This window comes from Triturus cristatus, chromosome 1_1, assembly GCF_964204655.1.
Source record: "Triturus cristatus chromosome 1_1, aTriCri1.1, whole genome shotgun sequence".
Taxonomy (NCBI): domain Eukaryota; kingdom Metazoa; phylum Chordata; class Amphibia; order Caudata; family Salamandridae; genus Triturus; species Triturus cristatus.
The window spans coordinates 297,708,874-297,997,231 of record NC_140579.1 but is presented as its reverse complement, the minus strand read 5'-3'; the positions used below and the strand labels follow the sequence as shown (position 1 = coordinate 297,997,231).

The window sequence follows — 288,358 nt, the reverse complement described above, 5'->3', positions numbered from 1 at the left end:
GTACGCTTAGCACGGTGCCTGATTCCTGACCACTCGAGCCAAGCTACCACAGTGTGTTCGGGGAGTCCACCACCACCCTGCGGAGTGGGAGTGGGCTGTTTCCAACACTTCATATAAACCGGTCCAACACGTAGTGCTCGATAACAATATTCAAACTTAATACAATTGACGCCGTGCCTATTCGCAAGCGTATAAACAAGTCAACTTCTTCAGAGGAGAACATGTGAAAAGCATGCTGAAAGCAGTGCATGAACATTCAGCTTATGAGATACCTTGAACACAATGGCAGAATTTTCACCCTTGTCTTGTGGGAGCGTGCTCAACCAGAAGCACAAGGATTACCATTGAGCTTGTGTAAAACAGTGCGCAAACGCAGTCCCAAAATCATCAGCCGACGAGACCTGTGAGAACAATCATTCTCCCCTTTGTACGTTAACACCCCAACTAGGTTGGATTGAATACCAGTTGGGATGTGTGTATAACATTAACAATTACTTGACTTTAAGCCATCCCGACTGAGGTTGGCTTCGTGCTTAATGGAGACTTGCCTTCCCTGTAGAACAACTCATGTTACTACTTTGTCGGCAATAATAGCTCGGGAACAGTGTAGCAATGCCCTCGAGTGGCCTGAATGCGTAAATAGCTGACCCGCGGTGGGCTCCGTGCTTTCTGTGAAAACATTTAAACGGATTCCACATACACCTTGAGCCTCAAGCGCTGCAAAAGCGGCGGGACAGCCGTAGCAAATATTAATTATGGCCAAAGTGCTGGTAACCGACAGCAAAGAAAGACCGAACCCGGGCATGAGATCCCAGTTTCCTAGAGCCAAACAATTATCCTGTACCATTATCAGGGATAGGCCCAGGGATACCCAAGGCAACACTTCAATTCTGGAATGATGGGCTGTGCAAGAGCTGAACTAAGTCTACGCCTACCTAAGTCACCCAACAAACCAGTTGGGCCTGACTAACCTGGTGTCATGGTGCCAGATTTGGAAAAGCATTTTGCATGTTCTGTCAACTGTCTGTTCTGCGCTCACTCTTCTGAGGTCATATAAGTTGCACAACTTAAACTGCACTGGTTCGCTTGTCCATCATCCCTGAGGGAGAAAACATGAAAAACGCTGGCCAGTGTGAACCCTAATGAAAGGCCAAGATAATTGTGACCCGAATTGGGGGGGAAGTTAAAAGCAGCACGCTATGAGAATGTCTAGGGAAAAGGAGGCCAAAACAGGTGTATGGGCCCCCAAGCTGTACGATCTAACCTGGGGGCCCAGGCAGCCGACACCGGAAGCAGCTGGGGGTAATGTTTTCTGCAACTCAGTCATAGTGGCAGCTTAGTCTATACAGGAAAGGCAGCTGCCTGAGCTGTTTTGAGACATGAGGAAGGCCTGGGTTTGTGTGTCATACTTAACATCTCGGAGGTTATTCTCCCTGTTACACAGGGAGGCTAGGGAAAGCACAGAGTGACAGGGTTTACCGAGACTTTGCCTGGCTTGCCTTTTCTGCGACCTTGCGAGGTCTGTTTATGTATTGTATGAAGGTGACAGAGGCTGTCACTGTTTGACAGGCAACAGGGCCAGATGACATTTAAGTGCATTGTGTGCTGGAAACTAAAGAACGGGTCCATTTTAGTAAGCACATGGAGCACGGGGGCGTTTCTAGCGCTAAAAGAAAGTTGAGGTAACCCAGTTAAGTTTCAGTGCACGGCCACATTTGGTGGGGCAATTCCATGTGTAAAGCATTAAACCAGTCAGCCCTGGGAATTAGGCAGGCGTACGATTAGCTGAGATTTTGTCCAAACTGAGGGAGAGCATATCGACCATAATTCACAGTGGAACCAGGCACAGCGTTACAAAGCGATGCTGTAGATTTCCTTTAGAATGCCGTATGGCCAAGCTTCAGGGATAAGGCCCTGACCTTTCACCCCTCGAGGGACCATCACCAATTGCGAGCAAACAGGCGAGGAGCACACTAATCCCCCAGCAAGTGTAACCGCGATGCAAGAAGTTTGGTAAACACAGCGTTAGAGCACAAATAATGACAAAGGGTTATAGACCAGTTGGCATTCCCGAGCACAAATAATGACAAAGGTTTATAGACCAGTTGGCATTCCCGATATCCTGCCAGGGGATATGGTTCACCGCCGGTTCCAACTGACTTGTCTGCCCCATGGGCTATTTTTCCAGGGCCTAAAACCAGTGACTGGAAGGGGCATCTTTTGCGACCTGTGTTGAACTGGGACAGGAAGAAAGGCGGGCTTGATAACCCTTACTTCTACCTGCGTTGGCACATCTTGTCAGGAGTGATTGTCAAAGACATTGCACTTCAGCCAGGCTAGGTTAACACCCATCCACCCCAAGCTAAGTGTCCAAGGTGTTATTGGGCCGCATATACACAACCCAGTATCAGGCCCCTGGGGGTCGTCAACGTCGTGAATTACTAAATTCTACTGAACTGGAGGTGTGACCGGGTTCTACACTAGCAGAAGTTAGGGAGTGCAAGCCTCCGCCTAGGGGGGTGGCTGGCTGAATGTGATGAACTAGTTCACACGTTTCACAGCACTACACGGCGGAGAGTGTCCACTACCTGTGCACACTTCAACCGGCCACCCCAGAATGGCATGCCCTCAGCTACATGGTCATAATTGAGAGGCCAGAGAGCGACCATTCCTCTTGGACTTTGCACTTGAACTTTCTGAATAATGGAAGGGGCTCAACACCTTCTGAAATGAGCATGACCAGAGATGTGTTGCCTTCCAACGACATTTGACAGGTTAAATGGCCATAGCTAGCGGAAAAGCCAGATGTATTGTCATCAATTAAGGCAGACGTGACCCAGGTATTGGCAAGATAGAGACACTGCCAACTGTGAAGATGTACATGAAATCATAACTGGGGCTCACAACAAATTATTTGATAAAATGAGAGGTTTCTTTTTTCAGGCCACTATGCCGGTGCCACGAATTACCATAACACAACAACGCTGGTATAACAAGGTTTGTAGGCAAACCATTAACTCCTTGCAGCAGCAATAAAGTTTAAAATCTAGCTCATTCAACCAGCAACGAAACTGTATATATACGCTGTCCCAGTGGAGAGCAAGAAAGATTGGGATGAACAGCGGGACTAATTTAAGACCCTATCATCCAATTTAAGGCAACTTAATTGCCAAGTAGAAAGGCTGAAACAAGGAGATGTTGCTAAGATACGGGTCGGTTTGCATTAAACAATAGGACAATACAATGAGAAAGGAAGCAAAGTAGGGGGTCAATGGCTGAAAGGTAAACGTGACAGAGTTAGCAGTTTTACCGAATTTTCAGTTATTTGTACTGGCATGCTGTAGTAAGGTGAGATTGTCTCTACGACACATTTGCCAACAATGCTGTCACCAGCTAAGGTTGTGGCATTATCCATCCAGAGACAGTGACATGATGCGGCCAGGGACAGTGAGCATATGTTCCCGTGTGCTGGGTGAGAGTACAAAGACAGAGGCTGTTGCCCCCCCCATACTGTCTGAGGCTCACGGCTTCCAAGGACCCGCCCCCCCTCATGAGATACCCGTGATGTCAGCTTGTGTTTATATACGTAGGGGAGGCGGTTTCTCTCCCGTTACCTTCACCTTGCTTTATTGTGCTGTAGCTGTTTGGAAACACACTTTTAAGCCAGGATGGCCCCTCATTTGCAATTGAAAATCATAATCTGATTGCAGGTCCATAAGCGCCTATTTCACCATGCCTTGGTAGCAATGCCATATTTTCAAGCCTGGGAAACAGTTGTAGGTGTTGCCCTTCTCGCTCAGCCTTTCCTTGGAGCCAGGGAGTTGGGAAACGTTCACAAATTTTGGTCCTCGAGCTGAGAGATACGTATTCTTCAGCAGCTCAGTCAGTCATAGTAGCTTCATCCGGAGCCATGATAAACGGCGTCCATATAGCAGTACGGTAAGTGCCCTGTCGAGACATCATGCAGACCTCGAAGCTGCAGCAATTTGGGAACCATGACACTCTCAATACATCACTTGGGGCATGGGTTTTCATCAGACATGCATTGCTCCACGAGAAGGTGGAGGGGTTCTATGAGCCTGATGGGGTACACCTGTCCAGGGTAGGGATGGACAGGTTCTTGCTGGACGTGCAAGAGGCGCTCGCAGGGGCAGGGCATCAGTAGCAGCAATAGAGGGAAGGGGGGGCTCTGGCATCGACGGGAGCCTCCCCAGAGCTGTGGCGGAGTTACAGGGCGATCTGGAGGCAGAAGGGTACAGTAAGGGTACCTCTGCGACAGGCGGTACAGTAAGGGTACCCCTGTCCGGCACAGTAAGGGTGCCCGAGCCAAGGTCCGGGAGCCAAAGGAGGTTCTGCGAAGACCGCGACGGCGCCCCGTTAGTCCTTCGGGCGGTTGAGGGGCCTGACCAACCGGGGGTGTGCCACAACACGCTCCGCCCCCGTTAAAAGGGGCGGGAGTATGCGACAGATCACGTGATCCAAAGGATGATCTGAAAATATGTGCCGCACTGCAGGGCATCGACCCACCGTGCGTGCTGGCTCGCCAGGCGGGCAGAGCAGCGAGGGGCTGCTTGCCCTGGATCGCCCGTAAGATAACCCACTTATCGTCATACTTGTGTTGTATGAAATAAACCTGCAGCAGTTCTTCACCCACAATAAAGTATCAGTGTAATCTATGGGTGACATCTGTGCATGCGTGTTGAGTGGAGCGGATGACGGTGTGGTTACTATGTATTGTTAAGTGTTGCAATACTGTTAATTGAAAAGAAGAACTAAATCTGTTTAACATAAAGCTGCCACCGGTCCAGAAGAGAAATATTTTGAATGACGCATATGTTACATAAAAATTGTATTGCCTGACTAAGATGCAGATATATGTGTCGCTGTACTTTATTGAAAACACAAACAGATTTTTTTATTAAGAAGAAAAAAGCTTTGTGATTTTCAAACTGTGGTTCACGACCAGAGTTGATTTTTGATGGATTGTGAAAGTCCAAGCAACAACTAAAGAGGTCTTTAAATTCTGTATTTATCTTGTGACGTTTTCTGCGCTTAAAAGGCAGATCAACTGTCAGGCTATGTCTTCTGACAAATCGCCACTTATGTTTTTTAACACAGGTTTGGGGTAAAACTTCTCTTTCTTTGCCGTCAGAGAAAATAAAGTGAATTATGAGACAATCTTGCTGGGGTACAGAGAATGTGAAAGGAAGGCTGTAGGATGTGCACCGAGTAGGTTGCAAGGCAGAGGCTGAGACTTGAGGTGAGTGTGACTACAGGCTATCCTCTCACCCAGAGGACTCATGATGCAGAAATTCAGCATCTTAGATAGATACAGACTGTAATCACCAAGTAGGTGATATATGTGTAAGCACTAATTTCTAAGCAAGTAATGAGAGTGCGTTCAAAGTAGTATCGCAGGAGTGGTACCAGGCAGATATTTTCCCTGATGAAAAGCCATAGTTCGATAGTGAACATGTCAACCTTTTAGACAAGCTGTCACATAATATCCTTCTTTTCAACTTCCCCTCTGATTTTAATCATACCAACTAGAGGCCAGAATAAATAGGTTGAACCTACTAGCCAGGTATTTTCACGTTTCACTTTAGCATAGAACCCCCCCCTCCTCCTATTTTTGTCTCCACCTTCTTTATCATTGTATACTCTTGCGAGTGCTCCCACATAGTTCGTAGGTTTCAGCACGCCCCGCTCCATAGCGGAACGGGATGGACCCAATGATGAAGCATGCTACCAAGGGGTAACTTTTGTTTTCTTCAATGGGGGGTTAGTCTCCGCAATACAGCTGGGTTCCCATTTTGAGTTGATGTTTTACACCACGACAAAATGTAAATGCCTGTAGATGAACTGTACAATCAGCAGGTAAGAAAGCAAAAATTACGCACATTTTTTGCAATTCTGACGTGTGACGAAGCAAAGATTTTAACAGGATCAAAACAAATCAAGACACTTTACTTGGCGCTGAGCAACTGATAAATATTCACTGAAACCCACATTATCATTTGTGTGCAATATAGTTTTATCAATAAAGCTATAAGTCTGTGTCAAGTTAGTGGCCATTTTAATGTAAAATGTGAGGCCTATAAATGACAGGATGTTGCCACACAATGCTTTTGTTACATTTAAAAAATATATATATTTTTATTAAATAAATAAAAAAAATCACCCTCCTCTTGTCCATTAAAGCTAGGTGGGCTGCGAAAGACTGTTGTTCTAAAAAGTGAATCATGGGTCCAAAACGTTTGACAAGCACTGCCATAGAAGGCAGAAGCCTAGTGTCTGTAGTTATTGGAGAAGAGGTGACAAAGGCAGCTCCACTGGGGGTGCCCCACAGGTGGTACAGAGACAATGAGATAGTTGGATATCACAGCAATGATCCATTGCTCGGAGTCTATATTACCTCCTTAATGATGAGAACAGTTTATTCCTCAGTCCATTGAAGATTTGATCAAGCCATCGGCGGTCACGCTCATACCAGGGTGCCAAGTAGAAGAACTGGCCACTAATACGGACAGCTGCATTATACCATAATAGGGCCTTATGGTGTAAAATGGGGGAAATGGCCATACATTTATTAGCCTCCTTCCACGCTGCTGTCATCACTTCCAGGATCACGTTTGAAGCTAACGCTGGGTTGGCAGCAGAAAGGTACGGGGCTACATCAGGTTCCGGGAGTTAAGAAGGTCAATGACTCCGATACTAGTAGGGAATTTTGTATTGATTTTGCTGCTCATTTGGGACCCAGGATTATTTTTACTCTGCTTATTCTGTGTATTATCTTATTACAGAGAGCATTCATGGCAATTACCTATTGCATCTGTATTCATAATTACTATATTGTACCTTTAAAAGTTTTGTCATAAATCTTCCTAAAACATCTTGTCCCAGGACTCATTTATTAAGTCAGTCCTAACTTGATTGTATTGGGATATATTGTATGATGCCTTATCTTGGGGTCACATTGCCTTGTGAGATTGAGTTTAACACAGTCTCTGATTCGCCCACCCAGGGGCGTGCTGTTGAGGTGCTATTTTGGGTTTACAATGTGAGGAGGTTCCCTGCACCTTGGGTTGTACATGCTGAAGATCTGTGGCCAAATGACATCTGCAAAAAATGAAAAGTTAGTGTATAGGGCAAAATACCAGCTTTTATTTGTGGGAATTGTTCTCATTTATCAAAAATAAAAATGTGATATTTCATACTTGGGGAGAAAAATGTGTGCAGTTTCAGTAAACATCAAGCTGATGCGTCGGAACGAAATGATGGTTTTCCAAAAACATTTCACAACCTTATAGTTGAGTGGCAATTCACGTTGAGTTGACATTATTGATCATTAATATTTGTGCAGGAACGATCTTGGTTTTATGGGTACTGCTTCACAACACATATTAGGAATACTCCAGGACCAGTCTTTAAATTTAGCCCGTAGTTTCGAGTGCTCGGCACCAGCACTTAATTGTCAGCACCAGAGCTTGTGATAGTCTGCCTAATTTGGAAATTACCACAACAACAGTTTATTATTAATTCAATATACATAAAAAATTACTATTACCTGTCGCCCAATCCATTCTTATAGCTTTGAAAGCCTGAAATAGTCTGAATTTTCTCACTTGTAGGAGTTTGATGGTTGGTAGTTATGTTGTTACCATCATTGGCATCTTGGTGGGGCAATGTGTGGTGCAAGCTGCAGTCACATTCCAACGAGGGCCCTGGCACTTATTTGCTTACAAATTAAGAACTGTTCAGGACATACATTGTGAGAATACCTTTGGCTATATTAGCACTACCGCTGCTCGGGTTCAGATCTTTTAAGAGTGGCGCAACACCAGTTATGTGTTCCGAACTGGAAAGGTCTCCGCTACACAAGTGGTAGGTCGAATCTCGGAGTCTGTGAGGTTTGCCGAACCTGCGGGATAGCTCGAACTACCACTCCTTACACATAGATTCTCAGTCATAATATATGACTGGGAAACCACTTTCAAATACCAAGATGGTAACATGAAATGAAGTGTCAAGTAGAAGTAAAGACGAATGCTATGCAGTTCTGCAGCTTGAACAATGATAAGGCCAAGTTAAAATAAGTGTTTGTAGCCTAGGAAGGAGATTGACAGCAGCCTCAGAGAAGCCAATCTCCTCATTTATGGTGGATGGGAAAGTTGAAAGACTTAGGATAGGTAGTGAGGGGAAAGCTGCTGGGAGAATGATGGTCTATGCACATATTTTCTTTTTGATATGATCTCTCTTTGATCAAGATTTAGTAGAGTGACTTTATAGCTGGCTTGATCGGGTCAAAGCATGTTGACAAATGTAAGTCAAGTAGCATATGTGTGAACTTGTTGCTGTTTAAGTGCCTTTCAGAGAGCTCATTTAAAGTTTAAGTCTAAGGAATGTGGAATTGTCCGTTGCTAGATTGGAACTAATTCTTCATTGGAGCATGTAAGAAACTGGGTTATTAGTTGTACAGGATGGAAATCCTATAATAGGTCCTCCATTGTCTCCTTACTGGGAACCAAGTGCCCCATTGTCATACTTGACTCTTTCAGGGTACGAAGTCAAACAGTGCAAGGCCTACTCAGGGAAGGTGGTGTTGGGCAGTAATCCCTATACACTGGCATGCAACAATAACATTCAATAAACCACACCATTACTATGCATTCATTTACTAATATATACAACAGGCAGATGCAAATAAGATGCAAATAACTTTGGTGACATTCCGAAACCTGATTTGATACCTAGTGGGTTATGACCAGGGACACTGCAAGTATAAGATTCTAAGGCTGCGGAAATTGTCGCATGATTATGGATTTACTGCATTCGTTACATAATCCATTATCTGCTGCATAATTTGCAGATTTTAATAAAAAAAAGTGTTTCTAGCTCAAATCGATCAAAAGTTACAAAAATATGGCAACTCAGGTGCCTGAACACCAGAAGGTATTTCGCAAAGGTTCACTGGTCATCTTTTAATTGCTTAGTGCTGTATTTGGGTGTTAAATTGGTACTAATAAGGTGAACTCTTTTCCCAGACGCTGTTGCCAGGTGGAAAAATGACAAAATAATGAAGTCATACTATAACATGTGCATCATTGTGCTGCATGATGTGTATATACTTGATGCATCATTTAGTCAACAGTGCAATATAATTGGTACTCCTCTGCCACATAATTCCAGTAGCCCTGGTTATCACCCCCAAAATCCCAGTATACCCACTTATACCAGATAGAACATCACAATAGAGTGGGGGGGGGGCATAATTTCAAACAAAACTGGCCTGTTGGCTTTGTCAAGGAGTCATCTGATCCAAACATAATGCAAGCCTATGGGCTTTATCAAGTAATAACCAGTGAGACTAAACAAAAACTGGTTTATTAGTAGGGAAGACCTTTAAAACACTCTTTTAAAAAAGAAGGTAGCAAGACATGCAGATAACTTTTTTCAACTCCATCCAAAAGAGTAGCTTAAAGTAAAACTGAAGTGACCACCAATACAACTTGTAGATGCAAGTGTCGACTTTATTACTGCTCATCAACGACAGCTTCCAGGGAATGAATACAAACATCCCTCGAGGCTCCAAGCATAAACATTCCATCACCAAGGAGGTGACAGAACATTCAGTATGTCATGACAAAACAACCATGGATACTACAATATCTCCCTTTCTCACAGAAACATAATGATTGAATATGCAAAAGAGAAAGAGGGAGGAAAAATATAAACAAAGTTAAATACAATAATAAGCAGAGACAGGAAAGTAAAAACGAAAATAAATAAAAAAGAAAAGAAAGAACTAGTACTGATAACAAAACTTAAACAAGCAAAGTATAACAAAGCTTAGCCAAGCTTAGAACGACTGGTAAACTTCACAAATCCATACGTTTGGGAACAAATCTCCTGCGACTACTCTTCCTCACCAAAGGAGTAGACATATCTGGAGATGTACCATCACTAGTTGAACTTCTTCCGCTCAAGTCAATCTCCAAAACATCAAGAGATGATTTATTAGAAGAAAAAACAGGATTCGTTTTCAAACCCATTTGATGTACAACTTTGTCAGGCATTCTATAAATCCTGGATACATTCCACCAATTATTCCCATTGACTCTCACAGCATAACGTGAAACCAAATCAACACACATCGGTTGACTGAATTTTGAGAGACCTTTGGGTACAATATGAGGATTCCTTATCTTAACCCAATCTCCCACATTGATTTTGTTGGCCCACCCTTCTTTGTGAGAACTCTGTCCTGAATGGTATGAAGTGTTTTCCTTGGCATTAGCTTTATTGTGTACAGGAGAGTGCGCCTCACCCTCAACTCTCTCTTCTGAAGATGACAAAGACGACCTGGACAATAATCCCCACTGCCTCATCCAAGCTGGACACATACAGAACGTAGCAACTCTCCCTCCCAATAACTCAAAAGGACTTTTCCCAAACTCAGTGCCCGGTGTGGTACGATGAGCCCACAGCATACTCTGTACAGCTCCTCTAATATAAATATTTCCAGAGACTGCCCATTGCACACATTCAACCAATATGCGATTCATGCGCTCAATGAAACCATTTCCTTGCGGGTGGTAAAGTGCAACTCGCCGATGGATAATACCAGATTGATTTAAAAAACTAGACATTTCTTTGGAGACAAACTGTACTCCATTGTCTGACACTAATTCCTTGGGAAAGCCTTCTCTGGCAAAAAGACTCTCTAAGAACTTAATAACTTCATTCGTATTGGGATCAGTCATAAAGCAAACCTCCCACCATTTGCTGTAATAATCGGCAACAACCAAAGCAAATTTGTATTTATTGGGCAAAGCATTAAACGGTCCAATAAAATCTAATGCCAATTTCATCCAAGGACCAGAAGGCAAGTCAACTTTCACTTTGGGGGGGAATCACAGTCTTGATCACTTTGTCACTAGAACAACAAGTAAAACAACTCTCAACCATATTCTCTATATGACGATCCATTGAAGGCCACCAATAAATTGAACGAATTCAGCGTTTGGTACATTTTTGCCCCAGATGACCTTCATGTCCAGCCATAATAATACGATCTCTCAGGCTTGCTGGAGGTACAAATTTATCACCACGTAAAATCATCTCACCTTCTTCTAGAGACAATTCATCAGCCACTTTAGAAAAAGGTTGCAGTTCACTATCCCGATATTTTTCCTTTGGTCAACCTTTAATGATACATTTTTTAACTTCCTTGAGAACAGAATCAGAATGCAACGCATCAAACCACTCTTCCTCCTTGAAACACCCTCCATTACAAACGTCAATACTTGCAATTAAACATTCCTCATCTTCATCAGCAGTACACTCACTCTGCACAACAGGCAAAGGCAGTCTAGAAAGTAGGTCAGGTCTAATGTTTTTTCCTCCGGGAATATGTTCAACCACAAAATTGTATTGAAGAAGTTTGGAACTCAATCTAGCTATCCTGGGAGTGTTATCTTTCACTACAACACCATTGAGAATAGGAATAAGAGGTTTGTGATCAGTCAATAACTTAAAAGACCTACCCCAGAGAAAGCTTTTAAACCTCTTAACTGCCCAACAGCAAGCCAGAAGTTCTCTCTCGATGACAGAATAATTTTTTTCGCTGGGAGGAAGTGATCGAGAGACGAATCCTACAGTATGTTCGGCACCAACTTCCATTTGAGTCAACATGCCACCAAGACCATCGAGACTTGCGTCCACAGATACGATAGATTCTAAAGAAGGATGAAAGGGAGTCAAAATGTTACAAGAACCAAGTTCACTCTTAATATTGTCAAAATCTGTCTGACACCTTTGATCCCAGAGAAAAACAGTTCCTCTCTTCAAAAGTTCACGTAAATGAGCAGTTTGGGCTGAGAAATAGGAAATGAACTTAGAACATACCTAGGAAAGATGAAACTTGCTCTTTGGTCTTGGGAGGAGGAACCTTGACAATTGCCTCTATCAGACCTACTCTTGGAAGAATCCCCTTACCAGATATGCGGTGTCCTAGATAATCAATGGACTCAACACCAAAAACACATTTGCTCAAATTACCCACAATACCCTTCTCTTGTAGTCTATTCAAGACTTCAGTCAAGCTGTTGTCGTGCGAAGATCTGCAAACTCCTGCCACTAGGATGCCATCTTGAAAGACAACAATGTTTTGAACCCCCATCAGGACTTTTTCCATAACACGCTGGAACACGGAAGCCACCGAGGCTAGCCCAAACGGCATCCTTTTGAATTGGAAAGTCCCAGCTGGAGAAACAAAAGCAGTCAAGTGTTTAGACGATACGTCCAGTTGAACTTGATGATATGCCGAAGATAAGTCTATCTTCGAAAACCATTTGAATCCTTGAAACTTAGAGACTATATCATCAATGCGGGGTAGTGGGTGTGAATCCACCCATATATTCTTATTGAGACTGCGCAAATCAATGCAGACTCTGAGATTCCCATTTTTTTTCCGTGCGACCACCAAGGGACTTAACCAGAGAGGATTCGATGGGCTCAATCACACCTAATTCACACATCTTCTCCAACTCTTTCGTTAAATCATCCCTAACACTCAAGGGTACATTTCGCAATTTGTGTTTAATAGGAATAGCTCCAGCCTTTGCTTTGATAAGATGTTTAAAACCATTGATTAGTCCTAGTGTGTCACAAAAAACATTGGGAAATTTTCTTGCCCAATCAGAAGAGTCATCATCGCATGTTAATTCTTTGACAATGGACACTGGTTCCTTTGTGCCTGGTCTAAGAGTCATCCCGAATAGTCCTTGGTGATACCACCCTAGGATGTTTAACCCTTTAATGGCCACATAGAACTTTCCAGTTATAGATCTCCCTTTGAAAACTAATGTGCTTTCAAAAAAACCCATAAGATACAGGGCTTCTATCAGGAGGTTCAAGATGCTTATCGCCCCACACAGATCCAAACAACTCTTCAGTGATCATCGTCATGCGTGCTCCTGAATCAGCAAGTAATTTCAAAGTTTTTCCATCAACTATAATGTCAACAATGGGATCTGCACACTCCTCACAATCATCTTTAACCACTAACATTAAATCACTCATGGAACTTACAACTTCCGTGTCACTCTCCAATTTGTCATTCTCCTTCCACACAACGTTAATATTCCTCCTAGAGGTACACACTTTAGCAAAATGACCTTGCTTACCACAATTTCTACAAGAAGCGTTCCTAGCAGGACAAATAAGTGGATTAGTAAAATGTGAAGGAAAACCACATTTGGAACACACATTTTTCTTTTGAGAATACAATTGTTTCTTATCATGTCTAACTACAGGCAATTTCCCTTTAATCTCATTGCTGTTTTTCTCAGACCCACTAATCTTCTCCACCTCGTTTTTTGCCTCATTTACGACACCAACCGTAGATTTGTCTGATCTAAGCTCGTCGGAAGACATTTGGGATAACTCAATGCTCTTGACAATGGAGATCGTTTCTTCAAGAGAGGGATTTTTTAAAGTTAATAACTTCTGTTGAACTTTTTTATCTCTACATCGTACAACAATTTGGTCCCTGATGAGTTGAGACGTAAAATTTTCAAACTCACATTCAGAAGCCAAAATACGTAACAAAGCGACACACGACACAATGCTTTCAGAAGCTTGTTGTTTCCTCGTAAAAAACTTGTGCCTAGCTACCACCAAACTCTTCTCAACATCAAATTGTTTTTCTAACATTTGTATTGCTTGATCAAAATCATTTAGAGGTTCATTACCCTCTGCTACTTCAGGTAAAGGTAAATGTTCTAACACAGCCTGACCCTCAAAACCCAAATTGTGTTCATGGATAAATCTCTTACGTTCAGCACTGAACCTAAGGCCACCAATGGATCCTAAATATTTCATAAATGCCCTGTACCATACCTTCCACTCTACTGGTGGGTCTCCTGGAAGCTGTAGGAAAGGAGAAGGTGCTTGTACATTCTGCATGATGAAATGCAAGGAAAGACAACTTACAAGACCTTAAGGTAAAACAACCAGTATTCTCCCTTTCCCAACAAATGTTCCCTTTTTTTTTATAAATACATCTAAAAAAAATGTTGATCCCAAACGTTGTCAATTTGCTCCTGAATAAGATGAATTAGTGAAATTCCACTTGCGATGAGTGAAAAATAGCATTAAATGTCACTGTTCAACCAAGTTCACTGAATGAGTCCTTCAGCTCTATATAAAGATCCAGAAGATGGCGGTAGAGTGTTATAAATGTATTGCCAGAGCATAGAAAAAGATAAAGTTGCTCCGATGAACACATTCACTAAAAATACGACGTGCAGAGCGATGCAACAGTACCTTGTCACACACGAGTTATACAGCAGTCCTGTCCCCTTCCGTTTGCGGATGTCTTGCTGGGTAACACAGCATTCACAGTACGATGATTGTTCTGTGCGCGCTGACCTCACTACCGGAGGACGTCACAGCGTGAAGGGAATGAAAGCGCACTGACCTCACTGCCAGAATGTGAGGATCAGCTTAGGAAGGCAGGAAGAATACGTGATGAGCGTCACAGCGTCACCACCGACACACACTCCACGTCATCATTCCACCAGCCGGCATGGAGGAGTAAAGACCAACGGTTTCCTCGAATCTCGTGCACCTCTCCCAGCAATTCACCAAGAACTCCTGAGTCTGTAGTGCTGCGTCAAAGATATATGTGACATCGGGCGATGTCAAGGAAGTGGCCCATTGTATCCACCGTGGATGCAAAGCTTTAGAATTTGGTACACTCGCTTTGGTTACTGCCTCCAGGGCAAGATATGGTGTGACCACCAACATGCGTTTCCCTTGCGATAGCACTCGTTCTTTAAGGATCGCCATCTGCACTGCCGTCAAAACTTTCTCGACAGTGGAAAATCGCAGTTCAGCCGAAGTGTACAGGTGCGATTTGTAGGAAATGGGGACGGTGTCGCCCTCATTGAACGTTAGGTACGTGAAACCCACTGCGCCTGGCACAATTCTTATTACCAGGTTAGTGTGGTTATCACGCGTCAGTAAGTATTTTGAAGCAAGGAGGTCAGCTTGCAAAGATTGCAATATTGCTGAATGCTCCGGCAGCCAGCATGATTTGGAAAAAGTAGGTTGTACCAAGGCATAAAGCGGCTTGATACGCTGGGCATAATCAGGAATGTACGTGCGACCGAAATTCAGAAAGCCCAGCAAAGATTGTAATTTCTTTAGTGTTGTAGGAGCACTTAGGCACGCGCATTTCTCTAGGAAGTGCGGATATAATGCGATCAACGCGACACAGAAGCGGCCATAACTCGTCATCTGTGAGAAAAATATCATCCACATACGAGTACGCATCAGGGTCAATGCTCTCTAACAGAGAGACCACACGAGCGGCAAAGACCCCAGGGCTGTTTTTATAGCCCATCGGTAATCTTTTGAAATGTTTTTGTTTGCCGCCCGAGGTAAATGCTGTCCATTGACTACTAAGAGAGGACAGGTTATGGCTGTAAAAGCCATTGGAAATGTCAAGTGTGGTTTTAAACCGTTTTCTCACGAGACTATCGATGAGAGCCGAACTGTGGGTATTCTGTACTGCGCATATCCGGCAATGAGAGTTTAAATGCCAGTAACCCAAAACCAGGCGGTACGACCTATCAAGCTTCGTCACAGTGAATAAAGGATTATTCATTGGTGACACACGTTTCAATAACACCTTGATATTCCAATTGTTCAAGGATTGCCGCGACGTGAGGTCTTGCTTCGCGACACATGGGATATTGGGGTTGTGGCTGGGGCGTGGACCGCAACGGAATCTCATGGCTAGGGGATAATTTATCCCAGCCTACCTGATTACGATACAAAGCCGGTGCTAGCACCAAAGCCCACTCCTCAGCGAACTTCTTAGCTTGGTCCTTCGGCACTGTGTGCTCAAAGGACGGGAGGATCACCTCCTCCCCTCTAGGAGCATCTAAAATGAAAGCCGGGGGCCAGTCTGCCTCCGCCAATAAAAGATCGTATGAAGAGGTCAGATTATCCCAAAAAATCACTTGAATTGTACGTTGTATGTCACCTTCAATTAAAAGGACTATATTGTATAGTCTGTCAGCGAGAGCCACTCTAGTGTCAGCAGTTTCTACAGTAATGAACGTGTCAGTTGATGTCGCCACCAGATATGGACGCAGTGCTTGTCGCACTACTGTAACTTCCTCCGCGCTGTCGAGCAGCGTTAGTGCCCATGTCAGGTTCTGAAGCTGCGTCCGCACTATCTGTGGCATACCTCGCTGTTAGCGCAGCAACTTTCTTCTTTTGAAACGGGTGTCGTTGACGTGCAGACTCGTCCTGCTTGCCTTTACCATCAGTCCCTGGGCAACCCGTCCTTACCCACGGTCTCCGCCACCGGACTGTGAAGCCGATGTTTCCTGTGAAGAACGAGGAGAACGTTGTTCGAGTTTTATCTCGGCGGTCCCAATGTATAGACAACCCAGAACAAGCGACTTAGTGTATTCTCAGGAATGGTGGGAATCAGAAATACCTGTTCGTAATTATTCTCATATCAGTTCACAACAAGAGTACACAGAGACACGGTAAAGTTTAAAGAGTTTATTTTATAAACCTTGTGTCCTAAGATGCAGTACTTTGGCTAACATAAGCAGACAAATGATTAAGATCAAAACCATCAGCATAGTTACAATACCATAGAAAATGAAAGGAGAAATCATAATAAAATGACAGTGGATTACAGCCACCTTCCTTTCGCTAGTAAACTAATATTATTATTATTAGACTAATAGAAGGTCTCTAGGCTTGAATGAGGAACCCCATAACGTAAAGATCAGCTTAGTGGAATCACATTACAGGATCAGGTATACTGTGCTCCTGGGAAAGCTCTTCTTCCGAATGTGTATAAAGCATGCAGCCTGCAATATTAAAAGCAAAACAAAAGGTACACAGCCGACTGATAGTGCGCACATCAATATCAAAGTCCCATATTAGTATGTTTCCTGTGCCAAGCAACTCCGAGACCTGCTGTGTTTGGATCCCACTGGAAAACCAGAGAAGTTAAATGAAAAGAAGTGGAGGTGGCACCAGGTATGAAGTCACAGTCACGTGAGAACGGATAAGTTCACTGTGGTACTTTATTCTCCTTCATGTAACATGTAAAAACAGCCAACGCGTTTCGTTCCGTTTAGAGGAACTTCATCAGGGCTGTAACCAATACAGAACAAACATATAAATAACGACATAAATATAAACATGAACATTTGATAATACTAAACATTCAAAATTATATCCCACATGGCACTAAACAGATAAAAAACACCATGTATTATGGACATAAACATATCTAATATCACATAATACATGTAGACATAACTCATAAAACACACAACTGATAATATCAATTCACAATTAAAAAGAGAAATAAGTTATAAAGAGCATACTATTTACAATCATATACGGTCATTTGTATCTTATGAATTTCAGGAAAAAATGGTGACGGGAGAAAAAAGAAGAAGAGAAAAAGAAACAAAAAAAGAACAAACATCTGTCCAAAAAAAAGTATCAATTGCTATTAGCATGAGTACAATGAACATTCCCCAAATACGATACATGCATCCCCATAAGGGAAGATAGACTACTATATAATTTCTCAAAACAACCTGTATCTATACGTTATGGAGATTCAAATTAAGGTGGACATCTCCAAAAAACAATATAAATCCTAATCGTCTCTCAAATTTCAAAGCTAATAAATAAATCCCCCATTTGAAAACATTTATAATAATGTGTACATTTATTTAAAGAAACGGAAACGTTTTATCAAATAATAACTATACTCGGCAGAGGACCGCAGAAAAAGTACGGCACCCGTTTATACAATCTCGTTGGTAATTATAATTTAAATGGAGCTATACACAATAGAAAATATGTCTTTCCTAAGAAGGTGAAAAGTGTAATTAACCGATTGTGTCAGACTGATATGTCGATTTAAGTGTCGTAAGAAATGTCTCCAGCGTCATATTTGTGTAGACCAAATGGTCCTTTAAATTGAAAGAAAAAGTATTAATTCCAATAGTATCATTGCGCGATGTGATTTTTTAAGTAAAGTGGAACAGTTACAAAAATGGTCTTTGCCCGTTATGATAAGATATAAATGGTGATGTATATTACTAACAAGAATAAAACTTCAAAAATACCTATGTATATATATCATATCATATGATGTCAATCGTGTGATCAAAATTTTGCTAAGTTAGAAAATAATTCTATATATTCAATAAATCCCGGAAGAAAACTTCTCGTACATAATTACACTTCTGGTGAGATTTGTTTAATACATATATGCCTCTTGTTGTACTAAACTAACTAGGAAATGACATACTATTTCTTGTTTTTTTTTTCATTTTCACGTGAAACTATGTACTGTATATACTCAGTGCATATATGTTAACAGTTTGTGATACTATTTTCGTGGTCAAATTCCAGCTTTTTACCACTATTCACTTTTATTTTAGATTGACCTATTCTATTCCTGATTGTTACTCTCTTCGGGGATTTATGAAAAAAAACTTACATAGAGCGCTTATTTTCGGAATTACTTTCTGGTGAGATTTGAACCCATATATATTCATACTATTCAATTTATAGATACATGTTGTTTTGAGAAATTATATAGTAGTCTATCTTCCCTTATGGGGATGCATGTATCGTATTTGGGGAATGTTCATTGTACTCATGCTAATAGCAATTGATACTTTTTTTTGGACAGATGTTTGTTCTTTTTTTGTTTCTTTTTCTCTTCTTCTTTTTTCTCCCGTCACCATTTTTTCCTGAAATTCATAAGATACAAATGACCGTATATGATTGTAAATATTATGCTCTTTATAACTTATTTCTCTTTTTAATTGTGAATTGATATTATCAGTTGTGTGTTTTATGAGTTATGTCTACATGTATTATGTGATATTAGATATGTTTATGTCCATAATACATGGTGTTTTTTTATCTGTTTAGTGCCATGTGGGATATAATTTTGAATGTTTAGTATTATCAAATGTTCATGTTTATATTTATGTCGTTATTTATATGTTTGTTCTGTATTGGTTACAGCCCTGATGAAGTTCCTCTAAACGGAACGAAACGCGTTGAATATTAAAAGCACTCTCGACCAACGCCTCGCCAACATAGTTGTGATACACAAAGAGGGGAAGCCGCGAGATCGCTGCGCCTCCTATCGGCCCATTTCGCTATTGAACGCAGAACCCAAAATTCTGGCTAAGGTATTGGCTAATCGACTGGTTCGGGTCGTGGGCGACTTGATTCATCAGGATCAGTCCGGTTTCATACCCCATCGGAATAGCGCTCTGAATTTGAGGCGGTTGCACGGCGTGCTTGCTAGAGCGGAGTTTATACGTGAGCCGGCCATCTTGGCATCTTTAGATGCCACTATGGCGTTTGACACTTTGGAGTGGCCGTATATTTGGGGCCGTGTTGGCGAAATTTGGGTTCGGCCCTGAGTTTATTGGTTGGGTAAAATTATTATATGCTGACCCACTGGCTCAGGTGGTGGTGAATGGTAGGGTGTCGGCTCCCTTCGCACTGGGGAGAGGTACGCGGCAGGGATGTCCTTTGTCACCCCTTCTCTTTGCACTTTCTTTGGAGCCTCTCGCCGCCTGGTTGCGTTGGGAGCCGTCGCTGCGAGGCATTAGATGGACGCCGGAGTTTGAAGACCGTGTCTCCCTTTACGCGGATGACATCCTTCTGTATCTCACCTCTCCCCGACAGTCGCTAATTGTATTGGTGGACGTACTGAATTCCTTTGGTCGCAACTCTGGCCTGGTCATTAACTGGGCCAAGTCATGTGTTTACATCCTCTCGGGCGAGGCCCCCCTCCTGCCACGGGATAGCCCTATCCAAATTGCTACACTGGGGTTCAAATATTTGGGAATCTTTATCTCTCTGGATCCCGCGGTCCGCTATGAGCGAAACCTCCTCCCTCCCCTCCAGCGATTAAAGGCCGACGTCGCGAGGTGGCGACGACTTCCGCTCTCGCCGCTCGGACGGCCGGCATTGTTTAAAATGATGTTGCTACCTCGCTTTTTGTATGCTTTGCAAAATACTCTAGATGTCGTGCCGGCCCGTTATTTCCGGGAGGTAGGGTCTTCAGCGCCAACTGTTTTGGGACGGGCGGCCGCGGATTGCTCTCGCCAAGTTGACGCTCCCTTGGTACGATGGGGGCATCGCCCTCCCCGATATTAAACGATACTATTGAGCGTCTCAGTTGGCGGCGGTGAACCACGGGATATACGGTCCTGCCTTGAATCCGGCCTTCGAGATGGATACATTTCTGCTCCCGGGTGGGGATTATAATAGGGCGCTGTACTCGGTGACCCCGGACACGCGGTTGACAGGACCCACGCAGGTTGCGGTACGTGTGTGGCACGCGGCGAATGCTGCAATGGGGTGGAGGGATCGCTTGACTCGGGCGACGCCGTTGTATGCCTCCGGGCGGCTGGGCTGTTTGTGGAGATCGAAAGGCTTTGAGAAATGGGATATGATTGGTATATGTAAGGTGGGTGATCTTTGGGCGAAGGGGTCTTTCAAAACGTTTGAAATGCTTAAAACTGAATATAAATTAAACGATAGAGAGTACTTCCGGTATGCGCAAGTTTACCATGCGCTGTGTTCGGTTTTTCCGGATGTTGCTGCTATCCCCGAGTATTCCCCACTGGAGGATAGAGTGTTGGATGGCTACGTGCCCGACAGCACTATTTCTCTGATTTATAAGAAACTCATTAATGATCGCGAGGACTTGCTGCTCCGTCTGCGGGAGGCATGGACGGGCGATGGCTTGGAACTGGACAATGAGGACTGGGTTTCGGCGGTGGCCTCCCCGAAAGAGGTGGCGATGCCGGCCCGCTTACGATTCGTACAGCTGAAGATCCTTCATAGAGTGTATGTCACGGGGCCCGGTCTGCTGCGTATGGGTTACTCGATGGATGGACTGTGTAAGCGTGGATGTGGCCTGCCGGGTACCTTTCTTCATATCTTATGGGAGTGTTCGGAGGTTGTGCGATTCTGGAATGGTATCCACACCGTAATGGAGGAGGTTACGCACGTCGCTCTGTTGCCAGAGGCTAGGAGGTGTTTGTTGAATGTCTGGGAACCGAATGATTATAATGCGGCACAGACGCAGTGGGTGACTCTGGGGTACATGGTGGCTAAGCGTAACATTGCACAGCTATGGGGCTCCCCGAGGCCGCCCACGATCGAGGTATGGAAGGAGAATATGGACTGGTGTATGTTTAGGGAAAAGACGGTGTATGTGGCGAGAAAGCCATGGAAATGGGCTAAGGTATGGGGTCCATGGAATTTATATCGTGGTCGTATCTGCACCCCGCCTCTGCCATTAGAGGTCGATATTGCTTTGTCCCCCTAGCCACGCATTCTGCGGGGCGGTGTGAGGTGTGTTCCATGCTTTGTCTTCCCGTTGCCCCCCATTACCGCTTCCAGACAAGAACGGCTTTGGACACTGTACGTTGCTCCCCGTCCTGGGAAGGGCACGCTGCTATTTCGGACTCTCATTGCCTTGAGTGTGTTTTATATTTAATAGAAAATGAAACTGTTTTTTCCGATTGCTCCTGGCCTATGGCCACAGTCTGTTACATGTGCTCACGAACTGCCGGGAGCTTTGCCTCTGGTTCATTTGAATGTGTGGCGTTGCACTGCGGGCCCTCGGGCTCTATAGCGGCCGGCCCTGGTGGTTGTAGGCCCTTGTCTGTATTTTATCGTGTACCTACGGTTTCTAATAAAAAAAATTAAAAAAGCACTCGACTTTCAGGTATTTGCAGCTGCGTGCGTGTTATGGCTAATTAGTGGGCCGATCAACCTGAACCCAACAACATGCACCGTCTAGCGACCCAGACTGTTTCTTTACACAATGTTCAGACCAAGGTCGCAGCTCACTGTTAGGGATGTGAACAACAGGTAGTTCTCATGTGAAGCAAAGGCGAGCAAGCATTTCTCAAATAATAACATGTAACTGCAGTGTCGTGTGCAAAAGCAGCAAAAGTGGCAAGATGGCTTTTTAACATCCAACGCGGTTGTGCTAACTTCGCAATGTACGTATATAAATAGCAGTCCTCACTACAAAGGTGATTTCTAATAAAACAAATATCAGCACACGACTGTACAGAATAGAAAGCTGACATTGAGGCGAACTACACCACACCTGCGTGTTAACTATTACATCGATTCCGGCACATCACTTAAACATTTCTATGACGTGTTTGGCGTTCAAATAAAAAGCAATCTAACATGAACAAATGCCTCCATTCAAGCAAAAACCCTGCAAAGCCAGATACGCCCTCACAACAAAATACAAGAATCACTTCCTAAGAACGAGAGGGAGAAAGGTGAGATTATCAGACTATCACCTTGCTGTACTTTTTATAGGACTGCAGCACTCTTTCAATGAACTTTGGTCCTGACAATCGAATTGTTCGAGTCTGGAGTAAAATAAACCGGAGGGCTATCAAACTACTTATTCAAATTCTGGAAAACTCATTCTGCCTCTTTATTCCGTAAAATTATTTTGTTAACTTTTTTTCTTCTTCAACTTTTTAATATGTCACTAGAGATTACCTCTGGAAAGTGGTATAAAAACTAAAGGCAGAAAATTCACTTTGGCATTAAAAACGTTTAGGCGCTAATTCATTTGAATAGATACTTTATTATGTTGGTGCCTTTAGGCTTGTAGACGCTGATCTGGGACAGCAGAGTCTTAAATTTAAATTCATTTTGTATCCGCATAACCGGAACGGAGGAATCATTTGTTGATCTATATTCGGCCTCGCAAGCACCAAAGTGTAGAGTCAAGAGGCGAAGGCAGTAGGCGAGCAGCAGCCAGGATGAAGAAAGGCAGACTGGAATACAAGAGAATCCTGAAATGAAAAACCCAATGATATAGAGAACAGAGGAGTTGCTGAAAAAGGAACTACAATTCAATGAGCTTTACATAAAACCTATATTGGAAATACACCACAGGAAGGGCGACCAAGAGAAATTAGCGACGTCCAACAAGGACATGGTGGGATGTCTTGTATTTAGAAGCTGACAGAATGAACCCCTCTCTCCGTCCCTCCCACTCCCCCTGCGTGTGCCTCTCTCAACCCTAATCTAGTAGGAAGAAGTGACTTGCATATTAGAAATACTTCTCCTTTGATTCTCAACGGGTATCTAGGCCCTACAAGTGGCAGAATGGAGGCATGCTCAGAGTGCTGGACTCTCAAGGGGTTGAACTGTGATAGGAAAAGGGTGAAGGCCTCGCCGATTTTTCCCGCCGTTTTTCGCTTTTCCCCGCCTACTCTCCCGCCGCCCACATCCCAGCTGACCCATCCTCCCCCAGCTACCCCATATATGGTGGCCGCTGCGAGGCGGAGGTAGCGACCCTTGACCCCAGGGTAGGTCGCTCCTCCACCTCCGCAGCGCCACCAGTGCCTGTCTGCCTCCTCTCACCACCTCTCAGCTCCGCTCCAGCTGCCGTCTTGCCCGCTGGTATCCTCCTTCGCCCGAGTGCTTGGCCCCGTGCGACTGGCTTGAGTGATTGATCTCTCCCCGTTTTCTTCCGTGTAACCCGAGTGCTTGGCCCCGTGTGACTGGCTTGAGTGATTGATTTCTCCCCGTTTTCTCCCGTGTAACCAGAGTGCCTGACCCCCCGTGTGTGCCCGGTCCCCCTGCCACGTTTCTCTCTCCCCCGTTGTTTCTCTCCGGCCCCCTCGCCGTTCTCTGGCCCTCGCCTCGCTTTTTGCCTCTTTTCTCCACAGCTTTTGTCCACTTTTGGCCCCCTCGCCGTTCTCCGGCCTCGCCGATTTTTCCCGCCGTTTTTCGCTTTTCCCCGCCTACCCTCCCGCCGCCCACCTCCCAGCTGACCCCCTCCTCCCCCAGCTACCCCATATATGGCGGCCGCTGCGAGGCCGCGCAGCGGACGCGCGCAGCGGGCGCGCCTATTGCAAGCCGGTCTGCGCCCGTCCGCGCCCGGACCGCGCCCAGCGCCAGAACCCCTGGCCCCCGCAACCCCTGCCTGACCTACGACTCCGCCACCCTCGCCAACCTCAACCCCAGCCGCACGCCGGGCTGCTACCGCGCCACCCCGAAACGAACCCACGGACCCTTCACCTGCAGCAAATGCCGCTTCACCTGCCAACGGACTCACACCGCTCCCGTCAAGAACGACTCCCCCGGAAGCAATCTCCACTGCATCCTGGTCAACACCCGATCTGTCCACAGGCACGCCATCGAACTGTGGAACCTCATCAACTCAACGAACCCTGACATCGCCTTCCTCACCGAGACCTGGATGAACCCCTCCTCGGCACCCGACATCGCCATAGCCATCCCCGACGGCTACAAAATCATCCGGGAAAGACCGCACCAACCGCACCGGAGGAGGCATCGCCATCGCACACAAAAGCTCCATCCGCATCTCGACCCACACCGACGACTCACTCCCCGACGCCGAACATCTCCACTTCACGATCCACAGCGACCCCAAGACCACCCTCAGAGGCACCCTCATGTACAGACCAAGTTCAGCGAAGACATCGCAGACCTCGTCAACCCTCACGCACTCTCATCCACCGACTACATCCTCCTAGGAGACCTCAACTTTCACCTGGAGAACCTCACCGACAACAACTCCACTGCCCTACTGGACAACTTCGCCAACCTGGGACTGAAACAGCTAGTCAACACCCCCACCCACTACGCCAGACACACGCTCGGCCCCATCTTCTCCTCCAGCAAACACATCACCTTCAGCCACACCACCGAACTCACCTGGTCAGACCACAGCTGTGTCCACTTCAGCTTCAAGAAGACCACCATGCACCACCACACCCAGCAACCACCAAGAAGACACTGGAATCGTATCACCACTGAACAGCTCGCATCAACCCTCTCCCAGAACCAACCCACCAACACCACTGACCCCAACGAAGCCGCCAACAACCTCACAAGCTGGATCTCCGACTGCGCCAACCTCCTGGCCCCCCTGAAGACTCAAGCCAACACCAACAACCACAAGAAAAACTCCTGGTTCACCCCCGACCTCAAGGACTCCAAGAAAGAATGCCGCGCCCGCGAGAAGAAGTGGCGCCTCAACCAGACCGAGGAGAACATGTCAGCTCTCAAGGACGCCACCCGCCAACACCACCAACACCTCCGCGCCGCACGAAAAACAGCCTACCGGAACAGACTTGACAACAACGCCCACAACAGCAAGGAACTGTTTGGCATCGTCAAAGAGCTCTCCAACCCGGACTCAGAAAACAACCCCATCCCTCCCTCACAAGACCTCTGCGACTCCCTCGCAACCTTCTTCCACCACAAGATCACCGATATATACAACAGCTTCACGACCACCAACGCGAACCCCCCCCCCGGAACCCGCCACCGACATCACCACCATCCTCACCTGGAGCCCAACCACCACCGAGGAGACCACCCGCGTCATGAACTCGATCCACTCCGGATCCCCATCGGACCCCTGCCCGCACCACATCTACAACAAGGCCGACAACATCATCGCACCGCACCTCCGAGACGTCATCAACGCCTCCCTCACCACCGCCACCTTCCCGGAGAGCTGGAAACACGCAGAGCTTAACGCCCTCTTGAAGAAACCCACAGCAGACCCCACCAAACTCAAAAACTTCCGTCCCATCTCTCTCCTACCGTTCCCCGCCAAAGTGATTGAGAAAATCGTCAACGCTCAACTCACCAGCGCCCTGGACACCAACGACTCCCTCGACCCCACACAGTTCGGTTTCAGGGCCAACCACAGCACCGAAACCGCCCTCATCGCAGCCACGGACGACATCAGAGCCCTGACCGACAAGGGAGAAACCGTGGCCCTCATACTCCTGGACCTCTCTGCAGCCTTCGACACGGTCTGCCACCGCACCCTGATACGCCGCCTCAGCAACGCCGGCATCAGAGGCAAGGCCCTGAAATGGATCGTCTACTTCCTCTCCGGAAGGACTCAGAGAGTCTGCCTGCCCCCCTTCAGATCCACAGCCACGGAGATCATCTGCGGCGTACCTCAAGGATCCTCCCTCAGCCCCACTCTCTTCAACGTCTACATGACCCCCCTGGCGAACATCGCACGCAAACACGGACTCGACCTCATATCCTACGCCGACGACACCCAGCTCATCTTATCCCTCACCGACAACCCCACCTCAGCAAGGACCAGACTACACGACGGCATGAAGGAAGTAGCGAACTGGATGACAGACAGCCGGCTGAAACTGAACACAGATAAGACGGAGGTCCTCATCCTCGGCCCTACTCCCACCGCATGGGCCGACTCCTGGTGGCCCCCCGCCCTAGGCAGCACTCCCCAACCCACCGACCACGCACGCAACCTCGGCTTCATCCTGGACTCATCCCTCTCCATGACCAGACAGGTTAACTCGGTGACCTCGGCATGCTTCAACACCCTCCGCAAAATCTTCTGCTGGATCCCCACCGACACCAGGAAGACCGTCACCCACGCCCTCGTCACCAGCTGCTTGGATTACGGGAACACTCTGTACGCCGGCATCACCACCAAGCTGCAGAGGAAACTTCAGCGGATCCAGAACGCTGCCGCACGACTCATCCTGGACATACCCCGCCACCACCACATCTCCGGACACCTGAAGAGACTGCATTGGCTCCCAGTCAACAAGAGGATCACCTTCAGACTCCTCACCCACGCACACAAAGCCCTTCACAACCTCGGACCCAAACTCATCAACAACCGCGTCTCCTTCTACACTCCTCCGCGCACTCTACGCTCTACCGGACAGGCCCTGGTAGTCGTACCCCGCATCCGCAAAGCCACCGCCGGAGGAAGATCCTTCTCTTTCCTGGCAGCGAAGACCTGGAACTCTCTGCCCAGCCACCTTCGCGCCATACCTGATCACCTCTCCTTCAGAAGACAGCTCAAGACCTGGCTCTTCGAGCACTGACCCCCCCCCCCACCAGCGCCTTGAGACCCTTTATGGGTGAGTGGCGCGCTTTATAAATGCGAATGATTGATTGATTGATTGAAGGTGTATATGCAGACCCACTGCAGAAAGAAATCTGTCATTGGGCAACTCAGGACACTGAAGGAAAGAAAAAGATGAGTATGTGATGCACTAGGAAGTATGTGCACCTTATCAAGTTACACATGGCCCCGCCGGGCTCCACTCCCACAGACAGGAATGAAAAATCACAAAGTAATTTGCTGTAAACGGAATGTGAAGCCTGCTCATTTTCACATAGGTGCTAAGGATGATAAAATAAAGATTAAGAAAGTGCACTCTTCCATCAACTGTGGGCATTGGTCTGCGGCAGCAGGGGTCGGTGCAGGAAAGAGCGGTGGGGCCGGGGTGGGGAGGATTTCAAAAGACGACAATGAGGGGAAATTAATTATTTAATTTTCTCTCATGGTTGTCTGTCCAATTCCCCACCCCCTTTCAACCCGGCCCCACCGCTCTTACCTGCACGGGCAGCTGCTGTTCTGTGGGTTACCAATGGTCGTATAAGACATAGAGAATGACTTCGTCATTCCAGAAGTTTAATACATAGGCAATATGAAAGCACTTAGATGTGAACTGAGATAAATTTATCTCAGATAACAGGATGGCATAAAGACAAAAATATGGTTCTCAGCCCAGTAATCAGGAACACTAGCATGTATGAGCTCATGTGCAGAAGAATTCAGGTCTGAACCTCGCTTCAGTGAGAAAGTGGAGCAACAGTCTTCTAGCTACATAGAACACCCACAGTTCTGCTTGGTGCATAGAAGACAAAAATACATTGAGCAATTAATGCATTGAAGGTTCAAGGACCAATTACATGCATTCAGCTCATGCCCCCTACCTAGGAAAAAGACCAGAAGAAGGTCTGTATGACCCAAAGTGTGAACTGATTACTTTGGTACCAAAATCCTCATTTGCTACATCCCTCAACTCAAGAACCATGGGGCCTACCTTCTTGCCCAAGGCAAAGAATGTGGTGCTAATCCAAGAGAGAAACAGTTAAGTCACAATGGCTAACAAGTAGAGAGAACAGGATTTAGACGATATGTAGTTGAGCATTGCGAACATACCTTGTTGGAATCAACCAAATCATTGAATCACCCCTTCCCCACCACATAATCTCCATGGCAGAGAATATCTGGAGTTGACTCCGTTACCATAACAACAATTTTAGACCATAACTTCATGGTACCAGAGATAAAGGGCCAAAAAAGTCTAATCAGTACCTGTGGATATCCGGATACCATTTGCCCCAAACCGGAATATTATTTATTTACGGCGTGCTACACCTGTGACACACTCACACACCTTACTGCAAAAGTGTTCTGTTGTCACGACATGTTACAGCGGGAACACACACACCTAACTGCAATTGATTTCCTTCTTCACGGCGTGTATGACTGTGACACACACACCTTGCTGCAACTTATTCCTTATTCCTTTCGTGTTACAGCTGTGACACGCACACCTTACTGCAGCTAAATTTTCTTTAACATGACATTACAAAGTGACATGCACTCATCATAATACATTTTATTTCTATTTTCACGGGGTGTTTTTACAAAACAAATGCCTACCTACAGTTTACCATCAGGTAGGTTTTTATAAAACCTTTTGTGCTTTGCCTATATAACACGCTCAGGTACTGTTTTTAGCTAAATATTGATTACTCATTTTATATAACAGTTGTGTAACTGTTTTACCGTAATATTGATCTAGTATTGTACTATTTATTTTTGTGTATGTCTTTTACTGCAACAACATGCAGTTTGACACTCCTAGTAAGTTTTTACAGAACAAAGGTGAACCACCTATTCCATGGACTAGGTGAAAAAAAGAATTTATTACGTATCTTAAAGCCATTGATGGTGAAAGGATGTCAGCTGAAAGGAAAAAATATATTTTTTTCTCATTTGTTTGGGTTCGGAAGGGCAAGTTGTATATAGGACTTTGCCCCCTGTCAGATCTGGTGGTGATTACAATGTCTATGAGGATTTGTTGCGCATAGAGAATAGTTTTAAACCAACCACTAGGTGTTGCCCTTAATAGATTCAAATTTTATACAAGAGCTCAAGAAGAAGGGGAAAGTTTTGATGAGTTTCTTACTGCTTGCGTGCTTTGTCTATGAATTGTAATTTTGGTGTGATCTCTGACGAGATTATAAGAGACCAAATTATTGCACATGTTAAAAGCAAAAAAGTACAAGAACAGTTATGGATTATGGGTGATCCTAATTTGGAAGCTGCCATTAGTACTGCCAAAGCTCTTGAGCAATTTGAAAAGTGGATGAAGTCCCTTAATAAGGATGTTAAAACCCCTATATCGGGAGTTGTTAATAGTGTTACCCCAGGTTCTTCTAGGAATGTTTTTAGCAACAAGAAAAATATTCCTAAGGGTTTCCATTGTTTTAGATGTGGCAATTCAGGTCATGTTGCTTCTTTTCCACGTTGCCCTGCGATGGCAAGGAATGTAGTAAATGTCTAGGACACTTCTCCAAAATGTGCAAGGATACAAAAAATAATTTTTCTGGTAGTTCATCTAAAGGTAAGGTGTTGTGTGTCTCTGGTGAGACTCTTGTTGAGAATGTCACACATTCTGATCCTGAATTTGGGATAGTTGTTTACATTCGCAATGTTCCTGTTGACTCTCTTACATCCAATATTGGTCCCCCTAAGTGTTTGGTGCACATTTTGGGCAAGGAATTGGAGCTGATGGCAGCTTCGGGCTCGCCTTGGACTATTATCACCAAAGAGTATTGCATTCAATGTTCTGGTGAACTAATTGATTTAGATTCTCTCAAGGAGCCGGATATTGTTGCACAGAGTTTTGATGGGACCAAAATTGACGTGGTTGGGTTTCAAGAGCTTGATATTGAGTTTAAGGAATGGTCGGGGCTCATCAAATTATATGTCATTGCTAAAGGTGTCAATGTCTTGCGGGGGCGAGATCGAGCCAAATTGGGTATCATTTTGAACCCCAGGAGCAAAGAGCATGTGTCTGTTGTAACAGATTGTTTTAGCAATGTTGATTTTCCAAAACTTCATCCTAATGTTTTTTCAGAAAAGCTTGGTAAATTGGTTGGTTTCAGCCATAAAATTAAAGTCAAAGAAGGATCTGTACCGGTTAAACAGAAGCTTAGAGGTGTGCCCATTATTGTAAGGGAAGAATTAAAGAATATGTTAGATTAAATGATTCATGCAGGTATCATTGAAGAAGTTGAGTTCTCAGAATGGGTTTTCCCCATTGTTATAGCCCAGAAACCTGACAAAAGTTTCAGACTCTGTGTGGACTTAAGGGCACTCAATGCTAACTTAGTTATTGATTGTCATCCTCTTCCTATCAATCAGATGGTATGCATGCTAGAAGGGGCTCGCATTTTCTCCACAATGGATATCTGTTCGGCATATCATCAGATTGAATTTACGGAGGATTCCAGAAATTTCATGGCCTTTATAACACCACATGGTTTATTCCAGTTCAAACGGATGCCTTTTGGTTTATCCTCTGCGGCCTCAGTGTTTCACAGAGCTATGTACCATATATTTAAAGATCTGTGTGGTTGTTTCAAATGCTTTCAAGATGACATTCTTATTTTTTCTAAGAACAATAAAGAGAATTTAAAACATTAAATAATATCAAAATTGTATGTGATAGACTACAAAATGTTGGTTTAACACTCAAGGCTGGAAAGTGTAAATTTTTCTGTGAAGCTGTCGAGTATCTCGGCCATTCTCTGTCAGGTAATGGGGTTATGCCCAAAAATTCCCTGGTTGATGCTATTGTCAAGGCACCATCACCTGACAATAAAAAAAAAACGCTCTTATTCAGGCCTCTGTGAATATTACAGCACGATTATACCTAATTTTGCTACTAAAATGGAACCTCTCAGGGAGCTGACAAGAAAAGGTTCCGATTTTTCCTGGTCTGAAAGACTGGAATCTGCTTTTCAATTGATTAAGAGGGAGACTGTGGAGGCCCCCACTCTTAAATACTTTTGTCTTAACAAATTGTGTGTGATTACGGTTGATGCGAGTATATATGGTTTGGGTGCTGTGTTGAGTCAAAAGTGTGCTAAAGAGGAGTGGCGTGTAGCATTTGCTTCCAGAACTCTCTCTGAAACTAAAAGGAGGTATGCAGTTATTGAGAGGGAACTTTTGGCATGCATTTGGGCTATTGAACACTTCAGAAATTGTGTTTGGGGTAGCAGGTTCTTACTTAGAACTGATCATAAACCTCTTGTTGGATGGAATTCCACTGCACGAATTGCCTGTCCTACTTCTAGACTTCAGGAATACAACTTTGAGGTTGTGTTTGTTTCTGGTAAGAGTAATCAACAAGGGAAGAAAGGTACCCCCTAAATAATTTAAGGTCTAAGAGGAGGGGGAAACAAAAACGGAGAAAACAAATCTCTAAACTGACCTATATTCCTTTTCATGCAGCCAATGTTGGCTCTAAGCTAACCCTTCCCCAAATTCATGCCATGTGACACAATTGATTACAAATGTGATTTTTTATTTATTTATACCAACACACCATATGTGGAGATCCCATAGAGACAGACACATCATAGACATCTGATGGGTGTGATTCACACCAACAAGCAATTATAGAATCTGCAACTATCAGATCATTGTGGGACCTCCCTTGTGGAGAAGTGTGGCTCAATGGTTAGAGCAGCAGACCCTGATGCAGAGGTCTGGTCCGGGACCAGGGTTCAATTCCCCGCCTCGGCGGGTCTTGGCCTCAAAAATTCCACGGACCTGACAATTCTCGCCTCGGTGCCTATTCCAATCACGGAGTGCAACTCTGGGCAATAGCTTGCTTAATCTCCACAACGGCCCCCACAACGCTAAGGATGCCTGGCCTCCACCTTGGCGGTGCCCAGGAGTGGACACCTCACAGGGAAAGCCAGGATGGGTTCCACAGCGGTATTCGTACAAGCGCCTTGAGACCCTTGCGGGTGAGTAGTGCGCTATACAAGTATCAATTGATTGATGATCTTGTCGTTCGAATCTCTTTTTAATATGAGTGAAGGAGTGAATGAGAAAGTATGATTAATGAGTGAGTTCTGTGGATGGCGATTGTGGGGTTATTTATCTATTCATCTTTGAATGTACTGGAGTGTATTCCTGAGTTACCCTATGCTGTTTTCAACAAATATTGTGTATACATTACTTAGTTTGTCTGTAAAGAATAATACGTAATAATCTGATTGATAACTGATAACCCAAGAGATAGAATGGTATGTGACTATAGAACATTTGAACTCGTGATTATACACTTTATGTACTTATTTATTGCATTCAACAGCTGTGTATATGTATGTAAAATTTTGTATTTGTTTTTTGTTTTAATCTGTGGAATAATTTTATCATATCTAAAAGAGCATATAAAATAATTTTGCATTATGAAAAATAAAAAAATTCAAATTTGTAATCAATTGTGTCACATGACATGATTTTGGGGAAGGGTTAGCTTAGAGCCAACATTGGCCGCATGAAAAGGAATCTAGGTCAGTTTAGAGGTTTGTTTTATCAGTCCCTGGTAAGAGTAATGTCACAGCGGATTGCTTGTCGAGGTTGGCCTTGCTCTGAAGTTCCTAGTGCTCACACGGATCATGATTCGGATATGATTGCTTCGGTCAAGGATTTTGTTTCACAAGAGTTTTCTGGTGTATCTGAAGTTGAATGGAGAAAAGAAATGGAAAGTGATCCTGTTTGCCATATTTGAGTTTGGGTTGGCCTAAGCCTAAATGTGCCTCACCTGAGTTGAGTCCTTTCTGTCAGGTTGCTGAAGAGATTGAGGAAGAGGGTGGTTTACTCTTAAAGGGTGGTAAGATTATTCCCCCCATGGTCTTGCAGAATAAGATTTTACAGCTTCCCATGAGGGACATATTGGCATGTCTTCCATGAAGCGTCTTATCAGAGCCAATTTTTGGTGGCCTGGTCTTGATAAGATGGTGAACAGAACTGTCAGAGAGTGTTCTCTGTGTATCAACAGTGACAAGATGCTTAGGGTTTTTTCTGCTCCTCTCAAACCCGTAACTTGGCCTGAGTCGCCTTGGCAAAAAGTAGCGTTTGATATTTCGGGTCCTTTCAAATGTTTACCCTCTGATGCTCGTTTTGCACTTGTTATGGTGGATTACCACTCTAAGTGGCCTGAAGACAAGTTTGTTGCCAATGCTACTTCACTTGTTGTCATTGCTTTTTGCCAGGGAAGGTTTCCCAGAAGTCCTAGTTTGAGATGGAGGAATTTTTCGCCAAATGTGGGATTAAACATATCACCACTTCCAATTATGAACCTAGAGAAAATTGTCAGGTTGAAAGATTCAATCATGTTCTTAAAGAAGGGATTGAGTCTGTAGGTAAGTCTTGTGAGCCTTGAGAGATGTTTTGAGGAGGAGATTATGGATGTACCGCATTACTCCCCACTCGGTTACGGTGTGAGCCCTTTTAAGTGTCTTAAAGGGAGAGATCCGGTCTCTGATATTTGTCCCTGGTGGATAAAGAAATTCTGTAAGCAGGTTGATGATATTGATTTGGATGTCATTGCTGGTAGGGTGATGAAGAAACAGAATAAAATGAAGATAGTTTTTGATGGGAAATGGAAGGTAGGAGTTCCTGATTTTGTGGTTGGAGATTTTGTTAGGATCAAGAAACCCGGTTTCTTAGTCAAACTTTGTTCCAGATTTGGCCTTCCCATTAAAGCTGTAAATGTGTGCAAGAACAGTGTGGTTACCCAGGATGGTGAAGTGTGGAATGTTAGAAGAGTTGTCAAATGCAGGTCTTGTGAAAATTCCAAGTTTACCGTTCATAAAACATTGGGCAAATGTCCTGTTTCAGATGAAGGTTTGTCTATTGCTTCAAGGGTTAGAATTAACAGTAGAACCAGATGTGCACCAATGAGGTACAGAACTTAATGTACTGAATTTAACTGTGACATTCCTGTTTTGCATTCATGTTTTCCATTCACTGTTTTGTTCTTTTGTTATATTGTTGATTTTGTTGATTTTGTTTTCTTTTGTATTATGGGGTGAGATGTGTTACATTCTTATCTCAACTGGGTCCTGCCTTCTTGTGTCACACGTGGAACGTATAGAGCGTGCATGCTCTCCATACTGTTCTGTATTCTTGGTTCTCATTGCGGCAGTTATCTGCTACCTGTTGTTTTGGTCAGACGTACTATGCTGCTCCACAATAAATCTTTACATAAAACCACTTACCTGCATATCTTCGTCTTTACAGAGAACAACCTGCAGAAAGCAGCTTGGAGAAGGGAAGTCCAACATCCTGGATCCATCCATATTTGGAACTTCCATTGGTCAATGAATACGTTCTACTTGAGTTGCGACTAAATTGATTAAAGATTAAATAGTATCCTTAAGGGTGGCTGTGCTGAAGTCCAACAGCAGATCCCGCTGGCTTAAAGAGATACCACGTTCCCTCTGTTGCATTGCTGATTGTTAATGCTTTGGAGATGGCAAAGAATAAAGGACTGTACTCAGGAAAAAGTCACTGCAGGTTAGTAAAATGGCCCTGGATCAATACCAACAGTAAATACAATTTGAAGACAAATCACATGATATCAAAATAAGGTAGGGACGACAGAGAAAGGGGAGTGGTAGCACATGGTTCTTTTCAATTCAAGCCATATTAAAAATGAACAAAGCTACATATACTTACATAGGAGGTTAAAACCGGATCTGAAGTCGTCTCCTTGACATACAATACAATGAAATAGTAAAATACTATAAAATGGATGACTTGCAATTTTGTCTTTCCAGAAAGAGTCATGAACAGACCTTTGTGAACAAAAAGAAACAGCTTCCGAACAGCACCAAAAAGAAAAAAATATTATATATATATATATATATATTGTTGGAAACCGGGCAACCGGGTTAGCAGTCACCAGGTTCCCAGCACAATGGTAGCTTGGCTCGAGCGGTCGGGGGTCAGGCACCGTGTTAAGCGTACGTCACACCCTCACAATAACCATGCGTTCATCCGTTCCAAAAACGACACTACACCGTAAAAATTATGAAAGAAAGTAGTTTGTCTTTATCTTATTTTCTCTTAGTTGCAGGTTTCAAAACATACATACAATACCATAAGACTTTTCTTGAAAATAGCAGGTCAAATAAATAATACCACAGTGGGGTTTCAATAAATAGGATCAGGTCATAAATAAACACGGAATAAATATAGGTGCAATAAATACAGATGGCAAATAAATACAGTCAGGCAATAAATACAGTGCAGGAATAAATTAGTGGAAGACAATAAATAAAGCACCCTCAATAACTTAAATAACACCATCAATGACAATTACAGTTCACAACCCTTTCACGAGGTAGTTTGGTTTTACTTCGCCCAAGTACAGCTTGTGGTCATTTGGATGACATGGGGGGTGTCCCACCTAGGTTGGTCAAGGCTGGGCCTGAACTGAGGTAGAATAGGGGTAACCTAAGGATCTGGCTCTCCCAAAATACACAACCCCTCACAGAGGTCACTGCACCAGTCTCAGTTCACCCCTGGCACTCCCAGGCTGGTTCTAACACCCCTCTAGCCCCTAGAATGGTCTTTTAGGGCTCCACAGGGCCTCAGATGCCCTTTCTACCACTTACTGCCCTTTTCACGATGATCGGCTCCGCTCGGCGCCGGGTCGACGTCGCTGGGCGGCTCCGGTTCGATGTCGCTGGGCGGCCTCGGTTCGGTGTCGCTGGGCGGCTCCGGATCGATGTCGCTGGGCTGTTCCGGATCGATGTCGCTGGGCGGCCTCGGTTCGGTGTCGCTGGGTGGCTCCGGATCGATGTCGCTGGGCTGTTCCGGATCGATGTCGCTGGGCGGCCTCGGTTCGATGTCGCTGGGCTGCTCCGGCTCGATGTCGCTGGGCGGCCTCGGCTCGATGTCGCTGGGCTGCTTTCTGTCAGCGCCGCTTCTCCACCTCAGGCCTCAGGTCTCCAGGCTTCTCGACGTCAGGACTCCAGGAGGACACCGCTAAACAGGTCAGGAGCTTGCTGGTCTTCTTCTTTAAGGCCTCTTCACAATATTTAGGTCCTTAAGATGGTTTTTCTGATCTTGGTCCCACACAGGGCTCTAGGCTGGGCTTGGTCAGTAGGGACTAGCATCAAGGGTGGGTTTCTGGACCCCACTCCAAGCACTGGTTTCCACCCCTGCTGCCTTACTCCGACCTCCTTCTGAACTGGTCCTCTCTCCTCTCTAGTCAGATGCCAACTGCCACTCTGAGATGGCCTCCCAACATTCTAAACTGCCTCTCACTGTCACAGGGTTCCAGAATGTTACGGAAGGTTCTAGAAATCTCCAGTGGGTTCTGATGATGTCACAGGTGACAATGGGTGGCCACCATTTTGTGTCTCAGGCCCTCAGATAGAAGTTCCAGGGGTAGGGAAAATGGCTCCCTGATCCTGCATCAACACTAAAAAGTCTGGTGGTTCCCAAAAAGGAAAAATTCTAACAGGGTTTGAGGCAAAAGTGGGACAAAATAAATAATGATGAGGAGGGACCACCCAAAGGGCTGACAGGTCTAACACGCTTCCCCCCCAGCTGAAAGTGGGGAGAGCTACCCAACCCCTTGGGAGTTCTCATCACTAAGGCGGAAATACCTTGAGAGACCGTCTGCATTGGCGTGGTCCACTCCAGGCCGATGTTCCACCTGAAAGTCCATTCCCTGTAGGGAGATAGACCACCTTAGCAACTTGGGATTCTCCCCCTTCATCTGCATCAGCCAACAAAGGGGTCTGTGGTCGGTCTGAACTAGGAAGTGCGAGCCAAACAGGTATGGCCGCAACTTCTTCAGAGCCCATACCACTGCAAAGGCTTCACGCTCTATTGCACTCCACTTCTGTTCCCTGGGAAGTAGTCTCCGGGATAGGAAGACCACGGGTTGATCCAGACCCTCTTCATTGAGTTGCGATAACACTGCCCCAATGCCATGTTCCGATGCATCCGTCTGGACAATGAACTCCTTGGAAAAATCTGGGGCCCTTAAGACTGGGGCCTCGCACATGGCTTGCTTCAGTTTCACAAAGGCCTGCTGGCAAGCCTCCGTCCAGACTACCCGTCGAGGTTGTTTCTTGGACGTAAGCTCCGTGAGGGGGGCCACAATGGTCCCGTACCCCTTCACGAAGCGGCGGTAATATCCTGTGAGGCCCAGAAAAGCTCGGACCTCAGTCTGAGTCTTGGGGGGTTCCCAGGCCATGATTGCCTCGGTTTTTGCCTGGAGGGGTTGCACCGCTCCCCTACCCACCAAGTGTCCAAGGTACACTACCGACCCCTGCCCGATCTGGCATTTACTGGCCTTGATCGTTAAACCAGCGTGTTTCAGGGCCTGGAAAACAGCTTGCAGGTGACGCAAGTGATCCTCCCAGCTGTTACTGAAGACGGCAATGTCGTCCAGATAAGCAGCAGAGAAACTCTCCATTCCAGTGAGGATCTGGTTCACCAGACGCTGAAACGTGGCAGGTGCGTTCTTGAGCCCAAAGGGCATCACACAGAACTGGTAGTGGCCCTTGGGCATGGAGAAGGCTGACCTTTCCCTAGCTCCATCAGTCAGAGAGATCTGCCAGTACCCGGAAGTAAGGTCAAAGGTACTCAGATATTGGGCAGCTCCCAGCCGGTCAATCAGTTCATCCGCCCTTGGAATCGGATGAGCATCAGTCTTGGTTACTGAGTTCAGTCCCCGGTAGTCCACACAGAACCTCAGTTCCGGTTGGGCTCCCGGTGGTGCAGCTTTTGGTACTAATACCACCGGACTGGACATGGGGCTGCTGGAAGGTTCAATCACTCCTAGCTCCAGAATCTTGGTGACTTCACTGTGAATGCTGGCCTTCACCTTGTCTGTCATCCGGTAGATCTTTGACTTCACAGGTGGGCTGTCTCCGGTGTCCACGTCATGGACGCACAGGTGAGTCCTACCCGGAACAAGGGAGAACAACGAAGAGTACTGCCCCAGGACCAGGCGGCAGTCCTCCTGCTGTTCAGGAGTTAGGGATGGGGAGAGAATCACTCCCTCCACCGACCCATCCTTCTCTTGAGACGCAAATAAGTCGGGGAGAGGCTCGCTTTCCACGTCCTCTGCTCCGTCAGTCACCATCAGCAATATGACTTCGGGCCTCTCATGGTGGGGTTTGAGGCGGTTGGCATGCAGCACCCGTAGGGGCTGGCGAGGGGTCTTAAGGTCCACCAAGTAGGTAGCCTTACGCTTCTTCTCCAACACCTCAAAGGGTCCTGACCAGCGATCCTGGAGGGCGCTAAGCTCTCCTGGTTCGATCACCCACACCTTCTGGCCAGGCTCCAACTCCACCGGGTGAGCATTGTGGTCATACCACGCCTTCATCACTGCTTGGCTGGCTTCCAAGTTGTCAGAAGCTTGCTTCCACAACTTAGCCATTTGGCTCCGGAAGGCCAGCATGTAGCTCACCACGTCCTGGGGAAGCTTTCTGGGAGTTCTTTCCCATCCGTCTCTCACCAGGCTGAGAGGTCCACGCACAGGGTGCCCATACAAAAGCTCGAAGGGGCTGAAGCCCACTCCCGTCTGTGGCACTTCCCTGTAGGAAAACAATAGACAGGGTAGGAGGACGTCCCATTTCCTCCGCAGGCTTTCAGGCAGACTTCTGATCATGCCTTTCAAGGTTTTATTGAACCTTTCCACCAGACCATTGGTCTGGGGGTGGTAAGGAGTGGTGAACCGGTAGGTCACTCCACACTCCTTCCACATCGCCCGCATATATGCTGACATGAAGTTGGTCCCCCTGTCGGACACAACTTCCTTGGGAAAACCTACTCGGGTAAAGATTCCCATCAGGGCCCTACCCACAACAGGTGCAGTAATGGTCCTCAGAGGTATAGCCTCTGGGTACTGTGTGGCATGATCCACCAGAACCAGGATAAACCTGTGACCAGCTGTAGTAGGCGGATCTAACGGACCCACAATGTCGATGCCCACCCTTTCAAAGGGGGTGCTAATGACAGGAAGTGGTTCCAGGGGAGCTTTCAGCTTCACCCCTGTTTTCCCACTGGCTTGACAAGACACGCACGTCCGGCAGTAGGTGTCGGACGACACTTTCATTTGAGGCCAATAAAAGTGTGGGACAAGCCGGGCAAAGGTCTTGTCTTGCCCCAGGTGTCCTGCCAAGGGGATTTCATGAGCCAATTCCAGAAGGAAGGCTCGGTAACGTTGAGGGACAACCAAGGCCCGTGACGAACCGTGCATGGGTGCCTTGGGTTCACTGTAGAGGAGGCCATCCTCCCAGTAAATATTGTAGTTCCCCTCAACGTTCCCTGCTGCCTGGGCTTCGGCCTGTCGCCTCAGTCCCTCAAGGGTAGGACACTCCTTCTGGCCCTTGCAGAATTCCTCCCTGGTCGGCCCTCCCTCCACGTGCCACTCGGCCGGGATGGGTAAGTTCTCCAGTTTGGTAACATCCCCCTCCGCGGACTCCTGGTCCACCACCTCCGGTGGCCTATCCGTCACACGGGGCGCAGATGCCGAGGCAGGCTCCTCCTGTCCTCGGTTCTTCCCTTGATTGGCAGCCAGCGGTGCCTTTGTTCCAGGCTCCCGCCGAAACGAACTCCCTCTCCGGGTAGTCGCAGACCTTGTGCTGACACAGGCCCAGTCAGGTGTACCCAGCATCTCAGCATGAGTCCGGTATTCCACCTCTTTCCAAGCATTATGCTCCATGTCATTCCCCAGCAGACAATCGACTGGCACGGCAGGGCTTACGGCAACTCGAAGTAAACCTGCAACCCCTTCCCATTCAAAGGGAACCTCGGCCACCGGATAGTGGCCCATTCTGCCGTCAGCCATCGCGGCAGGGTGGAGCACATGGGGAATCACCTGCTCTGGAGACACCAGTTGGCTACGTACCATAGTCATACTGGCTCCTGTGTCTCTCAGAGCCTCCCCTCTTTGGCCATTGATGGTGACCCATTGCCCATACTTTGTGGTATTTGCGGGCACCTGGATCTTAGGAACCATCTCCCGTTCTCCCAGGGACACTAAAGTGACACCCGCCCACTCCCTTCCCTTATCTAAAGGCATCTCCTCCCCAAGCACTACACTAGCTACTCCGGGGGCCTTTCCTCCAATGGGAGGGGGTGGTCTTTTCGGGCACTTCACATCTCCCTTATAGAGTCCGACACCACCGCACTCGTAGCAATGGACAACCCTTGGCTGCTGACTCTGGCCAGGATTAGGGTTTCTGGGTGGGTTAGCCCTAGGGGTGAATCCTGTTCCCTTCCCTTGGGAACCATTTTGGGGGCCTTTAGAGAACTCCGTTTTCTTTTCCCCTCCCTCTTTCTTCTGGGGGGCGCCCTGTCCGGTCTTTTGAGAGTCCCCTCCAGTCCCCCTTGTGGACACCCGGGTACTAGCCCAAATGTCCGCCTCCTCAGCAAGCTTCCGGGGATTGGTCAGCTTGCTATCCACCAGGTGTTGACGCAGTTCAGGGAAACATTTTTCGAGCAGGTGTTCCTTCAACATCAAATCAAACAACCCCTCGTAGTCCCTCACCTCACTGCCCTGTATCCAACCCTCCAATGCCTTCTTTGCATAGTCCAGGAAATCCACCCAATTCTGTGTGCCCAGTTTGTGGCTACCCCGGAACTTCTGTCTATACTTCTCGGGTGTTAGTCCAAACTTCCTCACGAGCGCCACTTTCATGGTGGGGTAGTGGGTCTGCTCATCCTGCTCCAGGGCCAATAATGTATCCCTACCAGCTGGAGGCATGTATTTATACAATCCCCCTCCCCAATACTTCTCTGGAACCCCATGGACTCTTAATGAGATCTCATAGGCCGCTAGCCACTTGGCGATATCATCACCTGCACTATAGCTAGCTACTATGTCTTTTGGCAAATAGGGTTTGGATTCCCTGGTGATTTCTCTTTCTTCGCTGCCACCACTAGGAACAGGGTGTGCCCCGACCCGTAGGATCTGGAGATCTATCTCCCTGAGCCTCTATTCGTGAGCCATCCTCCGTTCCTCTTTTTCTTTCTCCAGCTTCGCCAAATCCCATGTGAGCTGTCTTTTCTCCCTCCGGTCAGTGAATTCTGCTTCTAATAAGCCGTTGCTAGAGACACTGCTGCCCTTCCTTGAAAGTGTTCTGGGCCCCGCTACTAGGTCCCCCACCTCAGGTTGGTACAAACCAGCGCCCTCGCTGTCAGGCTCTCCATCCCCATCTTCCTCCTCAACCTTACTTTCTCGTCGTGCCTCCCACCAAGCCCATAAGCTGGTCTGGAGCTCACCCTTCTTTGCACCTTGGGGACAAAACACCCCCTCTCTCTGACAAAACTCCCTGAGTTGGGTCACCGTGTAAGTTTCCAGATCCTCTAATACAAACTCCATTTTGCCCACTCAGGATAGAAGACAGTTGCTTACAGAAGCTATGCAGGGGGGTACCTTTTGTAATACCTCCTCCCACCACCAGAAGTAAATTTGGAAAAAACAAAACTCAAAATCAGTAAGTCCGCTTGGAGAAAACTCCCGGTGTAGGTCTATGGACTACCCACAGTTATTGTCGAGTGGACGCAAGCACAGCTCAATCCCACCGCTGAACACCAATTTTATGTTGGAAACCGGGCAACCGGGTTAGCAGTCACCAGGTTCCCAGCACAATGGTAGCTTGGCTCGAGCGGTCGGGGGTCAGGCACTGTGTTAAGCGTACGTCACACCCTCACAATAACCATGCGTTCATCCGTTCCAAAAACGACACTACACCGTAAAAATTATGAAAGAAAGTAGTTTGTCTTTATCTTATTTTCTCTTAGTTGCAGGTTTCAAAACATACATACAATACCATAAGACTTTTCTTGAAAATAGCAGGTCAAATAAATAATACCACAGTGGGGTTTCAATAAATAGGATCAGGTCATAAATAAACACGGAATAAATATAGGTGCAATAAATACAGATGGCAAATAAATACAGTCAGGCAATAAATACAGTGCAGGAATAAATTAGTGGAAGACAATAAATAAAGCACCCTCAATAACTTAAATAACACCATCAATGACAATTACAGTTCACAACCCTTTCACGAGGTAGTTTGGTTTTACTTCGCCCAAGTACAGCTTGTGGTCATTTGGATGACATGGGGGGTGTCCCACCTAGGTTGGTCAAGGCTGGGCCTGAACTGAGGTAGAATAGGGGTAACCAAAGGATCTGGCTCTCCCAAAATACACAACCACTCACAGAGGTCACTGCACCAGTCTCAGTTCACCCCTGGCACTCCCAGGCTGGTTCTAACACCCCTCTAGCCCCTAGAATGGTCTTTTAGGGCTCCACAGGGCCTCAGATGCCCTTTCTACCACTTACTGCCCTTTTCACGATGATCGGCTCCGCTCGGCGCCGGGTCGACGTCGCTGGGCGGCTCCGGTTCGATGTCGCTGGGCGGCCTCGGTTCGGTGTCGCTGGGCGGCTCCGGATCGATGTCGCTGGGCTGTTCCGGATCGATGTCGCTGGGCGGCCTCGGTTCGGTGTCGCTGGGCTGCTCCGGCTCGATGTCGCTGGGCGGCCTCGACTCGATGTCGCTGGGCTGCTCCGGCTCGATGTCGCCTTCCGGCGTCGCAGGGTCACGGTCTCCCCGCTTCCGGGTGTCTCCAGAGTGCGACCTCCACTCCCGACCTCCGGCGCGCTTCACCTCAGATTCCGGCGTCTCCGGAGTGCGATCTCCACTCCCGACCTCCGGCGCGCTTCACCTCGATCTCCGGCGACTCCGGAGTGCGATCTCCACTCCCGACCTCCGGCGCGCTTCACCTCGACCTCAGGTGACTCCTTACTCGACCTCCGGTGCCTCTCCACGACCTCCGTCGGCGCCCTCTCTCGACCTCTGACGGCTCCGGGTACGACGTCTGCTTTCTGTCAGCGCCGCTTCTCCACCTCAGGCCTCAGGTCTCCAGGCTTCTCGACGTCAGGACTCCAGGAGGACACCGCTAAACAGGTCAGGAGCTTGCTGGTCTTCTTCTTTAAGGCCTCTTCACAATATTTAGGTCCTTAAGATGGTTTTTCTGATCTTGGTCCCACACAGGGCTCTAGGCTGGGCTTGGTCAGTAGGGACTAGCATCAAGGGTGGGTTTCTGGACCCCACTCCAAGCACTGGTTTCCACCCCTGCTGCCTTACTCCGACCTCCTTCTGAACTGGTCCTCTCTCCTCTCTAGTCAGATGCCAACTGCCACTCTGAGATGGCCTCCCAACATTCTAAACTGCCTCTCACTGTCACAGGGTTCCAGAATGTTACGGAAGGTTCTAGAAATCTCCAGTGGGTTCTGATGATGTCACAGGTGACAATGGGTGGCCACCATTTTGTGTCTCAGGCCCTCAGACAGAAGTTCCAGGGGTAGGGAAAATGGCTCCCTGATCCTGCATCAACACTAAAAAGTCTGGTGGTTCCCAACAAGGAAAAATTCTAACAGGGTTTGAGGCAAAAGTGGGACAAAATAAATAATGATGAGGAGGGACCACCCAAAGGGCTGACAGGTATAACATATATATATATATATATATATATATATATATATATATATTCACTGAAAAAAACATAGGCTTCAGGGGTGTTATAGTTAGCTGGACTTTTCACTTGTACAAAACCATTGAAATTCCCCCGTTATAGTTAGTTCAGCTAACTATAACTCGCGCGCCCGCAATGCACTGCTGATGACGTCACATATTACATCACTCATGACTTGGTCAGTGACATCACTCATGACATCACTGATGACATCTCAAATGACATCACTGATGACATCATCCAGTGAATGTGTGTTTTTCTGAAAATTAAATATGTTTTATATATGTATATCTCAAGGTCGATGGAACAATAAATGGGTATATAAGTATCTAAATGGATGATTTGTTTTTGAAAAATTGATTGTGTAACTGACTGATTAAGTGTATCATAGTGAATACATGGCTTAGTGAGTAATGTTTAAATATGTAAATATCTGTATCAGTCTCTCACTTTGTGTATAAGTGGCTGCATGGGTTGGTGAGTAGCTACATGGGTGTCTATATAGGTTATTAGTTGGTTTTTGGAGTATCAGTCTGAGTGTCTGCATGGTTCGGTGGGGGGTATTACGTAGTGCATAGTTGCATGAATGAGTGACTCACTGTTTGTATGTGTTGAAGACAGCATGTGTGCAGGACTGTATGGGTTGATGAGTGTGTGTATGGGTGTGTTAGTGAGTGAATGACTGTCTCAATAGTGTCTTTATGAGTAACTACATATGTTTTAAACTAGTATATGTGACTATTGGTGTATATAAGTGAGTATATGTGAGAGTGAGAGATTGAAAGAGTTCCTGTATGAATAAGTATGTGTTTCTATAAGTGATTGTTTAAAAGACTAAGTATGTGTAAGTTTCCGTAGAAGTAAGTGTGGTGGTGTGTGTATAACTGTATATGCAAGTAAATGTATGTTTGATTCTTTATTAGCATGAGTGACTATGTGTGTGAGTAACTATGGATGAGTGGCATTGTGTAACAGGGTGTATGAGTACATATGATGAGTGAGTACATGTATGAGTGACTGTATAGGACTGTTGGTGAATGAGTGGATGTGTATGTGGATCTTAGAATTACTGAAGAGGTTGTTGTAACTGGTATTGGTATGTCCATTGTTTTGAAAATTGTAGTCTCTATTTTTGAATGTGTGTATCAAAGGTTATATTAGGGTGAGAGGAGGTCTGCCACTCTATCACAAGGATGATGTCATCAGTGATGTCATCAGTGATGTCATTTGAGATGTCATCAGTGATGTCATGAGTGATGTCACTGACCATGTCATGAGTGATGTAATATGTGACGTCATCAGCAGTGCATTGCGGGCGCGCGAGTTATAGTTAGCTGAACTAACTATAACGGGGGAATTTCAATGGTTTTGTACAAGTGAAAAGTCCAGCTAACTATAACACCCCTGAAACCTATGGTTTTTTCAGTGAATTTCTGAGGTTTTTTAAATGCTAATTCCTAACTATAACGTGCCTGAAACCTATGTTTTTTTCTGTGAATTTCAAAGGTTTTTTAAATGCTAATTTCTAACTATGCCTACAGAGATAGGACATGTGAAGAAAGAAGAAAAAATGCACCGAAAGAAAAAAAAGAAGAAGTGCAGAAAGAAGCAACAGAAGTCCTCAAAGACGAAGAAAAGTGCAGGAAGAAGGATAACGTGCAGAAAGAACAAAAAGAAGAGCAGAAAGAAGCCTTGTTGCAAAATCATCCTGTACCCTCAACTTTTTCAGACGGATACTGGTGGTAACTGAGTCTGACTAACCAGTCCTAGAGCCAGTGCTATGTTAAAAGACACTTAGAATACAGTGAAAACACCTACATACACTAGGGAACATTATGCGTTGGGGTCCCCCTGTGATTAGCATGACCTCCTCTGTAAGCCCCTAGTATATAATAGGGCAGGGGGATTAAAACTACCTCTTAAAACAGGCCACAGGGCGTTTTTGCACACGTTAACTCAGGCCCCGTCCCCTCCCTTCACCACTGTGTAAACACACTCTGTGTCCATTTTTAGTTGGGAGATCAAGTGAATTTGAATCCTGAGGGTCCCTAGGGTCCAACTAGCCCACTAGTTACCTCCAGTAAGTGCCACAGAGCTGCGTTGCAGAGAGGTGTAAAAAGTGGCACGGCCTGGACAATCTCTCTGCAATGCAGCTCAGTGGCGCTTACTGGAAGCACTTGGTGGGCTAGTTAGCCCCCTGGGGCCCTCAGTATTGAAGGGAAATTATATCCCCAATTTAAAACGTGCCATAGTGCGTGTTTGCACACGTCACCTCAGGCCCCGTCCCCTCCCTTCACCACTGTGTAAACGCGCCCTGTGGCTGTTCTAAGTTGAGAGATTAAGTCCCCTTGAATCCTAAGGGTCCCTAGGGTCAAACTAGACCACTAGGTACCTCCAGTAAGCGCCACAGAGCTGCGTTGCAGAGAGGTGTAAAAAGGGGCTTGGCCTCAGAACACCTGTCTGCAGCGAAGCTCCCTGGCGCATACTGGAGATGCCTGTTGGGCTAGCTGGCCCTCAGGGACCCTCAGTATTGAAGAGGAATTAATTCCCCAACTTACAACTCGCCAGGGGGCGCGTTTGCAGAGTGCTGCAAGGAGGGGGCGTCGCCTCCGGCACGATGCCAGTCTTTTATTTATTTTAATTTTTTAAGAAGGGGGGCTGTGTGGTTCCCCTTCTTATTCTAATTTATTGGCCCTGATGACCCCATCCCCCAGGGCCTGTCTCCTAATTATATTTTTTTGACCCCAATCCCCAGGGCCGGCCACTGTTTTTTATTATTTTAAAAAAATATATATTTATAGACACACCTAGGACATGCTGGACAAACCGTACGTACCTATCACCATGACAATTTGCGTGATATTCATTAAAAGGCGACTATGCATACAATGAATCCACGTGGAATGTATTTACACCACTAGTGAAGCTCTGAGATGTCTGATGCCCTACCGTGCCTAATCCCGGTAGACACCCTTGTCGTTTATTTATACAAACATGGGTAGCTATTGACGGGCACATTTAATACACATGCACACCAAGTCATTCAAAGGGGATTCGACAAAAATTCGACCAAAACTATGCAAGAAACCCCCCTCACGATTAATAAAACACACATCCACTGCCGGATGTGTAATACTTTTTATTTTACTCTCTGGAAAGGGGACGAACATCACTTGAGAGTCACAGCACGCTCCTGGCAGAGCCCAATGCTGTGTTACACCCACCATTGCCTGCTGAGTGCCACACACCTCTGTGTTGTATTCCACTAGCTAGTGCATATGCTATGACACTCTCTAGCCCATGTGCACTGTAACACCACCCCGTGAATATGTCATGCCACACTTGTCTTCGCACGGGTTATATTGCCCCATCTAACGTGCCTTCCTCGATGCCTATGTTATAACGCACAGTGCTATGCCATACATATTACAATCTGGGATCCATATCTTTGTCACAGTGCATATGCAACGTTACACTCCCCTGCACATATTTTATATTACAACTTTAGAGACTAGTTAGGTTACACAACACTGCCCTGTGCATATTACACTCCAAGGCGCATATCGCATAGCACGCGCTAGTGCCTGTGCTATCTCGCGCTCTCCAATGAATCTGTCATTGCGCACAATGTATTGCATATTATATTTCACGCCCGGTTCATCTTATATCACACTTTTTGGTGCATAGTTTATACCATACACTATATCTAGTTTTCATTTTCAATCGTGCTCTCAGGACTATGTTCTATATAACACTGTGTTCACCTACCCTTTTCACGGACATTACATTTTGCAATAGGGGGTGGAGTGTCAGGGGGTGTTTCTGCCAAGTGAGCCCGGAGTCACAGTCACAAACGTCCTCTTCTTCCTGAATAAAAGTGAGATTATGCTGCATACTTGTTCATATTTTAAGTAGTTCGCACAGACACACGTTTTAAAAACAATAAAGTTCCTAATACCCGCCTTCTCTGAACAGTTAGCTTGCTGCCCCATCCCCCTCCTCCCTATCCTCTGTTGTGTGAATCCATGGACTAGCCTCCTCCCTCCTGCCATGCATGGTCTGATGTGCTGCCACTGCCCTCAATTTAGTATGATGTACCAGTCCACTCCTCCTGCCCTCCATTGCCCAATTCTATGTCCCATCATTGACCTCCTGCTTAAACTCTGTGCTTAGCTTGCTGCCCCTATTCTCCTTCCCCCTGCCCTCCCATGTCTTTGTGCATGCCCCTGCTCCATCCTTTTTGCCCACCATGTTCCATGGACCTGCCACTCCTATCTACTCTGAGTGTTCTGTTGAGCTGCCACTCCCCTCCCACCTGCCTAGCATTGTCAGATGACTGTAACCTGTCCCTGCCACCTCCACCCTGCCTGTCCACATGCCATGCCCCTATCCTCTTCCTCCTGTCCACATGGTCCATTGTACTGCCACACCCTTCTGCCCTCCCTGGTCTGTTGTGCTGCAACTGCTCCTCCTGCCTGCCCCGTGCGGTCTGTTGTGAGGCCCCTTCCCCTGAACTTTCTTGTCTGTGCACAGGTCCTGACCCTCCCTTCTATCCTCCATCGTCCTTTGTGCATGCCCCTGCACCCTCCTTCTTGCCCATCATAGCCATTGTGCTGCCACTAACCCTCCCACTTGCCATGCATGGTCTTCTGTGCTGCCATGGCCCCTCCCACCTTCCCTGTGTGGTCAGTTAGCTGCCCCTGATCCCCTCCCACCTTCCCTCCATGGTCTGTGTGCATGCCATCACAGTCTCACTGTTGCTCTTCATGGTGTGTCTTGCTTCTAGTGCCCATCCTGCCTGACCTCCATGGCTATCTTGCTGCTCCTGCCCTGCCCCCTTGCCCCCAGCCCTCTGTTTTCATGTGCAAACCCCTACTCCCTCCCTCCTGGCTTGTCTGTTCCATTGTAATGCCCCTGATCCGTCCCTCCTGCCCTTTATGGTCTGTTATGCTGCAGCTTTCTCTCCTGTCTGTCCATTATGGTCAGCTAGCTACCATTGCCTCTTGCCCCTCTGTTCTCTGTTGTCCATGTGCATGGTCCTGTCCCCTCCCTCTTGCTTTCTATGGATTGTTGTGCTGCACTCCCGTCCCGCATGCCCTGTGTGGTGTATTGTGCTGCTGCAAACCCTGATGCCTGCCCTGCAGGGTCAGTTTGGTGCACCTCTCCATGTCCCTCCTGTCCTCTGTTATCCAAGTCCATTTCCCTACCCCATTTCCTTCCATGATCCAATGTACCATACTTGCAAACATTTTGAACTTGGTAAGAGGGAGATTTTGAAAAAAAGCTGGGTATTGATTTTCCCCTTTCAGTTACATTGAAAAAGAGGAGATTGTAGACAGGAGACAGATCAAATAAAGCCCATTTGAGCTCAAAAACATTGGACGTTTCCTGGCTGAATCGGGTCTGTTGGCATGTATGGTTGTTCTACCATTGCCTCTTCCTTCTGCCCACAATGGTCTATTACATTGCCACAGCCTCTCTTGCAAGTCCTGTATTGTTGGTTTGTTGCCCCTGCCCCCCTTTCCACTGCCCTCCATAGTCTGTTGTGCTGCCACGGACCTTCCTGCCTGCTCAGTGTGGTTAAATTGTTGCCTTTGCACCCTCCTACCTGCCTTCAATTTTCAGAGTCCGTGCCCCTGGCCTCTGCCTCTCAACAGTATCCTAATGAACAACTAGATTGCTAACATTCTATATTTATTACAAAAGTGTGGAACGCCTGACGTCATCTTGATGAAATCAAAACTGTAATACCTAGAGCATTTCCTTTAGAAATTACATATATGAGAGGGTCTTATTGGCATCAAAATTATGGTTAGTGCTCTAAAAGACTAAAATAAGGACATATTTTCTGAGTTTTCAAATAGCGACAAAGCACTTTTAAATTAAAATACTAGAGCTGGGGTTTTAGGTTTAGGTAACGGCGCCACAGGGAAATTAAGCATAAAATATCTACTTGTCTGAAGTGATATGACGGTGCTAGAAGGTGGGAAGTACCGCCCAACTCCCCAGAAAAAAGAGCCAAGGCTCTACAGAATATAGCATTCAGTCCTTAGCACACATCCTTTTTTGTATCAAAAACAAATTCTTAGGTGTTTTCACAATAACAGTACAGAACTTTTGTTGAACAGAATAAATTGGTCTCCTTTTGTGAGTAGTTCTTTATTCATTGGGTGTCTTCCGTGCGATATACAACATCCAGCCGACACGTGTTTCGTCGCTACATGGGAAAGTAAATCCCGCGACTTTTTCAAGGCTATTTTTCGTTCGTTTTGGTATTTTTATTAAGTGGTGATAATTCCAAACCACCTATGGTTTCCACTGAAACACTTCGGAAAAGGGAAACCAGACACAGGCAGTATTCCGGCCCGATTTTCAGTAGAATACGTACTGGAAATAGATCTGAATAGCACCTGACCATTGAACAACCTCAGAGGAATACTGACGTTACCATTACTGAAACCATAGGTGGTTTGGAATTATCACCACTTAATAAAAATACCAAAACGAACGAAAAATAGCCTTGAAAAAGTCGCGGGATTTACTTTCCCATGTAGCGACGAAACACGTGTCGGCTGGATGTTGTATATCGCACGGAAGACACCCAATGAATAAAGAACTACTCACAAAAGGAGACCAATTTATTCTGTTCAACAAAAGTTCTGTACTGTTATTGTGAAAACACCTAAGAATTTGTTTTTGATACAAAAAAGGATGTGTGCTAAGGACTGAATGCACTTTTAAATTATTTGTTATCTTTATGTTTTTTATTCAGTTGACCACTTGATTAAATGTTGCACTTAGGGGAGAGGATGTGGTGTTACTTCCAGAACTGCAGACTTTGCAACTGGGGACCAGGTTGGAGTTTCTGCTTCAGCTCGACATTCTGTGATTCTGGTCAAATCACTTAGTCTCCCCATGTCTACAACCAAAATGAACTTGTTCTTGTGTGATGTAACCAATGCTCATGTAAAGCACTCCAATACCTGACAAGTCTGCACTATATAACACTGCAAAATCACAAAATAATAAGTGTTTTGCACACTTCTGTCATTGGGCTATATTTGGGCTACATCTGGGTGATTTTGGGCTAAATTTGGGCTCTTTCGTCTCCGGTGGCCATTTTGGGAGATTTATTTGTTATGAAGTTTCCTAATTTCCTCATGTACTGCAGTCTCCTCAGTAGGAAATGCTTTCAGTTTTTTACTTTGATTCCATCATGAAGGTATTCAGATATGTCACACATTTGCCATAAATTCTGAATGTTAGCACTCTAGTTGCTCATTAGATCACTGTAGTAAAACTACTGTTCACCATGGAAGTCTGCTCCTGGTATTAAAAGTGCATGTTTCAGTCTGCATGTCAGAATTTTTTTATGAAATAGATGAGGATTTGAGAAGTCACTCAAAATGTGCCCTAATTTTTCTTTCTGCAGCACTAATCATACTTTTTATGGCAAAATGAACCCCTCATTGTGTTCCTTTTTAAATTAAATGTTTTAAGTGTTACCAGTTTATTCCAATCAAGATGGCTTCAGGTGTGCCATACTTTTGTCATAATGAAGACAGTAAGCGCTCTAGTTGTTTTTAAGAACACTCTGGGACATTCTGTCATTGGGCTATACTTGGGCTACATCTGGGTGATATTTGGGCTACATTTGGGCTCTTTTGTCTCTGGTGGCCATCTTGGGAGACTTATTTGTTATGAAGTTTCCTAATTTCCTCATTTGCTGCAGTCTCCTCAGTAGGAAATACTTTCAGTTGTTTACTTTGATTCCATCAAGAAGGCATTCAGATGTGTCACACATTTGCCATAAATTCAGAATGTTAGCACTCTTTTTGCTCATTAGATCACTGCAGTAAAGCTACTGCTCACCAGGGAAAACTGCTGCTGGTATTGAAAGTGCATGTTTCAGTCTGCATGTCAAAATTGTTTAATGAAATAGATGAGGATTTGAGAAGTCACTCAAAATGTGCCTGTTGGAAAACCACTCCCACACTAGAAGGGGTGGTGGTGGTCTTCCTGACACACTGTGGTAGCTTGGCTCGAGTGGTCAGGAATCAGGCTCCGTGCTAAGCATACAACATACCCAAACAATAACCATGCGTGCATCCGTTCCAAAAACGACTCTACACCGTAAAAATTATGAAAATAACTTTCTTTATCTGCTTTTTCTCTTAGTTGCTGATTGGAGAAAATAAATAACAATCACAATATGCAAGCTTTTTAGAAAGTGCAGGACAAATAAATACTGGCTTACTGATTCAATAAATAGGGGTGATCATAAATACTGAAGGCATAAATAAGAGTGCAATACAGACAGGCAATTAAATATTCTGAGGCAATAAATACTGTAACCAATAAATATTGTGCATCAATAAATACTGTGGACCAATAAATACAGTGGAACAATAAATAGGTTAAATACAATAAATACAGTGCCCCTAATAAATACTTAAAAGCTGACAGTGACACTCATAGAATCAGATCACTTTTGAATTCCTAAGGGCTGATTTGGCCCAGGCACAGCTTGTGGGGATGTGGAAGGCTTGGGGGTGTCTACTCCCTGGCTTGGTCAAGGCTGAGGCCTAAACTGAGGTAGATAAAGGGGGGGAAATACCAGAGACCTGGCTCTCTCTCTCCACACAACTTCTCTAGATTAGTCCCAGTTCACCCCTGGCACAGTCAGGTTGGTTCCAGCACCTCCCTAGCCCCTTAGAGCAGTCTCTCAGGTCTCCACAGGGCCTTAGGCGCCCTCTACTCCACTTACTGCCCTTTTTCTGATGCTCCGACGCCGCTGGAGTCGTGTCGATGCCGTGAGGCGGTTCCAGATCGACGTCGGCGGCCTCGGCACAATGTCAGTTCTTTGACGACGCCGGCGGCGGCTCCGGTCTCGACATCAGCGGCCTCAGTTCGATCTCGGCCTCCGATTCGATGGCGTTGGGCAGTCTTACTCGATGTCGACTTCGGGCGGCTCCGGTCCGATGGCGACCTCGGCTTCGATGACGTCGGCCGGCCTTGCCTCGATGTCGACTTCCGGCGGCTCCGGAGTGCGATCCTCACTCCCGACCTCCGGTGCTCCTCACAGGTTTCCGGCGACTCCGGAGTGCGACCTCCACTCCCGACCTCCGGCACGATTCTCACAGGTTCCGGCGACTCCGGAGTGCGATCCTCACTCCCGACCTCCGTTACCCCTCACCTCGGTCTCCGATGACTCCGGAGGGCGGACTTCACTCCTCCGATGACGCCGCTCACTCGACCTCGGGTGACTTCCTCCTCGACCTCTGGTATTCCTCACGACCTCTGACGGCGCCCTCTCTCGACCTCTGGCGGCTCCGGGTACGACGTCTGCTCTTCCAGTCAACGCCGCTTCTCCACCTCGGGCTCCAGGTCTTAGGCTACTCGACGTCGGACTTCAGGGAAACCAGCTTCCAGGTCAGGATCTTGCTGTTCTCTTGTTTCTAAGGCCTGTTCCTGCTGTCCAGGTCCTCAGGATGGTTTTTCTGACTTCTTCCCACACAGGGCTCTAGGCTGGGCTCCGTCAGTAGGGACTAGTATCAAGGGTGGGTTTATGGACCCCACTCCAGGCACAAGTTTCCACCCCTGCTGCTTCACTCCTTCCTCCTTCACGTTTGTGCTGCTCACTCTTCACCAGTCAGGTGCCAACTGCCAGCTCCAACTGTCAACTCTCTGTCTTAGCTTCCCAACATTCTAAACCGCCTCCAACTGTCACAGGGTTCTGGAATGTTCTGGAAGGTGCTGGTAGGTTCCAGTGGATGCTGGTGATGTCACAGGTGGCCACCATTTTGTGCTCCAGGCCCTCAGACAGAAGTTTCAGGGGTAGATAAAATGGCTCCCTGAATCTGCAGCAACACTAAAAAGTCTGGTGGTTCCCAAAAAGGAAAAATTCAAACAGGGTTTGAGGCAAAAGTGGGACAAAATAAATAATGATGAGGAGGGACCACCCAAAGGGCTGACAGGTCTAACAGTGCCCTAATTTTTCTTTCTGCAGCACTAATCATACTTTTTATGGAAAAATGAACCCCCTCATTTTGTTCCTTTTTAAATTAAATGTTTTAAGAGTTTCCACTTTAATCCAAGCAAGATGGCTTCAGGTGTGCCATACGTTTATCATAAGTAGGACTGTTAGCGCTCTAGTTGTTCTTTGGAACACTCTGGGAAGCTGCAGTAGAACACAAAGGAATCAACTGACAGTCTCTGCCCTTGTGGGATGTACATGTTTTACTGAGAATGTCAGACTTCATTCTCACATGACTGAGAAAGATAATGTGAATTTACAGAAAATATGCTCTCAGTTTAGCTTATAGATCACCTTCCAAACCTCTGTGGGAAAAGCATGAGAAAATATTTTTCTCTCAATCATGATATCCCAGCAGAAGGCTTTTTCACATGGTGAAATCACCTTAGAACATACCACAATTCCTAAAATGAGTATGGTACCATCAACAAATGATTTATAATGTAACTAAAGTCTTAAAACCTTCTATTAACTGCAATGATTTTTAATGAGGTGCTATCATGTATATTGGTCCCAAGATGGCTGCCAACACTTCTTGGATGAAGTGCTGACAGCCAATCAGATCTCAGGATGAGATGTGTGGTTAGGCTCCGCCCACATATATATATGATTTTACTTTTGATTTTCTCAGGAACTACTGAACAGATTGACACCAGACCTGCAAAAGGCACTTCCCTGACCTGAGGACTACCTCTCTGCCAAATTTCAAGTAATTCTGTTCAGCCGTTCGGGCTGTACCTTGGACTAAAGGTCCCTATGGAAAAATGCATGGGGAAAACATGTTTTGGGACCCCCTTTTTTCTCGGCCCCCGCTTGACGAATCACCCCGAGACTTTCAGGGTAGGAGCGGAGCGCCCCACCTATTTTGAAAATTTTGCGAGGATTCGTCAACCGGCACCAAAGTTATTCCAAATAGAATGTTGTGGATTTCCTATGGAAACACGGTCCTAACTATAACTATCTACTGGCGACCGCCAGTAGATAATATATATATATATATATATATATACCACAAAGACACTGCGTGATATAAAAAACATTTATTACTGGACTTAAAAAGCTTCTCCTGACAACTCAATGTACACCCATAAAACAACATGCCATTCACTCAGAACACACTGGAAAACATACACTTCAGTGCGCCAGGGAGGAACAAAGCGCCAAGTACAAACGGTTTCAAGGCACATAAGATTCAAGCACATGGTTGTGTAACTTCAGACGCTGCAAGACCACATACAATGTTATTGGAATAGAACAGCGCAGGAGAGAATCGGGTTAGACTAAAATATCCTGTTAATCATTTAAAACTTAATAACATGGCTATCACATTTTGATGCACTCCCAATTTTTGCATTTAAAGAACGGAGGGGGTTTGTTTGTCGGGGTTAGACATTTTTGTCAAAGGGGAAAATCAAGAATTAACAGGTTTTCTGGTTCCAAGGTCAATTACAATTAAGCCATCAGATCACAACTCCCATGAAGATAACGGTAATGGGGGAGTTTGGCCAGACTGTCACATATACACTGTTTACTTACAGCACCTTGAATTCATCCAGTCTCCGTGCATTCCCCACTGAAACCCATAATGAGGTTAACGGAACACAAAACTTCATTCAAAGGAATATGGATTGTTGCCTAAAAAACTGAAAATCAAAACTCCCTATTAAAAATATAATTGGGGTGCACCGCATAATACACGCATATACTCACTTATAGTGTACACACAAATAACTGCCATAGTTGCTTTTCATAAAATTTGAATACACATATGTCCATGAAGTATTCCATTTGGCTAGTATTTCATTCATAGGTTCACAGACAGTGTGATTTCAAGAACGGTCGTTTCCTCAGTGAATAAGTTACAATATAAGCCACGTTTATAGTGCTTTGTGAAGCATGGGGAGACCGCCACTGGAGCACGTGAAGAACTGAGCTACAAACAATTTGAGGCAAATCCCAGTGACTCTGAAAGTGCAGTGACTCCAGGAAAAGCAAGTTACATATCAAGCTGAAATAGAACGTGGGACTAACAACTGCCCAAGTGCTACTGACTATTCAGGAACACCGCCCAGTCATGAATTCTTTAGACAGACAGTCTCAAGCCGCACATTACTGAGGTTTGGGTGAACATTTAACGAGGCAGCTCAAACATAGAAAGAGGAAAAAAAAGACTAAAACGGACTCAAAAACTATATACTGACAATACCTACCATACCCAAATATCTCTCCAGGGAACATTTTGATACATAATCAAACCCACATCCCATATTATATGAAAAGAGAGGGGATAGAATAGTAAGTCTGTCCAGTTCTCGAATATGTGGAAATTGGGTTTGACATATTTTAGGAACAATAGGTCACATGTTTGTATATATTTTTTATAGGGTAGCTATTTTGCCAGGATAGGTATATCTCTATATTCTGTAGTAAACTCTGCTTTACCACCGGTTCCCCTTCTAGGCAAGTTCTAATATTCATATGCAACTTCATACTTGAAGAATTGAATTAGTCCAAAACGACTTGGAAGGCCGAAAGATGTTCTATGTCTGCCTTGCTGCTCGATATGACAACAGTAGCTTACTTCCACACAACCTTGGGATGGCAGTGTCAGTAGGTTGGTCACAGCAAGTAGTTTAGGTTTGAAGAACAATTGGTCTAGCAACATGTCTTCTCATACCATTTCCTTCAAACCTGCAACGTTAATTTTATATATACATATGTATTTACCTATGCTACTGTTCAATGTTTAAACCTTCCCACATTGCTGTACATCCATCCACCTTCTTCAGATTTGAACTTTTCACATGCACCTAGAGCAGTGTGGCATATGCTCTGGTAAGGAATATAGCTAGTGTGCACCATCCATTTACAAATACGTAGAAAACGATATCAGAAAGAACAAACTATGTGCCAGAAAATATATAGGGCTATATTACTTCCATCTGTGGCCCATCCATCACATCCCCCCAAAAAGTGTAACTTTCCACTTGAGACTGTGTTCATTGGACAACTTCTATTTTTCTGCATTTCCCTTATGTATAGAGTCCATTAAAATGATTATACATAGGCCATATATTTTCGTAACTACTCATGCAATAGGCCTAGCTTCTTCAGAGCCTCTCTGTGTTCATCAGCAGAGTTTTTGGGAGTCATTTTGACACTGATGAGAGAGGTTGGACGAGGTCTGGAAGTAAAAAGGGTGAATGGAGAAGGCCGACGACTCTCAGTCTTGGCCACCGGCGAGTCACTGGCTGGGACAATAGCAGCCTCCTGGATAGCTTTGAAGTCCACCGCTGTTCCCATGGATGCTGGACGTGGCCTATTTTTCTTTAGAAAACTAGGAGTAAGCTTGCTGGTTGTTGGTTTTCGGAAAAGTGAGTCACTACTAGAGTTCCGGTTCTGTTCATTGACATCCTTGCCAGTGCTCATGCCAATCCCAGAACGCTCCAAGGTGTTTGATTTGAAATTAATCTCCCTTAAACCAGGAGAAGGTCCCTGTGCAAAGCGGAATCCAGGTCTCAGGTCATGTTGACCGCTGGACAGAACTTTTGTTTTCCCAGATAAGGATTCGTTTTCTGTCATTATCTGAGCAGGCGGAAACTCAGACCGCAGCCCACCAGAAGTTTTTCCAAGGTTGGTAACTGGTTTGTTTTCCTGCTCCTGCAGCCCATGTTTTGGACTGCTTTGATCTTCACGAACCTTGCCATTATTTGGTGGACACTCATTGCCAGATTCAGCATCAGTCTGGCGAGCAGGGAATTCCCTTGACCTCAGCCCACCATAAACTTTCTCAGGGCTCACACTGAAGGAGTTTATTTTATCTTGCAATCCACCTTTTGGACCTGTGCAGTTATCTCCAACTTTTTCATGGTTTGGTGGATTGTTTTTGCTAGACTGTGGAATAGGGATCTCATTGGTTTTAGAAAGAAGAGCAGGGTTTACTGCGTTTGTATTTAGCGAGTTAGCATTTTCCTGGGGAAGAGGAAATTGCCTTGACCGACTTCCGGAAATAGATTTGCCATGATTGATGGTTAGATTTGGTTTGTCTTGTAATCCAGTCTTTGTCTTGTCCTGCAGCCCAATGGTTTCGCTGGTTATCTTATCCTTTGGCACCTTTTCCATTACAGTCTGTGAAGTAGGAATCTGTTCCACCTTTGCAATAGCCGAGGACGTGGCAGTACTGTCACTCACTGAGTTAGCCCTAACTTGTGACAATTTCAGTTTCTCCATTGCCTCCTGTCTGGCAGTTTGCTGGTCTTTGATATTATGTGTTTTTACACTTGAAGGTCTGTTCCTATTTGGAGCAGGTACATTTATTAGAGATTTTGTTCTAGCCCTCTGCTCGGGGTCTATGTTGTTATTAGTGTAGCTGGGCTTTACAATAATGTGAGAGGGTAGTTTTAAAGGCTTTGGATGAGTAGGAGGTCCTTGTTTGAACTGTGTATCAACTACCATCTTTCCGTCTGGTTGTTGAGGATTATTTTCTTGCAATGCACTGTGCTCTTGCTGTACTTGTGAAGTCAAAGGCACTTTCTTCTGGTCTGTATCACTCCCAACCTGCTCAGCCATTGACAGTGGTAGGATTTTAGTCACGGCTTGCCCTTTCGACGGTTGGGAGATCTCTGGTTTAGGAGACTTTGATTCAGAGGTCAACTGTGTATCTTGTTGAAATAAGAGTATAGGACCTGGTGATTCCTTTGCAAATTCACCATTTCCAGGTTCTACATGAAGTCCTTGAACAGGCATCCAACGAGGGCTCCTCTGCACCTCCAGTTCTTTTTGTGGTTCAGAGATAACAGGTGACATGTGGTGTAACTTTTTAGACTGTTGCAAGAGAACAGGTCGAAGATTCACCTCTTCCTTTGCAGGTTCAAGGCCACCTGCTGATGCCGGAATTGCAGGGTTATGTCGTTGTGGTGGTGCACATGTAAGGTCTTTAGGCAGATCAGTGTTTCTCGGTGATGCAACAGGAGACTGATGCTTTTCCAAAGCTACCCCTGGTTTCCCTTTCAAGCCCATACCATCCACGAAATCAGATTTCATAGCTTTGCCCCTTATAGGGACTGCATCTTTCTTCAAAGAAGCATGCTTCATAATTGGATGCATATCATGGAATGGCTCTGGGGGTGGAATAAGACCAATCTCTGAAACAGATGACACATGTTCACTCGCAGCTGCCAATGACCATCTTTTGGGCTTCTCAGGTGTCAATAAGGTGTTGGCTGCAGAAGGTGGTGTGGTGGGAACTGAAGGTGGTGATGGTGCTGTGTGCACTGGTGGCAGAGGTGGTGCCGTGTAGACTGGTGATGGTGTGTGGGCTGGTGGTGGTGGTGTGTGGGCTGGTGGTGGTGCTGTGTGGACTGATGGCGGCGCTGCTTGGATTGGAGCTGGCACTTCTCGGTCCGCAGGTATCTCTGCTTTAACCGGAGAATCCTTGACAAGTTCCACTCTTGGTATCAGGTTTTTAGGTAGGCTGTTGTAACCTGACTTTATGGTCACATCTGTGTTCCAACAAAAAAAGCCTAAACTTCCGTTTTCATTCTTTTTAACCGTCTTTTGACGGGGACTTGCAGTCATTAAGTCTTCATTCTCATATGGGTCTAGAGAGAAGAAAAACATTATCTTTAATAAAAAAATAAAATACAGAAGAATAAAATACTGTTAATACATAGGCTTCTTTGACAGCATCACAAAACTGACTTCATCACAGAAGAAGACCCCTACCAAATTTACCTCCATGATTTACTTCAGAAATAAACCTGCCTCCTCTATGTTTTTATGCATTTCAGGAAAACTGGCAAAACCTCAACCTAACTGAGATAAAGGATTCAATCAGGGACACCCTCACAAGTTTATTAAAGAACTGATAACTTGAAAGAAGCCATTGATTGCAGAGGACCTATTAGAGGTGCGTGTTAACAGAACAAAAGCGGTGTTAACTGGAGAATAACTCCACTTCCTTGTACATCCTCACCGACATGTTTTTCGGTAGGCTACTCCATGAGATATAGTAATAATACGCTTGTAATACCTTACGTGCCCAGCTCAAAATATATTCATCATTAAGACAGACCGAATCCACACAGTACAATGAAAAAAATAATCAGACCTTGTTGAGGTTTGGTGTTTATTATCTTCTATTTTCTTGTTCCTGTGGGTTTTCACCACACCCGCAAGGCTATTTTTACTTTGTTTCTGGTTGTCTGGAATGTTAATACATGCAAGCTGTACTCGTGGGCACAATTAAATTACGTATGCATGAAGCTTACGTAAGACTAGCAGGACAACATTCACTTGTGAGACACGCCCATTTACACCATGGCCAAAGGCAGAGGCAACTCATTAAACGCAATTTCATCCAAACCTCTGCTCATGTGCACTGAAACCCTGGGGTGTCTGCATTAGTACATTAGCAAGGTAGCTATGCTCAGTAGGAAAGGGGCAGCAAAACACCTTCGCAGATTGTATCTGTATGCCAAGGATAAGGGACATGCACAAGAACGGAGTATGAAATAAAAGCTAGAGAAAATGAGCAAACAAGGATTTAGGTTTCATGTTTTTAGAGCCAACAAAAGATATGCTTTCCTACTCCTCAGCAATCCTTCAGGGATGTAATAACTCTTAAAGGTCTTGATTAACCAACTGAGCCAGACCAAGTGAAGTGTCTGCATTGGCAAAAGTACACCCCCACCAACGCAATCTGCAACAGTGAATTTCATACCATTCTATTAATGAGCCCAGAAACTCAAGTCCTACTTGTTGGGTGAGGGTTTCATACCTCGCATCCGTGTTTAGCCAGAGACCATGTCTGCATTTACTTTAACTGCATCTCACAAGGGGTGGTGAAGGAGGGGGGGGGGGGCGGGGTTCATCTTTTCTGATAGAACATGGAGATTTGACCCAAAGGCTCAATTTAACTGCCCCAACTCTAGTAAAAATGTTTGTGCATGCTCTTTAGGATTGCCACAAAACCCTTGCGCACTCAAACACCAACAAAGCTGGCATGTTTAGAGCACCTCAATCCTGGCCTGGAGGCAAATCCCAGTGACTCTGAAAGTGCAGTGACTCCAGGAAAAGCAAGTTACATATCAAGCTGAAATAGAACGTGGGACTAACAACTGCCCAAGTGCTACTGACTATTCAGGAACACCGCCCAGTCATGAATTCTTTAGACAGACAGTCTCAAGCCGCACATTACTGAGGTTTGGGTGAACATTTAACGAGGCAGCTCAAACATAGAAAGAGGAAAAAAAAGACTAAAACGGACTCAAAAACTATATACTGACAATACCTACCATACCCAAATATCTCTCCAGGGAACATTTTGATACATAATCAAACCCACATCCCATATTATATGAAAAGAGAGGGGATAGAATAGTAAGTCTGTCCAGTTCTCGAATATGTGGAAATTGGGTTTGACATATTTTAGGAACAATAGGTCACATGTTTGTATATATTTTTTATAGGGTAGCTATTTTGCCAGGATAGGTATATCTCTATATTCTGTAGTAAACTCTGCTTTACCACCGGTTCCCCTTCTAGGCAAGTTCTAATATTCATATGCAACTTCATACTTGAAGAATTGAATTAGTCCAAAACGACTTGGAAGGCCGAAAGATGTTCTATGTCTGCCTTGCTGCTCGATATGACAACAGTAGCTTACTTCCACACAACCTTGGGATGGCAGTGTCAGTAGGTTGGTCACAGCAAGTAGTTTAGGTTTGAAGAACAATTGGTCTAGCAACATGTCTTCTCATACCATTTCCTTCAAACCTGCAACGTTAATTTTATATATACATATGTATTTACCTATGCTACTGTTCAATGTTTAAACCTTCCCACATTGCTGTACATCCATCCACCTTCTTCAGATTTGAACTTTTCACATGCACCTAGAGCAGTGTGGCATATGCTCTGGTAAGGAATATAGCTAGTGTGCACCATCCATTTACAAATACGTAGAAAACGATATCAGAAAGAACAAACTATGTGCCAGAAAATATATAGGGCTATATTACTTCCATCTGTGGCCCATCCATCACATCCCCCCAAAAAGTGTAACTTTCCACTTGAGACTGTGTTCATTGGACAACTTCTATTTTTCTGCATTTCCCTTATGTATAGAGTCCATTAAAATGATTATACATAGGCCATATATTTTCGTAACTACTCATGCAATAGGCCTAGCTTCTTCAGAGCCTCTCTGTGTTCATCAGCAGAGTTTTTGGGAGTCATTTTGACACTGATGAGAGAGGTTGGACGAGGTCTGGAAGTAAAAAGGGTGAATGGAGAAGGCCGACGACTCTCAGTCTTGGCCACCGGCGAGTCACTGGCTGGGACAATAGCAGCCTCCTGGATAGCTTTGAAGTCCACCGCTGTTCCCATGGATGCTGGACGTGGCCTATTTTTCTTTAGAAAACTAGGAGTAAGCTTGCTGGTTGTTGGTTTTCGGAAAAGTGAGTCACTACTAGAGTTCCGGTTCTGTTCATTGACATCCTTGCCAGTGCTCATGCCAATCCCAGAACGCTCCAAGGTGTTTGATTTGAAATTAATCTCCCTTAAACCAGGAGAAGGTCCCTGTGCAAAGCGGAATCCAGGTCTCAGGTCATGTTGACCGCTGGACAGAACTTTTGTTTTCCCAGATAAGGATTCGTTTTCTGTCATTATCTGAGCAGGCGGAAACTCAGACCGCAGCCCACCAGAAGTTTTTCCAAGGTTGGTAACTGGTTTGTTTTCCTGCTCCTGCAGCCCATGTTTTGGACTGCTTTGATCTTCACGAACCTTGCCATTATTTGGTGGACACTCATTGCCAGATTCAGCATCAGTCTGGCGAGCAGGGAATTCCCTTGACCTCAGCCCACCATAAACTTTCTCAGGGCTCACACTGAAGGAGTTTATTTTATCTTGCAATCCACCTTTTGGACCTGTGCAGTTATCTCCAACTTTTTCATGGTTTGGTGGATTGTTTTTGCTAGACTGTGGAATAGGGATCTCATTGGTTTTAGAAAGAAGAGCAGGGTTTACTGCGTTTGTATTTAGCGAGTTAGCATTTTCCTGGGGAAGAGGAAATTGCCTTGACCGACTTCCGGAAATAGATTTGCCATGATTGATGGTTAGATTTGGTTTGTCTTGTAATCCAGTCTTTGTCTTGTCCTGCAGCCCAATGGTTTCGCTGGTTATCTTATCCTTTGGCACCTTTTCCATTACAGTCTGTGAAGTAGGAATCTGTTCCACCTTTGCAATAGCCGAGGACGTGGCAGTACTGTCACTCACTGAGTTAGCCCTAACTTGTGACAATTTCAGTTTCTCCATTGCCTCCTGTCTGGCAGTTTGCTGGTCTTTGATATTATGTGTTTTTACACTTGAAGGTCTGTTCCTATTTGGAGCAGGTACATTTATTAGAGATTTTGTTCTAGCCCTCTGCTCGGGGTCTATGTTGTTATTAGTGTAGCTGGGCTTTACAATAATGTGAGAGGGTAGTTTTAAAGGCTTTGGATGAGTAGGAGGTCCTTGTTTGAACTGTGTATCAACTACCATCTTTCCGTCTGGTTGTTGAGGATTATTTTCTTGCAATGCACTGTGCTCTTGCTGTACTTGTGAAGTCAAAGGCACTTTCTTCTGGTCTGTATCACTCCCAACCTGCTCAGCCATTGACAGTGGTAGGATTTTAGTCACGGCTTGCCCTTTCGACGGTTGGGAGATCTCTGGTTTAGGAGACTTTGATTCAGAGGTCAACTGTGTATCTTGTTGAAATAAGAGTATAGGACCTGGTGATTCCTTTGCAAATTCACCATTTCCAGGTTCTACATGAAGTCCTTGAACAGGCATCCAACGAGGGCTCCTCTGCACCTCCAGTTCTTTTTGTGGTTCAGAGATAACAGGTGACATGTGGTGTAACTTTTTAGACTGTTGCAAGAGAACAGGTCGAAGATTCACCTCTTCCTTTGCAGGTTCAAGGCCACCTGCTGATGCCGGAATTGCAGGGTTATGTCGTTGTGGTGGTGCACATGTAAGGTCTTTAGGCAGATCAGTGTTTCTCGGTGATGCAACAGGAGACTGATGCTTTTCCAAAGCTACCCCTGGTTTCCCTTTCAAGCCCATACCATCCACGAAATCAGATTTCATAGCTTTGCCCCTTATAGGGACTGCATCTTTCTTCAAAGAAGCATGCTTCATAATTGGATGCATATCATGGAATGGCTCTGGGGGTGGAATAAGACCAATCTCTGAAACAGATGACACATGTTCACTCGCAGCTGCCAATGACCATCTTTTGGGCTTCTCAGGTGTCAATAAGGTGTTGGCTGCAGAAGGTGGTGTGGTGGGAACTGAAGGTGGTGATGGTGCTGTGTGCACTGGTGGCAGAGGTGGTGCCGTGTAGACTGGTGATGGTGTGTGGGCTGGTGGTGGTGGTGTGTGGGCTGGTGGTGGTGCTGTGTGGACTGATGGCGGCGCTGCTTGGATTGGAGCTGGCACTTCTCGGTCCGCAGGTATCTCTGCTTTAACCGGAGAATCCTTGACAAGTTCCACTCTTGGTATCAGGTTTTTAGGTAGGCTGTTGTAACCGGACTTTATGGTCACATCTGTGTTCCAACAAAAAAAGCCTAAACTTCCGTTTTCATTCTTTTTAACCGTCTTTTGACGGGGACTTGCAGTCATTAAGTCTTCATTCTCATATGGGTCTAGAGAGAAGAAAAACATTATCTTTAATAAAAAAATAAAATACAGAAGAATAAAATACTGTTAATACATAGGCTTCTTTGACAGCATCACAAAACTGACTTCATCACAGAAGAAGACCCCTACCAAATTTACCTCCATGATTTACTTCAGAAATAAACCTGCCTCCTCTATGTTTTTATGCATTTCAGGAAAACTGGCAAAACCTCAACCTAACTGAGATAAAGGATTCAATCAGGGACACCCTCACAAGTTTATTAAAGAACTGATAACTTGAAAGAAGCCATTGATTGCAGAGGACCTATTAGAGGTGCGTGTTAACAGAACAAAAGCGGTGTTAACTGGAGAATAACTCCACTTCCTTGTACATCCTCACCGACATGTTTTTCGGTAGGCTACTCCATGAGATATAGTAATAATACGCTTGTAATACCTTACGTGCCCAGCTCAAAATATATTCATCATTAAGACAGACCGAATCCACACAGTACAATGAAAAAAATAATCAGACCTTGTTGAGGTTTGGTGTTTATTATCTTCTATTTTCTTGTTCCTGTGGGTTTTCACCACACCCGCAAGGCTATTTTTACTTTGTTTCTGGTTGTCTGGAATGTTAATACATGCAAGCTGTACTCGTGGGCACAATTAAATTACGTATGCATGAAGCTTACGTAAGACTAGCAGGACAACATTCACTTGTGAGACACGCCCATTTACACCATGGCCAAAGGCAGAGGCAACTCATTAAACGCAATTTCATCCAAACCTCTGCTCATGTGCACTGAAACCCTGGGGTGTCTGCATTAGTACATTAGCAAGGTAGCTATGCTCAGTAGGAAAGGGGCAGCAAAACACCTTCGCAGATTGTATCTGTATGCCAAGGATAAGGGACATGCACAAGAACGGAGTATGAAATAAAAGCTAGAGAAAATGAGCAAACAAGGATTTAGGTTTCATGTTTTTAGAGCCAACAAAAGATATGCTTTCCTACTCCTCAGCAATCCTTCAGGGATGTAATAACTCTTAAAGGTCTTGATTAACCAACTGAGCCAGACCAAGTGAAGTGTCTGCATTGGCAAAAGTACACCCCCACCAACGCAATCTGCAACAGTGAATTTCATACCATTCTATTAATGAGCCCAGAAACTCAAGTCCTACTTGTTGGGTGAGGGTTTCATACCTCGCATCCGTGTTTAGCCAGAGACCATGTCTGCATTTACTTTAACTGCATCTCACAAGGGGTGGTGAAGGAGGGGGGGGGGGCGGGGTTCATCTTTTCTGATAGAACATGGAGATTTGACCCAAAGGCTCAATTTAACTGCCCCAACTCTAGTAAAAATGTTTGTGCATGCTCTTTAGGATTGCCACAAAACCCTTGCGCACTCAAACACCAACAAAGCTGGCATGTTTAGAGCACCTCAATCCTGGCCTTGGTGTCTCCCTAGCAGTCATCTTTCACCCACCTTCCCTGCTAGGCAGGACAATGCTGACAGTATACATCAATTCTGGGGTACAAAACCCATTACTATTGATGTATTGAGATCTCAATCTGAATTCTGATGTGCTGAGGGGCTACTTAAGTACTGGGGCTTACCCTGCTCTGGCAGTGTACATAAACACCGATGTACCTAGCCAGTGAAATATGGAAATCTCACGTCACTCATGACATGCAGTGCCCATAGATATGGAGATAGGAAGGTCACACACAGCTCTACCAGAGCACCCCAATCTGGATAGGATTCAATCCTTTTTTGGTTTTTCCTGTTTCACCTACCAATGCCAATGCATCTCTGCTGATGCTCAGCACACTACCACTGGAGTACCGATAGCCATCATAGCTTTGTGAAGCATCTGTACATGGCTATGTCACTGAAGGTCACTGTCATAAATCGTGAAAACTGGTCAAAAGCCTATAGTCCTAGACACATTTACTTTTAAAAGAACTGTTAAAACAGAGGATCGGAGCACCAATAGTGAAAAATAAGGTTTGATTTACTTTCAGGGCTTGCTTTTCTTGGGGACGTAGGTGGCATATCTTCGGCACGTTCAGAGTCATCAGTGGAGAGTCTGCTGTCCCCCTCCGCATCCAGTGAATCAATGGTTTCTTCCAAGTACATAAGAACATCTCTTTCTTCAGCTGACAGGTAATCATACCTCTCATCGCTCTGAAAAGACAAATGCACAATTGACTGTACCATTAAACAAACCACTCCCTCTATCTGCAAAGCGGGTCTCCACAACCTGTAACTTTTTGAGTGCAGGGAAAATCAGATGTACATTCACAAGTGAGCAACCCCAGGTAAAATCTGCCTTCATTTATCTTCAAACGATCTACCCAACAAACCTTACCAAGGAATGGATCTTGAGCTACACAACTATAAAATGATTCAATACACATCCAGACCAGATTCAGGCAGCATGATAGCAGTGGAGATGAATTTCCATAGGAAGATCAGAAACCAGTTGCATATAAAGGAGGCAAGAAGTTTCATTCCACTGTATGATTTATTTACTTGAGTTTTGTAAACCACTGGAGTTAGCCTCAAAGTGCTTTATGCAAGAATCGTCTTTCAGTTGAGCAATAAAACAAGTGTACAATCAAGATGTAAAAGCCTTAATGAAGAAAAATGCAGTTTACTTCTAGACCTTAGTGGAAGTTACTGGTTTTAGGCATCTAACATGGACTCGAAGGTCATGGAGTGAAGTCGAGTGGACGGCTCCTAGCCAACTAGCCATATGAGTGACTGAAAAGAGAGGTTTCTAAAAGCTTTCTCAAGACTCTAACATACACTCTAGGCACGTTCCATAGGAATGATCTTTGTGTGTGAAAGGAGCGTCCTCCAAATTTTTTGTACGGTAATTAAATGTTTGAAAGCAGGTTCTAGTTCATGGATCTCAAACTTTTGAATGGAAGTGACAGGATTAATAGCTTGGTCAAGTGGTCGGGTTATCTTATGTGTAGAGTTTTATAAAAGGGCTTATCAAATACTCACAGCCCCAGCCAGAAGCTTAAAGAACATGCTGAAGCCGATCTACGAGGGTTCAACCAACCCATGGCAATGTTATATGGAGAAAGCAGTGGGAGAGTTGGGTTTAGTAATTCAAAACTGGGATCAAGGAGCAATAAACTATCTGGCCATTAAAAATTCAATCAATAAACAATGCTACCAACTGTCACATAGAAACGACCTAGCGGACTATGTAACAGGAAGAGGTCAACCCGGGCTGATATCATATGCAGGGCATAAAACCCAGCCCTATCTTAACCAAGCACTGGGAAGGAAAGCACTAAAAAACATTTTATGGGCCAGACTAGTGCCGCTCCCAATTAGAGAATTAAACCCAGGGTGGAAGTTCCTTGAACTCAAAATTAGATGAAGAATCTGCAACTTTAAATCTGAATCTCTGCTACACTGGATTTGTTGTTGTCCCGGCATGCTTCAGCCCCGTCAGAAGCTTTTAAAACAAATATGGCTGTGTAACGGGGTCTAGACAGTGAAAGAAGCAACTTGGGTTCTTTTTTCCTGCACCTTACCATCAGATGCCATCAGACTTGGCCAGATTTGGGAGATACATGGCCGAGCTGCGTCTTAGGCTTATTGAAGAAGAGGGACCAGGCAATATAAAAGACCCATCTAGTTTGTTAAATAATCAGTCTCCAGCAATTAGTTTGTGACAATGCCGTTTTAAATACCAATTTTAGTAGATACATCAAATTTGCAATGAGGTTGAACTGGTAATCTCTCACCTTTTTTTAATGTGTATAACACATTTTCTTTTAGTTGGTTCATATAATGCCGTACGTGAACTAATTTTGTATGAAAGGTTTTTAACCAATTGTGAGCCAAATTGTTTAATTTCTTTTAAAAATGCATGTAAGTTATATTTCAAATGGTTTTAAGTAATTGTGCAATAAAAATTAAATTCATCCATTCATTCATTCATTCATATTAAAGGGCTTTAAAGTTCACTTTTTTTTTTTTTTTTAACAGGGAGGCATTTCAGGGCCTTTAGAGTGAGTGTGAAATGGTCCTAGCAGTTCAGGCCAAACAGACTAGTAAAATGATTTTTAGAAGCTTGGAATTTCAGAAAGGATTTGTTGGGTAGGCTGATGTACAGGCTGTTACAATACGAAGGCGGGAGATTATAAGGGCAAGCATTAATGCAATATTTTGAGAGAGGTGGAGGAAAAGAAGGACGCCTCTCAGCAGACGAGGGTGACAGAAAGCAGATTTGGTGACAACAAATACTTGGGATATGGAAGAAAGATCACTATCAAACAACTCCCAGGTTATGAACTTAAAACACATGTTGGGGGAGGAGAGCTAGTGACTTGTTCAAGGAAAAGGGTAGATGGATTAGGTTAGTATTTCCCCCATGAAGAGGATCTCAGATTTGTTCCCATTTTGCACAGCACATTTTCCTGCCTCCAATGGTGAATGTGGAAGAGGCAATACAGAGCATCAGATGGGCTTTCGGATTTGTTAGATAGCTTGAGATGGAGATATGTTTCATTTGCATGGACGTGATAATCAATATCAGAGGAATTAATGACCCCAGTGAGATGATATATGTGGATATTGGAATGGAGTCTTGAGAGACTGTGTACAGAGTATTGGCTGACTTGGATATTATGAACCCACTTTAACATGATGGGATGGTTGAAGTGGAAGGAGGTGAACCAGGATATCAGAATCCACTGATTCCAGTGCGAAGTTCTAGCATGTTAATACACATGCAGTTGTCAATAGTATCAAATTCTGCCCAGGTGCAGGAGTACTATAGAACAAGGAGGGTCAGTATCCCTAGAGCCAAATAGCACTTATCTGATACTTTGCAATACCCTTTCGGTCTCCCTCTGGGGTCTAAAGCCATACTTATAATCATTTATGAGGCTCTTTCCTCCAGGTGGGATGAGAGTAGGTGGGAGACAACAGTTGCATACACAACAAAAGGTAAGCTCCAGATAGCTCCATGATTGGCAAAATTATTAGGATCTGCTGCACTTTTTGGGAGGATTTATGTGATATTTTCATGCTTTACAGGTAGATAAACTGGTGATGTAAGAATGTATTACCCAGATGATGAGAGGGAGCAATGCTGGAAGGCCCAAATATTTAGAACTATACATAACGTGGAATGAGAACACAACCTTCCTTGCAATAAGGAGTGGTGGTGCCAATTGTCGGAATCAAAGGTCACGATTCAGTCCCAAGGTAGCACAGCATATCAGAAAGCACATCCAACAGGCACTAGCTGTGAAGAAAATCCCTCCCATCTACTGGCTGTCAAGGTGATTTAAGATGTTTAATGATTAGAGTAGCCATAGCAGGACAGATATTAAGTAGGTCTTTCATGATGAAAGTTTTACTGATATTTTTTAAACCCAGACCCTGCATGAACTGGGCAAATTCATTGAGTGCTTACTGTAGTTTTGAAGGGGTACGAGCCATTAGTACAGCATCGTCGGCATTTAAAAGTACCGGGAGATGTGAATGCTCATCAATGACTACTATGAGATGATGTCTGTTTCATAGGGCCCAAAAAAATCAACTTCAAATACTTCTCCAAACTTTTGTGGGAAGGTTAGACATGGATGTTGTGAAAGGCAGTTGCAAAGATGACACTCTAAGTTCTCTCTCAACTCGCTTGTCCAAGTGTGGGAGCCACATTCTGTATCTAAGGGCTCCTTGGGTAGCTATAATGCCTCAATGTACTTCATGGGCTAGTTCGATGACCTGTTGTCTTAGGCTCTCGGGTATGACAATTCGGGAGCCTCTCAATACAACACCTTCCTTGGTCGCAGACAGTTCATCCTGAACATTTTTTAAATTTGATATAGTCAGCAGAAGGTCAAACACACCTTTTATCCAGGATTTTGTTAAAATTATGTTTTTATGTCAGCATTAGTGGCCTCAATAATCTGTTTGATTGATATGGCCGCTGGTGTACTGGACTTCACAATGACATTGATGTACTCCGATGTTTTGGATGTTGAACTGTTACAACGTAGTGGTACTCGTCAGAAATAAATCAGCAGGTTTCTTGTCTTTTCCTGCCTTGTGTACATTGGCATGATCGTACTCGTGCAGTCTCAAACCCCACCTCTTAATATAAAGGGGCGTCTTAGCTTTTGGATTTCTGAAGATACTGAAACATATTCCTAACAGAAACACATGAAAATGTTTACAGGCCCACACTGCAGCAAGACTTTCCTTCTCTGGCTGAGAATAGGCATGTTCTGTGTCAGACAAACCCCAACTGGCGTAGGCCACAATGTGTTTTTGAGCATTCGGATGACCATTATATTGAGCAAGGATTGCCCCCAATTCCACCTGGCTTGCATCCACTGTGATCTCAGTCTGTAGCTTGGGGTCAAAGTAGGCCATCTCGGTTGCATTCTCAATTGCAAGTTTTATTCTTTTGAAGCTTTTATCACATTCACATTGGAATGGCACATTTCATTTTGTCAACTCTCTTAATAGGGCACTTGCAGTAGCAAATTCACAAATGTACCTTGAGCAATAGCTGGCCATACCTAAAATGGATCGCAGCTTGGTGACATCTTGCGGGAGGCAAGTAGCTGACAGCGCTTTAACTTTATCAGGGTCAGGAGTCATTCGAGGCAAGATGGCGGCAGCTTGCTCAGCTGAGTAAGCTGGATCTTGGCACTCTCCTGGATTAACCCCCCACTCTGTCTCACTGCTCGGTCCTAGGCGATGTAGAGCGATTTGGATGTAAATTACGGCATGTTTTGGAGGTTCTGGTCTTGGCGCTTGATTCTCCCACAGCCATCAAGATTAGTCTGCACTAGGTTTGTGTGCTGGCAGCACACGGCTCGGTTTTTCTACCCACCCAGCTCACCCGGCTCGATGCCTCCAAAGAATGCAGCCAAGGGCGCTAAGGCCCGGGGGCCTCCCGCGGGCACAGTTCCCGCGAAGGTCCGCAGCAGAAGAGGAGGTGGCGGTGGAGCACGCCGACAAGCAGAAAGTTCCTCTCCTGCTTTGGCAGGGAAAGGTGGCACCGCTACCCGTAGCCGCCTTACAGTTCCAGCACTATTTAAAACTCAAACCGGCAAAGGGAAGAGCGTAGTAGAAGTCTTGGAGGCTGCTGCTGCTTCGGTGGAATGCGGTTACAATGTTGCGGCAGAACCCGGAAACAATGTTGCAGTAGAAGCATTACCCCTTGAAACACAAGGCACTGACTTTGGAATACAAGGTACTGACTCTGTTTCTGCTGCTGTGGCTGCTTTTAGTGAGGAGAGCGGGGGGAGCAGGGTGGCCCAGGGTTTGAGGGAAGCTGCACACTGTCGTGGTTAGTACCGATGTAACCAGTGCAATCTCCCCTAATGCACGAGAGGGTGAGCCGGTCTTGGTTGGATCCGATATCCCAGGAGATATAAGGTCCGAGAATGGGGCTAATAAACCTGTACTGGATGTATTCAATGTTACCTTAACTATTAACCCTCTAAGGGCGGGCCAGGAACAAGAGGCTATCAGCTATAACTGTGTCAGTAGCTGTCTGGAAAGTGGGGGAAGAAGGAACACACTCTGGACACACAGAATGTGGATCAGTCAGCTACAGGTGGCACTAAAGAAGGAGATTCGGGGGATAAGTTCTATTCCATGTCGGATCCCTCCAACTCTTCTGGGAATGAGAGTCCAGGGAGAGAATGGGCAGAGGATAGTAGTGACATGAGCAGTCTGTGGTTGGATGAAGAGGAGACAGGTGATGAGGTCTCTGTAAGCAAGGGGACTGTTTGGAAACAAAGGGAGCAACCCGAATCTTTGGTAAACTCAGCTCTGGCTCCAGTTGGCTCACTGGTCTGGGACTACTCATTTTCGCCAAAATTGTGTGATGAAGCGGGGCATGGTGAATCATCTAAAGAGGCAGCCGGATCAAGCATGGAACCTCAAGGTGAAATCACTCTTTCTACCATTTACCAAAGCATAATGGCCCACCGAGAGGAGACCAGGGCAGAAGGGTTACGTACTCAGGGAGCGGGACGAAAATTGCAGAATGTTGTGTGTAGAGTTGCTAAGACTTGCTCCGAGTTTACAACCAGATTTGGGGAAGCCGAAGCTCGAATATCAGTTTTGGAAGATGAGCTAGCTCAGCAGAAGGTTATAACTGAATCTTTGAAGGCTCAGAAAGATGATACAGCCTAGAAGTTGGTTGAGTTGGAAAATCACTCCAGATGAAACTTCAGTTTTGGAAGATGAGCTAGCTCAGCAGAAGGTTATAACTGAATCTTTGAAGGCTCAGAAAGATGATACAGCCTGGAAGTTGGTTGAGTTGGAAAATCACTCCAGATGAAACAATCTACGGATTTTGGGAGTGCCTGAAGAAGTGGAGGGTAACGATGTCCGACAATTCATAGTAGAACTCTTTTCAGAAGCCTTTCCTGAGCTTCAACAATGGGACTGGAAAGTTGAACTGCTAAGAGCCCATAGATTCCCTTTCAACCAACGGAAAAAAACTGGGGGATCAACTGAAAGCAATTTTGATCTGTCATAATAATTTTTTATTACCTGGAGCAATTTATGATTTGGCAAGACCGGACAGGAAGAGAGCGGGAAAGGGGTGCAAATTTTTTGTTCGACCTGATTTTTGCCAGGCCACTGTTGAGAGAAGATGGCATCTTCGGTAACGGATTCCTTTATTTCAGGCGAAGGGGGGACAGATTTTTTTTATTAAATCCAGCCAAACTGAAAATTATATATATAGGTCATACCCAATTTTTTGTCTCAGAAATTCTAGCAAAGGAGTTCTTAAAATTGAATTTGAGGTAGATATTGGGACAAAATCGAACAATTATGAGGACTGGGAAATATAAGGTGCCAATATCTACCTTAAATTTTATTTAAGAGCTCCTTTGCTAGAATTTCTGAGACAAAAATTGGGTATGACCTTTATATATAAATTTTATGCGAAAAATTGGGCATGACCTTCATATATAAATTTTATGCGAAAAAAAGGAAAAAAGAGGCACAGCAGGAAGAACAACATTAGTCCCTGACATCTATTGCTATAGATGTCAGGGACTAATGTTGTTCTTCCTGCTGTGCCTCTTTTTTCCTTTTTTTCGCACACCATCCCTTTTTTTTTCTTCTGCGTTTGGGGGGGGGGGGATTATCTACCTCCCATCACAGAGGACTATGGTCCTTATGTCTCATTTGGGTGGAGGAGGGTAAGGGGGGGTTGGGTGCGCAAGGGGTGGGGGAGGAGTGGGGGGTAGGGGGTGGGACTCTTGCTTTTCATTGTTCTTTGTTACTAGCTATGGTTATGGTACGCGTTTCTATGAGAGAAATAATAATGTTTTTGTCGCTATGAAATCTAATTTTGGGTTTGGGCTGTTCAGATTGGAGTTGGAATATCCTAGATATGATGATGACTGGTAGAATTTGTATATGTTCATGGAACATATGTGGCCTGAATGATAGGAAAAAGAGAAGTATGACTAAAATCTTACTGGTCATGCAAATTGATACGTTATGCTTACAAGAGACCCATATATCATGGAACAATTGTGGGTGGTTGAGGGATTTGGGCTTAGAAGTGCTTGCTTGTAACAGGCAAGGCACAACGACCAAAGGGGTAGCCATTTTGGCAAAGCATAGCCTTGGAGTCTGTAAAAGGGTAAAAGAGGACACTTTAGGGAGGTGGGTCATTGCTGAAATTATGATCAACGACTCCTATTTTTCTGTTTGTTACATGTACGGTTCTAATCTAGATGATCCGGAAGTGCTGCATTACCCGAGTGTTGAATTAGCATTATGGCTTCATCCTCTAATTCTTTGTGGAGACTCTAATATACATTCGGATAGTGATTTAGATATAACTAGTAATATACCAAATAGGGGTAAAAAAAATTAAAGTCTTCAAAGCCACTTAAGGCTTAGTTAGGGAACTTGGGTTGGTGGATGTGTGGCATAGGCATAAAAGAGACGATCCAGGAGCTACTTTTCATTCAGCCCCTCACAAGAAATTAGTGCGTCTGGACTATTCTTTTGTCTCAGCTCAAATTATTGAGACCATCAAGATCACACCCAGGGTTATTTCAGATCATAACCCAGTAATATTAGAATTACATATAAGCACTAAGAGCAAACATAAGTATTGGACTTTTGAAAGGACATTGTTGCTGGATCAGGCATACTGTGCTCACATGAGTAGTTAGATTGAAGAGTTTTTTAAAATTAATAGAAATACAGCCTCTGATTCTATGGTCTGGGATGCCTTTAAGGCCGGGGTACGGGGGGAGACTATTAGTTATTCTATAGCTAATCAGAGGAGAATACTCGGGGAGATATATGATATAGTAGAAAATACAGGCAGGGTATTAGCAAAGCGATTACATCAGAGGGAAGTTACTAATCGAATTCATAGGATTAAGGATCATCTTGATCAGATCAGGACTCTCCGGTGGAAATTCTGAATGTGTTCAATAGATATTATCATCAGTTATATGCAGAGGGCGAGACTATAGGTGGAGGCGATCAAATGCAGGAATTTTGTTCAGAATTAGAGACAACTAAAGTCACACATGATCAGAATGAGAGATCAGCAGCACCGTTTACCTGGGAAGAAGTGGAGGGAGTTATAATGTTGGTAGCTATTGGAAAAGCGGTGGGTCCGGACGGCACCCCTTTGGAATTTTTTAAGACATTTTGGCAGACACTTCAACAAGATCTTATGTTATTATTCCAATCTGCCCAAAAGGGATCTATCCCTGGCGCAAAACTCTTTCCACATTAATTGAAATAAAGGAAAAGAAGCAAATATCTACTGCACCACTTAGCTTTAACCACATGTTCATTTTTAAACGCATCATGAAATGAACATGTAAAATATAATTAGGACTCTTTGAAATTCAAAAATATTTAATTAACATGCAGAAGCTTTTCATTTTAGTACACCAGAATATATCACTGCATGGACAGGCATTTATTAAAAGTGATAGTTTACAAACAAACTTGCAAAGATTCCTGCCTCCCCCTTCTCTCACAACAATGCCATTAGTGAACAGATAGGAACGTCAGTTGTCATGAGCGCCTTCTGGATGACCTAGGTTGTTCATATACATGGCAAAACAATGTAGTTTATTAAATCAAACACAAGAGAAACTTTTCTACAGAGCACATCCTGAACTCCAGTGTTTCATTATGCTTCCACACCCTAGCCCACGCTGTTCAATCTCTTCATGGAACATCACCAAAATTCTGAACTGCTCCAACATTTAATACCATATGTATGCTTATGACACACAATTGTATTTGAAAATTGCTTCTCCAGATGACATCACAACTGTGCGCTGCTAAAAACTCAACAATGGTTAACTCAGAATCATATTTTGCTAAATACTTTCAAGACAGAATTCCTCCTAATTGCCCCCCACAATCATTCTGCAGCTACTCTAGACTGCCTCAAACAACTTATAGCTCTCAACTGCACCCCTCATGTTGCTGACTCTGCGAAATCTTTAGGCATAACACTGGACAAATACCAGAATATGCAAGATCGCATCAGTGTAACTACAAGGGGAGCAAATCCTCAGCTCAACACATTAAGGAAAAGCAAGCCATTCTTGCCTTCGGAGGACATTCAATCTGCAGTCCAATCCCTAGTTATTTCACACTTCGAGAATAGAATGGTGACCCTTGCTGGGTTACCCAAACCCAATTTGGCACCTCTAAGAGCCACTCTGAACTCTGCGGCCAGACTCATCATTGGCTCCAGAAAACATGACCACATCACTCCAGACCTAATTCAACTCAACTGGCTGTCTATAGAAGCTAGGATTCACTTCAAGATAGCCTGCGTGATGCACAAAGCTATTCACTATAAAACCCCTGTTTACCTGGCTAGAAAACTTGAACCATCTGGTTTGAATTGGACCCTAAGAAGCTCTAACACCCTCCTATTGAAACCTCCCAAATTAAAAATTAAAAACTTACAACCATGCATTCTCTGGTCTTGCACCAAGAATATGGCATGCTCTTCCTTCCGATATCAGACCTAACTCCTCCACCACCCCATTCAAAAAGCAAGTTAAATGGTTACTCCTTAATGCAAGATGGGAGACATTGGATTGTTACAAATGTCTGGGGAGATGAAGGGCACGTGAGGGGAGAAAACCAAAAAGACTGTATTTGCATGGTTATATGTTGTAAACACAAGAACGTACAGCAGTCACTAATAAAGTGTGTTAAAAAAAAATGGTTACTCCTTAATGATCATCTACAGCAATAGTCCAGAGGCCACCTTATCTAACTTTTATTTCCCGTGGATAATCTTTGATACCTATGCTCATCGTTGTAATTTTGCCCCTCCATATGCTCCATAAGATATGTTGCTCAACTAACAGTTTACATGTCCCATAAGATGGGTTGTTGCTCTTTTTGTGCTTATTAAAATCCTTTATGTTGTTGTATTCATGCCTCTACCTCCTTTCGCATCCGCTCCTTTGTAAAGCGCTCCGATACCCGTACGGGTCATGTTCGCGCTTTATAAAACTTTTCAAATAAAATAAATGTGGTAATGAAGAGAAAGGAGGCAAAATGAAATAAATCAATTGCATAGGACGATACAATTTGGTCAAGTGTTGAAGCTGGGACTGAGCTCAGGTTTTGTGCCTTCAAATTGTGCAATTCTGCCTTTAGATCGATATCACTTTGTTGCTCTCATTTTATATCTAATGGTAATGCTGTGTCTTTAATTTGTGGCACAAGATATAGAGTGTGGGTGAAGACAGAAGCCACATGAAGGCTTACTTCTTCTTAGGCTTGAATGTCCAAAAGAACCTCGAGTTGATCCTCGCCCAGGCATGAGGCTCAAGCTTGGCTGGGCCTTCAGTGGCTCACCCACCGTTATCGCATAATGACGTTATCGCATAATGACAATTAAGGGGGCATACGGAGGTTTGGATTTGACCATCATGAAACAATTTGGTAAAGCAGAGGTAACGCCACATTGCAGCACTCCTAGTTTAAAGATATGTGGAGTAACACAGGCTCCCACAGCCTCCGCCGTACGGGGGCCCCCAAGCCCCAGAGGGGCCCTCTCAGCACAGTAATCTGTCTGGAGAGCTCCTGATCGATTGACCCCCTCGAGTTTCGTTACGCCAGGGTTAGAGATAATAATCTTCTCACTATACCATATTTTAATGAGCAGACTAGGAGATTGAGAATTCTCTCACTATGGATAAAAGGTAAGTATTGTAGGGATACAGTCCTGTTTTCTTATCATATACTTCCTACCAGTGTTTAGTTCAAGTTTTTCCTATCTTTGTGTAAATAAAAGGATTTAAGAAATATGTTCAGAAAGTAAAGAGCACAACATTTGTCACAAGAGGAGGTCACAGTCACGTTAAAAAAACACATGCTTTCTAGTTCCACAATTTCCATCATGTTCATTACGCAACAACTTGAGTAGCTTGAATGGTGAGACTGGGGGACAACTCTCACCAAAGAAATGACGCTGTGTTGTGGAACATGCAGAGACTTACATTCCAGAGAATATTTTGATGAAGTGGTAAAGCCAAGATAAAGTGTGCTCTCATTGTGCCAAGGCTAAACCTTTCCTACTGTGCCAGGTCTAGTAGTCGAGGATGGATGTGTCTTTCCTGAGCAGTGAATGGCACACTTTGCTGGGGGGAGGGGTTGGAGTAGGAGTCTTTGTCAAGGATTTTCTTTAGTAGATGCGACCTTAACTAAGCACTCCTAATGGTTACAGATAAAAGATTAAAGGCATACTAAGATTGTGAGGCATTAGACTTTATTTTATTCTAATTCAACAATCAAGTTACTTCCTTTGTACACTTAAGCCACCAAAAGTAGTAATATCATACGCAGACGACGTTCCCCTGGGTACGGCAGAGGAATAGCGACTCTGGTACAGCTTACCACTGTATTGTCAAATCTAGGACTTGACTAGGGGCTAAATTTAGAAGTCAGTATGGAATGAAAACCCTCACCCAGCTGGCATCAATGCAGCCCTTAATCATGCCTCAGACCATACTTTTTGGCCCCTGGTTTAATGTTTGTGAGTACCCTTATTCTAGTCTCACAGAAAGAGGTGCTGGTGGTGTTTGGATGAGTCTACATAAAAAGGACTATCAGCAAGGTAGTTTGGGAAATGTGAGTGAATGACTTTGCACATGGGTGGTTATGTTTAACCAGTTAAGTAGTTGCAGGATGGAAGCGATGTGGTAGAAATCTCTTTGGTCTCGGAGGAGGCATGTGGCAAAATGTAGAATAGAAGTGTATTTCGGTCATTTAAGGGTTTTATTAAAGGTGCTGAGGTGCCAATGGTTGGGATGCTGAGGAAATGAGTGTAGCAATGGGTGGAATACAGCTGCAAGGACGTGTCTAAATAGGCGTGCTTTGATCTTTTTTGATTTGGTTATTCTTTGTGGGGCAGCATGGGATAACTGAAAGGAATGACCTGGCTACGGATAAGGGGTCATGACTGGTCAGGACAGATGTTGAGGTAACATAACAAAATCCGACATATAGTCTTTGGAGAGGATGAACGCAGTAGTATGTGAGATGAGCTGTCATAATGCAGATGATACAAGCAAAGGCAGAATTCGAAATTTCTGTTAAAATCACTAGAGAAGTTGAAGGCTTTAAGTCAGATATTGCTGTTGGCTGTAGATGTGCAATTATGTGAATAATGAGATGACGTACTAGCTGTAGCACAATGGTATGTTTGTTAGGTTGCAGAGATGGCTAGGAAGTGGTGGAGGATCAGAGAAGGCTTAAGAAATAAATCAAGTGAGGTGGGCAGGAACAATTTAGGTGTCCAGAGTTGCAGGGTGTTTTTCTGAAAAATGTCAAGTCTTGTGGATGACTTGCTGGTGAGCTATGTATTCATGTCGAAGTAGGCCTTTGAATATGGAGGATGAGGTGGTGACAGGTACTTCTATGATGACGATGCCAACGTTATTTTTTGAGAGCAAGTCAGCAACATGTCCATGTCCTCAGTAAGCATTGATTAACCTTGCAATAGCTGTGAAGCAATAAGAGTTGGGTGTGTGTGTGTGTGTGCGCGATTGTGTCTCTAGTGTGGTGATACGGATGAGATTGTGTGATGTGGAAGAGCAAGATCTGTGGGATTTAGAAGGAGTGTATTTGTTGGAGAGGATTGGGTTAAGATTGAGGAGTTGCATGGCACTTTAGGCTGTTTGTAGGAAACTGGTCCAGCACCACAGAAGTAGTAGAGGCAAATAAATTCATCACCATTCTTATGCAGAGATGGCACAGATTACTCGGGTGGCACATTTCTTTCACTTGCAGAGAGGTACTTCTTTGGAAAGAGTAGAACGATATCAGCTGGGTCAGTGATAGGTTAGTGAGGAGTAGGACGATACTCGGGTGCTTCAGAATCATGTCCAAAAATGGGATGCTCTAAATAGAACTCAGTTTTGAGAAGTCTAGAGGAGGTAGTTTGTGATGAATCCCTTAATGGAATCAGCCAGGCAATGACTGAATAGAAACTTTGTTTTTCAGTGCTGTTTGTTCAATTCTGTTAGGCTCTTCCACAAGGGTGCACCAAAGGAACTAACTTGAAGCGTATAAGAATCAGGGCAAACTCCAGGTTTAAGGTAATATTTTCAAAGATCTTTTTGTAATTTTATACGGTCACATAATAGAAGTTGAGAGGTAGAATTCACCCTACCCCACCCAAATCCCTCAAGTACAAACTAACCTGCTGGCCAATTTTGCTTGATTGCTTTTATTCACATGTTTGCATTGCACTGCATGCTTTCGATGCTCTCGAGTGCCCCCCCCCCCCCCCAACTGTATTTGGGTGACTCCACCTCGACTTCACCACCAGATAACTCACTTCGACTCGCTCTTTTTTTCTGCATCATATTGCTATATAATTTCTGTAATCAAGCAACCCTGACAGGTTTTGCCTTTTCCCATTGCCTTGTCCTACTAACTCCCTTCAAAAGTAGCTGCCCCATCGCTCTCCCATCTTCACTCTTTCAAGCCACTTACTGCAACTTTTTCTTATTTTTTTTTATTGAAGTTAAATTGTTTTTTCTTTGATGTTTTTACCGACGCTGGTGCGAGGTCCTCACAGTTATGGCCCCATTCCTCATCCAGCTTTCCTTGGGCAGTAAAATGGTGGCATCTTTATCTACACTCAAAGGACGGACATACATGTGATTCCGTGAGTTCTAAACCAAAGGTTGTGAGGAAGGAGAGCAGACATCTTCCTTCTCTGGCTTTGACAGCCCTGAGAATCTGAAATCTCTCCTCGACTCCAGTCTTCAAAGTCAGTGTTTTTCCACGCACATAAACTTCGGCTCTGCAGTCCGCGAATGATGTAGTGTGTCCTCCATATCCATCAATCTATTTTCCACTACTTCTATACTCTCACATCTAAATTGCCTGAAAATGTCAATATTTGCTAAGCATATGAACAAGCAAAACAATTAACCACCAGCAGCAAAATTAGACCCAGTGCTTCAGTGCCACTTACCAGAGCAGAGTGGTTGGAAGTAATGCTGGCCACGCTGTCGCAGCTGCCCACGCCAACTACGGATGCCATACCCACATACCCCTTCCCCAGTGCCTTTTCAGGCATCACACTCTGCCACGTCACAAGAGGCTGGGCCACTACTGCCTGCAAAGGGAGACAACAAATAGCGTTTCATTGCTTCTGTACAACTGAACGTTTGTTTTTCACCACATCATTTATTTAATAAATTACAGTCGATCACGTTCTGTGGCAAAGGGAGCTTACACAGCACCACAATCTACTTCAAAATACTTCTAAATACCAGAGCAATCATTTAAGTACAATCGTTTGACATGCTGTCATATTGAAAAACATGGACCATTCAAGCAATGCGCACACCATGCAGAATTGTCTTGTGAATAAGGATGCTGGTTTATGGAAATTACCTCAAGTCGTTCATATGCTTTTTAGGTCTCACCTGACCCAGCGCATGCGCTGCACTGGCGAGGCTTTTTGTGAGGGCTCCAAAAATGCTACCATGGCCAGTCTAGAGCTACAGTGCATGTGCGAGGGCGCGCGCTTAGGAGCAGAGGCTGGCAAACCTCGTCATGCTCATTAAGCGCCCGCGATCACTTTCGCGGCGCCCCTTTGATGTTCTCGTTCAAAGAACATCAAACATCAAAGAACATGTTGTGTTAATGCTTTGCTGAGCCCGTTTGACTTACAATGTGCTTTCTCTTTCCACAAACTCGATGTTTGTGTTCCTTTATTTTGAGATGCTTTCAGCATTACTGTTTTGTGACTTAAAGAACATTAAGGAAATGTTACTGCGCAACTGGACAACGTTCACAGTGTTTATTTCTGATCGCAGCGGCTGCTTCATGTCCGTTGCACCACTCAGGGAGTCCTTTCGTTGGCGCTTTCATGAGGACATGATGAGGAAGCTGGAAACTTTTGGCACATTCTCTTTAAAAGCACAGCATGTCGGCGACTGGTTAATCGATTAGACCTATGTAGCGCTTTAGATCTCAAAGCGCTATGATGGGGGCAGCAGTTACAACTCATAAAATATGGGGTGCAACTCACAAGGAGGGGGCAGGTTTGAGTTCACATTGGCTGCAATCGAACTCTTAAGATGATGGGCTGTGTGTATCCATTATCAGCACTCAGTCTTCGCTAAGTGATCTTGTTTGTTTTGTTGTATTAATGCTTTGCTGCGCCCGTTTGACTTACAACGTGCTTTCTCTTTCCACAAACTCGATGTTTGTGTTCCTTTATTTTGAGATGCTTTTAGTATTACTGTCACACACACAACCACACACACAACCACAACCACACACACAACCACACACACACATCCACACGTACAACCACACCCAACCACACCACCACCACACACACCCACACAACCACACACACACCACACCCACCCACAACCACACCCAACCACACCCAACCACACCCACAACCACACACACCCACAAACACAACCACACCCACCCAACCACACACACACACACAACCACACGTACAACCACACACACCACATGTACAACCACACACACCACACGTACAACCACACACACAACCACACAACCACACCCCCACACACAACCACACACACACCACCACACAAAACCACACACACACACACATAACCACACACAACCAGACACACAACCACACACACACCACCACCACACAAAACCACACACACACCACCACCACACAAAACCACACACACACACAACCACACACACAACCACACCCACAACTGCACCCACAACCACACACACACGCACACACACACACACACACACACACACACACACACACACACACACACACACACAACCACACCAAGCATTGCATAGCCAATAGGTCTCGCCTTTGGGACCTTATAAGTATTTAGCCACGCAACAGTTGATGTGGTTGCACCAAGGATATTGTGCTGCATAACTAAATACTTAGAAGGTCCCAAAAGCGAGACCTATTGACTATGACAATGCTTGTTTATCAATCTTGCCAAGAAGAAACGGTGTCATGTAAATACTTCACTTGCTGCCTTGGTTAATACAAATAAAGAGGGGATATTCAAGCTGCTGGCAGTAGGGAGACAGAATTTAAGAGTTGAAGAAATCTGCAAGGCAAGATTCTGGGAATATCTGTCTTTTCATACAAACCACTGCACTGATTTTCAGAAGATTCTGAAAACGCCAGGAGCTGGTTCATCAGTTAAAAAAAAAGAAATATGCTCTTTGTGCCTTCGTTTTTCAAGGCTCTTAACAGGGCTAGAGCAAGAATATGTGGAACTCAAAAGTAGAGTTATGCTTTCCTTTGTTGCCTTTAAGGTGGGTCCTGCGGAGGCAATTGGGAAAGTCAGGGAAGAGAGACAGCCTTGAACGGTGGTCCGTTTTCTAGAGATGTGGCGTCCACCAAGAAGTTCCTTAGGTCAATGACATCATCAGAGGGAACCAAGAATGGTGTAAGAAAGTTTAGGGTGGACCAAGAGGGCAGTATCCATCGGGGTCCCAGCAGATGGTTTTGCATGTGAATTCACCAACCTCACCCCACCTTAAGGCGGGGGGAGAATTGGGAATGGCCCCAGGGAGGAGAACAGGGGCCAAATGACAAAAATGGGACAAGCAGCTTGGGCCATTAAAAAAGGACCATAGACTGCCAAACGTATACCATGAAGGACAATAAAAAATAGTGTCAAGCCCACAAAATAAAGGCACACAGGTCTCAAGGGCTGTTTCTAGCAGAGACACTGTATGGTGTGTATAGGTGCTTGCGCTGTGCTGCCATGGCGTGCACTTCACATTTCAGTTTGGAATGATGATGTCGTCACCAGGTAGTTGCTGCAATGAGCTGGGAGAAGCAGGACATTGCTGCGAGTGGTGTTTTAGATGAATAAAACTTCATAAAATTATTTATGAACATGTATTACTTAAAGTGGCGATGAGGGTGGGTTACGAACCCATGCGTGCACAGCGTGCACTAATGGAATTAGTTTAATAGAATTTTAAGCAAGTGGGCAGTGCATTAATTTTACTTTTTCATTTCTCATTTGTGGTTAATTCCTGGAATATTGGGAGGATCTATTACTTATTGGATGTTCTGAGTGTGAAGAGTGGGCACCGACTTCCACAGTGAACTAGTCACTTGGGCATTCAGATGTTCATCTCCATTTGCATTTACGGACACCAATTTGTGCTTACAGTGATCTAGACTTTGCACAGATCATGAGTTCTCGCAAGGTGAAGAACTTATGATGGTTAGCCTGTTTCAGTGAACTAGTCCCTCATGTTTCAGCGAACTAGTCCCCCCTCACCAATATGTGTGTGCAAAATTTTTCGTTGGCCCCACCACAATCTTTCTGGCCTGCAGATGGTGTTCCATGCATGAAATGGGCAGAACGGAAATCACTTTTCCTGAACTATATAGATACGGTGGATGATCAAGGTAAAATGTTGGCTGAACAGAAGAAACACATTTTTCTACATTGCGTGGGTCCAGAAGGATTAAAGGCTTTTGATCAGATGACTGAGGAGATGTTTTTGATTGAGCCAATGCCGAATTTGGGTGTTATTTCACCCCCATGGTTTGTATTGGTATTTTGAGGTACACATTTTTCCACAGGAAACATGAAACAGACAAAAGTATTGATAATTCTGTAGCTGCACTTAGAACTTTGTCCCTGGAATATAAGGTTGGGTCCCTACAAGAACATTTAATTAGGGATCAATTTGCGATGCATGTGAAAGATGCATCTATACAAGAAAGACTGTGGGTCAACGGAGACGCTAATTTACAGAACTTTTAGGCTATTGTCAAGAAGGCAGAAATCTCTAGTAGAGGTGCTAAAGTTGTACAAACTGATTCTTGTGTCAAACGTGACAGAAAAAGCAGAGAGGTGCTTAAAGAAGGGCCTACAGAATTGGTGAGGTGTTTTCAGTGTGACAGCAAATTGCATTTAGCTAATAGCAATTCATGTCCTGCTCTAAATCAAAAGTGTTCCAATTGTTGTATGGTGGGACATTTCTCTAAGGCACTGCTTAATTTACAAAACAATAAGTGCCAGAGCTCTTGTAAGGAGGCCACTGCAGATTGTCCCACACATAGCCCCTGCCAAGCTGCCAATGATAGTAACAGCACAACTACTAACCATCACACTCCTACAAGTGTGACAATTCAAACTTTTACAGTCCCCCAAAGCTATACGAATGGTTTTGGCGGCAGGCTATAGTAATTTTTAATGTAGATTGTTGTGGTGATCTCTAAATTAGCCACACAGCGCCAACTTGTGGGAGACTACCACAAGCGCCGGTGTTGACAATTAAGTGCTGGTGCCGAGCACTGGAAACCACCGTCTTAAATTAAGCACTGCTCTGGAGAAAAAGAAACAACAAGTGACAAGGAAACATGCGATTTTGACACACAGGGGAATGACAGACTTGTTCTAAATATTAAGGATGGTGAAAACAAAATTTTGAATGTGGACAAAGTTTTGATTAAGAAGAAGCCTTTATGTGACATGACCATCGGAGGGGTGGATATACATATTTACGCTGATTCAGGATCTCCTTATTCTATTATTGATGAGAATGTTTGGAAATCAACATTTGCTAAGAATCTGGACAGTGTGCTAGAAGAGCCTGATAGCTCTCCTGAGGGATTCCCAGGTAAAGAATTAAAATTAGTTTTTTTGAAAATTTGTGTTTTGGAATAAAAGTAGAGAAAATATTAGTAGGCAATTTGTAGCTAGAAAAGTATGACCAAGATGAACTTGGAATGATACTAATCCCTTACAGCCCATGAGCGATAGTGATGCTTGGTGATGGTGAGTGCATTGGCAATGCCATGCTTGAAATGATTCCCAGGGCTTTCAGTGATAAGATTGGGAAATTAACCTTTTGAGCATGACATTGTGTTAAAAAAAAGATTGGCATCTCAGAGTTTTTAAGGCAACCAATTTTCCCAAGACTGTCAGGAAAGAAGTGGAAAATGAACTGGAAAAGCTAGTGGCGGAGGATGTAATCGAACAAAATCGAATTTTCTGCATGGGTTTCCCCAGTGGTAATTGCCTGATGGGCCTGAGGGAATATAATTTTATGTATGATCTGTGCTATTCAAAAATAATATCTTGATAGATCAATTTTCTTTACTTTGTATTTCAGAGATGTTGGCTTCAGTTATAGGGGCAAAGCATTGTTCCACAACAGACCCCTCGCAGTGTATCATCAAATTGTTTTATGGGAGGGTTGCATAAATTAAACTGCCTTTATGTCTCCTGTGGGTTGCTACCTATATAAGAGAATGCCTTATGGATGAGCATCTGCTGCTGCCGTTTTCCAAAGATTAATGCATTCATTATCAAATGTCCAGTGTTTTCAGGACAACATCCTGATTTATGGGAAAAGACAAAGCAGAACATGATCATCTCTTGGATTTTGTGCTAAGAAGTTTGGACACAAGGGGTTTAACTGTGACAATTTCCAAATGTCAATTTGCAGTACAATCTGTGACATATTTAGGTCCTGTATTGAGTGTGGATGGGGTGAAACCCAAAACAGAATTGGTGGAAGCAATACAATGGTTACCTGCACCGACTAGTAAATATGATGTGAAGTCTTTTTTAGGTGTCTCAGAATTTTATGCCAAGCAGATTAGAAACTTTTCTTGTAGAACTTTCTATATAAGGCAGCTAAGAACAAGAGTAAACTTAACTGGTGCAAAGAATGTGAGAGAGAATTTGAGGATGTTAAAACTGTCATTGCGAAAGCTTTTGCTTTGTCCGGGTTTGATCTGAATCAGAGTCTCACCAGTGTCTTTACTACTGATACCAGCTCTAAGGGGTTGGGTGCTGTCTTTTCCCAGAAATTGGAGGGAATCGATCATTGCCTATGCATCTAAAGCTCCCACTGCAGCGGAGGAAAAGTATTTGGTAATTGAAAGAGAGACCTTAGCTTTTGTGTGGGCTCTAGAACATTTTAGAGTTTTTGTGTGGGGTAAGCAGTGTGTGCTCACAACGTGCTGCCATGATGTGCACTCCACATTCCAATGTGGATTAATGGTGCTGTTACCAAACAGTTGCTGCCATCAGCTGGGAGAAGCAGGACATTGCTGCGGGTGGTGTTTTAGATGAATAAATCTTCATAATAATATTTATGTATGTGTATTACTTTACACACAGTCATCCAAAGAGTCACAAGCAAGGGCCCCTGGGAAGAAGCCATAGTAAATGGAGTGAGGGCAATTATTTAGCCTTTATTTAGAAGTTCTGAATGTATTGCTCATATAGAAGGAGAGGTAGTGCACAGCCAAAAGGAACTCTGAGAAAGGTACTGACAGCAAACATTGTATAAGGCGAAACAGATCTATGAAAAGACAGCATAACTAAGATGCTGGGGCAAGGGGGTTGGTGGGCTACTCAAGTAGTAAGAGCACCCATTTCTGGTCCAGGATGCTTGTGAGGAGGAGCAGATTCACTAAGTTAACTACTTCTACCACATTAGGAATGGATGTGTGGAAATGTACCCAAAAGTGAGCACACTGGTGCAGGGTCACCCTCTCGTCCACGGGTCCAAAGACTAACAAAAGAGAGATAGGCGCTGAAGTAAAACAACAAGTTTATTAATCACTCATGAGCGAGACCACATCCACACAACACTCAAGTATTGTAGGAGGAGGTACACTGAACTCACAAATCATCGTCCTTATATACAGTTTTGTTGCATTGTAAGTATATGGACAGAAATGGAAAGAACAAGTTTAAACATAGGAACATCAGCAAACAAGGGCAGGTAGATGACCACTTGGTCAGCAAATAGGGAGGGGGAGCAGCAGTAAACGATCAATAGATAGCCTCTAAGACCAGGTGCACCGGCAGCTACAAACCCCCCAGCACGTACATTGCTGAGCCATGTCGAAAGAGGTCAACTAAAGTTGATGACACAAGCAGGGTGAAAAGGCAAACAGCAGAGGACGAAGGAAACTAAATGGAAGCCACAGCCAAAATGGCTGTTGCTTCTGCTAATGTAAAATATTACACGTTTCCACAGACGACCCTTTTAGCATAAGCCAAGACATTTACTTGTCCCTTCTAAGGGGTATGATATACATCGTGAATATCAATTAACAAAATTTCACAAATATCTCGTTACATTGCTAAACGGGCATTTGCATTTCAGACATTCGTTTTAGATGGTACACAAGTAGTACAAGTGGAAATACAGAGGGAACAGAGCATTGGTCCACATTGTATGCATAAACAACAAGAGAAGATAATTGCAATAATTATGAATAAGGCCGACAATACTTTCAGACCTCATACAGAAAATAAGCTCCAGAACCATCCAATCCAAGTCCATGTTTCTGAGTCTTGATGTATCTCAGTGGCTATTTTATGCAGTTTAGAAATGGCATAAACAGAGGGGGCATGGTCAGGGATATGCAACAGCTACTTCCGATAATGCAACATGCTCCACCACGATCAGAAAATACTACATCTAAAACCATTCTATTTTGCAAAGTCACAATTCTCGTAATTTGGAGTTCTTCTGTAATATTTCCAAGAGCCATTGCTGTTTGATTAGTCAAAGCCTCTACCACTCAGGTCAAGTGTCTTATTTTTCTACTATTCAAAGCTGCATCAACAAAGAAAAAAAGTTGCAAATTAAAGTGAACATATTGCTGTAATGCAGTGTCAGTTTCATCCACATCATTATTTATAGTTCTTTTGAATCGGTTCAAGGAAATGTCATTAAACAATTTTTGATCTTTATGATAAGATGCAGGTGCTAACAACACAGGGGGAAGCAAATAGGACACATAGCATATTCCAGACCATCCAATTGGTAGATGATAGTATCCTTTACTTCCACAAATTAAATAAGTGTTATGTGAGGATAGAAAACTGCTATTGTTCGTTCCAGTGATATTCAATACTGTAGTACAGTCACTTTTTCCCACTGGGATACTGCCAAAACTGTTCACACAAAGATTTGCTTGGGCTCTAGTAACAGCAATAACAGGAGGCCCGTTACCCTTGGACATTCGAGTGTTGGGAAAAATGTAGCTTGCGAAGGAATTTCCTTTGCGATACTCCTCCATTTCCTATATAGTTCCTTTGGCTTGTGGGAGGCCTTGATCATCAGGGTAACAAACTTTATTTAACTGTGTATTAAGTCCTCCTACATCAGCTGGGGCAATATCACTAACATCAGAGGCCCACAAAAGTGCGAACCAGGCTCTACAAGAGCCATTATGTGAAAATGGCATGGGAATGAGAGGCGTTCCTCCCTTCTACTGATGGGCTGGCATCATTCCACATACCCAGCAGTTGGTAGCATTTGTAGCATTAGGAGTATGATGCAACATTTGTATGAAAGTGTTATTGAGATATGACATTCGATGCTTCTTCTCAGGATAGGGAATAGTGAAGTAATAATGTTCCATGGGGACAGAAGTAGAAGCAGGCAATAAGTTTTGAGCCCGAGTTACTTTCTCCACAACCCACATTATCGTAGCAATGATGACCGCTGTCAAAGTCAACCCAGTAGTAAACATTGTGCAGCCGCTACAGATCCTTGCAGCTCTTGATTTCTTTTCCTCAGGCATGTTCATCTCATTGACAAGTAACAAAATAGATGATGCCCTAAGGTCCTGGGCAGGTGTTGGTTTCTTCACTAACGTTGAGACGAGTAGTCACTAAAAGGCTACCCCCCCTTTGTAGTCAATCTTTAACCACCCAGGACAGTGGCTCAAACAATCTCTTTCTGCGATGAAGTGTCTTTCTTCCTGGATCGAAGCAGATATCTAGATGTGCCGGGAATCGTATGGTCCGGAAGACTTCCTCAGGCCCTTCAGGTGATGCTGCTCATCCTCTCTCGGTGACCAAAATGTCGCGATGATCTGTCAGCACAGCAGGGCTCACAGAGGTATGCAGAATCTTTCGGCAGTGGCTGGCATGGACCGAGTTCTTCCTGTTGGTCACTCGGACTGCAGTTCTGGTAGCAAGGAGGAACTGCTCTGGGTCACACCAGCGAGGTGCCAAGAAACTTGTCCGTTGAAACGATTTCTTAAGGGCAATATCTCCAGGCCGCAGATCATGACCATCACCCTGCGACCCGTCTGGAAGAGCTTCCCGCACCTGCTGATAAATAGAAGACAAGCTGTCAGTTAACTGGGACAAATAGTCACTCATCAACATGTGGGGAACATCATGTATAAGGGGAGGCTTAGGGACCCCCCAAATATTTATGGGCCTCCCAAAGACGATCTCATGTGGCGTAAGGCCAGATCATGTATGTGGTATTGATCTGATAGAATGCAAGGCTTGGGTCAGTGCATCAGGCCATTTCAGAGATGTGGGAGCCTGTATTTTAGCAAATTTTAGTTTCAGGGTGGAGTTGTAATGCTCCACCAGGCCTGCTGACTGTGGGTGAAAAGCAGAAAGAAATTTCTGCTTAATCCCAAAAACTTTTAGGACATAGTCTACAACTTGCCCAATAAAATTAGGCCCTTTGTCACTCCATAGGACCCGACAAACGCCAAAGCGGGGAAATAACTCCTTTAAGAGAACTTTCGCTGTCGTTAGAGCTGTATTATCCTTCGTAGCAGACGCCTCCACCCATTTACTGAAGGCACAAACCACTACTAGGACATATTTCAGATTATTATAGTGCTCAAACTGAATGTAGTCCATTTGCAGGACCTCAAAAGGTGCAGATGGTGTCGCAAACCCTCCTGTTGGAGTTTGAGTTTCCTTTCCATGATTATCCTGGAGACAGACCAGACAAGACTGGACTATCTTTTTAGCAGTGCCGGCAATATCAGGAGGATCCCAAACCTGCATGAGTTGTATTGCCATTTAGGATGCACAACATGTGCTGGCCCATGTGCCATGTGAATCAAGGGGTATATGTATGCTGTGGGTAACCTCCATTTGGTCATATCTTTATTCCTCCAGCAGCCCTCATCATCCTGTGTTCCCTCCTTAGACCATTGGTCTAGTTCATCAGCAGAGGCAGATTGTTGCATGTCCAGCACTTCCTGCCTGGCATCATGCCAACGTTCAGCTTGTGACTTAACCACATACATAGATGTGGTGCTTCGCTGCATTGCGGTCTCACGGGTTGTGTGATCCGCAAAGGCATTACCTGCTACTATTTTATCAGTCACTTTCATTTGTGCACTAAACTTAACGATTGCCACTTTCTTAGGATAGTTTAGGGCAGTAAGAAGATTATGCACTAATTCTCCATGCACTATCTGTGTCCCATGTGAGGTGAGGAAACCCCTTTCTTTCCAGAAGCGGCCAAAATTGTGTGCCACCCCAAATGTGTTTCCTGCTGCCAGTGAAAATGTTGACAAGTAAGTCTGTACTAAGCTCACATGCTCTCGTCAGTGCAATCAGTTCGGCCACTTGGATTGACTTCTGTGGGATGCGAGCTGTCTCAACTACTGTCTGAAGTGTCGTAATAGCATAAGCAGCAGATATAGTGCCATTGGGTAATTTCAAACATGACCCATGAACCCATAACTCCCCATCAACAATCGAGAGAGGAGTATCTTGTAGGTCAACACGACCCTTTGTTTGCTCTTCAGTGAGAAATATACAATCATGTGGTTCTTGCAACTGAGGCTGAGTAGCTGGAAATGGTAGTAGTGTAGCAGGATTTAGTGTCAAACATCTTTTCAATGTGATATGAGGGGCCAGAAGTGTCAATTCATATCCTGTCAAGCGAACACTAGTCAAATGCTGTGTTTTCGTTTGATTTAGTAAAGCATCAACTGAATGGGGTACTAACACAAGCAGTTTGTGTGATAAAACTATTCCTTCACTCTGACGTATAGATACAGCCGTTGCTGCCACCGCTCGGAACCCTGCAGGCAGCGCGCGAGCGACTGGGTCAAGGACAGCTGAGAAATATGCACAAGGACGTTGTTTATCACCGTATATCTGTGTTAAAACAGCGAGAGCACAACCTTTCCTCTCGTGTACATAGAGTGTGAAAGTCTGAGTGTAGTCTGGAGTTCCTAATACTGGTGCAGAGCAAAGAGCTTGGCGTAACTGTTGGAATGCATTCTGACATTCAGTAGTCCATGGGAGAGGCATCGGAGTGTCTTAAGTCAAAAGGGCCAACAAAGGTTTAATAATGTGCGAAAAACTGGGGATCCACTGCCTACAAAAAGAAGTAAGGCCAATCAGTGCATGGACATCCTGAGTACGGGGCACAGGAGTATCTAAAATGGTCTGAATGCGATCTGGTGTGAGTGCACGTCCCTCCTTAGACAAAAGGTGACCTAAATAGGGAACCTGCTCAGGGGTATCTGCAGCTAACAAGATGTCATCGACGTATTGGATAAGGGCTACCCCTTTTGGTACAGGAAAGGAATCAAGCTGTCTTTTTAATGCCGGACTGTAAATGCTAGGACTCTCTGTATAGCCCTGTGGAGCTCTGCAGAACCAGAAGGATCAATTTTTCAATGTGAATCCAAACAGATAACGGCTTTCAGGGTGAATGGGTATTGAGAAAAATGTGTTTTTTTAAAAATCGATCACCGCAAATGTAGTGGCAGTGGGAGGGACTATAGTGAAGAAGGGTTATGATATCAGAAACTACCGGATATTGGGGCACTACAATTTTATTAACCTCCCGCAAATCAATAATAAATCTGTACATTTTAGTGTCAGTGTCTTTTTTCAAAATAGGAAGGATAGGGCTATTGCAAGTATTATAGGGGACTTCTTCCACTACCCCCACTTTGATCAAATCCTGAACAATGTGTGCTAATGCTTCTTCACCTTCTCTGGATATTTTGTATTGCGGCAAACGAGGCAGTGTGACACCTTCCCTTACTTGAATATGCACAGGTGGAATAACCATTTGACCCACGTCAGTATCTGATGTGGCCCACACAGTACAAGGTAGGGACACCAGTGTGGGATACTCATTGATAAGACAGGACCTCTCAACCATTGGAAAACTGTCATTCAAAATAACACGCACACCTTCCGGAGAACAATGTAGCACGAAAATAGTTAAGCATATTGATACCCACAATGTTGTCCGGCGTGTTAGGGGAAAGCAAAAATGGACATGCTGCAGTGAATTTGTCAAGTCCGAATTCAAGTGGCTGTGATAGCGGGCTAGGTGTAGGTGTTTCACCGAATCCTATCGATGTTATCATTGTGCCCTAGGAACCATTCTTTTAGACAGAGCACTACAGACAGAGCACTACGGGTAGCCCCTGTGTCAACCAGAAACTGATCAGTAGATCCCAAGACATTCGCATCAACATAAGGACCCATTTGATCCACTGGCACCTCAACCGGTCCCTTACGCCATCCTAGGCATTCCTATGCGTAATTTGAATCTGCAAGTGCATCAGCATCTGTTTCCTGAATTCCTTGGGCGTCCTCTCATACTTGCCCTTCCCCGCTGGTACAGCTGACCTCGCAAAAGAGGGCACTCAGAACGCCAATGCCCAGTCTCTTTACAACAGGCACACTGATCAAGAGACAAATTTGCTTGAGGAATAGGGAGCGCTCAGTGTGTATACATTGCACGTCCACCTCTTCCACCTCCCCTAAATGGTTGACCATATACTTGGACTATCATATCTTTTGTCTTTAAGTCTTTAGCCTTCTTATCCTCCCTGCCTTTCGCTTCCTGTTCCTGTCGCTCTTAATATTGGGCCATGGTCAAAAGGGAAACTGGGGAAGACGTGGTCCAAGAACTCTCACTAGCCTTTAAGCGACTAGCTATTTCTGGTAACAGATTAGCGACAAATTTCTCGACAAACAAATGCTTACCCGTATCATTGGCTAAAATCATGGAATGTCTCCTCAAATCTTGAAAAGAAATCAGAAACTGACTCATTCTTTTTCTGTTTACAAGACGCTAACGTAGTCCAATCTCTTTTCTTAGGGGTGTGAGTGTCTTCAACTAGGTCACAATAGCTTTAGGAAGATTGTTAGACCTGTCAGCCCTTTGGGTGGTCCCTCCTCATCATTATTTATTTTGTCCCACTTTTGCCTCAAACCCTATTTGAATTTTTCCTTTTTGAGAACCACCAGACTTTTTCGTGTTGCTGCAGATTCAGGGAGCCATTTTAGCTACCCCTGAAACTTCTGTCTGAGGGCCTGGAGCACAAAATGGTGGCCACCTGTGACATCACCAGCATCCACTGGAACCTACCAGCACCTTCCAGAACATTCCAGAACCCTGTGACCGTTGGAGGCGGTTTAGAAAGTTGGGAAGCTAAGACAGAGAGTTGGCAGTTGGAGCTGGCAGTTGGCACCTGACTGGTGAAGAGAGCGCAGCAGAAACCTGAAGGAGGAAGGAGTGAGGCAGCAGGGGTGGAAACTTGTGCCTGGAGTGGGATCCATAAACCCACCCTTGATACTAGTCCCTACTGACTGAGCCCAGCCTGGAGCCCTGTGTGGGAAGAAGCAAGAAAAACCATCTTAAGGACCTGGACAGCAGGAACAGGCCTTAGGAACCAAGAACAGCAAGATCCTGACCTGGATACTGGTTTCCCTGGAGCCGGTCGTCGAGTAGCCTGGAGACCTGGAGCCTGAGGTGGAGAAGCGGCGCTGACTGGAAAAGCAGACGTCGTGCCCAGAGCCGCCAGAGATCGTGAGAGGGCGCCGACGGAGGACGTGAGGTGTACCAGAGGTCGAGGAGGAAGTTAACCAAGGTCGAGTGAGCGGTGTCGACGGGGGAGTGAAGTCCGCCCTCCGGAGTCGCCGGAGACCGAGGTGAAGTGTGCCGGAGGTCGGGAGTGGAGATCGCACTCCGGAGTCGCCGGAATCTGAGAGAATCGTGCCGGAGGTCGGGAGTGGAGGTCGCACTCCGGAGTCGCCGGAAACCTAAGGAGAGGAGCACCGGAGGTCGGGAGTGAGGATCGCACTCCGGAGTCGCCGGAAGTCGACATCGAGCCAAGGCCGGCCGACGTCATCGAAGCTGAGGTCGCCATCGGACCGGAGCCGCCCGAAGTCGACATCGAGTCAAGAGTGCCCGACGCCATCGAATCGGAGGTCGAGATCGAGCCGAGGCCGCCGACATCGAACCGGAGCCGCCTACCGGCGTCGTCAGGAACTGACATTGTGCCGAGGCCGCCGACGTCGAACCGGATCCGCCTCACGGCGTCGACACGACTCCAGCGGCGTCGGAACTTCAGAAAAAGGGCAGTAAGTGGAATAGAGGGCGCCAAAGGCCCTGTGGAATCCTAAGAGACTACTCTAGGGGTTAGAGAGGTGCTGGAACCAGCTGGACTGTGCCAGGGGTGAGCTGGGACTAATCTAGAGGGGTTGTGTAGAGTGAGAGAGCCAGGTCTCTGGTATTTCCCCCTTGATCTACCTCAGTTTAGGCCTCAGCCTTGTCCAAGCCAGGGAGTAGACACCCTCAAGCCTTCCACATCCCCACAAGCTGTGCCTGGGCCAAATTAGCCCATAGTAATCTCAAATGTGATCTGATTCTATGAGTGTCACTGTCAGCTTTTAATTATTTATTAGGGGCACTGTATTTATTGTATTTAACCTATTTATTGCTTCACTGTATTTATTGGTCCACAGTATTTATTGATGCACAATATTTATTGGTTTACAGTATTTATTGCCTCAGAATATTTAATTGCCTGTATGAATTGCACTTATATTTATGCCTTTAATATTTATGATCACCCCTATTTATTGAATCATTAAGCCAGTATTTATTTGACCTGCACTATTTAAAAAGTTTGTATATTGTGATTGTGTTATTATTTATCTAATCAGCAACTAAGAGAAAAAGAAGATAAAGAAAGATATTTTCATAATTTTTACGGTGTAGAGTCGTTTTTGGAACGGATGCACGCATGGTTATTGTATGGGTATGTCGTATGCTTAGCACGGTGCCTGATTCCTGACCACTCGAGCCAAGCTACCACTGTGTGTCCCTGGAAATACTCCGTTACCACCAACCCTTACCGGTGTGGGAGTGGAGGATTTCCAACATTAATTGGTATTCAGCGGTGGGATAGAGCTGTGCATACGTATACTCAACAATAACTGTGGGTAGTCCATAGGCCTACACCGGGAGTTTTCTCAAAGCGGCCTTCCTAATTGTGGGTTTTTGTTTTTTCCAAGTTTACTCTGGTGGTGGGAGGAGGTATTATTTAAGGTACCCCCCTGCATTGTTACTGCAAATAACTGTCCTCTGACCTGAGTGGGAGAGATGGAGTTTGTACTGGAGAATTTAGAAACGTACACTGTGGCCCAACTCAGGGAGTTTTGCCAGCGGGAGGGGGTGTATTGTCCCCCAGGAACAAAGAAGGGTGCACTCCAAACCAGCTTAAGGGCTTGGGGGGAGGCACGCCGAGAAAGCAAGGCTGAGGAGGAGGACAGGGATAGAGAGCCCGACAGTGAGGGAGCTGGTTTGTACCAACCGGAGGTGGGGAACCTGTCAGCGGGGCCCAGGACACTTTCCAGGAAGGGCAGCAGTGCCTCTAGCGGTGGCTTGTCTGAAGTGGAGTTAACAGACCGGAGGGAGAAAAGACAGCTCACATGGGACTTAGCAAGGCTGGAGAAAGAGAAAGAGGAACAGAGGATGGCTCATGAGATAAGGCTGAAAGAGATAGATCTTCAGATCCTGAGAATCGGGGCACACCCTGTACCTAACGGTGGCAGCGAAGAACGAGAGTACACCAGGGAACCCAAACCCTACCTGCCAAAGGACATAGTAGCTAGCTATGGGGTGGGCGACGATATCGCCAAGTGGCTAGCGGCCTATGAGGTCTCGTTAAGGGCCCATGGGGTTCCAGAGAAGTACTGGGGAGGGGGATTGTACAAGTACACGCCTCCAGCTGGTAGGGATGCTTTATTGGCCCTCGAAGAGGATGAGCAGACCCACTACCCCACCATGAAAGTGGCGCTCATAAGAAAGTTTGGACTAACACCCGAAAAGTACAGACAGAAGTTCAGGGGTAGTCACAAACTGGGCACACAGAATTGGGTGGACTTCCTGGACTATGCAAAGAAGGCACTGGAGGGTTGGATTCAGGGCAGTGAAGTGAGGAACTACGAGGGGTTGTTTGACCTAGTACTGAAGGAACACCTGCTCGAGAAATGTTTCCCTGAACTGCGGCAACACCTGGTGGATAGCAAGCTGACCAGTCCCCGGAAGCTTGCTGAGGAGGCGGACATTTGGGCTAGTACCCGGGTGTCCACAAGGGGGACTGGAGGGGATACTCAAAAGGCCGGACAGGGCGCCCCCCAGAAGAAAGAGGGAGGGGAAAAGAAAAAGGAGTTCTCCAAAGGCCCCCAAAATAACTTCCAAGGGAAGGGAACAGGATTCACCCCTAGGGCTAACCCACCCAGAAACCCTAATCCTGGCCAGAGTCAGCAGCCAAGGGTTGTCCATTGCTACGAGTGCGGTGGCGTTGGACACTATAAAGGAGATCCGAAGTGCCTGAAACGACCACTCCCTCCCATTGGAGGAAAGACCCCCGGAGTAGCTAGTGTAGTGCTCGGGGAGGAGATGCCCTTAACTAAGGGAAGGGAGTGGGCGGGTGTCACTTTAGTGTCCCTGGGAGAACGGGAGATGGTTCCCAAGATCCAGGTGCCCGCAAATACCGCAAAGTATGGGCAGTGGGTCACCATCAACGGCCAAAGAGGGGAGGCTCTGAGAGACACAGGAGCCAGTATGACTATGGTGCGTAGCCAACTGGTGTCTCCAGAGCAGGTAATTCCCGATGTACTCCACCCAGCCGCGATGGCTGACGGCAGAACAGGCCACTATCCAGTGGCCGAGGTTCCCTTTGAATGGGGGGGGGGTTGCAGGTTCACTTCGAGTTGCCGTAAGCCCTGCCGTGCCAGTCGATTGTCTGCTGGGGAATGACATGGAGCACAACGCTTGGAAGGAGGTGGAATACCGGACTCACACTGAGATGCTGGGTACACCTGATTGGGCCTGTGTTAGCACAAGGTCCGCGACTACCCAAAGAGGGAGTTCATTTCGGCTGGAGCCTGGAACAAAGGCCCAGCCAGCTGCCAGTCAAGGGAAGAACCGAGGACAGGAGGAGCCTGCCTCGGCGTCCCCACCCCGTAGGACGGATAGGCCACCGGAGGTGGTGGACCAGGAGTCTGCGGTGGGGGACGTTACCAACCTGGAGGACCTACCCATCCCGGCCGAGTGGCACGTGGAGGGAGGCCCGTCCAGGGAGGAATTCTGCCAGGGCCAGAGGGAGTGCCCTACCCTTGAGGGGCTGAGGCGACAGGCCGAAGCCCAGGCAGCAGGGAACGTTGAAGGGAACTACAGTGTTTACTGGGAGGATGGCCTCCTCTACAGTGAACCCAAGGCACCCCTACACGGATCGTCACGAGCCTTGGTAGTCCCTCAACGTTATCGAGCCTTCCTTCTGGAGTTGGCTCACGAGATACCATTGGCAGGACACCTGGGGCAAGACAAGACCTTCGCCCGTCTTGTCCCACACTTTTATTGGCCTCAGATGAAAGTGTCGTCCGATACCTACTGCCGGACATGTGTGTCTTGCCAAGCCAGTGGGAAAACAGGGGTGAAGCTAAAAGCTCCCCTGGAACCACTTCCTGTCGTTAGCACCCCCTTTGAAAGGGTGGGCATCGACATTGTGGGTCCGTTAGATCCGCCAACGTCAGCTGGTCACAGGTTTATCCTGGTTCTGGTGGATCATGCCACACGGTACCCAGAGGCAATACCTCTGAGGACCATAACAGCACCTGTTGTGGCTAGGGCCCTGATGGGAATCTTTACCCGAGTGGGTTTTCCCAAGGAAGTTGTGTCCGACAGGGGGACCAACTTCATGTCAGCGTACATGCGGGCGATGTGGAAGGAGTGTGGAGTGACATACCGGTTCACCACTCCTTACCACCCCCAGACAAATGGTCTGGTGGAGAGGTTTAACAAAACCTTGAAAGGCATGATCAGAAGTCTGCCTGAAAGCCTGTGGAGGAAATGGGACGTCCTCCTACCCTGTTTACTCTTTTCTTACAGGGAAGTGCCACAGAAGGGAGTGGGCTTCAGCCCCTTCGAGCTTCTGTATGGGCACCCTGTACGTGGACCTCTCAACCTGGTGAGAGACGGATGGGAAAGAACTCCCAGAAAGCTTCCCCAGGATGTGGTGAGCTACATGCTGGCCTTCCGGAGCCAAATGGCTAAGTTGTGGAAGCAAGCTTCTGACAACTTGGAAGCCAGCCAAGCAGTGATGAAGGCGTGGTATGACCACAATGCTCACCCGGTGGAGTTGGAGCCTGGCCAGAAGGTGTGGGTGATCGAACCAGGAGAGCTTAGTGCCCTCCAGGATCGCTGGTCAGGACCCTTTGAGGTGTTGGAGAAGAAGGGTAAGGCTACCTACTTGGTGGACCTGAAGACCCCTCGCCAGCCCCTGCGGGTGCTGCATGCCAACCGCCTCAAACCCCACCACGAGAGGCCCGAAGTCATCTTGATGATGGTGACTGACGGAGGAGAGGACGTGGAAAGCGAGCCTCTCCCTGATCTGTTTGCGTCTCAAGAAAAGGATGGGTCGGTGGAGGGAGTGATTCTCTCCCCATCTCTAACTCCTGAACAGCAGGAGGACTGTCGCCAGGTCCTGGGGCAGTACTCTTCGTTGTTCTCCCTTGTCCCGGGTAGGACTCACCTGTGCGTCCATGACGTGGACACAGGAGACAGCCCACCTGTGAAGTCCAAGATCTACCGGATGTCAGACAAGGTGAAGGCCAGCATTCATAGTGAAGTCACTAAGATGCTGGAGCTAGGAGTGATCGAACCTTCTAGCAGCCCCTGGTCCAGTCCGGTGGTGTTAGTACCAAAAGCTGCACCACCGGGGGCCCAACCAGAACTGAGGTTCTGTGTGGACTATCGGGGACTGAATTCAGTGACCAAAACTTATGCTCATCCGATCCCTAGGGCGGATGAATTGATTGACCGGCTGGGAGCTGCCCAATATCTAAGTACCTTTGACCTTACTTCTGGGTACTGGCAGATCTCTTTGACTGATGGAGCAAGGGAAAGGTCAGCCTTCTCCACGCCCAATGGCCACTACCAGTTCTGTGTGATGCCCTTTGGGCTCAAGAACGCACCTGCCACGTTTCAGCGCCTGGTAAACCAGATCCTCACCGGAATGGAGAGTTTCTCTGCTGCTTATCTGGATGACATAGCCGTCTTCAGTAACAGCTGGGAGGATCACTTGCGTCACCTGCAAGCTGTTCTCCAGGCCCTGAGACAAGCTGGATTGACGATCAAGGCCAGCAAGTGCCAGATCGGGCAGGGGCCGGTAGTGTACCTGGGACACTTGGTGGGTAGGGGAGCGGTGCAACCCCTCCAGGCGAAGATAGAGGCCATCATGGCCTGGGAACCCCCCAAGACACAGACTGAGGTCCAAGCTTTTCTGGGCCTCACGGGATACTACCGCCGCTTCGTGAAGGGGTACGGTACCATCGTAGCCCCCCTCACGGAGCTCACGTCCAAGAAACAACCTCGACGGGTAGTCTGGACGGAGGCTTGTCAGCAGGCCTTTGTGAGATTGAAGAAAGCCATGTGCGAGGCCCCGGTCTTAAGGGCCCCAGACTTTTCCAAGGAGTTCATTGTCCAGACAGATGCATCAGAACATGGCATTGGGGCAGTGTTATCGCAACTCAACGAAGAGGGTCTGGATCAACCCGTGGTCTTCCTATCCCGGAGACTACTTCCCAGGGAACAGAAGTGGAGTGCAATAGAGCGTGAAGCCTTTGCAGTGGTATGGGCTCTGAAGAAGTTGCGGCCATACCTGGTTGGCTCGCACTTCCTGGTTCAGACCGACCACAGACCCCTTCGTTGGCTGATGCAAATGAAGGGGGAGAATCCCAAGTTGTTGAGGTGGTCTATTTCCCTACAGGGAATGGACTTTCAGGTGGAACATCGGCCTGGAGTGGACCACACCAATGCAGACGGTCTCTCAAGGTATTTCCGCCTTAGTGATGAGAACTCCCAAGGGGTTGGGTAGCTCTCCCCACTTTCAGCTGGGGGGGACGCGTGTTAGACCTGTCAGCCCTTTGGGTGGTCCCTCCTCATCATTATTTATTTTGTCCCACTTTTGCCTCAAACCCTATTTGAATTTTTCCTTTTTGGGACCCACCAGACTTTTTCGTGTTGCTGCAGATTCAGGGAGCCATTTTAGCTACCCCTGAAACTTCTGTCTGAGGGCCTGGAGCACAAAATGGTGGCCACCTGTGACATCACCAGCATCCACTGGAACCTACCAGCACCTTCCAGAACATTCCAGAACCCTGTGACCGTTGGAGGCGGTTTAGAATGTTGGGAAGCTAAGACAGAGAGTTGGCAGTTGGAGCTGGCAGTTGGCACCTGACTGGTGAAGAGAGCGCAGCAGAAACCTGAAGGAGGAAGGAGGAAGGAGTGAGGCAGCAGGGGTGGAAACTTGTGCCTGGAGTGGGGTCCATAAACCCACCCTTGATACTAGTCCCTACTGACTGAGCCCGGCCTGGAGCCCTGTGTGGGAAGAAGTAAGAAAAACCATCTTAAGGACCTGGACAGCAGGAACAGGCCTTAGGAACCAAGAACAGCAAGATCCTGACCTGGATACTGGTTTCCCTGGAGCCGGTCGTCGAGTAGCCTGGAGACCTGGAGCCTGAGGTGGAGAAGCGGCGCTGACTGGAAAAGCAGACGTCGTGCCCAGAGCCGCCAGAGATCGTGAGAGGGCGCCGACGGAGGACGTGAGGTTACCAGAGGTCGAGGAGGAAGTTAACCAAGGTCGAGTGAGCGGTGTCGACGGGGGAGTGAAGTCCGCCCTCCGGAGTCGCCGGAGACCGAGGTGAAGTGTGCCGGAGGTCGGGAGTGGAGATCGCACTCCGGAGTCGCCGGAACCTGAGAGAATCGTGCCGGAGGTCGGGAGTGGAGGTCGCACTCCGGAGTCGCCGGAAACCTAAGGAGAGGAGCACCGGAGGTCGGGAGTGAGGATCGCACTCCGGAGTCGCCGGAAGTCGACATCGAGCCAAGGCCGGCCGACGTCATCGAAGCTGAGGTCGCCATCGGACCGGAGCCGCCCGAAGTCGACATCGAGTCAAGAGTGCCCGACGCCATCGAATCGGAGGTCGAGATCGAGCCGAGGCCGCCGACATCGAACCAGAGCCGCCTACCGGCATCGTCAGGAACTGACATTGTGCCGAGGCCGCCGACGTCGAACCGGATCCGCCGCCGACGTCGAACCGGATCCGCCTCACGGCGTCGACACGACTCCAGCGGCGTCGGAACTTCAGAAAAAGGGCAGTAAGTGGAATAGAGGGCGCCAAAGGCCCTGTCGAATCCTAAGAGACTACTCTAGGGGTTAGAGAGGTGCTGGAACCAGCTGGACTGTGCCAGGGGTGAGCTGGGACTAATCTAGAGGGGTTGTGTAGAGTGAGAGAGCCAGGTCTCTGGTATTTCCCCCTTGATCTACCTCAGTTTAGGCCTCAGCCTTGTCCAAGCCAGGGAGTAGACACCCTCAAGCCTTCCACATCCCCACAAGCTGTGCCTGGGCCAAATTAGCCCATAGTAATCTCAAATGTGATCTGATTCTATGAGTGTCACTGTCAGCTTTTAATTATTTATTAGGGGCACTGTATTTATTGTATTTAACCTATTTATTGCTTCACTGTATTTATTGGTCCACAGTATTTATTGATGCACAATATTTATTAGTTTACAGTATTTATTGTCTCAGAATATTTAATTGCCTGTATGAATTGCACTTATATTTATGCCTTTAATATTTATGATCACCCCTATTTATTGAATCATTAAGCCAGTATTTATTTGACCTGCACTATTTAAAAAGTTTGTATATTGTGATTGTGTTATTATTTATCTAATCAGCAACTAAGAGAAAAAGAAGATAAAGAAAGATATTTTCATAATTTTTACGGTGTAGAGTCGTTTTTGGAACGGATGCACGCATGGTTATTGTATGGGTATGTCGTATGCTTAGCACGGTGCCTGATTCCTGACCACTCGAGCCAAGCTACCACTGTGTCTCCCTGGAAATACTCCGTTACCACCAACCCTTACCGGTGTGGGAGTGGAGGATTTCCAACAAAGATCTAATATCTTCTTCTGAGGTTTCTGCGCAGGATCCCTGTCTGCATCTATTTCTTCTAAATGTTCCCAGGTATCACCAAATGCCACATTGTCATCTATTTTACGTATTGTTCTCCACATATCAGGGGGCAAAATAAGCCCGAAGAACATATCAATATCTGGCAAGGTCATAGTGCAGGAGCGGATGGCTCCTTCCACCTCCTCATAGAAGGCGGCGGGATTTTTCTGAGAGTCGAGCAAAGCAGCCTTAAGAGCCGTAACATCTGCTCTGCTCCAAGGAGTATGAACCCAATTATATATAAAATATCCCTTTGCATCATCCGAAGTTTTATCATCATTTGTTCCTGCACCCTTCGGGGGAACATACAGGGGTCCGGCTTCACGCATTGGTTTCATAGTAACTTTATTACTGCCGGAATTGCCTTCTTTCACTGGAACATCTGTTTTCTCTACCTGGGATTGAACTGCGTCTACTACTCTTTCTAGCTAATTCTTGCTCCTTACGTAAATGAAATGTTTCATTTCGTAATTTAACTATTCGTCTAATCGTATCAGGTATATCTGAAAAAAGGTAAGTCCCATCTACTAACCGCTTATAATCAACATTCAGATCAGCTGGTTCTGTTTTGTCAGAAATATGCCGCCAACCATATATTACCTCCAAACAGAATTTTTCTACAAATTGTAACTGGTATATATCTTTCCAAGGTTGAACCATATTTATGAGGATCGTCGTTGTAGTAGTCCGACAAACTTCCTCTTTAGCAGTGAATCCTTTTCTGCGTTAATGAAAGTAGAGCGGGTCTGTCGCCCAACTTGCTTGACTTTATCTTTATCCTCGGAGGAAGAGAGCGCCTCATCAGAAGCCTCATCCTAAGGGGCACTTGGAGCGGGAAATTTATACGGAGTGGGGGGTCGTTCTAATAGGATGCAATCATCCCGAGGCGTATTAAGTAGTGGATAGATAGGGCGCCTAATAGGATACTGGCCATTTATCGCTAATCGCCGTTCTCTATCTTCCTTTTCTATTCTTTCCTTCATTTCTTTGTCTTTTAATTCCACCCCTTTCTGACATATCATCTTTCGATGCTCTTTCTCTGCTATAGCTTCCGCTCTCTTTGCTCTTTCTCACACTTCTTTATCACACATACGTACACAATCAAACATATCCTGTCTACTCTTTCTTTTAAATAAACACTGTTCTACATACTGAACTTTCTTAAAATGAATGACCCATTCACTGGCCATTGTAAATCGGACTCTTTCTTTGTGTATTTGTTCCACAATGAACCGTAAATTATGGGACAAATACCATATTTAATATACATCTCTCTATTTGGCTTCCCTTCTGGAGGAGCCGGCTGACTTTGTTCTAAAGCATTCTTGGTACCACAAGAGCAGCAACACCACTTATGGAGTGTGCGGAGAACAGGCATGTTTTCACAAGTATATGTAAAATATTACTACTCCAAACAAATATTCCAAAAGGAGACAAATCTCCACATTACCTGCCTTCAGTCTTTGCAAAGAATGAATACCAAAACCAAACCAAAATACCAAAACCAAGCAAATCAAGCGTGCCGCTTCAGCGACCTTACCAAACAGAAGTCTCCAACTCCCACCTGCCGATCTCTGGTCGACCTAATGGTCACTGCAGAATATGCCAAAGAAAGCCCCAGTCGAGACCGGCCACCACCCGGAGGGACAAATCGGGAAAACCGGAAAAGTCACGTCGGCCTGCAAAGACAAGGGTCTCCTCATGCAGTGCGCATCCTCCGTAATATTTCGATCCTCCGTCTAGACCACTCCTTCGGATGGCCACATCTCCGATGGGGCCCAACATGCTGGGCGCCAACTGTGAAAATGTACCCAAAACTGAGCACACTGGTGCAGGGTCACCCTCTCATCCATGAGTCCAAAGACTAACAAAAGAGAGATCGGCACTGGAGCGGAAGTAAAACAACAAGCTTATTAATCACTCATGAGTGGGACCACGTCCACACAACACTCAAGTATTGTAGGAGGAGGTACACTGAACTCACAAACCATCGTCCTCTTATACAGTTTTGTTGCAATGTAAACATATGGACAGAAATGGAAAGAACAAGTTTCAACACAGAAATAGCTATCGGCAAACAAGGGCAGATGGATGTCAGCAAATAGGGAGGGGGAGTAGGAATGCTTATGGCAGCAGTAAACGATCAATAGATAGCCTTTAAGACCAGGTGCACCGGCAGCAACAAACCCCCCAGCACGTACATTGCTGAGCCATGTCGAAAGAGGTCAACTAAAGTTGATGACACAAGCAGGGTGAAAAGGCGAACAGCAGAGGACTAAGGAAACGAAATGGAAGCCACAGCCAAAATGGATGTTGCTTATGCTAATGTAAAATATTACACGTTTCCACAGAAGGGAGGCAAACTGAGGCCACTTATACAAAGGAAGCAAGGGCAGATGGGTACAGAGCACCTTCGCCTCAAGAAAAAGGGTTTTTAAAGCACTAAGCAGCAGCAATCTAACTTAGGCACGGGAGAAAAAGGATGAGAGACAAACATCTCTGGGAGGACGAAGGAGGAAATATAAATACAAAGAACTACTTGCAACTGCAGAGCAGTGGGTGAGGGGCACAGCAGTTTTAAGTCAGCCATGGAACTGCCAAGGGGTTGTGAGCTGGTGGGTAGTGAGGAAATGGACGGGCCTTCTTTGGAAGAAGTAAACCCAACTGAGGAGGAAGAGAACACCTTCGTCATTGAGAGACAAAGGCAAGTGGAGTTATAAGAATGGTGTCATCTGTAGTGGTGGTCCCATGAAGATCAAGAAGAACAAGCATTGGAATAGCCAAAAGGTCTCACCTTTGAGACCTTATAAGTGTTTAGCCATAGCTATTGGCTTTGCCAATGTTTTTAAGCTTTGTGGTAGAGCAGTGTGGCTGCTGTGCAGCATGTTGAAAAGTTATAATAAAAAAGCGTTCTAAGGATTTTTGTTATCTTATATATAACCCAAAAAAAATTACGTACAACTGAACGACCGCATTAAAAAAATATTCAATTAAAAAAAATTCTTCTACTTTTTTTGTCATTCTAATGCTGGCTACTACTTCTTGCCTGTTCAAGTGCTCGTTTGTTTAAGGTTTCTTATTTTTTGTTACGAGGGTGGAGGTTGGGAAATAGTACCTGAATTGCAATATGAGCAAAGGATGGGCAGTAGGGGAGAATCAACAGATGCCAGAGTCTGAGGGCAGAGTGAGGTGATCTGGATGTGGTGCTGAGCTGGTGAGGAGGTGATGCAGAGTGATGCTGAGGTGGTGGTGCTGAGTGATGCTGAGTTGGTGCTGGGCTGAGGTGGTGCTGCGCTAATGCTTAAGTGGTGCTGAGGAGTGGCTCAGGTGATGCCAAGGGACAGTCAGGTGGTGCTGAGTGATGCTTAAGTGGTGCTGAGTCATGTGAGGTGGTGCCGTGGTATGCTGAGTTGGTGCTGTGCTGAGGTGATGTGGAGGTGGTGCTCAGCACATAGTGCACACACAGCATTAGCAAACTTGACAGCAGCATTTTTTCCATGAAGGAAAGGTACCATCAGCACAGCCTGAATCTGTCTCCGTGCTCCTCTACTGAAGAGGTGAGGTGGCATCGAAACAAGCTGGCGCTGTCTCTTTGTAAGTAGCCTATGAATGGACAACGCTTGCAGAGTCGATGAAACATCAGCACAATGTCTCCCTGCCTTTGTGCATGCATTGCATCACCATATACTGTCCACAACCGAAATGACAGCATCAGCACGGTCTAAGGCTAACTGTGCATGCAGAAATCATTAAGAAGGAATGATTGTTTCCGCCAAATTATATTTCATTATTTTCGGTTTTTTGTATCCTGTTTGCAGGCAAACATCCTGTTCGCAGATTATCAAATTGGAGATGTTCCTGCTATCTGGGCAAAACTGTCACCTATTTGTGAAGTTTAACATGCGCAGCATTAATAAAATAATTTAAATTAAACAAATTAGGCAAATAATAACTTTTTTAAAGGAAAAATATTATAAGAAATATCATTTTTTACCTGACATTCAGCTCCCCTTTCGAATTTGTTCAAGTGAAGAAAGACACAGTTTAATCCTTTGAGGCCACCGTATTAGGGTCACATGGTAGCACGGCCATTTTGAATTGGGAAAGTAATATTTTTTAATATAAGAATCTGGCAGCCATCTTTTGGACAAGCAAAAGAGCCAGAGGTCGGTTATTTCATTTTGTCAGAGTAAGAGTCATTTCTTTCTACTGTCAAGTGAGCTCAACTGGAGTTACATGAGGAGATTAGTTGTTTAAGTATTTGGAGAGTGGAATTGTGAAGAAAGATAAGTCTTTACACATTTTAGGTGGATTTTAGTTGGTGTTGTTTGGAATATATCAGATTATTTTTTGGTTTCTTGAGGAAGATATTTGGTTACTTCAGGGGAAAGCGTTATCATGGATAATAATAGCGAAAATGGAGATGTTTTGGAAGGAAAGGTTAAGGAGTGTGTTGACAAGGCTATGTCTGTTCTGGCTTCTCAGCTGGGAAAAAAATGGACGATTGTGTGAGTAAGATGGAGAGAAAGATCTCTAAGGTGATTCCTTCTGAGGAACAGTTTTGGTCTGTTGAGGAGGTATTAGAAGATCAAATCCCGAGCGGATCAGGGAAGAAGGTCGCTAGAAAAAAGAAACATTTGATCTCAGAAAAAGAGGGCAATATAAAAGGGGCCTTTTAAAAGAAAGGCAATAGAGATAAGACTCCGAAGGAGTCCATGAAAGAGGCTATAAAGGCCAAAAAGGGAAATCGTAGGGCGGTTGCCTGCGATGAATCCTCAAGTAGTGGGGACGTAATAATTTCATGTTCTTCTGAATTTGACACATCAGATGAGGAGAATGTTCAGAGTAAAAAGGCTAAAAAAGATTTGGATGTTGACTCATTGGGACAATTGATAGATCCATTTGGAGGGCAAATGTTTGACCCGAATACTATACAGCTAATACTATACAGCATCCTCTCTCTCCTCAATGGGTGCCGGTTAAACACGTTGCTCAGTACGTTGAGTTTTGGATTAGAAAAGAAATGCCCAAGGAAGTGAGGACGCGTCTGAGATCTGAGTGTCCTAGACCTTCTCTAACAAATAAGCTTGCTTGTACTCCAGAGTTGGATGCAAAAATGATAACTTTCCTAAATAAGATGGGAAGGGACCCTAGGAAGGGACTTGAAAAAGGACTTAAAGGGTGCCAAGACTGTCTATTGGATGTCTGTGGCCCATTGACTAAGATATTCGATCTTTGTAAAGAGGCTTACGCAAGCGAGAGTGCTGTTGATACAGTTGAGTTGCGCCAATGGGTACAAAGAGCTGTATGTTTGTTGGGTAATGCCAACGCATCTCTCTGTACTGAGAGAAGGAAGAGCCTTTTGTTTAAAATTGACCCAAAATTGGCGGATCTGGCAAGTAGAGAGTCGGGCCATTCGGCCAATGGCTTACTGTTTGGTGAGGAATTTGTAAAAGAGATGGCCAAGTATGCTGGGGCCTTTAATTCTATTCAGAAGGCACAGAAAGATATTAAGAGAGTTTTGGCATGGCCGGGAGATTACGGGGTCGATTTCCCGGCCGAGGAATTGGCATTACTAGAGGCTCCTTTTCAAGAGGTGGTTTCCGGTCAGGAGGTTACCAATCAGGCTCCTATTCTCCTGGATTCTATCCACAGAGACAGAGACAGAGAGGTGGAAGAGCCCGTTTTAGAGGCGAGAGGAGAACTAGATTTCAAGGTATGTTTGCAAAAAGACCCTTTTTCTACGCAACCAAAGGTCGGTGGCAGACTTGCTCTATTCTTAGACAGATGGAAGGAAATCACTTCAGATCTATGGGTCCTTCAGACGGTGGTAGGATATCAAATAGATTTAGTAGGAATTCCAATTCAGGAAAAGAGACCTCCTCTTCTAAGGTTCGCAAAGGAGCAGGAGGATTTGGCAAGGCAGGAGGTTTTGGAATTAGAAAACAAAGGTGCCATAGAGAAGGCAGGGACTTTGTCAGGTGGTTTTATAAGCAATCTCTTCTTGGTAGAGAAAAAAGACAAAACTATGAGACCGGTAATAAATCTGAAAGGATTGAAGAGTGGGTGGAATACAACCATTTCAAGATGGAGGGTATTCACATGTTGAGAGATGTTTTGAGGAAAGGAGATTGGTTGACTCGCCTAGATTTAAAGGACGCTTATTTAACTATTCCGGTTTGTGTGAATCAAAGAGATCTTTTGAAATTCATTTGGAAAGGGACAATGTGGAGATTAAAGAGCCTTCCCTTTGGCTTCACATCCGCCCCTTGGTGCTTCACGAAGGTGATGCGACCGATAGCAGCCTGGCTTCGGTCAAGGGGAATAAGATTAATTATTTATTTGGACAACATTCTTATGTCGGAGAACAAGGAACAAGGAACAAGAACACACCACACTAGCGGTCAGAGTTATAGAGGACTTAGGTTTTATAGTGAACAGGAAGAAATCATGTCTGGTTCCAAGTCAAGAGAGTATATTTCTTGGCTTTCAGATCTCGACCTTGGATTGTGTCTTGAAGTTACCGATGGAGAAAGTCAAGAAGATCCGAAGGGAAGTGAGGAGTTTGTTGAAGAGCGGTTGGGTTCCCTTGAGACAAATAGCGAGAGTTATAGGGCTTCTCACAGCCTCAATTCAAGCAGTCTTTCCTGCCCCTCTTCACTATCATGCCTTGCAAAGAATGAGAACTTTGTATTTAAAGAAAAGGGTGTCTTACTCTCAGGAAGTAAAGTTAGATTCGGAGGCAAAAGTGGAACTATCATGGTGGTTGGAGAATCTTGTGGCTTGGAACGGGAAAGCAATTTTCGTCCCTTCTCCAGATATGATTATAGAATCGGACGCCAGCCTTCAGGGTTGGGGTGCGAGATGTGGTTCAATGACTACAGGGGGGAAATGGACAAGAAAAGAATATGCATATCAACTATTTGGAGTTGTTGGCAGGATCTTTTGCAGTGAAGAGTTTCACAAAAGATCAAGTGAAATGTTGTGTGCTTTTAAAGATGGACAACATTTCTGCAGTAAGGTATGTAAACAAACTAGGGGGACCGCGGTCGAGGGCATTGGCAGAGTTGGCGAAGGAGTTTTGGCATTTTTGTCTGAGCAGAAACATTATGCTTCTTGCTCAATATTTACCCTGCGTGAGCAATTCAATTGCGGATTGGAACTCACGGCAACTGCAGGATTTCAGCGATTGGAGGTTGAAGAGAACAGTGTTCTTGGCTCTGAACAAGTTGTGGGGTCCCCTTACATTAGATCTCTTTGCGAATCGTGTAAATGCTCAGGTTTGCAGGTTTTACAGTTGGCGGCCGGATCCATCTGCGGAAGCGGTAGATGCATTAATGCAGGTTTGGAACGAACCACGGAGCTACGCTTTTCCCCCCTTTCGCACTCATTCAGAGGGTCCTGCTGAAGGTGAGGAAAGACAGGGTGGAGTTGGTTCTCGTAACACCATTCTGGATGACTCAGGTCTGGTATCCAGATGTAATGGAGATGTTGATTGCCGACCCGGTACTTCTTCCGGATGTGCCGGATTTGTTAACCAACGCTTCAGGAGATTTTTACGAGATGGTTATTCAAGGTCATTTAAAGCTCATAGCTTGGTTGATTTCGGGAGAGCCTGGCAAATACAGGGCTTATCTTCGGAAGCTTCAAAGCTCATTAAGGAATCTTGGGCACCAGGGACAGCAAAGGCATATAGCTTGGCATGGGGGAGATGGGTTCGTTGGTGTACTTTGAGGAGTTAATTATTTATCAGAATTTTTCCATAACGGGAAATCATATAATATTGTCAATATTGCAAGATCTGCAATCTCCTCAGGCCATGATTTAGTAGATAGCATCACTGTTGGACAACATGATGTAGTTAGGAGACTTTTGAGAAGTGTTAGAATTAAGGCTCCTCCTGGGGCTAAGTATTCTTCGCTTTGGGATGTGGATCTAGTTTGGAGGATTCTGAGGAGTTAGAATGAAAAGGAGTTCCTTAGTCTTAAAGATCTTTCACTCAAATTGGTTATGCTTCTGTGTCTTATTTCTTTCAGAAGAGTATCAGATGTTAAAGCATTAGAGGTTACAGGGCGTCGTTTTGTACCAGAAGGTGTTTGTTTTTCAATTTCAAAAAGAACTAAAACTTTGTCTAGTACGATTTTTTATCCGAGTCTGAATGATTGTAGAAAGCTTTGTGTGGTAAGATGTATACGTGAATATGAAAGGAGGACTGAATCTATGAGGAAAGATCAAACACAACTGGTTATTTCCTTTAAACCTCCTCATAAAGCAGTTTATGCACCTACCTTGGCTCGCTGGGTGAGGGAGGTAATGTTTAAAGCAGGAATTGATTTTAAAAAGTTTGGTGCACATTCTGCAAGAGGGGCTATGGCTTCTAAAGCGTTTATTCTGGGTGGTGGTTTAACAGCTATTTTAGCTGCAGCTGATTGGTCTTCTGATTCTGTTTTTAGAAAGTTTTATTTTAAACCTGTGGATTGTACAGTAGAGAATATTATGGCAAGGCTTTGAACATGCATAATATTGGCCTCCGTGCCTTGCCATAAAATTCAGATTTTCCACAGCTTGGGCTGGTAGAAAATCATGATTTTATTAAAGACACGGAGGCTGATATTATCCCTCCCTGTTTTTTTCCTACCCTCTTTAATGTTTATTTTGACACTTTCAGGTGGGGATGTTAAGAAATGAACCATTATGGAGAAGCGTAGCAGGATTTTGGAGTTTAACCTTTGGCGTTACAGTTCTTTGATTTGGATCGAATTTAAAGACTTGTTTGCAGCATTAAAGAAGGAATATGGCTGCCACTCATAGGATTTTGTGAACTTTGGAATGTTAAAGTGATGTTCTAAATTCTTTACATTGTTTGGTGTTGCTGCTGTGAGTTTGCAATTAAAGATATATGCATAATATCAGCCTCCGTGTCTTTAATAAAATCATGATTTTCTACCCACCCAAGTTGTGGAAAATCTGAATTGTCCCTTTAAAGTTTCAGCCTGGCAGTTGTTATTTTGCATTAACTACCTACCACCAAAGTGGCAATCAGCAGCACATTCACTGACAGTCTAAGCCGAGAAGCCAAAGCCTGAATGAGCAAGGAGTTTGCACACTCCCTCACAAGAGTAGGTTGGATGCACACCGACGAGCTGCAGTGCAGGGCTGTGGGTGACGTCACACTCCAGTGACACTATCTGGTAATTTCAGAAGAAAGAAACAAGTGCCCTATATTCACACAAGACTCTACAGTCATGAAACACCGTTCGCCCACACACACACTCGGTCACATCTATCTTTATGAAGCACAGCGATTGGCTACCTGGGCATGTGTATTCACCATCCAGGCCTCCGAACCCATTTGGACAGTGTTCAAGGACACAGAACGAAGTTGCACGTACAAATTTCGAAAGCCCCCCACCCCACCCCCTTACTGTTCTACTAGTTGCATGATTTGAAAATTACAAATACTCATTATTTAACAGCCTCAAAACAATTCAGTTTATGATATGCACTATATCAACAAGCAGTGTTATTCGCTCACTTAATCTATTACTGTGCCCATACAAGTGATGTGGAAGGCTAACAAGGAATGTTATTTCATATTTCAGCTTGGTGGGTGAGTTACGTGTCAGCTGAAAGCATGCACATTTGAATGGCTCGTGGGTTGATTTCCATTGTGACCGCCGAAGCCTCTCAACATTCGTAAGTTGATACAACTATTGTTGCGGGTAATAGCACGCCTGCTATTTACAGCGCTACGAAGCCACAAATCTGCAGTATGTTTTATAGAACAACATTGATGCCTGGGCTCCGCGAAGCACTTAACAAAATATGAATTCATACAAAAGACTGTGGTCTGACTGCTAGAATTAAACGCACAAACGCAAACACCAAAGTAAACACAACTCGGTTGCTACATTGCATTCACACCTTTCCCTAGTGAACTGATGGGCCCACTCCGGCCCCCATCGCCCCACCCTTCTAAAGGCTATCCTTAGATCTTGCTTATCCAGGACCTTTACTCCCCTGCATCGATCACCCCATAGCATCTATAGCATCATCACACCCTCTGCCCCGTGTGACCTATCGCCTCCTCTTTGCCCTTGCTAATGAAGTACAGACAGGCCGTGCGCTTTTTGTAGCCGTCCCCATCGTAGGTGCGCGTCTAGTTTGACTTCAGCTTCATCATTTTCTAGAGGCGGGCACAGGCTGGTGTGAACTGGGGGCCCAAGGGAGCACGGCCAGGGCATTCTGGGGACGCGGGTTTACAGAGAAACAGCCAACAGCAAAGACAGGAAGGTGGTCTGGGGACATGTAGGCCGTTATAAAAGGACTGGGAAGATAGGTATGGAGCTCTAGGGGCTGAATGGGCAGTTACAGAAGCAGGCACACAGTCGGCAAGGGTGGCAAACAAAAAAATAAGAATTTGCAATGCACTAGGACTCGCATTTACGCGAGACCGTTGCACTGCAAACGGAGAGTGGGCGAGAAGGCACGAACAACGGGAATGCCGGAGGGGGCGAGAAGGCATGGACTGCAGGGGGGCGGGGGGGGAAATAGTGCTCACAATCTGAATAAAACATACTGTGCAACACTCGAAGTAAAGGGGCAGTAACCATGGAAGAATACAAATGACAACATGGCCGTCATAAGGAGGGACTAACAAGCCTATAAACCAATCGGAAGGCAGCATTTAGAAACGACACTGACACAAGCAAATGAAAAAGATGGGCGGAGAGTGGGTGGAGTTTCTACGGAGCTTCCACTCCATACTGAATATTGCATGCCTCGCAAAACGAGCAGCGCATGCGCGCTGCCACTATAGGCTCGACCTAAAAAATTGCTGCGATAAGAAGTTGAAAGGGACAGGAGTGACAGAAGAGCAGTAAGTTACAGCCCGCTGAAGAATTAATTTTTAAAAGAAAGATAGAGATAAGCAACAACTGGGGTTACAGATAATAAAATACAGCAATTATCAGGGTTCAACAGGTGCCTCTAATGACACTGCCCCTGCTGCACAATTTATGGCTACACCCTTGAATGATGGCACGAAGAGGAGGGTTGAACATAGCTTGGAGAGGCATTTGGGTTTTACTTTTGAATCATTTCAAAACATTTGTGGGGTGAATAGGCGGCAAACAATGGCAGTGACATCACGGAAGACAAACGTCACAAACCAGGGGAGAGGACCGCAGGCCAGGTGAGGCAGAGTGTAGGCACATAACAGGAACAACACAGAGGAAAGGGAGGCCAGTGCAGTTGAGCTTACAGTTGAATAAAAGAAAGACCAGGATGGCATGGGGGAGCATACCTGAAGGGGTGCCCCTATTGAAGCAGAGAGAAGCGTATTTATGGGCATAGCAGAACCATTAGGTGAACATTGGATGGAGAGTATGTAGAGAAGCAATGGGTCAGCAAGCATATTTATATCTTTATGCTACTATATAAAAAGATACTTTGAAAGGAACGGTCGAAGGCTGAAGAAAGTGAGCTTGTGAAGTGATTGAGTGCCCAACAATACAGACACATTTAAGTCATCATTTTCTGAGTAATGTACATGGAAAGTAGTGCAGCACTTTCCATCTACCTAGATTTAATAGAGATAGTCCAGAGTATCTTTGGAGGACTGGACTGGCCTGGTCGTGGTAGGACAAGGATGTTCAGGCTTGAAGGGGAATAGACGCATCAAAATTCGGGGATGAGATATGGCTTCAGTTGATGAGCTCATCCTGTCTCATTAGTGATCACAGCAAGAGGGCTACCTCTCCCGTAATGATCATTGCCAGGTTATATCACCTTGGAGAGGAAGGGTCCAAACTCAGACGATGAGCGGAATGGTTGAAGCATTCTGGAATTTCAGTGAAAGAGCTTACCAAAGATCAACATGCAAGTTCAAGCATTTATGTTCCCAGTGCAATGGAAAGCACCAACTGGTCCAGTGGCATTTCTAGTTTTAATTTTTTTGCCCTGAGCTGCACCCACGGGACTGCACTTTCTCAAATTCAAGATTACTACTTTTCAACCATTCCTAAAAATACTTGGGGGATTTAAAACTTCCAACAATTTTCCAGGATTGGAAATAGAATAATAGTAAAATAAGCCTCCTGGAACGTTTGGGGGAGGTTTCCCTTTTCCCAAATATTCTAGAACTGCAATTAGAATAGTAAATTTGACCTCACAATGTCTGCCACGCCCATTGTTGCTCAGAGTGCAATTCAAGGTAAGAAACACAAACGAGATGGGCCAATGCTTCACTGGGAAAGGAGCAGGTGCCATTTTGCAGAGCAGAGAAAATGAGGAGGGCTCTGGGCAAGAGCCAGTACTCCAGTTAAACTAGAGGCACTGAATCCATGGTTGAAAGATACATGGCTAGGAGGGCAGCATGACAACTGAAAGAGGGGTTCCGAGTAAAAGGCATAACCAAAATCATGAAGGCTAAATTGAAGAAAGAAGTGCAGATAGGATGTATGACACGTTCCTTTTGAGAGCTCAATCTTCTAGACCATACTGTCTCACTGTAGGATGTTGTCCTGAAAATGGTGAAAGGAGAGTGGAGACAGACTCACCACCTGTTGTGGCCAGAAGGTATGTGTCTGTTAATGTTTCTATCGACAAGAGTGTCTCCTTAGTGTCTGATTCAAACATTGAAGAGGCCACTTTAAATTGTATGACATTGGCAGAGATTAGAGAAAAAGACATTAAGTTGGCTTTCCATTTACCACTGGGCACCCAACTGATTCGCCCTAACCATGGATTTAATTCGGAGGACAAGACTTTGTTAAGGAGAAGGCAATGATAGTCTGGCCTGTGACATGGACATTTTTGATATTTTCATCTTATTCCTGGAATGGATGACAAAACATAGTGGGGGTCTGAGCTAGTGCTACATTACCTGGACGATTTTATTTAAGTAGGATAGGTGGTCCACGTGTTCAGGCACTCCAAAATGCTATTAGCCCTTAAGATAACCGTGGGGCCAGCAACACCCATTATATTTCTTGGCATTTACTGGACATGGTGTCAAGCTTGCTAACTGAGAATCTGCTGGTCATGAGGGTGTTACATGAGGTTAACATGCAGAGGTTTGAGTTAAAGAAGCAGCAACAGGCTATTGGTCACCTGTGCTTTGCATTCAAATGGATGCTCATGGCAGAGATTTCAACAGACATACCTCTGCAATAAGAGGAGCTACGAAACCACACCACGGGATAAGGTTTTTGTTACAAAGACGCCTGGAAAAAGTAGGTGATGTTCAAGTCACTCTTTAATACGGCCTCCATTCAGTAACCTCTAACACATCGCGCTGCAGGGCCAGCAACACCAATTCTGCCAGTCAGGCTGCCTTGTCAACATTCTAAGGCAGCCACTGGCTAAACTGTAGGAACATTCCAAAGGGTAAGAAAAGGAAGGGGGGTGGAAGGGAGAGCGGGAGAGACGACAGAAGAGAAATGGCATATAATAAAGTAGGCCAAGAAAAGAGGGAATTATAACAGTTTTGTGAATACATGAGATGGGACATGCAGATGTGGATTAACTTCCTGGACAGGTATAACACAGCAACAGAGTTGCTGCAGATAGACACGTCACTTTGATGGGAGATTCTTTTTCTGATGAGGCAGAGGGTTTCGGTCTTTACTGAAGAGACGGTTTTGAAGAAGAGGAGCCCGATGACTCACATCAGACTGCCTTTTTGGAATTCTTTTGAGTAGTAGTGGTAACTAAATAATTGAGGACTGGAAAAGGAAAACAGGAAGGTCTTGTTTTGGGCTTCACACACATACCAAATTGTGGTTAGTAAAGGTCTCCCTGGCCCCATCCATTCATACTATTCAGCATGCAAGGAGTTTTTAAGAGCAATGTGAGGAGAAACAACAATGACAGGGCTGGCATAGAGTCAAGGAGAATGGATGCAGTAAACGTCGTGATGATGCTGATCAAAAAGAATATTTCCAGAAACTATTGGGGACAAACAGCCAGGGATAGCAATTTTAGGGAAATAATTCTGGGGATATGAACCGACAAGAGTTTGCATAGCAGAAGGATGGGCCAGGGAGAAGGGCAAAAAAGAAGGTAAGAGAAGAGTATTAACAGTTGACAGTTTGGAAGGGATCATGAGCCAGGTGGGACCTGTGTGTGGGTCAACCTGGTACGGCCTCTTGTTTCATATCATTCTCATTATTGAATTATTTGGGCTTGTAGGATATCCACATTAGTGGGAGCCAAGGACTGCCAGAGGCGCAACTAGAGTGAAATTTCAAGGGGGGGGGGAATCAAAATTTTGGAGTGGGGGGGGGGGCCTAAGTCTTCCAGCAATCAGCAGAGTTAAGGTGCAGGGGCTCTAAGAAGGGATGAAAGAACAACAAAGCCTCGTTAACAAGCAAATGGTCTTTTAAAGACCTGTGAAGTACTCGGGTGCGGCTGTTTGTGCGCCCAGGAAGCTGTCTCAGTCAGGACTGACACACACAACGGGGGGGCTGAAGCCCTTTGTGCCCAATGGGCGTTGCACGCCTGACGAGAGCTTGAGAGTGGAGAACCCAATAGTGGAAGGGGAATGAATGCAGATCACAGCACATATTAGTAAAACAGACAAAAAGCAGAAAGATATTCAAGTGACCTGGAGACATTCAAGTAGGATGAAGATATGCCCGGTTGACTCTTATAGGTGTCTGGAGGTAAGGAGCCGGGTTGGACTGTGAATTTATGAATAGGGATGGCAGCATGGTGATGGCAAGTTTCAGGTTGAGGAAATGCTTACTGGATGCATGACCTTGGAGCGGTTTCAGACAGGTTTACTGGTTGAGGACTACAGCTCTAAAAGGTGGGCAGGGTGGGCTGAGGATCTGGGAAGTTGGAGGTCCTGGTGTATGTTGGAGTGATGTGTGTAGCCCAAGGTGCTGCCTGAGGCAGAAGAGTGCAAACATATTTAGTTGCTAGTAGGAACAAAGGTTTCAGCAAAAAGACAAACAGAACCACTTGCTGAAGTGGTTGGGCTATAGACTTACTTGCTTTATAACTCTGATGAATATTGCCATATTGTTTTACCTAAATGACACTTTGTTTGAAAATGCCGAATAACTGTATTATTGGTTCATATGTGGAAAATGAATAAAATGTGTTTTTGTTGCTGGTAATAAGGGTAATGGCAGAGACACGGAAGAAATAAGTCTAGAAGTGTGGCCACTTCATAGAGAAGTTGACAAGGAAGCATGTGGCAAGGTGGTCTCGCAGTCAAGTAGCTGGGCATAAATGAAGAACTGGTATTTGGTCTTTTGGCGTGGTACGGGTGACATGCGTTGGATCAAGCACTGCTCACGCTTTGAATGTGAGTAGACCCTGACCTCACACGATATTGGTCCTCTATGCAAAAATGACCACATCCAGTTCACAAGCTTGGAGATGTTGAAGAGGAAAAAATGGTACATGTAGGTAATTCATGTCAAAAGGGAACACATGGGTATTTTTTTAACCACGCTCCTACCTAGGATGGTTTGATGGGAGAGTTTGCACAACAAGTCATACACAGAAGTCCATAGGGTGGTGCCTGTTTTCTGCAAGGCACCCAACATAGGGGCAGTATGTCGATCCGATTTTGGGTACAAATGGGCTTTGTTTTTCCTGATAGGAAGTAGTGCACCTATCACTGTTAGGGAACAGGATTTATTTGGTGATGGTAATGGACGAGCTGGAGGACAGGTGAAGAAAGAGTCCAAGGATGGGGAGGATGACAAAAAGGACCCCTCAGGGAACATTGTAAAACCATTAAGTATATATTATTTTTTTGATAAAAAGCAATCGCCACGTATTTACACAGTTTTTAAAAATAATGACATTTTCTCGTCTGGCCCCGAAGTTGGAGTAAGGCAAATGGAGTGATACGCATCTCTATCCCTCTAAATTTCCTTAAGCTAAATGATTGAACCAAATTAATCAAGTTAATTTACAAAGAAAAATTTCCATAGTTTAATGAAAAAAAGTGAAGAGGAATAAAACAAAATAAATAAAATGCATCTTAACCTGAGTTACCCCGTTCCCATAGTGTTCCTCTTGACAATTAGTGATCTCAAATAAGAGGAGACAGCTTTTACCACAAATACTGTTTCTAGCTGCTTCAATTTATAATAAGCTGCCCTGCAACTCCTGATTTCCACATTTGCAAGGATCGGCTTCAAGAACCTTCTCCTGGGAATCGCGTAATATTTGCAAAACAGAATAGAGTGAATATTAGATTGGTCCGATGAGTCATCGCAAGGACACTTCGCTAAAGGTTTTAACCAATCAAAGGACTAATCAATACTGTGCACAATGAAGATCCCACTTCCTACCTGGTAGGTAACATGAGGCTCTTTGGAAGCTGTCAGGGTGGAATTAGCAGAGTGTCTCTGGCAATACCTAGGACCTTTCAAGTGCGGAGAAGCCATACTGCATGTGGAAAGGAGTTAATCTAGAATGAAGCCTCAACATGCTTGAAATTAAATGATGTACCAAGGCAACTCAACTGATAGGGGTTTTTGCATCAGAGATAGAGATAGAGAATCTGAAAGAAGCTAAATTTGTTGTTTGGGACTATGGAAAATAACAGGATCTTATTTTTGTAGTGGACCAGTTACGTTACAGAGAGCTGAAGAGAACACAAATTCACCCATTGGTGTAGCAATCTAAAAGAAGTTTTAGGCCATTTATTTAGAGCTTCTACACAATTGAACAGTTAACAATAAAAATACAAGCCAGAATACATGTTTTTAAAATAAAATTAAATAAATAGATGGCCTGGAACCTTGCACTTTCACTTTACCTTAAACAGCAAACTGGAGCCAAGAGAAGGACAAGAGGGCCACAATCTCATATCATTAGAGTAAAGTGGGTAATTCTGCTACCCCTGGCAGCTGGGCAACAGATGCCCATGCCCGCTCCTCTTATAACTGTACTGCCGCTCCACCCCACTTCGCCCGCCATCAGACCAGCTGCAGAACATGTGGTTATTCAACTATTTATCGAGTAAGACATTCTTTTTAATGCGGTTCAATGATCCCAGGGAAACGTTCTTAATACGGTCACCAGATGAAGCCAGGAGGAGGCGAGGCCGAGTCATTCAACATTCACAGATATATGTGGTTCTGTTTATAACTCATCGGTGTAAAATACCAGATATGGTTGCCAAGATCAGCTAAAGTGATAAGTTACATGATGCCTTCTGTTACAGCATTATACCAATACATTACTAAACTGGGATGTTATTCTAGGTGTTTACTTTTAGTGCTGAATCCGAAAAGTGGGAGTTCCCTTTTGATAATACTAATAAAAAGTCCCATCTCCTGTGCACGCCCATGTCTTATTTTGAAATCCTTTGTTGAAAGAGCCTCGGGAAATCTGTGTGACATAAATGAAGTTTTTTTCCTCATGTACAATAAATGGACGCTTTGTAACGCCATACGGGTGGATAGAATAGGCATTTGAGATAAGGGGCAGATTTGTTTTGGAGTGTATGAAGTGGAGGCGTAGTGTGCCTACACTCTGACGGGCACGACATTGATGGCAAACTTACAGAAGTTGCAAATCCCACTGACACCATCGAAGACGTTGTGGCCTTACAGGCAACATGTTTCTTCATCATCATCATATGCAATAATCAAGGAATACATGAGCAACAAAATGACTATTAGGAGTTTCTGAACTAAAGGTAAAGATTTCATATACTGTATGTGATAAGGAGTTCATCTATAACAGAGCCTCAACATGCCTTAAATCGTATCACTGGAAACTTTGAGGCGAGTACCAACTGATATGGGTAATTCTCATCAGAGATAAGTACAAAAAACAAAATCTAATCTTGTTAGGGGGTCAGTTAAGTTGCAGAGAGTTGGAGAGAACATTCACCAATTGAGGAGAAATGTGCAAAATATGAATTCTAATGCTTCCTATATTCAAATAGTAATCATTTCAATGAATCACTGTGGCTCCAACACTAGTGCTTGGGGATTTGTCTGATCTTTTAATTTCGAAGGTTTCTGGAACAACCTTTCATTTGATGGGCTACCAAAAGCAAACAAGACAAATAAAAAAAAAATCATGCAAAAACAGTTAATATTTCATAAAATAAGTTCGTGGAAAAAGCAGCAATTCTTGCATCACTTCTGTGGGAACCAGAAAGACACACGCACACAAATGAAATAAAGAGTTAATAATAGGAAGGAAACCATGTAGAAATCCTGCGCTCCTGAAAAGACACAATCATCTAAAGCCAAGTAATCAGCCCCCTGGAACAGCATAGAGCTCACACAGCAAATGCACCATCTGAGGCAAGACAAGACCTAGCAAAAGACACTGCTCTAGAAATGTCTGAGAATTTGCCATGGTAGGCCAAACCTTAACGCTGACACACTACACCAACAAAGCAATCACAAAGAGAAGCAGAAACTACTTTGAGGGCATTAGGCACGGTCAGTCTTACCACTGACCACATCCCACTTCACCCTCCACCTTCCCAGCACACCCCACCGACACAAGTGATCACTTCATTGATAAATGCAATCAACCAGTACATCATTAGAAATTGGAGAACAAAATGGACATTGTTCACTCCCTCTCCATTAACACCTGAGCAGCCTCCTCGTCTCGATATAGTCCATGTCCCACTAAATCAACATTATCCCTTCCTCAACAGTCAAGTCCAGGAAAGGTGAAGCTCTCAAGCACTACTGAATGTCATCAACATTTGAGTCTCGCAAGGAATCTTGCCAGACCCTCAAAACTAGACAGATCCTCAGACTATTGAAGGAGACTTAAGCCCCAGTGATCTCTTAAACTACTGCCAAGTCACCTTCCTACCTCTTCCGATGGTGGACACAAATGAAGAGAATCCTCTCACACTGGTAGCAAGCAATAATTGCCCTCTGCTTAGCCTCATATCCTGCTGCCACTTGCCGTTGCTTGTACACAACTCCACTGGTATACAGCTAGGTTTGCACCATCAGGCGGCGGTGTCAACTACACCGACCTCCAGTTCTAGTAGACCATCACATCACAGGTGTTGGCAACCATCCTAGATTTCACCTACTGGGGGTGGCATATTGCACATGAGGCATTTAGCCCAAATCCTTGTCTTTCATAAGACAGCATTGATTACAGAAAACAAAGTTGTGTTGGAGGTACGCTTAGTTCATTGAAAGCTGAACTGAACGGATGACAAATTCAGAAAATCAGGGAGGTTGGAAATAATTTTGCAGCGCCTCATCTACCTCTAATAATAGACATCCTATCATTTTTATAGACATTTATATTAAAACGGGAGTTAAAATTTATAAATTTCTACAACCACTCATTTAGATGGCATCGGTAGGCTCAAACTAATATCATAGGACCATCGACCAGACAATCATGAACATCGTGCTGCGTGCCAAGGCGGTGCACATTTACCTAAGTGGTTCATCTGTCGATCCAAAGCACAGAGAGTTAACTTAGCTTGCAATGTCATTAAAAACAAATCTAGCATGGGAGCGGAAGATTCAATGCTAGTTCAGAATCATACTGCATGACCAAAGTTCAAACTTGAGACTAGATAAAGCAGTATTCAACATACTTAATTATCTGAACGTGCTGTGGATACGCTGGTAAATTTAGACTGCAGGTTGAGTCACCATCATGTGGATGTGAGTTATCCCAGGAAGAAGAAAAACATTCTACTCACACCGAGTGATACTCTCACGAGGCCAAGTTTTGTATTCCAGTGCACGTGTTGAGGCGGCCTCCAAACGCCTTTCCAGACACAATGTAAATACATCTATCTAATTCAGGAGCACACTGACGAGTATGTCAACATCAGACCAACGTGTAACCCAGCAAATCTGTTTTACTACAATGCTCATATACAAGCAGAATCAAAACAGGTTCTAATTATTCACAACAAAACTATTATGTGATGCAACTAACGATCACTGGCAAAGCCAATTGGCCCAGATTGTTTTGTGAACATTTTCGTTCTGTGCTATGTCTGGATGCAACAGCAGAAAACTCGACAGGCACACAAACATTGGTCAGGTGGCACGTTGTGAGAAACACATTGTAGTCCATGTTTATACCACATCTTTAATTATATCAATAATGCATCTTGGAAAGCAATCCCAGTTAGACTCCTTTTTCTTTGGCCATATCGTTTTCATGGACCACCCACCACCAACTCTACCCTCCGCCTCAACAATTTTTCATCCGATTTAATGTTTCCAGTACTGGGCAGTCATTCCAAAAATACTTTTTTAAAAAGCATTCCGGGAGATGTAGTCTTACATGGACTTAAATTGGATTAAAGTAGCAGCGTAAAAGAATTGTGTAAGGAAGCCCAGGCCAAGACTGGGAACAAGATACTCGTGGTAACGCCCATAGTACCCCCAGGGGCACCCCGCTCACCCCCCTCCCCCAAATTAGGTTACCCAAAGAAGACACAAGAAACAGTTGTAGATGGGTAACAAATGCTGCAGGATTTATTACATAATTCCAGGATATGTAATAGGTGGGTTATCTTACGGGCGATCCAAGGGCAGGCGGCCATCTACTTCACCTGCCCCGCCTGATGAGCCGGGCAGCACGGGAACGACCCGCAGGTGCTGCCCCCCAAGTGATTCTTTTTTCGATCACGTGCCGTTGAAATTCTACTCACACCCCCCCTCTCGGGGCGGAGCGTCGCATAGCAAGCCCCCGGTTGTTCAGGCCCACAACCGCCCGCAGGCCTAGCGGGCGCCGACCGGCTTCCGGGACCTCTCTGGAGGCTCCTCGTTTTGGCTCAGGCACCACGTGGTGCCGCGCAGAGGTACCCTTTGTACCGGCCTGCTTCCAGATCGCCCTGTAACTCCGCCTGCAACGAAAAGAAAAACATTAAAACGTTCAGCCAAAAACCCCACCCCACCACACCACGCCGGGTAAGCGGTAGGGAGGGTAAAAAGGCGAGGTGGGCGACAAAGAGGTCGCCAGTGAGGGTGGGGGAAGGCTAAATAGCCTTCCCCTCACACCTGGGCCCGGAAGTGACGCGCCTTTCGCGTCACTTCCGGCCCCCGACACGGAGGGGGGCACAATCAGGATCCCTGCCCCCGCCCCCCCCGAAGTAGGGAGTGGGGAGGGGTGACCGGGGCCCCGGGGCCACTAAGGCGCCGACCGCCGAGTGGCCCCCTGCGGGGGCCGCGGTCAGCGGCATAGTACCCCCAGGGGCACCCCGCTCACCCCCCTCCCCCAAATTAGGTTACCCAAAGAAGACACAAGAAACAGTTGTAGATGGGTAACAAATGCTGCAGGATTTATTACATAATTCCAGGATATGTAATAGGTGGGTTATCTTACGGGCGATCCAAGGGCAGGCGGCCATCTACTTCACCTGCCCCGCCTGATGAGCCGGGCAGCACGGGAACGACCCGCAGGTGCTGCCCCCCAAGTGATTCTTTTTTCGATCACGTGCCGTTGAAATTCTACTCACACCCCCCCTCTCGGGGCGGAGCGTCGCATAGCAAGCCCCCGGTTGTTCAGGCCCACAACCGCCCGCAGGCCTAGCGGGGCGCCGACCGGCTTCCGGGACCTCTCTGGAGGCTCCTCGTTTTGGCTCAGGCACCACGTGGTGCCGCGCAGAGGTACCCTTTGTACCGGCCTGCTTCCAGATCGCCCTGTAACTCCGCCACAGCCCTGGAGGCGGCTAACCGTCGCAGCCAGGGCCCCCCACCAACCTAGCTCTTTACCTGCACCCTCTATTCACCAATGCTTCGCTTAAATCCAATAAAACAGGTCCATGCCTCTTTGGGAGAAGTGTACTCCATCCAAGTCGAAGTACCCCTTTACATTCCCCCGGATCATCTCATGGCGAATAAAGCCCAAACCCCTTTGGGCGGGACTCAAACCCTGTGAGATCCCTTATAACCACAGGCCCAAGACATACCAGTGAGCTATAGCTCCTGGATTGTAGATGGCCCCAACTATGTCCCCAATCCCTAGACGCTATCCCAATCGGATAGGGTCTGATGAAATAGAGGGGCCTGTGAAGATGTGCGATAACTATTCGCCCCCCAGCGGGAAGGTTACACCTATTCACCATCCTGGGCCTGCCCGCTTTGACTATTGTGACGAGAAGGGTTACTTAATGTGACCATGGGCAAGGGGCGACTCTTGCCCCTGCCCACCATCCCTTATACCTTATAGGAATTATGCCCCTACGGGTCCCTCAGTGATGATCCCTTAAGCATACCAGCTTCGGGAAACTGTTTGGCTTAAGCGTTGCGCGCTGTCATAATGCCCCCTTGTATTTGCCCCGCTGACACCCCAGATATTGGGACAGCGGCACCAGTCTCCTGCAGCTGCCGTACGCGACCAGTGATTCCGGTGGGGGGTGCCACCAACCGCAATGGTCCTCCAAGCATTACGGAAAGCCCATTTTACCTGGGCCTCTCTCCAATTGATGGTGATTACACCCAGCTGGAGGCCAGAGGCCCGCCTAAGGAGCCTATTCACTTGTTTTGCTACCCGGCTCCCTAGTGGGAGGGCCACAGAGTTAGGGCAACGCGTGCGCTCCCAGGGCACGGTGCTGCTGGAAAGCAGATATCTGATACTCACACGCTGGTATCTTATCTGTTGCTAAATGCCCTACTGCAGGAAGTTTCCCAAGAACCGTAGGCTTCGCGGTCCCACCTAACTTGATCCCATCACCTGGGGGGGACCCAGTGGTGGCAGGACCTGCATGGTAACTCCATCCCGGCGTAGCTATCGCTTATTTGTGCCGCCGAAGCAGGCAATACCCCCTTAGTTTCAAGTTCTACCCCTAGAGGATAACCTTGGGAGCAGACAAGTCTGTGGGAACCAACCGGAGACTTGGTGCAAATACCGGCCCTATTCTGAACGTAGCGAGTGCTGCACGGTCAATAATGCCCTGATGCCCTGGGGCTCTACGTGGTCTTTACCAAACTTTGAACCACCGCACACTTGCTATATAACAACCATACCACCCCCCAGCCGGGTGGAAGGTCTACATTGAAGCAACCCGAAATCTGTCTTTGGTTGCAGGGGAATGCCCCCCAAAGTACATCTGGACCTATTCCTATCTGGTTCCTTCAGCTACTCCTCCTGCAGGCCTAACTCTTGGTTATGGTGCCCAGCTCAGTGTTCTGCAGGCCAAGCGGCTTAACCATGAACTATCGGTCGATTTGAGACAGAGGTAAACCACGGGTTGCAATCCGCTCGCGAGCGGCGCACCCGCAACCACTTGGACAATCACGCCGGTAACCTTGCCGTGATTAGGCCCTAGTGATGCGCTATGTGGTGACCACTTATTCCTTTACCGCTATGCCAGTGCGTCCCCGAATTCAATGGGATTGGGGCGCTGAGCTGCACCCATATCTACACCATCTAGTGGCTCAATCCAGACTTCCTTTAGCATTAGATAATAACTACCATTCTACCTCGGTTGCGTTGCCCTGCCCGACTAGGCACCCACCCGGGTGTCTAGGTTACAGTTAGATATATGTGAGTTCCCCATATCAGTGACCGTTGAAGGCGGCCCACATAAGCAACCCGAAATCTGTCTTTGGTTGCAGTGGAATATGTGTCTGCATTATAGGAAATCAGCAATACATGCTGCATATTATCTAGCGTGAACTCGACCCGAAGGTATCAGAGCAAAAACTTGTGAACGATGCCTGCACTTTTATCAAGTATCTGCCTTATAGCAAGCCAGCACATACCTGTTGCATATTGTATAGCGCGAGCTCGCCGCCAAAGGTATTGCACCTCTTCACATGAGCACTGTATTTACGTTACACGTACAGGCACGGGGAGCGTGAGAAATTCGTACCACAGAACACGAAACCCATTCCAGATCACGCGAACACCGCACCCGATTAACCCTTGCGGTGCGTGGAGGGATTAGTAAACCCGTAATCGCATGCTGTGAACAGTGCATGTACTGGTATCATGTATCTGCCTTATCGGAAGCCTGCAATTATATGGTGCATATTTATATAGTGCGAACTCGACCGGAAGGCATTTGGAGCACTTTACATGAGCACCGCACCAGATTTTTCATTGAGGTGCCGGGGGTTTATTAATGCCCATAATCGCGTATGTGAACAATGCACGCACTCAAATCATTTAACTGCCCTATAGGAAATCAGCAATACATGTTGCAGAATTATATAGTGCGAACTCGACCTGAAGGTGTTGGAGCGCTTTACCTGAGCACCTTATTTACATTACACATTCAAGCGCGGGGGGCTTACCACATTCGTGTCATACTTAACGATCCCCGAGCCAGGTCCATTACGCCTGCTGCACGCAGCCCACTGCATGCCCCCCCCCCACCCTCGACGGCAGCGTAGCCGACTGGAGGGGGGGCGATAACCTTAACCTTACCCAGGGAGAGCCACAGGGGTTGCACTTACCGCGGTCAGCGGGGACCCAGGCAGCTCCCAGCCTTGCAGTGCTGGTGCATTGGGGCTGTGAACCCACGCTAGTCTCCTACCGGCTCCCACGGCACAGGGTATGCGGCTTCAAGCCGGCCGCACCCCCGTTAATTTACTTCGCTCGCGAGGGCGACCGCCATTGTGAAGTATGCCCCGCGGGCGATCACTAACCTGTGTGCTCTACCGGACCAAACGAAAGGTACGCCAACCGATACAGAATCAATGTAACATGAACCTGTGACTTTGCGAGCAAGCGTCCCAAGGCAAAGGACCCACGCACGCTCATGCCCGCTCCCACCGTGCGCGGGTTATTGGCTGTCCGCTCCCATACCAACTAACGTGCACGAGGTCCACCGCCAGCAAGCGATCTAGTCCCATTCCCTCATTCAAAACCAGGGATAAACACATCACAGGCAACGTGGGGAGAGCCCACCTAGTGTTCCAATTGTGCATGTTTCAACAGCGCAAAGGTATCGGTAATAAGCCCCCTGCGCCACTTACACCCTTGTCCTGTCACCGGCGGGTTCCGTCTGTCAACCGGACACCAAGCACGATCTAGGAGAGAGAATTGAAAGGTGAGCGCAATTGAACAAGGTATAGGGGGCGCTCGACCAGGTTCTGCCAAGCATGCGACGCAATGTCCCGGGGACCAAATACGCCTTGTACGACCATGGCTATTTTGTACTTTTGCCCCCGCATCTTGGGGTCACTTGTATCATTGTCAGGGCCAAGCACCAATCAAGTATTTTTTATTTAATGTAGATTTATATAGCGCTAAGGTATTAGAGCGCTTTACATGAGCACCGCTTACATTCAGGCACGGGGAGATTAAGTGATACGCCCGGAATCACAGGATGTGGCGTCGACCCCGAGGCTCGAACCTTGGTTCCCTGCCCCTAAGTTGGAAATCTCTGCATAAATTCTTTATCTAGCGCGACTCGACCCGAAGGTATTGGAGCGTGTAGCACCGCATTTACATACATATTTAGGCACGGGGGAGTTAAGATTAAGTGATGTGCCCCGAATCACAGAATGCGCCCCCGAGACTCGAAACACCAACCAGATTGAGATTGAGGACCTGAGCCTCGGTCCTTGTATACGTTTGGCTCTTTATGCATATATCCCGTAGCACCGTATTTACATACACATTGAGGCACGGCGTGATTAAGTGATTTGCCCCGAATCACAGAATGTGGACGCGCCCTCGCGGCTCGCCCCTGGTTAAGTACCCTGTATCGTTGTCAGGGCCAGGGGCCATTCGCTATTCAAATCACAACCCAACTATAGTTGTACATCGCGAAGGTCTGAAAGCGCTGTACCCGAGCACCGATGTAAAATCCGACAAACGCATTTGCTCCCTACGAGTGGAATCAGGGAGGCCTATCGACTCGCGATGCGGACGCGGCTCCGAAGCTCTAAGACCTCGCACCCCCAGAGTCAGTGCGGCGGGGGTGAGGAGATACCACGACAGGCGGACAAGGCCCCGTACAGGAGGACACACCATGGGACAGGGATGCTCCCACCGCTCCCGTCCATACGCCCGGCCTCAGAGACCGGCACCGCTCCCCACTCTCCCTTGGGCCATATCCGTTCGCTGTGGATGAAGGTGTCTGCCGCACCAGATTCGGACCTTGAAGCCATGAGGCGTGGTTCATGTCTAGATTATGCTTTCATGCATATTTTATGAATCGTCTCCGCATTCGATATAAAGACAATACCGACTCTCGCACCCTGGTCCCCCGCTCGGAGGTTGCTTGTTTCTTGTTGATTTTGTTAACAAAAGGTCCTAGCTTAATTTCTAGTTAGGAGACAATGTTTTGCCATAGACTTCAATGAGACCTATGTGAGTTCCTCCTGTGTCCAGCCGGACAGAGGAGCATTTAATCTTAAATGGTCAAAGAATTGTAAGTGAGAAATGAGAAGGCTGATGAAACAGGGGCACAGTCCTGTACCGAGTTTTCAACAGAGAGAGGAAAGAGAAAAGCCAGGAAATGAGAGGCAATTACAAATTGGTAACAGGCAAACAAGTTTTGGAGCGATCGTGGGGGCTTACAATACAATCAGTGACTTTAAGTAAGCTCTAACCAATAGTATCCACGGTGCATTTAAACAATTGCCATAATGTGGAACTATTAACAAGTCGACGTGACGTTTCGATCCCTAGCTCCTAGTATAGAGGGATCATCATCAGGACTAAAGAATTTGTCAACAAAGTAATGCCTGGTAGAATTATAACGCCTATAAACATTGAATGGAAGAAAGGAGAGAATAGAAATATGCAAAAAAGTCAACATTTTGCGTATTCAGAAATTTGCGTATTCAAAAGGACGACATATCAATTGTCATTTTGTGTGCTCAGGGGTTGCGCCGCATGCGACAATTGGTGAGGGGAATAAGCCAGTGATGAAGGGACTTCGTGAAATGATTAGTTCAGCGACGCACTTGGTTGGTGCTAGGCATGGTGCCAGGTGATGAGTGATGCCTGTGACATAATGTTTAAAAAATGGTGCATAAAAGGTATCGGTAGTTGGTGCGCCTGGCTGTCAAGCGGTGCACGGCGACGATTTCACGCAATAGTGATATCTATACATAACATGATGAGTAATGTCTGTGACATAACGATTTAAGAAAAGTGGTGCATGGGTGGTATCGATAAAAGGTGCGCCTGATTGACAGGCGGTGCACGACGACGATTTCACGCGATAGTGATATATGTACATATCAACAAGGTGGACGGAAAGGATAATTACCTAGGGGAGGGGTTTTTGGAATGGAAAAGGTAGATGTGTCTTCAAGAGGGCGGGATCCTTCTTGTTCACGGGCGATGCTGCTTGTGAAGTCAGCCGCGTTGTGAAATCTGTAAATGCATGTTGATTAGGAAATGACTGAGTCGGTGGCCGCGCGTTGGACTTAAATGAATGACCCGCTTACCGTGCAATTGGGAAGGCGCTATGGAATCAAAGGATAATGAGAGCGTCTAGGATTTGAAGCAGGGTTGCAGCCAATGGTGCTGTGCGTAGTCTTTTGGGTGCTAAGGGCGGGAGATACGGAAATTAAATTAATAGTATATTTCTTAAAATTGGGGTTGGGGGGGGGGGGCCCTATGCAGTGCGAGGGAACGGCTTACCGTGAGTGAGATCAGGTACGCCACACGCGTCTGTTTGAAAGTGGCGAGGCGTGTCAGTGTCCGAAATTCATCCGGCAGCTGTTTATGCTGTCCGTATTCTTCGGGGCGCTAGTAACAGGAGATAAGGGAATTGAATGGAGACACGGCACTTTGGAAATTGTCCTCGGTCTATTAACAAGGGGGGCTTCTGTGCGGGAAATGAGGAAGGCTTACCGTGATTTAAAAAATGAAACCAGCGTACGCGTCTGGGATGAGGCGCGTCTGTGTCCGAAAATCAACCGGCAGCTGCGATGGCTGTCCGAGTCATGCTGAATGGAGGGGGAATCTTGTTAATAGAGTTATACTGGGAAGGTGGGACACACAGGGCTGTACGTTTAAGGAACGCTTACCTAGTCAAGGTCTTGTGGCCACAATGGGGAGTCCAAACCAGTCGGAAGTGGTGACAGGGCTGGGAGGGGTGAGAATTGGTTTATGTAAGCCGGACAGCGGAAATAGAAGAGGGGCTGTGTAATTGCATTGCGGCGGCCATTTTGGATTGGGGGGAAATGGTGTGTGATTAAATAAAGTTAAAACAATCCCGGTGATAAGTAAGTGAAACCGGTCGCGACAACAGGTTAAAATGCATTACAAACAAAATATGGGCAATTTACATGTGAATTGTATGTCTGGACTTTCAGGTGACATACATTTTGTCATTGTAGAAGGAAAGGTATTTGGAATAACATTTCAAAGGAGCGTTGTCCAATCTTCAGACCTATTTAGGCCTTTTCGAATAGAGTCATATGTGATAATTGCTTTCAGCTCTTCTTTGTTTAACATCTGGGCCATGTTGCCTCCACGTGGCGGTAGTTTGAGCACTTTCAATACTGTCCAGCGAATGTCGTCCTCACTGTGGTTGGCCTCTCCAAAATGATCAACCAGTGGTGCATTCAGAGTCTTACACCTAATTCGGCTTCTGTGCTGGCAGATTCTTGTTTTTACTTTCTGCGTAGTTTGGCCTATATAGACCTTTTGGCATGGGCACATGATGAGGTAAATTACATTTGCAGTGTTGCAGTTAGAAAATGAATTATTGATTGCTGTGATGTTGTTAAAGGTGAAACTTTTGCCTTCCATTGAAAACACACAAACATTACAATTTCTACATTTGAAATGCCCTAGGATGGGCGGGAGACCCCAGGTGCCCTCGAGAGTGGAAGTGTTGGCAGTGGAAGGCAGAGCTGCGCGGATCAGATGATCCTTTAGATTTTTGTTCTTTTTAAAGGCAAAAAGTGGTTTGTCTAATGTCAATGTTCCTGCATTTAAAATGGGCCAGTGAAGGAGTATCATTTTTCTCAGTTTGTTTGAGACTGGCGAGAAAGTGGTTACACAGGCTAATCGCTCGGTTTGTTTTTTTGGTTTGGGGGTTAGCAGAATTTCCCTCGGACAGTACCAAGCGCGTTTAGAGGCATTTTTAACGATTCCTTTTGGGTAGCCTCTTGCTTTCAATTTAGAGGAAAGATAGTTTGCTTCTCTAAAGTAGTCTGTCTTGCAAGAGCAATTTCTCCTTATTCTCAGGAACTGGGAATAGGGTAGTGAATCTCTGAGGGCCCTTGGGTGGTTGCTTGTGTAATTCAATAGAGTATTACGCTCTGTTGGTTTCCGGTATAGTCGTGTTAGTAATTCACTTTCACAGTGGAATATTGTAAGGTCTAGGAAGGCAATGGATTCTTTGTCAGTCGTGACAGTGAATGATAGACCTGAACAGTTATTATTCATCCAGTGTACAAAAGATGTTATGGATTCTGTGTTTTCCTGCCAGATTATGAAGATGTCGTCTATATACCTGCGCCAAAGGCGGATACATGGGAAGAAAGGGTTGGAATCAGTGAGAATAACATTGGATTCGAGTTGGTCCATAAACAGCACTGCCAGATTTGGGGCAAAAATTGCGCCCATTGAGGTTCCTTTGATCTGTTGGTAGTAAGTGTTGTCAAAAAGAAAAAAGTTTCGTGTGAGGCAGATTTCTAGGAGTTGCAAAACAAACATAGTGGGAACGGCATGGGGACGTGGTCTAGTGTCAAGAATCTTTTTAATTGCTAACTGGGCAGTTGTCTGTGGTATGTTGGTATAAAGTGATTCAACATCCATAGTGCATAGTGTTTCATATGCTGGGTTATATGGATGATGTTCAACGAGATTGATCATTGCCATTGAATCCCTCACGTAGCATTGTGTTTCAGGGACAAAATCTTTTATAAAGAAGTCAACGTATGCACCTAATGGTTCTAGGATGGAGCCACAAGCTGAAACAATGGGGCGGCCTGGGGGGTTGGTAGTGTTTTTATGAATTTTGGGTAGTGTATATATGACTGGGGTTCGTGGGGTTTTCACATTCAAGTAGATGAATTCTTTTTTGGAGAGAAACCCAGTGTTGAGGCCATCTGTTGTTACTTTATGGATTAACTCTTGAATTTCTTTTGTTGGATTTTTTGCCAGTGTCAAGTAATGTTCTTTATTGTCCAGCTGTCGTTGAATTTCAGCGACATAGGCTGTCTTTTCTTGTAGGACTATGCCCCCACCTTTGTCTGCACTTTTGATGATTAGCGAGTCTGACACTGGCAAAAAATCCAACAAAAGAAATTCAAGAGTTAATCCATAAAGTAACAACAGATGGCCTCAACACTGGGTTTCTCTCCAAAAAAGAATTCATCTACTTGAATGTGAAAACCCCACGAACCCCAGTCATATATACACTACCCAAAATTCATAAAAACACTACCAACCCCCCAGGCCGCCCCATTGTTTCAGCTTGTGGCTCCATCCTAGAACCATTAGGTGCATACGTTGACTTCTTTATAAAAGATTTTGTCCCTGAAACACAATGCTACGTGAGGGATTCAATGGCAATGATCAATCTCGTTGAACATCATCCATATAACCCAGCATATGAAACACTATGCACTATGGATGTTGAATCACTTTATACCAACATACCACAGACAACTGCCCTGTTAGCAATTAAAAAGATTCTTGACACTAGACCACGTCCCCATGCCGTTCCCACTATGTTTGTTTTGCAACTCCTAGAAATCTGCCTCACACGAAACTTTTTTCTTTTTGACAACACTTACTACCAACAGATCAAAGGAACCTCAATGGGCGCAATTTTTGCCCCAAATCTGGCAGTGCTGTTTATGGACCAACTCGAATCCAATGTTATTCTCACTGATTCCAACCCTTTCTTCCCATGTATCCGCCTTTGGCGCAGGTATATAGACGACATCTTCATAATCTGGCAGGAAAACACAGAATCCATAACATCTTTTGTACACTGGATGAATAATAACTGTTCAGGTCTATCATTCACTGTCACGACTGACAAAGAATCCATTGCCTTCCTAGACCTTACAATATTCCACTGTGAAAGTGAATTACTAACACGACTATACCGGAAACCAACAGAGCGTAATACTCTATTGAATTACACAAGCAACCACCCAAGGGCCCTCAGAGATTCACTACCCTATTCCCAGTTCCTGAGAATAAGGAGAAATTGCTCTTGCAAGACAGACTACTTTAGAGAAGCAAACTATCTTTCCTCTAAATTGAAAGCAAGAGGCTACCCAAAAGGAATCGTTAAAAATGCCTCTAAACGCGCTTGGTACTGTCCGAGGGAAATTCTGCTAACCCCCAAACCAAAAAAACAAACCGAGCGATTAGCCTGTGTAACCACTTTCTCGCCAGTCTCAAACAAACTGAGAAAAATGATACTCCTTCACTGGCCCATTTTAAATGCAGGAACATTGACATTAGACAAACCACTTTTTGCCTTTAAAAAGAACAAAAATCTAAAGGATCATCTGATCCGCGCAGCTCTGCCTTCCACTGCCAACACTTCCACTCTCGAGGGCACCTGGGGTCTCCCGCCCATCCTAGGGCATTTCAAATGTAGAAATTGTAATGTTTGTGTGTTTTCAATGGAAGGCAAAAGTTTCACCTTTAACAACATCACAGCAATCAATAATTCATTTTCTAACTGCAACACTGCAAATGTAATTTACCTCATCATGTGCCCATGCCAAAAGGTCTATATAGGCCAAACTACGCAGAAAGTAAAAACAAGAATCTGCCAGCACAGAAGCCGAATTAGGTGTAAGACTCTGAATGCACCACTGGTTGATCATTTTGGAGAAGCCAACCACAGTGAGGACGACATTCGCTGGACAGTATTGAAAGTGCTCAAACTACCGCCACGTGGAGGCAACATGGCCCAGATGTTAAACAAAGAAGAGCTGAAAGCAATTATCACATATGACTCTATTCGAAAAGGCCTAAATAGGTCTGAAGATTGGACAACGCTCCTTTGAAATGTTATTCCAAATACCTTTCCTTCTACAATGACAAAATGTATGTCACCTGAAAGTCCAGACATACAATTCACATGTAAATTGCCCATATTTTGTTTGTAATGCATTTTAACCTGTTGTCGCGACCGGTTTCACTTACTTATCACCGGGATTGTTTTAACTTTATTTAATCACACACCATTTCCCCCCAATCCAAAATGGCCGCCGCAATGCAATTACACAGCCCCTCTTCTATTTCCGCTGTCCGGCTTACATAAACCAATTCTCACCCCTCCCAGCCCTGTCACCACTTCCGACTGGTTTGGACTCCCCATTGTGGCCACAAGACCTTGACTAGGTAAGCGTTCCTTAAACGTACAGCCCTGTGTGTCCCACCTTCCCAGTATAACTCTATTAACAAGATTCCCCCTCCATTCAGCATGACTCGGACAGCCATCGCAGCTGCCGGTTGATTTTCGGACACAGACGCGCCTCATCCCAGACGCGTACGCTGGTTTCATTTTTTAAATCACGGTAAGCCTTCCTCATTTCCCGCACAGAAGCCCCCCTTGTTAATAGACCGAGGACAATTTCCAAAGTGCCGTGTCTCCATTCAATTCCCTTATCTCCTGTTACTAGCGCCCCGAAGAATACGGACAGCATAAACAGCTGCCGGATGAATTTCGGACACTGACACGCCTCGCCACTTTCAAACAGACGCGTGTGGCGTACCTGATCTCACTCACGGTAAGCCGTTCCCTCGCACTGCATAGGGCCCCCCCCCCCAACCCCAATTTTAAGAAATATACTATTAATTTAATTTCCGTATCTCCCGCCCTTAGCACCCAAAAGACTACGCACAGCACCATTGGCTGCAACCCTGCTTCAAATCCTAGACGCTCTCATTATCCTTTGATTCCATAGCGCCTTCCCAATTGCACGGTAAGCGGGTCATTCATTTAAGTCCAACGCGCGGCCACCGACTCAGTCATTTCCTAATCAACATGCATTTACAGATTTCACAACGCGGCTGACTTCACAAGCAGCATCGCCCGTGAACAAGAAGGATCCCGCCCTCTTGAAGACACATCTACCTTTTCCATTCCAAAAACCCCTCCCCTAGGTAATTATCCTTTCCGTCCACCTTGTTGATATGTACATATATCACTATCGCGTGAAATCGTCGTCGTGCACCGCCTGTCAATCAGGCGCACCTTTTATCGATACCAGCCATGCACCACTTTTCTTAAATCGTTATGTCACAGACATTACTCATCATGTTATGTATAGATATCACTATCGCGTGAAATCGTCGCCGTGCACCGCTTGACAGCCAGGCGCACCAACTACCGATACCTTTTATGCACCATTTTTTAAACATTATGTCACAGGCATCACTCATCACCTGGCACCATGCCTAGCACCAACCAAGTGCGTCGCTGAACTAATCATTTCACGAAGTCCCTTCATCACTGGCTTATTCCCCTCACCAATTGTCGCATGCGGCGCAACCCCTGAGCACACAAAATGACAATTGATATGTCGTCCTTTTGAATACGCAAATTTCTGAATACGCAAAATGTTGACTTTTTTGCATATTTCTATTCTCTCCTTTCTTCCATTCAATGTTTATAGGCGTTATAATTCTACCAGGCATTACTTTGTTGACAAATTCTTTAGTCCTGATGATGATCCCTCTATACTAGGAGCTAGGGATCGAAACGTCACGTCGACTTGTTAATAGTTCCACATTATGGCAATTGTTTAAATGCACCGTGGATACTATTGGTTAGAGCTTACTTAAAGTCACTGATTGTATTGTAAGCCCCCACGATCGCTCCAAAACTTGTTTGCCTGTTACCAATTTGTAATTGCCTCTCATTTCCTGGCTTTTCTCTTTCCTCTCTCTGTTGAAAACTCGGTACAGGACTGTGCCCCTGTTTCATCAGCCTTCTCATTTCTCACTTACAATTCTTTGACCATTTAAGATTAAATGCTCCTCTGTCCGGCTGGACACAGGAGGAACTCACATAGGTCTCATTGAAGTCTATGGCAAAACATTGTCTCCTAACTAGAAATTAAGCTAGGACCTTTTGTTAACAAAATAAGTTAGTACCCGTGGTCCTTAGCTACCCCTACCGGGTTCCCTTGTTATTTAAACTGCTTGTTTCTTGTTGGGCACGGGGAGATTAAGTGAATTGCCCCGAATCACGGGATGTTTTGCAGACGCCGGGGCTCGAAACTGGTTCCTATTTACAATGTCGGCAGCTCTGGCCGTTATGCCACAATCTTTTCTCACGCTGATATTGGTGAAAAGACACCGTTTTAAAGATTATGGTCCCGCACAGGAGGACACACCATGGGACTGGGATGCTCCCACCGCTCCCGTCCATTCTCCGAGCCTCAGTGGACTGGCTCCGCTCCTAGCGGACCTTGAGGACATGAGCCTCGGTTCATGTATATGTTACGCCTTTACGCATATTGTAGATAGCGCGAGCTCGACCCGAAGGCATTGAAAATATTTGCCGAGTTTTATATAGCGCAAACTTGACCCGAAACCGATTAAGTATTACAGCGCCTTACATAGCCCCCGTTCCGTTACATGAGGACCCACATTCACGTTTTGTAAGGCACGGGGAGATCAAGTGTTTTGCCCCGAATCACAGGAAGTTCATCGGCATTACCGAGACTCGAACCTAGTTCCCGAGGTCCGAGGTCGAGCGCCCTGGCCGTTAGGCCACCTCATCGTAGCGAACGCTCTACATAGAACCATAATGAAATTCGTGTTTACGTACATATAATTAGGCACGGACAACCTCAGACGGGGGGATACCCTTTACAACTAGGCCGCAACCACGCGGATGGCACCGCCCGCGACCCCCGGAAGCCCCGTTTACCAATCTCCCTGCATAATTATATAGCGCGAGCTCGACCCGAAGGTATTGGAGCGCTTTACATGAGTGCCGTATTTCCCTTACACATCTAGGCACTGGTCGCTTCGTCCACAATTACAAGATTACGAGATCGAGTGTATTGGAGCAAAACCTGCGAACCGTGCAAGCACTGGTGTCATGATCTTCGTATATAGGCAGCACGATTACCTGTTGGACCCAGGCCGCCCCGATACAATCTCATTGCATAATTATATAGCGCGCGATCGACCCGAAGGTATTGGAGCGCTTTACATGAGTGCCCTATTTACGTTATACATCCAGGTAATGAGCGCGCTGCCTACCACTGGGCCCAGCCTCGAGCCCACCACCCGATCGGGACCCACAAGCAGGTTCCCACCGTGGCAGCCTAGCGGGCTAGCTAGCCCGGGCACCTTACTGCCCCTAAAGTTTCAAGTTTTCAATAAGCCGTAATCACGCCACAGTTAGACCGCACTGGCTACGATACAGCCACTGCAAAGCTGGCAAGTCGCCTGTCAAAGGTATTGGAAGTGCCCACCACACCTGGTATTCCCGGGCGGTCTCCCATCCAAGAACTACCCAGGCCCGACCCTGCTTAGCTTCAGAGATTGGACGAGATCGGGTGCGCTCAGGTAGCGCCTAAAACTCCCTCCAGACGGATTTGAACCAGCGATCTAAGGATGTCAGCTTTCCCACTACAGTCCTCCGCTCTACCAACTGAGCTATCACAGGCTCTGTTTAATCCTGACTTCAAAGGGCAGATCGTAAGCCTGGCCCCCCGCCTAAAACCGGTGAGCACAGCGATCCCCCGTGAAATGGCAACACTTCTGCAAGGATCGCTCATTAACACCCTACCCTGGTTAATGTGGCTTTATATAGCGCGAAGGTTATTTAGAGCGCTTTAAATGTACACCCGTTACCAGATGTCGGTGCCCTGGCGTACGCGCGGGCCACAGCTCGCCTCCACCTATTTATCAAGCTCGAAATCGACCCGAAGGTATTGGAGCGCGTAGCACCGTATTCACCTACTTATGTAGCCCAGTATACGTTTGCTCGTAAGCGTAACTTTACTCTCTAGCGCGAACTCAACCCGGAGGTATTGGAGCCCATCGCGCCGCATTTACATACATATCGGCACGGGGGGATTAAGCGATATACCCCGCATCACAGGAATGCGACCGCTGCCCCGAGACTCGAAAACGCCAACCCATTCGATATTGTGGACCCGAGCCTCGGCCCTGTGTACGCTTTGCTCCTAAGCATAACTTCAATCTTTAGCGCGAACTCAACCCGGAGATATTGGAGCCCGTCGCGCCGCATTTACATACATATAGGCACGGGAAGAATAAGAGATATACCCCGCATCACAGGCAGCGACCGCGGCCCCAAGATTCGAAAACACCAACCCATTCGACTATGAGGCCCGGAGCCTCGGTCCCAATATACGTTCACGTTTTTGCAAAAAGCTTTCTCTAAAGAGAACTCGATCTTATTGCACCGTATTTATCAACATACAAGCACGGGGAGATAAAGCGAACAGGACGGGGCCGGACAAGGGCTCACACTGACCCCTGTGCCGCAAAGAGAAACATGTTATGCCCCACAACCAAGATGGGAGCCAGTATGCCCCCACACACAAGATGGACGCCGGATTGCCGGCCGGTTGCGTCCCGCGATCGACTCCTCGCGCCCACCTGCGCTAGCCATCGTGGCAGGGAAACCACAAACACAGCTTCCCCCAACGATCGCACGCTCCGTTAAACGGAAATAAACACGAGCCTTGCTCCGAGCATGGTCCCCCCCCGCCCGTGGCACTCCGACCACAGGGCCCCGTCTCCTGGTACTGCCCAGGGACAGGGCCGGGGCGAGGGGGCAATCCGGCAACTCACCACAAATATTCAGGAGTTCCACAACAAGGCGACGACGACGACCCCCGCGAAACGACGCTGCGTCCGATTCGGCGTTCAAAAAGGCGAGGTGGGCGACAAAGAGGTCGCCAGTGAGGGTGGGGGAAGGCTAAATAGCCTTCCCCTCACACCTGGGCCCGGAAGTGACGCGCCTTTCGCGTCACTTCCGGCCCCCGACACGGAGGGGGGCACAATCAGGATCCCTGCCCCCGCCCCCCCCGAAGTAGGGAGTGGGGAGGGGTGACCGGGGCCCCGGGGCCACTAAGGCGCCGACCGCCGAGTGGCCCCCTGCGGGGGCCGCGGTCAGCGGCAGTTCCGACAGTTTAAAGGACTACCTTAACTATATCTGCTTTGGATATTCGTCGCTGCATGGACGAAGCTGCCCATTTAACATGTAGGCCCGAGTATGGCTTGAGCCAAACGTAAATGAAAGGGGTTTGAGAGTCCTATCACGCCACCACACTCATGTCCAAACACCCAAGCACGGGAGTTATAAATAGCCGGCACGTCACCGCGCCACACAGCGCGCTGTTGCAATCGCTCAAGGAGACAGACGTCCGTAGTAGATGTCATGTCGAGTGGTTGTTGGAAGCCACGGGACGCAGAGGCAGTTTGTTTACATATTACACAATTATGGGTGTATCTAAGGAAGGGCCAAACTGTAAACCAAACAGGGCAGGCTCTGAGAAGAGCCAGTACGGTCTCAAACATACCTCGGCTATGCGGAGAACTGCTGGCACTACCATTGGAAGTGCAGTAGCCTTGCCAAGAAATTCAGGTATTGACGCAGAAGATGCAGTCAACACAGGGCACAGGGGCGGCTGGTGACATTTGAAAGAGGTGGGCGTAAAATGATTGGCATACTGCACATACCATCAGGAGAAATGCCAACCTGCAGAGGCGACTCGTTTAAAGAAATGACAGCACACAATCAGCATGTTTACCCAGCTAACAACTTCTGAAAGTGCCCAATTTCCCGGTCCATTAGCCTTGTTGAAAAGTGTAACCGAAAAAGATGCGCACAAACTCAGGAACAGCTGTTGTTGCATCACCTGTCAGCCACATGCATCAGAACCCATCAGCCACATGAATTCACTTCACGCAGTAATTGCCAAATACAAACAAAACCCACTGGTACAAGGGTCTGTTTAGCTTCATTAATTCATTTGGTATTGCTCTTTTCATGACGCTAGCGTAACAAGAAATACTATTTGCAAAACATATAGGGCCCTAATATATGAACGGACCACCCCGCACCCCCAATCAACATGTGTTAATAAAAAACAGCTATAATTTGGGGATGCAATGGGCCCCTCTGATTCCGGGGTTGTGGTGCCACTGACCTTGCTACACGTTTGATATCTACGTCTCTTGCTGTAAGGAAGGGAAAGTAATGAAATCAGGAATGCGGATAATATACACCAAATCGCTTTATTTATGTAAACATTGTTTTTTTACCTGGGAATGGGACAGCAAGCCGTTGCATACAAAAAGGCAAGAATCAGAAAACTCTGCAGTTACGAAGCGCTCTATAAATTTCCACACAATGGAATACAATGTTCTGGTAAATGGCGCGGTCTCTTAAAAAATTAAACACTGTTGAGACACACTGGACTTGCATTGATTAATTAACACCACAAACAATGCAGGCCGTTAACTTGTAAGACACTACGCTAATGGAGTAAACGTGGGCTCATGGATGTTCTTCAAGTGACAACAAAACACAACCAGAAACAGCATAGAGTCCCCCCCTCCGCGTACCACCAACAGAAGAAGTGCAGACAGAGATCATGAGACGCCAGCTGTCCAGCGACAGGACAGCCTACCCAGTCAGTAAAACACAAAACTTTCAATCCCAGTGATAGAACCCTCTCAACCAAAAACTGAAGCGCCAAATACCGCACAAACCCAATGATAGCACGAGAAACCAGCAAGGAGTGGGGAGCACTGGAGGGACCACACGCACGCAGTGACTGGAGAACCAACAGACAGTGTCAGTGAAAGCTCGAGAACCCACCCGAACAGGGACAGGAAACTCGGCAGGGTAATTACAAGACAACGCACCCAGGCAGGGAATTAAGATCCCACCCAACTAAATCACTGACTTGATTCACTTCACATCAATAAATAATACGGGGGCCGGCGCCGCGGCCAAAGGCAGCGACGGCCCGGGTCACAGTCAGGAAACCACCCTAAAATAAATTAAAAAACACTTACCTGACCGGTGACCGCCTCGTCTTCTCCTGGCCCGCGTTGGCGCCTCTCTGCTCCTTCAAACGGTCCGGAACACCACGTCCACGTGACGCAACAGTGACAGTGACTGCCTGCAACCCGGCCCTCAGCCAATCCTGGCGTTGCAGCAGCGCCAGGATTGGCTGACGGCACCGCCTACTCCTCGCCCGCCGCCTGCCCATTAGGAGACCGAGGGGCTCCTAATGGGCATGCGCAAGGCAGCAAAAACTCAAGTACGCATGACTGGGCACGGAGTAAAAATTAAGCTCCATGCCCACTCATGCGCACTTGTGCTGCCTTTCCTAAAGGCGTCTGACAATGATGTCAGTCAACACGACGCCGGACCGCCCATGGTCCGACGTCATGCTGACTGACATTCACAGAGGAGGGAGAGCCTGACATTCACAGAGGAGAGGAGGGAGAGCTGCAGGCGCGAGGCGCGGGCGGGGGGGCTACGCCCCCACGCCCCAATGGACGCACCGCGCCTGACAGGGCACCCACGCAAACTTCCAGAGAGGGGCCTATATAACAAAATCCATTAAGCCTCATCATTAGTATGGTAGTTGTGGTAGGCTGGAACAGGAACCAATTAAGTACAATCCGGAGTTCAAATAGAGTTTAGTTATCAGCATAAGAGGTTTATTTCTAAGCAGGTAGGAAAAGGAGCCCACGGCAGAGGTCTTGCCAGCATCGAATGAAAGTACAACCGTCCAGTGATACAGAACTTAGAATCACAGAAGGTTACAATTCTACACATAGAATGTACACAATTAAAGGAACAGGTGAAAAGTAAATCAAGTACAATTTATAACAAATGAAATGTAATAAGTATACTACAGTAGTCCTGCTATGTGCCGGGTAAAAGTACAACAGCTTTTCTGTTGTAAGAACATCAGGTGAGGTGCTGTAAAATGGATAGAGTTGCTGACAAGCGCTAGCCCTGAGCTATTCACTTTTCTCAGGTCCATCTGGGAGTGCCCTTTTTTCAGTCCAGGGTTTTTCTTTGGATTCTGGACCTTGTAGTCCCATTTTAAAATTGACAACATCCAAAACGTTCACAATGGAAAGCAAAAAAACTGGATGGGATGAGATACTCAAGCACGGAACTGGCAAATTTGAGAGCCGAGTGAGCCTTGTCCAGTTGTAAAGAGTATATCCCTTCTCATCCTCTTGAGTGCCTGCCCCTGAGTTATGTATATCAGATCAGGTTTATAGGTTAGAATCCCGGCTAAGTACACCAATTCTTCATCTTTCGATCACATTCGATTTATATAATAAGACTGAAGCTCCAAAAAGCCAATTCATTGTTGTGTGTGGTCAGTGGTGGCTCCTTCATAGGGGCGTTTGGGCGTCGCCCCCTGCTTTCTCGCAGTGCGAGAAGGCAGAAACATAAAATGGTAAAAACTACCATTTTATGTTTCTGCTTCTCGCACTGCGAAAAAGCAGAAGTGCCTGGTTGGGGACAGAAGGGTGGGCGGTCGTGCTCGAGGGCAGGGCGGGAGTGGCTTACCCACTGTTGTGGGTACTGAATGTTTGGTTGGTCCCTGGATCCGACCAAACAGCCAGTACCCACAACACTGGGTAAGCCACTCCCCCCCTGCCCTCGAGCACGACCGCCCACTCTCCCTTGTTGTCTATGCGGGAGAAAATGGCGCGGCTGGGGCGCTCGCCCCAGCGCCTCAGCAGCGCCGTGATTGGTGGAGGCAGAGGGAGGGAGGCTTCCTTTCCTGGTGACGAGGTCACAAGGAGACTCAGGAGAGCTGAGCTGCAGGAATTGGCGTAGGACGGCGGGAGTCGGACCCGGACCCATCCATAAGCTGAGTAAGTACTTTTTTATTTGATAATAAATTGTATTTAATTAAACCCCTCCCGCTTCCCACCATTCCTCCGCGACAACCCCATTTCCACCCCCCCCCACCCGCCCGTAATTCCGGCCGTGACTGGTACTGTTGAGTGACAATAAACATCTGTTACTCCTTCGCATACTAGATTTGTCTGGCAGAAGCATCAAGAGGCATTTTGGGCGCACATGGCGCTATATTCAATAATCACAGGGGCACCAGAGTGGGATTAGTACATAGCCGTCTGCATGACTTTCTAAGTGCGTAGTCTGTACTACATAAAACAAATGACAGTGTCAAAAAACGAGTAAATTAAAATATCTTAGATGATTAATGTATGTAGGCCGAGTGGCCGACTTTGGCTACATGAGATAGATGTTCGCATTGCAAAGCAAATGAAAGCACCAGAAATTAGAAATACAAATACATTGTTTGAAGATGTGACATTATGGACAGCTCGCAATTTACTTTCTCTGGCTCTTGGAACCCCTCTGGGGAAAAAGAGCATATTAAACTTCTTTAATTTGCAATGCCATTGTGGTATGCATTTAACATTGCTTTAAAACGTTTCCCCACAATGATTACAATGGTAGCCCCAGGGCCTGGAAATGTTTCAGTTAATAACACTGGCTCCTCAAGGCATTCAGCAGTTTATTGCATGGAGAAAATCCGACAGAAGAAATGGCTTAGGCCTTATCTGTTTATGGAACGTCTATATGGTTGTGACTTCCTTTTTGTCTATTTTTGTTTTGAGCAGATAGATGGATTTATGGATTGATTGATTAATGTATTTATCTTGGTCAGCACAAGTCGGCCACAGCCTTGCCTGCGTTTTTTTTATACTTTGCCATTGTTTGGATGGACTGTCTCTAAAGGCTATGGCACTTTAAAGATGGTGACAATGACCTACTTATGTTTCCATTGGGTTTGAGTGATGTGGGGACAACCTAGTCCTGGTTCTCATTTATCTCCTGTGCTCATTAATTTGTTTTACTTTGCTATCACAATAACGCCTTAAACACACAAGAATGTCAAAACTTGATGGGGTAAACAGAATGTTTTCAACTAAAGCATTTTTAGGCATAATTCTAATATTAAGGATTTCTTAAAGCAGTTGTGTTGCATATAGTTTTCTGAAAATTACCCTAGAAACAGATATTTTGTCTAAGTTTCACTCCTATTGCCACCTTGTGATTTTGTTTCTTCTGTCATTGCCTCCAGATATATATTATGAGTGACATTAAACCTATAATGAGCCAGGACTATAGGCTTTGTCAATGGTTGTAAGTTGCATAAGATAAATAAGAACAAACTGCAGCATTTTCATTATTATAAACAATGAAAACATAGGTGGTTCAGAGATGTGTTACAGGTGGGAAACACTTAGAGGGCCTCTTTCCGTTGGTTGTATGTGCTTGGCTTGGGGGTCATTTTGCAAGCATACCAGTTTGAGGATTGGGCATTCTCCTTTTGCAGTTCGGCCTCGCTCGCTTATTACATTAGGGTAGAATTTTTTTCGCCCTACCACTTTCAAAATCCACCAGCCGCCACTGTAGCTCACCATCTATGAAGTGGCCCGAATGGAAGACTTAATATATATATATTTTTTGAACTATATTGAGACTTTAGATGTCCAAGGAAAAATGACAGCGGCGCAGAAAAAGTAATTTTTTTACATTCTGTAGGGCCTGAGCGACTTAAAGCATTTAATCAAATGTCAAGAGTAGGTGGGGGTAGTGATCAAAATGTGTTTACCACAGCAATTTATGATTTTGACCATTACTTTTTACCAAAAGTGTGCATTAGCATTTTAAAATACAAATTCTTTCAAAGAAAGCAAGGTACTGATGAAACAGTAGACAGTTCTGTATCTACGTTAAGAAAGTGGTCGTTGGATTGTCAGTTTGGCGGGTTACCGGAAGATTTTATCAGAGATCAACTGGTACTGCATGTAAGAGACCCTGCCATCCAAGATAGACTGTGGGTGAATGGTGACTCTAAGGTTGATATTTTAGCCATAGTGAGAAAGGTGGAAATGTCTAGCAAAAGCGCTAAGGAAGCAACATTTGAGGACAATAGCAAAAACAGGGGAGTTGTGGCTAAAGTAGGGGGAGGTAGTGTGAAAATGAAGGCTACAACAAGGAAAAACCTGCAAATATGAAAGATTGCAATGTTTATTTATGGTGACAGGGACAAGGCTAGATGTTACATGTGTGACAGTAAGTTTCATTTGACCCAATCCAGTGGCAGTCATTAAAATGGTATACAACATGCTGTGTTTTTAAACGTGGGATAGACTCCTAACTTGGAATAAAGGAGGACAGTACTTGTGAGTCTATTCCTTTCTATTTTTATTTTGAGACCTCCTCGGTCTTTGCTTTTTCACGGGGGACACAAGTTTTCTTTTTAACTTTATTTTCTTCTTCACTGGACACATCACTCTGTTGTGAGAAAGTTATCAATGATGAAACAAACGTGGGCAAGCTGGTGAGAACCTGCCAGTAGCTCCTCTGGTGGTGCGCATGTGAGATACTTTCTCTTTTCCTACACATTTTTTACACATATACATTGAAAGCTGGTGGTATGTGTAAAGTAAATTAAGTAAATTTTCTTAAAGTACTGACTGTTCACTCTTTGACTCTATCTGTTCTCTTTATATTTTAGAGTTTGAGGCACGCTGGATTGGGTCACACCAAGATATTAAATAGGTGATGGAGGTTTTTTGATAAAATTATCTTTCCTCCTTCCAATCCTGACCATAGTGAAGAGTGCCCAATGTGTGCCAGTTCTCTGTTGTTGAAATAAGTATTGAGTGGAGGGTGTTCTGGCATATTTTTCCCTCTTGAGCTCCTCTTTTTGAATTATAACAACAAAAGTTGCCTGACTTAAGCAAAAGTGTGCTGTGTGTGGGGTCATTGGACATTTTGCGAAGGTGTGTAGTACGGGCAAAAACAATAATAAAGTGAATTTGAGAGCAAAGACACAGAAGAAGGCAGGTCCTTTGTGTTAAATAGAAAAGTTACTTCACCAGTTATTCTAAACATTGTTAACACTATGATTAAAAGGAAGCCTATCTGACATGACGATTGGGGGGAGTGGAGGTACAAATATATGCTGACTCTGGGTCTCCTTACGCCATAGTAAATGAGAGAGTGTGGACATCTAAGTTCATAAAAAGACTAGGAGATAATTTAGAGTCACCCGATATCAATCCAGAGGGGTATTCAGGCGAGAGAATAGAAATTATTGGGTTTCGTACACTTGTATTTAGGTTTAAAGACAGTGAATGTGTAGCTAAGTTGTATGTGTCAAGACAAGGACCCTCAGCTCCAAGATGGTTTTAACAGGGAAAACTCCACATTATACTAAACCCAAACATTCCTGACCCGTCATGGTTGTTGGGGAGTGCGATGGATGTGGTAAGGATATGTTAAGTTTCCTGAAGTAGTTAGAGACGGTGTTGGGGAATTGGTCAATTTTAAACACAATTATCTTGAAGGAAAATGATTGTCCTAAAATGTATAAGGTGAGGAATCTTCCTATAATGGTGAGGAATGAAGTAGAAAAAGAACTCAAAAAATTGGTTGAGGATAATATCATTGAAAAAATTTAATCTTCAGAGTGGGTTTCTCCCATTGTGGTCGCACGACGTACTAACAGATTGTGCATCTACTTGCGCCACCTTAACAATAACATTGTCATTGATCAATTTCCTTTACCACGCAGCAATGAAATGTTAGCATTGGTGGACAAAGCAAAATATTTCTCCTGCATTGACCTATCGGCAGCCTATCAGCAGATCGTTCTACACTACAGTTGTCAAAATGACTTTTGGTCTCGCCTCAGCAGCAGTGTTTCAACGTAGTATGCATAACATCTTTGGAGATTGTAAGAATGCGGTCTGCTTTCAGGACGCTATTCTTGTTTTTGGTAACAACAAAGCAGAACATGATTATGTGCTAGAGAAAGTCTTGGGAACATTGTGCATGAATGGTTTAACTGTGAAACATTCAAAATGCAAATTTGGTGTCACCTCAGTTGCATATTTGGGACATGTGCTTTGTGGGGCTGGTATTAAACCCAAAACTGATCTTGTGGAGGCCATTCATTTAGCACCATCCCCAAGTTCCAAGGATGATGCGAGGTCATTTTTGGGGTTAACTGAATTTTACACCAAATACATACAGAATATTTCGTGCAGAATTTTCCAAATTAGACAATTATTAAAATAGAAGAGTCAATTTGTGTGGGATGCGGAGTGTGAAAGAGTTCCAGGATGTTAAGTTAGCAATTGTTGGAGCGGCTGCTCTTAGCAGTTTTGATCCTCAGCTTACTTGTGCGATCACAACAGATGCTAGTTCAAAAGGGTTGGGAGCTGTGCTAGCACAAAAACTTGAAAACGGTGGTGAATCTATAATGCTGTATGCTTCAACAGCATTGTCCCCTACTGAGGAGAAGTATTCCTCCATAGAAAGGGAGACTTTGGCTTGTGTTTGGGCCCTGGAAAATTTTAGGACTTTTGTTTGTGGCAAACAGTGTGAAATTAGAAGTGATCACAAGCCTTTAGTAGGATTATTTACCACTGAAGGGATGATCAAGGCTTCTGCAAGAATAGCTAGGATGTCTATGAGATTACAGGAATTTATTTACAAGGTGGTGCATGTTCCTGGTAAGGATAATGTAACAGCTGATTTTTTGTCAAGACTACCGATACCTTTGAAGGAGGACGTACAAAATGAATGGGACGATTTTCACAGCGCCTTAGTACATGATGAAGGTGCTTTGCCTATCTAGAGTGATAAGAAACACATTGGTCCTGAAGTAAGGAGCTTTGGGGAAGTAAGGAATGAGTGTTCTTGTGACAATGGTACAATTTGGAGAGGTGATAGAGCGGTTGCCCCTGCAGGGATGACACACATAGTTTTGCAATGCCATGAGGGACACAATGGTATTGTCAGAACCAAACAGTCAGTGAAGCGAACTTTTTGGTGGCCAGGATTGGATACTTTTATAGAACACATAGTTAGAGATTGTATTAGTTGTGGAAAGACAAGTCATTAAAAACTTTGAGGCCCAATATGGGTGAGAATTCTATTCCTAATGGCGCTTGGGAGACCATTGCTATGGACATCATGGGACCAATTCGTTCCAAGAGCAAATATATTGTGGCTGCCATTAATGTGTTTTCCAAGTGGCCAGTCATAAAATGGGTGGACAGAGTAAACACTGATGCAGTATTGTTTTTGGATGAAGCCTTTACAGAAGAAGGTCTACCTATACATATTATCACAGACAATGGGGTGCAGTTCTGATCTAATAAGGTGAAAGATTATTTTCAGAGAGTTGGGGTCATATACTGTGCCACCTCTTTGTATAATCCCAGTGTTAATGGAATTATTAAAAGGTTTAACAGAGTGCTCAACGGAGCGATACAGTTTGCAGGTGTGAACGATGACAAATGGGAAATACAAGTGTTAAAACTGTGTGGAAGGAGAGAATTACTTCAAACCATATGACCAATTGTTCCCCTCTTGAGATCATGAGAGGTAGGTTACCCAGGACCAAAAGTAACCAGTCGTGGTTAGTATGGAAAATAATACCAGAAGTGTGGATGAAACTGATGTTTACGCAAATGCTATTGATGGTTTGGAGACTTATTACTCAACAAAGATGTAGCTACTGACTGTTTTAAGTTTTTTCATAGGAAACAAGAGCAACAAGAGACTATTGACAATTATGTGTCTGCATTGAAATAACTGGCTATTCCATTCAGCTATGGAGTGATTCGAGAAAAACTAATATGGGATCAAATTAGTACGCAGACAAAGGACAAAATGGTACAAGAACAATTGTGGGTGAATAGGGTGCAGCACTTAAAGATGTGTTACCTATTGTAAGAAATTCAGATGTGTCATGAAAGTGTGTGAAAGCAGTCAATTGAGGGTGCAAAGAACGTGGATCAAATATGTCCGGTGGGAATAAGACAAAACACCACAATTACTTAGACATTGTACTGGAGGGGAAAAAAGCAATCCACACAAAGTAAAAAATAATGATGATGAAAAGAGAGAGTAACATCAGTTGTGATAGGTGTGGAAGTCTCAAACAGTTAATGTTATGCATGTGGCAAGGTAAGGCACTATGCAAGCGCTTACAGGAAGAGGAGAAAAAAGCCAAGGCAAAATATGTGAGTCACAGAAGAGCTCTTTTATTGAAGATAATGATGATGATTCAGAAAGTGATGATTGTGTGTCATCCATGAGTGACAATGTGATGGAGGACATAATTCACAGGCTAAACATTCTTGTGAAATAGCAGTCACTTGAATTGTGAACAATTTTGTTGCAGACTTAGTCGTCTTACACGATAATCAATAAGGATGCCTGGAGAGACAACTTTGAGAGAGTAATAGGTAGTATACTGATCGCATCGGATATATACAGATAGTTTTAGTGGTGAACCCATACCAATGTCAAGGTACAGGGTTGTTAGTTTAAAGGAAGAATAGCGGAGAGAACAATTATGTGGCTGAGCTTTGGACCTTGTGTGTTGGGATGGACTGACTAACAAAGATTGAATATTATATTAACCTCAAATATTAGGGAACACGTGTTGGCTGTGGATGAGTGTGCGGTGTGGGAGAGGCCTTATATAGGTAATACTCATACTTGTTCTCAGGCAAGATTGGTAAACCTGTGGGATTTGAACATTCAATAATTGTCAGAGACAATGCAAAACCAGTCATAAATAAAGTGAGAAATGTACCATGGGCAGTGAGGGAGGAGATGGAGAAGAAGTTGCTCAAACTGAAAAATGCTGCAATAACTGAACATATTGTTTTACCTGAGTGGAAATACAGTTTTAGCTTAGTTCAGATTTAGTCCAATTTTGTAGCAAGACAAGCAAATTCATAGATAAGGTTGTGTATTGACTTTAGAGACTTGAATACAAATATATTGGTGGATAAATATCAATTACTCAAAGTAACCAAACTTCTCTTTAAGAAGAAAGGCAGCAAAAAGTTTTCAACACTTGACCTGTCTTTGGTATATTATCAAGTCCCATTACATAGAAAAAATAGGAAGTTAATGGCATTCATTACCCCGCAGGGTGTTTCCAGTTTATTAGAAAGCCTTTTCTCCTGGCTCCGTCGGCTTCAGAATTTCCAAAGCCTAATGCCTGAAATTTTGAATGACATAAAAGGAGTTCTGTAATTCCAAGATGATATTCTGTTTATGTGTACAGATAGAATGGAGCATGATGAGGGTTGGAGAAGTGTTTCGAGTACATTGGGAGGGGTTGATGGCAGCATTTGTAAAATATAAATTTGCCACTAGATCTATAACGTATTTGGGGCATGAGATCAGTTCTGATGCTATTTCTCCCACGAAGGAGTTGCTGGAGGGAAGGAGAATTGCTCCTGTTAATAAGGATGAATTGCTCTCTTTCTTGTATTTAGCCCAGTACTATTCAAAGTTTAAGAATTTTGCTGGAAAAATAAAACGTATGTTTTGAGATGATTGCTAAAGGGAAAAAGGAAGTTTGTAAGGAACAGAGATTGTCTGTGCTTTTGAGGAAATTAAGAACAACATATGTGATGCAGCTCCTATTCCAGGTTTTGACCCTGAAGCCTCCCCTGTGTTATCGCATTTACATCCTGCAGCTTAAGTCTAGTGAAAGAGTGTTATTCCATGGTTGAAAGGGAGACTTTGATATGTGTTTGAGGTTGGAACATTTTGATTCAATTGTTTGAAGATCAGAGTTTGATGTCAGAACTGATCAGAAGCCTTTGGTGAAGCTATTTACTACTGATGGAATTTTAAATGCTTCAGCTAGATTTGCTAGACTACCCTTGTGGTTTCATGAGTTCAACTATCATACATTATGTTCCATGAACGCACAGAAGAGTACTGCACTTTTACATGTTATTCTAATCTATGAAGGAAAATCCATGTAGTGAACAAGAGGAGTATCATATTGCTTTTGTGGACAATGAGGGAGCTAAACGCATTGACAAGAGTGAATGGGACAGTAATTATACCCGGATTACTTTAGGCTCGTGTGCACTCACACTGTTGACCTCGCACCTGACCGGCTCTTAGCTCCTGGTCATGACCATCACCCCTGTCCCGGCATCCCCACAAAACACAGCCCCTTACCCCTTACGGTCCGGAGTGAGTCTCCACCGTTACCATTCGACCGGCCTCAGCTTTTCCCTGCACATTACCACACGGCCCTCGATATTTGTGCCTCGGGCCATTGGATTCTCCTCTTTTAGGACTACTGAATCTACCACCCCCGTTTTTTGCAGGCGGCTATTACCGCCGCATTGTTGATTCTTCATCTCTAGTTTCAACTCCCTCACACCCTTGTGCTCCTTCTTCCGTCCCCTCAGCCCGTCTCTACTGTCCATCGACGTGGTGTCCCCCTTTTTATTTATTTCTCCTAATGGCTTTTTTTACCTCTGCCTCTCCTCCATGATTTTCTTGGCAGGACTTTTTCTCCACCTCGCATTTCTTAAGATGGATGGGCACTACTTTTTCTCCACCTCGCATTTCTGAAAATGGATGAGCACCCCTCCCAGGAGTCTATGATTAGGCACCCTCCTCTTCCTACCCCCCGCCCCTCGGCTTAATCGCACCTTTCTCGTTCTAGCCGTCTGACAGTCCCTGATTTTCCTTAGACTGTCACCTCTCTTCTTCTCAATTTTACCCCTATGATGCACTAGGTCCACCGTTCTTTGGTGGTCTCTTGTTCCCTCTTTGTCTCCCACAGGTTCGGCTATTTGGAACTTGGACAAGACGGTTCTTGGACGCACTGACGTCTCTCCCATCCAGACTCTAGCTGACTTGGTAGTATAGGGCTTTCCCCGACTCCCAGTTTTTACCTTTTTCCTTACACACCGTCCTGAAGAAGCGCATCAGGATCCACTATGGACCATAAGTTAGCGCAAAACATGTCGACCATTAGAGACCCCTAACACATTACACTTCCCCAACACGGTTTGTGAGCAGGTTGGATAAACATCTATCCCTCCCCTCTACTTAGTTCAAAAGAGAGTCTCCAAACCTAGTTTTAATTTACCTCTGGGACCTTTTATTAAAATGTTCTGGGGTACCACGAGGTAATTTTATTATCACTCACTTACACCACTTTGTCCCACACACCCACATGCACAAATACGGCACCTCCTTCAAAAGATCTCCGACAAAGAGCCCTCTTGTAGGGCCCGTGAGGGACTGCAGCGCCACCCCCACGAGGAGCACCGCCCTATGATGATGCTTTACACTCGTGAGTGTGTGAGGGCACATAACTATAAGTAGGCACACTCCCACCTTTAGCACACTCAAATACCTTTCGGAGACAATTATCTTTTATCTCACAGTCATAATTAGACTGTTGAGAATGCTTTCCTCCCCTTTAGGAACTGTGACCTTCTTGTGTTTACAGTAATTATGAACGGGGCAGAGATTTGCAAATAGTGATATAGTTTATGAGGAAGGAATGACTGAATAAAAAAAACAAAAAAAGAATTCCCCCAGCATCAGGGAGATGATTTTGGGAGGTTAAAAGAATGAATTCAGTAATGTTTCTGGATTTATCATGAAAAGTGAGAGAACTCGACTATGAGGTGTTTTAAGAGAGAGAAATCAGTCTTTGTCATGAGTGCCATTTTTGCATTGTGAGAACCAAAATGAGGATTAAAACACCGTACTTGTGCTCTGGAATGAATTTAAAGGGTAAGCGAATTGTACGCAATTGTCCACATTGTGCTAATTCTTACAAGTTATGGATATCATGAGACAATCTTTGACCCTAAATATTGAGTGTCCTGACTTAGGCAACTGTATATATACTGGGACCTCCTCAGACAATTTTGGGTGAGACCTATCATATTATCCTTCTCATTGAAATTACCTCAAGTTCTTCTCATTTGCTGATGTCATGAAAGGCTGATTCAGAGTCTGTGGATAGTGTGTTCTTGAGAGAAGGGTTACCAAGAAAAGTGTTGATTGATAATGGATTGCAATTTAAGTCCGTTTTAGTGGAGGGATTACCTTAATAGGAATGGAGTAGCTCATTTTAGTACCTCAGCTTACCATCCATCAGTTGTGCTGTTGAATGTTTCAATAAACTAATTCAGGGCACAATTCAGATGGAAGTGGAAAATGGTAAGAGACTGGGTAAAATTAAATATAAAAGAAATTTGTTGTGGTCATATCGTCCTACACCATTTACAGGATACTGTACATTGGCTTTGATCAGCAGTGAGACGTACACTAAAGATAATTTAGGGTGAATGTGTACAAGAAAAAAAAAATAGAACGGTCTCCTGAAGTGGTTAGGAAGAATGCAACGTAGGCTCAGTTGGACTGCAAGATGTACAATGATTCTAAGCATGGTGTCAACAATGATTGTTTGAAAATAATTGATTGAGTGAAAGTTAAACGTGTTGGAAACGTTCCAAAGGGTGGAAGCTGTTTTTCTGAACCACATCAAGTAGTGGAATGTTTGAAGAATTCTGCAAGATTGAGTGATGGTCTGGTTTGCCACTTGAGTGGTTTGGCAAAATGCAGGACGCAAGGCGGTGACAATGGCTGTAAAAATGGCAATGATAACGCCCAATGGTTGGTTGTGGGAGGAGGAGAACATGAATAATATACAAAATGGTAATGTGGAATGCACTGGTGTTTTGACTCAAGAGGCTGGTACATGTGGCTTGGATGTATCTAGAGGTGTACAATCATTTGGACATGGGTTGTTAAAAGGGTTATCAGAGTGGGAAGAACCTTTCATACTCCTACTTCATTCAAAGAGTATGTAGTGAATTAACATGCTATTTTTGTACTCTGTATTTATTAAAAGTATGCTTTGTTCATGTGCGTAGCAAGTGTTAGAAGACATATTTAATTGGTTCTGCTTTGTTGTAAAATGTGTTAAGGGAAAGGTTGTGTGGTATTCCTCCTGGTAACAGAATAGTGAGAAGTTATTGGGATAGTGAGGTAAGAGTATGTAATATTTATGTTGCCAAGGTTATTTTGAATTTATGAGTATTTATGTAACGGATCTCTGTTGCAAGGCTGAATAAATGAAGATTGCACCTTTCTTTGAGTGATCTTTGGGGTAATACCATCTTGCCAAGACTCGTCTAGGCTGTCTAATTAAAAAAGCACCCTTGATGAGAGGTGTTGGTGCTTCCCTAGCCATCAAAGTCAACACTGCCACTGCATCGCTGCCTGTTTATGAACTTTTTAACAAGTGTTATCCATAATACCTGACACGATAGACTGATGGGCTGCCCGAGACTTAAGGATTTGCATAACAAACTCAGAATATCATGTCAATAAAATGCATACTGTGAGAAGTTGGCCTGATATATGATGTCACTAATTCTAGTGTACACCTTGTATCAGTCCAAACAACCCTTATGGTGATTGGTTGTAAAGTCAATCTTATAGACCAACTATCCTAGTGGTAGCATGGACAAGAGCAGTCTTAGGCTAAACTCTGAATGGCATGTGAAGCCAGCTGTTATACCATATGTAATCCCTTGAATACCAAATGAAAGGACACCACAACAGATATATATAAAAATAGAATGTATTTATTCTAGGCAAACCCTCAGCACTCTTTATGAGATTCGAGGTAAGTACAACACAGTCTTATTTAAGCATACATTAGGTCACACAGGTAAGTAATACAGTTAGGCCCTAGGGGCCACGCAAACCATATACTAAGTAAGTGGTATAAGGACCACTGTCACGAACACAGGATAGGCCTAGGCCTAGGCCATCGCTGGGGCTACACTATACTACCAACAGTTAGGAAGTGGGAGGCCCACGGGATTCAGGTGCAGAGTGGAAACACTCATGCGTAATGCGTAAAAGTCGATAGAATTACTAGCAGTTAGAAATTAACAGTTTAAGGACACTTCTGAAGCAGCTAGAGAGTCGAGACTCGGAAACTAGACCCTAGGATAGTCAATACCCTTGTGAGCACCGAAGTACCCAAGTTACCTAGCCCACGGGCTGCGGGTGCATAGGTGTGAACTTGCGTCGGGTTTTGTCGTGGACTTCTATGGATGCCTGAAGGAAAGTTGCTGAGAGGCAGTCAGTGAAGAGTGTCCGGTGGATCCCAAGGTGGGGATCAAGAAGGAAGGAACCTGCAAGCAGAAGGGACAGAGTCTAGGTCACCAGCCAGGAGCCGGGAAGGAACCAGGAAGGAACCAGGCGAGGTCGTGAAGATGCAGGTGAAGAGGTGAAGCTTGTCGCAGCAGCCACGGGTACCAGGAGACGTCGAGGACGACCAGGACCAAGAGGTGAGCTGTCCCACGAAGGCTCTTGCTGTCGGCGGCGTCGAAGTCGAGTCAGGACCCAACAAGCCTTGGCAAGCGGAACCCACGCAGGATGGAGGACTTGCTTCTGGTGCAGACCAGGGAGGTCTGGGGTGCTTCTCTTTTACAGAGGAGCGGGTGCCAGTCTGGAGGAGCCGGACCAGCAAGTTGACAGTAAAGGTTCGTCGTCACAGAGGCTACTAGCCAACGGGCCAGCAACCGGACAACACGTCGAGCAACACAGGTGCAGAAGGGCCCCACGCAGAACACGTGAAGTGTGGGGAGCTGATCTTCTTTGCAGATGGTGCTCGGGAGTGGGGCTTCTCAATTCCCCAAGCACAGCCTCGGGAAGCCTCAGAAGTCGCGCTAGTCAGTTACTAGCCACTTTTCCCAGGTCGCCGGTCCCATGTCCCTCGTCGCCTCCACGTGTCTCAGCTTCGCTGGAGATGTGGATCTGGTTCAGAGGTGACTGGAAGTCTCGGCGCTGGTCAGTCTCTGCAGTCGTCCCTCGTAGGATTCAGTCGCAAAGCAAGCAGCGGTCGCTGGATGGTGCCTGGTTGCCCAGGGTGGTCATTCCTTGGCCACAAGGGAGATTTCTTCAGTCTTCTTCCTGAGGTCGAATGTCGAAGGTCCAGAGTTTCTGTTCAAGTTGCAGATTCAGGTTAATCTAATCTAGCAGGGCCCAACTAGCTACTAATATACTGGGCTAGTGGGCTGGGCTACCTGCAAGGTCCCTCCTATGGGTGGGACCAGGAAGGGGAGTGGCTACACCCCCTTTCCTTTGTCCAGTTTCGCGCCAGAGCTGGGGCTGGAGTGCCCCAGCACCGGTTTGAACTGGACTATGCATGGGACACCTTGTGTGCCCCAGGCAGCGTCTCGTTTCATTCAACCCTCCCTGCCCCAATACACTAAATCCTGTCTAGGGTGGTGCTCGCACCTCCCGAGGCAGGAAACCTATTGTCCAAGCCTCCCTCGCTGGAAGGACTCCCAGCAGCAGGAGGTCAGACTTGTGTCGTGGCAGCAGCATCCATTTTGTGATGCTGGGGCTCTGGTTAACTTTAACCGGGTAAGTAGGTTTCAACATGTCTTCTCCCTCTAGAAGGGAGGAATAATATCCTCATCCCCAGAAATGGGATGGGGGTATTATTCCAAAGTGTTGGACACCTTACACAACATGTTTCGATAAAGCCAAACCATAGTTACCATAACCGTTTAAGATTATAAGGTACTTTAAGAGTATATGGTAGGCTATATTATAGAACAGCTATAAGGACATGGTTCCGAAAGCTGCAGACAGGCTCAGCTCATGCTAGAGCACCATCTCACATGTTACCAAGCACTCTGCCTCCAGGATTGTTAAGGCCTGCCATAGGAGTGGCTGATAGGTACACATGTGTCTATATAAGGTAGGTATAGGAATACTACACCTAAGCAAGGGGTGATTACACGACCTTGCCCCAGCCGAGTGATCAGCCAGTTGTGTCATAATGGAAGGCCAGGCCAGGGGTGGCATAATACATGCTGCAGCCCCTGGTAGGCCTAGGGTACACCTATGCCCTGGGTACACTGTACAGGGGCCAATAAGGTGATCCTATCCAATTGGGTTATGCACCTAAAGTACATAGTAATAGTTTAGAGAGAGAACAGCTGGGCTGTGGGTCTGATTAGCAGGCCCACAGCCACCTCGAAGTCGAAAACCAGTGGAGCAAAGGCAAAAAGTGGGGGTGAACATAGAAAGCAGACCCTACTCTCCTACACAACCCCCCGCCCCAAACTTAGGGACATTAAGCTAACCTTGACCAGTTGAGTCTTCATGTTCTAAGTGGAAATATCTGGAGAGTCCATCTGCATTGGCATGGTCAGTCCCAGGTCTAGGTTCCACTGTGAAGTCCATCCCCTGTAGGGAAATGGACCACCTAAGAAGTTTGGGATTTTCACCCTTCATCTGATTTAGCCACAAGAGGGGCTTATGGTCTGTCTGAATCCTGAAGTGAGTGCCAAACAAGTATGGCCTCAGCTTCTTCAGGGCCCAAACCAGAGCAAAGGCCTCCCTCTCAATAGCTGACCAACGTTTCTCTCTAGGGGTCAGCCTTCTACTAATGAAAGCAATGGGCTGGTCTTGACCATCTACATTCAGTTGTGAAAGAACAGCTCCCACACCTAACTCAGAAGCATCTGTCTGGACTATGAACTCTTTGAAGTAGTCTGGACTTTTCAGAATAGGTGCACTGCACATGGCCTGCTTCAGGTCATCAAATGCTTTTTGACAGCTCACTGTCCACTGAACTTTCTTTGACATCTTCTTAGAGGTCAAGTCATTAAGTGGTGGCACAATGGACCCATAGTTCTTAACAAACTTTCTGTAGTACCCAGTCAGGCCCAAGAAAGCTCTGACCTAAGTCTGGGTAGTTGGAGGAGTCCAGTCCATTATGGTCTGGATCTTGCTCTCCAGTGGTTGAACCTGACCCCCACCGACTAGGTGGCCCAGGTATACAACCTTGCTCTGCCCTATCTGGCACTTAGTGGCCTTGATAGTGAGGCCTGCCTTTTGCAGGGCCTCTAAAACATTCCTCAGGTGGACCAGGTGATCCTCCCAGGTGGAGCTAAAGACAGCAATATCATCAAGATAAGCTGCACAGTAGTCATCCAGGCCTGTAAGGACTTGATTCACCAACCTTTGGAAAGTGGCAGGTGCATTCTTCAAACCAAAGGGCATTACCACAAATTGATAATGTCCTCCTGGGGTCGAGAAAGCAGTTTTGGCCTTTGCATTCTCAGCTAGTCTGATTTGCCAGTAGCCTGCTGTCAGGTCAAATGTGCTCAAAAACTTAGCAGCTGCCAGTCTGTCAATGAGCTCATCTGCCCTAGGTATTGGGTGGGCATCTGTCCTAGTGACAGCATTGAGACCTTTGTAGTCCACGCAAAACCTCATCTCTCTCTTACCATCTTGGGTGTGAGGTTTTGGCACAAGAACTACAGGACTAGCCCAAGGGCTCTCTGAAGGTTCAATGACTCCCAGCTCCAACATCTTTTGTACCTCAACTTTTATGCAGTCCCTGACATGGTCAGGTTGCCTGTAGATTTTACACTTCACAGGCAGACTGTCACCAGTGTCCACCTCATGGGTGCACCCGTTTGTCTGACTTAGGGTCAGAGAGAACATATGTCTGTAGGATTGCAGAACTTGTCTGCAGTCCTTTTGCTGATGGACAGTGAGGCTGCCAGAAAAGACCACACCATCAACTGAGCCATCATCAGGGTTCTGAGTCAACAGGTCTGGGAGAGGGTCACTCTCTTCCTCCTGCCCCTCATCTGTAGCCATGAGTAAGCCCATGTCTGCCCTGTCAACATATGCCTTCAATCTGTTGACATGAAGCACCCTGTGGGGGCTTCTGGGAGTCCCAAGGTCCACCAAGTAGGTGACTTCTCCCTTTTTCTCAACAATAGTGTGGGGTCCAGACCATTTGTCTTGGAGTGCTGCTGGGGACACTGGCTCCAACACCCACACTTTCTGCCCTGGCTGGTACACAGTCAGCACAGCCTTTTGGTCATGCCAAGCTTTTTGGAGTTCTTGGCTTGCCTCAAGGTTTTTAGAAGCCTTCTTCATATACTCTGCCATCCTGGAGCGGAGACCAAGTACACAGAGACGTTTTAATGCATGGGCAAAGTGGGCTCTGGCCCAGGGCCCCAGCCTTTCAGGGGGCCCCCCTGACAGAGTCAGCTCCGTTCTCCAGTGTTTTGCTTTAATGACCTTGAATATTTCTTTAACAGATTGTTTTAAAGACTGTTTTCATTTAATTAATTTTTTTATGTACCCGATGTGTGAGAGTCTAGTCTAGTATAGCCATTTTGCAGAGAAATGTTTTGTTTATGTTTCATGCAATATACATAAAAAAGTTTCTTTTACATCAAAACAAGGCCTAACATATAAGAAATGGGAGGGCGCCACAAAGATTATTTGCAGTAATATTGGTGAGCTGCTGCTGTGTTATAATATTGAAATCACACATAACTATCCCTGAATATTCGATGTAAACACATTTAGGGCCTTATTTATGAGAAGTGATGCATCGCTGTGTGAAAACAGGGATGTGTCACTTCTTAGTGCACCCTCCTTACGACATGATGGATGCGTCATATTTACTGTATGACGCATCATGTCGCAAGGAGTTACAGATACGTCAGTATTTCTGACGTATCTGTAAGCGCAAAAGTGATGCATTGCTGGGGTGTGTCTGAAAATAGACTCAACTCCAGCAATGTGTCCTTTCACATGGGGCAAGCCCAAGTGAAATACCCTGCATCAGTCTTACGCCTGCTGTGAGGCAGGTGTAAGATATTGACATAATGGCGTCCTAGAAGTGGCGCACTGAGTTTTCATAGATTTCGACGAGGCTTTTTGCGGGGCAACACCCACCCAGCATACATTATACCTGGTGTAGGTATAATGTGGTGCAGAGGTTCACAAAGTGACGCATCCGCCTAGATGCGACACTTTGTAAATAGGGCGCAACATGGCACATTTATCACAAAAAGGGACGCACTGGCAGCATAAAAGTGAAGCAAGGCCTCATAAATGAGGCCCTTAGAATTTGGACGAGTGTTCCTTTGCACGGTCAGGGACCTAATGAAATTAAATAGTGTATTTAATAAAGCGCGCAGCTACTCAGACTAGAGTGTCCTGACACGTGAAAGCGGGTGGAAAATGTGCGTAAATGACCCATCAGTTATTAAAAAGCCAGGTTTTTAAGTTCTTCCTGAAAGAGAATAGGTCTGTGGTTAGTCTCAAAGACTCAGGGAGGCTATTCCACAATTTTGCGCGTAGAAAGCCGAGGGATCTGCCTCCAGTGCGGGCACAGCATATTTTAGGCACGATGGCCAGGTTGACATTGCAAGATCTTAGGGGTCTAGATGCTGTGTAGTGATTAACGTGCTAATTTAGGTAGCCGGCTCCTAAGCCCTGGAAAGCTTTAAAGAAAATGGTCATCGCTTTAAAGTCGATCCGTTCTTTTATGCGGAGCCAGTGTAGAGACTTAAGAATAGGGGTCATACTAGATCTGGGTTTAGGTCTCAGGATGGCTCTGGCCGCCTCGTTTTGTACCACTTGTAGGCGCTGGATAAGGGATTTGGGAAGACCGAGGTACAAGCTGTTGACATAGTCAAGCTTTGATGTCACCAGAGCCTGTACCACAGTCTTTCTGCTCTCAAGTGGTAACAGTGGCAGGATTTTTTTTAGCATCCAGAGTATGCCAAAGCAAACGTCAGTTAGATTTTGGATTTTAAAGTGCATGGAGTGTGTATTGTCTATGACAATTCTTTATGGCCACCAAAAGCTCCAGTTAGACGTTTCTGGATTACCAAAGAAAACAACTTCAGTTTTGTCAGGATTGCACTTCAGCTGATTGATCTTAAGCCAGTTAAAAACCTTTGTGAGGCAAGACCTAATCTTTGCCCCATTAAAGTTGGTTCCTTTTTCACCCGTAAAAATCAGCTGAGTGTCATCAGATTAGGAAACAATTTTGGTGCCCTCTTCCTCTACCAGAAATGCAAGGGGGGATAGATATATATTACAAAGGGTAGGACTGAGAATGGAGCCCTGAGGGACACCTACATTCATGGACGGAACCGGGGATGAGAAAGGGGCGAGACAGATGTCCTGAGATCTATTTGCCAAGAAGAATGACATCCATGTTAAGGCGGTGTTCCCCAGGCCGATGTTAGCATGTCTGTCCAGGAGCCTTTCATGTGGGACCGTATCGTATGCCGCCGACAGATCGAGCAGCATCAGAACAGCCTTGCCTCCCTGGTCCAGCTTATCCTTGAGAAATTCAGTCACTTCCAGCAGAGCGGACACCGTACTGTAGCTAGCCCTAAAACCGGATTGGGACTCATGAAGGAGCTTCCCATCTTCAATCTGTTTTTGAAGGGCCTTGTTTACATGCTTCTCTAATACTTTGGAGAGGGCCAGAAGAAGGGAAATTGGCCTGTAGTTGGCAGGGTCCGTCGGTTTGGCATTAGCCTTTTTTATCAGTGGAAGAATCTTGGCATTCTTCCATATTTAGGCATGTTGCCTGAGGGTAGGGAAGCATTAAAGAGCTGGTTTACCGTGGAGTTTTTGGTGGGAGCTAATAGGTTCAGGATATTCGCTGGACATGGGTCCGTAGGAGAGCCAGACTTAATGCTTTGGAGAAGGGTCAGTGACTCTTCAAGCTGAAACTCATGGAAAGCTAGTAGAGATGGAGGATCCAAGAGGTGGAATTTGCTATTAGAACTAAGGTAGAAGGTCAGTTCTTCCTCTGAGAGGTTAGTGAAGCCTTGTTGGATCACGGAGATCTTTTTGTGGAAGAATTGAGCTATTTACTTAGACCATTCTTCCGTGCATGGCCCTTCCTTTGTGCTGGCTTTCGGGGCAGTAAGGGATTTAACTATGCTAAAGATTTCCTTACTCTTATTTTGGGTATTTTCTATCTTGGTTTGAAAGAAGTTTTACTTGGCTGCCTTCACGAGAATGTAATGAGCTTTTAATGTATCGATGTACACATTCCTGTCCTCAGGTAGTTAGGATTTACGCCATTTCCATTTCATTTTTCAACAATTTATTTGGTTAGATCGGAGGGAATCGTTAAACCATGGAGCTGGGGGGGGCAACCTCTTTGAGGAGTTGAAAACAACCGGTACCGCTGCATCAATGTTGGTTCGGAGCCATGAATCTATTGAGAGGGCGTCCGAGTCAGGGCAGCCAGACAGCTCCGGTGAGGAACGACCGAGCGTGTCTGCTAACATCGGGATAGATATTTTGTGGAACGTCGTGTAATTAGGGACCCTCTGCCCTGCGTTAGCCCGAGGGGCTGAGGCAGAGTTGGGAATGGCGAATTTTAATAGGAGGTGGTCAGACCAGGTAATGGGAAGCGGTAAGCTTACTGATCTGTCAAAGTTGTGAAATATTTGGTCTAGGGTATGGCCCTTCTCATGGGTGGCCGAAGAAATAGATGGAACATGTTGCAGGCCTGCAGCGTCTCCGACAAGGAATTTGTTTGAGGGTCTTTTCCATTGTCCATATGTATATTGAAATCTCCCAGAATGAAGCAGTTGTTGTAATTTAAGGCCCGGAAGGTGGTGGCTGTATTAAGCGTAGTAATAAAATTTCCAATTGCACTGGGAGGTCTGTAAATCAGAAAACCAGCTATGCTATGATGGGGATAAGGTACAGCGGAAGACTAAGGACTCTGCGCCCTCAATGTTTTCCATTGGGATGGAAGAGCAGTCTAGTTTTTTAAATTATGGTGGCAACGCTCCCTTCCCACTCAGTCGGTCACTCCTAAGGATTTAATCACCCTTAGGGATGGCTGAGGTGATAGTAGGGTTGGAGGCTTCAGACAGTCAGGTCTCAGTAAGAAATAAAAGATCAGGCTGTTCGTCTAAAAGTAGGCGATAAATGTGTGGTTCATGCTTTTGCTTAGCGCGACTACTTAAAAGGGTGGCCTTTAAGTCCTCTGTTTTCTTATTGTTTTTACACTTATTGTTGTGTGTGAGGATTTTGGGTATGAGTTTCCTGGGCTGTAGGAGAGACCAGTTTCACTTATTACATCAAAAGTCTACCTCCAAGCTCGGATCAGCCGCTGTACACTGACATAATGGTAGCCGCCTAAGGCTAAGCAGTTTTTCCTTATTGTAATATAGTGGAAGAAACTCACCGGAGGGGAACTGAACAGCATGGCCGGCACCAGACACCTCCGGGCGCAGACAGGCTTGCCTTTGGCAAGCGTTCGGCGTACCAGCAGCACACCCGCTGCGAGCGTCCGTTTGCATCGGGAATAAATAGGTTAATACCTATGATGCAAACTGGATTGCTAACGCAGCTGAGCAAGTGGAAACTGCCTGGGCAGAAGTGAGGAGCCCAATAGTAGCCCCAGCCCTCCACACAACCGGCATATCAGCCGCGGCGGACCAGGACTGGAGGAAAAGCGAGATGCGAATCAAAGCAGCTAAGGAGGTGTAGGCAAGCAGAATCAAGTAAAGTGCAAGTGCGCATAGGTAGGAGAAATTGTTAAAAAGCACAGAGTAATTCAGCCACACATATACAGTTTAAAAAGTATTAAAAACCTAGTTGCAGGGCAAGAAATTCTAAATCCTACCGCTGTCAGCTGCGTGCATCCGTTTGCATCGGGAATATATAGGCTAATGCATATGATGCAAACTGGATCGCTAACACAGTTGAGGAAGTGGAAACTGGGTGGGCGAAAGTAAGAAGCCTGATATAGCCCCAGCTCTCCGCAAAATCGGCGTATCAGATGCGGCGGACCAGGACTGGAGGAAAAGCGAGATGCGAATTGGAGCAGCTAAGGAGGTGTATGCAAGAGGAATCAAGTAAAGTGCAAGTGCACGTAGGTAGGAGAATTTGTTAATAAGCACAGAGTAATTCAGCCACACATATACAATTTAAAAAGTATTAAAAACCTAGTAGCAGGGCAGGAAACACTAAATCCTACCGCTGTCAGCTGCGTGCGTCCATTTACATCAGGAATATATAGGCTAATGCCTACGATGCAAACTGGATCGCTAACGCAACTGAGGAAACAGAAACTGCGTGGGAAAGAGGGGCTCAAATTGGATCATAAATTCAAAGCTGTTCTGAATAGGGGCCCCCAAAATATGTTTGGCCCAGGGCCCCCAAAATCCTTAAGATGTCCCTGCAAGTACATAATCCACTATATCAAGTTTGGGTTGTCTGAGAGGTCTCTCCCATCCTTCCCTTACTAAACATAGGGGTCCTCTTACAGGATGCCCAAACAAAAGCTCAAAAGGGCTGTAACCAACCCCCTTTTGTGGGACCTCTCTGTAAGCAAACAGAAGGCAGGGTAAAAGGATGTCCCATCTTCGCCTAAGCTTGTCTGGTAAACCTTTTATCATCCCTTTTAGGGTCTTGTTGAATCTCTCCACAAGCCCATTGCACTGTGGGTGATAGGGTGTGGTGAACTTGTAGTTCACACCACATTCCTTCCACATTGCAGTCAAATATCCTGACATGAAGTTGGCACCTCTGTCAGACACCACCTCCTTTGGAAAACCCACTCTGGAGAAGACTCTGAGTAGGGCTCTTGCCACAACAGGGGCTGTTGTGGTCCTCAGGGGAATAGCTTCTGGATACCTGGTGGCATGGTCCACTATCACCAGTATACATCTGTTCCCAGATGCTGTAGGGGGGTCCATTGGTCCTACAATGTCTATCCCCACTCTCTCAAAGGGAACCCCCACCATAGGTAGTGGTATGAGGGGGGCCTTTGTGGTGCCACCTGATTTGCCACTGGCTTGGCAGGTGACACAGGAGCGACAAAACTCCTTGGTATCTTCTGACATGTGAGGCCAGTGAAAGTGAGGGACAAGCCTGTCCCAAGTCTTGTTCTGGCCTAAGTGTCCTGCAAGGGGAATATCATGGGCCAAGGTAAGAAGGAAGCCTCTGAAACTCAAGGGTATTACCAACCTCCTGGACGCACCAGGCTTGGGGTCTCTAGTCTCTGAATACAGTAGCCCTTCATCCCAATACACTCTATGGGTACCTTGAGCATTCCCTGCAGCCTCAGCAGCAGCCTGCTGTCTGAGGGGTTCAAGAGAGGGGCAGTCTAATTGAGCCCGCCTCAGATCTGCCCTGGAAGGCCCCCCTGTCCCAAGAAACTCAACCTGATCAGGTTCCACTTCTTCTAGGACAGTTCCTTCAGGGCTCTCAGAATCCTCCTCCTGGGAGGGCTGATCCACCACCTGAGGCAGGGGGGAAGGCACAGCCTTTACCCTACTGCTCTTTCTCTTGGATTGTGGCTGGTCCATTGTCCCAGGATCCAGCACTTGTTCAGTGTTACACTTTTTGGCCTGTGACCTGGTCACAGCAAGGACATGTGCATCTATCCCAAGCATTTCTGCATGGGTCCTATACTCCACTTCAGACCAAACTGAAGTTTCAAGATCATTTCCTAACAGACACTCTACAGGAAGGTCTGAACTTACCATAACTTTCTTGAGGCCAGTTACCCCTCCCCAGGAGAAGTTAACAATTGCCACACTATGGGAGGTAGTGGCATTGCTAGCGTTGGTCACTAGGTAGTTCTCACCTAGCATGATCTGTCCAGGGTTCACAAAGGCAGGTGTCACCATTGTGACACTAGCCCCAGTGTCCCTGTAGGCCTGAGCCATCCTATCATTGATAAAAGGAGTCTGTCTGTACTTGCCCAGGTTACTGGGGCCTACAGTAGAGGACAAAGCTATGTCCCCATCACAGATCAGAACAGCCTGAGTAGGTATCCTGACTAGGCCAGGACCCTCCTCAGTTCCCAGGGTTAACCCTACTACACCCTTTTGCTGGGAACCACCACTTACAGCTGGACTAGGGGGTACAGTTGCCTTAGGGGCAATGGTGGCTGGGGGCTTATCCTTTTTGGTGCACTCACTAAAGCAATGTAAATGTAAATGTAAATGTAAATGTACAGATATTTATATAGCGCAAATCACCAACCGGTCTCTAAGCGCTTGCTTAGGGAACCCGTCCTGGTATTCCCCTGTGAGATAACCCAGCAGGGCATCCACAAGGTGAAAGCCAGGCATCCCGCCGCGAGGGGCCATTGTGGAGATTAAGCAAGCTATTGCCCAGAGTCACAGAGTGTGAACCCATGAATCAAGTATGCACTGGAGCGAGAATTATCAAGTCCATGGACAATTTATGGACTCAAGACCCAGCCGAGCCGGGAATTGAACCCTGGTCCCAGACTGACCTCTGCTTCCAGGTCTGCCTACTCTAACCAGTGAGCCACACTTCTCCACAATGTGAGTTGGACTTACAATAGTTGCACCATGGTTTCTTTTGGCCATTTTTCTTCTTATCCTTTTTGGAACCACCCTCCCCCTGAGCCTTTTGGGGGCCCGGTGAAGACTTCTGGTCTTTTTGTTTCTGATCATTACCCTTCTGGTCTGCCTTTTTCTGATCACCGCCCTGGTTCTGGTTTTTCTGCTTAACTCTAGTCCTGACCCACCTATCTGCCTTCTTTCCCAATTCCTGGGGAGAAGTTAGGTCAGAGTCAATCAGGTGTTGATGCAACAGCTGGTTTTGATAGTTATTAAGGATTTGTTCTCTCGTGATCAAATTATACAATCCTGTATAGTCCTTAACCTTACTACCAATTAACCAGCCTTCCAGAGCCTTAGTGGCACAATCTACAAAGTCAGTCCAGTCCCGAGTCTGTGTCTTCTGGGTATCCCTGAACAACAACCTGTATTGTTCAGTGGTTAGGCCAAAACCATCAATCAGTACACTCTTCAGGACAGTGCAATTGTCTGCATCTTCATCACTAACTGTGAGGAGCTTGTTTCTACCTTTCTCAGAGAAGGAGAGCCACAAGATAGCTGCCCACTGACTTTGGGGTACCTGCTGTACTTTGCAAGCTCTCTCCAAAGCAGTTATCCATTTGTGGATGTCATCCCCATACTTGTAGGGAGGGACAATCTTGCTCATGTTTCTATTATCATAGGTCATGTCTCTATCCTAGGGATATTGCTGCCACCAGTGGGTTCTAACCCACTTAACTTCTGCTCTCTAGCCAGAGCAAGCTTCTCATTGGCAAGGGCAAGTTCTTCCCTCTCAATCCTTAGATTAGCCTCCCTCATTCTGGCTTCATGCTCTTTTCTCTGTGGGGGAAGTCATTCCCCTGTGAGAAGAGGCATTGGAGCTGTTAGAGACATGGGAGTGGATGGATTCCCTTGAAGGGGATCTGTCTCTCCTGTTTCTCTGGTTAAGTCCACTTGGGGGTCTTTATGGGGGAGCCCCATTCAGACTCCCATGCAAGCTTAAGTTAGCCTGGCTAAGTCTTCCTACTTCGACCTTGCTGTCTACCTCCTCATCTGTAGTCTCATCTGACTCATCTGTAGTGGGTAGACCCTCACCTGTACCTAGGGTAGCCTGGGAGGCCCTAAGAGCATCATACTCCTCTAGGATCTCTACTAGCTGAATGAGGGTAGGGTTTGCACCCTGTTTTAACTTTCTGGAGGTACACAATTGTCTCATCTCCTGAAAAGTTAGGGTATCATATCTAGAGGGGATCTTTCTAAGATCTACCCCTCCTGGGAGAGAATCACCTTGATCTCCTCTCAGAGACATGATCTAGTGAGGGTGTGGTGTGTGCACCTACCTACACTAGTTGTATCTACTAAACCTCTCTAGTAGTTGTAGTCAGGGTGTGTTAGGCCCTTCAACCTACAACAACTAAGTCCAGTAGGACTTAAGTATTATAATCTATGTTATATGTACCTAAACAATATCTTATGTGATCTTTCAATTTAGTATCTGAAGATTACAATAGTATTACAACAGCAAGCTCAGATCCCAACCGCTGCTCACCAATGTGAGAAGTTGGCCTGATATATGATGTCACTAATTCTAGTGTACACCTTGTATCAGTCCAAACAACCCTTATGGTGATTGGTTGTAAAGTCAACCTTATAGACCAGCTATCCTAGTGGTAGCATGGACAAGAGCAGTCTTAGGCTAAACTCTGAATGGCATGTGAAGCCAGCTGTTATACCATATGTAATCCCTTGAATACCAAATGAAAGGACACCACAACAAATATATATAAAAATAGAATGTATTTATTCTAGGCAAACCCTCAGCACTCTTTATGAGATTCGAGGTAAGTACAACACAGTCTTATTTAAGCATACATTAAGTCACACAGGTAAGTAATACAGTTAGGCCCTAGGCGCCACGCAAACCATATACTAAGTAAGTGGTATAAGGACCACTGTCACGAACACAGGATAGGACTAGGGAATCACTGGGGCTACACTATACTACCAACAGTTAGGAAGTAGGAGGCCCACGGGATTCAGGTGCAGAGTGGAAACACTCACGCGTAAAAGTTGATAGAATCACTAGCAGTTAGAAATAAGCAGTTTTAGGACACTTCTGGTATGGCTAGAAAGTCGAGACTCGGAAACTAGACCCTAGGATAGTCAATACCCTTGTGAGCACTGAAGTACCCAAGTTACCTAGCCCACGGGCTGCGGGTGCATAGGTGTGAACTTGCGTCGGGTTTCGTCGTGGACTTCTATGGATGCCTGAAGGAAAGTTGCTGACAGGCAGTCAGTGAAGAGTGTCCGGTGGATCCCAAGGTGGGGATCAAGAAGGAAGGAACCTGCAAGCAGAAGGGACAGAGTCTAGGTCACCAGCCAGGAGCCGGGAAGGAACCAGGAAGGAACCAGGCGAGGTCGTGAAGATGCAGGTGAAGAGGTGAAGCTTGTCGCAGCAGCCACGGGTACCAGGAGACGTCGAGGACGACCAGGACCAAGAGGTGAGCTGTCCCACGAAGGCTCTTGCTGTCGGCGGCGGCGAAGTCGAGTCAGGACCCAACAAGCCTTGGCAAGCAGAACCCACGCAGGATGGAGGACTTGCTTCTGGTGCAGACCAGGGAGGTCTGGGTTGCTTCTCTTTTACAGAGGAGCGGGTGCCAGTCTGGAGGAGCCGGACCAGCAAGTTGAAAGTAAAGGTTCGTCGTCACAGAGGCTACTATCCAACGGGCCAGCAACCGGACAACACGTCGAGCAACACAGGTGCAGAAGGGCCCCACGCAAAACACGTGAAGTGTGGGGAGCTGATCTTCTTTGCAGATGGTGCTCGGGAGTGGGGCTTCTCAATTCCCCAAGCACAGCCTTGAGGAAGCCTCAGAAGTCGCGCTAGTCAGTTACTAGCCACTTTTCCCAGGTCGCCGGTCCCACGTCCCTCGTCGCCTCCACGGGTCTCAGCTTCGCTGGAGATGTGGCTCTGGTTCAGAGGTGTCTGGAAGTCTCGGCGCTGGTCAGTCTCTGCAGTCGTCCCTCGTAGGATTCAGTCGCATAGCAAGCAGTGGTCGCTGGATGGTGCCTGGTTGCCCAGGGTGGTCACTCCTTGGCCACAAGGGAGATTTCTTCAGTCTTCTTCCTGAGGTCGAATGTTGAAGATCCAGAGTTTTTGTTCAAGTTGCAGATTCAGGTTAATCTAATCTAGCAGGGCCCAACTAGCTACTAATATACTGGGCTAGTGGGCTGGGCTACCTGCAAGGTCCCTCCTATGGGTGGGACCAGGAAGGGGAGTGGCTCCACCCCCTTTCCTTTGTCCAGTTTCGCACTGGGGCTGGAGTGCCCCAGCACCGGTTTGAACTGGACTATGCATGGGACACCTTGTGTGCCCCAGGCAGTGTCTCGTTTCATTCAACCCTCCCTGCCCCAATACACTAAATCCTGTCTAGGGTGGTGCTCGCACCTCCCGAGGCAGGAAACCTATTGTCCAAGCCTCCCTCGCTGGAAGGACTCTCAGCAGCAGGAGGTCAGACTTGTGTCTGTGGCAGCAGCATCCATTTTGTGATGCTGGGGCTCTGGTTAACTTTAACCGGGTAAGTAGGTTTCAACATGTCTTCTCCCTCTAGAAGGGAGGGATAATATCCTCATCCCCAGAATGGGATGGGGGTATTATTCCAAAGTGTTAGACACCTTACACGACATGTTTGGTTTCGATAAAGCCAAACCATAGTTACCATAACCGTAAGGTACTTTAAGAGTATATGGTAGGCTATATCATAGAACAGCTATAAGGACATGGTTCCGAAAGCTGCAGACAGGCTCAGCTCATGCTAGAGCACCATCTCACATGTTACCAAGCACTCTGCCTCCAGGATTGTTAAGTCCTGCCATAGGAGTGGCTGATAGGTACACATGTGTCTATATAAGGTAGGTATAGGAATACTACACCTAAGCAAGGGGTGATTACACGACCTTGCCCCAGCCGAGTGATCAGCCAGTTGTGTCATAATGGAAGGCCAGGCCAGGGGTGGCATAATACATGCTGCAGCCCCTGGTAGGCCTAGGGTACACCTATGCCCTGGGTACCTAAGGTACACTGTACAGGGGCCAATAAGGTGATCCTATCCAATTGGGTTATGCACCTAAAGTACATAGTAATAGTTTAGAGAGAGAACAGCTGGGCTGTGGGTCTGATTAGCAGGCCCACAGCCACCTCTAAGTTGAAAACCAATGGAGCAAAAGCAAAAAGTGGAGGTGAACATAGAAAGCAGACCCTACTCTCCTACACATACTATTAGAGTGTGTAATAAATTGTTTTTACTTAAGCACATATAGACAATGCAGTCTGTATTTTTTTTTTTTACTCGAGTGAAGCCAGCACACTTTAGTGACCATCACTGGAAATGCAGAACAGAACCAGGGAACAATGTGTCTTGTATTGAGTGTTATTTTAAACAGGACACTGATGTATACTTCGTTGTCAGTGCTATTCAAGCCATCAGTTATGAAATCAGATGTTTGTTGCACAACAGCTGAGTGCGAGTCATACAATTTAACTAAGAGGTTATATCCGATGTGGTGACTATCTGTCACAACAAAGGCCCACGCCTTCCAGTACATTGGAAGGCGTGGCATCCATGTGTCATACTGGCATGTGATGAATCCTGCACAGAGTAACAATTACTTAATATCTTCCAATTAGGACTGAGACAATTTTTATCAGGTCTGGATTTTGACGGCACACATGTCAAAAAAGACCTAATGGAATAGTATAACTGAAGATATAAATCAAGCTGGCTTTGACTCTGTTCCATTGGCTTTCTTCCACCAGCCTATTTTAGTCATTGGCTTGAGAAGTTGTCAATCACTTCTTCACTCAGCGCAGAGAAGCATTTATCTCTCACCTAATGCTGTTTGCGTGTTTAGGTGTATCTTTCTTCCTTCGTATGAGGAACTACATTACAACTACTGGCCCCTCTATCCACTCCAACTGGCTGCGTTCCTAGTGTCTTGATCCTATATGCCAATGGAGCGTGTGCTAGCACATAAAGCCCAGACCTATTGGCTTTACAAATGCTTGTATTCACAGAAACCAATAGAATGTGCACCATATTATCAGCAACAAAAGCATTACTTTTCTGAAAATCAATTCCTTTTTTTGTTAATTTATTGAGCAGAATTCTGCAGCAACGACAGTAAGGTTTTCATTTTAGGGCAAATGGTGAAAAATGGTGGAATCCAAAAGTGTGTTATAGCAGCACTTTCACAAACCAAGTTAAATTGTCTCTCAAACGTGTGCTATGGCTTTGACAGTTATGGATTGTGGACCATTTGCATATCACAGGTCTTCCGTTACAAACTAATCACAGATTTCCAAGCACAACTACTTATACCCAAAGCATTTTGGTAATTTAAGTATTCACGTGCTAAATGCTTACACAGTACTACACTCTTCTGATGAGCTCTGAAGAGTGCAAAATAGGCATTTAGAGTTGCACTGATTCAAATGGTGAGGGAATCTTTACTACATGAATAACTAAAATAAATAGGACACACAGATATGCACTTTTACTAATAACATTTGTATTACTGCAATCCAATGTAACGGTACTCAATTGACTAACCTTAGCAGGATGCAAGACAGTCACTATAGGCCGTATAACTGGTTATGACCAGCAGATCACAGCAGTTGTCAGTGGAAGATGCTCAACTAACCAAGCCATCTTGCCATCCTTCGAGATATACAGCTACAACGTTCAAAATGCAATGAGAAACCAAAAAGAGTCAAAGGTTCTAGTGGGTTGGATTGCGATCACAGAATACCTAGGTCAAAATATATATTGTTAAACGTTTTAACATTTTGGGAAAAAAGGGTAGCACTCTCCCTACCTGAAGTACATAAATAGTCTGTGAAACAAGATATATTCTGACATTTTTTTCCTTAAATTTTATTTATCACTCGTAAAACAATTTTGTGTTCTCTATCCTATAGACTGGGGTGATCAGTTGCCCCTTTTCTGAAAACAATCCACTGCAGACCTCCATACCACAGCCAATTATTGACCAATTTCCAACGTCCTTTAATTGAGCAAACCCACAGAAGAGGTGCAGAGGCAACTCAAGACAACACGGAAAAGAACAACCTATTCCGCAATGGAACATCATGATTCTGATAGACTAGGGAAACTAAACTTGACCTGGCCAGCATCAAAGTGAGGATCTCATACTTGAACTTGAAAAACCCCCCTCAACCTCTTGTTGACATAGGGCATGCTCAAAGCTTCCAGAATACATTTAAATCTTGGGTAGTGCCATGCAGTGGAATCAATTTTTCCTTCATGAACGCAGACGGCAAGTAGGAATTGAGGTTGCCCAGGCCTATTTTACATCTCTCCAAGTATAATTATACACTGATTAAACTTACTGCTTACATATATCCAGAGCAGTCAAAAGTTCAGAGATGAACAAAGACTCACAAGATCACCCAGTTTAAGATTTCAATGAAAGTATGCCATATTATTTTGTAGTTGAGGGTTTAAACTATCCAAAGGCTCCACCAATCAGTGACAGTAGACTGCATCCACATGCGTTAAGCAACAGCCACCAGAGAATGCAAGTGCTTCGATAACCATTGGGAAAAGGTTAGCTGACGCAAGAAGGGACAATCATTTTCCACAAGAAAAGCAGAGATTCTGCAACAATCGTAGATCGTAATGCAACCAGCCTACTTTTAAAATGAGATAACTCACCCCATGAGCCAATCCTGTAAAAGACCACTGATGATGCACTGAAAAGAAGACTCAAAATCTAATCACTGTTCTAGTCATTCTGAGGTTCAATGGAATAATGGTACTCAAAGACTCGAAGGTTATGCAATCAACATGGCCTAAGGCATGCTCCATCTAACCAGACAAATGGGTTCTAACTGCCCACACTATACCTCATCAGCCTCGCCATACACTCCACCCCGCATTAATATCCTATTGTGCACATCTTTGATGCGCATCCAGATTCCACATGACAGCACCTACATTTTTACATAGTAGTATGCTATACATCATCGTCATATGGTCAAGTGCTAGAGATGAAACAAGATCATTTGTACTCTCAAGACTCTCGTACTACAGCAACAGCAAACGACCTTAAATGGTGCGTTGAAGTGTCCAAAAGACAACATTCCCACATTTCAAAACACCATTAATAAATGCAGTTGTGTGGTTCTAGTGACACGATAGTGAATCACAAAGTCAAATGCACTGGGGTTTGTGAATATCACTGGAACCCCAAGATGTTTTGGTCAGAGGACAGAGTCCAATACCCCTACATGTTACGGATTGGCTGTGATAAAAAATTATATATTTATGTTATAAGTGAAAAGAATATTTTGTCTGTGGTAGCTTAGGATTTTACACCTACAGTCGTCATCTAACAGCTCTGCTAGCAGATGAATTGATCAGGATGTGTTTACCTTTCCTAAGAGGAAGGATGATTGAGCGGAGGCTAATGATTATGCTGGGCATTGTGTTTGATCTTGTAATACACTGTCCATGTTTTGGAAACACTATACAGCTCATGTAAAGCAAACAAAATGAATCTGTTATGTTCTAATGTTCTAGGCCTTCAGTTAGTTAAAAATCAATAATTCACGCGTGATTTTATGGTATACAAAAATTTATGAAGTGCACTATCACCCCGGAGGGTGTATCGGAGCTGAGTAGGTGCGAGTCTAGCCATACCTAGGGCCTAGAGGACAACTCAAAAAGCAAGGTCTTCAACTTTTTATGGAATTCAAGAAATGAGGAAGAGGCTCTTATATGTAGCGACAGGTCATTCCACGCTTTAAGAGAGATGTAGGAGACGGGTTGACCACCAGATCTGGTTTTCCTTATGAGAGGGATGTGTGCAAGTCCGGATGAGAGGAGGTGTCTGAAAGGTTTCTGAAATCAGATGCGATTGTTGAGTTATGCTTGGCCAGTGTTATGTAGTGCCTTGAAAGCGTGGGTGAGGAGTTTGAATTCTGCTCATTCGTAAAACTGGAGCCAGTGGTGCTCTTTCAGGTGTGGTGAGATGAGAGTGCAGCATGGGAGTTGGGGGGTGACTCTGGCCACAGAGTTCTAAATGGTCTCCAGCCTTCTGGTGAGTTTTTGTTGACCTTGGCATAGAAGGTGTTCCCATAGTCCAGCTTGCTTGTGACCAAGAAGAGCATGACAGTTTTCTGGTGCTGATTGGGAGTCATTTGAAAATCATCATCATCGTTGGGTTATGGAAGCAGGAGGTGGGGATGGCTTTGACTTGGAAGGTCATGTCAAGTTTGCTGGCGATGATGATCCTGAGATTCTTGGAATGAGTGGTGGGGTGGGTGTCTGTTCTAGCTCTTTTGGCCACAAGATGGAGTCCCGCGGTAACGTGCTCTTCCTGTAAATCCCAATTTTGGTCTGGTCAGTGTTCAGTTTTAGGCAGTTGGTCTTCATCCAGTGGGCCATTTCAATCATGCAGGCATTGGACTGGATTTTGTACTGGGCGTCTTGACTGGGAGGGAGAGAATGAGTTGCATGCCTTTGGAGTAGGAGAGGACATAGATGTTATAAGAGCAGATAATGCTGTCTCGAGGATCAATATTTATCATTTCAATATAGGCGAACTAGGAGAAAACTGTTCCGTGACCTTTTTTCAGGATCTTTGTTGCAGGCCCGGACAGCCTTTACTTTAAATAAATTCTATATCTTGTATTGAAATACAAATCAGACACAGTAATTTATAGACCTCAAGAACTGAAAGTATGAAGTAGTTACCAGTGGTCTACACTCTGAAAACTGTATCATAATAAGTGCTGGACTTCTATGTGCAAGATCACTGATCTAAAGCACTCTTTCTCAGAGCCAGAAGCCTTCTGGAGATCAAAATGAAGATACAGTAGATAATTCCTCGTCCCAGACACCAACTAGGAACTACATGGAGTCAATGGGCAAAAACAAACAGATGGGAGATTTTCACTCTAAAAACCTCATTAGCCTTCTACTGGTAGAAATTAAGCCAGTATACTACGCTTGGAGTAGAGCACCTTGACTGCTAAACAAACTCAAACATCTAAAAAAAATTGTCCGATTAAAGAAAACACTTGCCAAATGAAATCCACGGGCAGAAAAAAAGTCCATCTCATAATCCTCACTCAGGCATGTGAGGATGCTGGAATCTTTGATGATTGGAATCTTGCACACTTGTAGAACCTCATCCTAAAAGTGTACAGATCACAGTAATAGCTAGGAAAGAATACATTCCACAAATGTAAAATGTTTCAGCAACACTATATACTGATACTTATCAGGGCTTACTTTCTCTTACTGGTGGCGTTTGAGAATAAGTAACTCAAAGACCACTGAAAGAGAAAGATTCCTAGATATTTATTGAAGTTATTACAGATGACGGATGCAGAAACCAGATATTAATGAACATTCCAGCAAGCTCTGATATGTTACTTTGAATGAATGAATGAATGAATACATGAATGACAGGCTTTGTAAATCGCCGGAATCGCCCCTATAGGGGTATCTCTGCTCTAAGGAGCAGAAAAGCCTGGCTAGTGGGATCAGTTACTAAAGAGTTCTGTTTGCAGGCATTTCCCCAAAGTGAAGAAGATCCGAACACTTACGTAGATTTACAGGTAGAGAGTTGCAATGCTGAGGGGCTAGATAAGAGAAAGCTTTGCCCCCAGCACAGAGTTTTCTGTACCGGGGGATAGCAAGAAAAGCTTTCTCTCCTGAATGAAGAGATCTGCCAGGTTGATAGCGAATATGTTTTTCCACAAGGTAGCATGGACCTTTACCATTTAGTGCTTTATGGGCAATGCAGCAGATCTTAAACTTAATTCTTTGGCGAATGGGTAGCCAATGAAGACGTTTCAGCATATGGAAGGAGGCTGTTCTAGGGTCATATTAAGGGCCAGCTGAGCTGCCGTGTTCTGAACTACTTGCAGCCTATTCAGCAAGGCTTCATTTGCCGCTGCTAGTAGGGTATTACAATAATCAAGGCGACTAATTACCAAAAGCTTGAATCAGGGTCCTATGTACCAATAGAGGGAGGAGGTGGAACGCACTCCATAAAAGACTCAGCATATAAAAACGAGTGCCTGAGATGGACGCTACTTGATCTCTCATAGTTAGGGAGTGGTCCAAGTGGACGCCAATGTTTTTGCCATCATTTTAGGGGTAGGGGCCAAGCCCAACTCTAGGGGCCACCACTCTGAGGACTACAAAGTTTGAGAGTTGCCGAATAATAAGATTTCTCTTTTATTGGCATTAAGCTGGAGGAAGTTTTCTGTCATCCAGTCATAAATTGCTCCCATACCATCAGCAAAGAGTTTTAGTCAAGGCCGAATTATTATCAAATGAAAAAAAGAAGTTGATTATCATCCGCATAAGAAAACAAAGTGAACTCATGGTCTCTAATGATTTTTTGCAAGGGGGGCTACATACATATTGAACAGGGTAGGGCTAAGACAAGAGCCCTGTGGTACCCCTTTGTGAGAGGCCTGATGCAAGAGAAAGGCCCCAAGTTAACTGTTTGGGTAAGGTGATCTAAGAAACTTGAAAGCCATTGTACAGCAAGTCCCTCAATTCTAATCTCATTCAGACTTTGAAGCAGCTTTTGGTGCAACACTGTATAAAGAAATGCTGCGGACAAGTCCAGCAGCACTAACAACACTGCCTTATTGTTGTCAAGGGAAGTTTAATGAAGGCTGTAACGCCTGTAAGAGTGGATTCAGTAGAATACCTTGGTCTGGAGCCAAACTGTGAGGACTCAAGGCAGCCTTGGGATTGTACGTACTCCACAAGCTTTGTGTTGATATATCCTTCCAGGAGTTTACTCATAAACCAAAGGTGCATTGGCCGTTTTACAGCTAGGGAGCACTTGTGCCGCGTTCAATTCCTGTGGAAGTTTTCCTTCACTCAAAGATAAATTTAGAATAGTGCGAATGAAGGGGGCTAGTTGCTTCAATCAATCAATCAGGGATTTGTAAAGTGCACTACTCATCCGGAGGGTCTCGGAGCGCTGGGGGGAGGGGGGATTTCGGGCAGCTCCGTTCATACAAAGAGCCAGGTCTTGAGGCTCTTCCTGAATGCTTGCAGTGTGGGGGTTTGTCTGATGCTGAGGGAGAGTTCGTTTCAGGTCTTGGCCGCGATGTAGGAGAAGAATCTTCCTCCAATTCTGGTTCTGTGGATGTGTAGGATTTCGGCCAGGGCAAGGTTGGCGGAGTGGAGGTTCCTTTTGGGGGCATAGAAGGAGATTCTTTCATTGAGGTATTGGGGTCCGGTGTTGTGGAGGGCTTTGTAGGCATGTGTGAGCAGCTTGAAAGTCACTCTTTTTTCTACGGGTAGCCAGTAGAAGTCTTGTAGGCGCTTGGTGATGAGGTCTTGTCGTGGGATGCGGAGGAGGAGTCTGGCTACGGCATTCAAGACAGTCTGGAGTTTGTGGAGTAAGGATTTGTTGATTCCGGTCAAGAGGGCATTCCCGTAGTCCAGTCTGCTGGTTATGAGTGCGTGGGTGATGATCTTCCTGGATTAAGGCGAGAGGGGTCCATTTGAAGGTCTTGTGGAGTATGCAGAGGGTGGCTGAAGCACATGGAAGATATAGCGTTGATCTGTCGGTTCATGGTGAGCGAGGAGTGGAGTATGATGTCGAGGTTGTGGGTGTGGTCCATGGGTATGGAAGAGTTGCCAAGGGCAGGGGGGCCACCAGGTGTTGTCCTAAGTGGAGGGGGTGGATCCAAGAATGAGGGCTTCTGATTTCTCTGAGTTGAGCTTTAGGCAGCTGCTGCTCATCCAGGATGCAATGTCCTTCATTCCTTCCTGGAAACGGTTTGGTGGTGCCTGGTTCCTTGCTGAGGGAGGGGATGAGCTGAGTCATCAGCATGGGATACTATGCTGAGTCCGTGTTTTCTGGCGATGGTTGCAAGTGGATCCATGTAGATGTTGAAAAGCGTGGGGGTGAGGGAGATTCCTTGGGATACTCTTCATCTGATCTTTGTGAGTTCAGAGTGAAAGGGCGGGAGTTTGATTCTTTGAGTTCCGCTCCTTCCTCGCTTGCTGATCCAGTCTAGGGCAGTTCCCTGTATGCCAGTGTCGTGGAGTCTGGCGGCTAGTGTGCGGTGGGAGACTGTGTCGAAGGCTGCTGAGAGGTCTAGTAGGATGAAGGCTGCCATGTGGCCTTGGTTGAGGAGAGTGTGGGTGTCATCTGTGGCAGCAGGGAGGGCGGTCTCGGTGCTGTGGTTGCTGCAGAATCCGGATTGAGAAATGTCGAGGTGCGAGTTGGATTCTATGAAGTTTGTGAGCTGGTTCTTGATGATCTTCTCAGTGACTTTGGTGGCGAAGGGTAGGAGAGAGATGGGTCTGTAGTTCTTGAGGTCCTTTGGGTCTGTGGAAGGCTTCTTGAGGAGGGGTTTGACATCTGCTCGTTTCCAGTTGTCGGGGAATGTGCCTGTTTTGAGGGTGCACTTTATAGTGCATCGCAGTTCAGGTGCTATGGCGGAGGCAGCCTTGTGGAAGATGTGCGGCAGGCAGGGGTCGGTGGGAGCTCGGGAGTGTAGGCTCCTCATGGTCTTTGCGGTGTCTTCCGTGGTGACAGGGGTCGAGGTGGTGATCAGCTGGGTGGCGCTGCTGGTGGCCGCTGTTGTGTCAGTGCCTTGGTTCTGTTTGTCGAAGTTGTCGTAGAGAGTCCTGATCTTGTGATGGAAGAAGGAGCAGAGTTTGTTGCAGAAGTCCTAGGAGAGAGGGACGACAGAGGTTTCACTGGGGGGCTTGGTGAATTCTTGTGTAATGTTGAAGAGGAATATAACTCTTTACATCCCAGATTTTCAATGCATTCACAACGTAGTTGTTACAACGACCCGTTGTCACAACGCAGTGCCATTACAATACAAGTCGTTACAATGACTTGCGCTAGATGGCGCACTGGACTTAGCAATAGTATGATTTACTATTTCAACTCCAGTCTGTGCGACTCTAGGGAAAGTGTTGGAATAGTAAATCATACTATTACTTAGTCTAGAGTGCCATCTAGCGCAAGTCGTAACGACTTGCGTAGTAATGGCACTGCGTTGTAACAACGCAGTCGTTGTAACAACCTCGTTGTGTTTGCATGCGGTGTAAAATCTGTGATGTAAGCGTTGTTTCCCGTTGAAGAGTTCCTTCGAGTTGCAGGAGTTGGAGAGGATTCTGTCCTGGATGAAGTTCCTCATTATGAATCTGATGAGTTAGTGGTGTTCTGTCATGGCAGTCCTGTAGGCGGAGCGTGCTTCTGAGGTTTTACTGTTCCTCCATGCTTTCTTGAGTCGTCGGCATGTGCGCATGGATTCTCTGAGGTTTGTGGTGAACTAGGTAGCTTTCATGGTCCGCTGTCTGTCGGAGTTCTGGAGGGGGGGTGAGCATTTTTGCACAGTCGGCAATCCATCTGTGGAGTTCGTTGGCTGCAGAGTTGGCTTCAGTCGTGGTGGGTGGAGGAGTGCGACTGAGGGTGAAGATGAGGTGCCCTTCGGTGATTTTGCTCCAGTTTCTGCATGGGGCGTGGTGGAGGCTTTTCTTCTGTGGGTTTTGAGAAGGAGAAGTGTACGCAGTGGTGGTCTGTCCAGAGAGCTGCGTGGTGTGACACAAGCAAATGTTGTTACCTCCTGTGACTATGGGGTCAAGGGTGTGTCCTGACTTGTGGGGGCGTGGTGACTAGCTGCTTCAGTCTGATGTTGGCGAGGTTGTCCGGGAGGGCGGTGGAGTTGGGGGTGGGGGGGGGAGTCGCTGAGGTTGTCGAGGTGGAAGTTCAGGTATCTCAGCAGTGCATAGTCCGTGGAGATGAGGGCGTGGGGCACGATGAGGTCTGCGATGGTGGCGTGGGGCACGATGAGGTCTGCGATGGTGTTGGTAAATGGGGCACGTGGTCTGAGAGGTCTGTAGGTGAGAGTTCTGCGTAGCATCGTTCTGGATCTGGAGGTGCTCCATGGGGGGCGAGGAGTCATTCGAGGTGGCGGTTGTGAGTCGGAGGGAGTTTTTGTGTACAATGGCGTGGCCACCTCCAGGGTGGTTGGGGCGGTCTTTCCTTTGGATCTTGTACCCGCCGGGATGGCGGTTTTGATATCTGGTGTGGAGCTGGCATTGGTCCAGGTCTCTGTGAGGAAGACGACGACAGGCAAGTGGGTGTTGAGGAGGTCCCAGATTTCTACAGCGTGTCTGTGTAGAGAACGTATGTTGAGGAGGATGCAGCTCAGGGGTTTGGGTGTGCTGGTGTCCGAGGGGATGGCGGTTGCTCTAGAGGTGGCTCAAGGTGCAGTGGCAGGGTCGCAAGAAGAAACAGCTTCGGGTGGTGTTTGGCATTGACAACTGGCACTCGAAGTTTCTTCTGGGGTTGAGTGCGTGGAGGTTGTTGAGTCAAATCGTGGGGGGGGTTGGAGGGCCAAGCTCCCTAGCGCTGGTCGAGGTTGGGCACAGATAGACTTGCCTTTGTCATGCTAGTGGCATTGCCATCATTAAGTAGGAGCCAGGGGAATGGAAAGCTGCTGCATGCGGGGGGGGGGGGGGTGGGCCACGGGGCAGCAGCGTCAGGAAAGGGCGCAAAGTCGGCAAACAGGGAAAAACTGTGAAGAAATGCATAGAGAGACAAATAGGCACAGAAAAGGCACAAGGCAGCAAACTACAGAATGGCTGGCAGAGAACCAGCAGTAGAGCAAGGCTCTCCCACTGGACCACCAGGGATGAGGTGCAGTCAGGAACCTGCGGGTGGATGGGGGCCTCGAACAACTACCTGGAACCATAGAGGTGCTGGGGGCAATGGAGCAATGATGGAACTGCATGAGGGGAGAGCAGTTTCCCCGACCAAGAGGTTGCTTGGCCAATAAGGCAAGCAAACTAGCTGGCATAATATCGATAGGAGAACCAGATTTGATTGTTCTCAGCATCTCTTCCACTTTAGATACTTACAGAGCAGGGATGCTCTCAAAGCATGCATCTTTCTCCCTGAAAGCTGAAGAAAGTAAGGCTGTAGTATCCTGTGCGTCATAGTCTCTTGGAAATTTTTCATATATTTTATTAATTTTTTCTTCAAAATAATTGGCAACAGTATCGCATAGAACTGGAGATGGAGGAATCGGATTAATACAGGCAGGTGGGTTGGTAAAGGATTTAAGAATGTTGGAGAGTTCCTTAGTAGAATTACCTGGTTGGCTTCATCTAGAGCAAATATGGACTTTCTGTGCTTTTTTTAATATTCTTGTAATAAAGTGCTAAAGCATTTTTGTAAATTTCTTCCATCTTCCAAATTTGTGATTTCTGCCATGCCTTTTCCAAATTCGCATGGGTATCTGTAACTGATTTTAAGGCTTCATGGAGTTCATTTAACATAGGTTCTTCAAATGCAGGGGGTATAAACTCTTTCACAAAAGAACCCTCTGTAATCTTGTGCCATTGTCTCCTAAGGTTACAGGTGAGATAGGTAGGGGTACGAGTAGACTGAATGCCAGCAATCAGGAAATTGATCAGAAAATGATTAGACCAAACCACTAGGCAAGGATGATCAGAGAGTATACAAGGTGAATTGGTAAGAATAAGATCCAGGGTATGCCCTGCCGAGTGTGTAGGCCTCTGCAGTCCTAGGGAGGCCAGGTATGCAAGGAAATGAACTGACTCAATCTTCTCACTATTTTAACTATGAATATTAAAATCGCCCAACACAAGAAATTGTTTGGAAGAAATAACATGAGAAGCAATTATTTCCATCAATTTTAAAGTAAAGTCCTTGAGAGGGCCAAGACAACGCTAAACCAGAGCACCTTTCCAACAGTACTGGTGTGTAAATTCAATCTTGAAAATAAAAATCTCTATATTATCGTCTGAGAGAGTGTCAATAATGGAAAGTTTCAACAATGCTTCATACGCAATGGCAATACCTCCACCCACTTTACCATCCTATCTAGTCTTAAAATACGATAATTTTCATGAAGATCTGGAGTGATTGCTGGTATAGAGGAGGGTTTAAGCCAGGTCTCAGTGAGGAAACCTAGATCAGGGGAATCAGAGTTCATTAGATCCCATATTTTAGTGGCATGCTTAGGCAGAGATCTTAGGTTTGCTATAAGCCTTTCCAACAGTGAATAGGACTGTGTGATGCCAGACTACCAAGAGCCATTGCTGTGACTGCTGCAGACTCCATCTTGTCAGAGACATCCTGATGGGCACATTGCGCTACACACACCTGTCCTTCCTTAAGGCTTTGAAAACAGCAGTATTTGCATGCAAACGGTCCCTCAAGATTAAGAGAAGAGATAGTTGCGTAACATGTGTTAAGAGGCATCAAGAGTGTTAACCAGCCGTCGGACCGGTTTAAGTTCTGTGGCAGAGTAGATGCGTCTAGATGGGGTGCTTGAGGCATGAAGAGCAGGGGTCATGGCTCCTAGCGACAGCTGGGTGACGACGGACGCAGATTTGCTTACCTATGGTGCGCCTTTGACGTGCCAGCGGTGCGCCCACTGCGTGTCCGCAGGGTTATTCTACTTATGTACATGTGGCTTTAAAACAACTATCCCATCAACCCTGCAGTTCCGCAACACTGGAAGCAGGAAGTGGGCAACAATTAACTTGGTTGCTCTCTCCACTCAAACAGGAGAAAACCTGCAGTGAACAGAAAGCGAGTGATTGGGAGCCGAGATAAAAAGCCTAGGCTAACTGGGCAAGTACTTAAAATAAACTTAATACTAAGAGCTCAACAACAGTGATCGACGATATCACAGAAGGTAAAAATCAGATTACTATTAAAAAAAACAACAGGTGTGACGAGAGAAGCCACTAGCCTGAGTATCTGGCTTTAATGAGATTCTCTTCTCAAAGATCAGGACATACACCCTAGCCTGGTAATGCAGGGGGCCGGGGAAGGGTCAGAAACTCCAAAGTGTAAGGGAACACTGTTGACACCTAAAATCTTTAGGGCCCCCTGTTAAAAATGCTCCGCGCTAGGGGAGGGTGCAGCAGAGGGGGGTGTCCCTGCCGAAACCGGGGCAACCCCGTTAAGTCCTGGGTAGCGACTGACGTGTAGGCGCCAGCGCGAGCCCTGCAGAAGTAAACACGGCGGAAGGGGGGCGTGCAGCAGCTCTTGTGAGCCCCTAGGACTTAAATCTCATGCACCAACCACCTACCCTCACCCATAACTCACAACCCATTCCTGCCCGAATCCCCAACTCACTCCTCCGGCTGTTCTTCCTCGTTCATTTTCCTCCTCAGTGGCGGTCCGCAGCAGTGCCCTGCTGCTCCGCGCTCCACATCTTCTTGGTCACATTCTTGGACCTTCCTCAACTTTTTATTGTTTCAATAGTTTTCTGGGGAGATTGTCCCAAAAGTAAAAGAAAACCAAGGTGTAACTGCAAAAGAACTGCCGTCCCGAAGAGAGCCGCGCAGCACGGCCGTGTAAGAGCATCTCTGCAGCGAGCGCCCGCTTACAGGCGCCGAATGGGGAGCTGGAAGGGAGGCTGGCGGTGGTCCCGTCCGAGCCCCATGGCTGCAGCCTCAGTCCATGTTGGATTCTCACCGCCAAGGAGAGGAAGTGGTGTGCAAGCAATGACGTCATCCTAGCATCCTAGCAACCAGCTGCCAAGCTGCAGCACAGGAGGGAGGCAAAAGGCAAGCGCGGGCCGATCTCTTGTCTTTATGGGGCCATGTGTTTTAAACATATGGCCCCATAAAGATAAGAAAAGGCTTTACTACAAATGTAAAGCAACCGAGCCAGTCCAACTGGGACGGCTTTAAAAGAGAAAAGTGTACGTCACTAGACGCTCTTTTCCAATGGCTGGCCACCGTTTAGCATAAACGGTGACGCCAGCCAATGGAAAAGAGGGACGGGGCTTAAAGCCCACTAGAGAAATCTCCTCAAATCATTAAATCTCGCCATCGAGACTGCGCATGTCTGCGCAGTCTTACGCCAGGCGAGACCTAAAAAGAAGCACTGAACAAACATGACACCGTCACTGCAAAAGCCCTTCTCTCCTTTTTCATAGGTTAAAAACTTGTCACGGTTGGGCCCAATTATGATTCGGGCTTCAACAATTGACAAATGTGTTGTTTTAGACAAATGAGTACGTCACAGGCGACCCTCCCAGGACAGCAGATGCGGCCACGGTTCATCGCAGAGGGCTGCGCCAGGGCATTTTCTTAGTTTATTGTTCTAGTCTCTTCAAACACTCCAGCTGTAACTCCCATTATTGATTCTATGCGAGTTGGGGGCTGCTGGTGGCACCGTATTTAAGTACCTGAATCCCATTCAGGCTCTCGCTGTTTTAGGTAATTAGGTTTATTTATTTTATTTAATTCACGAGGAGTGGTAAAATGCCAGCCTATTAGCAGTGGGTGCTCGCATCTGAAACGCCATCTCTGCCCTCTTATCCACCAGACTGTTTAACCTGATTTTCGACCAGAACCAATTGAGCAAATGACAAATTGTTGTTTCGCTTTTCACAAGGGTGATAAGTCCCTCCATGATTTGATACCATCAGCTATCCCTGGCGTTTCAGTGAACATATTGCATTCTGGGGCTCGTAGTTTTACTTTTAATATTGTTATTCTAGGCTCCGAACCCCGAACACGGAAAGTGATGTTGGCTGAAGGTAACATGGAAGCTTGTAACAGCCAAGTTTTACATTTTACAAAGTGTGCTCCTCCTTTTCCAAAACTTCGCTTGTTCCACCCACAATACCAAAAGTAAGCTTGGCCCACATATTTTTGAGAGTTCACTCATTTATCTCATTCATCAAAATGACCACTGAAAATGCCAAATCATGTTGGCTTGTGTGAAGTGAACAGGGGTGTAGTCAGAAAATTAAAATAACCCTTCCATCCACCCACTGATATCCACTATTTCACCTTTACATTCTGCCATCTATTCATTGTGTCATCAGTTATCCAGTCTTTCCCTATACAATCCAACCTGCCATCGATCCATCCACTCTGCCATCCATTCATACATACATCAATACACTGTGCCATTCATTCATCACCCTGTCGTCCAACCATTATACATTCATCCACTCTGCCATCCTATCACTCATCCTTCCATCCATCCCGTTACTCTGCCATACTTTCACCTGTCCATCCAGCTATATCCATTCACTTACTTACTCATCCATCCTTCCCTTTACTCTGCCTTCCATCCAACCAACCATTCCCTCACCCACGCATACATGTACCCACTCATTGATCCATCCACTCTTTCAATCATCCACCCTGCCACCCTTCCTTCCATTATTCCTTCCATTTTCCCTTTTCTATGACCCCATCTTTCGTTCTTCCTTGCCCCGCTTGCTCTTCTGCTGTATTCCTGACTAGCCTTAATTCTGATCTTTTGTCTGCCCAGTTGCAGACAGAAGAGGCCCATAAAGAACCTGCCCTGCTGTAGCTGCTAAAGCAGGAAGAGAAGGGTTCGTGATGTCCCTGGTAGGGAAGCATGCACTGTATACTTCACAACACAGGTGCACCGTAGGCAGCAGCAGTGGATCCGGCTCCAGCACAAACAACAGGTAAACAGCAGGTGGGAGCAGCACACGGTTCTTTTTCAAACAGACCGACAGGAAGCAGTAGTGTAAGCTGCCCATTCCCACAGAACAGGTCCAGCTGGAGCACCTACAGTGCAAGCTTCTCTCCCTCGCAGAACAGGTATAGGTGGGCACGAGCCATGCCAATGCTCTGTCTTCAGAGAACAGGTGCTGCACGGTAGTCGCGGTGCATGATTCTCTCTCATTGGACAGGTACAGGTATGGTCACTCCAATGCAGGTACCGCGTGCCAGCAGCGAAGCAAGTTTACCTCTCACCCAATGCAAGCTTCCCTTCCGTGCAGAACGGAAACAGCACGGCAGGAGTAGAGCTTCCCCCACTCACGGAAAATGTACAGTTATTGCATGAGCTGCCTTTAGTTAGAGGCAGCTCTCTGGAGTAGGTGCTACGCAGCTCTCTGGAGTAGGTGCTTCATCCACAGTGGTGAGTGCGTAGGTGGATGTCTGAACGGATGTTACAGGGCTGCCACCATGCGTAACTTCCGTTACATTCCATGTCAGTGCACCTGCTGCCACGCTCCTTCGTGCCTCGCACTTTTATTTGTCATGCTGCCTGAGATGTTTCTGTCACATCCTGCTGTGGTCACTCAAAGTACTGGTGTAGTGGTATGGATGCGTTACAGTCACTTCATTTAAATCCTATTACCAGTCTCTTGTGTGTCACAGGCTGTGGGCACTTTGGTATACATATGGACATTGCACAGTAATACCTTTTAAAAGACAATAAGTGCCTCTATGCTACTTTTATTGTTTAGCCTCCTTTTCCTCTAGTCTGTATCCCCTCGCTCTGTTGGATACTCCATCCTAACACTCACTTTATTCATTCTTCCCCTCCGCTCCTCTTTTTCCCTCTGTCCATCACCTTCTCTCTTCTCACTAATTTCACATTTTCCTCTTGCTGCACCTTCATTTATAACTTCCTACTCTCACCCTAACACACTCTGGTCACTCCTGCCTATTTGTCTACCAACCCACTCTCTTACACACCAGTTTTGCACACTTAACATTTCTCCATTCTCAGCCTCCCTTATCACCTATCCCATCCCTTATTTACCCCTGTCTCCCATCTTCCTCTACACCTTGTGGGGAAAGTACAAGGCTTTTTGGCACCAAGGTGAAGGGGCAGGTTTCTGTACACCCCCTCTGGAGATGGAGCCCCACTGGCTGCTTGTACTAGTAACATGGCCCTCCCTGCTCGTGTCAGTCTTTCCTAAAATGTGCCCTGCCGTCTTCATCTCTTTCTCAAAGCTCCTCTTTTGGTCTCGTGATCAAATGCCTTTCCTTAGATGCATTCTCCTCACCCATTCCAATTCCAAACCACCTCGGCTCCCTTTCTAGATCTTATACACCATTCACACCCAAACGCATTCTCTTTTCTTTGGAACAACCCATTTCTCTCCATCCTCTGACATCCTGCACCCTCCCCTCGCCCACGCAAAAGTGTCCTCTCCTTGTTATCCTGTTACCCTCTCTCTCACACCTTTCCTTTTGGACATCTTCCAGTCTCTCCTTCATCTCACCTCATTCTGTAGAGGACTCATCACTCTCACACATGCCTCTGGCCTTTTGGGCACCATGGCAGTACCAGATGGGCCTGTGTGTTTTCGTGTTGGGCTCGTCTGTAGAGACTGGAACAAAATTCAAGTCTATCTCCGCGAGCTTCTCTTTCTCTGGGCCCTGTCTGGCATCCCGGAGCATGACCTCCATTCACAGCTGGAAATGTGTCTTCGAGGAGACAGAGAAACGGATCTCGCACCGAGATCAGTCTCAGAGCGAAGGGGGGTGGGGGCGCTCCGACATCCCCAAGTCCGTCTCTTAGCTTAGGGCGTGAGAGAACCTACTGAATTCTATCTCGGGGCGGGGAAGAGGATTGGGATACACCCTCATGTCTCTCTGTTCCACAGTCTGCGGGTTTCCGGGAGCTCGTCCCCTTACAGTGGACAGTCAGTGTTTAACTCTGGGTTTATGCCTGAGGTTTGGCCGTGCCCTGCAGTCCGAGACTGGGACACAAACATATTTAACATGGCTGTTCCTAGGCCCCAGTTGTAATGAGGTCCAGGAGGCCAATTAGTTGAGTAAGTGCTTCTTTATTTTAAGTTCAACTGCACCCACGGGCAGACGCTCCCGCCGCATACCAGGATGTCAAACAACTGATTAACGTTGTCAGAATCCTGGCATGCAACGTTCAGCATTAGATCGCGGAACACACTTCAAAAGATTACATTTCATCAGCAAGCATCCTCGAGCCAGGTTACTGTCACGAGGATGCCAATCATAGAGAACACTACAACTTCTCCCTCCTCACAAGAAACTAAATGTAATTAACAATATAGATAAAACACAACAAATGCATATAGTAGTTTTGAATTGAATTCAAAATAAGCAAACAAACCTCAGAAAATAGATAATTTACATCTTCAAGACAAAACATAGTCATTTAATTTTGAAGGCAACCTTCTACAACGAACTCTCAAATCTGATGATGAAGAATCTGCATCAAGCTTGGTCACATCAGGACTAGTATCAGAAACATGCTCCGGACTGGAATGTAAAATGGGAACCAAAGTGGAGGAGGAAGTTCCAAGATCAGCAACTGAATCATGAATTAAATGAATCCAATCAGAATCATCTAATTCTTGTCTAGATAATTTGAGTGAAGAATCAGCTTGAGAATCAGAAAGATGAACAAGCGATCTTTGATTCCACCACCCTTTTTGACCAAGAAAGGCTGAGCCTTTTACTGACACCAGTAACCTGCACTGGGGGAGAAAATCTTGAAGACCCCTTTGAAACTTTCTTAGGATTCTTAACGAGGACCCAACTACCAACTTTCAGATGAGGAGAATTGAAATGTTTACCATCATCATGAATAGATTTCATGAGATTTTGTTTTTGAGAAACTCTAGATGCTACCTCCTCATTGCAATGAGAGTTCTTATCATGTTTGTTAATCAACCAGTTTGGAAACAAATTAGTGTGAGCAGCCCTACCTCTTAGAAGTGAAAATGGTGAAACACCTGTGGTGCAATGAGGAGAAATATTGTAAGACCATAGTTTTGCTTGAAGAAAGTCTTGAACATTTTGTTGGGAGGAAAGTGCTGTTTCAATAGCATCTTTAACTAGTCTATTTGCTCTTTCAACCAAACCGTTAGAGGTTGGCGAGTAAAGAGCAGCTTTAAAGTGTTTTGACATCACAATCAGTATGAAAAGAACTGAATGTTTGAGAAATGAAATGAGTGCCATTATCTGAAACTAAAACAGAAGGCGACCCTTCCACAGAAAATATTTTCTTAAAAAACGTTATAGCATTAGTAGAATTGGGTGAGTCACAAAACATATGATAAATCTACTTAGAGTGGTAATCAATCAACAGAATGATATATTTGAGATCATGTGGCAAAAGATCGTAAGGTCCAGAAAAATCTAAACCAACTTTGTCCCAAGGTTTGATAGGAAAAGGAACAGGATGTAGTGGTGTATTCATGACTTTCCATTTCTTATCTGATAATAGACATTCAGAGCATGAATCGATGAGAAATTTAACTTGGGATTCTAAGGATGACCACCAATAGTATAACTTAATGAGCTGAGAAGTCTTTGAAATTCCTAAATGGCCTTGGTGAGCAAACTTAATGGTGTCATTCCTGAGACTGGAGGGGGGAACAAACCAATCGTGTCTCATGACCATGTTATTGACTAGGGATAACTCAGATGCAACCATGGCAAAAGCTTTCAACTCATTGGAAAGTTTCCTATTTTCTGGCCAACCTTTAACAATATACTCAGAGACAAGTTTAAGATTTTCATCTTTGTTCTGTGTTTCTAACCAGGATTCTTCAGTAATACTAGGACAAGATTTAACAGCATCAAGAGTAGCGATGACACATTCTGTTTCCTCTAAATTCTCGACTTCTGAGGGGTCATGAAAAGCCATGCGAGAAAGGCAATCAGCTCTGAAATTTCTCCCTCCAGAAATATGTTTAATGGAGAAATGGAATTCTTGTAACTTTGACAGCAGTCTAACTAACCTAGCGAGTGCTTTGCCAAGTCCGTTACCAGTTAATAACTTTGAACATTTCAAATTCACGTCCCCAAATGTAATTCTTGAACTTTTCTATGGCCCAAACACAGGCAAGAGCCTCACATTCAATAGTGCTGTAATGAGTTTCAGATGGTTTTAACATTCTTGAGGAAAAGGCTATAGTGCGTTCTTTACCTGAGACCCATTGACCAAGAACTGCACCTAACCCAGTGAGGCTAGCGTCCACCATAATGAAACATTTTGAGGAGTCATGAAAAGGGTGAAGAGCAGGCGCATCCACAATAAGTTTCTTAACTTGAATAAAGGAAGCTGAAACTTCTTCAGACCAATCAAATGTTGAGCATTTACGCAGGAGAGCACACAATGGCTCAACTGTTTGTGCACACCCTTTAACAAAACGTGCGTAGTACTCTGCTAAACCTAAGAAAGACCGAAGTGCGTCTTTGTCTTTCGGAGGAGTGGCATGACTAATAGCTTTAATGAGAGACATTTTGGGCTTGATACCCTCCAGAGAAAGTGTATGACCTAAGTACTCCAATAGCTGTGTGGCAAATTTACATTTTTCAGCCCCGATTGTCATGCCTGCCTCATCTAATTTGCTTAAAACAGAAGATAAGTTGCTCAAGTGAGTCTCCCAGTCATTAGCATAGACTAAAATATCGTCTTGGTAGGCTTGGACTCCTGGAATGTTTTTAAAGAGATTATCCATGATTTTCTGAAATACGCTGGCTGCCGAGGCCAAGCCAAAAGGTAGTTTAAGGTATTTAATCACTCCAAATTGTGTGACAAAAAGTAGTGAACTCCTGAGAATCAACTGGGATAACCTGATGATAAGCTGAACGCAGATCAAAGAGTGAGAAAAATTTCGCCCCTCCCAAATTGGCCTGGAGTTTGTGAATTCGTGAATTTTTGGAAGGGGGTGGCAGTAATAAGTATGTTATTATTTAAGGTGCGTAAATCCGCACATAATCTGACCTCACCAGATTTTTTAGGGACAATAACAATGGGAGAAACCCAATCTGAGGAGTCACAAGGAGTAATGACGCCATCATCACAATTTTTTAAGGACAGTTTTAAGTTCATCCTTTGCACTAAGAGGCAAAGGACGTACCTTATGAACGAAAGGTTGAGCGTCAGATTTCAACCTAATTTGGTGTTGAAAACCTTTGACAGTTCCTAATTTTTCAGAAAATAAATTTGGAAATGTATCCAAAACCTTTTTGATATCAGAAGTATGATCTGTGAGACATAAACAATCTGTTTTGGAATGCAAATTATTTCTAGAGCCAGCAGGACTGTAACCTTGAGGGGGATCACCAAGAGAAATTGGATTATCAGAACCTGGAATAAGATGTAAACCCTTTTTCACCAGATCCTGCCAACCAATGATATTGCGTCCTCTAACTGCAACATACACCTTTGTGAATATGGATCTCCCTAAGCATTCAAGTCTATAATTAAAATATCCCAACATGTCAATATCAAACTCGCCAAATGCCTTGGGGTTAATGTCAGTTTGACACAAAGTGATGGATCCTTTCCATTTTTCGTGAAACATGACATCTGATAAGATGGTTATGGGAGAAGCAGAGTCTGCCATGATGGGAATTTCGATATTACCAAAGAATGCCGTTCCTAAAGGGCCTTGACAAAATGAGGAGTCAAAACAGAATTGCATTCAATAGAAACTACCATATCTTGAAAATGATCAGAACAATCATCAATGGCTTCAGAGTAGTCAACGCTATTAATTCTGGTAGGTCTCTTCGAGGATCTGCATGAACCTTGAAAATTACCAATCTTTTTACAAAGAACACATCTTTTCCCAATAGCGGGGCACATAGGATAATTGCTTAAGTGTGATTTAGACCCACATCTATAACAGAAAGTATTTCCTTTTTTAACAAATTGTTCTGATGGATACATCTGCCAGTGGATTCCTCACTTTGTGAATATCCCCTGCGCCAGCATTCCACTGAACTTTTTTCCCCAGCTCTCTACGCAGACGTCATAATACCTCGGCTCCGCTCGCGACTCCGAACGACGTCACCGGAGCCATAAGAGAGCCACGTCGGCGTGATGACGTAATTTCCTTTTTTTCCACGCCGTCGACGCGTAACGGTTTTCCAGCACTCTCCTGCTACTTTGTAGTCTTGTAGTGGTTACTGTTTTTGGAGAAGCGATGTCTTCGACATGGAAGTCTGGTTTTAAACCTTGTAGGGAATGTGGGGGCCACATGTCCATGACTGACCCCCATGAAGATTGTTTATGGTGCCTTTCGTCGGACCATGATGTGGATGACTGCTCCAGCTGCAGGAAGATGAACCCCAAGGCACTGAAGGAGAGGGAGGTGAAACTCTTCATGGCATAGGCGAAGAAGGAAAGAAGAGGTAGGAAGGAGAAATTGAGGCCGGAGTCGTCGACTTCGCACTCTTCGAAGTCAAAGAAACATCATAAGAAGAGGAAACATAGCTCTCGGCGCCGGTCTTCGAGGAGTAAGGCTTCAAGGTCGCCGTCGCCTCGACGTCAAAGCAAGGAAGTTATATCTCCATCTCCATCTCGAATGTCTCCAGAGAGGTCACCTTCGCCGAAGCGGACTCCGGCACGGTCCCCACTGCAGTCACCGGCGCCAGTGGAGTCTCCAGCTTCTGACGCCGAGCCGGATCAGGAGGAAGAGCCTTCTCCAGGACCAGCCGAGCCTGCGGCGCCAGTTGAAGACACTTCGGCTACGGTTCCTGGTACTCCTCGACCAGATCCAGGGCCAATTCCACATCTGCAGTTCCTGACTCCAGGTGCAGATTCACCGCATTTCCTCAATGCGATGTATGGGATTTTTCAAAGGGCTGCCTTCCCATCCGGCACACCATCTGGTCCCGTGGGTCCTATGGCATACACTTTGGGAGTGCCGCAGCATTATGCTCAGGCTCCCTTTATGCCCTTCTTGCCGATGGCTCCTTCGTGGCAGTTTCCGGCGCTGTCTGGTGATCCATCCCGGCTTCATCTGGATCGGCCATCTTCGGAGCCTTCCTCGACGCCGTTGCCGACTCCTTCGGCTCCACGCCCGGCGCCGCCGACTCCACGTTCGGTTCCACCGACTCCACGTTCGGTTCCACCGACTCCGCGTACGGTGCTGCCGATTCCTCAGATCCGTTCTAGAAGAGAGGCCCAGAGGGTTTTGGAAGAGGAGCGTTATAGGGAGGAAGTGGAAGAAGGTGAGGTTGATGGATCCTCTGATGACTTTGAAGGCATTCAGGATGCTAGTGGTCTTGATACTACTCCGGAGTGGGAGCATTTCTGTTAGGTCTTCACCACCACTAGAAGAGGCTCCTTATCATTCAGTCATCAAGAAGGCTGCAGAGTTGCTGGACTTACAGTTGCCCTCTGCAGAGTATAAGCCAAACCACCTAACTGAAGTCCTGCATTCACCATCTTCGATTGTTGAGCCCTTGTTGCCCTTTAATGAGGCTATTCTAGAGCCTGTGATGGACGTTTGGCGCAAGCCACTTTCTTCTCCTGCAGTCTCCAGGCAAGTGGCAAGGAGGTATAGGGTGGCTCCGGGGGATCCAAGCTTTTTTTCTTCCCACCCTTCTCCAGAAAGCCTTATGGTGCAAGCTTCATGCTCGAAGCATTCCTCGGGTGCCTTCCCTCAAACACCTGCGGATAGGGGTTCTAAAAAGACTGATCAGACAGCTAAAAATGTATTTTCTTCAGGAAGCATGGCGCTTAAATCAACCAATGCCACTTGTTTATTGGGGCGTTATGTTCATGCGCTGATGGACTCTGAAATTATTAGCTCCTAAGCTGCCAGAAGAAGAGAAAGCCTCTTTTATGGAGGTTGTCACGGACACTCAGGCTGCTGCAAGGCAGGTTATTCAGTCGGGCCTAGACACGGCTGATTCTGTGGCTAGAATAATGGGGTCTTCGATAGCCACTAGGAGGCAAGCTTGGCTTCGTTCTTCTGGCTTTTCGGGGGATGTTCAGGCCACCTTGGTCGACTTGCCTTTTGATGGAGAGAAGCTGTTTGGCGAGAAGGCTGATTCCGCCTTGCAAAGGTTTAGAGATAGCAGGGTTACTGCGAAGTCTTTGGGTTTACAGACTCCTGCTAAGGGATTTGGACTCAGGAAATTTAGAGGATTTGGTAGGTCCTCATTTTTTTCCTTCCGGCAACCTCAGCAGCAGCAACAACAGCAGCAGCAGAATCCCCTCTATAGGTCGTATAGAGGAAAACAAAGGGGTAGGGGAGGTTCTGGCCGCAACCCATCTCCATCTTCAGCCTCCTCTGCTCCCAATAAGGCTTCAGGGAAGCAGCCCTAGATCCCCCATCCTAGATCATGTGAGACCGGTGGGGGGGTCAGGTGTCCCACTTTTTGCGAGGTTGGAAATCTGTCACGACCGACCTTTGGGTTTTAAACCTTGTGGAGAATGGATACGCCCTTCCCTTTTGGGAGTTTCCTCCCCCTTACCCTCCTTGCCAGGGTTTCTGCTCGGAAGACCATCTGCTTCTTCTGCAGAAGGAGGCCCTTGCTTTACTACAAAAAGGTGCGATAGAGGTGGTTCCGGAGCAGGAAAGGGGTCAGGGATGCTACTCCCGGTATTTCCTGATTCCCAAGAAGGACGGCAGATTGCGTCCGATCCTGGACTTCAGAGTCTTGAATTTTTACCTGAAACAGGAGAAATTCAAGATGCTGACCCTTGCACAGGTTCTTCAAGCGTTGCAGCAAGGAGACTGGATGGTGTTGATCGACTTGCAGGATGCGTATTTCCACGTCCCAATCCTGAAGTCGCACAGGATGTATCTCCGTTTTATGGTTGGGTCGCAACACTACCAGTTTGAGGTCCTCCCGTTTGGTCTTACTACTGCACCTCGAGTCTTCACGAAGGTGATGGCAGTGGTGGCTGCTCATCTCAGGAGGTCGGGGATTCCAGTATTTCCCTACCTGGACAACTGGCTTCTGAAAGCAGAGTCCCCAGAGATGGTGCTGCATCATCTGAAGGGAATATCTCAGCTGTTATTCGACTTGGGTTTTTCAATCAATGTGCCCAAATCTCACCTGGCGCCCTCTCAACGCAACCTGTTCATAGGGGCAGTACTGGACAGTACTGTGTGTTGAGCATTTCCTCCTCCTCAAAGAATTCTCGACATTCAGGAGAGGATTCCTTTATTCCACAATGGAGCGGTTGTTCCAGTTCTGAAGGTCCTTCGACTGCTCGGTCTGTTCGCCTCCTGCATTCTGTTGGTCAACCATGCACGCTGGCACATGAGGGCTCTCCAGTGGTGCCTCCGCAGGCAGTGGTATCAGCACAACGGAGATCTCAAGGAGTCTGTGAGGATCTCGGGAGAAGCTGCAGCGGATCTGTCTTGGTGGAGCGTGGAGGGCACGCTGTCTCAAGGAAAGCCCTTTCATCTTCTTCCATCGGTGGCCACAGTGATAACGGATGCCTCCACCTTGGGGTGGGGTGCTCATCTGGGGGATCTGGAGATCAGGGGTCTTTGGTCTCCAGAGGAAAGGTTGCTTCACATCAACCTTCTGGAATTACGGGCTATACGTTTGGCGCTCAAGGCTTTTCTCCCTTCCCTTCGCGGTCAGTCGGTTCAAGTCCTGACGGACAACACTACCGCGATGTGGTATGTCAACAAGCAGGGAGGAGTAGGGTTGTATCGTCTCTGCAGGGAGGCGTTAAGGCTCTGGTCCTGGGCTCAGGATCATCAGATTTGCTTGATGGCGAATCATCTGGCCGGGGTGCTGAACGTACGTGCGGACAGTCTCAGTTGGCAGTTCTCGGCCGACCACGAGTGGAGGCTCCATCCGGAGGTGGTTCGTCAAGTTTTTCGGACGTGGGGGACTCCTCGGATAGACCTATTTGCCACCTGCGAGAACGCGCATTGCCCGTCATTGCCCCAAGTTATTTTGGTCGCCCCGGATTGGCCAAGAAGGGTGTGGTACACAGATCTACTTCACCTCTCATCGCACCCTCCGCTCTGAGATGAGGAGGGAGGGACACTTTGCGCGCTCTGTCTTGCAAGACTTTTTGGTATAGGAAGGTGGACACCCTCCTCCGGGAGTGGAACTGCAGTGGGAATCTATTCACAAGGTGAGAAATCCACTGGCAGATGTATCCATCAGAAGAACAAGTTACTTACCTTCGGTAACGCTTTCTCTGGTGGATACAGTATCTGCCTGTGGATTCCTCACTGGCCCACCCGCTTCCCCGTTGTCCACCTTTGTATACCTTAAAGGATGTCTTGCTTGAGATGTTGTTATACTTTGTAGATTCTTTCTATCTGGTACATTGGTAGGAAATGCTTATGTTCTTTAGCTTTCCTTTTGTATATGTACTATGTATATTTGATCGAATGTTGTATACTGTGTATACTTTGAATCTGTCGTTGGTCCACCTGTTCGCTCTTTAGTAGGTTTATGCGTAGAGACAGCATTTATAGAGTTGACAATGTCCTGTGTTGGAGTCTTGAAAGAGTTGAGAGATGGATCTTGTTGAAGGACCTTAGAAGTGACAATAGATCTCTCAATACTCTTAGCAATATCAATTGTTTCTTGGAGGGATGATTTTCTACAACTAAGAAGGCGTTTCTGAATTTTTCTTGAGAAACAAGAAAACACAAATTGATCACGAATGTAAATATCAGGGTCGGCTTCAAACTCACAAGTTGACGCTAAAACTCGCAACCGTGCGATATACTCTTCTACAGATTCATCTTAACGTTGTTTTCTCCTAAAGAAATGTCTTTCAAGCATAATGTTTGACTCCTGATCATAGTGTTTCGCAAGGCGTGATAAGGCCTCTTTATAAGAGTTCCAATGATCAGCATCACTAGCTTCACCAGCAGGAGTAGGAAATTTGGGTAAGTTCTCAAAAACGTGTTGTGCAGCAAGACCTAAACAACCATAAAGAATTGCTACTTTACGTTCTGGTGAAAATTTGACGGCATCAATGGCTACAATGTGATTTTCAAATGCTTTTACCCATTGGCGCCATGGAATACTGGGTTTTCCATGTTGTTGCAAAAAAGGAGGCGGTTGCGCGAATTGCTGAGAAGAAGCCATCCTTAAGTAAAAAGGTTAATAACCAATTGAACAATCTGGTGCTGAAATAAAGACAGTTATACGATAAACCACATGTTACTTGTAATTTGTCAAACAAAAATGAAATGAAATATCTTTATGAATTTTAAATTGACATCAAATTCATAAACGCATGCAAGTACAATAAAGATGATGTAGTAAGGTGAGCCTATCACCGAAATTGAAGGCTCGAGGATGTATAAACAATCGTGTTGTTTTTAAATTAAATGGTGTGCCTGTCACCGTAGAAATGTGCAGGCTGAATCCACAGACATCTATAAACAATTGTCGTAGTTTTAATTTTAAATGGTGTGCCTGCCACCGTAGAAACATGAAGGCTCAATCCTACCTGTGGTCAAAATGAAGAAGGTGGATCACTGAAGATAGACAGCGTGATCGGCTGTCTGCTGAATCTATGCGGCGTCACGTTAAATGTATTTGGTTACCTTGGAAACCAAAAAGCTCATCGGAAAATGACCGCCGTCAATGCGCAAGCATGTAAACGTCACTGCACTGCGTGAATGGCAGACGTCTACGTCAATGCGCATGCGTTAAAACCTCACAGTGATTACGTGAGTGGAAGACTTCAGGCAGCACCGACTGTTGCTAGGAGATGAAGCGTTGCTAGAGACGCGGAAGGTGACGTCACGATCTCTACGTTGTGTTGTGTAATCCCGAAAATCACCAATTTGCCCAGAACTGCCAGCCACGATTTCCTCAGACACAGAAATTGGAAACAGTAACCGAGGAAGTCTTCCGCTGAGGGCAGATGGATCAAATATGATGCAGAAAGTTAACGAGGAATCCGAAGAATTTGAAATATCAGGCTGGTGGGTGCAGGACGTGCAGCTTGGTCCACTTGTCGCCAAATGTTGTATTAAGGTCCAGGAGGCCAATTAGTTGAGTAAGTGCTTCTTTATTTTAAGTTCAACTGTACCCACGGCCAGACGCTCCCGCCGCATACCAGGATGTCAGACAACTGATTAACGTTGTCAGAATCCTGGCATGCAACGTTCACCATCAGATCGCGGAACACACTTTAAAAGATTACATTTCATCAGCAAGCATCCTCGAGCCAGGTTACTGGCACGAGGATGCAACAGCCCCCTTCTCTAGGTCTGCTGTTCACCACCACCCGACTCCTGAATCCTTCAGTCTAAGACCCTCACAGAAATCACAGACAGCTCAACTCCATGGTGTCCGTTATTGTGAGCGGGGGCGTCTATAAATTCATGTTTATGCACATGGTCCCTCTTCTCCTGCCTCGGTCTTTACTACCTTCCAGTTCCCCTTCCTCGAATACTCACCCCTTTCTTTCTGTACTCAGAAAAGTCCAGTCAGATTTTTCTCCCCCTTAAATCCTCTCAAGGCTCCCGCCGTCTTTCCTGTCCCCGTTTTCATCTCCTTTTATACCACCGCACTCCTCTCCTCACCTTCACCTTATCTCCTCTTTCTCTTTCCTTTCTGTGGTTCAGAAGTTTCTCTCGCCCACGTTCTCACCATCTCTGCTTCCAGCCCCTCTGCTTACCTGCTGCTTGGTACTGCGGCTTGTCCTCCGAGATTAATAGCGGCACCCGGTAGGTCCTTTGTTCCCAATAGTATCCCGGTGAAGTTGCCAATGCTGACTCCACTGCCCTCACTCCTCTCTTGTCGCTGACCTCTGCTAAACTCCCCTGCACAGGTGCGCACTCCACCTGTCTCAGCCGCCCGGTCCAATCACAGCTCCCGCCCGAGCAAGGGCGGGCAAGGAAAAAGTTACCACCAATCAGAGTTCGCGTTTAGACCTAGCGAGCAAGGGAGGCGGGGCCTGGTGTCAGCCACATAGAGGTGGGACAGGAAGGTCTGGGGCCGGTAGATGGATTGCCCCAGTCTAGCTGTTGTTATAGCCCTGCACATGGGCTGGTGACAGACTGGGATAGCATGCGCTGTGGCCGGTAGGTGGCAAAACACAGATTACAACTCAGCCCTCGTATAGTAATAGTACGTGAGAGATACATCCTTATGGGTTGCGTCCTATCATTGTATTGTTCAGATCACAACATTTCTTACAAGTCTGCCGTAAACAACTTTTCCATTCCCGGTTTTCTTTTAGCTACTTTTGGTTTTGATTTGTATTGTTTTGATTTGTCTACAAGAGTCAATGTATAATAGGCATGTTGTACAGCAGAAACCTTAGTGCACCATAGTTAAATGTAAAAAATAAATATGAAAGTGCAATGACGCGGCTGTGTCATAGCGCTGTTTTAATTGAGGGAGGGAAGGTAGAGTGGGAGGCAGGATAGTGGGAGCGAGGGAAGGCATGTAGGGGGTGACACTGACTTCCCAGGTTGTGGCGGGGAGGGGGGGGGGGGGGTGGGAGCGGATTATGATGCATCCAGTGGTGTAGTGTCATAGCGCTTTTTATTTTATTGCGGGGTGAGAGACACCACAGAGGGTGGGTGGTTGACACGGTCAACAGAGGGTGTGGGGGAAAATGAGGTTTGATGCGGCCTGCGATATCCTTATTATAGCGCTTTATTTGTTATGGTGGGTGGGGGCTACATTAGCAACGGAGGTAGGGCGTGTGGAAGGCAACAAAGACAATGGAGGGAGGCAGGACAATGGAGGGTAACATGGACAGCGGAGGGAGGGCAGGTGGGAGCAACAAATACAATGGAGATAGAGCTGATTTGGGCGACATGGACACCAGACGTAGAGCAGGTGGGGGCAACATACGGAGAGTAGGTTTGGGTAGCTCGGGGAAGCATGCAGACAGTGGAGGGTCGGCAGGTGGGAGGAACATGTGGGAAGTACAGGAGGGAGACATCGGAAAAACACACACGCTTGTAGAGTGCGTGAACACAAAAAAACAAAGTGGCGCCTAAAAAATGAGCAGTGGAAGGACATTAGTAATGTGTCCATGCTCCGGGAAAGGGACAAACACATGAAGCAGAAGGAAGCCACCAGCTGACCAATAAGAAGCCAGCAAATGAGAGTGACAGTGAATCCAAGCAATGGGTGTTCTCTAAGCCCACTGTCAGAATATAAAAGGTCTCGTGAGAGACCAAGAAATGCCTTAAAATGTGAGGCCACAAAATCTTTTAGCCAATGTTTGCTTTTTATTTTGGGAAGGACGGTCAGGTCCTCAAAAATTTTGCTTTACAAAAACAGCACAAAATAAAATAAGAACTGACAAAGCCAAAAACCTGGCAGCTAATGTCAGTCCTTTTGCCTTTGCCGGCGCTTATTCTAATATGAGCCTTGGACTAAAGGTCACAGACTGTACAGAAAAAATAGCAGTGGGCGAGCTACAAACAGCTGATATAAGGTCACTTTAAACACCTTTTGAACAATTTTACCTTGTTTGAGGATCGGAGGGGGTCAGTAGAAGCAGGCTGAGGCAAGGGTCTGAGTAGCACCGAATGCCCAAATATTTCATTATAACTCAGTACGTCGTTATGAGAGCCATTCTGAGGCAGGTGATGGTACAGCACCGAATGTAGGTGTATACACCTATCAGAAAGGAGCTGAGCTCGGGCAGGTGCATTGTGCGGCCAGACAACAAGGGATGCGTGCGCTGCTGATGAGAACTTGGACTTAAGCTGTACAGAACGGAGTATAATTCTGCAAATTATGGCCTTGCGAGTAGGTAAAAGTCCCCCCTGAGCAGATAGCTGTGCAGCACCGAGTTTATAACTGCCAATACGATCTAATGATAGAACAAGTAGCGCTCAACAAAGGAGCCACAAAACATTGTCCAAAGCAATCGACTTCATTAGAAGTGGGCCTGCATTTCTTTAGATCATAGTGCCAATATCAGCAACACTCCCCATCCCACATACAGCAATACCATTAGGAAATAAACCACACAACACCTTGTTTGTGGAGAAAATTGCTGCAGGTTTATTTGCATAACAAATATGCCAAATATGGTGGGTTATCTTACGGGGGATCCACGGGTAGGCAGCCCCTCTGCCCCCTTCACCCCTGATTAGCCAAATTACACAGTGGCTTTAGCCAATTGGCGCTTACCAATTTTGGGGGAGCGGGTAACCCCTCCCACCGGTGGACACCCAGTCCACCCCCTTACTCAGGCCCTAGGGGGCAGAGCGTTCTAGGCAACCCCCGGTTGCTCAGGCTTACAAACGCCCGTAAGACTAGCGGGCGCCGTCGCTCTTCCAGGGTCCAACCGAGGACCTCCCTGGGGATATTTGGCATTTGCACCCTTTGTGCTCCTGAAGAGGTTACCCCGTAGTACCTTCCCGCCCCTGGATCGCGCTGTAACTCCGCCACAGCTCTGGGTGTGGCCACCGTCACAACCAGGGCCGCCCACCAAGCTAGGCATTCTTACCTACATCCTGATGATTCCAGGGCCTATCCCAGGTCCCGCAAAACAAGTCCAAGCCCATACTGGACCGGAGGCCAGACATGCCCCTTCTGAGCATGTGCCCCCATCCTTTTTAAAACTCCCTGTGCACTTTAGCGTGCAGCCGGCCATGCCTGATAAAAACCAAACCCCTCTGTTCAGGGCCTCTACACATGGCACTAATAATTCTCCTGCGTGAGGTTTCCATGGCAACCCCTGGCTGGGCCCCTCACATACTACATTGGGGTATCTCTGACCATCAAACTCACATGCCCACCAATAGTTGCATAACTTACACCAGGAGGAATTCAATTCTGGCAGCAGTACCCTCCTACCCTGGAAAGTCAAATCATTGCCTCCCAGGTGTCAGACCACAGTGAGGGGAGACACCCCCCCCCCCGGCCCGTGCCGCAACTTTTACAGAAGCTGTTCCAGTGCCTGCCATGGCCCCCCAACCAAATTAACTCAGTGGTGGAAAACCCATGCCTCCATTTCTTGAATTCCTCCCATAGTGCCACTCAAGACGCACGGAAGGCCCTCCACCCAGACCATTGATCCTGGCACCAGAAAGAAATGCTAGGTTGCTACCGTCCAATATTGATCCTGCACACCCTTTTATACAACTACACCAGTTACCACTTTATTGCACAATAACACTACCCCCCATCAAGCCTCTGGTGCCTCACAGGGTGCCTTTGGTATCCTCAGAGTTCACCTGTACATCATCCACTTAACCTGTCTTCTGTCCTCTCCCCTGTGTGGCTACGGACGGCTGTACCTTATAAAACCTTGTGATTCTCCTCTGCATTACCCGTTCAACCCGAACATGGTAAGGGGTATGCTGACCGCATGAACCAGAAAGAAACACTCACCATAAAGGTGAAGGGCCAGCTAGGAGACCACCAGGCCCGCTGGGCCATACCACATATGCTACAGTTTGGTGCAACCAGCATACCCTCCAGGAGTACCAATCATCCAAAAATCCTGGGCCAGAAATGGGACAGTGGTCCCATAGTTAGCTGGAAAAAAAAATCCCCCGGATATAATGTTTAGCTGAAGCAAACTGTAACATGCAATGCTTTTGGGTCTGAGGACATGGAGTAAACCTATGAGCAATGTACCTGCACCCTCTTAACTATGAATGCCAAATGTGCTCTGTTAGTTGTCCTGTTTGTGATCCAACCCAACTATTACGGCCCTATTGAGATGTCAGCACCCTTTTAGGACTAAAAAACTCTCGCCCCCGCTGGCTGAAAGGTGCCTATTTGTGTGTGGGCCATAACCCTGAGATTTTCCCGAAGGTGTCCCAGCATTAAGCTGGATCTTAGCTTACCGTACCGCTGAGTGCCCCTCGCACAATCACAGATATTTCTTTGCCTTTTCCATTTCTGGCTGCCAGATTGAATCACAATGCAAGCACCCAACCTGGGTGAATAAAGGAAGCATAAATCGACAAGGGACTTAAACTATTCTTCAGTCTCTGTGTAGTGATCTGGGCTGCTATGATAATCGTCAGTAACGCCACCATTGCGTGTATCAGCTCTTCTAGTGATACACATCCGCTTGGTAGCTGATATGCTCCTTCTCTGTAGTACCTTGTAGTTAATCCCTGAGGACTACAGAGAAGCCTTTCCTGGGCTGTAGCCATGGATGCCTGAACCAGACTTGGACACCCTACACAGGTTTGTCCTCGTAATGATTTTCCCTCCCCCAGGAACAAAAGGCTTGCCTGTCTCCCGGCAGGTCTTCTGGTGCCCTTCTGCTCATTGATACAAAACATTCTATTCTGCAAGCTGACAGTGAGACATAGTCTATGCCCATTGTAATCCCCCTCCATCCTCCTGTGCATTGATCATTTGGCTAGGCCATGGGGACCATGGAAAGCTCCTTGAGCCTCCTGTCCCTGCCCAAATAGTAAGCACCACCCCTTGTTTCCCCGTAGGGGCTCCTGTTAGTGGAGGAGGGTGAAAATGGCTTGCTGGCTAGGTCATCACAGGCAGATATACCTTTGTAGCCCTACTCCCAAAATACGCGCCTGCCCAACTACTGGTGCGTCTAAGCAAGAGGCCTAGGGAATGCCTGTCCTTGTTAACAATATAAGAGGTGCAGGAACATTACGTCAAGATCTAACATTGACAGTGCATGTCCTGGCGCCGTCCCCATTTATGTGATTCCCCTGTACACCTCTGCCTAATGTTCATGACATAGGTACCTAGTCCAGCTCGCTTGGCGGCCTGCCTGTGGGTCAATACACCAGTCCCAACTGGACGTACTGCTGCTGGCCGAGTCTTCCGCTAAGTACCACCTTGCCCCAACTCAGCCTGCCCCCCTTGATAAGTCCTTACCTCGTGTCGGTTAATGAGGACTGGATACATGACAGGTCAGTGAATTTGCTGCCGTCTCAAAGCGAGGACTACTTCGGAGCCCCCTGTGGTCTTTCCTTTACTGGTAGGTACCAATTATTGGTACCTACCCAGATGATACAGAGTGTTAAGTAGGACCTATACTGTGTAGGAAGGGATAATTTAACTATGAATTAGTACCCCATGGCAGCACGTAGGTTGATGCTTTGGAAAAAATCTGTGGCTTTGCCTCTGGGTAATAGTTGTTAGGAACGCTGGAATCTTCCAGCACAGCAGGCACAGATGAGGTATTAAAAGGGTTTGATTTAAACAAACTCTCCTGGTGAACTTAGTACGTTCTACACTCGCCTAGATACCCTAGTTACTTAGAACTCGATGTATGTGCTCTAACCACTAATATCTATATTAACTTTTGTGCTTTTACCATTCTTATGTGAATTGGAGCTATTCGGTTTCATCTTAGATGTAACACCTGGCTCTGGAGTATCTATGTAAAGTGACTGGTCCTATTGAGAAGCACTCCAACACCTTCGGGTAAAGTTTGCGCTATAAAATCCACATTAAATAAATCCAAATTAAATGTGTGCTGGCAGACATGTCCCTTCACACCCCAACGAGCCTCAGCAACCCCTGACTGCGCAAAAGTAGGTTACACACCTTATACATACTCGGCTGCTGCAACTTCGTGCCTGGACATTCACCCTCTTCTACACTGAAGTTGAACACAAATCACAGCTGTGGCCTGCAGCACCATAAAAGGGGGAGCAAATACGACCGGACCAATCTACCAGCACCGCCCTGCCAGCAAAAAAGCAGAAGACACCTGGACTGCTAACCAATCCTGCGTGCTCATATTGTAAAGGCGAAAGTGTCCCACATATTTGTTGAAACGTCACAAATTATTACACTGAAATAGGAATATGTCACACATGGCTATCTACAACCTTGGCTGCTATGTAAAATTATTGTAACTGTAACTCACAGTACACTTGTATCCTGCTATCGTTGGGAAGCTCCCCGGTGCCTTCAGGCCAAATTTGCACAATATGGGAGGCTCTAAATATAATACCTGCTTCAACTAATAAAAGTGTGTATATAGACTTATTTAACAATTTATTGAGTTTGTATAACCGTTTCGAAAAATTGAAAGTAGAAGAAACTTTTAATCCTAACAATGTTTGTTATAATAAGCCGTGAGCAGCAGAGCAAACTAAAGTAAAACATCCAGAGTTTTGAGAAGTTAAGATACAAGAAGAGTTCAGAACAAATATTTTCAAATAAACATTATTATATAATGAGAAAAAGGAAAAATGCAAAGAACAAGATAGAAATAAAGAAAGAACAAGAAACAATATGTATAACCCCAAAAGTCGTGAAAAGTATAAAATCAATACCATTGTATATAAGTCCAAAACTAAATACGATCTATATCAGTAACCAATAAAAAAAAAATTAAATAATAACATTTATGTTGATAATCTCACCTAAAGATCAAAGCGATATGTCTAATCTTGCAAGTGCAACAGCAGAATAACTTTAGGCAAGAAGTCCAATTTCCGCAGAAAAATCAAAGACATGTGTATCCAAGTCTGGTAGTCCAAATAACAGAGAAATGGACAAATGTCGATTATATGTTGCTTTATAAGAGAAGAACATACTTAAGGTAAAAAAATTATTTTTTTAAATATATTTTTTATAAAGCGCGAACATTCATATTACATAAAACAGCGGAATATCAAAGTATGTTGTCATAGCAAGCATCCGTCAATTAAACAGAGACACCAGAAACGCGTATAGACATAAAATTGTCCCATGTCTCACGCCAACATAAATCCTGTGCAACCTCTAATGAGTTCCTTATATTGAATAAGTTAAACAACAGGTAATAAACCTGAAATCCAGAGAACCATGCGACAGAAAGAATAGCGGATCTCTCACCTGAAATAAATTCAAAGATCATTTCATATTCAAGCGGAGTCCAAGCATCAAGAGCGATAATGTCACAAAGATTTCTAGGTTACTTTAGTATAGATTTTCATTGTAATTTAGATCCCAATCTGTGAAAAGGAGACCAAAAAACGCTATTTTCAAAAACTAGTCCAACCATGGCCATTATATCCAAGTCCCCATTGATCATTGTTGGAATTACATCCTAGGGGTAGCTTGGCTCAGGTCAACAGGCTTACATCTCTACTTGGCCTCTCATGCTTGCATCCTACCCAGCTCGCAATCTTGCGCAGCATCACACAAAAGGACACTACACCGATTAAATTTAAGGTTTACTAGAATCCTTCAACTTTCCTTCTTTAACGGAGGTACTCAGTTTCACATGGCAGAGTAAAACATTACATTTGCATCTAAAATGACAATACCATTCCAACGTTACATCTTATAAAGCGGTTACGTAAACACCCTCTGAGCTTCTCCTCCCGCCCCGAATCAGAAGACCTAGGTTAAATTCCTACAGAGAGTGCTCCAAACCACTTCTATAATTTCTACAATTTCAAAAGAGAATTTGGTCCCACCTCAATCTCCTCCTTTTAAGTGCTACGTTGGATATTCCCTGTTGCTGGCAATTAATTGGCTACCTCTAACAGTCTACATGTAGTCTACTTACTATCTAGCCAATAAATCATTACATTTCAACATTGTACATGAACCCAGGCGGTTACCAGTGTGGAGACTGCTTTTCTCAACCCTTATGTTGGATATCTGTATTTTCGCCCCCCCCCCACCTTCTCGGTGGTCAGTCTCGTGTACAACCAAGTCAGTCTACCCGCATTACCAGTGTCGAACCTGGGTCCCTCAGAGACTGTCGCTAGGGTACCACAAGGCAACGCCTGGCCGCCACTGCGCACTCTCTGGTGCCCTCCGGGGGCTCTCTCCCCCCACCTTCTTATGCCCCTCTTACTGTGCCATCACAGAGGTCTTCTGACGAACGGTTCAGTGTGAACCGGAGCTGAATGACTCTGTCTTGGGGTGGGCCGGAACTCACAGCGCCAGACGGGAAATCCTGTCACCAGGTAAGAGGCGAAAAGCTAGACACCCTCTGCCAAAGCGCTTTCCCACAGCCACGGGCCTCACTTCCCCGTGGACTTGACCAGCCGGGTAGACTCGGGTCGACCCGGTTCGATTGCAGGATACGGCCGCCGCCTCAGGATTCAGCGTGTCTTGTGGGGGCGCGGCCTACCTCGGCTTCCGGCAACAGAGAGGGGCGGCCCTTCGGCCCCTTTCACGTGATACGAGGAGGATGGCCTCCAAGCCTGTCGCGTCCCTCGCCTCCCTCAGACGACTCTCCTCACCCGGACCGCGGCGTCGCTTGCTCACCAGCCTCCTCCCCGAAGCCTCTCCACACCGCTCTTGCCAGCAGTGAGCCACCACCAGCGGACAACAGGAGCCCTCCGATCTCTTTAGGGACGGCAGTGATCGCTTCAGGTAGGGACTCGGGTAGGGAGATTGGGGGGGGGCACAAATTAAGGGTGCCCAGAGTTCTCCGGTGCAGCTTGTTTGGATTTCATAGTTCTCTTATCTCCTGGGGGGGAACATCGCCTCTTCAGCTCGGGATGAGGGGTAATCGCCACCGCCAGTCGAACTCCACCCAAGAAGGGATGAGGGTGGGGCTGGTCACAGACAGGGATCCTGGACCTCCTTCAAGGATTCTGGCCACCGGTGAAACCTCAGGCTAAGGCTGTACCACCAGATCTCTGACTGCGTTCAGGGGCCGGTCACAAGGTTAGGGGTGATGTCATCAGGTTTGGAAATATGTGCAGACCCATAGACCTGTCCGTTTCCTTACAAGCACAACCACCTCCTCACACAGGCGCCTTACTCCTGATCACCACGCAGTGCCCCCTACTCTAAAATGGCCGCCCTCCTGTCACCTCTATTTATCACCTTGGGTCTGACTTGCCAGAGGGGCCCAGAAGGTTCTGGAACCTCTCATGGCAGTCATGGCCCAGGTGCTGAGGTGACAGTTGGAGCCACCATATTGTGAATCTCACCTACCTCATCTAGTTTCCTCAGAGGAGCACCTTGCGCCTTTCCCTCATGTGTTGAGGGAGAGGCGCCCAGAACCTCTACATCAGCACCCCCAAAAAGTTTGGTAGACAGAAAAAATGAGAAGGGGGAAAGGGACACAAAAAAATAATAAAAATGAGGAGGGAACTGCCAAAGGGATGACAGGTCTAACAATCATAAATACAGATTTTCTAGACATCCCGATTATTATCATTCTTTCAAAGAGGAGGTATGTCGCATGAAGATTGGCAAGTGAGCATAATACAAATTCACAGTCAAGTTTCTAAACATCGCTAGAATAAAATAAAAACAGCACCCCAAGCCTCGAGTTTAGAGTCCCAATTATTATCACTAATTCAAAGGAAGGTATATAACATGGGGATTGGCAAGTGAACATAATATGGATTCACAGTCAAGTTTCTGAACATCGCTAGAATAAAATAGCAACAGCACCCCAACCCTCAAGTTTAGAGTCACTTGTTGTTAAGACAAGCGGAAAGGTGCAATGCGCCAACATAATGACCAACATACAAGATAGTCCGCAATTCACAACAAGTTTATAAAGGTTAACCCAATTTTAAAAATAATTAAAAAGAGAACCAAAATAATAGAATACTGATGATGATCATACAGCTAGTACCTATATTCACAGCAATTTAGGCTAAAAAGTTCACCAAAAAGCGCTATCCGTACTTTTCGAGAAAATTGTAAGAACAATTACAAGCATAACGCAATAGCCGACTCGATAATTCACTTACGTGTTGCGGTAAAGATGACAGCATGATAACTGACTAGCAAACATTGCCCGCAAATCGCGGCAAGTTTTTAAACGGTATCCGAATACAACGTAGGGAGACACACTCTACGTAAAGACGCGCCATAGACAAACAAACATCAAAAGCGGACTGTGCGTGAGTTGTTCCAATACCATCACCATCTTATCATGGCCAACTTCAAACTCAACACAAAGTGCGCATTGGGTTAACAATATAATCGAATTGAATATGATCCTAGTAATTAATTATAAGTAAGCATAAGGTTAGGACAAACATTTCCCAAGACTTTATCGATAGATAATATATTCGCAGCACATAAACCACAGTCAGCTAAGTTCATATACTTATCGAAATTAACGTCGACAGCCTAATAGCTAAAACAAATAGCCCTCGGATCGTGGCATATTTATGAAAAGCCTAACAATTGCAACGTATTCTGGGGGAGGTACATAGATGATATCATTTGTCTCTGGTCTGGGTCTCTGGACTCATTGACGGAATACTTTACGTATTTAAATACCAATGAATACAATGTACAATTTACGATGACATATAACAGAGAAAAAATACATTTTCTTGATATAAGTTTTTATATCAAGGATGGCACCATACAGAGCACTCTGTATAGGAAAGATACAGCATGCAATAGCATTTTACATGCAGATAGTGCACATGCAAGGTCCGTTGTCCAAAATATCCCCTATGGAGAATTAACCAGGATAAGAAGAAATTGTAGCGAGGAAACTACCTATCTCTACAATATTGCAGAATCTAAGAAGAGATTTTTACAGAGAGGTTACAAGAATAAACTTCTTGATAAAACAATAGAGAAAATTCAGCATACAAATTGAGAGGACACACTTCGAGAGAAACAAATGAAATCGAAAAAAGTAATGACGAATAGTACTGTTAGATTCATCACACAATATAACACTAATAGTGGAAAAATCTATAACATACTTAAGAAAAATTGGAGTGTCTTAATGGAAATTCTGGGATTAAAAAATTCCATTAGAAATGTACCCTCTGTTGCCTACAAAGGGGGTAAGTCATTACGCAACTCCTTGTGCCCCAGTTACGTTACCAGCAACAATGCCACATGGTTACCTCAAAAACCAAAGGGCTTTTTCACATGTGGAGCGTGCAATATTTGCCCTTCGGGCAAAAATAAAATCTGTAATTTTTCTCATAACACAACCAGAACATATGACATACTCCATTTTATAAACTGTAATACCACTCACGTTATCTATGTAATGGGATGCATCTGTGGAATTATCTATGTGGGGAGTACAGTACGCCAATTGAAAATTAGGATACAGGAACACCGTAGGGCGATACTGAATGGTGATGACAGATACCCCCTGAGTGAACATTATAAGAAAGTACACCCAGATAATAGTATGTTTTGGTTCCATGGTATTGACCATGTCCCAATTGGCAACAGGGGTGGCAATAGGGAGCTCCAGGTCAGGCAAAGGGAGGCAAAATGGATATGCCGTCTAAGGGCCACCCAGATGGGCCATAATATGGACAAAGAGCTCCACTATTTCCTTGGATGAGTACTGGGATCAGTATTAGACTCTAGAAACCTTATTTAATAAAGAGTCGGTCTTCTCTTATGTATGATATATATATATAAAAACTTGTGTGAGAATTTATCCCAATGTATATATTTGGGTACATTGACTTGGATGGTGCCCTTATTGTCCTATTTGTGTTGACATTTTGCTTATGTTGAAATATATATACTCGATGTGTTGATACGGTATATGTGCCTCTCTCTCCCTTTTTTATTCTCTCTTCTGTTATTTCTGTCTTATTTCTGTCTTCTTATCTGATTGCTCTGAAAAAAGGAACTCTCTTTGGTAACTCCTTTTGGGTTCTTTGTAGGTATTGGCACTACTTGTATGACTATATTTAGAGATCTTATTAGGATCACTTCCAAATAGCATGCATTGCAATATCATTTTGTATGTTGCATCGTATTCTAATACTGTTTGCCCATTATAATACCAATTTGTACCTGGTGCTGTGGATAAATACTGCATGTTTCTTTCACAGAAAAATTGCTTAGGATTGTATCCGAATAGATTATTTCACAATACTTGTTTGTACGTTGTATTGTTTTTAATTTTTCGCATACCAACCGCCCATACCAAGATGGCGATGGTATCAAGATTAATCTACGTTAAGTCCTTCTTCTATTTTCCACACTTGCTGATGACGCGTCATCATGGAGGATGTTCCCTCTACGTTGCAATTGTTAGGCTTTTCATAAATATGCCGCGATCCGAGGGCTATTTGTTTTAGCTATTAGGCTGTCGACGTTAATTTCGATAAGTATATGAACTCAGCTGACTGTGGTTCATGTGCTGCGAATATATTATCTATCGATAAACTCTTGGGAAATTTTTGTCCTAACCTTATGCTTACTTATAATTAATTACTAGGATCATATTCAATTAGATTATATTGTTAACCCAATGCGCACTTTGTGTTGAGTTTGAAGTTGGCCATGATAAGATGGTGATGGTATTGGAACAACTCACGCACAGTCCGCTTTTGATGTTTGTTTGTCTATGGCGCGTCTTTACGTAGAGTGCGTCTCCCTACGTTGTATTCGGATACCGTTTAAAAACTTGCCGCGATTTGCGGGCAATGTTTGCTAGTCAGTTATCATGCTGTCGTCTTTACCGCAACACGTAAGTGAATTATCGAGTCGGCTATTGCGTTATGCTTGTAATGGTTCTTACAATTTTCTCGAAAAGTACGGATAGCGCTTTTTGGTGAACTTTTTAGCCTAAATTGCTGTGAATATAGGTACTAGCTGTATGATCATCATCAGTATTCTATTATTTTGGTTCTCTTTTTAATTATTTTTAAAATTGGGTTAACCTTTATAAACTTGCTGTGAATTGCGGACTATCTTGTATGTTGGTCATTATGTTGGCGCATTGCACCTTTCCGCTTGTCTTAACAACAAGTGACTCTAAACTTGAGGGTTGGGGTGCTGTTGCTATTTTATTCTAGCGATGTTCAGAAACTTGACTGTGAATCCATATTATGTTCACTTGCCAATCCCCATGCTATATACCTTCCTTTGAATTAGTGATAATAATTGGGACTCTAAACTCGAGGCTTGGGGTGCTGTTTTTATTTTATTCTAGCGATGTTTAGAAACTTGACTGTGAATTTGTATTATGCTCACTTGCCAATCTTCATGCGACATACCTCCTCTTTGAAAGAATGATAATAATCGGGATGTCTAGAAAATCTGTATTTATGATCAATGGGGACTTGGATATAATGGCCATGGTTGGACTAGTTTTTGAAAATAGCGTTTTTTGGTCTCCTTTTCACAGATTGGGATCTAAATTACAATGAAAATCTATACTAAAGTAACCTAGAAATCTTTGTGACATTATCGATCTTGATGCTTGGACTCCGCTTGAATATGAAATGATCTTTGAATTTATTTCAGGTGAGAGATCCGCTATTCTTTCTGTCGCATGGTTCTCTGGATTTCAGGTTTATTACCTGTTGTTTAACTTATTCAATATAAGGAACTCATTAGAGGTTGCACAGGATTTATGTTGGCGTGAGACATGGGACAATTTTATGTCTATACGCGTTTCTGGTGTCTCTGTTTAATTGACGGATGCTTGCTATGACAACATACTTTGATATTCCGCTGTTTTATGTAATATGAATGTTCGCGCTTTATAAAAAATATATTTAAAAAAATAATTTTTTTACCTTAAGAATGTTCTTCTCTTATAAAGCAACATATAATCGACATTTGTCCATTTCTCTGTTATTTGGACTACCAGACTTGGATACACATGTCTTTGATTTTTCTGCGGAAATTGGACTCGTTGCCTAAAGTTATTCTGCTGTTGCACTTGCAAGATTAGACATATCGCTTTGATCTTTAGGTGAGATTATCAACAAAAATGTTATTATCTAAATTTTTTTTTATTGGTTACTGATATAGATCGTATTTAGTTTTGGACTTATATACAATGGTATTGATTTTATACTTTTCACGACTTTTGGGGTTATACATATTGTTTCTTGTTCTTTCTTTATTTCTATCTTGTTCTTTGCATTTTTCCTTTTTCTCACTATATAATAATGTTTATTTGAAAATATTTGTTCTGAACTCTTCTTGTATCTTAACTTCTCAAAACTCTGGATGTTTTACTTTAGTTTGCTCTGCTGCTCACGGCTTATTATAACAAACATTGTTAGGATTAAAAGTTTCTTCTACTTTCAATTTTTCGAAACGGTTATACAAACTCAATAAATTATTAAATAAGTCTATATATATATAATTTGTTTTTGTAATAAACCAAATATATGTGATGTTTGTTTTGTGAATATGTTATATGTATCTTTGTATTTTCTGGTCTTAGTTTTGGTCTCTATGTATTTGTTATTATTGACAATATTAATGTTTTGTTTTGGTTAAATGTGTATCCATGGGTGTGTACATTTGTTTTTGTATTTGTTATTGTATATTTCTCATTGGTTGTCGTATTACAAATTGTGTCCTTTTATTTTATGTTATTTTCACAGCCCTGAAGAAGTTCCTTGGCAAAGGGACGAAACGCGTTGGCTGTTTGCCGTCTATGTTTACTTAATTGGAATAAATTGGAAATATTGAATGGACATTAATCATGGTTTCATATGACTCTTATGTTGAGTGCACCTTCCTTTCGTTGATATGAATCTTGGATCTTTATAGCATCAATCAACGACGGATGCTGGAAGTGGATGCACCATTTTGTGGATAAAACTACATTTTGGGAATTTATGTGCTTAACCTTTGTCTGTCGTTGGTGGCTTTTTTCTGTTTTTATAAAATCTTTGATTTTTTTGGACTGTTCTGCACTTATTCCCCAATCTTACTTAAAATTACCAGTATGTCCAAATTTGGAGATGGTAGGGAAGAAATTGCCCTTAATCTGTTCGGTACAAGTAAATCACGACAACCTGCACAACCAGATACCCCTACTAGTACAAGTCTTAAAACACTGTTTCTCAGACTTGAGCGCCTAAAAAAACAGGAACTCTCCCGATGGTGGGATGGGGTGACACTTCAGCAATATTTAGAGAATAAAAAAGTGCCTAGAGGCCTAAGGATTCTTATCTTCCCGACTTTTGAGGATCTAAGTGCAGATCTTCTTAAGGAGTGGGAAGGTAACCTTGAAGGTGCATCGGTAATTATGATGCAAATACTGATCAAACACGCTAGAGAGAAAGGAGAAAAACTTCAAGAAGAGATAGAGGCTATAGAGAAAGAAATTAATGATCTAGAACCAAAAGATGTTATTGAAAAGAATTTTATTATTCTTAAAAAAGTAATGGATGATCATCAATTGTATCTTAGAGACAAAAAGTTAAGGAAAATAAAGAGGGACGACAGAGACTATAATGATGGTCGTGTATATACTTTTGCAAAAAAGTTTGACAATGTGCAAGAAATGGAAGATAAAAAAAGACTTAGAGATGAGAAGGATGGGAGTGAAGGTTCTAGCTCAATAAGGAGCACTTCTTCCACCTCTATCAGCAGCTTAGCGTCTAACACATCACATGAGGTCCCTTTAGAGGAAGGAGCTTCTTCTTTCCAGAAGGAGCTCGCAAAACTACGTATCAGCAACAGGTTACAACAAAAAAGGGACCAATCAAAACCCGGAGGGGAGGCAAGAGGGGGAAAGGGGGGCTCCAAAGGAGGTACAGGGGGAAGACTGTAGCACGGTCCAAAGAATAAACAACGATGCTGAATGTAATTTTGGAATATCAAATGACATGAACAATGGTAATGATTTGAAAATTGTGAATCTATCAAATAAAAAACTGGATGCAGATGAAATTGCAGTCTTAAGTAAGGGTTTGAAGTTCTGTCCCACCCAGAGTGGGGATGTAATCGATGCACATATAGATTTATATAAATTTGTTCGAGTTCTTAAACTTAAGGATTACTTCTCCCAGTCTTTTACCCGGAATACAGATTCAGCAGTACCAAATGAACCTGCAGCACATACCATTGCTGATATTCGGGGTATACATTGCTTGGTGACATTGGACGATGAAGATAATCAGGATATGTGTTCTATTATGAATGAACTCGATATTACTCAAAATTACATGACTGACAGTGGACTTAAGCCTAAATCGAAATTTTTGCCAGCTACAAATTACCACCCTAACATTGATATCTTCTATAATAAAGTGAGTGAGGAACTATACAATTTGGAGGGATGTGGAAAACGTTTTACGACAAAATATCACAACATTACCGCCCAAGAAAGGAAAGCGCTCAATAGGTTGAAACAAGATAATACCGTGGTTATACGTGAGGCAGATAAGGGCGGTAATGTTGTGATTATGAATCACTGTGATTATATGGGTGAAATCAATCGACAGTTGAGTAATGATTTGTGTTACAAAAAGCTCGCCCATAATCCAATCGCGAACTTAGCTATTGTAATAAATATGAGACTTTCCGAATGGAAAGATATTGCATTGCTCACGGAAAACAAATTCAGGTACTTAAGGGTAGACAATCCAAATTACCCGTGTATTTATATCTTGCCCAAAGTTCACAAGCCAGACCCTTTTCCCCCTGGCCGCCCAATAATCTCTGGGGTGGGCTCACCCACAGAAAAACATTCTGAATTCGTGGATCTGAAACTTCAGAAATATGTGGTAAATCTTCCATCGTATGTCCGTGACAGCAAGGACATTTTGGTAAAATTTAAGGACTATGAATGGTCGGAAGAACTGATGTTCGTCACGTTCGACATGGTAAGCCTATATACCTGTATACGGAAGGATTTGGGCTGTTTGGCGGTGCAGTCCTTTCTGGACAAGGATAGCGCCAACCTATATATGTTCAATGAAATGATCATGGAAATGATTGATATCATTCTCAGTAACAATTTCTTCCTATTTTATAGATGTTGGTTTCAACAAATACTTGGTACCGCCATGGGCTCCAGGTTTGCTCCCTCTTATGCCTGCCTCTTTATGGGGTGGTTCGAGAGGGAGCATGCCTGGGGCAGATGTGCCTCCCCCTGGACCAATAACATCGTGTTCTGGGGGAGGTACATAGATGATATCATTTGTCTCTGGTCTGGGTCTCTGGACTCCTTGACGGAATACTTTACGTATTTAAATACCAATGAATACAATGTACAATTTACAATGACATATAACAGAGAAAGAATACATTTTCTTGATATAAGTTTTTATATCAAGGATGGCACCATACAGAGCACTCTGTATAGGAAAGATACAGCATGCAATAGCATTTTACATGCAGATAGTGCACATGCAAGGTCCGTTGTCCAAAATATCCCCTATGGAGAATTAACCAGGATAAGAAGAAATTGTAGCGAGGAAACTACCTATCTCTACAATATTGCAGAATCTAAGAAGAGATTTTTACAGAGAGGTTACAAGAATAAACTTCTTGACAAAACAATAGAGAAAATTCAGCATACAAAGAGAGAGGACACACTTCGAGAGAAACAAAAGAAATCGAAAAAAGTAATGACGAATAGTACTGTTAGATTCATCACACAATATAACACTAGTAGTGGAAAAATCTATAACATACTTAAGAAAAATTGGAGTGTCTTAATGGAAATTCTGGGATTAAAAAATGCCATTAGAAATGTACCCTTTGTTGCCTACAAAAGGGGTAAGTCATTACGCAACTCCTTGTGCCCCAGTTACGTTACCAGCAACAATGCCACATGGTTACCTCAAAAACCAAAGGGCTTTTTCACATGTGGAGCGTGCAATATTTGCCCTTCGGGCAAAAATAAAATCTGTAATTTTTCTTATAACACAACCAGAACATATGACATACTCCATTTTATAAACTGTAATACCACTCACATTATCTATGTAATGGGATGCATCTGTGGAATTATCTATGTGGGGAGTACAGTACGCCAATTGAAAATTAGGATACAGGAACATTGTAGGGCGATACTGAATGGTGATGACAGATACCCCCTGAGTGAACATTATACGAAAGTACACCCAGATAATAGTATGTTTTGGTTCCATGGTATTGACCATGTCCCAATTGGCAACAGGGGTGGCAATAGGGAGCTCCAGGTCAGGCAAAGGGAGGCAAAATGGATATGCCGTCCAAGGGCCACCCAGATGGGCCATAATATGGACAAAGAGCTCCACTATTTCCTTGGATGAGTACTGGGATCAGTATTAGACTCTAGAAACCTTATTTAATAAAGAGTCGGTCTTTTTTTATGTATGATATATATCTATAAAAACTTGTGTGAGAATTTATCCCAATGTATATATTTGGGTACATTGACTTGGATGGTGCCCTTATTGTCCTATTTGTGTTGACATTTTGCTTATGTTGAAATATATATACTCGATGTGTTGATACGGTATATGTGCCTCTCTCTCCCTTTTTTATTCTCTCTTCTGTTATTTCTGTCTTATTTCTGTCTACTTATCTGATTGCTCTGAAAAAAGGAACTCTCTTTGGTAACTCCTTTTGGGTTCTTTGTAGGTATTGGCACTACTTGTATGACTATATTTAGAGATCTTATTAGGATCACTTCCAAATAGCATGCATTGCAATATCATTTTGTATGTTGCATCGTATTCTAATACTGTTTGCCCATTATAATACCAATTTGTACCTGGTGCTGTGGATAAATACTGCATGTTTCTTTCACAGAAAAATTGCTTAGGATTGTATCCGAATAGATTATTTCACAATACTTGTTTGTACGTTGTATTGTTTTTAATTTTTCGCATACCAACCGCCCATACCAAGATGGCGATGGTATCAAGATTAATCTACGTTAAGTCCTTCTTCTATTTTCCACACTTGCTGATGACGCGTCATCATGGAGGATGTTCCCTCTACGTTGCAATTGTTAGGCTTTTCATAAATATGCCGCGATCCGAGGGCTATTTGTTTTAGCTATTAGGCTGTCGACGTTAATTTCGATAAGTATATGAACTCAGCTGACTGTGGTTTATGTGCTGCAAATATATTATCTATCGATAAACTCTTGGGAAATTTTTGTCCTAACCTTATGCTTACTTATAATTAATTACTAGGATCATATTCAATTAGATTATATTGTTAACCCAATGCGCACTTTGTGTTGAGTTTGAAGTTGGCCATGATAAGATGGTGATGGTATTGGAACAACTCACGCACAGTCCGCTTTTGATGTTTGTTTGTCTATGGCGCGTCTTTACGTAGAGTGCGTCTCCCTACGTTGTATTCGGATACCGTTTAAAAACTTGCCGCGATTTGCGGGCAATGTTTGCTAGTCAGTTATCATGCTGTCGTCTTTACCGCAACACGTAAGTGAATTATCGAGTCGGCTATTGCGTTATGCTTGTAATGGTTCTTACAATTTTCTCAAAGTACGGATAGCGCTTTTTGGTGAACTTTTTAGCCTAAATTGCTGTGAATATAGGTACTAGCTGTATGATCATCATCAGTATTCTATTATTTTGGTTCTCTTTTTTAATTATTTAGAAAATTGGGTTAACCTTTATAAACTTGCTGTGAATTGCGGACTATCTTGTATGTTGGTCATTATGTTGGCGCATTGCACCTTTCCGCTTGTCTTAACAACAAGTGACTCTAAACTTGAGGCTTGGGGTGCTGTTGCTATTTTATTCTAGCGATGTTCAGAAACTTGACTGTGAATCCATATTATGTTCACTTGCCAATCCCCATGCTATATACCTTCCTTTGAATTAGTGATAATAATTGGGAATCTAAACTCGAGGCTTGGGGTGCTGTTTTTATTTTATTCTAGCGATGTTTAGAAACTTGACTGTGAATTTGTATTATGCTCACTTGCCAATCTTCATGCGACATACCTCCTCTCTGAAAGAATGATAATAATCGGGATGTCTAGAAAATCTGTATTTATGATCAATGGGGACTTGGATATAATGGCCATGGTTGGACTAGTTTTTGAAAATAGCGTTTTTTGGTCTCCTTTTCACAGATTGGGATCTAAATTACAATGAAAATCTATACTAAAGTAACCTAGAAATCTTTGTGACATTATCGCTCTTGATGCTTGGACTCCGCTTGAATATGAAATGATCTTTGAATTTATTTCAGGTGAGAGATCCGCTATTCTTTCTGTCGCATGGTTCTCTGGATTTCAGGTTTATTACCTGTTTTTTAACTTATTCAATATAAGGAACTCATTAGAGGTTGCACAGGATTTATGTTGGTGTGAGACATGGGACAATTTTATGTCTATACGCGTTTCTGGTGTCTCTGTTTAATTGACGGATGCTTGCTATGACAACATACTTTGATATTCCGCTGTTTTATGTAATATGAATGTTCGCGCTTTATAAAAAATATATTTAAAAAAATAATTTTTTTACCTTAAGAATGTTCTTCTCTTATAAAGCAACATATACTCGACATTTGTCCATTTCTCTGTTATTTGGACTACCAGACTTGGATACACATGTCTTTGATTTTTCTGCGGAAATTGGACTTCTTGCCTAAAGTTATTCTGCTGTTGCACTTGCAAGATTAGACATATCGCTTTGATCTTTAGGTGAGATTATCAACAAAAATTTTATTATTTAAATTTTTTTTTATTGGTTACTGATATAGATCGTATTTAGTTTTGGACTTATATACAATGGTATTGATTTTATACTTTTCACGACTTTTGGGGTTATACATATTGTTTCTTGTTCTTTCTTTATTTCTATCTTGTTCTTTGCATTTTTCCTTTTTCTCACTATATAATAATGTTTATTTGAAAATATTTGTTCTGAACTCTTCTTGTATCTTAACTTCTCAAAACTCTGGATGTTTTACTTTAGTTTGCTCTGCTGCTCACGGCTTATTATAACAAACATTGTTAGGATTAAAAGTTTCTTCTACTTTCAATTTTTCGAAACGGTTATACAAACTCAATAAATTATTAAATAAGTCTATATATATATAATTTGTTTTTTTAATAAACCAAATATATGTGATGTTTGTTTTGTGAATATGTTATATGTATCTTTGTATTTTCTGGTCTTAGTTTTGGTCTCTATGTATTTGTTATTATTGACAATATTAATGTTTTGTTTTGGTTAAATGTGTATCCATGGGTGTGTACATTTGTTTTTGTATTTGTTATTGTATATTTCTCATTGGTTGTCGTATTACAAATTGTGTCCTTTTATTTTATGTTATTTTCACAGCCCTGAAGAAGTTCCTTGGCAAAGGGACGAAACGCGTTGGCTGTTTGCCGTCTATGTTTACTTAATTGGAATGAATTGGAAATATTGAATGGATATTAATCATGGTTTCATATGACTCTTATGTTGAGTGCACCTTCCTTTCGTTGATATGAATCTTGGATCTTTATAGCATCAATCAACGACGGATGCTGGAAGTGGATGCACCATTTTGTGGATAAAACTAAATTTTGGGAATTTATGTGCTTAACCTTTGTCTGTCGTTGTTGGCTTTTTTCTGTTTTTAATAAAAGTGTGTATCACTGGAACGGATTGTGGCAGGGGTGAAATATGTTTGCGTCCCTCCCCTGCAGCATTCAGTTTCCCATTGCAATCAAAATAATAATCTGTAGCTGCATGGATTACATAGTCGTTATTGTAATCACAATGTAATCCCAGGTCAGTCACGTGCTCGCCGGCCCTGCAATGTGGCCAAGCTAAAGCAGCTACCATATAAAACCAGAAATGCGATGTCCACCTTGCGCTGAGGGTGAAAACCGACTCATGCCGGCTTACGCCCCGCACTGAGCACGCCACTCACTGAACGTGGTGCCTTTAGCGAGCTGCACCCCAAAAGCCCCCAAAGTAGCAGCTGCACGTAGGATTGAGCAAGTCTGGAGCTCCTGCACAGGGTGCACTGCTCTCCTCTGCCCGTTGTTGGAAATCGGATTTCTGGTTGGCTAGGGCTTGAGCCTAAGCCAAGCAGAAACCACCCCTCTAGTCAGGGCAAGAGAGTTACACACCAAAGAAAACCCCTGCTCACCCACTTGGTAGCTTGGCACGAGCAGTCAGGCTTATCTAAGAGGCAATGTGTAAAGCATTTGCGCAACACACACACACAGCAGCAACACACTAGGCACACTACAAAAGGAACTCCACAAAAGGTTCTATAAAAATTGCCTTTGTATTGTCATAAACACATTAGAAACATAATCACACATTTACACTCTGCCAACTGGCACGGGCAACATTCACAGGGGATTATATACAGGACCAGGCCAATCGGACCACGGTCAGAACCATCAGAACAGGTAAGTAACTATAAAACGCAACCAGTAACTACTGGCACAATAATGACCTCAGCATTACCACATTGGGCGTAAAACACGTTGGGCCCAAACCTCCTTAGCATAAACACATTACGCAATAATTACGGTGCATGAATCACATTATACATTAACAGCCTAAACATAAACCCATAACCTTTGCCTAAACACTGGGCATCCTCATAAGCATCCTAAACACTGGGCATCCTCTTAAGCATATATCCGGCATTAACAGTGCACCCCAGTAGCACCTGTCATAGCTACATTATGTAAAATAACATTGGGCATCAACACATTATGCACCACACCTTTAGGCATAAATCCATGAGGCTTAAACACTGAATTAGCCCCTGTGCACCACAGTATCACTGTTAGGGTGCACACAGCTTGTTACCTTTCCTGGGCGTCACTGTCACTGTTCATGGGCACCAAATTCCACCAGGTCCCCTAGAGCCCACTGGCCCTCACAAGGCTTCCACACTGGCCTCCCGGACTGCCGATGCAGCCACAGCGAATGTGCCACACAAGAAATGCCCCCGCTAGAGGAGAGACTTCCCTCCATCTCCTTTCCACCGTCAAAAGAACAATGACCCCGGGGCAGGCGCCAGCTGTTCCTCCTGGTGCTCTTGATCAGCACAAAAGAAAAGCCTGGTTGGAGGAGCCCCTCTCACCGGGGCTCCTCCAACCAGGAACTCAGCAAGTAGACGAAATTGCCCCCATGATGGAGCGGCCCGCTCTCTGGCGGGATCGCTTGGAGAATGGGTGCCGGCAATGTACCCAGCCAATCCCTCACTCACCGGGCTGGTTCAGGACTCCGGCATCTCTCCTCACTTCATCGTTGACCAGGCAGCAGCGTCGTGCTGCCTCTCTTCTCTCCGGCGGCTTTTGGGGCGTTTGCCAGAGCAGGGTAGGCTCCCGCCTGGCTTCTCTGCGTGCGTGAGGTCAGACCACACGCGGGGCTCCCTCTGGTACACGGGGGCTCCACCTTCCTCTTCCCAGACTTCCTCCTAGGCCGCTCAGCTACTGGCCGGCCGCCGGGATCTTTATCCGGCCCCGCCCACAGTCAGGCGGCGCTGGATTAACTTCCTGGTTTTGCCACTCGCAGCGGCGGCGGCTTACTTTCTCCTCGGCGGTGCCATGCGGGGTGGGCACCCGCTTTAAGGTGCAGCTACAGTACGGGGTGGGCACCCGCCTTTTAAAATTCGCATAAAGCAGGGTAGGCTCCTGTTTAGTGAGCACAAATCCGCGGTGTGGGCACCCGCCTTTGAAAGAAAAATGCCGACACGCTGGGTGAGCTCCCGCTGCAACGAGGAGCTCAGGGGGGGAATTCCACACGCCGGGATTCCATCACAGTCCTCGCGTAGCAGCGTGCTACAGACCCCCAGCTCCCCTCCTTGTCCTGGGCAGCTAAAACACAGTGATCACGAGGCGCTGGAAAGCTGGCAGAGATCCAGGGACAATCATACAGCGCTCCTCTTCTCTTGGAGCCCAGCCTTTACTCCAGCAAAAAGTCTCTTCCTGGTCCAGGGAAAGGTAGAGGGGCAGAGTTGAGCGCAGGCAGGCCAGCACGCAGGCACCCCTAGGAGCCAGCAGCTGGGTCCCGCTGCGGTTCCTCCTGGCAGAGTGTCCACTCCAAGTAAGCACAAGCACACACACATTTCATGGGGTCACAGCCCCTGTTTTTATACCACTTTTCCCCTTTGTCTACACAGCACAGGGCTTGGGGATACCAGTCCCAACTGGTTCTGGAGCACTCTGTTTACCAGGCTCCTCTTCCCTATTGTTAGATGGGGGCTTGTCATCAGACACACCACAGGGGGGCGGAGCCAGCATTTACTAGGGCAGGCACAATCCTATTCAGGGACCAGGGACTTTCCCTCCCACTACTCAAAATGTAGATGTCCCATTCAGCCTAGCGCTGACTTACCCTGCCCCTTCTGGAGACACACACACCTCCAGCCCCTGTCACTCAAAAGCCAGACATGCAATTCACATCAGGCAGGCAGACACATAGCACACAGGAAACAGGAATGCCAACTTCTAACAGTGGCATTTCTAAAATAGTTATAATAAATCTGCGCACACCAATGCGTAGCATTTATTATCACCATTCAAAGCATATCAAACTTGACCATGCAGCTCCTCTCATATCAGGGATTACAAATGAAACACTTATCAGGAAATCCCCAATGCATTCCTATGGGAAGGCAGCCCCACAGGTGTGAGAAACCAAACTGGCTGTTTGTCACTACCAGGACATGTCACACACTTAAGGTACATGTCCTATCTTTTACCTACAATGCACCCTGACCATAGGGCTAGCTAGGGCCTACCTTAGGGGTGACTGACATGTAGTAAAAAGGGAGGTCACAGACATGGCACACACTTTAGGTACCACGTCACAGCGGCAGTGACACTGCGCGCACAGGCCCTGCAATGGCAGAGGCCTGAGATAGGTTTGCAAGGCTACTTTGGTGGGTGGCGCAATCAGCGCTGCAAGCCCACCAGTAGCATTTAATTTACCAGCCCTGGGTATATGAGATACCACTTTACAAGGGACTGACAGGTAAATTAAATAGGCCAAAATAGGTGTAGACCATTCCTTATCATTTTTATCACACGCACTTTACACTGGACAGTAGTGCTAAAGTGCCCAAAGTCCTAAAACCACCAACACCATGTCAGGAAAAAAGGCCAGGAGAAAGGCAAAAAGTTTAGGGATGACCCTGCAAAAGGTCCAAGTCCAACACCCGTTAACTGCGCTTGCTGTGTACACTAGCTGCCCAAGTGGCCTCCTTCTACCAAGGAGCCCATCCCCGTAGAGTGGATGGCCAGAATCCCCGAAAATGCCACTCAACCAAATACAGTCTCCAAATACATCATTTTTCATCCCCATAAATATAGGGCAGCTAACCCAGCCTCTGCGTCCAGGAATAAGTGTAAATGTGTACTTCTCTTACACTCCACTAGTGGCCGACAGCAAAGAAGGCTGAACCTGAGCACTCGCACTCATTCCTAAAGTAACCAAAGGCGATCGCAGCATGTGCCCCCAGGTGAAGCTACTCAGGGTCTAACCCTCGTCAATGACGTTTCGGTTTTCGATAATCCGCATTCTAGTCATGACTCCTTTAGCTACACATTGCCCAAATGATCTAGAAGAGCCGTAGCCTTCTGAAAGCAGCATGAAAGGACCCTGTAAGGGCTTCCTCGGTGCCATCAAATTCTAAGATGCTGAGACCGAGGAGTCTGTTTGCCTATTAACCGCAGACCATAAACAACACCCGCATGGTAACCGAATTTTAACTGCATCATGCCCACAACAGCATGTTCGAAAACAAGGTATTTACAAACTTAGAAAGAACTACATTCCTGTTAACTACAGGATGGGGCACATGCACCGCAGCTTCCCATTGTGGATGGCAACCCCCTTCTACGGAGCGTTACATAACGTCATTTACTGCGCCGACTGCCACAGTTTACCATTCTTGTATTGTTTTACAACTTTACAACAATACCACTTCCAGGCGCCACCGAAAGGAGGCCAATTGAGGCCCAGCGTGCTGCACCTTCCCCACTGTGCCAGTGACCACAGCACCGTGTCTACAGGCCTCGACCCCCTGACCTCGCTGGTGCGCCACAACGCACCATAGGTGGTGACAGTGTTGTACCAGGGCCCAACTCGACTGGGTGCTCCCAGAAGGCATAGCAGATAATTTACTAGCAACTCCAAGATGCTCCAAATAAGTGATAAAGCCATCCCCGGCGGATTTGGCAAATTGGAACCTAACATTTTATTGTACAGCACTGTGTTCCAAACGGAGTCGGTTTCACCCGAACCCCGTTCAGGGGCGGCCTTAGGCATGTGCAAGCTGTGCACCTGCACAGGGCCACCAAACCCCAGGGGCCACCACGAGGAATCGGATACAATACATATTCGTGGCGGCCCCTGGCAGGGATTTGGCGCGTGAACGACTGAGGCGTGCTAAATCTAATGTGATGCACGCTGAATGGTTGTTCTTATACTCTTTTCCTTTCTAACCCAGTCTCGTCTTTGTGTGGGGTCGGCCTTGTTTCGGGCTCTTCTGGTAGGTCTTGTGCTTGTTTAGAACTTTTTTTCCAGGAGAATCGAGCTTGTCTTAATAGTCCAGATCTGGCACCTCCGGAGGCTCGCATGCGCGCGCATGCGCAGTGCCCGCGAGTCCTGCAGCGAAGGGGTTACAGAAGCACCATGCATCACTGGCGGCAGGAGGGGTGGCAGCACCCGTGCCCGGCGTGCAGCGAGCAGCACCGAGACCGGCCGAGGCCATGCACCGGCGCGCCTAGAGACCCTGGACAAGAAAGGCCGCCTTGCAGAGGATAGCATGCCAGTGTGCAACCTTTGGTGCCAGCTGCGAGGTGAGGAGCCCGAGGGTCAGGGCATGGGGAGGGGGAGTGAGGAGGTCAGCGTGTGCCACTGCAGAGTGAACCCGAGGGAAGGTGAGCCATTGGACGAGGGTGTGGGGAGCCCTGGGGAGGAGGGCAGATCAGGCATAGGAATGTATCCCAGCCCGTGGGGGTGAGGAGCCGGGGGCGTGGGGAAGGTTGGGTGAGGATGTTATTGTAGATGGTGTGTGCTTTGGGTCTGGGTGGAGGTAAGCCATGTGAGGTGGCGAGCTGGAGGTATTCTGGTGGTCATGGGAAGGGAGGGCATGATGAATCGTGAGAGAGAGCCTCTCTCTCACGATTCATCTCTGAGAGGGCGCGGGTCGGAGAGGTGGTCACTGTGCACCAGGGGTAGGGAGTGGTACAGATCGGCGCTGTATGTTGAGGGAAATGTGAGTCAGGAGTGCAGGGGCGGTGTTTACTTGTGGCTGAGGGGAGGCATGGTGACTTTTGGAGGTGTAACTTGGGAGGCACCGTCGTATTGGGGGGAAGAGGAGAGCTGGGTACGAGGTGTTAGACGTAATGTTAACGATTCATTAAAATTATTACAATTACTTATCAACAATCATGAAAACAGAGTATGAAGCTGATACTTGTGATCTAATGAGTGGATCTGCCTGCACAAATCTTTTAAAACATCGAGTGTTCGAATGTACTTGGCATTTGGATAGGTCTGTTTATATGGTGTTGAGGCAGACATGAAATGCAAGCACCTATGGATGGACGCCTGGAATAGGATGGCAGTGCCTACCCATGTTAACTCAATCTAATGCCCTTTTGCAGAGACCTTGGTAGGAGACTGGCTTCTTGATCATTTCTTTAATTACATTCCAGTGCTTGTCATGTGACTAGCAAAGAAAACTAGTTTAACTAGTCCTCAGTTTGCAATTGGTGAAGCAGCCTTCTCTGTCCATACTAGGGGCATAGTTACCATTGGTTCAGCAAGTACAGTGGTACTGAGACCCAAAACCCTCAGGGGCCCATTGAACCCTGATAATTGCTATATTCTACTTCCTGAGCAGCAGCCAAAGGGGCCATTTTCCTTGCTTATGCCACGGCCCATGGGGTCGTTGGTACGCTGTGCTAGTGATTCGTACGTCTGCTTGAAAGTTGTCTCCTGACTGGATGTTCCTTGCACATTAATTTTGCTTCAGTGAACCTCTAGTACCTTTTCATAGCCTTAGGACTCACTGTAATTAATCCTTGTGTAATAGGTGCTCTGTAAAGCGAGCAGAACTGGTTGCTGGAATATGGCACTATACAAGAAACCTTAATTAAATATATTGTATTTTGTCTTTTGACAATGTGGTAAAGTGGACGAGTCTTTGGTTACCCGTAGGCTGTCTTCAGGATCAGTTAGTGACGTACTGAGACAGGTCTCTGTGTGCCATGATTTCAAGGTAGCTTACTCTCTTCATACTAAGGTCACTTCTCAAATAGATCATGAACTATTCTCCAGGCTCTACTGTTCTCAGTGGACTGATAAAACAGACCTTGTATGCCAAGTCACATGATCTACCCTATAGTTTTATAACACTCTTCAAATAAACCTTCCATATGTGGCTAGTCCTCATAATGTGTCATACATGTAGTGGGAAGGGTAATTACTATCAATCAGTCAGGGTTTGTAAAGCTCAGCTACTTCACACATAAGGGTCTCGAGGCGGTGTGGGATTCATGCTGCTGGATCATGCTGCTTGTTGGTTGAACAGCGAGGTCTTGTGGTCCTTCCTGAACTGCTGGAGCGATGGTGAGGCTCCGAGGTGCAGGGGAGGGTTTTCAGGTCTTCACTGCCAGGTGGGAGAAGTAGCGGCCTCCACTGTTTTATCAGCGGCTGCATTGGGTGGCTGCTAGGGAGATGGTTCTGGAACATATTTTCCTGGTAGGTTGGTGGAAATTCACTCGTTCATTAAGGTATGCTGGTCCTTCATTGTGTAGTCCAGGGAAGACATGGCTTGGCAGTTCGGGCTGGACTGTTCCCATGAGGCACAGGGTCAAGGCTGATTTGCATATGGCCATGTCTGAACTGGGGTGGTGTGGTGAGCAAAAAAACGATGGATTTAGGCCCAGATCTCTGTACTGGGGTGAATGTATGACATTGTTCTGCATTCTGTCCATCAACTGTTGTTTTTGCAAGAAAATAAAAATGACACATCAAAATCTTTCAGCAGCCGCCACTGCTGATTGTCTTCTTTTTTTCCCTACCCACTGCTAGCCTCGCCCGCTGCATTGCAAGCAAAATGAAGAGAATTCGAGTACACAAATCTGGTTATTCGAAACGAAAGAGAAAGGTGGCTCAGCAGGCTTTCGTAGTGTCACAGGAAGGAGCAATCCTGAACTTTATCACCCAAGGGAAACCTAAAGATGGAGAATCCTCTGGCCAGAGTACTGCTGATGCACTAGGTAAAACAGGCGCTGATGACCATAAAGAAGAACAAAAAAATGATGATATCCATGAGCAGAATGATACTCATGAGCAGACCAATGAAAATGAACAAGGTGACTCTGAAATTGATACAAACATGCAGCAATTACCAACTCAGGATGAGGATTATTACAAAAGACCCTCAGACAGAGAAACTGAAACATCATTCATCGGTCCATCAACATCTGGCATTCTGAAGGAGGGTCAGAGTTTACAGACGGATGATGCTGGTATTGAAAAGGAAGCCAAAGAGCAAGACCATGTTACAGACCCGTGTTTTGAATATGATTTATGTGATTGGAGGGATCCTACTTTGTGGCCGAACTCTCTTACGGACGCGCAACGTGTTTTTCTTGTTGAAAGGGGTCCCTCCAGAGACCCAGATTCTAAAACAAAGTATCCAAATGATGAGCACTCAAAAAGTAAACGTCGTTTTTCTGTTACCATGTTACTGGTCATCTAACGCCTTTTCTGGACGTTTTATTAAAACACCTTCCTGAGCTCCGCCCCGTCCGGATCCCCTCTTCCGGGGCCCCCTACCTGCGCTCCCTGCACAGGGCCACCATGAGCCTAGAGCCGCCCCTGCCCCGTTACCCATGCAGATTTTATTTAGGAAAATCGGAACACAATGAATTGTAAATAACAAGTGTTCCTAACAGAGTAGGTAACTGTGACGAGAAACACCCGAGGCCTCCCAAAGGGACAAAGCATGCAACCAACCAGTCCCGGAACCGTGAAGCATGGCCATTTACAAACACGGGCCATATTTAGACTGGTCCTAATGGAAGTAGGTGGGCACTCAAACTCCCAAACAATGCACCGCCAGCCGATCTGCATCCCTGCATCTGATCTAAAACCTTAACATTTCCATTGTGAGAGGAGGAACTAAAATCACTGGCATATAACCGGCCCGCCTCATTTGTTACTGCCGCCTGCTCTTCGGAGTCCTACCACTCCAATACCCCCCCCGAGCCATGCCAGAATACTGAGCCCGGCCAGGCCGCGGGCCCATGCTGTTTCCCCCGCAAAACAAACACACCGTCAGGCCAGGGGGGGTTGGTGTGGACGTCACGGGCCCTGCTCCTTTGCCCAGCACGACCCGGCTCCAACACGCGGTTGGAGCCACACACTGAATGGGAAGGACCTGAACAAAAAGGGGGGGGGGGCGACAATGCCCACACACTCACTGGACACCGACGCCAGACCAGAGGACACAGCAACCAAGAAGAGGCGCCTCATCGAATGCTGCTTTCGCTCTGTTCTGCCCCAAAGTGCATGGCCTTAAATGTGCATGCAGTATGTTAATTCCACAAAAGGATGGGGAAACCGCATCCACCCTACCTGCGATGCGGAGCCTTCTTGCCCCCACCCCCAGGGCATTGGGCTGGCACCCAAACATGCCATGTCTGGACAGATCCCAATTGAGGAAGGTGGGCACCCAAAACAACCGCAGGACACCCTGCGTGCTGATGCGCATACCCACTCCGTTCCGGGACCCAAGGACAGACACCGCACAGCTATGCCCAGATAAGAAACAGCATGTGCTGCAGGCACAGAACCAAACGCACAGAACCAAACGCCGGGAGGACAGAAGGCCCACGCCCAAATGAAGTACAAGGGCCAGTCACAACAAACGGCCCAAGGGGCCCTCCCATCCTCAAAACTCACCGCGACAGACACCACTCAGTCCCTTGAACGCGACATGACTGTTGTACGTTCTAGTGTTCCTCAACCATAGAGACGGGTGTCTCGTTGCCGTCTGGGTCACGTGACGCCTCGTCCTATCAGGACGGGCGGCTCCGTGGCGCGGAGGGGGACGAGACATTCGTAAGGGGAGCGCTGGCGGCGAGCTGACATCGCCGCTCCTCGTGGGCCCTGAATTTGTACTTAAATGTAGATCTGATTACCAATAAATCTACACGCTGTCATCTTATCTACCCTGCGTCCTCCCTGTCATTTCCGGCACTACAAATGGCGACGAGGGTTCTGGAAGCTGGGCCCACGAGTGTCTCTCCATGCTTTGCTGTCCTTGCCGGTTGAAGCGGAGCCCTCCCACGTGGGCGTCTGCTGCTGAAGCCCCTCCCTGCAGCCTCTAGTTCCAGCTTTGCTGCCTGCCTCGACTGTCTTTTGGCCACGTGCTCCTGCCTGCTGGCTCTGTTCCCGGGACGTTCTGTGCTGGCGCACCACCCCCCCCCCCCTCCCCCCCCCCCCTGGCCTCCTGCAAGCTGCTGTCTCCGGTCCTGAGTGCCAGGTACTTTCGGTTGCGGTGGGGTCTCGCCTAGCGGTGCTTGCGCCCTGCTTGGTGCTCCTCCTTTGTGCTCACGTTCTGCCAGGCCTGGGGTGCTGCCGCTGCGTGGGGGTGCCCGCCATCCGCGCCACGTCCGTGGGGAGTGCTCAAGATGGCGCACGGTGGCAACATCTGTGTCCCGCCTCTCTTCTTGGAGGTTCCCGGCAAGCCGTGCATGAAGTGGAAGAGCTGGTTGAGGGCTTTCGAGAACTACATTGTTTCCATTGATGGCACAGGGTACTCGGCGGAGCGGAAGAAGGCGCTGTTGTTCGGACTACTGGGGAAAGCGGGGCAAGAGGTCTTCGACAGTTTGCCCGTGTACGTGAATCCGCCTGGTGTTACCGCTCAGCTCAATGTGTTCCAGGAGGCGGTGAGGAGGTTGGAGCTGCAGTATGCTGAAGAGACTAACATCATGGTGGGGCGCCACAAATTTGCTCTTCGGAAGCAGGAGGAAGGGGAGACTATAGAGGAATATATTGCCTGCTTGCGCGCTCTGGCCCAAGACTGTGAATTTGCGGGCATGACGGACACTTACGTCAGGGACCAGGTGGTGTTTTACTGCCGCTCCAAGAAAGTGCAGGAACGATTGCTGACGTGCCGTGATCCTACGCTGCAGGAGGTGGTGGCGATTGCGAAGGCCATCGAGAGATCCCTGGTGTCCGCAGAGGAACTTGCTAAAACTAGCCCCGCTGCCAATGTGTTTTATGTGCAGGACAGAAGCAAATCCGCCCAGAGGCCTCCTGACAGAGGGGCGAATGATAAGGGGGCGGGTAGGAAGCCGCTCGCTTGCTTCAGGTGCGGAGCGCTGGATCACTTGGCGGACAGTAAGGCTTGCCCTGCGCTTGGCAGGAAGTGTACTAAGTGCAAGAGGGTGGGCCACTTTGCTGCTGTATGCAAGACCAGGAAGTCAGCTAGCAGTGTGAAAGTGAGTTCTGTGAGCGAGAGTGATCTCGAGGCGCTTGGGGATATAGTTCTATTGATGCGGAGGATGGGCGAGTGAAGGGGCCCATAGGCTCCGTTATGATCGGCTCTGTTGAGCTTCCGTTTACTGCTGATTCAGGTTCCCCTATTACTCTGATTTCCGACACTACGTTTGATGCGAAGTGGCAAGATGTGCAATTGCGTGTGACGGATGTGAATCCGAAAGCGTTTGGGGAGCAGGACATAGTGATGAAAGGGTATTTTTCCGATACCCTCACTTTCAAAGGGAGGACAATCACTACCAAGATTTACGTGGCCGAGAAAGGGAGAAGCCTTGTGGGATGGAAGGATCTGGCGAAGTTGGGAGTGATGCTAATCCCAGGGGCAGCGGATCCCATAGTCCTCAGAGCTGACTGGGTCAATTCTATACGGGCAGACGATGAGCCGGATGGGTTGTCCGGAGTCCTTGCAAAATTTGGTTCGGTCTTCGCAAATGAAGTAGGGTGCGTGAAAGGCTTTGTGCATGACATACAGCTGAAGGAGGGGGCTATGCCGATCAAGCACAAGGTCAGGACTGTTCCTCTATCTGTCAGGGCGGAACTCAAGGCTGTGCTGGACAAGTTGGAGAATGAAGGTGTGATTGAAGGTGCCGGTGCTTCGGAATGGGTGTCCGCGATTGTCGTCTCGAAGAAGAAAAGGTCTGGAGACATCCGTCTATGCGTGGACCTGCGTTCCCTCAATAACAACATCCTGGTCAATTGTCACCCTCTGCCCAACATTCAGGACATTTTGGCGTCGACGTCCGGGTCCCGACTTTTTACCCTGATTGATCTGAAGTCCGCGTACCACCAGATCTGCCTCACCGACGGCTCCAAGAAGCTGACCACGTTTGTCACTCCGTTTGGGGCGTACAGGTATGTCCGGCTGCCTTTCGGACTCGCCTCTGCTTCGGGGGTGTTCCAAAAGTTGATGGATCTGTTGTTCTGTGACATGGAGGGGGTCGAAGCGTTCCAGGACGATCTCTTGATTCACACCAAGGACGAAGCGGAGCACCTGGCGGTGTTGGGCAAGGTGTTGGAGGTCTTGCGTGAGAAGGGGATGACAGTCTCCAAAGACAAATGTAAATTTATGCAAACCAAGATCGAATACTTGGGGCATGTCTTGACCCCGGACGGGGTTGCTCCCAAGGAAGACCTGGTGAAGGCGATCAGAGAAGCTCCGTGCCCTGGTGACAAGGACGCACTGCGGTCCTTCCTGGGGCTCAGTGAGTACTATTCGAAGTTCCTGCAGGGGTACGCGACCACGGTGGAGCCACTGAGGGCTTTGCTGAGGAAGAATGTCAAGTACGCATGGGCAGCGGAGCAGGACGCTGCGTTCGAGGCCGTCAAGAGGGGTATCGCAGAGGCTCCGGTGCTGCAGCCTTACAACAAGGACTTGCGGAATGTGGTCACTGTCGATGCTAGTGCAAAGGGCATTGGGGCGGTTTTCTGCCAGTTCCACGGGCAGAAAGAAAACACCATAGCCTTCATATCCCGCTCTTTGAGCGACGCCGAGAAGCACTACAGCACCATCGAGCGCGAGACGCTCGCCTGTGTCTGGGCGGTGGAGAAACTGAAGAACTTCTTGTGGGGCAAGGTGTTCGAAATCGTCACTGATCACAAACCTCTGATCTACATGATGGCCGGCGAGGGACGTGGTAATGGGAAGGCCAGTTCGCGGCTGCTGCGCCTACTGTCCAAGCTGCAGGAATACCACTTCACGATCCGGCATATCAAGGGTGGCCTCAACTGCAGAGCGGATTGCCTGTCCCGCTTGCCCGTGACAGGGGACGATGGTGTGTCCCTCGACGATGCGGAGTGTGTGGTGGCTCTGGTGGATGCCACGACGATGTGCGAAGGTTCCATATCAGAGGAGGAGTGGCTCGCTTCTCAGGAGAAGGACGTGGTTCTCCGCACTGTGATGGGCCACATGACATCCCAGTGGCCTCCTGTTCGGAATCTACACGGTTCGCTCCGAAGCTTCCAGCAGGTGAGTGCGGAACTCACTCTCGAGAACGGTTTCTTGAAACGGCACGAGCTGTTCGTTCCTCCGGAAGGCCTCAGGAACAAGCTGATAAGGATTGCCCACAAGGGTCAGCCTGGCGGCACCGCGACCAAGAATCTACTGAAAATGTACTACTGGTGGCCGGGGATGTCCAGCGATGTCTGCGACTTCATAGACAGGTGTGAGCAGTGTCTGAAGGCGGACAAGCATTGGAAGACCAGCAGAGGGGAATTGCAGAGGGTGGAGATTCCGGCTGGCCCATGGAGCAAGGTTGCCATTGACTTCGTGGGTCCGTTCTCGCTGCTGCCGGAGGACTGCAGATTTCTCATCGTGCTCACCGACTACTACTCCAAGTGGATACAGTACATGTTTGTCCGAGAGGTTACCACGGACCGGGTGATTCAAGTTCTACGAAAAAATTTTGCTCAGGAAGGGCAACCGAAGGTCATGGTTTCGGATAACGGCACCCAACTGGTATCCAGGAAGATGATGGATTTTCTCACCCACTCAGGGATTAAGCAGGAGAAGACCCCATTGTACAGCCCGAAGAGCAACGGGCAGGTGGAAAGAATGAACAGGTTCCTCAAAGAAGGAATTCAGCTAGCCATAGCGTCCAATTTGGATGTCAAGATGTTTCTTGCGGACAAGGTGCATACTTACCATAACACTCCAAATGCTGTTACAGGCCACACACCTTTCTATTTGATGAGGGGGAGACGGTGCACCAGTGAGCTTACTCCCAAATACAACGAATGGTATGATGTACGAGAAGATACGGAGGGTGTGCAAGAGAAGACGCTGAGAGTCAGGGAGCGTATCATGGCTAAGCAAGAGTGTGCCAAACGGTACGCTGATATCGTGAATAGAGCCAAAGCAAAGGACGTGGAACAGGGAGATTGGGTGCTAGTAAAGAAGCCGCATAAGGTGATGAAGGGGGAGTCAGTCTTCCAAACTCCTGTACGTGTGCGGGAGGTTAGGAAAGGGGCAGTGTGTTTGGAAAGTGGAGGATGGCGAAGCAAAGACGACATCGTCAAGCTCAAAGCAGGCCAGGAAAACATCATCATGAATGGAGGCCGTGCGAGTGAGTCCAGGAATGACGATAGTGTACCTGAGTGGCAAGAGTACGAGGTTGCAGGCAGGAGTGAACGGGCGGACAATGGATGGTTGCACACCTCGCCTATTGATAGAGCTAGCAAAGGCGAATCAGCATGTCGTGAGGAGGTGCGAGTTGAGACATGTGGTGCCGGTGGGCGGGGTGGAACGAAGTCTGTGCGAGAGTGCGAAGGCAACCAAGGTGTCCAGGAGTGTACCAGATTTAGTAGCACGCCATGCGCCGAGGAGCAACCTCGGTTTGTGACTCCCAGGAGACCTACCAGATTTGTTAGGGCGCCCAAGCGTTTTGAAGATTTTGTCATGACATGAACATTGTTTTGCTGTTTATATTGTTGAAGGGGAGATGTTGTACGTTCTAGTGTTCCTCAACCATAGAGACGGGTGTCTCGTTGCCGTCTGGGTCACGTGACGCCTCGTCCTATCAGGACGGGCGGCTCCATGGCGCGGAGGGGGACGAGACATTCGGAAGGGGAGCGCTGGCGGCGAGCTGACATCGCCGCTCCTCGTGGGCCCTGAATTTGTACTTAAATGTAGATCTGATTACCAATAAATCTACACGCTGTCATCTTATCTACCCTGCGTCCTCCCTGTCATTTCCGGCACTACAATGACGCAACCCAAACGGCGTCAAGGGCAGCCACAAAGAGGCCGCCAGGTGGGCGGGGAGAGGCACTTATACTGCATCCCCCACCACTTATACTGCATCCCCCACCCTCCCTACCTGGAAATCACTCGGCATGCAAAGAACGTTTTGTTTTACATGACAGCAATGTATACATAACTTTACATAAGTATTTAATACAACTCTCAGTGTTTCTTCACTGTCCCTGTTTCCCTGTGACTGTTTATTCCAAATGATTGTAAAAGTCTAGGCCATTTTCCACAATTTCTCCAGAGGGGACAGGTCTTTTTAGGAGAGTGAACGGTGAAAGGAAAAATCACTGGTGATCATCCCAATACAGTGCAAACATTGTAGCTACACCTTAATCCATTCAACTCTTTAATATATGTTTATTAGGAATAATTATACATTTAGAAACAAATCAATGTAGATCAATCCCAGCATAATTGTATAAAAGTACAAAAAGATCAGAATAAGTCCAAATCTCCTTAAGAGACTTACACGATATAGTTCAAAGCAAATGACTAACTCTAAGATGGCGACACAAACAATCAGGAATAAGAAATGAAGGTTAAATTGCATCTGATGATTCTCTTTAATGAGCAAACTAACTCTCCCTATACTGTCTTAACAAAGGAAACCTAAAGAAATAATTTGGGCAAGGACATAGTCGGGACAGAATGAGGGAATGGTGTCAGCTGTCAGAGTCTTCAGTAGAAAATACTCAGACAAGGGGTCCATTAACAAAGCCACACAAGCAGAAACAGGGATCTTCTCTCTGAGGAACCCTAAATGGACTCCCTCCCTCGCTAAAACACAGCACACATTATCAACTCCAGATAGATTGACACTGCCATGTTACTTCTTGGGAAATTTCCATAGTTCTGACACAACTGAATACTTTCAGCACCTTTCCCACACAAATAACGCACTATCATGCTCTTGTACTTTATCATTCCTATCTTCGCCCATGAGAACTCCTCGCCTCGCTCGTTGTGGTGATTTCCTTGATTTACTCCTGTTTCTCATGCTTTGCTACCTACTAATACAAAACTCATTTATTATAACTAATGAGGCTTCCCCACACCTGCAGTAGAAATAAAATTAGACAAAACTTTCCACAAGGAAGGTGGAACATAGACAAACCTGAGATTACAACATAAGCTTGCACTGGAACAGAGAACCGTTTGGCTACGATGAAATAACACATGAAGTTAAGTTAACATACACATTAGGCTGCAATGTAACTGTCGACTTTGACCAATGCGCTGATTTACAAATACGTGCCAAATTCTATAAATTATATGCAGCCTCTTATAATCATGAATATAATGCGACAACTATGAAAATGTTATTAAAATTATATCTTCACATGATTAGCTTGGTTCATGTATATGAACCTGTCAACTACTAGTTGCACACATCCTAGGTAAATATCATGATAAGACATTGCATATAAAATTTCTTCTGTCATGTTAATATGTAAAATGTCACATAACTTTAGTAATCACATTCTAAACATACATATTTCGAATGAAGTACTTTCAGTATTCAATGCTCCATTTCTTTTTAGTCAATTAATCACAACTGAATATATTTGAGTGCTGGCTATGGTTAAGTATGATGCACTCTATCGCAGATGGGATCAAGATTACACTTCTTCACGGTTGTCTGTCTTTCAAGCTCCTGTGCCTATGAGTATACAGTCCCTAGCTCTCAGCATGCTCTTCCCTGCCTCCCAGTCCATGTCTGGATCAGTGCCATTTTTCCAAGGTCTTCTAGTGTTTTATGTCTCCCAATGTACATGACTTGCAGTGCTCGCTTCTTCCAGTGTTCCTTCCTCCTAGTGTGTGTCTCCCAGTGTCTGCATCTTTAAGTGTTAAGGTCTCTCAGTGTCTGTGCCCCCCAGTGTCTGTACCTTCTCGCCTTTGTTTCTCAAAGTGCCTGTGTCTCAAACAGCGCATTTCCCCATTATCCATATCTTCCGGTGTCCATATCTTCTAGTGTCCGTACCTTCAATGTCTGTTTTACTAGTCTTTGTGCCCCAAGCACTATTGTCTCCATAGTGTTAGTGTCTCCCTGTGTCCTTAACTATTAATAGTATGTATTGGTAGTAGTAGCATACAAGTAACTTTGACAATATTAAGAAAATTCATTCACCATTCATGTGTAAAGTCACTACACAGATTCAACTGTTGTCTCAATGAAACTGTTTTTATTGTCCCTAAGATGGTGAAATGTTGTGCTTCTGCATCAAGCAGTGAAGTATCCTATTTGTAAATAAGTATCCTATTTGTAAATACATTTTAACGTTAAATTGCCTATATATAGCTCTTCATGCCCCATACTGGGGTGTTGGAGCGCATTATAAAATGTGTGGCATGTTACACCATGAGAAAGTGCTAGGTTGGAAGTGTGTTGTACTTGTTGTGAGTCTTTGCCAGAGGCGTTTTGGTGTCTTGAACAAGTGACCAGAGATATGCTCTTATCTTGCGTTGAGGTTCAACGCGTAATAGTGTAATGGAGAAAGGATATGTGACAGACAGGTGCACTCAGATTATGAATATAATTAGCTGGCAGTTATAACGTATTCAGGAGGTAATGTGCTGTGTTTGTGGTGATTACGGGACACCTTTGTTGGGAACGAAAAGTCCCCTGCAAGGTAATGAATGTACAAACCTGCTCTAGAGTTACACAGCTGTAGTGATATCTGGATCCTTGTCACCAAATTTTTCATCATGGGCAAACACTGATTATGCGTACCCGCCATTACTTCGGCTTGGCTCACGGATTTGGTCTTGTTAGGCCAGGAGGGGCACACAAAGTGCTACCTTGGTAGTGCGAAAGGGCTACTATTACTGTCAAGGGTTAAGTAGCACAAGTGCGTTGGTGGCAGCATAGCTTTTTTTGTGACAAGTGATCAGTAAAGTGGACAGGCCTTTTTAACTATGTCACTTGAGTGGGGCCTACTGCCTCACTCATGTAAAGTTCTGCTGCTGTATAACCAACTCTTCTTTGGCCTACATCATGTTAGTATGTATGTTGGACTTGGCCCTTTTTCCCTGAATTTTTTCGTTTTTGTAGTGTTAAGGTGCAGGTGCTCCCTTCACCCAAGATGGCTGCCACAGGCCCTGGCTACTGCAGAGTGGCCTGTTCTAGTAGCACCCTAGCTGCCAGGAGCTGGCTGGAACCCCACAACAATGTTGCGACTCCAGCCCGCCTTTTTGTCCCATAGGTAGAGTGGGGAAGCTCCTGGAATGTGCTGGAACCTTCTAGAAGGGAGGTGTGGTTTTTCTTTTGCCGCCTTGGCTAGAGGTCACCTGACCTAGGGCTACTTAAGAGAGGGAGCGAAACTTTTGTGGTGAGTTGGCCATTGGGGTGAAGCAGAGCTGGAAGAATCCACCAGGAGTGTAGGCGGTAGGGCCTAGCCAGGGACTTATGCCTCTGAGAGTGACAGGATCTAGGTGCTGCCTCTTAAGTGAGTGAGGGACCCTGTGAAACCCACTGATCTTGCCCAGCAGTAGGAGGACCCAGAGACTCTCTGCCCAGCCTGACTAGGAAGGATCTAGTCGCCCTCTCCATTCCTAATCCCCTGTAACAGAACCCCTTAAGGGCGCCAGATACATCTGCGCCAATAAGACTTCATCTAACAGCTGAGAACCAAGACTGAATACTGAGACTGCGTGTCCAGACTGAACTCTAAAACCTATTCACCAAGCACTGAGACTGCGTGTCCAGACTGAACTCTAAAACCTATCCACCAAGCACTGAGACTGCGTGTCCAGACTGACCCCTGAACCTTGATGCAAAGCTGACTGGAGAACCACCGGGGATCGACCAGGTATTAGCGCTGTGACCCCTGCGCTCCCTGCCCTGGTCTGGGACCCCCGGCAGCGTGCTCCGCTGAGCACAGAACCCCATCCTTAATTTGATCCCCCCCCCCGGTGACGACGAAGCCAGCGCGCTCACCGCCGTGGCCGGGAGGCCTGGAGAAGTGCCCTGCCGTGTCACGAGGCCCGCGGAGAAGCCCGGGGCCCCGTCGCTGCCGTCGCAGCTGCGGGAGGAGGTGTGCGAGGCCGGGGCCGAGTTCCCCCATCATCGTGGGAGCGGACGCCTGCTGACGCCAAGATCGAGGTAAGCCCGGAGGCTGAGATCGCCCCCGGTGCGCCCCCTGCGGGTTGGGAGCCACACCGCACCCTTAGCCGGGTTTCCTCTCCGTGGGATTCCCCCCCCCCTGACTTCGCGACGGAAGAGACCCCGCCGAGGGATCCTTTCCGTGTGCCCCCTCGAGCGGTACTGAAGCGCGGTGCCCGACGAACTGCACCGGAGCCCAGAGACTTGCTCCTGAAGTCCCATGGCGCTCCCCGCTGGAAGCTCCGCTCCAAAGTACTGAGAGTCATTGATTACGAGTGGCGCTTTGGGTTATATGCTCCGCTCAAAAGTACTGAGAGGCATTGATTACGAGTGGCGCTTTATGTTATATGCTCCGCTCCAAAGTACTGAGAGTCATTGAGTACGAGTGGCGCCTTGTGTTATACGCTCCGCTCCAAAGTACTGAGAGTCAATGAGTACGAGTGGCGCTTTGTTTTTACATGCCCTGCTTTAAAGTCTTACGTGCGATTGATTCCGAATAGCGCTCTGTGATTCATATGCCATGTTGAAGTGTTACGTGCTATTGATTCCGAGTAGTGCGTTGTTATTCATATGCCAGGTTGAAGTGTTACGTGCTATTGATTCCGAGTAGCGCGCTATTATTCATGTGCCATATTGAAGTGTTGAACGCTATTGATTACGAATAGCGCTCTGTTATTTATATTCCCTATTACAGTGCTATGTGCCAGAGATTACGAGTAGTTCTCCATGCTAGGTGCCCCGTTCTGAGGTCGTCACCGGTTAGCGCACCCAACGCGCGTGTACAGCTACGTGAGTGGTAGTTGTGCCCCAGGCAGTACTGTTATTTCATGAATTGCATATGTGGTACGAACCGTCTTTATAGCTCCTGACTGATATATACATCGCTAGCTATTGTATTATCAGCTTATGAAATGTACTGCTACCTCATGAACTGCATCTACCGTGATCCACTTGGATAAACTTGAGTATTTACATAACTCCTACAGTGTGGCGTCACTTATTGTGTGTGTTCCTCGTCGCATGTGAGGTGCGTGTTGTATGGTTGCTTTACACACAGCCCTCTGGTGGCCCGACCGCTCGTGTCACGTTACCGCCCCATAGGGCCTGGAGACCCCAGGTCTTACATTGTTGGCGAGCGGTGGGATCCTTAGGACCTGTGACCATACAGCACCCTTCCGTGAGGCGGAGGGCGCCACAATTAAACGCCTAATTGTTCCAGAGCTCTGAAACCATTGATTGCTGCATTGTTATTTCCACTGTCCAGGTTGAAAGTGCAAGAGTCCTGGTTAGCTGAGAACTGTTGCCTATCCCCTAGGAATTTTTCTCCTTAGTGTCTAGGTCCCCACCTGCCAGAATGGAATTCCGGTTAGCTGACCTCGAGGGGTACTCGGTGAAGCAACTGAGGGAGTTCGGGCAGGGGATGGGGGTGCCTGGGGTACGGAGGGCCAAAGGACCGGAACACCGCACCGCCATTAGGGCATGGGTAGAGGCCCACCCAGAAGGGAACGAGGATGAGGGACAGGAGGCGCCAGATGCACCTCAGGAGGAGAGTGCCCAGGAAGTACTAGACATCTTAAATGTAGATATGTCGGAAAATGTGCCCCCGGGAGACGTTCTGGGGCCAGTAGTAGGACAGGGTCTAGTAGGAGCGCGTCTCCAAAGGAGTATGAGGACAGAAGGGAAGAGAGGCAGTTAAAGTGGGAGCTAGCCAAATTGGAACAGGAAAGGGAAAACAAGAGATGGGCAATGGAGGAAATGAGGATCGCGCACGTGCTTCGGCTGAAGGAGTTGGAGCTGCGTGCCCTCCAGATGAATGTGTCCAGTGAGGACACTGGTGGCAGCATACCGAAAGCTCCACAGGAGCTAGAATTTTATTTACCCCCCGGATGACATCACCAGGGTGTCTGAGGAGGCATTGGTGGGTGACCCTGAAGGGGGTGGTGCAGGGCTCTTCCAACCCAGCGAGGTGGGGGAGGTGGCAGATAGCCCAGCTAGGTCCCAGGGAGAGAGGGTTGTAGGGCCTCACGACCTATCCATAGGAAGGAGTGAGACGGGGAGGTGTCCCGAGGTGCCCCAACCGCAGTCTCAGGGCCTGGAGAGTTCCGCAAGGGAGCCCCAGGTTGGGAGCCTAGGCTGTCCCGATGTGCCGCCCGAGGAAAGGGAGCCCCTAGTGTCAGGAGGACCCAGGGCGACTGTAACCAGCGAGCCTGAGGTTCTGGGGTTGGCCCAGTTGCAGGATTTAGATCCTGGGCTGGGGTGCCAGGCTCAGGGGTTGCCTGACCTGGCGGGTGGGGCCTCTGTTAACGGGGTCCCCCCGAAATTGACTTCCAGGGGTACTTTTCCCGTTAGGAGGGTGCTGAAATCTGGAAGGGGGTGCAGAGGGAGGAAGGTCTCGCCTCGGGCACCGGCTCAGCCTAAGGGTTTAGACCCTAGGTTGAGAAAGCAGTTGAAGGGTCAAGGCCCTGTACTGAGGAGACAGTGGTGGTCTGAGGGTGCCTCGCAGGGTAGGGTGAGGAACCCCAGAAGGAGAGTTAGGGGGAGGAGAGCCTCGCCCCTGAAGGCTGGTCCGCCTAAGGGTGTGGACCCCAGGTGGAAGGACCAGAGGCAGTTTAGGACTGCAAGGAAGAGTAGGAGAGTGGTCATCGGGCACTACAGGCCTGGGGCTACTGCCCCCCACTCTGCGAGACCACGAGGGCCAGAGACATCTGGATGGCCCAGGGGCCGGTCCTGGCCACAACTAGCTAGGGAGCCCCAGTGGGGTGGTTTTGTTGGTCCAGGGAGGATTGAGAGGGAACCATCGGGTTCCAGAGTGGAAGAGAATCTGCAGTTGCGGGCCTGCGTCCACCTTTTCTCGCCCCAAGCAGGGAAGACCATCAAGGCATTGATCGGTCTACCCTGGCTTTTGGCTGGAAGGGGGTTATGTTGGACTTGGCCCTTTTTCCCTGAATTTTTTCGTTTTTGTAGTGTTAAGGTGCAGGTGCTCCCTTCACCCAAGATGGCTGCCACAGGCCCCGGCTACTGCAGAGTGGCCTGTTCTAGTAGCACCCTAGCTGCCAGGAGCTGGCTGGAACCCCACAACAATGTTGCGACTCCAGCCCGCCTTTTTGTCCCATAGGTAGAGTGGGGAAGCTCCTGGAATGTGCTGGAACCTTCTAGAAGGGAGGTGTGGTTTTTCTTTTGCCGCCTTGGCTAGAGGTCACCTGACCTAGGGCTACTTAAGAGAGGGAGGGAAACTTTTGTGGTGAGTTGGCCATTGGGGTGAAGCAGAGCTGGAAGAATCCACCAGGAGTGTAGGCGGTAGGGCCTGGCCAGGGACTTATGCCTCTGAGAGTGACAGGATCTAGGTGCTGCCTCTTAAGTGAGTGAGGGACCCTGTGAAACCCACTGATCTTGCCCAGCAGTAGGAGGACCCAGAGACTCTCTGCCCAGCCTGAATAGGAAGGATCTAGTCGCCCTCTCTATTCCTAACCCCCTGTAACAGAACCTCTTAAGGGCGCCAGATACATCTGCGCCAATAAGACTTCATCTAACAGCTGAGAACCAAGACTGAATACTGAGACTGCGTGTCCAGACTGAACTCTAAAACCTATTCACCAAGCACTGAGACTGCGTGTCCAGACTGAACTCTAAAACCTATCCACCAAGCACTGAGACTGCGTGTCCAGACTGACCCATGAACCCTGATGCAAAGCTGACTGGAGAACCACCGGGGATCGACCAGGTATTAGCGCTGTGACCCCTGCGCTCCCTGCCCTGGTCTGGGACCCCCGGCAGCGTGCTCCGCTGAGCACAGAACCCCATCCTTAATTTGAGCCCCCCCCAGTGACGACGAAGCCAGCGCGCTCACCGCCGTGGCCTGGAGGCCTGGAGAAGTGCCCTGCCGTGTCACGAGGCCCGCGGAGAAGCCCGGGGCCCCGTCGCTGCCGTCGCAGCTGCGGGAGGAGGTGTGCGAGGCCGGGGCCGAGTTCCCCCATCATCGTGGGAGCGGACGCCTGCTGACGCCGAGATCGAGGTAAGCCCGGAGGCTGAGATCGCCCCTGGTGCACCCCTGCGGGTTGGGAGGCACACCGCACCCTTAGCCGGGTTTCCTCTCCGTGGGATTTCCCCCCCCCTGACTTCGCGACGGAAGAGACCCCGCCGAGGGATCCTTTCCGTGTGCCCCCTCGAGCGGTACTGAAGCGCGGTGCCCGACGAACTGCACCGGAGCCCAGAGACTTGCTCCTCAAGTCCCGTGGCGCTCCCCGCTGGAAGCTCCGCTCCAAAGTACTGAGAGTCATTGATTACGAGTGGCGCTTTGGGTTATATGCTCCGCTCCAAAGTACTGAGAGGCATTGATTACGAGTGGCGCTTTATGTTATATGCTCCGCTCCAAAGTACGGAGAGTCATTGAGTACGAGTGGCGCCTTGTGTTATACGCTCCGCTCCAAAGTACTGAGAGTCATTGAGTATGAGTGGCGCTTTGTTTTTACATGCCCTGCTTTAAAGTCTTACGTGCGATTGATTCCGAATAGCACTCTGTGATTCATATGCCATGTTGAAGTGTTACGTGCTATTGATTCCGAGTAGCGCGTTGTTATTCATATGCCAGGTTGAAGTGTTACGTGCTATTGATTCCAAGTAGCGCGCTATTATTCATGTGCCATATTGAAGTGTTGAACGCTATTGATTACGAGTAGTGCTCTGTTATTTATATTCCCTATTACAGTGCTATGTGCCAGAGATTACGAGTAGTTCTCCATGCAAGGTGCCCCGTTCTGAGGTCGTCACTGGTTAGCGCACCCAACGCGCGTGTACAGCTACGTGAGTGGTAGTTGTGCCCCAGGCAGTACTGTTATTTCATGAATTGCATATGTGGTACGAACCGTCTTTATAGCTCCTGACTGATATGTACATCGCTAGCTATTGTATTATCAGCTTATGAAATGTACTGCTACCTCATGAACTGCATCTACCGTGATCTACTTGGATAAACTTGAGTATTTACATAACTCCTACAGTGTGGCGTCACTTATTGTGTGCGTTCCTCGTCGCATGTGAGGTGCGTGTTGTATGGTTGCTTTACACACAGCCCTCTGGTGGCCCGACCGCTCGTGTCAAGTTACCGCCCCAAAGGGCCTGGAGACCCCAGGTCTTACAATGTAGAACTGTGCAACACATGTGTGCGTGTTGTAATGTATGTGTGCCTACGTATAGTACAGGGCTTAGAGGCCTGTGGGTTCTATATTGGAAGCCCAGAGACTTACAAAGGCATATGAAGGTGAACGATTCATGGATTTCCTGCATTACTGAGAGCTGGGAGGATAGTGGGGGTGGGACACACACTGGAAAATGGAGAGCTAGGCTCTCTTTTGCCCTTCAAAAGGGATCTTTCATACTGTAAATGGTCAATAGGCTCTGGCTCATGTCAGGAAGGAGACGGGGCTAAAAAGGGAATCATAAAGTACATGGTAGGGGGCCTTGGTAACCTTTTGAAAGACATATATCGATTAAGCTGACATCAAGATGTGACCTAGATACTCCCATGACCTGTGTGTGGGGCTATCAAATTTGGAGTCGCTCCTGCTATGGCATACTGCTTCCTGGACAAAGGACAGGACAGTGGATTGGGTACTTGAAACGGGGAAACCCCACATCACAAACTGCAAAGGCTTAGGGCCTGCTTGTGAGTTTGGCGGACAAAGTTACTCTGTCACAAACATGACGGATTTCACGTCAACTAAATTACAATTTCATTATACCATATGAGACTTGTAATGTGGCAGACAGGATAAGCGTTACGTTTGCAGACACTAAATCACATCTGTATCTGGAAACATATTAAACAAGCATTTGCAATGCAATAGGTCTTGCATGTTTTTAGATTTAAAGCTATTGGTGTTGTAATAATAATATTTTTTACTTATGCGATAGGCGGGACGGCACAGAGGGTTCCTATGCTGAAAAAGCACCACCACGAGTCGGAAGAAGCTACAACCTCAGAGGGGTGGTGGGTGCGGGCATGCACTGTTGTGAGAGGGGTCCCATCTAGCCAAAAGTGTGCGATCCTGAGGAAGTAAGTCATCTCCCTGTGGCTTGGTTTCTTTACCTATGTAACGTTGAACCGGTGGTGCCTTGGGGCCAGTCTTCCGTAAGGGGTGGACATAAAAAGAAAGCGTATGGTCATCGCTGGTGGAGCCTTGACAGCCTGGAGTGGGAGGTCACAAAATGTCCAAACCCATCAGCTGTGCTCAGAACGACAGCGTGCCCTGGGCACGGCTGCAATTAGGGAATGACACAAGAGGTTTATTTGGAGCTATGAAATGGCCTCTGTTCAAGAGAAAGATTATCTTCTTAAAGGTGCCCTACTACTTCTGTCTATTGCTTTAGCCATGCCTTTACATAGAGTATGTTTCACCTCAGCTGTTAAGAATATAGATATTCCTGGAGTTTACACCCAGTGGACCCTATGTAAACATATTGTATATTAACCAGGACAGCAGAGAGGATTCCACACACCACTAATGAAAGGACAGCAAAGTCAGCATCCCACTGACTGAACCACGAAGTCTTTCACACAATTTTACCCACCCACAACTCCACAGAAGGTGGTAAGTGCCAGGATTAACACTTATGCAGATTGCCCGACACATTATTTTCAGTTTGTTCTGCAATGCGATTTTTAACAAGCGAATAGTACTCTTCCGTCAGCGTTCTTTTCTCATCCATCTTCTCCTGTACCTCTTGCATGAGATGCGAGGCAAAGGGAAACTGAAAAGAAACACAGAGAGAACTCTGAACTCTGATTTCCAACAAAAGCATTTACTAAATCCGGGTTGCGAAGGACATTCGATTTCTTGTCCCTCCAGAAAACGTGTAAATTTGCCTGCCTGAACGCCTTATTACTGAGCGTGATTCTGTATTTCCATCGTAAAAACATTCACAAAACTGTGCGCCAGTTGACACAGATTGTCAAAGCTTTAATAGGACCTAATGCATTCCAAGATAGAATAGCAGCTTCCAAACACACGTTAGTCCGTCTGATTCCGTGCAGTGAGGAGAGACGGGGGAGGAGGGGCCAGCACGCACTCTAACAGAAAGAAGCCTTTGAACGCGGTGGATGGCTAACAAAAATATTCTCTTAGTGAAATTGCTTGGGTGTCAACCAGGCACCCAGGGGAAGGACTTTGGAAAGAAGTCCACCAATAGGGGGGCAGCATTTGTGTTTGGCACAGTAGAGAGCGAGTAGCGGTCGACGGGCTTGGTTAAAGCCCAGATTGAAGATACATAAAGTCTTGCAGAGCAGTGCATGCACACTGACTCTAAGCTCGACCTAAAAAGGAAGCTTGAGCCTTCCAAAATTGTCTAACTAGAGCTGTAATCAGCATGGAAAAGCTCAGCATGTGTCAGGCTCGTACAGGTGCTCACCTGTTGGTTTCTGCAGAAGCGGCCTGGAACTGATGATTAAGTCCACTACTTCCCCAACCCCATACCGCGCCTATCAGACTCTAGGCAGCAATAGGAGATCTGGGGAAGAAGGGAGACAAAACAAGGAAAGTAGGGATCTCTCAGCTTATGGCACCAACCAGGAGTCCTCGCACAAATGGAACTGGAAAGAAAGAACAAACAATGTATATCTATACTCTCGGAAAGGAAAATTAATCTAGATAAACCCCTATATAGAAGATACCTTAAAGCCACCCTTCTTCCTCTCATACAGGACGGGCTCCACCCTACTAGGGATCTGAACTATAACGGGACAGAAGAACATATAATTATTACAATGCAAAGTCTACTGGGAGTAAATGAGACAAACAGATTGTAGTGCTTACTGGGTGGAGTCAATGGAGCATCCATGTATTAGGAATCCGGATATTAGCAAGAACGAATTCAGACTGCTCTTCCTTCAGAGAAGTCTGCCTTGGCCTAAACTCATAACCCAACAGGATACTGGAATCCACAAATAGAAACGATAAAGAAAATAAAGCAGCGAATACTCGCTGTTACCGTCTCCCTTCTGGCAGTTGCAGGGTCCTCTTTTCGTGACTGTTCCAATAAGGGATATGCGGTGTGGAAAACAAATAGAATCAAGTCTCTTCCACCGAAGGGGAATATCAGGAAGGTTCCATGAACAATTATTGGAGGCTTTCAGTATTTTCCATAGTCTCCCACAAAGATAATTGGCAGCCCCGAAATACACGCGAGTGACACCAGGTAATCCGACCGGTCGATGGAAATCCAATCCAGTCGACTAGTAAAACCCCCGATGCACTCTACCTGTTTGCGGAACCGCCTTTCACCCCATGGTCCGAACAACGGACAGATACTGGGATTGGTGAAGCACTAGTAAGCAAGGGACTAAGGGCAAAGGATGCCACGGCACTGACTCTCTGCCCAGCACCGTGCACTCCGAACAAGGGAACAGGGTTCTTCAAAGTCGGGTACAAGACGTCCGTCCGGGAACGCGGAAGGCACCGTAGGACTCTGTGGCTTCTGGAAACGGAAATGACGCAACGCGCATTTCCCGGCGGAAGTCAGGCTTTTGTTGGCTGCCTGACCTCCTCGCGCAAGCGCGTTAGGATCCCGTTGTCTGTAGCAGAATGGAGACGGCAATCCTGACAGTATACCCCTCCCAATAAGCCTCCCACCGGCCTAGGCTTGTCTGGATGTCGTCTATGAAAGAGGCGTACTAGGCGAGGGGCATGCACATTACTGGCTGGTTCCCATGTGCGATCCTCTATTCCATACCCCTTCCAATGTATCAGGTATTGAAGCTTACGTCTGACTCTCCGGGAATCTACGATCTTCTCTACTTCATATTCAAGTTCCCCATCCAATGACACTGGAGCAGGAGGGGTGGGAAGATGAGCACCCGGCTCTACAGGCTTCAATAGGGACACATGAAACACAGGATGTATTTTTAGGGAAGGAGGGAGTTCCAATCTCATGGCTACCGGATTAATCACCTTAGTTATGGCAAACGGGCCTATGTATTTGGGTTTGAATTTACATGACCCTCTGAGTTTTAGGTTCTTCGAGGATAACCATACTTTATCTCCCTGTGTGTATGTTGGTTCTGGAGTTCTGTGTGCGTCAGCAGTTTCTTTATACCTAGCCTTGGCCTGTTCTAAGGCTGAATGTGTTGTTTGGTGTATAGTTTGTAATTCCTGCACCAATTCAACAGCTGCTGGAGTTGTACAGGAGGAGTACTCGGGGCATGGTATGATACGTGGATGATAGCCAAAGTTGCAAAAGAAGGGTGTGGTGTTGATAGAGACATGATGACTGTTATTGTATGAGAGTTCAGCTATCCACACTAATATATCCCAATCCATAGGATCTTGCAATAGTTGGTATCTGATGTATTGCTCAAAGCACTGGTTTACCCTCTCTGTTTGTCCGTCTGTCTGCGGATGGTGGCTGGACGACAATCGGGCATCAATCTGTAACAGGTTACACATCCCCTTCCAAAACTTAGAACTAAACTGAGCGCCCCTATCTGAAATAAGGACTGACGGAAGGCCATGTAAGCGCACAATTTGTTGAAGAAAAACTGTTGCTAATTTCCTGGCTGTAGGAAGACCACTTAAGGGTATGAAATGGGCCATTTTCGTAAATAAATCCACTACCACTAATAGTGTGTTATGTCCTTGAGCGGTGTGTGGGAGCTCTACGATAAAGTCTAGCGACACAGTATGCCATGGACGACTAGGGGTAGGGATGGGTTGTAATAACCCCACGGGCTTTTGATGCGATGCTTTACTTTGAGCACAGACGTAACATTGTTGCAGAAAGCGCTTCGTGTCTCCTCCCATAGTCGGCCACCAGAAATGTCTACGTAGGTGTTCTAGTGTCTTTTTGTAGCCAGGATATCCTGCTATTGGGTGAGAATGACACCATTCTAAAGCTTGCGTTTGTAATTCCACAGTAGGAATGAACAACCCTCCTTCTATGTAAGGGAAACCGGAATCCGTATGGGGTGTGTGAGTACCCTTCATCAGTTCCATATCTGTCTTACTTTGCTCTTGTTTGACCTTGGCTAAAAACTCATCCTCTGAAAACAGCCCACCTATTACTCTGTCTTTGGCTATGATAAGAGGAGGTTCTGTCGTGGCTTCTTCAGGGTCAAAGCTGAGCCGAGATAAAGCATCTGCTTTTGCGTTCTTCCGTCCTGCTTGGAAGCGAATCACAAAATCATAGTCACTGAAAAATTGAGCCCATCGTAACTGTCTCATGGAAAGGGCTTGTGCCGAGTTTAGGAATTGCAGGTTCCGATGATCAGTTAGTACTGTGATAGTGTGGTTAGCCCCCAATAAGTACTGCCTCCATACTTCAAACACTTTCTTAATGGCTAGCAGTTCCTTATCTCCAATGGAGTAGTTAATTTCTGCAGAGGTTAGTTTCCGTGAAAAATAAGCTACCGGGTGTAGGTGTCCGGTGCTGGGGTCTTTCTGGGACAGGATCCCTCCCACTGCCACTTGGGAGGCATCAGCCTCAACTACGAACTCATGAGCAGGATTTGGATGGCGTAAAACTGGAGCCTGAGTGAACGCCTTCTTTAACTTCTGAAATGCCTCCTCTGCTTCAGGAGTCCAAATAAATTTCTTTCCTTTTCTCAGTAATGTGGTCATGGGAACCACCAAGCCAGAGAAATAGCAAATGAATCGCCTATAGAAATTGGCGAAGCCAATAAAACTTTGTGTTTCTTTGACTGATCGTGGGGCCTGCCATCTGTGAATCGCTTCCACCTTTTGAGGATCCATGCTGAGGCCTTGAGGAGAGACTATGAATCCCAAAAAGGCTACCTGTTGTACATGAAAGAGGCATTTCTCTAGTTTACAAAACAGCTTTGTATCTCTCAATTTCTCTAAGACGTTTCTCACGTGTCTTTGGTGTTCTTGTAAGGCGTCTACTCGGGAAGCTAAAGACTGAGTTTCTGCCTGCAAGTTTCCAATCATGTTAGCCACATCGGCTAATGTTACTTGACTCAGTTCCATGACGCTCGGGCAGAATGTGTATCTTTTTCTTAGGGCTTTGCGTTCTGTCAGGCTCGTACAGGTGCTCACCTGTTGGTTTCTGCAGAAGCGCCCTGGAACTGATGATTAAGTCCACTACTTCCCCAACCCCATACCGTGCCTATCAGACTCTAGGCAGCAATAGGAGATCTGGGGAAGAAGGGAGACAAAACAAGGAAAGTAGGGATCTCTCAGCTTATGGCACCAACCAGGAGTCCTCGCACAAATGGAACTGGAAAGAAAGAACAAACAATGTATATCTATACTCTCGGAAAGGAAAATTAATCTAGATAAACCCCTATATAGAAGATACCTTAAAGCCACCCTTCTTCCTCTCATACAGCACGGGCTCCACCCTACTAGGGATCTGAACTATAACGGGACAGAAGAACATATAATTATTACAATGCAAAGTCTACTGGGAGTAAATGAGACAAACAGATTGTAGTGCTTACTGGGCGGAGTCAATGGAGCATCCATGTATTAGGAATCCGGATATTAGCAAGAACGAATTCAGACTGCTCTTCCTTCAGAGAAGTCTGCCTTGGCCTAAACTCATAACCCAACAGGATACTGGAATCCACAAATAGAAACGATAAAGAAAATAAAGCAGCGAATACTCGCTGTTACCGTCTCCCTTCTGGCAGTTGCAGGGTCCTCTTTTCGTGACTGTTCCAATAAGGGATATGCGGTGTGGAAAACAAATAGATTCAAGTCTCTTCCACCAAAGGGGAATATCAGGAAGGTTCCAAGAACAATTATTGGAGGCTTTCAGTATTTTCCATAGTCTCCCACAAAGATAATTGGTAGCCCCGAAATACACGCGAGTGACACCAGGTAATCCGACCGGTCGATGGAAATCCAATCCAGTCGACTAGTAAAACCCCCGATGCACTCTACCTGTTTGCGGAACCGCCTTTCACCTCGTGGTCCGATCAATGGACAGATACTGGGATTGGTGAAGCACTAGTAAGCAAGGGACTAAGGGCAAAGGATGCCACGGCACTGACTCTCTGCCCAGCACCGTGCACTCCGAACAAGGGAACAGGGTTCTTCAAAGTCGGGTACAAGACGTCCGTCCGGGAACGCGGAAGGCACCGTAGGACTCTGTGGCTTCTGGAAACGGAAATGACGCAAAGCGCATTTCCCGGCGGAAGTCAGGCTTTTGTTGGCTGCCTGACCTCCTCGCGCAAGCGCTTTAGGATCCCGTTGTCTGTAGCAGAATGGAGACGGCAATCCTGACAGCATGACATCCACCTGTTGTGACCAGTACTGAGGACTGAGGTCTGTCAATCTCATAGCGGAGGGAACATTGCCTGGGAGAGTCAAGACCACTAGTTGTGGAGCAGGAGCACCAGTATCAGCTTGCCTGCCAATACCAGAGGACCCTGTTAGGAGGAGGAGAGTGCCTGGAGGGTGCGAGGTCAAGGTAAGAGCTGTTGAGTGTATCCCTGATGTAGTGTGTGGATGCTGGGTCTGCATTGAGCACCATTGCACTGATCGGGCCGTCCGCCTTAGTATTGCTGTTATGTCTCCCTCATTGCCTGGTGGGGGCCATGGTGAAGATAAGGGACATTGCTCTGGTACAGCGCGGTAACAAGAAGCGGCTGGTGAAGGTAAGGGTTGTCGCGCTGTGGCACGAAATGGGCCATCGCCCTTGCAGTGTTGTGACCCGTAAGAGCTGTTCGTTACATCCACATGTAAGGTGGGGGCCACAGTGAAGATAAGTGCTGTAACAAGAAGCGGCTGTTGCCCAATCAGTGCTGTGACCCCAAGGAGCCACCTTACGTGTGTAGTTGCAGCACCCCATTGCCGTCGGGGGGCCATGGTGAAGGTAAGGGTTGTCACGCTGTGGCGAGAAATGGGCCATCGCCCTTGCAGTGTTGTGACCCGTAAGGGCTGTTCGTAACATCCATATGTAAGGTGGTGGCCACAGTGAAGATAAGTGCCAATCCCCTGGCACAACACTGTGACAAGGAAGAGGATCGTCACACCCTTGTGCAGTGTTGTGACCTGAAGGGACCATCACCTGAAGTGCACTGTTCATGACCTCTCCATTGTTAGGAGGGGAAACACAGGGATGAAGAGGGCTCTTGACCTGGTGCAGCATGTGCTAGATCAGCATAGTGGGTTGTGACCCGCAGGAGAAGAGCACCAGACTTCTACTCACTACCAGGCCACTGGCAGGTGCCCAAGCCTGCCAAACCACTGCTCAAACTGAGAGTGATTGAAAATTATTGCCTGGCGTTTGAGCCTCTGGAGAATTTGCTCTGACTCAAAGCTTTACTGCGTTGGGTCACTTTGACTTTTTAAGAAGTAATTGTGGAACATTTCTCCTAAGACTAGTACATTCTAGTGGGGCGTAACCTGAATGATTGCCTCATGTGAATGGGGAATAACTACCGTCGTCAGATAAGGGAGTAGGACTCAAGGGCGAATTCAGCAATACTAGAGTGCCAGTCTTATGAATACTGTATGTATTGTTTGTTGTGTGCCGTATTTCAGTTTGAGCCTGATTTACAAAGAACCTCCACAGTCATGGTGGAGGCTTGCAGTCATGACGGAGTCTCTGCACTCATGACCGAGGCACTTTGTGAATCGGGCCCCAAGTTTTCAAAAACAACTGCTATATTCATAAAAGCAAGTTTTTCTATGGACATTCATTTATTGCGGTTCCTGAAGATGTTTAGAGTTGTGAGTCTGGGTACACCTGCATCTACCTCTGCCCGAGAAGACTTTGGCTCCTCAACCTGTGCTACCACTGAGTCAAGTGCTGAAGGAGTAGTACTTGGTCCAGTTACTCAGGACCCACAATAGGTCGGGCCCCGGGACATCAGGAGTAAAAGACCACAGACCCATGGTTAGGCCAAGTAGCTTCTGCTTGCCCTGTGGCCCTCTGCAAGGGGTTCTGACCAGTTTTCTATTTTTTTCCTACATCAATTATTTACAACAGTGGGCTACAATTTCTTGTTTGACTTGGAAGCAGGATTGACAAGTAAAGATGAGATCTGGCGAGACATCAGAGATTGCTTGGACGACCTGCTGGGATGGACTATGTTGAACCAGTTACTGTTTTAGATTTCATCATGGATTAGCTGCTTGTCCTCTCTAGTAATGAGAAATGAGGTTTAGGTTGATTGAGAGGGGGGGGGTTGTGATAGTACATTCATGTTTCATGGCACATATGGTAATAGACAGTCAAGCTGGAGGAACGTTATCAGAACAGCCACAAGGATGTATTGTTTTCCAACTTGTACTGATTACAGTCGACCTTGGTAGCCTCCAATTGTGGTGATTCGAGTGACATTTGAGTGCCAATGTCACCCAGTCTGCACTGATTGCACTTAGAGGTACTTTATCAGGACCATCAGAAAGTCATATAATTATCCAGTGTGTACTGTTTACATTCATCCTTGGTAGACTCCAATTGTAGTCATTCATGTTGACATCTGGGCTACACTGCCATCCCGTGTGCACTGATTACAGTTGGTCATGAGTAGAGTTTAGTTGTGGCATTCCAGTATCTTTTGGTCACTGTTGGGCAAAGGTGTCTGTTCTAACCAAATCATTTAGGTTGTCCTGTTTATTGTCAGATATTCTAGGTTGAGGAATACCCAGGTCTTTACTTCCTCTATCTTTTAATGATTTTGGATATTTCTTATATTTGCTTGCAAGGATTTCCAAGTTTTTGTTGTCTGCATGAATGAGGTTGTCTGTGAATGAGGTTCAACTGATGAATGTTTTCTTTTATACAAAGGCACCATGAGTCTAAATGATAGTCTTGAGTGTCGCCTTTTATTTTGAGAGTATCATTGGAGTTTCATTTGTAGGTACGGGGGCCCTTCCATTGGGTGGTCTCTGGATGATATAAAGTCGCTTGAAGGCAGAGCCTGTGCTATTGAAAATGTAATGTGATGGAGGTACAGTGATAGTCTTTCTGCAGTGTCTTCGATACACTGTAGTTTTCACAGTTGGAAACACTGAGGAACAGGCCATTTGCTTAATTATCCTGCTCTACTAAAAGTGTGATAATGGCCTGCAGTTTCTGATGTCATTCGGGATGAGGGAGGATACACCTTAGCATCTGTATTGTTTAGAATATGCTCCTTTTAATTTCATTAACATATTAAGTCAAGGATAGGTTGGAGTACATGATCACTTCAAGCTCTTACACTTTCCTTGAAATTGCTGGTGGAGCCTCCAGTTCTGTCTGCCTTAATATTATAGAATGATGGTTGTTCCATTGTCCAGAACATGCTCTTAGTTTTTGCAGAGTTAAGCTTAAGATGGTTGGCCATCATCCATTCATCAATGTCACAGATGCAATCATTAAGTGCAAATGTATTTATGTCTATAGGGTTTCCAATTTTAGGATAATATGTGTGTCATTTGCGTAACTTTAACATGTGAGATTGAATGATTTGATTAGGTCAGGACAAGGGGTGAGGTAGAGGTTTAATAGGAGTGGAGAAACCATCCAACAATGTAGGATGTAGTAATGCGGCGTGTGAGGTGATTGTTGGCATTGTTGCCAGGCTTTGTTTATTTTTTAGATCGGAGGAGATTGTTTCTAGAGTGTTTCTTCATTGATAATATCAACAGCAGCATCTGATGAAGAATTGTGAGAAAGGCTTTGGGCAGGTCGGGAAGCAGTTGATCTGCCTCACCATTTCTTTCCACTGTTATCTTCAGATCATCCCAGATTGCTTGCAGTGCTATCCCCATGTCTGGGTAGAACCTCAACAGTTGGTCCAGGAGTGCATTTTTCTCCTCGATAAGGGTGCAGATCTGAGAGGATACCACTCTTTCTATTGGTTTTCCCAGGATTGTGGGTGAGCAATCTGGCGTTGGCAGGGTTTGATTGGTTAAAATTATTTTTCTTGAGGAGTGGCCTTTGGTTTTGGTGGGAAGGATCCCGTATGAGAGTAGTCTTTCATAATATCCCTCATCATGGAACCAGCATACGTATTTAGAAGAATGCTTATGAAAATGTGCCTCCTTTTTCTTAAACCTTATTTTTGGTGAGGCCATGAAACGTGTTGGACTCAGCCTTTCTACATGGTTCTGCCTTCACCCTTCTGTTTTTTTAATCCGTTTTGTTGGTCTTTATCACTCTGTGCACTTTACCACAGCTAACCAATGCTAAGGTGCTTGTGCTTTCTCCTTTAAACATGTTAAAATAAGCTTACACTCCATAGACACATTTAATTTACTAGTAAGTCCCTAGTAAAGTGGAACATCAGATTGCCTATGCACACGTAAGTAAGTAATACTGTATAAATACAGACAGTAGTGGAGAGAACACGACTTCAAAAAAACACTTAATGAGTCCAATAAAGTGTATCTTTCTTGTTTTAATATGGATCCGTTGCCCAGCCAACACGTGTTTCGTCCGGGTGTGAACCCACGACTTCTTCAGGGCTACAAAAACATATAAGGATACAATGTAGAGCTTTTTGGTGTTATTTTATTTTTCTTTCTTTGTTTGTATTTCTAAAATTTCTGTATCCTGATAACCTCTGAGGTGCACACAGTAATTTGTTAATTCGGCTGAGCCCCAGGGGGCCTATTACTGCCTTGATGTTGTTGAACATGTATATATCAGCGGCCGGTCCTGGTGGTTGTAGGCCCATGTTTGTATTGAGTTTTTATGTGCAATAAAGGTTTTCGCAAAAAAAAAAAAAAAAAAAAGGATACAATGTAGAGATACTTGCAGTAAAAAACATACAATGGTTGTTCACAACGTGAAAAAACCGGACCCTGCGACTGTGAATAAACACACTGTATAACCCATGTGATAGAAAAATTGGTTCCATGAGAAAGAAAAAGAAAAAAGATCCTCTGTGAGATAGTAAAGCCTAGGTTGTGTCACCACAAGCCCAGTGCATGATAAGAGAGTGCAATAAAAAACATCACAAAGTATAATTCAATAAAGGTCCTAAAAGTGTGTGTACACTATGAAATTCACATCAAGATTATTACAATCCATAAAAATGAAGTTGTGGTCATAATAAGCCGTTGAATATTTCTTAACAGTATCATTATTCCAAATACAAGGGTAAGCGTATAAGTTGGGACCAATAAAATATACTTATTTTAGAACTTGGTGTGAACACGATATAGGATCAAGTAGGATCCTCTCTGTAGACAGTACATGAGAGAGAAAATTAGGGAAGGAACAGAAGAGTAAATAGAAATGGCATATAGTAAGCATCAATCCGTTGTATCAGGGGGTGATGTGATGTTTTTTATTGCACTCTCTTATCATGCACTGGGCTTGTGGTGACACAACCTAGGCTTTACTATCTCACGTAGGATCTTTTTTCTTTTTCTTTCTCATGGAACCAATTTTTCTATCACATGGGTTATACAGTGTGTTTATTCACAGTCGCAGTGTCCGGTTTTTTCACGTTGTGAACAACCATTGTATGTTTTTTACTCCAAGTGTCTCTACATTGTATCCTTATATGTTTTTGTAGCCCTGAAGAAGTCGTGGGTTCACACCCGGACGAAACACGTGTTGGCTGGGCAACGGATCCATATTAAAACAAGAAAGATACACTTTATTGGACTCATTAAGTGTTTTTTTGAAGTCTTGTTCTCTCCACTACTGTCTGTATTTATACAGTATTACTTGCTTACGTGTGCATAGGCAATCTGATGTTTAACTGTTTTAGACCTTGGTCTACTTGGGAGGTTTAGGGTTTGTTTTCCCCCCGTCCTATTTGCACCGTTGGAATTCTACCTTCAGACTCCTACGTACACACTAGTGGGCGCCATCGCATACCGCAAATCTTAAACCCTTCACAAGTATTTCCCTAGTAAAGTGGTACTACATGTACTTAGGGCTTGTAAATTAAATGCTACTAGTGGGCCTGCAGTCCTGATTGTGCCACCTGCTTAAGTAGCCCTTTGAAAAGGCTCAGGCCTGCTCTTGCAGCCTTTGTGTGCAGTTTTAAACTGCCATTTCGACCTGGCAAAACAAACATTTTGCCAGGCCTTAACGTTCCTTTTTAGTTCAAGCCTCGATCGATGTGTTGTATCCTCTTCTATGGGCTCTGGCACATCCTCCAATTGCCAGTGTTTTTTTTCTTGTGCCAATCTGAAATGCTGGCCATCTATTGGCCCAATCCTCTCAACTGTCCCTCCTTTGAGTGTCTGTTTTAGCTGAGGTGATTTCACTAAAGAATTGCTTTTGTTGGTCATCAGCAGGTTTCCCATGTATAGCATGTGATGGCCCCTTCTCCCCTCTGGGCATCGAAGCTCTGCAGAGCAACACAGACCAAGCAAGCATATTGCCTTGTTTTAAATGTTTACTTTCCGCTGTCACCGCCGCTCCTCAGTGTTTGTCTATTTGGGCTATTAAGGTTGTTTCTCACCAGGTATCCAATACGACCATTACAACTGGTCTAGTTTATAAACATATACTTTCGTGCACTTATTGGGTCTATTTCCAGTGCCATTAAAACATATAAATTATACACTTCAGTGTTCCTAGTTTGCAAAGTTGAAATAAATAAAAGCGAGCTTGGCTGTGGTATAAATAGCCACAAACAGCCGGGTAAACTCCGTCCTAGTTTCCCTGTTAGGAAGGGTGTCAGGTAGGGGTGTGTTTTAGCACCCCTCCTTTTCACCCTTTATATAAACAACCTAGGGGACACCTTATCAAGGGAATGCCAAGATCTACCTAAACTAGGCACAAGGACAATTGGTGCTTTACTATACGCCGATGATGCGGTCCTGTTAGCCCTCACCCCAATAGGCCTGCAGAACATTGTGACGAGTTTTGCCTCTTTTATGTCGAGCCTGGATCTCCATGTTAATATAAGTAAAACTTTTATAACGAAATGTAGCAAGCCCAGTGTGAAGTGCTGCAACATTTTTATTAACTCAAATAAACTTGAATTCACTAATCACTTTCCCTACCTGGGGATTGTCTTTGACAACAGGGGCTCATGGCCAAAAGCTATTAACTGTAGAAAACTGTGTTTTGCCAAAGCCACCGGTGGCTTGATTAATTTTACCAGGAAGTTAGGAATGCGCTCCATCAAGGAATCGCTGATAATATATAAAGCTAAATGTATTACAGTTGCCCTATATGGAGCTGACATTTGGAGTTATGCAAACGTAGAGTCCCTCCAGCAAGAACAAGTTCTTTAGATTTATGTTAGCCATCCCAAATTCCACGGCAACGTACATCTGCCATGCTGAATTAGGACTGTCATACCTGTCAGATCTTATTAAAATCCATCCAATGTTATTATGGCATAAGGTCTGGACACTTGAAGAATGGGAACGTGTTCTCGCTCCCATGCCGGAAGCACTGCTGTTACAGCGCAAGAATTTTGCCACAACTTGATTTCATTTCAATCATTTTATTCACGATATTCCAACATTTTTTCATTCTTAACTTGTTCAGTTCGTTGTCATATGTGATCCATGTTATGTATAACAATCTGATGCGGTAGGTCTGGACAGGCATTACTACCGGCCTCAATCGGGACGTGATCAAAGACTGTCTGAACCCAACGTATTCCCTGGCTCGCCTACGTCAAAAACTTTATGAATGACCTAGATTGCTCAGATTATTTTGCCAAACCTGATACCCTAGCTCATATCTCAAGGAAGGACCTCAAGGCTTTATGTATTAACCACCTGGAGACGATTAGATTGTCATCTAATATCATGAAAATCTCAGTCAGAGCTAATCAATTGCTCTTGACTCAGCCAGGAATCCAACCGTACCTATTAAGAACTCATGGAAATTACGACAGGATGCTACTGACACGTCTACGTCTTGGCAATTTCCATAACCTGGTAACATTCCCCCAGGTAAAGGATTGGTCACACATTCTCTGCCCATGCCCCTGTGGCGAATCATCTGTACAGTCCACAATTCCCATACTATTTTTCTGTAAGTTTTATAGCCTTCTCAGGAAAAGATGGATTCTCCCTTACTTGAAACTGCAAGGCCTGAAACAATGTCAACCCGCTTTTGTTAAGTTGCAATTTTTAGATGACGAAACTTTTAATGTTCATATCGTAAAATACCTGAAAGAGATGATAAGAACAAGGAAAACAATGCAAACCCCATCTATTGTCCAATTTGATTTAGGTTTTTAATCCAGGTTAAGGCAACACTGAAATCTGTTTTTAGTCTTTGCTTTTTGTAAACTGTAAATAGCTGTTTTCTTTTTAAAATACTCTTTTTACCTTTCCAATGATGTATTTTTTATATGTTTGTCAAATTGTGAACACATTAATTAATTTTCTTATGCTTATTGTGTACTCTGCTTTTATGATTTGACATTTTTAAATTGAATAAAGCGTATCTTGACTGACTGACATATAAATTATACACTTCAGTGTTCCTAATTTGCAAAGTTGAAATAAATAAAAGCGAATTTGACTGTGGTATAAATAGCCACAAACAGTCGGGTGAATACATTTCTTAAGCGACTTGCGTTCCCTGTGCTTTAGTGCAAAATGAAAGGCTGCTTTCTTTTTTTTTTTATTTATTTACGTTTGTACTTCATTAAAGATTGTCTGTCTTTGTTTTGCGTGTTTCTTCAATAAGAGGCTTGTGTGCTTGCTCTGTCTGTTGGCTTTATTGAGGTGCACTATTTTAAAGAGATGTTTTTTATCGAGCCTCCTGCGTAAGAAACACAGCCTTGTATTGAATTATCCTCAGTCATCTACAAGGACAGAGACGTTGGTGTGTATAGTGTTAGTCCTTATTCATCTGCTTCCTTACTTCGTGATTTTTTTGGGGGGGATGCCATTAAGATTGTATTTTGTAAGGTCTCTGATCCTGACTCTTACAACTTATCTTGGTTTTTTATATAGACTTCTGTGCACGCTTTATTTACATTGCCAGTAAAACAGATATAGTATAGACGTCAGTGTTTTTAATTTGCTGAGATAAAATAAATAAAAGAGAACTTGGCCATGATATAAATGGCCGCAAACAGTAGGGTGAATACGTTTATTACGTGCCAACAACATCCACAGTGGGCGATCAGAACAACGATAGTGACCTTTAGAGCTATGCTATATCTTTTTACTGGAACATTGCTGTCTCCTTTCTCAACCCAACTACCAACTACTCAACCCTCACTCCCCATTCCACAATCCTTGTCATTAAATTGATGTTGTTTAGGGGGATAAGTTGCTACAGGTGGCTTCAAAGGTTAAATGTGTATTTTTATTCCTTTTAGGCTCTTTTCAGCATGCAAGCTAATGCTAATACGCTTACACCTGTTTTTTTCCAAAAATTAGAAGGGTGAGTCTGGAGTGACGGAAGAGGGTTGGATAGCTTCCATTTGTGTTTAGAAAGGTGAAAGCTACGTTCTTTGAAAGTGTAGATTTGCATAGATGAAAAGTGCGCTATCCCTGCTACACCCTGATTATATCTGTTTTGTTGGCAGTGTAAATTGCCCTAAATCTCCTGATGTGAAACTTCCCACTGAGCGAGAACTTACTTCCCAAGTTGTCAAGTTATTTGGTGTAGATATTAAGTCATATTTGCTTTTTTCTTACTGTTATTAGAAGTTTTGTACAATAGAGATTGAATTACATGATGATTGTTGGCAACAGTAAAGATCTTATGAAGGGTTGTGTTTCCTTCAAAAGTAAATACAAATAAATTCAAAAGAAACCTAATGCAATATTTACGGTGGTATGCAAAGTTGTGGAATGTTTTTGTGACATACGATGCACCAGGACACTATTTACTAAAATATAGCCATAATGCTACAACTTCCAATGTGAACTACAATTCATGTAGATAAAATGACGCAGTGTCACACATATCTAATAAGATTTCCCTCCTATAACAATTTAAAGGTGTATTCTATGCCTTTTGCTGGGTTTCAAACTCACCCTTTTCATAAGGCAAGGTAAGAGAGCAGCCTGACTGTGATTCCATTTAACAAAATGTTCGAAATTGCACTTTTCTGTATGTGGGAAATGCTCCAAAGGAAAAATAAATGTTAACTTTCCGAGCTGGAAAGCTTAGCATGGCACTTTGAAATGGCGTGAAGGCCTTTTTCACTGCTCTAAACTACACCACACCCTTTATACCGCAGAAATCCTTCCTGCACTACTCCACAACACTCTATACAACTTAAAACTTACTCAAAAACTATATTCCACTCTAACAATCTACTCCATTCAACACTACGCCCTTTCACTATACAATACTATACTCCCTAAATTACCCAACATAAAACTCCACACCACTCCATAGCGGATCATACCACTCAACTCAACTTCACACCACTATACCACACACCACTCTATAACAGTACACTCAGTCAAATTTACAAAACATCACTCAATGCCCCTTTACATCAAAAGCTTTTAGCCATACTAAATAGCAACCACACTTATATACAACTAAACTAAAACATATTGGCGAAGCAATGAGCGAGACCTACTGGCTATGCCAATGCTTGTTAATATATATGTCATCACTATTTTAGGACCTGAGCAGACCATAGGCCATGGTGCAGTGTAGTTAAAAAGTTGGAAGTGTACTTTTAACTTTTACATGTGCTGGTAGTTAAATCCATTATGTTCATTTTCACTACTGCAAGGCCTGCCTCTCCCATAGGATAGCATTGGGTTACCTTATTACATTTAATTAGTGATAGCTTTCAATAGGGAGCAGGTAGGAAAGTTGAGTTTGGGCTCTAAAGGATTATAATTTAAAACACTCTTTAATGATAAAGTTGGGTTTAAAGTCTCAATTCTAAAAATGGCACATTTAGAAAGTTGGGCGGGAAGTCGTCGACTCCCTGAAACACGCAGAATGATGAACACACTCTAAATTGCTGGTTACGGCGCAAAGAGGTAAATGAACACAGTGTACTCGCTATAAATGTCAGATTACAAGGTGGGATAATATTTTTTCTTTGTTCATTTCGTAGTAGTACATTGCACGGGTTGTTTATAGTAATGAGGGGAGATAGATGGACAGGTTTTACAAAAATTTGGGGGTTATGCTTTTGCTCTTTTGTAATTTTTAGCTTTTCATTCATATGTTAACAATGCACACCGTGGTTGTTTATGCAGTTCTTTCTTATCTGTTTCAGAACCCCTGACGAAGAACTTAATCAGTTCGAAATGCATTGGGTCAAAGTGCCAGTCTTTAGGAATGTTGAAAGCACATGTCTATGTTTAAGCTATGAATTGTAGCATTAGACATTTGAAAATGCACAATAAAACATTCTTGCTCAACATTGCTGTCTCTGGAGTGACTACATGAGCAATAACATCGATTGATTGACAAGCATAAAGTTTGGATTACTATGGATTACTTTGGAGTACTCTGGTTAAATGTTAGGTACAATTCCTGAGGAGAGGTTCCTCATTTCAGCAGTGCGGCAGTCGGGGGCGGAACAGAAGCCTTCGTATCGAGTAACATTTAGAAAGTTGCCATTTTCTCGTCCTAACTATTTGGTGCCTGCAGCCTTTATATTGTATTTGTTATTTTATTTTTTACTTGCAAAGCACCCGAATCACCCCCAGAGCTGTATCTCCACACTACGGAGGTGCTGTAAAAGGCCGATGATAGAAGGTCAATTAGAAGCATTCAGTTTTAAGGAGCCTTCTAAATAGAAGGTAATCTGGGCATTTCCGAAGATGAATGGGGAGCTGGTTCCATTAAAAGGGTGCTAGGTGGAAAAAAAGCCTATTCACCCAAGCGTGATTTTTTGAAACGTGGGACGAGGAGCAAAGATTTAGCTCCTGAGCATAGAGGTCTGGGGGGCTGATATTGACTGAGTTTTCCTGCAAGATAACCATGACCTTTACCAATTAATGCTTTGTGCACAATACAGAAAAAAACCACAGGAGTGTAACCCGTAGACCCAACTGAGATCAGGGTGATAACAATGTAATTGCAACAGTATCTCAGTAGGAGTTATTAAATTATTTGTAGTCGTATGTACAAGACATTACAAACACACAAAGAGAAAAAGGAGGCTACAAGAGTTTTTTGGTTAATGCGCCCGTAGGCGTCATATATTAAGGGAAGATTAACAAATTATAGCAGCACTATACGGTACAATAACCAAAACAACCCTAAGGGAAAAAGTGTACAATGTGCTCGTGACATAAGTGTGACGGCGCAAGTGACAACGTGTATAAAACCATAGCAAGGGGCGCAACACAGTAAATACAAGGTATGTACAATTCAAGGTTCCAAGCAATAGTTCCAATTATTCATTTAAAAGTTCTCAGGGAGTAATTTTCGGGGAACCAAAAAGATCAAAGGGCGCCAATAGGATTTGGAGCTGATGGGAACAGGTCGACGACGTTTCGATCCTTAATAATTCCGGGTCATCCTCAGGACCAGGGTCGTTAATTTCAGGGAGTGCTGTGGCCCAGGTTAAGGGGAACTTGGTTAGCTAGGGTTCCGGGTAAGTAGAATCACGGTCACGGTGTGTCCAGGAGAGACATCGAGGGACTCGGAGTAAGTTCAAGCGTCTCGCAGGAGCGGAGCAGCGGAACCGGAGGAGCGCAGAGAGGCGCTTCAGAGTTTTCAGAAGGCAGGTCAGGGGAGTCGTGGTCCAAAATTCCACAAGGTACAACAAGCCGCCACGGACGTGTGCGGAGCTCTACCGAAGCCTGTTTTTGGTTCCCCGAAAATTACTCCCTGAGAACTTTTAAATGAATAATTGGAACTATTGCTTGGAACCTTGAATTGTACATACCTTGTATTTACTGTGTTGCGCCCCTTGCTATGGTTTTATACACGTTGTCACTTGCGCCGTCACACTTATGTCACGAGCACATTGTACACTTTTTCCCTTAGGGTTGTTTTGGTTATTGTACCGTATAGTGCTGCTATAATTTGTTAATCTTCCCTTAATATATGACGCCTACGGGCGCATTAACCAAAAAACTCTTGTAGCCTCCTTTTTCTCTTTGTGTGTTTGTAATGTCTTGTACATACGACTACAAATAATTTAATAACTCCTACTGAGATACTGTTGCAATTACATTGTGCACAATACAGCATATCTTAAATTTGACCCGTTTGCATACCCGGAAGCCAGTGTAGCCATTGTAGAAGAGCGAGAGAAACTGTTCTGGCAGGAGAGTTTAAGACAAGGCGGGCTGCAGTGTATTGAACTACTTGAAGTCTACTCGAAGAGGACTTATGTGCTGAAATCAGGAGAGCGTTACAGTATTCCAGGTGGCTCATCACCAGTGTCTGAATAAGTTTTTTCTGTACTGTTAAGGGGGAAAAGGGAAATACCGTGTGTAAAAGGCTTAGCCTGTAGAAACATGAGCCCAGGGTAGCTGTAACTTGCTCTTTCATTGTAAGTTTCTGGTCCAAACGTATGCCAAGGTTTTTAACCACTATCTTAGGGACCGGGGTGTCACCTATGTCAGACGGCCACCAATCTGGGGACCAGAGCATAGGTGCATCTCCAAACAGCATGATCTCGGTTTTCCCAGCATTAAGCTGTAGGAAATTATTTCTCATCCAGTTTGCAATTGTAGTCATGCCTTCCGAGATGGTAGTCTGCATATTGCCAGAGTTTTTGTCAAATGACAGTAATAGCTGGGTGTCATCAGCATATGAGGTTGGTGTGAAGCCCCGCTTTCTAAGTAATCCAGCTAATGTTGAACAAGGTGGGACTAAGGAAGGAACCCTGCAGTACTCCTTTGGTCAGTTCCATGGTCTAAGATCAGAAGGGGCCCAGATTGATGGTCTGAGTTCGGTGGGTGAGAAATGTCAACATCCACTAAAAGGCTTGTCCTTGAATTCCAATTTCTTTGAGACTCCTGAGCAGAATCTGATGAGAGACCTTGTCGAAAGCTGCTGACAAATCCAGCATCACTAGTAGTCCTGCTTGTCCGGGAGTGCCTTATATAGCCGGTAACAGCAATCAATGCTGACTCAGTACTGTACATTGGCCTAAACCCAGACTAAGGGGTCAAGGCATCCATAAGATTCGACATGGTCAGAGAGATGTTTGTTAATATGTTTTTTCAACATTTTACTCAGGAGGGGTAGAAGAGAAATCGGACGGTAGTTGGACAGGTCCTCCATAGGGATATTGGTTTTCTTACCGATGGGAATTATTTGTGCAGCCTTCCATTCAAGTGGTAGTTGGCACTCTCTCATTTTGAGATTGAGGACTGAGCAAATAGAAGCGGACAACTGTTTAGAGAGCAACAAGGACATTTTGGCTGGATTAAGGTCCGAAGGGGAACCTAATTTAACTATGTTCAGCAGTAACTCCACATCGTCACCTGAGAGAGGGGGGACGTTTTCCAACGGTTGCACATTAGTCGAGGATAGAGGACAGCAGGATGCAGTGTCATTCTGAAGGTTCCTGACTATAGTGATTTTATCGTAAATCAGCTCATTTTTCTGTACAAAATGGATAGCTATTTTATCGCAAAGTTCTTGAAATGGAGCAACTTCATTGTTGCAGGCCTTCGGGCTTGTGAAGGAAATAAGGATTTGGTATAATATTTTGGGGGCACTCCCTGCCTGGTTGAGTTACAATGCAATATGGGCTATGCGTGCGTTTTTAAAGTTTTTATGGTATCGAGCCAAAGAGGTCTTATACCTCTCTTTAGCCTGTACATCATGGGAGTGACACCAGCGCCTTTCCAGGTTTTTCCAAAGACATTTTTCTTTCCGTAGGTTTAAAGAAAACCACGCTGCATGTGGGCGTCTGCCGAGCTAGGATATTGTTTCAATGGGACCAGCGGATCTATGGTTATTTTTTTACTATGGAATTGTAGCCGGCCAAGCATTCCTCCACATTCTCTGATTCCAGGTTAATGTTTGCGGGGAAAGTATTCATAAAATGGTTGGGTGTTACTTTATGCCACTGTCTACGAAGACTATAGGGGGCCGAAGGAGGGGTATCGTATACCCTGGGACCCCTGATTTGGAAGTCAATTAAAGAGTGGTCTGTCCATGTAAGTGGGCGTGGAGCTTCACAAAAATTGCTAGGAGAGTTGGTCAGGATAAGATCTAGTGTGTGTCCCACTGAGTGTGTAGAACCCACGTTGATCTTTCCTAGTCCTAAAGTAGCTAAATCGGCAAGAAGCGTAGAGGCGTCCTGACTAGAAGTGCTCTCACTATGTACATTGAAGTCCCCTAATAGCAGGAAATGTTTAGTGGAAATAATATGAGGGGCCATTAATTCCATTAGTTGGAGCGAAAAATCCAGGAGGGAACCTGGGGGCCAGTATACAAGGGCACCTTTCCAGCTGTGATGAGGTAGAAAATCAATTCTAAAAACCAGAATTTCAATTTTGTCATTACAACATTGCTCAAGTGCTGATTCTCTGATGATGTCTTTATTGATAATGGCTATACTTCCACCAACCTTAGATTGTCTGTCCAGCCTTTGCACTGGGTCACCTGACTGTGTGCAGCTGGGAACTAGTCTTTTTCTATTACTCCCACACAGCAAGACAAAGAGGGAAAATGTGTTGGCATGATGGGCCATCTCTGACATGATAGGGGGCGGAGCTGTCTCCTACCACACTTACACATCACAAAGACTTTGCCTCAGCTCACTCACAAAGAGTTTCAATCTAGTCTTTTATGCATCCAGACACATGTAGCCCAGGGCATGGTGGCAGGAAATTCCAGACACATCTGTAAGGGGGTCTCTAGAAGCATCACCCACTTTGAAGTGGACACAAGGTATAAATAGCGGACCCTAAAACCCAACTCTTCAGATCATTACTGGACTTGTCGAAGCCTCGGAAGAAAGACTGCTGTGCTGCTCTGCCACCCCACTGCCCTGCTGCCTGAGTGAGAAGCACTGGACCTGCACCCTGAACACACGACTATCAGCGTGACTCCAGGGGCTAGTTAGCTAGCATCCTGATCAGAACCTCAGGGGCTGAAAAGGCTCCAACCACTTTCAACCCTGCACCTGTTTCTGCCTGATGTGAATCTTGCCCCCTAAGTGGTACTACCCCAGTCCTGGATCCTTCGAAGTGGGCCTGTAGGTGCTCTGCCAGCCCAGCTGTGATATTTTGGTAACATAGCACAATGGATCTCCTCGCTGTTCTGCATCGGAACCGCCCCTGCATGACGCATCCCCGACACACGACCACGTAGCTCTTCCGAACTCCTGCTGCACAATGCATCCTTGACACAGGACCTCATATCAGTTCCTCAGAACCACCGCTGCGTGACTTCTCTTCAATGCAGGACCCTGCATCACACCCTGCAGTTCATCAGAACTGCTGCTGCGCAACACATCCACCACGCAGAATCTCACAGGCTCTGCAACCAGGATTTTAGGTACTTTGTTCAGATGGCCTAAGTTGTTCCCTTTATGGACTACGGCAGCCTGGGCCTGTGACTTTGTCCCGTTCCGGTCAAACCAGATAACCACAGTAGGCACTTTGTGCTTTTAATCACTATTTCAACATAAATCTTTAAAATTGCATCTCTCTGGTTCTACTAATTGGATTTTTGTCGTTTTTATGTCAAATAATTGATTCAGTTTTACTCTATTTATTTAAACTAGTGTGGGAATTTTCTTGTGTTGTGTTGTCACTTTATTTCTGTTTGAAGTGCTGCATAAACACTTTACACATTGCCTCTAAATTAAACCTGACTGTTATTCAATTATAGATTTTATGTTGATATCCTCTGCCATAAAGGACAGGGTGAAGGAAGTGAGAATAGACTGGAACCCCTTTAGTGACCATAACCCGCTGATAATGGTCCTAGAATACTGCGACGGACGCAGTAGAACTCAACAGGCCGCCTCTACACTGATTCCAACAGACCAGGGGAGGCGATTAAGATGGGCTAAGATCAATGCAGAGGAGTTTTATAAATCCCTGGTGATAAAAGGCAAACACCAAATTGAAGACTGTCTTGATCCCCTAGTAGAAGGTGGGTGTTTGGTTTCTGCCTTTGAGGTACTAACCACCATGATAGGGGAACTCCTGAAAGCAAAAGGCCCAGTAAAAATTGTAACACAGCCACGCTGGTTTAATCCCGAATGTGCGAGAGCACTTAGGGAATTGAAACTATGTCTCAAAACCTACCCTAGGGACAAACAGGCAGTAGCCCTTTGTAGAAAGGTATACAAGACAAAGGTCAAGCAGAGGAAGATTACGCTCCAAGCAGAAGTGTGGGCGGACCTGAGAGAAGCGGAGGAACATAGAGACTTCAGCGAATTTTGGAGGATTATCAATAGGCCCTGCTTCCAAGAGAAACACTCCCCGGGGATCAGTAACAATATTCTTCCTGACCAGTGGGTGGCACATTTTAAGAGTCTGTACAATCATGAAAGTGATACTGTGACTACAGCGGGATGGGAGGAATGCCGATCGGGCAAGGTCGAATTCTCACTCCAAGAAATTACCCAAGCAATCAGAGGGCTAACTCGCAACAAAGCACCCGGGCCTGATGGGATGCCACCTGACCTTTACCTGAGTAACCCTGATCTCTGGGCTCCCATTATGACGAGGGTCCTAAATGCAGCAATTGCCATGGGTCTGCCACGGTCTTGGTCTACGGCACTGATTGTCCCTATTTTTAAGAAGGGGTGTAGGGACAATCCACAGTGCTACAGACCAATATCGGTGATAGACGTATCGGCCAAACTATTGGGCAGGGCAATTTTGAGTCGCTTGATGTCATGGACAGAAGAACATAACATTATAGCAGACACTCAATACGGCTTTAGGCCAGGCAAGTCTACCAGTGACCAATGCTTGAATTTGTACCTATTAATAACTAAATACACAAAAGCTGGTAAAGGCACACTATTCATGGGTTTCATGGACCTGGCGGCAGCCTTCGATAATGTTAACAGGAGCAAACTTTGGGATCTGATGACCAACCTGGGTCAATTGAGCCTGGACTCATTGATATCTTAAAAGAATTGCACTGGAACACCACTGCCAGGGTCCGCTGCACAACGGGGGGGGGCACGGATCCCTTCCCCTGCACGAGCGGAGTGAGGCAGGGGTGTATCCTTGCCCCATTTTTGTTCTCTCTCTACATTAACGATTCGGAGAGAAGGTTGGTTGCCTTAAATGTGGATTGTCCCAAAGCTGGAAATCGTCACATACCGGTTCTACTGTATGCTGACGATGCCGTCCTGCTTGCCAGGACGGCCGTGAGCCTACAACAATTGGCCAATGGATTTGTGGAGTTTATGGGCGAATTAGATTTGTCCGTAAATTTGAGCAAATCGTATGTCATGATAGCTGGCAAGAAACCAAGCAGGAAATTTGCTTTTAAAATAGGGTCGCACAAATTGGAAACAGTGAGCTCTTTTTCTTATCTGGGTCTACTGTTTGACGGGGATACAAAGTTTGATCTGTTAATGGAGGATAGATGCAGAAAGCTGGTATCGGCAAATGGGGCTATTCATAACTTTGCTCGTAGACTGGGGAGGTGGTCGCCGGAACAGGTGATGAATCTGTATGTGGCGGTTAGCACCGCAAAAGCCATTTACGGAGCGGAGGTTTGGGGATTTAGAGATGTAAGGCCCCTGCAACTGGAGGAAGATAACATTTTTAGGAGGATATTGAAGCTACCACAGGGTACCCCAGCAGGTATAACACACACAGAACTGGGGTTACCTTATATCACCGACTGGGTAAAGGTGAGACCCATTATGCTATGGCTTAGGTTATGGGTGAATCCCGCAGCGGAACTAAGCAGGCAAATAGCTCGGGACTGCTTGCAAATGGACAACCACCTACGTATCCCATGGCTGAGGTACATAAAAGAGACATTGGATTCAATCGACCACCTATCTCTTTTCAGTGATCCTACCTCCATTACCCCCACATGTAGAAACCAGATTAAGAGAGAGCTACTGGATAAATTTGAAGCACAAAGAGCAAGCACTGACTCCTTAAAGAAATCAGTTATAGCACACCACCGAGTGAGCAATGGAGCAGGAATGGAGCCCTATTTATATCTAATGCATAATCACCAGGACAGATTTTTAATGTGCCGTTTTAGGCTCAACCTGTTACACCACATTTTAGCTTATCCTCCAGGTTTCACAGTAACGGTTGAGCAGAAGGGTGCCTGCGGATGCGACAATAGGTCTCCGCAGGACACCCTTCATTTTGTACTTCTGTGTTCTTTTTATCAAATCCCCCGTCGCAAATTTCTTGTTCATATCCTAAAGGAGGCTAAAATACGTGAAGCCAAGAGTGCCCTGAATTTCTTACAAATGGCCGTGGACACCCGCACTTTGTGCTCGATTGTAAATTTCTTGAGAGTGTCGGTAAGATTGAGGAATACCCGTGACTGAATAATGATAAATTAATAATGTAATGTGCCCTTTGCAAAGTGCCTTTTTAAAGTTTTGTTTTTAACTTGTTATTAATGTCCATCGGCTCAGATCTAATGTAAATATACTGTACACTGTATATTGTATTTGTATTTTGTACTTTTTATGTTGATTTTTAATCAGCGAAATAAAGATTTACTGAACTGAAACCTGACTGCCGTTGTGCCAAGCTACCAGAGGGGTAAGCATAGGTTAATTTGGAGTTTAATTGTATAGCAACCTGACAATAAGTGGGTTCCTGCTTAGTTAGGGGTTCACCCCCAACCAGTAATCCAATTTCTCATAATAAAAATAATACATACACTTTTTTTACACAATGGTGAATTTGCAACAAAAGCTGTGAGTGTGTGGGTTATCTCAGTGCACAAACACATGCCTCAAGTTCATTTTTCATAGAGCGCTATATTGTAAACTAACATGCCTGTTTGTAAGACTCCTTATCATTGGCTAATGTCATGGTTCTTTCCCGTCACCCCAGCTACCATCTCAGAAGCTGCACTCATTCACTCTCCATTGATCCTGTCTGTCACCACAGTCCCAAGCAGTACTGTAATAACCAAGGCCATAGGCCCAATTTAAATAAATACAATTTTGGCTGTAAGTATACGCAATCGTAATGGCTGAATTTAAAAGTGGGTGGATTATAGTTTGATCACGACGGAGAGTACTCCGTCTCCAAACTGACCATAAGGGCCGTCAGAGAATTGGTGACATGTCAGTCTGCCCAAATAGAAAGGCCTGAGTGAGGCCTCACTATCAGCCTGAGTCCATCTATGTTGACTGCAATGATTTGGACACAAACAGCCGAAGCAGGGCTGCACCAATTGCCCACCGGACCAGCCATGAAAGGATTCAGCACTCCCGTGAGCAGCAGTCCCTGAATCCAAGTTCATTACCCCGATGCGACCACCGAGGAGCCGAAGACGAACTACAGAATTGTGATTAACCCGGAAGAGGATGATCAAGCAAGCAGCGGAGAAGCCGTTTAGCTGCTGGAAAAGCATCAGCCCAACAAGGCCTGAAAATAGGACTGCGACTCCCATGCAACCGTGTCCTGGATAATACGTGAAGATGCATTCCATCCAGGAATGCATTTTGATTTCCTGCACTGGAGTAGTACATAAGATGGAGGCTTGAGGGAGACCAGAGAAGGAACGCCCAACTCCACTCCACCTTCCTACTGACAGTGTCAGACAGTTATTATGGCTGGACTAGTCTGGGTGGCATACACAAACACTGTCTGATAACTTGGTATACATATAGGGAAGAAACCACTCGTTGTTATGCCAAGATTTCTCATCAACCAGAATGCTGGGTCCCCTAGCAATGGAGACAGAGTAATTTGTCCATGTTACAGGGGTTGGGTCGCTGACTGCCAGCTCCCTTTTACCAGGTTCAGGAATAGGTATCTAGAAGTTATGCAGCATGCTAGGAGAAGGGCTTTCTTGAGCATTCATATATGAAAGAGCAGATGGACTGCTAAGGAAGGGTGCCTGAGGGACCCTTACAAGGAGAAGAGGCTGCATAGAAGAGGAGGACTGTGAGGAGGTAGGGCACAGGAGCAGAAAACATCTGCTAAAGCCCAGGGGAGTGATCTGCACCACCAGGTCATGCGATGAGACCTTAGTAGCCCTCTAGCACACTAAGTAGGAAGAGCACTTGTTACAGCTTGGCGTTCATGATACTTGCATCCTATGGTTTTCCCAAGTGAAACCGAAGTGCCAGTGCTATCTGGATGCTAAGAAAATTGTGACTGCATTTGGCAGCCTTACCAAAAGAACGCAAAGAACGCAGTGAAGATAGCCACTAAGTATATTGTACACCACAATTAGCAGTAGCTCCGACCAACCTCCTCCTTTTGGTCACTTCTGCAACCCAGGGTGGGCTATTCACTTTGTAAGCCTGTAGCGTTTGTGTTTAGGCCTGAAGAGGATCCCACATTCAAGATCCACTTGACAGCTCGATCTTTTTGGGCTGTGTAGGATAACTAGGGCTGTGTAGGATAACACATCACAATGAGCAGCTCAGCCCTCACTTCCATGAAGCAATAGTAAGCCTGAAACACAGAAACTGTCTGTGCATGGGTGAGACTTTGCAGGGAGAACTATAATTCAAGTTCGCGGTACTGAACTATTCAAGCTCTACATAACCACAGTCTTTTGGGAGGGACGACAGGGACCCAGAGGGATGCCAGAAGGCTATTGCCTACCCTTTCCCCAAGATAATGATGTGCCTTAACTTGCATTAATTATAACTACACTATACCATTTCAAAAAGGGCAGCGTAAATCAGTACTTGCTGTTTCCCATCTCACAATGATTTTTTACATTGATAAATGTGTGCAATGTGATTAACCTCTGCTATTTATGTACAGTATTGCATTGCATGTTGAAAGTATGTTTTCTTTTAAGCAAATGCACTGTCTGAACCCAGATTTACTGACCACGGTTATATGTCACTGTGAGTTTTAAGTGTCTATGCATCCCACACCACCTTAGTAAGCTCATCTTTGCCACCCTAAGGTTCAAGTACAAAAAAGAGATGCTCGGTGTTCAGTTCATTCGTACAGTTAAGCAGCAGGACACCAGTGGTAAACAGCTCTCACTGTTACAATGTGAGCTCAAAAACCTCTGTTTGTACTTAGTGTCCTGAAAGAAGTTCCCACACTGAGGTTATATATCAGTCAGGTACTGATTCATTTAAAAATAAGCCTTCACAATGTGGCTACTGGCAGAAGAATATACCAGCCCAAGACCCTGTGCGTAATATAAGTAATTTTCATAGGTTTCCTGCCCTTTGCTTGTCCTAAGCCGTGAATAGTTATCCAAGGCCTTCTTTAACTCTAAGATTCTGCATACATAATCAATGTGTATCAATAATTACTCTTATTGCCTTGAGATGGCACGGACAACGAGAAGTCTATGGACTTTATGGACACTTGTAAGTTCCTACTGTTATGCCTGCCTCTCTACTCAGACGTACTTAAATTTACATTAGAATTTGGCCCTTGCCTGATGAATGTGTTCATGCAAAGCAAAAGTGTTCTGTCATTTTGTATCAGCCAGGTGGCATCTACTTTCGTACTTTTTGTCTATGTCTAGTTGTAACATGGAATTGTTCCTACCAATTACCAACATCAACAATCATTGCTCTGAAATTACCTTTTAAAAGTGGGGGTAGTGCACTACAGAAACTAAATTATTAATGCAATAAGTAAAAGACAAATGCACTGCCAGGGCATTGCAAACCAGTTAGGGACTTTGGAACAATCAGTTATGGTGGCAGCAGAGGGATTTACATTTTTTAATACTTCACATAGGGCAATGGGGTTATCAGAGGATAGTGGAGGTCTGATGTGTAAACACTGATGGCACTGGGAAGGACGGACATGTGTGTGAATGGTTGGTCCTTAAAAGGGAGTGTATCCCAGGGAGACGTTTTGTGCAGCCGAGTGGAGGGGGCCTCCACACCTTCATAAATGTGATGCATCTCATGTTGTTATTATTTGTATGCACCACACTTTACTGTTTTTTTCGTTCTTTTTTAGCATTTAGTCTCAGTTATAACACACAGTATTATACCACAAAGTAATGTACAGTAATCTTAAAAATTCCAAGCACAATTCAGTCAATTGAAGCGGAGTATAACTATGTGAGGACACCCTCGCACATTGTGGAAACAACAGAAAAAGCATTTCAAATATTTGTGGTGTATATCAACTTCAATGCCACAAATACAAAAAACTTCTTTAAACTTAAAACAGTAACCCCCCACCCTCATATGTCTGTCCAGTCCCTTGGAGCAACATGATTCATGACGGCAGGTAGACCCTCCATGTAGCCTACGCTGCCTATTGATGTACTGTCCCCTCCAGGTCAGGGCTAGCAATGCTCACGTCACCTTGAGTTGTGTCCCCCCCCGTTCAGCTGGTTGGGAGGTTGATCAGGGTCCCCCTGGAGGTCTATTATCATGGCATTTCACGCCGTCCTATCCTCTTCTGCCTTGTCATCTCTTCTCACAAATTTCATTCTGATGAGCTCCGCCATTGCCCACTCCTTCATATCCCTTAGCCAGTCAGTGTGGGTCGGTGGTTGGGGTTGCATCTACTGTATAACTACACTTCAGTTAGCCAACACCAATCCCAGATTTACAAATTTCCTACTCAGTGCCTTTGTCTTGGGTGTAGGTAGTAGGCCCAGGAGCACCTGTCTGATCTCTCGTGGTATAACCCACCCTGCAGTCACTACCCCCCAGGCGTGCCAAAACACTGTCCCAGTAATGCTGGAGTCCGGGGCACTGCCAGATCATGTGTAGAAAGTCCACTCCCCCAGCAGCGCATGTGGGGCAAGCGTCCATGCGGTGTGGGTATATCTCGTGGAGGGTGCACGGGGTCAGATACACCTGATGAATGACATTGCAGTGAAGTAGTTTTAATCTTGCATTAGCATTTACCTTATGAACCCCTTCATGTACCTTCCCCCATTCCGCCGCTGTAAGAGGGGGGGCAGTGTTAAGTCCCACTTATGTTGCAGTCCCAATGGCTCTTGCAGGACGTCCTCTCGTAACGCTCGGTAGAGGTGAGATATGAGGCGTCGCCCCTGTGCCATATATAACATTGTCAATAGTATGTTAGTGGTAGGGGGCTCAGAGGGAAAGTTCGGCCACAGCAACCATGCCACCGTTGAAATTTTGGCATATTGCAGGAATTGTCCCGTTCCCAGGCCAAACTCATCTCGCGTGTCTGCTTGTGTTATAAATTTTCCGTCCCTATAAAGGTCTCCCAGAAGTAGACAATCCCCCTCCTTCCAATGTCTGATCGACATAGAGTCGGCAATTGAGGCAAAGAGTCGTATTTCCCAATAGGCGTGTCCGGTGCGTATGGGGCGTGACGGACTACTAGGCAAACTACTCTCTCCCAGAGATTAGCTACATTACGTATTATGTATGGGCAGCCTTCAGGAACCGCTCCTCCCATCATTTAAAGCCCTGCTAATGTATGCCCTCGGTACATCTCCGCTAAAAGGAATTTTTCCCAATTGTCCTCATCATCAAGCCAGTGTACCGCAAACTGGAGCTGGGAGGCTATATAGTAGAGTTCTAGTTTTGGAACCTCGAGTCCCCCCGTCCTCCAAGTCCTCTGCATTGTCCGTAAGCTCACACGCCTACGTTTCTTGCCCCACAATAAGTCGTCCAACAAAACTTCCAACGTATCAAAGAAGGATCGCGGGATCATGAAAAAGAGGTGCTTCAGCGTATAGACGCAGCGCGGTAATACAATCATTTTAGTGATCGCTATGCGCCCCATTAATGAGAGCGGTAAATCCGCCCAAAAGCGAATGGAGCCTCTCAGACCCTCCACCACTTCAGTCTGTGGAAGGAGTCGGCGGAGCTCGCTAGATAAATCCCCAAGTACCTTGACCCTTCTTCCGTCCACGGGATATTCTGGGGAGGCTTTGATTCCGGGGTAGCCACCGCCAGCCTACCCATTGGTATCAGTTTAGATTTTGTGGGGTTGACATGCAATCCCGAGATATTGCCAAATGCAGACATTTCTGCCACAAGAAGTGGGACCGAGTGCTCCGGTTCCCTCAGATAAACCAAGGTATCATCAGCAAAGAGCGATATCACATGGTTAGTCATCCCCAACCGTATACCTCAGGGATCCATAACTGTCCTCAGCCGTACAGCCATGGGTTCCATAGAAATGGCATATAGGAGCAGCGATAAAGGGGACCCCTGACGGTGCCTCGCCTTAGTAGAATGGATGTCGACACTGTTTTTCCCACCCGTACTCTAGCCGTAGGGGCCGAGTAGAGTAAGTGACTCCACCGCAGATATTGGGCACCCACTCCCATCATTCTCAGAACGTGCCACATATATGGCCACTCCACCGAGTCGAATGCTTGCGCTATATCTAATGACGCAATGGCAGCGTCAACCTCCAGGAGAGCAGGAGCATGCCATTCGTGCACAAGCCGTCGTAAGTTATAAGTCGTGTTCCCTCCTGGTATAAACCCTGACTGATCATGGTGAATCAGGCGTTTCAGCAGTTGGAGAAGGCGCTCAGCTAGGATGCCACTCAATATTTTAACGTCAATGTTCAATAACGATATTGGCCTATACGAGCTAGGGAGGTCTTTCTCCTGTTTCAGGATCATGACAACAAGTGCCTCACTCAGGGTAGGCGGGAGTACAGCTCTGTCCAATGTCTCATTGTAGACCTTTAATAGTTTATCCACCAAGAGTGGCCCAAAGCACCTGTAGAACTCCACGGGTAAGCCATCGGAGCCCGGGCTTCTGGCCGTCTTCAGTCAACCAATGGCGCTTTGTATTTCTTCTTTAGTCACCGGGGCATCCATGGCGTCCTGCTTTTCCCTAGTAAGGCGGGGGAGCCCCAGCGCAGCCAAGTACCTTCCCAGTGCCCCAGAGTCTACGTCAAGACGGTTAGTATATACTCATTCCAAATCGGTAGCCAGCGCCTCTGTAATAGCCTGTTGCGTGTACACTAGGCCCCCAGCCTTGTCCCTCATCTGTAATATTTGTGTAGCAGACATTTCTTGTTTGACCAACCATGCCAAGAGCGTTCCAGTTCTATCCCCCTCCCTATAAAGCCGTAGCCTATAGTTTGTGTACGTGTATTTTTCTAACCTACGGACGTCTGTCAGAAGTGCTTCCTTAGCTTCAGTCCACTCTGCCAATTTATGTGGGGCTGCACTAATCTCCGCCTCCAGCTTCCCCAATCACACTTTACTGGTATCTGATAAAAACATCTTTAAAAGAAGAAGCCAAGCAAGAGGAATTAATTTCCCATCACACATTAGCACAGGAAATGACAGCACTGGATCGCCCATTATCCATCTGCACAGGAAGTGAAATCCCTGAATTTCCCATCATCTACCTTGACAGGAAGTGACATTCCTGGTTTTCCTGCCACAGCCCTCTTTAAAAGAATAATCAAACAGGAGGGCTTCATTTCTTATCACCCATCATGTCAAGAAATGGCATCATGGCTCCCTGCTCTCCTCCCCCCTCCCAGGACCTGCTTAATGGCAGCTGCAACACAGACTTGTGCATAGGTTTTCCAAATGCAAACTCATCTGAGCCTGTCCACTTTGGACAGCGCCCAGTGCCTAGAACATTGGTCCGATTACAGCCCAGTGATACTCCTCACAACTCCTTATGTTGCTAGCCCCATTATGCCATTTCCCCAACTACTGCCATGCCTCAAACCACAGTAGGAGCTTTCAGCTGCACCACTGCTGGTTCTCCAACAGCAACTCACACACCCCCACCCAAATAGTAACAATGCTCTCAACACCCCTTCCCAACAAACACACCACACAAGCATCACTCGTTGCCTACACTCCCACCCTACACCACTTGCCACAGTAAACCTGCATGTCAACACCCACTCGCATGCATGCTTCACTACACAGGAGCACTCAGCAAACACACAACCAAAATATGGGACCTGCTGAACAGTGATGCACCAACATCACAGAAACCTGTCTCAGTCCCTCATCGGCAATTCCAGTGGGCTACAAGATCACTTGACAGGACTGCCTTTACAAGAAAGGAGGAGTACTCTGTATCATATACAAGGAATGCATCAAATGCACCACATTCACAGAGAACGCCACCTCATTCATGAAACACCTGCTCTTCAAGCTGCAAATCTCAGAAATCTTGTCCCTGAATGGAACCCTCGCCTACCTACCACCCGGATCATGAGCCACCTTTACCAACCTCATCACCGACTCTGTCGCTTCACCCACCATCCAGTCCAGAGCCTACATTTTCCTCAGTGACCTTTCACCTGGAAGACTGAAATGGCCCATGCTCAAAAGCTTGAGCAACATCTGACTCACCCAGCTTGTCTCAGAACCAACACACGGGACCCCATCTTCACTACAAGCGACAGCATCAAATACAACTCATCCACACTGCTCACATGGACCAATCACTCCATCGTCCATTTGCAAATCTATACACTTTAAGTCAATATTATTACTAGGTTCAGTATTCCAAGCCACAGCCTGGGCAAAATCACAGAAGCAGACTGGCTCAGCATCCTCAGCACAGATTAGCCTAGTCCCACAGACAACCTCAACAAGGATGTCAACAGCTGGACTCCATCACATCCATCAATCCCAACACGCAAAGTAGATCAAACAAGCAGACCAGCTGATACACAGAAGACCTCTGAGACAGCAAACAACACTGTAAACAGCCAGAAAGGAAATGGAGATCCAGCCACGTCACCACAGTCAGAACTAAATACAAGGTTTCACTCAGATACTCTCAGCAGCAAATAAGAGACACCAAGAAATAAGCACTACTAGACTTTAGTGAAGAAAGCTCTAACAGCTGCAAGGAGCTCTACTCAATCGTCAAGAATTTCACCTCAGCCACTGTCAACAACATTGCTGCCTACCAACAGCTCTGCAGCAAAGTCTCCAACTTCTTCCACAGCAAAATCACAAACATCTACAGCAACTTTGCACACCAATCCATCCCGGAGAACTCCTTGCTAACCTGCCTACCACCAACCATGATGGCTACCTAACCAAATGGACAACTGTCACCAGAAATGGCACCGCAGCAATCATGCGGACCATCCACTGAGGGGCCCCAGCCAGTGGACCCATGCCCCCACCAACCTGGAAACATCAATAATCAACACCACCCAGACCCACATCATCAACACCTCAATCATATCCGCCACTTTCCTAGATAATGAAACCTTCTTTCAGAAATCAATGCGCTCCTCAAGAAGCCCATAGCTGACCCAAATCAACTGAGTAACATCTGAACCCCTACCCAGCCAAAGAGATTGAGAAGGCCATCAACAAGCAACTCACAACCCACCTCGAACTTCACCATCTTCTAGACAACACTCAATCAGAATTCAGAAAGAATCGTAGCACCGAAACAGCCCTCATCATGGCCACTGATGACATTTGAATTATCCTGGACTGAGGAGAACCAGCGGGCCACATTCTGCTCTACCTCTTTGCAGCCTTCCACACAGTCCCCCATAACACCCTCTTTAGAAGACTCCATGAGATTGGCATACAAGGATCCGCTCTCAAACGGATATCTTCCTTCCCCATGGGAAGAACCCAAAGAGCTAGGCTGCCACCCTTCACATCAGAGACCAAGAAACTGATATGCAGAGTTCCACATGGATCGTTCCTCATCCACAGCTTTTTCAATATATACATGACACCGCTCACCAACATCATTGGATCACAAGACATCACAGTCATCTCCTACACCGATGACCCCCAACTCATCCTCTCCCTGATGGACAAGACCGCCACCACCAGAACCATCTTCACCAAATACCATGGTAGCCGACTGGATGCAACCAGCTACCTGAAGCTCAACTTAGACAAAACTGAAGTACTGGTTTTCGGCAACAAGATACCCCCATGGGACTTCACCTGGTTGTCTTCAGAGCTAGGACCAACACCCACACCCATAAGCAATGCAAGAAATCTAGGGATCATCCTAGATGACAAGCTCAACATGACAGCTCAAATCAATGCAGTATAAACATCCTGCTTCCTCACTCTATGCATGCTGCAAAAGACCATTGAAACTTGCCAGATGGACCATCTCGCAAGCACTCATCACCAGCAGGCTGGACTACGGCAACACCCTCTACGCTGGCCTCTCCAAACAAGTCTTACACAGACTCCAGACCACCCAGAACACCACCACAAGACTCATACTCAACCTCCCATGCTGCACGCACATAACACAGCACCTCAAGAAGCTTCACTAGTTCCCCATTCACAAACTCAGCCATTCAAACTTCTTATGCACACATACAAAGTCCTACACAACACAGGACCAAAATACCTGAACAGCCACATACTCTCTCACTAACCCACCATACACCTTTGCTCTTCCACACTCTCAATCGCAAGCAAGCCCAGCATCTGCAAAAGCAGAGCAGGAGTTTGTTCATTATCCTATATCGCACTCAAGACATGGAACAATCTCCCTTAAGACATCAAAGCCTCCTCCTCACTACTTGAGTTTGACAAGAAGGTAAAGACCTGGTTTTTCGTATAAGCACCTTGGTGACCATACACCTACACACCTGCCTAGGTGCCTGGATGCCCTCTCAAGTGATTAGTGTACTTTACAAATCACCATAACATAACATAACACAACACAACATCTGTCTGGGGCCTTGGTCTCAGACAGATGGAGGCCTGGGATAAACTTTGCATTCAAGCTGACCCCAAATGGCAAACTTGTGGTCCACGCTGCATTTGTGGGTCATTTTAGGGATGGAGTAATGGCAATGTACAAATACTTTGTAGAGGCTACTGTGGGTGACCAATTGCACATCTCTCCCTACGTTTACCAAAGGACAATAGTTCTGGTAGTGAATGAAATCCAGTAAATCCAATATTTGTCCTCTCCATTTGCCTCCCAAATTCAAATTCCTGCTTCATAAAGTCAGTTGCGTTCTGTTTTAAACTACATTTAAGGTGTGATTTCAGATTATTTCATGTCTCCAAGTTTGTTTGTTCATGAAATATGTAGGTTGTAAGAGGCCAGCCAGGCAGTCATCTTGCTCTCAACCCTACTGACCCTGTCACACATTTAGAAATATAATGACCTGCCAATTTAAGGGAAACACTCTCAAGTTTAGACTCCTAGGGCCATATGTGCAGGATTTAGGGACTGCGATTTCCTAATTGCGATTCTTCCTGAATCACAGTTAGGAAATCCCAAAACTAATGTACAAAAACGTAGAAGTTGTAAATTGCGAGTTCTAATCGATTCGTAATTGACCTACCTCATGAGTAATGATGTGGTAGGTCTCCGTTTACGACCCATTAGGTATTGCAGCTATCACAGGGATGGTGGCCGATTGGGTGAGCAGACCACCATGCCTTTGATTGCTTTTTAGTACAGCAATCTTTTTTTCTTAAATCCAGACCATCTTCCTTTAAAGGAAAATAAGATGCTTTAAAAAGAAAATAATTAAGTTTTTACATTTTTAATAGTAGACAGTGGTCCTTGGGACCACTGCTTGCTCCCCAAAAATATTTCAACATTCATAAATGAGAGTGCCCTGGAGAAGCTGTTCATTAGTCGCCGTGTTGGGGTTTTGGGTGGTAGCCTACTTCTAATTGCGCAGTTAGATTTCCCACGTTCCTACAAGCATATATTGTAGCACAGCACAGTACACTAGATTATTTAAAGGCACACAATGAAAACTGAACTGTCATTTGGTGTTGTAATAATGGATATGGTTTCCCAATGCAGTGTTACTCATTTTATTGACTTCTAAAGGATTAAAGGTCAGTCACCTTGTAGGGACCCATACACCTAGGCCTTCGCTGAAGACATCCTGTAGGCCTGGGTACCGCTTATTACCTTTTGATTCTTTTACTTTGAAATATTTTATGTATTGAAGAACATGTGTTAATTATTGAGAGTAGTAGATTCACAGATTCATTATTCCAGCGCGAACATACAGTGGTGTCAGACTCAGCGATTAGATTTCCACAGAACACATTATCGGTACACACGCTGTTTTTATGCTGTTATCAAGACTTTCCTAGGAATGAGCTCGTGAGTGCAAGGGTCAGGGTCAGGACAAAATCAAGCTCTGTTAGAAAGTACAATGACGACCATTGAACTTGGTGAACAAGAGTGAAAGTCATTGTCCTTTGCAGGGCCCCTGACTCCTCTGCAGCAGGAAATCATTAACAGGAGAGCCTGTGAGGGAGCACGAGCGTGAACACTGGGCGGCTGCCTGCTGTACAGTGTAACCATTAAACATGGGAAGCACTGCAGTCATAAATTCCGCTGTATGCACCAAGTTGACTGTGTAAAATCTCGCACTCTCGCTCATGACAGCGATCATGAGTGAGAGCCGGATATGTACATAGTCCACTTGGTGAAATGAGCGTATAGCGTTTTATGGCCCTGTTTGATGGTGTGGGTGCGCTGTACCCCTACAATTTTACACCTCAAAAACACCCCCGCGAGTTGTGTGGATCAGGTACGGTGTTTACCTTAATTTCATGAGGCAGTGAGTCCCAAGGTAAGGTACAAAACCAGTATATCAAAAGTACAGTCAATACTAAGAAAGGACTGGCTCAGTAAGTAAGTTCCAGGACGATTCTATGAAGATGTATTACAAAACTTCGAAAGGTGTAATACAGAAATGAAAAAGTGTGTATGCAGTATATTTCATTCAAATGCATAAAGCCATTGCCACCAATGCTCTCAGTATTAGGACCATCTGGAATAATAGGCAAAATAAAAAGGCTGATTTCCAAATATGAAGCAAAATTAGTAAGAATTCAGACAGCATCTCTAGTAGCATGGGGAACATCTCTGGCTCACCTCCAAAATCAAGAATCTATATAACAAATTTCTCCATAGAACAGCATAATTAATGCAGAATCATTGAGGTGTGAGCAAAGAATTACATTTCCAACTAATCAAAATAATAAGGATTTTAAAATTGTCATACAGCCTTACCACCTATGCACTAACCTACTACATAATTATTGATCAGCCCATTCTGACCTCATATCACCCGAAGGTGTCAGAACAAACAGCAAACCATTGTGAATTAAAGCAGTACTGCATGGAAATGGACAATCCTTGGAGAAATGTTACAATACTGAGCCCATTTGAGAGAGTCTTTCAAAATCAGTGTTGATCGGAAGTAAATAAACATGACTTACTTGTCTTTGTGCTGCACAAATATAGACAGTGAATGTGACATCTAATTTAAACAAGGTGGCGTTACAGCCTAGCTGAGGCCTAGTTAGCATAAGCCAGGAAAATGCACTTCAAAAGGTCAGTGCTAAAGTGTTTCAAAAGTAATAGCATCATGTCAATGCACACTTGTGAATTTGAGTGTAGAGTAACATTCTACACACTATTAATAATGCACAATTTTGATTAATATATAAAAGCTTCCTTAATTTGGGATCATAACCAAAAGGTCAATAGATTGAAATCATCCTCTGTGACCAAAACATTTGTGGGCATGCTGTTCACCTAAACTCTTATACCTCGAAACACACCCACATGTTGGTTGGATCGGGGATGGTGTTAACCTCAATTTCATGAGCGAATGTGTCCCAAATAAGGTACAAATTTGGCATATCAAAAATGCAGTCTAAAATAAGAAAGGACTGACTCAAAGTTTGTTGTGGGGCGAACACTGAACCATTGCTTTTGACATATGTCACACCATGAACTCTCTGCCAACCATGTACATGGTTGGCTTGCTGCAATCGGCACAAGGATTACACAGTGGTTCATGGACAAACCAGAGAAATGCAGTATTTGAAACCAATACAAAAGGCACCTTACTTTATTTTCTATTTCATTGAGAGGTCTTGTAAGTTTCTGATAGTGTAGCAGTGATGATGACAGTGAGGATCTTTCCAATGTACTCAGAAGTCGTAACAGATGAAGGGTGAGGGAGTATGTTTCCAAATTGAAGTACTTATATATTAGATGCATAGGAATAGAGAGGCTGCAGGGATTACTTAAAAGTTCAGGGAAGTTGAAAAGATAACAATAAGATTTACTGGACAACTGGAAATCTAACTTGCAAGAAGGATCCTAAGATGCACCGAATGACCACAGCACAGAACAATCAGGAAAGGATCAGTGAGTAGCCCCAGTAGCATTTGATATTCACAAGCAAGATGCTGCATGTGGCACATTGTCTTTGACTGTTTTGTAGACCTGTTTGTAGTCAGGATCCTAGCTGGTACCATAAGCCCAGGAGAGCATAAATCAGTATCATATATCATTGAGCATTGATAATTTTCTTTATTGCCACTCTTCTGAATGACAAATTTGGAGACTATAAAGCGCTTCTTTGGATGGCCCGGGAGCAATGTTAATCCCTTAAGGATTTTGGTGCTAGACACAGCTAAGCCAGGGTAACAAACCAATCCACCAATATTATGTGGAGCGCATTGAGCTCCAAAAGAAATATAAAGAATATTTTAGTGTCAAAATATGAAGGTTTATTGAATGTTAATGGGTTACAAAAATCAAAATCAGTTTAGCACCAGTTTATAATCTGAAGGCGTATTCTTCAATTAATAGACAATCAAATTAGAACAAATTCAATAAAGCAGAGGGCGAAACAGTATGGAGTTGCCTCAAAGGAAAGGACAAAGGGAAAATACGTCCTCTCACTGAGAAAGTACTCTAAACTCTCCTACTCTGCCCTACTCTATCTGCTCTGTTCTCTTGTGCTCTGCACTAAAGAAATACAAACTCCAACAATTTACACACCTATATGCAGTTCTCAAGGGAATGTCCATTCAGGTTAAAGTGAAATGCTACAAATGCGTACTCAAGACGTTCTCAAGGTTTCTCATAATACAAGCTACTTTCTATATCCTTCAAACTTACACTATCTCTAACTCGATAACATACATACACTTGTTGGCACACTACAGGTGTCTCTTGGATGTGCTATTAATTAAAACATTCTATGATACTCACAAAGCAAAGAAAACATTTCTACACATGGGAAAGAAGGAAAAAGAACATTGTGTTTGACAAATAGAACTTCTGCTTTTCTAGAACTAAAATGTTCATGTGTCACAAAACAAGCTGGCACCCACCATTAGACATTGTGAAATTCAGGCCTACATTAGCTATACAATGCAAGAGAGAGATAACCTGCATGCGATAATGCCTCGTTGTCTGAAGGGCAGGACTCCTGTTTTTTTAGCAGACTCTTACCCAGACATTTCTATGTGACTTGCTTCATCATCAAGTCCTCATCTGGTACACTCTGATGGTAAAGGGTGGACTCAGCCCCTCTTGTGGTGGAGCACTTTGATGTTACCTGCAAATTCAGTCTGGGGACCGGGAAAAAGGGAATTAAGAATGCCTTTGTTGGCTCATTTTTGAAATTCAATTTTAATAGAAAGAGCACTCTTGTCACAAATAAAAAGAATGGAATGTATTTGTCATGAGTTATTGGACCAGGCTAGGTACCAAGCTGGGTTACCCTCATGACGAACGTATGACACTACAAGTAACCTGCCATACCTGAAGAAATCCCAAGCCCTAAATTAGGCAGTTGGTATTGAGAATTGCGGTATCAGTCTGAAATATAATTAAGTGCATGGTATGAGTGTATCACACCAATATTTAGCTATACAAATGTAGGCAGTATATACCATTGAAAATTGTGGGACTCTGATGGTCCTGATGAAAGCTGGATGACCTGATAAGCTACATCATAATCATATGAAACATACTGAACTGGAGGCAGGGAGGCCGTTAAACTCTCCATGTACAGCACATTCATGGTTTTATTGGTGCCTTGTGTGCTCTTTCTATTACAATTAAAATCCAAAAAGCCCAGAAACTCAGGCATTTTTAATTCCCTTTTTCCCCATTCCCAAGACCGAATTTGCAGGTAACAACATAGTGCTCCCCACGCAAGTGGAGTTGAGCCCACACGGTACTATCAAAATGTACCGAGAGAGGACTCAATGATGAAGCATACCACATAGAAATATGTGTGTGAGAATCTGCTAAATAAACAGAAGCCCTTCAGACAGCTAAGCATTATTTTATGCAGATTACCTCTCTCTTGATATTGTACTAATTCTATGGGGGACCTGAGCTAACGCTCCCTTTTTTCTTTCCCTTTCTCCCTCTCAATGTTTTCTACATTATCTATAGTCAATCTAAACATGTATAAAATAAAATAAAATTCTACAAATACCATTAGCATTTCTATGCGTTACTATCATGTTAATGCAAACATTTAATATAAAAACACTTCACCAGCTTTACTACTCAGCATTGACCATGAGCATAAATTGCGAGCATAGGCTTGAAGTATCAATCAAAAAGCGAGATTAGATATATAAATCATGAGCAAGAATCATGAGTAGGTTCTAGTGCTGGTTATACTGGGAAATGATTTATCCACAACATGAGAAATTTAGGGTTTGATGGGTGGTCTCTTGGGTAAGAAAAGCATAACTGAGGTACTATCATATTCTGATGCCAAACTATGAGCGAGGAATTGACACACTTCTACAAATTGGATTGAGGAAGTCTTGCATGAGTGTGGGCCACCAAAAAGGTGGACTGGAACATGGCGATGCATTTGCAAAGGGTCTGATTACTTTGGCAGTGGATCAATTGTTAAAGTGGGAGCTAGTGGAGCCCTTGCTTAACCTTAGAAACATGATCACATTTCGGCAGTTCCAAAACGAGGTTCACCAGCATATTCCAAATAAGCTGCTGTTTCCCATCTCAGCCTATGGCAAGCGAAGGTAGATGGCATTTCCATTGTTTATCCAGGAAAGAATACAACCTATAACCACCACCACTTTCTGAGAATTTTCCTTTGTAAAAAGCAAGAATAGCTTTTCTGAATTTGAGGACTGAAGGCTACATCACAGTCAAAAGTGGTGCCACAGTCAGAGTGGGTCAAAAATGTGGGTGAATTGCCACCAGACAGACCCCCAGACAACTGATGGAATTGTCATGAACCTGGTTCAGCCTAAGCAGCAGCTGAGTGTCATAATTTGTCATACAATATCATTTATAGTAGAATGTCTTATAGTTACATATTCAGAATAGAGCAGGTTAGCTCATGAGATTAAGGACGCTTATGTTATGTATTACTCAGGTGTGGGCTGGGAGAATGATGTTCAGTAACTGATGTCATAATACTACTATCCTGCCATGATACAGGATGTTGTAATTAATATTGTAGGGCAGTTGCTGCCTGGACTTTTGTCTGACTAGCGGCATTGTTTTGACCTCTGTTGGTCTTCTACCTGTTTCTTCTGTTCACTGGAGACACCAATTAGGTGAAAGCTCCCACTGGAGGCCATTTTAACTGGTACATGACTTCATGAACAAGTGTGGTGAGGCTACTATTTCTCGCTTTGGTGGCAGAAGTGACCAGCATCAGGACTGACTTATCAGAGGAGTATGCCATCCTGCGTGGATTGTCTGAATTAGAGTGTTATATTTTAATCCATACTTTCCACCTGAGATTCCCCTCTCTAACCCCACGTTTGAGTGTTTCACTGAATATACATTAGCCTACATATACCCAGTGCGTGATCATTTGTCACTGATGACGACTGGATGAGCGAGATGGGAACACGCATCTGTTCCAAGCCTTGAGTGCTGTGGCAGTCCTGGGAAATGTGAGGATCAAAGCTTTCAATGATAACAGCTGCTCCAGGTGCGGAGAATATGGACTATCCGAAGCTGAGAGATGGGTCTGATTGCAGTTAGTTTTCTCAAGAAAGCGGAGGGATAGAGAGCAGCCGTGGCTAAGCAGTGAGGCTGTGATCAGGCGTGAGACAGGCAAAGGGTCTGGAGATGGCTTGTTCCTGATGATGACGTACACCTTGTCATAGCACAAGCATTTCTTTTTTACATATTTAATACAGAAATTAACCAATTAAACATACATGAATCAATTAAATAATAAAATATATATCAAGGCTCCAGTTTCTACTGACAGAAACACTGCACTCGCGGGATACCATGAAAGATGCATTTATTCAACAAGGAACGCGTTTTCGGCGTGTTGCCTTCATCAGCTTGTTGTATGAATCTGCACATTCTGTCATGATGACAATTTAAACAGGTAAGTTGGTTGTGATTGGATGTAGCTTTAAACATCAAAAGAGGACTATATCCACGGAAC

At 45.5% G+C, this 288,358-nt stretch overlaps 2 protein-coding genes and 1 long non-coding RNA gene across 3 annotated transcripts; 1 reads left to right on the top strand and 2 right to left on the bottom strand.

Moving 5' to 3' along the window:
- Positions 1 to 54,637: 54,637 nt before the first annotated feature.
- LOC146870147 (uncharacterized) lies at positions 54,638 to 61,557 on the bottom strand. The gene is made up of 2 exons (XM_085628975.1): positions 61,425 to 61,557; positions 54,638 to 59,212 (listed from the first exon to the last, which is right to left on the bottom strand). The coding sequence occupies exon 2, from the start codon at positions 59,187 to 59,189 to the stop codon at positions 56,697 to 56,699; it is 2,493 nt and encodes an 830-aa protein (XP_085485101.1). The 5' UTR covers positions 59,190 to 59,212; positions 61,425 to 61,557; the 3' UTR covers positions 54,638 to 56,696.
- On the bottom strand, positions 59,723 to 199,247 carry LOC146870146 (uncharacterized). Its single transcript, XM_085628848.1, has 4 exons — positions 199,056 to 199,247; positions 80,790 to 80,933; positions 66,292 to 66,460; positions 59,723 to 64,297 (listed from the first exon to the last, which is right to left on the bottom strand). Exons 2-4 carry the CDS (start codon positions 80,892 to 80,894, stop codon positions 61,782 to 61,784), a joined length of 2,790 nt encoding a protein of 929 aa, XP_085484974.1. The 5' UTR covers positions 80,895 to 80,933; positions 199,056 to 199,247; the 3' UTR covers positions 59,723 to 61,781.
- LOC146870145 (uncharacterized) lies at positions 128,260 to 253,237 on the top strand. Its single transcript, XR_014969622.1, has 4 exons — positions 128,260 to 128,430; positions 244,555 to 245,711; positions 245,751 to 246,703; positions 251,561 to 253,237. It is a non-coding gene; the product is annotated as an uncharacterized LOC146870145 (long non-coding RNA).
- The last annotated feature ends 35,121 nt before the right edge of the window (positions 253,238 to 288,358 follow it).

What these genes read in the sequence shown, in the direction of transcription:
- LOC146870146 (XM_085628848.1), bottom strand. Translation starts at nt 80,894, where the DNA reads ATGCCTGAAAAGGCACTGGGGAAGGGGTATGTGGGTATGGCATCCGTA. An exon ending in CTTCCAACCACTCTGCTCTG is followed by an intron (nt 66,461 to 80,789) that starts GTAAGTGGCACT and finishes TTGTCTTTTCAG; the next exon opens with AGCGATGAGAGGTATGATTA. An exon ending in AAGAAAAGCAAGCCCTGAAA is followed by an intron (nt 64,298 to 66,291) that starts GTAAATCAAACC and finishes TCTTCTCTCTAG; the next exon opens with ACCCATATGAGAATGAAGAC.
- LOC146870147 (XM_085628975.1), bottom strand. Translation starts at nt 59,189, where the DNA reads ATGACTGCAAGTCCCCGTCAAAAGACGGTTAAAAAGAATGAAAACGGA.